This window comes from Uloborus diversus, chromosome 3, assembly GCF_026930045.1.
Source record: "Uloborus diversus isolate 005 chromosome 3, Udiv.v.3.1, whole genome shotgun sequence".
NCBI classification, from domain to species: domain Eukaryota; kingdom Metazoa; phylum Arthropoda; class Arachnida; order Araneae; family Uloboridae; genus Uloborus; species Uloborus diversus.
Window position 1 is genome coordinate 112,474,311 of NC_072733.1, and position 286,819 is coordinate 112,761,129.

The 286,819-nt window shown below is 34.2% G+C and overlaps 2 protein-coding genes across 3 annotated transcripts; one reads left to right on the forward strand and one right to left on the reverse strand.

Annotated features, from left to right (window-relative positions):
* Positions 1-37,929: 37,929 nt before the first annotated feature.
* Positions 37,930-224,481, reverse strand: LOC129218066 (uncharacterized). Of its 2 annotated transcripts, XM_054852254.1 has the most exons (12): positions 224,272-224,481; positions 194,451-194,511; positions 163,642-163,758; positions 163,487-163,556; positions 134,143-134,270; positions 91,293-91,372; positions 89,632-89,734; positions 80,399-80,512; positions 74,742-74,844; positions 69,888-70,056; positions 53,757-53,865; positions 37,930-38,323 (listed from the first exon to the last, which is right to left on the reverse strand). In XM_054852254.1, exons 1-12 carry the CDS (start codon positions 224,376-224,378, stop codon positions 38,279-38,281), a joined length of 1,206 nt encoding a protein of 401 aa, XP_054708229.1. In that variant the 5' UTR covers positions 224,379-224,481; the 3' UTR covers positions 37,930-38,278. The 2 variants fall into 2 exon arrangements, with proteins under 2 accessions (XP_054708229.1, XP_054708230.1); XM_054852255.1 differs by lacking the exons at positions 163,487-163,556; positions 163,642-163,758.
* A 10,890-nt stretch (positions 224,482-235,371) lies between these two features.
* On the forward strand, positions 235,372-239,272 carry LOC129218895 (2,3-bisphosphoglycerate-independent phosphoglycerate mutase-like). Its single transcript, XM_054853216.1, is given in 8 exon segments — positions 235,372-235,392; positions 236,295-236,465; positions 236,468-236,637; positions 236,639-236,683; positions 236,685-236,744; positions 238,744-238,831; positions 238,833-239,069; positions 239,072-239,272. Coding segments are annotated over 8 exon segments (993 nt in total).
* The last annotated feature ends 47,547 nt before the right edge of the window (positions 239,273-286,819 follow it).

Genomic DNA, 286,819 nt, shown 5'->3' on the forward strand with positions numbered 1-286,819 from the left:
ATATAATACATTATACTGGAAAAAACATTGTAATTTTCAAAATAATTATTTTAATTTGGTAACTTAGAAATATTTGAACATGAATGAGTAGTTTATACTGTATGGAACCTGTATGGATTGACCCTTATGTGAAATTACGAGAATTCAAAGAATTAGATAAACGACTAAATGATGAAAAAGCAAGTAAAACTAACATTTTTTTTCAATTAAAAAAATCTATATTTCAGACTGTACTTCATAAACATGCTTTTGAGAAAATGAAACACGAAAAAAATGGTTAGTTTTCCTAAATTTACAAAATAAAAAAAAGTAACTAATGAAATTTTACCTTTGTTCAAGTTATTCTAGTAACAAAAATACGCTGATACCAATGATTAAAATTTAGTAGCATCTAAAAGACACTTCAATATGTTAAGTAAAAAAATTGAGTAAATTTAGAGCATTCCCTCATCTTCAAAAAAACATCTGAAATAGAGGAAAAAATGAAATTTTTGGAAATTTTCGATTTTTTAAAGTACAATTTCGTCATCAAGAAATTCATAAACAGTTATTAAATTAGAGCAGATAGTTAGTTATAGATAGTTTTTGAATCTGAATCATTTTTACTGATATTTTTTCATTAAAAGAGCTAGAAGAGTGATTTAAAATCTTAAGTAAATTGGCAAAATTTCAATCTTTAATATCTCAGATTCAAAGAAAGATCCGAATAAATTTTACTTTACTCTTTCTCAATAGAGAATTGTTTATAGAATGCGGAAATATTTATTTTTTAAGTGTACGTTTATAACTTATGGAGTTATTGAGTCACAAACTGGTAGCAATGGAATTTAGGCTTAGCATAAGCATCAACTTCTAATTTCTATAACAAAGCAACAAACTGTTTTTAAACTTCCATACTTTGCATTTCCTCGTAGATATGTATGGTTTACCTAAATAAAAATTTTCATTGAAATCTGTGACATGTCAGCCACAGCTGATTTGCTCATTTCGCATGGAATGACCCTAGTTATCTGAAAAAATACTGGTACTTTAACTAAAAACAGCAGAAATTCTCGGGTTTTCTGCCTCTTATGCCATGCTATTTTGTTGCCTATGGCATGAATCCCTTTAATCGCCCCCCCCCCCCCGCCAGAAAGGAATGAATCCCCTTTAGAAGGCTCATGGCCAGTATTTCATAAAGGGTGGGGTTTTAACGTTTTTTCATCTCTTCTCGGAAAACATAAGTGTCAAATAACTCATTTCTCTTTACTGGTTACAACGAGTCGCAAATGAGTGGAGGGCGTTCAAAATCACCCCAGAATTCCTTGGTTTTAAGTCATTTTACCAATCCTAGAATCTTATTCTTTGTATGTGTAAGAACTGTTACTTCCCCGTTCCCCTTCAAAGGTAAATTCTGGCTGTACATTTGACCTCAATGATCAATTATTTTGCAGTTTCTTTCGAATCAAACTTTAATATTCATTTACTGTGCAGTATATTGTAAAAAGTATTTAAACGTGTTCGAATTCTTTGTAACATGCAGTGAGATGCAAAAGTATGGTAGTGAACATTTTCAAGTTTTGAGCAAAACGTGTTCAAAGGTAGGCTTTCATCGAAACGTTTTTATAAATCATGCTGTACAGGAGCACTTAAGGGCTGTTCTTCCTTGCTAGTATTATCTCTTGTACCAAGACAGAGGAGAGGTTCACCTATCAGTTGTACTAATTATCTCCAAATTTTCAATTTTGTCACTTACACCCCTTTGCTTCCCAGGCCTCACATCAGATTTTTTATTCTGAAATAATGCTTAGTAAACTAAACTTGGAGTTTATTGCAGGTGCAAATTACAGTACCAAACATAATTACTGCATCTAATACTCGCATCTTCAAAGCGGCAACATTTTTCTCTTTTTATGAATTGCCAAATTTATCACAACTTTTCTCTAAGAAACAAAATTAACGTAGCCGATGCTTTGTATTGAAAGACCATAGCGGTTCTTCCACCAATTTTCCAGAATGTGATATCAGTCGGTGAAGAGTTGGCAATCAAAATCAGTCGCAACACTTCCAATAAAATATTTTAAACGCTGTTTGCAAATTTTAACATTGAAGTTAATTTAAGCAGGGCCTGATTACCCAATAGGCTCGGGAAGCTTGAGTTTCCCCTCAGAATTTTTTAGGGGGCCCAAATATGACGAAAACTGCTTAACAATTCTGGTTTCTACTTTTAGCTGCGTTTTTTTAAAGTGATTGCAAACATTAGAACTTGCTAAACAAGAATGTTTGAAAGAATTAAATAATTATAGAAAGTGAGGACACGCATTTGATGTAGCCACAAGCTAGATTTTCAAATGTGGGACTTGATTTGGTTCTGTTACAATGTACTTTTATGTCATTTAATTTCCTTTGTAAAGTGTCAAATATGATTCAACATGTTACTACCTATATATTTGCTGAGAATCAAGTGCAACGCATGTAATAAAAAATTTCTCCAGTCAGTAAGGTGGAATAAATTTAAGTCATAATCAGGGCCGATCCTAGCAGGTGTGCAGAGTGTGCACCGCACAAGGGCGGCCAAAGCAAGGGGCGGCCGCAGGCCGCATCATGTAGTTCTTATAAGCAAGAAAATTCCTCAAGAATTTCTCACCAGATAACTTATAATTAGTCGAATAAATATACTGAAATTTAAATATTCAATTATCAAAGTAAGTGTCGATTTCCCGGCAGTATAGCATAGTTTAAGAAAAATAGAATGTTAGGGAACATTGTGTTGGTTCATTGTCCATTAATATTTTCTCTTTACACACATGCTTCATTTGGTTGGCAAAATTTGTGACAGAACCGGTAATCAGGCATGGATACAGGGGAGGGGAAATTACACCCTCCTGAAGCATGAAAGGGTGCCTTCTAAAAGGAGCACCGAGGGCAGCCACTAATGTTTACCCCCCAAGCTTTTATAGACCTGAACAATGAAGACATATTTTATTTATATAAAAAAAGCTATACTGATTAGATACTCTCGCAAGCATTTCAAACAACAAATTCTGTGTTCAACAATCGTGGATGCTTTTAAAGAAAGTGGAAAATTGCGACAACTTTGAGAGTCAAACATATATGAATGACGAGAACTACAAATTTTTTAATTCCTCCCTTTACGGAAATTTTTTCTAATTATAATCCCGAATGAACTGGCCGGTTTCAGATCAGGTAGGACAGGGCTCTTGCTTAAACGAAGCTTCAAAACGAAGATCCAAAAGGATGCCATATTCTCCTTGACGAGACTAAAGAAGGCTTAAAATTGCGTTTTTAGGACTTTAGTTTCGGAAAATTTCGCTGGTTGAACCACTGATCTTAAGTCTCTGATTCACAATTAAAATTATTTATTAAGTCTTTGATTCAATCCTTCCGCCTTAACTTTATCAAACATAGCCTAAAAATATTCAGTAAGTTACAATTAACTACTGAATATACCTGCCTTGCCTTTAAAATTCGAGTTGAACCGAACCATTGTTTCGGCCACTCGTCTGGTTTGCGCTAATTCTATATTAGCTACCAGTTTGTTTGGCACTTTTGGCTTCCTTAAGAGGTTTTCCATCTCCAGCTCAGTCACTTTCCTATGCCGGGCTGATGAGTGCTAATAAGCACGAAACTGCAGTCCTCGGCTGGAAATGACTGAGCTGGGGGTGTATTTCACGTATAGCCTAAAAATGTTGGCTCCAAAATCCAAAATGTGTTTTTAGAGGACAACCCTTCCTACTGTCCTCAAAAATTGCTTAATGAATTTCTTTTTCGAAATTTTTGCGATGGACTTTTTGCGATTACTACCAAAGACAGTCTCAATTAGCGTCTTTAGAGAGGCCCCTAATCCCTCCCCCTCTCACTTAATTTATTGAAAACAAACCAAAGTTGCGTTTTTCAAACACCAGTTTCAAGAACTTTCGGGGAAGGACACCAGATCTCCCTTTTCTCCAATGCAATATCACTATACCTCAAAATTTCGTTTTTAGACGGTTCCGTGGAGCCACAGAACCCTTCCTGCCTAAACTAGCCTGAAATTGACTTCAGTTTCAAAAAACAGTTCGTGAGGGCACACTGAACCCCCGCCCGCTCTTAGTCCCATCGTTAGCAAACAATGCCTAAAATACGTTTTTGGGACTTCAATTTCTAAAAAATCCCGGAGGAGAACTGCTTGGCTTATGTAACTTTCTAACCGCACTAGGGCATATCTAAGTCTATAGTTGTATTTTTCCGATATTAATATCGAAAAACATCCGTTAAGATCCGCCGAAGCTTCCCAGTTTCGTTAACGTCACCAAAGATAGTATAAAATTGCTCTTTTAGAAACATCCGCTTGGGAGCTTCAAAACCCTTCCTTCTAAAAAATAGCCTATAATGGATTTTAGTTCTGAAAAATATTTCGGTTCGGAATATTTTCACGTTTCCCCTATTGTTTTCAAATATAGCCAAAAATAGGTTTTTGAAACAATAGTGCCGAGAAATTACCGGAGGAAAGCCGCTAGATCCCCTACCGTCACCAAAGACAGCCTAAATTTGTGAACTTCAATTTCGAAAACTTTCGATGTGGGAGACGACTGAATCTCCCTCCCTCTAGCAACGTCAACAAAGGTAACCCAAAATTGCGTAATTAAAACTTAAGTTTCGGAAAATTTTCGGGAAGAGCGCCGATCCTTCCTACGCTACGGTCACATAGATAGCTTCGAACTGATATCAATTTTGGAAGAATTTTAGGAAAGAACTCCAACATTACTATTATCTGAAGTCTCGAAAAAGTTCATAAATTGCGATATTTGACGTCTATTTCGAAAACTTCTCCATGCACCTTGAATATATCTTTTGTCCTTGCAACCGATCACAACCAAATATTAGCTAAAACTATTTTTCATACGCCAATTTCGATAATTTTCTTGGAGCAATCCCCCCCCCCCCGCTTCCCCCTCCTCCATCCTTCCTCTGATGTCACCGAAGACAAACTATAAAATGCGTTTTTAAGACTAGTAAATTTTGGTATCTATTACTTTCTTCAAAGATATACATTGTACTTAAGGAGTTTCTTATTATAAAACTTTTCTTCCTTTTTATAAGTTCATCATTCTTCTGTTTTTTTTTTTCTTTCTTTTTTAAATTAGAACTTGGTACAGAAATTTGAAGAAAGATTTATATAGACGTTTTAAAGATTAGTCAAAATATGCAAATTACTCTTGAGGGGCGGCACATCAGGTCTTTGCACACGGGCGGCCGACACCCTAGGATCGGCCCTGGTCATAATTCTGCTGGGCCACTTAGCATTAGTCAATGTTGTATCAATGTGCATAGAATGTTTAGAAAAATTTTCCTAAACAAAAGTGGGGGGCTCCAAAATGAGGCCGAGCTTTCCCTAATTTCAGAGGCTAATCGAGCCCTGAATTTAAGTCAAGTATAGATTTTCTTCGTTTTTGTTTTCTATTTTTCCCCCATAGAAGGATAATCCTACTAAAACTTTTCTCTTTGGCACAATCTTGCCTTTTGGAGGCATTTAACGATCGATGCTAAAGATATTAAGGTCACACAGGTATTTTGCATGCTAGCTAAATACCTGTATTTTATAGAATGAGCTTTTCTTTATTAGACTAACTAATGAAATAAAGTTAGCATCAGGGTCGTATAAGCTCCCACGCGAGTAACCTTTTCTCGAATTCAGCTAAGCTACCTACGCTAAAAGAAAGTGGGCGTTACATTCGCTTTTCAAGTCGTTGGAAATGAAATGTTTCTTCGGTACCGGAAAACAATATTTTTCGACTATTTCCCAGTCTTTGAAATGAACCAACTCCAGTTTCTAAAATTAAATACATTCTTTATGCAAGAATAAAACTTAGGTAACATTCAAACTTCTTGATAGAAATAAGTGAAGCATTCGAATTCAAATTTTATTCGCAAAAAAATAAATAAATAAATAAATAAATAAATAAAATAAATAAACATAAGTGTGTAAAAATAAAAATACTGCGAGTAGGAGAAAAGAGATAATGTTTAACTTGTCAAAATATTCAAAAATTGATTGTTTTTGTTTAAATAATTCAGTTGTTACATTTAAGCAACTGAGTTCTGTCAGTTAGAAAGTTAAATTTAATGCAATTAATTGCGAAACTCGACTTCAAATTTTATAGGTAAGACATCATTTTAAACATTTTTTTTCGCCGCTTTCAGCAATAATGAAAAAAATCAGTTTATTGTTTTTTTATTTATTTATTTATTCTTATTTTTTAAATACGCATTGCTTTAATGTACAACATTTCGCAAGTAAAGCCTTGCAACTCTGTTAGCTAGAGCGTCATGCTAAAAACGCGAAGATCGTGGGTTCGATCCCACTATGGGTTTTGTCGTTTTTGAATGACTTTTTTCCTCGGAATAATTTTGATAAAAATTTCCAAGAATATACAGTCAACTCTCGATAGCCGTGTGCTTGTAAGAATGCTTAAGCTCAGTTTTCTGCTTTTCATTTTTGTTTTCTCACATTGTGATGCTTTAGGCAACGCATAGAAATCAGAAACACTAACAGGCTTCTTTGGTGTTTCAGAATTAGCATTTGCCAAAACTTCTGCTTCGTCTGGAGGGTTTATATGTTGGTTTTCTACTCCCAAGGTCTGAGGATTAGCTCTATAATTCTGTTTCATCGCCAACAACATCATAGTCTGCTAAAAACAAGATAATAATGAATCTCGATCCCTCATTCTTTAAACCCTTTATCGGCACTTCCAACTGTAGCTGCTTTGAAGTAAGCGGTGCTCAAAAGCTCACCAATATTTTTGTCTGTGATAGTTTGTCCTAGATGAATGGCCATAAAGTTCTTACATGCTTGGCTAGTGGCAACCCAACCATGATATAATGTTTTTTCAATGCAATAGAAGATAACCTGCAAAGTTATGTGAGATTTATGACTGTCAATAATCAACAAAGCATTAGATAATTTGCTTGGTTCAATTCAATCAACTAGTCATTTGGTCAACTAGTTTATAAATAGCTTCTGGTCACCCGCTTTGGAACGACACCTCCATTGATTCAATGTGTCCTTTAGCCCCAGAGGAGATACAAGTGCAAGGTCGGATGGACAAACGCACAGACAAATAAGCGTTTACAAGATTTAATAAAATAGACAACATAGTTAGTTTAATAAATTCCGAAACACGGGCCAAGATGACGAGCTCGTCATCTTGCCCCGCGTTTCGGCCCATCATCTTGCCCCGGACTGCCTGTTTGAACGAATTCCTCTCCATTGGCATAAATAATTGACATTAATTCATGGTAATAGATAGTATTTAAACTAAGTTACTCATAACTACTAAAGAGACACGATATATCTTATCTGTATCTGTAGCAGAGCTTATTTACACATGCATAAAAGCAGTGGTTGGAAAAACTACATTTATTTTGTAGCGAACTACAACTACAACTACTTCGTTATAAATGTAGTTAACTACAACTACAACTACTTTTTTTTAAATGTAGCAACTACAAACTACTTTTGAAATGTAGCCGCTACTTCACTACTTTTTTAAAAAATAAGTAAATAAAAAGCATACAGACTAGGGTGCCCAACAAAAAATGAAAGTCGATTTTTCTAGAGGCATACCCTCTTATATTTTTCTTCTTATGTTAAAACAATTGTAAAAAAAAAGTTTCATGCAATTTGAACAAAGGCAGCCCGTGCCGAACTGCATCTGAAAGGTTAAGCTAGCACTTGTAGGTACGAGTATGCCAGGACAAATTGAAAAAAAAAATCTTTTTTTAGTAGCTCGAAATTTTTGTTGATAAAACGTTGCCCCTATATCCCACACTCTACATGCACCATAAAATCAATTATTCAAATTAAAAAAATATTTAGATATCCCACACTTGGCATAAAATTTATAATTTTCTTCAAAAAACTAATTTTTTATTTCTATTTATCTACATATTAATTGAAACAAAATATCAATTTCAAAAATTATTAGCAAACACATTTTCAGATCAACATTTGTAAATGAATAATAATATTTTTAAAAAAAATTAAAATGAAAAATTTAACTTAACCTTGAAAAAATGCATATCTTTGAGTACTATGTAGGAGATTTAAATATTGCAGGAGAGCAAAAATTTCTATTTAACGCTAATAACCTACTTTACTGCTCATATTTTTTATTTTGACAATTTCGTTAAATTTACCTTACTTTTTTAAAATATGTATCAAAAAAAGGTAAATAAAATTATAAATTTTAGGCCAAGTGTAGGATACCTAAAAGTTTTTTTTTTAATTTGGATAAATATGTTTCTGGTACATGTGAGGCTATAGAGCCAACGTTTTATCAACGTGAAGTTTCGAATTTCGAAAAAATATATATATTTTATTCGGTTTAGTGCACAGGTCTGGTTTTTACTCTCAGAAGAAAGCCAGTACTGGTTGCCGTTGTTCAAATATATGAAACATTTTTCACAATTGTTTTGACTTTAAAGTGAAAATACCGAGGGTGTGCGACTTGAAAAATCAACTTTTGATTTTTCGGGGGCACCCTAATACACACACACACACCGTACGAAGATTGAACGGGAAAAGGTTTAGATTGATAAATTATAACATCTGAACACAGAATATTACTAAGAATTATATATTATTTCTTTTTTCTTTTTTTCCCCAAAAATGTCCGTTATCGTACTTTTATGTGGATGCTTCACTTGCCAAATCGATTTACTTCATAAAACAGAAAGTCGAGAAAAGTGATGAAGAAGATTGTGTTATCCATAGGAGTGAATGGGCCCTCGTGTTACATTTTCTACCATCGCAGGATCAGAAATGTACTGAGCCAAATGTTTAATATAAATTCACATTCTAAGCATTGATTAAGCACTATTAAAGCAGAAATGAGGATTTTTTCAAAAAGTGGAGTTAATCGATTTGGCAACTGAGTGATCCATATAACACTCTAATGCTTGTATTTATTGTAAGCCGGTCAGGTCAGTTTAGTAACATCTTCTATAACATTTACAGCTTCTTTATTTGGTGAACACAGTAGAAGCATTATTTTTACGAAACTTTAATTTTCCCGTCGTAATCACGAAAATTTAAGCCTCGTGAAGTACTTTTGTTTTTCAACTTTCGGTCCGTTCATATAAAATTCACGAAATTTTCAACTCGCAAAATCACCGATGCCTTAGTTTTCGCGAAAATAAGTGCTTTTACAGTCTTGGAACAATAATCTCTTTAAAATCTAAAATGTTCATCCATGGGACATTCTCGGCAGCCAGAAAAAAAACAAAGGAGTTACAAAATTAGCGGTTATCTCTAATTCATATACTTTCTTTTTAAGTCAAGCTCTATTCAATATAAATATTGGCGAAATATGAAAAATACGATGACAAACAAACTAATGGCGTCAAACAGATATAACGTATGGCGTCAAAACGATATATCTGAAGTTAGCTCGTATTTTTAAGAGCTTTATTTCTCATTGTATCCGCTGATGCACTTGTTTAAAACTTGCACCAGTCAAATTCGTTTGAACCTTGATTCTTTTTTTTTTCTTCGGAAGTTTATTTAAAAGTAGTTTCCTGAAATCACTACAAACTACTAATTTTTTGTACCGAACTACTCGCTACACTACTTTTTTTAAAAAGTAGTGCACTACACTACAAACTACTAAAAAATGTAGCTACTACAGTAGCGTCGCTACATGTAGCGCGCTACTTCCAACCACTGCATAAAAGTTATACCGTGGCAACGGTAAACATACAGAGCTTCAGAACTGACACAAATGTGGCGATTTCAGCGTCTCTACACTATTGCTGAATAAACAGCGGATAAGAGAGCCAGTAGTATGCAGCAGATGCTGTTACCCAGTTGAAAACGGAAAAATTAAGGCATTCGTCATCTTGCCCCGAGCTCCCCTATATACGCACATACATACAGACGTCACGAAAAAACTCGTTGTAATTAACTCGGGAATCGTCAAAATGGATATTTCGGGCGTGTATATGTTCCTAGGTATGTATGCACGTGTGGTCGGGTCAAAAAAAAAAAAAAAACTCAACATTCATTCGGGGGTGAGCAAAATGGAAATTAAGGCCGATTTTTGAGTGAAAATTTGTTCGCGGATACAATACTTCCTTTTTTGTAAAAGGAGGTAAAAAATCGCAATATCAATATCCGCCCCCGGATAATTAGGAGTTTTTGGATCGTCTGCAAAGTATCGTAACATTCATAGTCAAAGATATTTTTCTGTAACGAGTGAATGGTGAAATAGTTATCATAGCTTATTAGCTACTGAAGCTGTCACTTATTTTGCATAATTTTACTATATTACTCTATACATACTGTATTTTACTGTGTTTATATTATAGGGTAGAAGTGGGTACAGTGAAACAGGGAGAACAGAGACAACAGCAATATATTTTCAGTTTGGATATTTTCAGCCTTGTAAAAGTTTTGAAAAGTCAGTTTGGCATTCTGTGAACAATATTGTAGAAAAACGTGTGCTTTAAAGTATCATGTACAAAAAATCTATGTCATCATAGTTTGAACCCATCGAATTAAAATAACTGCATTATTTGTTGCCTTGTTTCTAAAACTTCTAGAAAATCTTTAAAAGCTCGCGTTATTAATCTTGCATTAGCTTATTATTTAACGTTCATCCTAGCACTATAAGGATGTTGTTAAGTTTTTGTCTGAGAATGGCAGCCATCGATTTTATGTTTTGCAATGAGGGAACAGTGAAGCACCACTCATTTGTTGCTCACTGCTCCCATGGCACTTTATATATTAAAAGTGGAGAAATTATGCATTGAATTAAATTTAATTACAACTAGCCTACAGATGCAAACAATAATAAAATAACTTTGAAAACCCGGCATCAACAAAATAAGGATGCTTTAATAGAATTATGCTTTTTATTGCTATATAATATCACATAAATATTTCCATTTCCTACTAATTCTATTTAAATTATTACAATCAGCATGTTGCAACAAAAAAATAAAAGTAATAATAATCTTTTTCCACATTTCAAAATTTCAACAAGCCTAGCAAAAAACAGAATCAGATGAACTATTTTTGGGAATTTTCTGAAACAGACGGGAAATAAGCTGTCGTACTAGGCTACAGTAACAACACTCCTTCCTTATCTAATTACTACATCACAAGATGACAATTTAGGTCAATCTAAAAATTATCAGGGGTGATTGTGTTCCGGTATTTTACCGGATTTCCGGTATTTTCATCTTGAATTCCGGTATCTTCATCTTCGAAAATACCGGAACTCCTATATTTTCAGAAAACCCTATTTTGTAAATTTAGGGCGATGTTTAATGAAACGCACGCCGAAAGTCCAAATTGAAGACGTTTTGTTTGGTATAAAGCACGTTTTGTTTGGTATAAAGCACGGTCATGTTTTGCAAACTCTATGGTAATTATCGAAGAACAGCTGGGGTGGGGGTTAGAATAAAGACTAGATAAGAAGAGGAAAGAGGGTTTACTTGAAAGAATATGTTTTCCCCTTTGCTAAGGGTTGCCGCAAACGATTTTCCTCCGCTGCTGAGGTCAGCTATTCTAATTTGTGGCCGTGTATCTAAAAGAAAAAAATTCATCTCCTAACATTTTTCCTTTTTTTTTTTTTTTTTTCCTTACTGCCAAAGAAACTATTTTTCAGATGATGCATTCACATGTGGGTCTCGATTCACACCTGCTTCAAGTTTCAAACTGAGAACTGGTGAAATCAAATCGGCGACCAGTTTATTTATTTTATTTTATTTTTTTTTTGGGGGGGGGGAGGTAGGAAGAGAAAAGTGATAAGAGCTTTGACTCTGTCTTTGTTCTTTATGGCAGTTGGAGGAAATTATCGTATGCAAATATTTTCTTGATTTTATATTCTGGTCTATGATCTTTGTGTGCGTGCGTTCTGTTATTGAACTAATTATACTTTATCGTTATTAATAGGCTCCTCGTAAATTAGTTTGTTTAATTAAATTTTACTAGTTACCTCTTACTTTTCATTTCGCTACTCTTTTTGTTTGATAAATTTATTCATTTGAACTTGGCATGTTCTCATTTAAAAAATGAGGTATCTGGATAAATCTGAAGATATTGGCTTCATCGATGCAGGAAAGAAGAACAAGTTTAATTGGAAATGGTTAAACAGAGTGGATTCCTACAATGAAAAAATGGAAATATGGTGTAAAAAATTGATAGGGCTGGATTTTGCTTTTGTGTTTCTTGCAACAAGCCCTTTACATATGCTAATGATGGCGTAAAGGCATTATTGCAACATTTTTCTACAAATACTCATAAAAGAAACCGGGAATCATTGAAAAATGCTGGTATATTAGGTGGATTTTATCCAGATGGTGATTATGAGATGAAAGAAGACAACAGAACTGTTGATTTTCTTACTAGAAAATTTCGATGCTTTAGTGTGCTCATTTATTGCTGAACATTCTCTTTCATTTGCTGTAGCTCCAGAAATTGTGGAACTAGCCAAAACATTATCAAAAGACTTGCAAGCATTGAACTCCCTTAAGTTAAGTCGAACCACTGTTTCATACAAACTGAAGCATGGACTTGCCAAAACAATCAAAGTTGAACAGTAGGAAATTTTAAGGAATTCAAAATTTTCTTTGAATTTGGATGAAAGCACTACAAGAGGCTCGGATAGCATATTAGCTGTTTTAGCACAGTACTATTGTGAAAAAGAAAATAAAATAATTGTGAGACATCTATCATCTATTCAACTCTCTTCATCAACTGCATTGTCTATTTATTTGAAAATAGTTTCGCTAATTGAAAAAAAATGAAGTTCCATGGGGTAATTTAATTAGTGTGTTGATGGATTCATGCAATACCATGCGTGGTAAAAAAAGCGGAGTTGAAAAAAGATTGAGGAGCAAAGCTACCAATCTTTTATATATTGATGGCGATACTTGCCATACAGTGAACAGCTGTGCTTTGCAATTTTCCAAGCCCTTTAAAAGGTACTTAGAAAGTTTATGTGATGATATACATATTGATCTCAAAAGTCACGATAAACGACATTTTTTTTTTTTTTTTTTTTTGAAGTATGCAAGTTACTAAAAGTGAAGCCCCTAAAGCCCCTTTCCAGACCAAATCATAGATGGCTCCATATCTTGGCTGTTCTGGAAAGGGTTATCTACTTATGGGATGCCTTAGTAGTTTTCTATTTTTCGTGGATGGCTGAACAAAGCATCTACAAAGAAATTATTGATGACATTTTCAAAAAAAAAAAGAACTGTCTGAAGATGAAGTCTCCGAAGTCAAAAAGATCAGTCGTCTACTAAAAAAGAAACCTTTGACAGCTGAAGGAAAGAAAAGAAAAGAGAGGATCGTAAAGAAACTCTTTGTGCACCAAAAAAAAAAAAAAAACGCTAGCAACATATGACCAAATATTGAAAATCAATGTTAATGATATAGAGTGCCATTTGCCTGATAACTTAATTTTTGTTGGTGGTGATGCTTCTCGAATTCTTCGTGGTCAGGGAAAAACGAATCCCTTATTGAAAGAAGTTATATTTGTTTTCAAACAAAGCTATATTAAGTGTACAGAGTACATGATTAAAAAACTGCCGTTAAAAAACTCTTTATTTGTTAAATTTACAGGCTTGAATCCAGTTTTGCGGGGAGAAACAACAACATTTCTGGCACTGTTGAAACTGGCTGACTATTTGCCAAATGTTGTCAATGGCAATGAACTTGATGAATTAAATCAAGAGATCAGAAATTACCAAGTGGATGCTAATTTATCAACCGAGTCTTCTGAAGACAGGGAAATCCTCAAATTCTGGACCACTGTATTTAATATGGAAGAATTCGGGATAAAAAAATATCCGGTTCTGTCTAAACTAGTTAAGGCAGTATTAACATGTTTTCATGGACCGACTGTTGAGGGCACTTTCAATTTCATGAACGATATAATCACCGAATCCCGTACATCCCTGAACTGTGATAGTTTAGATTCCATCCAAACAATTAAATACTATTTACTTTCTATTGAAAAAACTTCTTGTGCAGCTTTTGGCTCTAAAAATCCTACAAAGGAGTTTCTGAACAAAAAGTTGCGAGACAACTTAGTAAATAGTTGGTCTATCTATCAAGATTCTCTGATCAACAAGAACACCATCCTATCTGCTTCAACTTCCTCTTCTGCTATTACTACATTTAGTATTTTGGAAACCACTAAAAAAAATGTATCTACTTCAGATGCCTCTTCCTCAATTATTGTGCCGGCTTCACAGAGTTCTGAGCTTTCTTGTGTAGCAAGTGCATCAAATAATGCTACCACTTTTGCTGCTACTAATTCTGATTCAATTTTTGTTTTGGAAACCACCAAAAAAAAAGTGTCTACTTTAGATGCAACTTCCTCAAGTATTGTGCCAGTTGCACAGAGTTCTGAGCTTTCTTGTGTAGGAAGTGGATCAAGTAATTCAACTACTTCTGCAACAGGGCAAAAGCGTTCTCCTCCTTCAGATTTCTTCAAAGCTCTTCTTCAAGTGCTTTTTTTAAAAAATAGAAGGATGAAAGTGTAAAAAAAGTAGTGTTAGCAATTTGTTTCCAGTTCTCTTTTTGTATATTGTAAAGTAATCTTTCAAAATTTTGATCTTTCTATCTCAAAACGGATAATTTATTTTCATTTCAAAATTGGATAGCAAGCAAATAAACACATAGTACTTAGTTTAACCAGTGTTATTGTTTAATATTTTCATTATTCATTTAAAATTTTAGTCATTTTATTTCCTTAAGTTGGATTTGCAATTTGGATTTAAATTCATTTAGCTTTTTTGCATAAATGAAAGAAGTGTAATTTTGAAAATTCACGAAATAAAACATTTTGTCACTTATCAAATGCAAAATTTATTATTAGAATTGCAGAATTTGTTAATGTTATAAACTAAGAGCTAAAAATTAGCATAGGAGACTCCTGAACTTAGAAGGCTCACTGAACTCTACTCAGACTGAATTGTGTGATGTCACTTGCACAATGATCATAATATACATGCTACCCCTTTTACCTCAAACTTTATTTAATTCTGAAATCTTTATGCACTTTTAGTAAATGAATGTAATTAATGGTTAGGGATTCAGATACAGTGGAGAAAAATAAAACATTCTTTTAAAAATTTTAAGAAAAGAGAAAAATTAAAAGAATATAATTCCCTTCATGCATATGGACGTATTAAGTCCAATTAAAACTTCGAGTGTTAGCCCCATCGAATAATTATGTTTATAAGTTATATATATACGTAATATAATGTGTACATGTACGTAATGTGAATATATATGCCCATCAAAATACTTCTTCTTCTTGGAAAAAAAGTTCAGGTATTTTTTCATGGAGTCACAATCACCCCTGAAAAATATAGAATCATCTAAATCATTCGATCTCAGTCCCAAACAAATATGTGGTACATATCACTTCTGTGAGTCAAGACAGCATGACATTTACCTTGCCAAAAAACCAATAGCACATACCAAAAATCAAACGACAACAGTCATTTATATTTTTCTAGGTAAATTTAGATTCCATTAAAGTTTACAAATTCAAAAAAAAAAAATATATGTCAATCACTGTAACCATTTACCAGGGGAGCAGTCATACAAAATTGCATTTCGTTTTTATTATTATTTTTTTCTCGTTTGTGTGAATTCGTAGTTTTTTTTCTATATCCACTTTTATAATACCTATCACAGTGACAAATATTTTATCATTTGAGAGATTTATTTTGTGATTTTTAATAATAAAGAATGCAATTTAATTTTTCTTTCTCACTGTACCAACTCTTTCTTCCCTAATGTTACTATTCTTATTTACTGTTCCTCAGTATATGCATTTGTACTTACAGGGTAATAATAGAACCTTTAAACACAAATTATAAATGCTTAAAGTTAAAATAAGTTTAGTTTCTTGTAAGTTTAAGAAAAACAACCGATTATTCTAACGATATTGTTTATAAGTATTTAAATAAACACTTGCTTATACCAACATTTTTTTGATCACAAATTACGCCCTTAAGAGAGTTTTTATAAGAGCCGGGCAGAAATGGGGTGCTCGGATATACATCACTTTTAATTTTGTTAAAATTTTTATGGTGGATTCCTCAAAAGATTTTAAAAGAGACGTATTTTTTCTTTTCCTCCAAAAAATTTTTTTGGGACCTGTAAAAATTCGTAAAGTGGAGCCCGCCGTAGAGTTTTTCCAAATCAGCGTTTTTTTAAAATGCGATTATTTCTGTGTATTAAGCATCAGATTTGAATATATCACAATTGAAATATATCGTAAATTTTGTTGGTGATTTTTCAGTACAGCCTTTCAGGGGTCGCGAAACTTAGTCGAAAAAATCGAAAAAGTGCTATGTTTCAGGCACCCTGGTTCCCTGCATTCAGCCTCAACCATGGTTTTTGCACGTAATTTGTGTAAGAATATATATAAATTATTCAATATCCTCGTTAGTTGCATGGCTCAACCTCTGAGCTGCCAATAAAAGGCAGTTTTTCGTATCGAAAAAGACTGAAAAGTGCCGTTTTCTTAAGCCTTTATCTCAGTGCACTGAGGGTCGGTGTAGAACTGGATGCCTGCATTTCAAACTAGAGTATGTATATTTTCACAAACAAGTGACAGAACTATGGGCAAATTCTTTTAAAGAACACAATACGTAGTTCAAAACAGTAAAATGAACTTCAATTCAGTCAACTTATCCGGGTTTAAGCTTTCCTCAAGGGACTTCCAGGTGCTATTTAAAAAACTAGTATGATCAAAAACGTCTCATAAAAGAGTTATAAACTTGTTACTCGCATGCTTTATAATCTGATAACTAGAAGCAAAGTGAAAGAAAAACATCAAAAAATGATAAAAAATGTGCTTTTTATTGGCCTGTATCTAAGTGCACTGAGGGTTAGTATAGAACTTGATACCTACATTTCAAACTGGGAGTGTATGCCTTTCACAAATAAGTGACATAACTATGGGCAATGGTTCTGCAGGCTCATAAAATGCACTTCAAGATGAGGAAATTGCATAAGAGTTAACGACACATCCAGTTAGTTGTACTCAAGTTAAAATGCTTTTTCTTGCATTTTTTTACTGTCTCACTAGTCAGTTAGCCAACTATACCTTTGTTTTATAATTTCATAGTTTTGCTTTTATCATAAGTAATAAAATATGCCTAGATAATTGTTTGCTATCGTGGTAGTTAAGTGCCGAAAAAATAATTTTTGTCACTATAAAGTACAGCCTAAACGAATGTCAACGAACAGAATGTACAATACAAATGAAAAAAAGCTATTTTAATTCGTCTTCTTCTTCTTCAAGTGGCACTACAGCCCGTTATGGGCCTTGGCCTGATCCACAATTTTGCTCCAGAACGCCCTCTGACCGACCTTCTCCCTCCATCTGCGGATCATCATTGTTTCCAGGTTTGCAAGAACATCAGCCAACCATTTCTTTCTAGGTCGTCCTCTGGTCCTGGTTCCCAAAGGTTTCCATTTCAGGATCTTTTTCAATCTAAAATTATTGTCTGTTCGCTCAGTGTGACCAAGTCATGAAAGACAGTGGGCTTTTATAAAGCGAACTATATTTTTCCTTTAAGGATATTCTCAATTTCATTATTAATTCTTACTCTCCACTGATCACCCACCTTAAAAGTATCAGTGATTCTACGTATGACCTTTCGCTCAACATTCAGTAGTCTATTTGGGTCTTCATTGTTTTTATTCAGGGTCTAGGTTTCACTTTCATATGTCACAATCGGTCGGATGATTGCTTTATACAGTCTGTATTTTAATGATTTCGACATCTATTTTAATTCAAACAATTAAAAATATACCTAAAACACCTTCAAAAAAGTGTTACAAATATAACTCACGTTTTTAGCGCAATAATAACCTTTTTTTTTCTCCTTGCTTCCAATTATCATATTATAAATTATGTTCACACGCGGCATAATCATTCTATTTGCAAGTCTATAACTCTTTTATGGTAAGTTTTTGATCATATTACTTTTTTAAATAGTATCTGGAAGTCCCTGGAGAAAGGTTTAAACCCGGATGTGTTGATTGAATTGAAAACTAAATAGTTTTACTGTTTTGAAATACGTATTGTGTTCTTGGAAAAGAATTTGCCCATAGTTCTGCCTTTTGATTGTAAAAATACACATACTCTAGTTTGAAATGCAGATATTCAGTTCTACACTGACCCTCAGTGCACCGAGATAAAGGCCCTAAAAATTACACTTTTTATCATATTTTGATGACAAAACTGATATTTTTTCGCAGCAGTGAGCATTAACCATGCATTCAATGAGCCTATTCAATAATTTATATATATCACTACACAAATTGCTCGCAAAAACTATGATTGAACCTCAGTGCATAGAAACAGGAAATCTCAAACATAACACATTTTCACTTTCTTCGGCACAACTTAGCCACCCCTCTACCAGGGTCCGCTGAGGGTCAGCCATAAAATTTACGATATATTTTATTTGAGGCATTAAATATCATGTTGTAATCACAAAGATTACTTTTGCTGATGCTCAATGCGCAGAGATAATTGAATATTAAAAAATGTCGATTTTAGAAAAACCCTAAGTCGGGACCAACTTACGGAATTTTTGTGGACTGCGTGTGTGTGACGCAAAGGAGGGTAATATGTTTATGAGTCTATGTATCTTTGTGTGTATGTTAGTTCCTATGTGGCGAAGTAGAAGCTAAACGCCTTGGCCAATTTTGATGATTCTTACGTCAATCGATTTGTCTTAACCTTGAGAGTCTCACTAAACACATGACAGTAATTAAAATTCACCATGTCAACAGTCAGTAGCCATTTTGTCAGTTTGAGATCGTGTCGCACGTTACCTGCGTGCGACAAAGAGTGCGGCAAATGCAGGTAACGTTTTCATTGCCTTAATATTTTGTTTACTAAGTCTACTAATTCAAGTTTAATATCTGACATCTTGCATTAGTTTTCGGCGTGATTCAGGGGACTGAGTTTCGTGACGTGTACTTTCTTAACGGGCTTTTTTAGTTTTACGAGAAAGATTTGAATGACGACGTTTCCAAGCTCGCGTCATCATGAGTTATACATGCTGTTTATATAGCTGTGGTTGACTTAAGTTTTTGCATTTTTGCTAAAGGTAAAGCACATTTAACTTTAAGCCGAGTTAGGTCCCTTAGAGAGACTAATAACACTGTGCGGCAAAAAAAAAAAAAAAACCCTTCAAAATGCTTTTGACATTTCATCGGCTGATTCTTATGTAAAATGACCCCCTGAATCCGAATATGACCTCCCTTTTCCTCCTATACGTACCAATTTTTTGTAAGGCCGCCCCAGTTTTTTTTTTTTTTTTTTTTTTCAATTTTCTTTAGTTTTACAGCAATTTTTTTTTTTTTTTTTTGGAGGTGAAAGGAGCTTTATATTAACTGCTAACATAGTTTTGGTGGGCAAGAGAAATTCAACGTTCAAGATCACGGACACGGATTGCAAAACTTGGGGGAGTATAACCTCCTCCCAAATATTAGAAAAATCACGAAAAACGATCTTTTTATTCTGCTTTTTTAAAAAAGATGTTTGTAAAAAAAATTTCGGTGCAGAATAAAAGTATAAGGCTCGCTTCTATGACTCCTATGTCCAAAAAATTTTCACGAATTTAAAAAAAAAAACTATCATGTGAATATCGCACATTGTATATTAGTTGAATCGCAGGCCTTCATTCAAAAAGATTCTTCTGGCTGGTTCATATGTAAAATGACCCCTTGTTTCCAAATAAGACCACCTATCACCCCATTACGCCCCCTTTTTAGAACCTCCCCCCCCCTCATCTGATTAAGAGCCATTTTTTTTTAATTTGAAGGGGGGGAAAGAGGATTACAATAACCGCAAACATTATTCTGAATGACTAGAGATGTGCAAAGCTCAAAATCTTGTGCATATGTAGCAAAAGGGAAAACATGGGAGGCACCTCCGCCCCCAAACACACTGTGCAGCAAAAAAAAAAAAAAATCTCAAATGCTTCTGAGGCTATTCCGGCTGATTTTTCTGCAAATTGACCCCCTGAATCCGAATATAGTCTCCGTTTTCCTCTTACACGTACCGATTTTTATAGAAAAGCACCCCAGCCCTTTTTTCTAATTTGGGGAGGGGGGGGGGGGTAAGTTTTATTTTTTTCTACATACATGTATTACTCGTATGCAACGTGTGACATTCAAAAAAGTTTGTTTTTTTTTTCCCATCGCGAAAATTGTTTTGGACATGGGAGTCATAGAAGCGAGTCTTATACTCTCATGCTACACCGAAATGTTTCTTAAAAACATTTTTAAAAAAAGCAGAGTAAAAGATCATTTTTCGTTATTTTTCTAATATTTTGGGGGGTATGCCCCCTCCCCCAAGTCCCCCCTTTTGCTATCGGTGTCCATGATATTGAACTTGGAACCTCTCTTGCCCGCCAAAACTATGTTAGCAGTTAATATATAGCTCCTTTCACCTCTAAAAAAAATAATTGCTCTGAAACTAAGGAAAATTGAAAAAAAAAAAAGAACTGGGGGGGGGGGGGGGCTTTAAAAAAATTGTTCGTGTTAGGTGGGAAACGGAGGTCATATTCGGATTCAGGGGGTCATTTTACATATGAATCAGCCGACGAAATGTCAGAACCATTTTGAAGGTTTTTCTTTTTTTTTTTGCCGAACAGTGTAACAGTAGTTTAGACTACAAGTTACTTAATAAACCTTACGATATAAACTCTCAATGAAATGACAAGATTGCGAAATTTACCGTCTTATAATCATAATAACTAAGTCAATGACAATTAACTAAAAGTGTAAGGTAAAAAATAATTATTAAAGATAAACAAAAAACCCGACTGCGTAAAAAAACTGAAAGTAAATAAGCTCAGTAGTTTAGAATGTTATTAAGCACTACTGAATAACTACACCATTGAAATAGTTTTTAGATTTGATACACACACAAGCCAAATCATAAATTCAAAAGCAGAATGGAAGGATCAACAGTCGGGGCCCATTCAAATTTTACGGATTCCTCGATTCGAAAAGAAATGGGCCCCGACAGTTGGTCATTCAGTTCTGCTTTTGAATTTATGATTTATCTTATGTGTGTATCGATTATAAAACTATTTCAATTGTGTAGTTATTCAGTAGTACTTAATAACCTTCTAAACTACCGGGCTTATACTTTTTCAGTTTTTTTGGTTTTTACGCAATCGGGTTTTTTGTTTTAATTTTGTCTTTTTTCTTGCCAGGGTGCGATATGTTCTCTGAATCGGCAAAAACTGAACTCTGTTGTACTTTACTACATCTTCTGCGATCTTTCTTCAGTTAATCTGGCAGTACAAGGGTCAGTTTAGTTACAACTCTAGATGACGAATGACACATCCTGTTGGGCGATTCTGGAAAAAATGTCCCGTTTTTCATTTTTTCCAGCAAACCAAAGCCTTCAAAAAATAATGCTGTTGGGGAATAAAATAAACTTAGCGTTATGCACGGAACATTTTTTCAAGAATCGCCCTGTTACACTATGTGTGTAACCTTCGCACTCTCCCTACCGGAGGTAACACCAGCATTGTGGCTATTCCTTAGAAGTGAAGAAATTAATGTTATGCTCTATAATTTCAGCTTCTTTAAGAGGAAATACTATGTGTCCTACGTATTTCAAGTCCGGTTCTTGTATTAGAGCACAATAATTTTCCACTAGAGTTGTAAAATAAAATTTTTTCTTCTTTATCACTTGTTTTGAAAATCATCTGAGCATTTCGAAATGCGCATTTTTTTTTTCTACTCCACCCTGATAAGATGGCCAGGCCCTGTTTGCAAGTTTAAAAGAGCCCATGCCGACTCCGATAATAGAAAAATTCCCGACTTGCATAATAGAAAAATTCCATAAAATGGATTGACGGAATTCTCTCTTGCAAAAAGATTTATACTATTAATTTCTGTGCCAGCAGTATCTGTGACTAACCCTATCGAGTCTAAAAGTGATATATGCCAAAAAAAATATAGGAATTTTTTGAAAATAATCTATGAATTTTTTGAAAATAATCTAGGAATTTTTGGAAAAAAGGATAGAAATTTTTACGAAAATATAAACTTCCAGAATAAAACAGCACAGGAAGAACAGTACAAAGTTCCAAATACAGAGTCATTAGGACTTTGGTGTGTTCAAATCTTGAATTTTTTTTAAACAGTTTTATTTTATATATTACATTCCCTTTTCAATTTCTACAAGGTAAAAGGAATGTACCATGACATATGGGGCCATAGATTGAGATGAGTTTCAATGTCGCTCAAAAAAAAAAAAAAAAAAATGTCACGTAAAAAATGAAAATGAAAGAAAATATATGCACCAGAAGAAATAGAGCTGCAATCGAAGAACTCGGCAAGAATGTAGTCTGGTAAGAGACTTGCATGATTTATATTTTATTGCCAGTGATACTGATAGCCAAAAAAATGTCTCTTTGAGAAATATTCTCACCAATTCATTTTGAAAGCTAAGTGTAAACTAAGTGTAAATGTTTTTACTCACTTGTATTTCCTTAATAATGAAAAGGCAGTTAATGTCCCTTAAAGGACGCTTGTTTCAAATCGCGTATCGGAGAATCAACGTGTAAACATCGGAACGACTTCGAACGACATGTTTCGTCAGGAAGAAGGATGTGACGTCAGAGCACGAGCGGAGGCGATGTAATCTCCCGATGGTTCCGCGGCAAATCGAATGTTCTGGAAAGATCCAGATGGGCTCTTACGTAGGCATATCCGGAGTGACGTGCATTGAGTGCGCTGTATGATATAAGCAGAGGGAATAAGAAGGAAATCACCTCTTCTGCTCGCGTTTCTCATTTTCGACTGACGATAGTCGTGTTTTTAAGAGGATCGTTTCGCTGTTGAAGCGACGTCCTGCACTGAGGAGATGGCTTTTAGGATTTCGCCATGAGAGTTAGGGACTTAAAATTTTTTGAAACATTTTAGAATAATTCATGTTAGGGTGTCAAATATTTTTTGGAAAGATGTTCTTTTGGAACAATTTGAGTATTGTTGAAATCCCTCATACTTGCTTATACTATTTACTGAAGTTAGATTTTAATTACAGTTGTTAATTATTGGATTTATGAATAAAATGATTTAGCCTTTCAATTTGAGTTCTGACATTTCATTCACTTGATAGCTACAGAAATGTGAAATAGAAAGGCATCTGCTAAACTTGGTGTTTACCTTCCTTACGAGAGTTAGACACAAATTGTTAGGTCAACAGATACAAGAGTTGGTTTGCCCTGCGCATAACGAGATATGCAGCTAGGTGCTAGGCCTGCCTACTGCAGATCTACATTGCTATTTTCTATTCCTGATGGAAGCACCTCTTTCAAGCTCTCTAAGTGCAACTAAATCAGTATTTTTGAAATTGGGCAAACCTAAAAATTTCATTGTACATAGCCCATTTAATCCAAAACCTAACAGGTACCGTTGTAATCACTAACTGCAATATGATCATTTACACACAACCTTTGAACAGAACTCTCCACGTCGCAGAAAATTAGCTCCAAAATTGCATCCTGCCGAGTTCCCTAAGTTACCTTGATCTAAGAAAGTCACCAACATAGCTGCCAACATGCCAGCTTAAAAAATCTTACAATGTAAACAGTGGCTACATTTCTACACTTTTTTGACCATTATAGAGCAAAGTATTAAAATTTAAAGTATTATAATATTTTCAAATCCTTACTTTTACTTGATCTGTGATTTTATCAGCAACAAAAAATTAATTTAAAAATAAGTAAATAGACTTATTCATTTGAACTTAAACTTTGAAAAGTTGCTGACTTCGCAGCTTTCAAAAATTGTCCATCAAAACTTGTTCAAAACAATTTTTCTGCTCTCAAAAGTGCTGGAAGCAAAAGGAAACTTCAACCGTTTTCAATTTATCGTAAAATTTAAACCAAAAACCTAAAAATCATAAGAACCTGCCAAAAGTCCATACAATCGTACAAAACGTTCAAAAATCTTACAATGTATGGCTAAATTGTACAAGTTAGCAGCTATGCACCAATTACTTTCAAAAATTTCTTTTCTTTGCCATTACTGGGCTAAAAATTGTACCAATCAATGTCCGGTTCCATGCTTTCTGGACAAAGATTGATAAAACAATAATACAGTGAGGCTCTGAGAAGTTGATCTCCGATTCAGACAATGTTTACCTCTGTTTTGGAAAATAGAGAGGGGTAATTGGCGATAAGTTGAGTTGAGAAACTTTCTTAGTAGTTTTCGAAAAATATTCCAACTGAAATCCGAGTCAATAACATGTCTATTTCTCACTAAACTCCTCTAAAACAGGTAAACATCGTCAAAGTTGCAGCTTAACTAACCAGAATGCACTATATATAGTCAGACCCATTGGCGTCGTCAGCTGAAATTTATTGGGGGGGACCATTCTGACTATCATTTTCAAGTTGCATTAAGAAAAACTCGTGTATATATATATATATATATATATATATATATATATATATAATGGGTTTACATTTAATACAATATTTTAAACTGGTACATCTTGATTCACATAATTACACAATAAGAAAAAAAAATTAAATACCAACAAATACATTTTTTCTAGACTGCACATGGGATACGAATATCCGTGCTATTTTTTTGTGATCAATTTCGTCCAAGATGTTTTTGTGAATGTAGCATAAAGCAACATGATTCAACCGCTTTTGTGTCATACTCGACCTTAGATACTATTTCAACTTTCTCAGCGCACTGAAGCTTCTTTCAACTTTACACGACGAAGGGCGGCACACCAAGAGTAGCCGCACCAAATTTTCAACATTTTGAAACAGTAGACAATTGAATCAACCGTTCTTAATGAATGAAATCAGCAAAAAACGAAATCCAGCTCTATTGAATCAGCCGCTTTATGGAATCAAAGCTGTTCAGAACAAAATGTGACTCATATAAACCGCGACAACTGTATAATTAAATTTTTATATTACATAGTGATAAACCCTGCAGCTCTAAGTTCTTGGCACAAGTTGGATTCGAAGGAGTTTAATTTGATGTTTTTTAATTAAAAAATTAAAGTATATAATTCACCGTTATGACATTCACGAACCTACGAAAAACACAACTACAAAAATAAAATAAGACACAAATAGTTAAGCTCTCATAATATCATATTTTAATAATGCTACCTTTTAAAGTATTTTCATAATTTTTTCAGGATTTTTGTAACAAATGCACCAGAATTTTGCTTTTTTGTTGAATCCTCCATACACTCAATGCATATGAAACCAAAAAACAACAAAAACCATGCCCATGTTATTTCATTAATTTCTAATTTCTCAAAGTCAGCAGGGAAAGTGCCCCTCCTGATCCTCTTTAAGTGACAGCACACCTCACAGATTGAAAAGTACTGGCCTACACAGAGAACAAACATCATTTGGTGTATAATTGAATTCTGATCAGCGGACGATGAGGAAGAGATAGAGAAATGAACTGCTTTTTTCTGACACGTGACAATAAGTTTTAAAATGGTTATTTCAATAAAATTTGTTCAGTAAAGCAGGATTATTAATGGATAATTTTCTGTTAAGCTTTAATAACTAAAAGGAGCATTATTTATTCCATTAAAATTTATAAAAGTTGAAACATTTCAAAAAAAAAAAAAAGAGAAAGTTGAACGCATTAGCTCCCATAGGACTCATAATGTCAAAATATTGACTGTAAAGCATACCTGATTAGCAGGCATTCAGGGGCTACTCGATAAGAGGTCACTGTGAACTTTCATAAACTTTCCTTTCCTAGAAAATTTTTTCTGACGAATCTTCAAATTTCGAGTAGTTTTTTGCGAAATATTGCATTAAAAAGATATTCTCATTTGATGTAGTGATGTGGGTAATTAGGAATTTCATTCGGAAAATCGAGAAGTAACCCCACCTGAATAGTATAAAATCGGGGAGCCCCTGCATGTATTACACTCAACAGAATGGTACTTACCTATCACGATCTTTTGATTTTTTGAAGATGGTTCCGTGGATGTTGATGATGATTCAGTTGTTAAAAATTGCTAAGGTTCATTTGATGTAGAAGGTTTGCTACATTTTCCCATTTCAAGCCACCTCTCCATATTCGTAATCGAATATGTAACAAAAAAGCATTTTTACCAAAATAGGAGCGCTCTTCAGGTCACCTACTCTCAAGGAGACCAAAAGACCACATGAAATTACCCAGGTAGCACAAACCATCGGATTTACGTTGGAGAAAGGTTGAAAATGCATCGTAATGGTTGGAAATATGTTTTGGTTAGATATTGGTTTTTTCATACGCTCATCCGATCATTTGAAGCATCGGAGGATGGTTTAAAACCAACCTATATCCGACTAAACGCATTCCCAACTTATTTCTAACCATCAAACCTGTTTCACATTTACGCCCATTTATTGTAAGCTGGTTGCTGATTTGCGCGTTCTGCGAAGCGTGCGTAATGCGTCCCATAAGCCCCCCCCCCCCGCCTCTGCAGTCTTGTTGAGACCTAGGACTTGAAAAAGGGGTGAGGGAGGAGTGAGTGCGCCAGGGGCATAGCCATTTTCTTTTTCATTCCAGGGTCACATACACATTCACACGTGTCGTACTTGCTCACGCGAGTGTCGTTCAATCTCACAAGTACTAAAGTCTTCTAAAGTAATTCAATTCATTTTTCCAACTATTTTTCTTTCTTTCAATAAATTTAAAACTAAGATAAAACATTGTTTTTTTTTTTTTTTTTTTTGTATGTGTGTGTTTGATTATTAAATGCATTCTTCTTTTATTTGTTTTCCAAGCACGGCAAATGATTGTGGCTGTGCAGGCCCAGATTTTTCTTGTTTCAAACTGCTAGAATTTTTTTCTACAAATTCATTTTGGCAAGAGGTTTTAGGAAGAGGTTGTTTCTAGGGGAATTTTCTCTTTTTTTTTTGGGGGGGGGGGGGGGTCTCAGATGAATCGAAATTCTTGAAATTTTTGCTCATTCGAACTGATTTTCTTTTTTTGATAGATGCTTTAACTAGTTTTTTTTAGAGAATTTTGTGAATGCTTTGAATTCGTTTTAGAATTTCATGTTGTTCCTTTGTTTAGCTTTGGTAATTTTAAACGCACAATACATGTGCAATTTACCATAGAAATAAAATTGTGTCTTTGCATGAACTTTTCTCGTTGATGGATAAAATACATTAAAATTCTTTCCCTAATACTAAAATGAAAAAAAAAAAAAGTCAATGAACATGAATTTTTGAATGAAATGGGAGAGTATAATAGTTCGACAAAACAATAAAATAAGTAGTTTTCATGATATTCAAGTTTAACCCACGTCATTTTAATTGTTATGAAGATTCTAACTCAATGTGTATGCGTATGTTTTTATTTATTTATTTATTTATTTATTTATTTTTTTAATTCTTATTTCAGGTCAAAGCAAAATTGAACCTTCAAACAAGCTAGGTTATTTTTCATGGCAGAATTTTAAAGTCAAAGATTTTATTCTGTCTTAAGAATAACCTTGCTGGTAATTAATATTTCCTGAAAAAGAAAAAAAGAAACTAATGTATGCTTATGAAGATAATTTTCGAGTAATTATTCAGAAAAATAAAAGGTAAGAATTATATCTTAATTTTTGTTCATGTTTTATTGAAACGTTTGTAAATGATAGGGAAATGATAAATTGTAATTTTTTTTTATATATTTTTTTTTTTAGCATTTTTACTTTTTGAAACAATATATTGATGTAATGAGTGAAAATAGTAAAAACTTTAAATGAAACAGGTTTGAGAGCAATCAGAGGTAGCAATAAAGGTTATGATGTCACAAACAAAGGGCAAAAAGCCACATAAATTATAGGTACTATATATGATGCAACTATATTTTAATTTATTTTAGCATATAAGAATTTCCATGCTTCAGCATATTTTTTTAATTTTTAGTATTTCTATTTCTACGCTTGTAAAATAATAATGATTTGATATATATTTGGTAAAGTATATTGATTTGATGAGGGAAAATAATAAAAAATTCAAATGAAATAGGCTGGAAAGCAATCTGAGGTAGCACACTATTAAGGTTGCGCATATTAAATTTCAATAACATTGGGAAATAGTTACTTAAATGTTGATTTTTCAACAGAATAGCGTCGGAAAATAATCAGTCTAAAACGTTGCAGCTAACGTTGGAAAATTGTTAGATAAGCGTCGAAATTTATATTGGGATAATGTTAAGAAGTGTTGTTTAACTGTTGTAATTTACATTGGAATAACGTTTGGAATTGGTTGGTTCACCGTTGCATTTTACGTTGGAACAGCGCTGGAAAAATGTTGAGATAACGTTGGAAACCAATCGTTGGATAACCGTTTTCCGACGGTGCACTTTAACGTATGTTCTAACGTAAGAGGCCGACATTAGTCTAACGTAATAAGCTAACGTTGGCCGAATGTTCGTGTGCTAGCTGGGTATCTTTATTTTTGTCGGAACGTCCTTTTATTTCTGTCTTTTTTTTCTGGTCATCTTGTGCTTCTTTTTTCTTTGGTCTATCGGAAGTGACATCACAGTATCCATCGTTATGCTGGCTTACGATTTGCTTTTGAAATTGCACGTTAATTTTTAGACTCCTCCTCTTTTTTTTCTGTAACGTAACGCTTTTTTGGTCAAATTTGAGATGCCGCAAACACATTTGAGAAACCACGCTTCGGTAAGGTACTTTGAAGCCACGTCCCAGCTAGCACACGAACATTCGGCCAACGTTAGCTTATTACGTTAGACTAATGTCGGCCTCTTACGTTAGAACATACGTTAAAGTGCACCGTCGGAAAACGGTTATCCAACGATTGGTTTCCAACGTTATCTCAACATTTTTCCAGCGCTGTTCCAACGTAAAATGCAACGGTGAACCAACCAATTCCAAACGTTATTCCAATGTAAATTACAACAGTTAAACAACACTTCTTAACATTATCCCAATATAAATTTCGACGCTTATCTAACAATTTTCCAACGTTAGCTGCAACGTTTTAGACTGATTATTTTCCGACGCTATTCTGTTGAAAAATCAACATTTAAGTAACTATTTCCCAATGTTATTGAAATTTAATATGCGCAACCTTAATAGTGTGCTACCTCAGATTGCTTTCCAGCCTATTTCATTTGAATTTTTTATTATTTTCCCTCATCAAATCAATATACTTTACCAAATATATATCAAATCATTATTATTTTACAAGCGTAGAAATAGAAATACTAAAAATTAAAAAAATATGCTGAAGCATGGAAATTCTTATATGCTAAAATAAATTAAAATATAGTTGCATCATATATAGTACCTATAATTTATGTGGCTTTTTGCCCTTTGTTTGTGACATCATAACCTTTATTGCTACCTCTGATTGCTCTCAAACCTGTTTCATTTAAAGTTTTTACTATTTTCACTCATTACATCAATATATTGTTTCAAAAAGTAAAAATGCTAAAAAAAAAATATATAAAAAAAAATTACAATTTATCATTTCCCTATCATTTACAAACGTTTCAATAAAACATGAACAAAAATTAAGATATAATTCTTACCTTTTATTTTTCTGAATAATTACTCGAAAATTATCTTCATAAGCATACATTAGTTTCTTTTTTTTCTTTTTCAGGAAATATTAATTACCAGCAAGGTTATTCTTAAGACAGAATAAAATCTTTGACTTTAAAATTCTGCCATGAAAAATAACCTAGCTTGTTTGAAGGTTCAATTTTGCTTTGACCTGAAATAAGAATTAAAAAAATAAATAAATAAATAAATAAATAAATAAAAACATACGCATACACATTGAGTTAGAATCTTCATAACAATTAAAATGACGTGGGTTAAACTTGAATATCATGAAAACTACTTATTTTATTGTTTTGTCGAACTATTATACTCTCCCATTTCATTCAAAAATTCATGTTCATTGACTTTTTTTTTTTTTTCATTTTAGTATTAGGGAAAGAATTTTAATGTATTTTATCCATCAACGAGAAAAGTTCATGCAAAGACACAATTTTATTTCTATGGTAAATTGCACATGTATTGTGCGTTTAAAATTACCAAAGCTAAACAAAGGAACAACATGAAATTCTAAAACGAATTCAAAGCATTCACAAAATTCTCTAAAAAAAACTAGTTAAAGCATCTATCAAAAAAAGAAAATCAGTTCGAATGAGCAAAAATTTCAAGAATTTCGATTCATCTGAGACCCCCCCCCCCCAAAAAAAAAGAGAAAATTCCCCTAGAAACAACCTCTTCCTAAAACCTCTTGCCAAAATGAATTTGTAGAAAAAAATTCTAGCAGTTTGAAACAAGAAAAATCTGGGCCTGCACAGCCACAATCATTTGCCGTGCTTGGAAAACAAATAAAAGAAGAATGCATTTAATAATCAAACACACACATACAAAAAAAAAAAAAAAAAAACAATGTTTTATCTTAGTTTTAAATTTATTGAAAGAAAGAAAAATAGTTGGAAAAATGAATTGAATTACTTTAGAAGACTTTAGTACTTGTGAGATTGAACGACACTCGCCGTGAGCAAGTACGACACGTGTGAATGTGTATGTGACCCTGGAATGAAAAAGAAAATGGCTATGCCCCTGGCGCACTCACTCCTCCCTCACCCCTTTTTCAAGTCCTAGGTCTCAACAAGACTGCAGAGGCGGGGGGGGGGGGGCTTATGGGACGCATTACGCACGCTTCGCAGAACGCGCAAATCAGCAACCAGCTTACAATAAATGGGCGTAAATGTGAAACAGGTTTGATGGTTAGAAATAAGTTGGGAATGCGTTTAGTCGGATATAGGTTGGTTTTAAACCATCCTCCGATGCTTCAAATGATCGGATGAGCGTATGAAAAAACCAATATCTAACCAAAACATATTTCCAACCATTACGATGCATTTTCAACCTTTCTCCAACGTAAATCCGATGGTTTGTGCTACCTGGGGTGTTGAATAATGTCAAACAATGACACGTCTCCTTTCCCTTTCTACCCCAAACTTAACCTTTGACCAGCTAAGTGGTCTTCTAAATTTTTGTGCATCCTTTGACCAGGGTGTTGTTACCAGCTGCAAAAAACCGCCAAAGAAGTCTGGTGTCTCATTTTGTTTGGGAAACATCGGGGTCGCTATTAATTGAACCGAATCGACGAAACAAACACTGCAAAACTTGAAACAGAAACCTGGAAGCGCCGAGAAACGAGATAAGAAACTGGGCAGAAGCTCAGATCCCCGTCTGACGTCTGTTGACTTATTAGCACGAGAGTCGTAAAAAAGGGGGGGGGGGGGTGCATATACGCTGGAGACTCGACTATGGATGGTTGACATTGCACTCGGGAGAAGGTATCCCCTTTCTAGCATCCTTCACTAAAGCTAGTGTGCGTAGAGCAGAGCAATAATTTGTCAATGAAGTTCACTTTCCGACTTTCCGTTCACTATACACATCACATATTTTGTTTTTTTTAGTTCATTTTTTTTTCGATGTTCATTTCGTTTTATTTGATATGAATTAAAGATGGTAAATTATATATTACGCAACTGTTTAAAGTCTTCAAAGCAAAAATAATTTCCCCAAAATAATGAATTTCATCTTGACAATTATCGAGGGGGTCCGATTTTCAAATATTGAGAGGGTCCGGTCCTCAAATATTGGGGGGGTCCGGACCCCTTGGACCCCCCCGGCCGCGACGCCCATGGTCAGACCTCCATATACTGAAGTAGCTAATTGCCGGAAAAAAAATTAATATATAGAAATTTTGATGTATAGAAAAGATCTTAGTTTATCGTAAAAATCTCCCAAAACATTAAGATTAAAGCTAATTTTGGTGTATGAAACTCTATTTCTAATTTATACGAGCATCGGATTAAATAAAATTTGATAGTTAAAAAATAAAATGTGAAACACTTACTGAGCACTGCATAGTTTCTAAAAAACCAATTATAATAATGCTGTTTCATGTTTTCGAATGAAATACTTCTGTAAGTTTCAGTACTTTTATTGCGACTTTTTGATTTCTCATAATAGCAAGCATTCTGCAAGCGGAAATACTAAATTTAAAAGAAATGACACTCTCGCTTTTGCCCCCCTTTCATACATCTTCATTCTTCTGCAATTAAACTTGATCCGCAACATTAGGGGGTTTTCGTTTTGACAATGTAATCGAAAAAAGTAATAAGAAGTTATTAAATAAAAGCAAAAAACCCCGACTGCGTAAAAACGAAAATTTTTTTAAAAAAATGTATAAGCTCAGTAGTTTAGAATGTTATTAAGTACTACTGAATAACTACACCGTTGAAATAGTTTTATAACAGTACATAGATAAGACAAATCATTTATTCAAAAGCAGAATAGAAGGATCAGCAGTCAGGGCCCATTCTTTCCTCATTCAAGGAATCCCGTAAAATTTGAATAGGCCTCGACTGTTGATCCTTCTATTCTGCTTTTGAATTTATGATTTGTCATATCTGTGTACAGTTATAAAACTATTTCAACGGTGTAGTTTTTCAGCAGTACTTAATAACATTCTAAACTACTGGGCTTGTACATTTTTCTTTTTAATTTTTTCGCAGTCGGGTTTTTTGTTTTTATTTAATATTTTTTTATTTTACACTTTTTAGTTAATTTTCATTGACTTAGTTATTATGATTATGATACGGTATATTTCGCAATCTTGTCATTTCATCGAGAGAGTTTAGAGTGTTCGTATCGTAAGAATTATTAAGTAACTTGCGGTGGTCTAAACAACTAATAACTAGTCCTTCTATGAACCTAACTCGGCTTAAAGCTACATCTGCTTCACCTTCGGCAAAAATGCGCGAACTTAAGTCAACCACAGCACAGCTATGTAAACAGCCTGTATAACTCATGACGCGAAATCAAAAGCATCGTCAGTTAAATCTTTTTCTTTTGGTGCTTAATTGCACAGGTATACTTTGATGAGGCACCTTGCCTCCCTTACGCATGATAGTTTTTTATTACACATATAAACAACACATGAAAGAATTTACATCACAAAGAATGGAAAGTACAACCGGAGCGTGGGTGGGAGTCGAACTCATCGCCTCAAGGTTGCCAATGTCAAGCAGTCACTCAGACCGCTCGGCCACTGAGCCCCCACCCCCCATCAGTCAAATCTTTCTCGCAAAACTAAAAAAGCCTGTCAAGAAAGTACACGTTGCAAAACTCAGTCCCTTGAATCAAGGCAAAAACAAATGCAACATGTTAGAGATGAAAATTGAATTAGTCGACTTTCTTTTGGTGCTTATTGCACGGGTTTATTTATATCAGGACTACAATCTGAGTGTCTTGCCTTCGTTACGCATCATATATTTGTTATACAGTACAGAATTCATATAAAGAACACATGAAAGAATTTACATCAGAAAGAGGGGAAGTACATCCGGAGCGAGGGTGTCTTGACCCACCGCCTCAAATGGGAGAAGCAATCGCTTAGACCACTCGGCGAATGAGACCCCAATTAGTAGACTTAGTAAACAAAAAATTCAGGCAGTTAAAACTACCTCAATTTGTTGTATGCAGGTAGCGCGCGACAGTGTGTGACACCCAGCGTGCGCCGATCCCGAACTGACAAAATGACAACTGGTTGTTGATATGGTTAATTTTGATTATTGTAATGTGTTTAGTGACACTCCCAAGGTTAAGACAAATCGATTGACGTAAGAATTATCAAAATTGGTCAAGGCGTTTAGCCTCTAGAACACCACACAGGAACTAACATACATACTGATAAGCACTTTACCCTTCTTTGTGTCGCGCACGCGCAGTTGGGTAAAAATGCAGGCAGCGAAAACGCGTGCGATACCAGGGTTCATACACTTTTGGTTAAAAAAAGTTCCCTGACTTTTCCAGGTTTTCCAGGTTGTTTTTTAGAAAATTCCAGGTTACTCGCTTCATTCAAAATTTAAGTTTAAATAGTAATATTTTCAAAATAATTAAAATTGTTTAAAGTAGCAATGCAGAAGAACTGAAACTTCTCCCCTTAAATTAAAAAAAAAAAAAAAAGGATTTTTTTTTCCTTTGTTTTCTCTGTCAAAATTTTAAGTTTTCTTTAAACATTTTGTTCAAAATTGTTTTAATTTGTTTACTATTTGTTGAAAACAGAGTACTTTCAACTTATTTTAGCGTTTCTTTGATGTCAAGCGTAATATTATAGCGTTTTGCTGTAGTCCTGCAGCAACCTTTTAGCATCCGCTTTTGGTTTACAATACTTTTTATTTTCTTATAAGTAGGTTACACAAAACATATTGAGCAAAATGCAAAGCTAAATTTCAGTATAAATATGGTTAACTTGTTGCATCAATCGGCATACCATGTAATGCATAGTAACAAAAATCAACATCCGCCGATCATAGGCCAATGCCAATAATCTTTTTTTTTTTTTTTTTTTTTTTCACATATTAAAGGACGCTTACATTAAAATTTCAAATTTTCTTTTCCAGAAAGTAATAGTTAATTTTCAAAAATTCATACCTTTTTTCACATTTAATGTTATTTTCAATGTTACTCATTGATATAAACATCTAATTCTGTTTCTGGAAGTTTAAGTCTACTTCCATTGTGCAAACGATCAAATATGGCGACAAAGTGAAAATTTTAAAATAAGTAGATTTTTGGATTTGTAGTATAAAAGTAGTAATAAATAATTAATAATCCTTAAAAAGCTACAATAAAAGCAAAATAGTCAGTATTTAGCACATAAGAGTCTAAATCAATTAAAACAAAAAATGTTATGAAGATTAAATTTTGCATTTTTCCAGAAAATGATTACAAATTATCCGGAAAAAAAGGCACAATTTGTGTTGTTTTCGTTTGCATTGCAATTAACATCCAATGCCGTTTTCGGGAACTTAGGCACTTTAAAAAGTCTTGTGTACTTCCATCTTGGGAATGACCAAATATGGCGGCTATGCCCAAAAATAAAAAATAGCTTTTTTAATTTGTCGCATGAAGACAATTAAAAAATAATAAATCTTCATGAAACTACAATTCATTGAAAAGTTTTTATCACATTTGCGTCCGAGGCAGTGAGGATAAGATTAAGTTTTAAGAACAAAATTTTTCATTTCTCAAGAAAATTATTTTAAATAACTATAGAAAAACAATTTGTGGACCATTTTTTGTTATTTTCATCAGTTTTCAATTAAAGAAAACATCCAATTCTGCTTTGTTTTTAGAAACTTAGGCATTTTAGGGTCGTATCTACTTCCATCTTGTGAATGACCAAAGATGGCGACTACGTTTTACACGTAGCTGAAATGATTTTCGATCAAAAAAAAAAAAACGATTTTCCCCGATTGACCCTCCCATCTACAGGTTGTGCTTCCGAAGCAGTAAATTGTCTTCTCTCCTTTTGAGTTTGTGCATAATTGCTGTTCACCTGATTTTTTTTCCCCTTGGGAACTACTGAGAGCCAAAAATGGCGGCTGCTGAAGATTTTTTGGGTCGCCACTTTTTTCATTGCTATAAAATTGTTACAATTTTTTTTAAATACATCGATAAAAATGAAGATTAGATCTCATAAAACTAAATTCCCTGGGGAAAAAATTGGGAAAAGAAAAATTTTGGGGACACATTTGGAAAATTCCCTGACATTTTTGACTATGTCATTTTAAATGATAATTTTAAGTTTTCCCGAAGCGTACGAACCCTGAACCGAATAGAATGTTGTGGCAACCCATCTATAACTTTAGGCAGTAGAAAGAAATGCGTTCCCCTCACTGACTCCATGCAAGAAAATCTTCGCTCTTTTGGCGCATTTTTCGTTGTGAAAAAAACGTTCATTTTTCGATTGCAGTTTTTAAGTGCCAGTCGGTTTAGATAAAAATTTACAATTTTTTTCGTGAAATCACAATAAAAACGAAGACTAGACCTCATGGTACTTAATTCCTTGGGAAAAAAAAATTTTGGAGGACAAAATTTGAAATCTCCCTGACTTTTCCCTGACATTTTTGACAGTGTCATTTTCCCTGACAATTCCCGGTTTTCCCGGAATTCCCGGAGCGTACGAACCCTGGATACGACGCCGAATTAGCAACAAAGCAACTGGTTGTTGCTATGGTGAATTTTGAGTACTGTGTTTAGTCACACTTGTAACGTTAAGACAAAACAATTGACGTAAGAATCATCAAAATTGGCCAAGGCGTTTAATATCTACAACGCCACATATGTAGGCACAAACATACATATATACATACTCATAAACACATTACCCTCCTCTGCGTCGCACAAAACGGGCGAGTTTTTGAAAGTGACTGGCTTTTTACCCGTGTTGTGGGTAAAAAGCCCATCAAGAAAGTACACGGTTGCAAAACTCAGTCCCCTGAATCACGACAGAAACAAATGCGACATGTTAGAGATGAAAACTGAATTAGTAGACTTTCTTTCTTTTGGTGCTTATTGCACGGGTTTATTTTGATGAGGACTACAATCTGAGTGTCTCGCCTTCATTACGCATAATATATTTTTTATTACAGTACAGATTACATATAAAGAATTTACATCAGAAAGAAGGGAAAGTACATCCGGAGCGAGGGTGTCTTGACCCACCGCCTCAAGTGGGAGAAGCAACATAACTTAGACCACTTGGCCATTGAAACTAGTAAACAAAAAAATTCAGGCAGCGAAAACTACCTGCTGTGCAACAACCAACGTGCGCCGATCCCGAACTGACAAAATATGGCAACTGGTTGTTGATATGGGGAATTTTGATTACTGCCATGTGTTTAATGACACTCTGAAGGTTAAGACAAATCGATTGACGTAAGAATTACCAAAATTGACCAAGGCGTTTATCCTGTAGAACGCCACATAGGAACAGACATACATACTGATAAACACATTACCCTCCTTTGCGTCGCGCACGCGCAGTCGGGTAAAATATCAACCTACTTAACTTGAATGTGTTACGAGTCCAGCCACTTCACGAAATTCTTTAAATGACGACACAGTTCTTGAGAAAAGCACAGGAGATTTATTTACAGCTATGTACAGGAAATATAGTTACTACTGCTAAATCAATCATCAGCAATTAGGAAAATATCAATTAACACCGAAAACTCAACGATCACACACGTATTTACTTCAAAATACGCAAAAGCACTGTGTAAAGGCTAATACACACAGAGCCAAATACATGCTGTCAGCACAACAGCTCAGACTAGTCTGCCTTTGAACTCACCGCATGTCTATTTATAAACTTCGAAAGAGAGCTCTCAAATATTCCAGAAAATCCTACACCGTTCTACCACTTTCTCATATTTTCTTCTTATTCCATTCACAAATCATAATCAAAAATGGTGGGGGACCTTATACTTTAGTCAAAAGTTGAGGGTTGTATATACATTACAAGAAGCTATTTACAGGTTTTATTACTAAGATAATTTTAGATGAAAAATAATGGAATCAACGCCAAATTTGGCCAGATTACAACAAATTAATCACAAAAAATTACTATTTACAGAATTTGTAACAAATGATTTTTTTCCGAAACTGGAAAGACTAGGAAAGATAATCAATAGACAATAGGGATAACTGATTTTACTGTATTACTTATTGGAACTAAGATTTGAAATAAACTTGTGAGAACAGTCTACAGTGAGAAAAAAATCTACGAATGCCTCAAAAAAAAAAAAAAAAAAAAAAAAAAAAAAAAAAAAAAAAAAAAAGAAAGATATGTAGAGATTTTTTCGATATATATAGAAAGTTTTTCTATGTAATGGACATGGAAATTTGCAGGAATTTCGATATATATATATAAAATTTTGATATATGGAGGTTCGACTGTATGTATCTTAAAACTTTTATTTACCAATGAAAAAAAAAAGTATGACATCAAGTATGAAAACTTTTATTCACACAAAACAAATGTAACTTGTCTTTGATACATATATTAGCTATCAACAAACAATATTTTGAAATAATAAAAAGATATAACAATTTTAAACAAAAGAAAACATAACTTGTCTCTGTTACATGTTAAAAAGGTCATAGATGAAAAATAGATGAAAAAAAAAAGAAATGAAATTTTCAAGTTTCAAACTGAAACTTGTTTTTCTGCGTGTTAAAGAGACCAATTATAAACAAAGAAAAATGTTCACACAGTTCACAATGTAAAATGAAGTTATATTACATTTCTTTTTTCACCTTTGCCAAAGTAAAAATCATGTTCCATTTTGATTTCAAAAACCAGACTACCAAACGTCATTGGAAGTACATTATGAAAAAAGTGATTCAAATCCCATCTCTTCAAACTCTGCTATCTAAACAAAATATTTTGATTATTAAATTTTATAAACCAACTAATATTAAATAAACATGAATTATTGCTTCAAAGTCAGTAATAAAAAAACACTAGATTTTAAGCAATAATTATGAATAGTTTTAGAAATATAGATTGATTTAAACCAAAGTAGTTAGGGCTAAAAGTTTTTGGATTTAGCAAACCATTTAGATTATAAAGCATGAAGCAGGTAAACTAACAAAAAAAGCTTAAAGAAAATTGAGAAATTTGTTTTCTAGTCAATGATGCACTACCTTTTATTCAACTTCAGTTACTTTTGACAAATATGAACGTTGGGGTTTTGTTGCTGAACAGGTACTCAAAGAATTTTAATCGAATTACTGACAGTTGGAAGTGTACAATCTTTCTTTATGTACTGCATCTCTCAGAACAAATTTCCAATTTGCTCATTTTGGAAAAAGTAAGTTATTTTTAACTATTTCACTCCGCCCCACATTCCCCTACTTATGTTATTTCAGATTCTTTGATTAAATCATAGTTGACAGTCAGAAAATTCATAATTTTTACATAATCACTAGTGGTTCAAAATAATGCAAAACTACATTAAAATAGAGCCAACTCTTGAAAACTTGGTCCCAAGGGACTGGCTAAAACCTTAAAGTAATCGGTAGTTCAAGTTATCGGCAGCTCCTTTCCCTGTCTGCTGGAGAATAATTTCTATTTTCTTTTGCAGTAATGGTACATGATGGATAGACATAGCACTTATAACAGAAAATATCCTACGTTGCTTAGCACAAATAAGCAGATTACAGAATACACGTGTTTCGGGGTTTAAGAACCCTTTTTCAATTCAAAGGTGTGAGCTTCTAGGTGTAAAGACCTTTACATCTACAAGTCACACCCTTGAATTGTAAAAGGGGTTCCTTGAAACCCTGAAACATGTGTATTCTGTAATCTACTTATTATGTACATTAAACAACATTGGATATTTCCTGTTTTCCTAATCACAAAGTTACTTATTGCTTAATAGCACTTATTTTATAGTTTGGATAAAATTAATTATTAGTACTAAGCAAAAATATCTTTAGAGATAATAAATTTTATTTAAATGCTTAGAAAAGGGCAGCAGATTTTTACTGCTTACTTTTTTTTTATAGTATCAGAAAACGTCATTAAGTTTGTATGTCATAGGCCCAGTTTCTTTCCTCTTATTTCAGTTCATATTGCATTTGTTTGTTATTTTGTCCTAAAAGCAGATTATTTGAATAATTCAGAAAATAAAGGCGACTTTTTTTTCAATTTTTGTAAAATTTTAAGTATCTTAAATATTAGCCAGCTAATAAATTGAAAGTCGTCAGCCAAAGCAAAAAAAAACTATATCTGATATTTTCACTCATTTTGGCAATACAATGTGCATTAAGGAGCACTGTTGTATAAATTATTCCCTTTACACAAGCCGATAAGCAAAGTAATAAGTAAAAGGAATGGGGGGGGGGGGGAGATTTTACTACTTTTTTGCTTCATCTGCATTTATGCATAAACGAAAACGAAACTTCCATAAAAACTTCGACTGAAAAGGAGTACATTGGAGATATGGAAACAACTACGTTTAGGGAACATTTATAGGCCACCCAACTTAAGCCAGGGTCAAGATGAACAGATGTTTAGTATTATTAGTGACATTTCTAGCAAGGGGTCAGTCATCATAATGGGAGATTTTAATTTTCCAGGAATTGATTGGAATAATTTTTACCATAGTAATAGCAGAGAAGAGGAATTTTTGAAGGTAATTGGTGACTGTTTCTTAGATCAAATCGTAACTCAGGGTACTCGACAGGACGTGATTTTGGATCTAGTTTTCAGTGATATGGAAGGTTCTGTTCAGGGGTTGTGTGTAGGGGAACACATTGGAGATAATGACCACAACAGTATTAGGTTTGGGATTAAAATTGATATGCACAAAGTAGAGAATTTTAGGTTTGTGCCCAATTTCAGAAATACTGACTTTGTGGCACTTAGGCAGAGTTTGAAAGCAGAGTTTGAAAGCAGTTTTTTCTTCTGGATTGGACAATAGCGATGTGAATCTTCAGTGGGCAGAGTTTAAGGAAAAGCTAGCGAAAACGGTTGGGGATCATGTTTCTTTTAGGAGAAAAGGTGTCAACACTAAAATTTGGCCAATGTGGTTCTCCAGGGAAACTAAAGACGCTCTAAATTACAAGCAAGCCGCTTTCCATAGGTTTAGAGAAACTGGTCACAGTGCAGATAGGCTCTAATATTGTAAGGCAAGGCGTAAATTTAATTATTTGGTACGGATTCAGACAAGAGAGTTGGAGCAAAGACTGGCAGATAACATAAACAAGAATCCCAAGAGGTTTTTTGCATACGCTAATTCGGGGAAAGTTCAAAATAATCATATTGGGCCACTGGTTGATGAGCATGGAATTTTAATTCAGGACGATAGTGATATTGCTAATGTTCTTAATAACTTTTTTTCGAGAGTTTTTAACGATAACTGTACCTCAACAGTTGACACCAACAAGACACAAGCTATATTACAGCTTGAGGACTTTGCATTTTAAAGGGATGACGTTTTACTTCATTTGAAAAAAATTAAAGAGACTAAGGCTCCAGGACCAGATAGTAATTATCAAAAAATTTTGGTTGAATGTGCAGAGGAATTAGCAGATGTAATTTTGAATATTTTCATTGCTTCTTATAACTTGGAGACAGTGCCAGAGGACTGGAAGCTGGCTAATATTTTACCGCTCTTCAAGAAAGGGTCTAAAGGGAGTGCGGGGAAATTATAGACCTGTGAGTCTAATTTCGGTGGTTTGCAAAATTTTTGAAACACTGATAAAAATTAAGATAGTAAATTTTCTAGAGAATAATAATCTATTGACTAGTTTTCAGTACGGCTTCAGGAAAGGTAAATCTTGTGCAACTAATTTATTACATTTCTATGATAAAGTTACCATGGCTTTGGACAATAAGAAACCTGTAGATGTTGTTTACATTGATTTTCAAAAAGCTTTCGATAAGGTACCGCATGTTGCTCTACTTAGCAAATTAGCTGATATAGGAATAGGAGGGAAAACTTTCATTTGGGTAAAAAACTGGCTGACCGGAAGGAAACAAAGGGTAGTTGTAAGGAAAAATTGTTCTAATTGGAGTGAGGTTTTAAGCGGGGTTCCTCAAGGATCAGTGTTAGGGCCTGTTTTGTTCATTGTTTTTATGAACGATATTCATAAAAATATTTCTGGGAACATGAATTGTTTTGCTTCAATGATGTCAAAGTTATGGGGAGAAGAACAAGCAAATCAACTGCAAGAGGATCCAGATCATATTATGGAGTGGGTTGATAAATGGGGTATGGCTGTTAATGTTGGGAAATGTGAAGTGGGCATGGAAATAAGTGTACAAGTTATTATTTGCAAGGTTCAGTCATTAGCCAGGTAGAAAAAGTTACTGATCTGGGCGTCTTAATAAGTCAGGATTTAAAGTTTAGCCAACACACAGTGCAGCATAGCTAGTAACAAAGCCAGTAAGATGCTTGAGTTTATCAATAGATCTATTTCAAACAAATCTAAAGAAGTTCTTCTGCCCTTATATAGAAGTTTGGTAAGACCTCATTTGGAGTATGCTGTTCAGTTTTGGTCTCCTTATCTTAAGAAAGACATTAATGTATTGGAAAGGGTTCAAAGGCGAGCTACAAGGCTAATAAATGGACTTTCTCACTTAGACTATTATTCCAGGCTTAGAAGGCTAAAAACGTACAGTCTTGAGCAAAGAAGAGACTGTGGGGCCATGATTCAGTTGTTTAAATTTATTAAAATGAAAGAAGGGCTGAAGTTTAGCACTGAAAACAGGACAAGGGGTCATTGTTTTAAGCTATTTAAATCTCAGGCTAACATGGATATTAGGAAAAATTAATTTTTTAGCAGGGTAGTGGAACCTTGGAACAGCTTACCAGGAGATTTGGTAAAGCAAGGGAGTAGATAGTTTTAAGAGGGCCATTGATCTTCACTGGGGTTTGTAAATTGACTAGGACCAGTCTAGCTGGGCCCAGAGCCTGTTGCCCATCACTTTTGTATTTGTATTTAACTTTGTATTGAAAAAAGGAAATTATTTTGGTACCAAATGAAAACTTAGAGATAAATTAATAGTTGAGTTATAAAGTTTCGAGTTTTGACTGTATATATATATTACTTTCATAAATTTTTTTTAAAGCTTCGAGTGCACTTTTTTTTGTGAAAATACAGCATTTTTAACTTTAATACTATAATTCATGCAATTCAAATTACTTAATAAGGTGATATCAATCCCACCATTCCGTTGATTCAAAATCTTTGCATCACAGTACATTCCCACTTCAACAGTTAACCATTAGGAGGTTCTTCTTGCAAATATTTCTCTTTTTTTTTCAGAATGTTTTTATTTCCTAATATAATGAGCTGCAGTATAAATATGAGGAGTTTACTTTTGAAACGGATTATATCCAGATTTATACTTTTTTGCCAAAATGAAAAAAACGTTTCACACATAAACACTGTTAGAATTTCGAATTTCTCACAATGTTTTCGTAGAATAACAAGTGACTATTGGCGTAAATCAAGTAATTTTTCCTCAATTTTATTAGACCTAAACTGCCAATTGTATTTTGGGCACATTTCTTTTTGGTGTAAAACAGTGGATATAATCCCTTTTGCAAAAAATAAAAACATGCATTTTCTTTAGAGATCAACTTCATTAGATTGAAACAAAATATTCAACACTTTTTAATATAATTTTTTTTTACTCTACTTATTCCTTTCTACTTTTTTCAAATAACAACTTTGTAGGTATTAATAGATCAGGATTTTTATCACAATTAATCACAATTTAATAGTATTATCAATTATTCAATATTAATTTAGTAATCACAATTTGAGGTCGCGCTTGCCTAACTGATATCAGACTTGCACTAGGCGCATGGTGCCTAATATGGATGGGTGGAAATGCTTAGCCAGTGCTACACTCCACTATTTTATTTGTGAACTACTTTTGAGTTAGAAGACGCAAATTCAAGTTTGGATATATGCCTTTTGCTGTAAAAGACCTGGCGAGAAATATGGGGATGGATATACACCGCTTAGGTGGTAAAACCAATGTTCACGCAATTTTTAACAGTAGATATAAATTACTTCGAGAACAAAGAAATTCATGAATCGATTGTGCTTATATTAGAGATTCTGAAAAGGAAAAAAAATGTTTTTTTCAAAAAGGGGATATAATCTGTTTTGAAAGTAAACTCCACAAAATTTAAATTCGTGTTTTGAAAAGAACCAGCAAAAAATGGCTGACTGAGTGAAAAATTGTCAGGGCATCACACTAAAAAATACTTTTGCTTTTCATTAAAAAAACATCAAGATTAGGCTCTACAGCTTTGACATTGTGTAGAGACTGAAAGAAAAAGTAAGTGAATGGATCACTTGATTTGTCATTTATTTTTGACTAACTTTTCAAGCATTAAAAATTACTTTGTTTTTCAATTTCATGCATACTTCCCAGAGGAGTGCACATTTTGAATGCAGCAAACAAAGCTGCCTATTGTTTGGCTACGGCCTAGAGAAATATCATCCTAATTGCACTGTAGGATGAACCAACCTTCCAACATTGGCCACCTAGTCACATCCGTAGCACTTATTTTACAGTAACTAACACAGCATAAACATGGCTAGCATTAAAAAAAAAATTATCCTTTTGCAAATATAAATATTATAAAAAACTTCAAATCATTTTAGCATTCACCCAGCTAGCACACGAACATTGGCCCAACGTTATCATATTACATTGGACCAGCGTCGGCATCTTACGTCGGAACGTACCTTAAAACGGTACGTCGGAAAACGGTTATCCAACGGTTGGTTATTGGTTAGTTTCAAACGTTATTCTAATGTAAAATACAACTGTAAACTAACCATTTACAACCGTAATTTCGATGTAAAATACAACGTTCAACCAATGTTATTCCAATGTAAAATACAACAGTAAACTAACCATTTAAAAACGTAATTTCGATGTAAAAAGCAACGCTTAACCAACATTTTCTAATGTTGTTCCAATGTAAAACACAACAGTAAACTAACAATTTCCAAACATAATTTCGATGTAAAAAAAACGCTTAAACCTACATTTTCTAACGGTATTCCACTATGAATTTCAACACTAAGCCAACTATCTTCCAATGTTATCTACTTTAACTGCATCATTTACAAACGTTTCAATAAAATATGAACAAAAATTAAGATATTGATAATTTTTACTTTTTATTTTTCTGAATAATTACTCGAAAATTATCTTCATAAGCATACATTAGTTTCTTTTTTTATTTTTCAGGAAATATTACCAGCAAGGTTATTCTTAAGACAGAATAAAATTTTTGACTTAAAAATTCTGCCATGAAAAATAACCTAGCTTGTTTGAAGGTTCAATTTTGTTTTGACCTGAAATAAGAATTTAAAAAAAAAAACATACGCATACACATTCAGTTAGTAAATCTTCATAATTACAATTAAAATGATGTGAGTTAAACTTGAATATCATGAAAAGTACTTATTTTATCGTCTTGCCGAACTATTATACTCTCCCATTTTATTCAAAAGTTCATGTTCATTGATTTTTTTTTTTCATTTTATTATTAGGGAAGGAATTTTGATGTATTTTATCCATCAAAGAGAAAAGTTCATTCAAAGACACAATTTTATTTCTATGGTAAATTGCACGTGTAATTTGCATGATTAGCAAACTATTTTGAAATATTGTGCGTTTAAAATTCCCAAAGCTAAACAAAGGAACAACATGAAATTCTAAAACGAATTTCAAACATTCACAAAATTCTCTAGAAAACTAGTTAAAGCATCTATAAAAAAAAAAAAAAAAAAAAAAAAAAATCAGTTCGAATGCGCAAAAATTTTAAGAATTTCGATTCATCGGAGACCCCCCAAATCGGGAAACCCGTCCCCCAAAAAAGAGAAAATACCCCTAGAAACAGCCTCCCCCTAAAAACCCCTGCCAAAACGAATTTGTAGAAAAAATTCAAGCAGTTTAAAACAAAAAAATCTGGGCCTGCACAGCCACAATGATTTCTCAAGCTTGGAAAACGAATAAAAGTAGAATGCATTTAATAATCACACACACACTCACACACACACACACACAAAAAAAAATCTTTTATCTTAGTTTCAAATTTATTGAAAGAAAGAAAAATAGTTGGAAAAATGAATTGATTTACTTTGGAAGACTCGAGTACTTGCGAGGATTGAACACTCGCCGTGAGCAAGTACGACACGTGTGAATGTGTATGTGACCCTGGAATGAAAAAGAAAATGGCTATGCCCCCGGCGCACTCCTCCCTCACCCCTTTCAAATCCTGGGTCTCAACAAGATTGCAGAGGCGGGGCTTATGAGACGGATTACGCACGCTTCGCAGAACGCGCAAATCAGCAACGAGCTTGCAATAAATGGGCGTAAATGTGAAACAGGTTTGAAGGTTAGAAATAAGTTGGGAATGCGTTTAGTCGGATATAGGTTATTTTAAACCATCTTCCGATGCTTTGAATGATCGGATGAGCGTATGAAAAAAACCAATATCTAACCAAAACATATTTCCAATCATTGCGATGCATTTTCAACCTTTCTCCAACGTAAATCCGATGGTTTGTGCTACCTGGGCAAATTTATTGGTTATTTAAAATATTTATCGATTTCTAATTCAACTTACGTAGCAATTATGGGAAATCCAGTAATAGAAGTGTATGGATAAAGCATCCTGTTAAAAAGTAATAGTAAGCTCTATAATCAAAATGAGCTAGATGACTTCATACTATAAAAACCCATAGAGGAAAGACAAACACAGGAAGCATAATAAACTCACTAGCTACATCATTTTTGAGAAATGGTTCTTGAAAGGCACAAAGTTTATTTTCACGCAAGATTCTGTGCTGTGTCATAAACAAGAAGAATTTCACTTCTGTCTATGACTTGAATTGAGCTTGGGTTAAAATTTGAGTTAAGGGCTGATGTGTACAGAACTACCTTTTAGCAGGTTAGACATTATATTTTGATAACTTATTTTAAGCATTATTCATTGCAGAATTTTAATAGTATTTCTTTAGATTGAATCTAACCAATGAAAATTACTGATAATATATAATTAAGTATAAGAAATAGAAGAGATGAGAAAATAGTTAACTTGCTTTTTTGGAGAAAGGGGATTTTTAAGCTGCATCTAATTTGTGGCTTTTAATGTAACTAAATATTTGGTTCAAAAATAAGAATGGTTTTATTTAGCATGCCAATATAGAACATAGAGTTCAGCAAATAGAACACAAAATGTGAGGGATACAAAAATAAAAGCATTCAATCAGTCGAAGGAAACGAGGTGAAATACAAATACAAAAGTGATGACCAGCAACAGGCTCTGGGCCCAGCTAGACTGGTCCTAGTCAATTTACAAACTCCAGTGAAGATCAATGGCCCTCTTAAAACTATCTACTCCCTTGCTTTACCACCTCTTCTGGTAAACTGTTCCAAGGTTCCACTACCCTGCTAAAAAATTAATTTTTCCTAATATCCATGTTAGCCTGAGATTTAAATAGCTTAAAACAGTGACCCCTTGTCCTGTTTTCAGTGCTAAACTTCAGCCCCGTAACATCTTTCATTTTAATAAATTTAAACAACTGAATCATGTCCCCTCGGTCTCTTCTTCGCTCAAGACTGTACATTTTTAGCCTTTTAAGCCTGGAATCATAGTCTAAATAAAAAAAGTCTATTAGCCTTGTAGCCTGCCTTTAAACTCTTTCCAATACATTAGTATCTTTCTTAAGATAAGGAGACCAAAACTGAACAGCATACTCCAAATGAGGTCTTACCAAACTTCTATATAAGGGCAGATGAACTTCTTTAGATTTGTTTGAAATAGATCTATTGATAAACTCAAGCATCTTACTGGCTTTGTTACTAGCTATGCTGCACTGTGTGTTGGCTAAACTTTAAATCCTGACTTATTAAGACGCCCAGATCAGTAACTTTTTCTGCCTGGCTAATGACTGAACCTTACAAATAATAACTTGTATACTTATTTCCATGCCCACTTCACATTTCCCAACATTAACAGCCATACCCCATTTATCAACCCACTCCATAATATGATCTGGATCCTCTTGCAGTTGATTTGCTTGTTCTTCTCCCCATAACTTTGACATCATTAAAGCAAAACAATTCATGTTCCCAGAAATATTTTTGTGAATATCGTTCATAAAAACAATGAACAAAACAGGCCCTAACACTGATCCTTGAGGAACCCCACTTAAAACCTCACTCCAATTAGGATAATTTCCCCTTACAACTACCCTTTGTTTCCTTCCGGTCAGCCAGTTTTTTACCCAAATGAAAGTTTTCCCTCCTATTCCTATATCAGCTAATTTGCTAAGTAGAGCAACATGCGGTACCTTATCGAAAGCTTTTTGAAAATCAATGTAAACAACATCTACAGGCTTCTTAGTGTCCAAAGCCATGGTAACTTTATCATAGAAATGTAATAAATTAGTTGCACAAGATTTACCTTTCCTGAAGCCGTACTGAAAACTAGTCAATAGATTATTATTCTCTAGAAAATTTACTATCTTAATTTTTATCAGTGTTTCAAAAATTTTGCAAACCACCGAAATTAGACTCACAGGTCTATAATTTCCCCGCACTCCCTTTAGACCCTTTCTTGAAGAGCGGTAAAATATTAGCCAGCTTCCAGTCCTCTGGCACTGTCCCCGAGTTATAAGAAGCAATGAAAATATTTACAATTACATCTGCTAATTCCTCTGCACATTCAATCAAAATTTTTTGATAATTACTATCTGGTCCCGGAGCCTTAGTCTCTAATTTTTTTCAAATGAAGTAAAGCGTCATCCCTGGAAAATACAAAGTCCTCAAGCTGTAGTATAGCTTGTGTCTTGTTGGTGTCAACTGTTGAGGTACAGTTTTTGTTAAAAACACTCGAAAAAAGTTATTAAGAACATTAGCAATATCACTATAGTCCTGAATTAAAATTCCGTGCTCATCAACCAGTGGCCCAATATGACTACTTCGAACTTTCCCCGAATTAGCGTATGCAAAAAACCTCTTGGAATCCATGTTTATGTTATCTGCCAGTCTTTGCTCCAACTCTCTTTGTACCAAATACTTAAATTTACGCCTTACCTTACAATATTGGAGCCTATCTGCACTGTGACCAGTTTCTTTAAACCTATGAAAAGCGGCTTGCTTGTAATTTAGAGCGTCTTTAGTTTCCCTGGAGAACCACATTGACCAAATTTTAGTGTTGACACCCTTTCTCCAAAAGGGAACATGAACCCTAACCGTTTTTGCTAGATTTTCCTTAAACTCTGCTTACTGAAGATTCACATCGCTACTGTCCAATCCAGAAGAAAAAACTGCTTTCAAACTCTGCCTAAGTGCCACAAAATCAGTATTTCTGAAATAGGGCACAAACCTAAGATTATCATCTTTGTACACGTCAAAATTAATCCGGAACCTGATGCTGTTATGATCACTATCTCCAATATGATACCCTACACACAACCCCTGAACAAAACTTCCTACGTCGCAAAAAACTAGATCCAAAATCGCCTCCTCTCTAGTTCCTTGAGTTACAACTTGATGTAAGAAACAGTCACAAATTACTTTTAAAAATTCCTCTTTTTTGCCATTACCTGGATAAAAATTATTCCAATCAATACCCAGAAAATTGAAATCTCCCATTATGATGACGGATCCCTTACTGGACATGTCACAAATAATATGAAACATCTGTTCATCTTGTCCATGGCTTGAATTAGGTGGCCTATAAATGTTTCCAAAGCGCAATTTTTTGCTCTTATTGCCATCAACTCCAGCTAAACCATATCAATATTAGTAGGTTTATCATTTATGACCAATTCATTGCAAATGAAATTGTCTCTAACATAAAATAAAACCCCACCACCTCTTTTGCCTACTCTATCTTGTCTAAACAAATTATACATGCAATACAGCCCTGTAATACAGCAATATGTATTACAGGGGTGATTGTGACTCCATGAAAAAATACCTGAACTTTTTCCAAGAAGAAAAAGTGTTTTGATATGTGGGCATACATATACACATTACGTGTATGCACACATTATTTATATACATAATTATTTCTTGGGGCTAAAACTCGAAGTTTTAATTGGACTTAATATGTCCATGTGTATGGAGAGAATTAAATTCTTTTAATTTTTCTCACTTCTAAAAATTTTTCAAAGAATGTTTTATTTTCCTCCATTGTATCTGAATCTTTAACCATTTATTACATTCATTTTCTAAAATTGCATAAATATTTCAGAATTAAATAAGTTTGGGGCAAAAGGGGCAGAATGTATTATGATCACTGCGCAATAGGGCTAGGCAATATCCGAATTTTAATGCCACGATATATCGCTCTCCAAATATCGATATTTTCGATATATATAAGTCGTTAAATTCAACATTTAATGGGGGGGGGGAATGTAAACCCTATTACATAAGCATCTACAACAGAGAAAAGCTATAGGCCATCTTGGTGAATAAATATTTTAGCAATTTAATTTAATAATATAGTTACAGCAAGGATTTTCATGTGTTTGTGTCGGGGGGAGTGGGGGGGGGGCATGAAGCAGATCATACCACAGAAACTTTTGGAGAAATTAATTTAGAAGAATTTAAGTCTTTTTATTAGTGGGTGGCAATTCTTGAGGGAAAAGGGGGCTTGGTAAAATTGAGGGGTGCCATCGCAGTCGGGAGGGGGGGGGGAATGGGCAACCCTAGTTACATCATCTGCATACTAAGATATGCAACAGAGAAACGATATTAGACATCTTGAAAAGAAAATATTAAGGGGAAAAATATCAAGTAATGCTCCTTTCTCTTCTTATCTAGCCTTTATTCCATCTCTCACCCCAGCTGTTCTTCAATAATTACCATAGAGATTGCAAAACATGACGGTAGCTTACGCTTTATACCAAACGAAACGTCTTCAATTTGGACTTTCGGCGTTTCATTAAACATCAACCTAAATCAGGGTGGCGACAGGAACTGTGAAAAAAAGTTCCCTGACATTTCCCTGATTTCTCTGATTAAGTTCACCAAATTTCCCTGATTTACGTTATCAATGATAATGGTTTTCTTTCAGTTGCTTTACTTGAAATCCATTGTACGTTTGTATAAAATGCAGTATTTTAAACGTTTTAAGTTATGTTTGTTGAACTAAAGATATATTTTAAAAAGATGCTACTTTTTTAAATAAAATGGTTAAAAAAAAAACAAGACAATTTTTTGGGGGGCGGGGGGGGGGAACAACCTAAAAAACAGTATATTAAATTTTTATTATTATAGAAAATTTTTAAAAAAACTTTACGTTCAGAAACGACTTAGCATAAGAATTTTAAGAAACTATTAAAATTACTTTTAAAAACATGTGTATTTATGATAGAACTAAAAAGTAATTGAAATTATTTTGAACTAAGTTTTCAAACAGTATAATAATTGTTGCAAGAATAACAAGTAATAGTGAAAGAATAGAAGTAATGTAGTTATTCTTATATAATTAATTGACATATTTATGCAAAACAGATAAAACCATTTGACAACCATTCGTAGGGAGCTTTTTTCTAATCAAGAACATAGGTTTTAATGAATGAATACAGCATTTTAGCAATAAAAAAATAAAGATATTTACTAAAGTGCACAAGTTAACTCTATTTCAAATGATTTAAGTATGTAATGAGAAAAAATCTTAGATTGCTTTTGTAAGAAACAACTTTGAAATGCAAGGGGAAAAAGGGGGGGGGGAAGCAATTAGTTAATTTAAAAATATATAAAAGAAGAATACAAATTGGTTATAAAATTAAAGAATTACTTAAGTCTGAAGAAAAGAAAACCTTTATAATCTGCGGTGACAACAAATAGTATAACGGCAAAAAACGTTTTTTTTTATTGAAAGTTAAATTTTAGCAATTAAATTAAAAATGCGAAGAAGTAATTACTTTTAAGCTTTTATAGTATTAATTCAAAAACCAAAGATTTCTTCTTGAAATCGTGATTACAGTACGCTAATTACTTCGAGACAATGGAATAAAGGCAAAGGAGCTAAGGCATAATTGAAGGCTCCCTCTTTGCCTGTATGGTTGTTTATTTTACGTAGCATTGAAAGAGTAAAAGGAAATTTCAAGCTAGGTAAAATAAACAACCTAACAGACACAAAAGCAATCTTAGGAAGTTTATCCTGTGGTTAATAAGTAAGATTCAATGCTTTGACGTTGAGGAAAAAAGATGCACAAATATGCGGCAGTGTATAATCGCACCTCATTAATATTACTTTTTTTTTGAACAGATAATTGGCAGAAAATGCGTAGGAAATTAAGAGTACTTAATTTTGTAAAGCAAAAAAAAAAAAAATTTTTCTTCAAAAAATCAATTTTCCCTGATTTTTTGTTATTTTTTCAAAATTCCCTGATATTTCCCTGATTAATAAAGTTCCCTGACTTTTCCCTGATCTCCCTGATCTGTCGCCACCCTGTAAATTTTACAAAAGTGGGTTTTTCTGAAAATATAGGATGGTTCCGGTATTTTCGAAGATGAAGATACCGGAAATCAAGATGTAAATACCGGAACACAATCACCCCTGGTAATAACTCTGCATCAAATTCGGTAGCCCACGTCCCTGTTATTCCAATAATATCCAACTTCTCCTCTATAACTATGCTTTTCAATTCGTCCATCTTGTTACTAATACTGCCAGCATTGGAACAGAAAACATTAAGCATGCCTAAATTGCTTTTATTTAACACCCTGAAATTTCCTAAATCACAATTGTTAAAATTACTACTCTTGTTTGACATTTTATTACCATTTCTAGAAGTACCCAAAAAATTATCATCCTCTCGATACCCGATGCTTGAACCATGCCCTCCATTCAAACTTAATTTTACGGACTTTGGAGTCAAAAATTAATCTATTAACCATTTTGACCCCTGTAGAGCTCAGATGCAGGCCATCCCTAGCAATCCAATCGCGTTTACATTTACTCCACACATCAATAAACCTGATACCATGCTTAACGCAAATTTCCTTTAGTACCAGGTTCATACACCTAGCCCGTTGGTTTAACCAACTCCTATGCACTCCATATCTGGGAAGCAAACCAACCACTTGGACATTTGCCGAACAGTTGGTTGCTTTGTCCAACAGGGAATCCCATTCCTTTGTAAACTCATCGTTGTTACTATGGCCTACGTTGTTAGTTCCCACCCACAAAGTAACTACATCCTCTTTATTAAATACCCCCTTCTTTTCAGCAACCCTATTTACATCTCTCACACGAGCCCCTGACAAACAACATCTAGCCACCTTACGTCTAACTCTGCCTATTGAGTTTCCCACTTCACGCACCATTGAATCTCCCAAAATTATACCCTTTGTTTCCCAGTCTGTCGCCTCAGCAATAACTTTCCCCTTTACCTCTGGAATATTCTCATTATCTAACACACAGCTAATGCCCACTTCCTTTTTACTAACTTCCCCCTTTCTCTCTGCAATGTTTATCCCATCTACAATCCTACAGCCTAATGCTAACTCACCCTCCAAAGTAATCTTCCTAATTCTGATTTCTGAGAGTTCAACACGCTTAGTGCAAATGAAATCCTTCTCAGACTCATCCTTCCCCTTAAACAGGCAGAATATCTGACATAAGTCACAAGAAATCCACTTGTCCCCTTTACCACTTTTAACCTCCTTCATTATGCATATAACCCCCATTCTAGCTTAAAATGGTACAAAAATGCAAAATTGAATGCTAATTATTAGAATTCGACAGCATTAGAAGTAAAAAGGTACACATATTACTAAATCCTAAGACAAGCAGTAAATTGAAATAAACAAGTTACACACTTAACAGAGCACTCAGGCTTAACAAGAAGAAATCAGCACAATTTAGGCTTAGCTACAAAGAATAGAAACACTTTAAGAAAGCAAGTAAATCAAATAAGACTTAAAAGCACAAAAATACTTAATTATATGATAAAATACAATAAAAATACTGGAACTAAAGCAGTAAAATAAACAATTACAGTAAAAAATCACTTATTCTAGGAGCTGCAAAAACTCGACCCAGCAACACTAGCGCCTGCTATCGGCGATGATGGCGAATATTAATGTTCTTGTTTCCCCACCTCAGGATTTTGTAACATATTCAAGACAAGACAACAAAGTAATTACAATTTTGTCTACTAAGTTAGTTTCTTAGTCACATTTTAAACAATGTTTAAACTCAATATGATAAAGCAAAAATTTGAGCCCAGAGCATTTCTAACTGTTTAAATCTGAAGATTAATGCAAAAAATTTTTGAAAAATTCGATTTTACCTTTGCCTTAATCAGAAAAGCTTCCAAAATATCTAGTAGATCCATATTACATTTTAAGAGTAAGAAATACAGCAGTCTAACTTCTCTGTGATATTCACCAAAGGCTTCTCTAAACGAAAAAAAAAACAATATAGCCTGAAATTTCAGCTTAGCACAGAAAAAGCGATTCATAAATCAAAACAATTTTTTTTTTCTTTAGCCACTACTTTTGACATTTTCTTAAGAACTAGTAATTTGTCAGTAATTGACCATTTAGTGGAAGTTTCTAGCACAAAAATAAGTCACCAAATATGATGCTAACTTAGCGAAATCTTTAATTTCTTGCCAAGAACATAGACTCCAACCTGATAGGACATTATCCAGGGGTGCCCAACCAAGTGAGGGGGGGGGGGGGTTCAGCCCAGACCATGCCACTGAAATTTGGGAATTATTTTTCATTTTTTGGGGGCTCTCTTTCTTGGGAGGGCACCATTATCCTTGGAGGGGGGGCACCCCTGTGTTATCTGAATGTGAGCCACCACAGGAAAAAATTTTAGTCACCTTAGGTGCAAAAATATTGCTCAAGTATTGAAACATCAATATAAAATGCTAACTTTAAACATAATATTTAACAACACATTACACAGGGTGGCGACAGAAACGACGAAAAAAAGTTCCCCGACTTTTCCCTCATTTTCCTGATTAAGTTCACTGAATTTACCTGATTTACATTACCATGGATAATGGTTTTCTTCCTTTACCCTACCTGAAAACCACTGCATATTAAATAAAATGCAGTGTTTATAACATTTTAAGCTGTTAATTAAAAAAATATATTTTGAAAATGAACTTTTTTTAAGTAAAAATAATATATTAAATTATCTATGAAGAAATATTATAGGAAATCTAAAACAAATACTTTACTTCCAGTAACCAGTTAACACAAGAATTCTAAAGACATATCTAAACATGATAAACTGGAAAAGTTTATTTGAAAATAATTTTTAACTGAATTTTCAAGCAGCATCATTGTTGCTGCGAGAATAACAATTGTGAAAGTATAGAAGTAATGAGTTACTTAGTACTTTACTTATGTAAATAATTGACATATTTATGTAAAACAAATTGGAACCTTTAAACAACCAGTCATATTGAGTTATTCTCTAATCAAGAACTTAGGTTTTTATGAAGGAATACAGCATTTTAACTATTAAAAAATAGTAAAAATATTTACTTATGTACGCAACTCAATTTGAAATGATCTTATTAGTCAAAAAATCTTTTGTAACAAACAACATTGAAATGTAAAAAAAACAATAATTAATTTCAAAATTTATAGTATGTAACATGGTTTTAAAATAAAAGAATTTTAAAGTCGAAAAAAAACCACTTCATATAATCTAAAGCGACAGCGAATAATAAGATGGCAGAAAAACAAAGTTGATTTTTACTTAACATTCAATTTTAGCAATTAAATAGAAAACGCCAAGTAAAATACCTTTTAAGCTCTCAGCAGTATCAATTAAAAAAAAAAAAATCTTGAAATCATGATTATAGTACGCTGGCTACTTCAAGACAATGAGTAAAGGCGATGGAGCAAAGTCCTTAATGGTGCCTTCCTCTTTGCCTGTAGGGTTGTTTATTTTAAGTAGTATGGAACGCCTGGCAGAAAAATTCAAACTATAGTTTGTTTCAATCAAAGTTGGCACTGAAGGGAAAGCTTAGGAGAACCGAATTGCAGCCGTTGTCAAGGAAACGAGGTTACTCTACATAGGGCGCGTGCCGGTCAGCGGCGCCAACTTGCCGAATTTGGCGAGGAGAAAAAAGTAATATAAAATTTCAAGAACGAAAAAACTATTCTTTAATTTTTCAAAGAAATTAGATTTGTCTCAAACATATTTCATCATATTTTTATCACAAATGCAAGGCTGTAGATGGGTGTTCATTTTGCAATGGCAGAAGACCTACCGGTCACCAAAGTAATTAACAAATAATTCTGAATGATGAAAAAATAGCTGAAAAACTAATTAACAGTAATAATTAAAAGAAGAGAACATGCTCTGACAGAGACTTATACTCTGTCTCTAGTGATTTCTTTCGCTGATAAAAGCATGTGCCCACTTGTCAAAATACTAACCATCCAATATATATATATCATCTATTTCAAAAGAAAAAATAAGACGACGGAAGTTGATAAAGGTGAGGAGAGGGTTAGTACAATAGTTTCGAACATTTGCCATGGTAATAATGGGTGTGAAAGATATCGAAAAGAACCTTGTTCTTTCAGAAGTATAACAAATTAAAAACTACCAGGCATGTTCTTCAAAGCACATCTTCGTTTTTCTACTGTAGATTTTCAGTCTTTGCCGGCAATTATTTATTAGTTTAAGAGGTGGATCTTTTACACTGCCTCTGACATGGAAAGCTTACCTTTGTTGCCCCCCACATCCTTTACTTCTGTTTTGAATAATTTCTTCTTAATTTTTCACATGCGCTCGACTTGCTCTCTGGAGCTGAGAAATGCATCCTAAGTTTGTTTAAATCTTTGGAATAAAATTAGGAACTATTTTTTTTTCTTTTGAATTATTTTTCATAATCCCTCTGATTTAAAAATCCAAATGTGTCAGGCATTTGGAAAAGCTGCCATTGCGTATTTTTCGACATGTATGAATGAAAGAAGTACCTTTGTTCAGAGAAGTAAAAGAAAATGTAACAACGTTAAATCGCACAAGTTTAGAGAACTACAGACACCTGTTTTGATGTTTCAAGGAGCCCCTTTTTCATTGCAGAAAAAAGCTTGCTCTCACTTTTCTGCATTAAAAATGGGTGTTCCTTGAAACTCCAAAACATGTGTCGGCAATTCTCGGCAAATTTGTGTGACTCAACGTTGTTCTATTATCTAAAATAATATACGTCAACCCTGTGAAAGGGTTTTCCTTTTATACACTCTAATAAGAACGGTAAAGAGCAAAGATGAAATCTCCAGTTTAGGAGAGAAAATAAAAAAGATTACCCTTTTTAAAAAAATTCTACCCAAATAAAAACTTAGAAACTTCACTAGAGTTAAATGGAAACAATTAGCTATGACTACATTTCAGAGCTTAGAGAAGATATTAATTTTGAATTTTAAAAAACCATTCGATTTTAAGCTCAACTTATTTATGAAAGAAGTTAAAAATAATAAACGAAAACGCATCGAGGTTTGTGGAAATAAAAGATATAGCTCTCAATTTTGCGTGACTGTGAAAGTAAATGATTAACCCCGAAACTCAATTCGTTAAAAATTATTTTACTTATCTGAGCGTAAGTTATTGTAGCTTATATGTTAACTTTGGGAGTGAGTAAATTCACTTCCTATAAAAATTTAATTTAAGGCAGGGGTTCTAAACCTGGAGGGGGGGGGGGGCTGAAGAACTTCGTATTTCGAGGGAGATCTGTGTGTTTCAAAAATTAAAACGAAAAAGTAAAAACTTCCTCATCCAGAAGTTCATTGGTGTAAATTGGTAATATAAATGGGTAACATACGTAAGAGCATTGTTATTTTTTTTCTCCATAAACTTTTTAAAAAAAAACAAGTTTTGCTGTAACAACGATTTGTAATGTACCCTTTCACATAACAAGTATTTGTTACATTCAAACAAAATTCGGGTTTTCTTGATTTTTTCACAATAAATCTTCTTCAAGTTCGTGCTAATTATGTAAAAAACGAAAGCAATTTAAAACTACCAAGTAATAAATCTCAAATTCAAAGAAAAAAAATCCCACTATATTTGTAATTTCATCAAGTAAATAACTGAAAAAGGATTTCATTTTTTATTTCTTACTCACGGAAACTGTTTTTAAAAATATATTCAATTGGAAATAACGATGGAAAGCATAAATGACAACAAACCAGATGGAAATGCTTTGACCACAATGTGGAGATGCTCATTTAAGAGTCATAATGACAATCAGATGTTTTCCCCCGGGCGATACGAAGTGGGGAGAAGTAAGTTCTGGGGTTTGTCGGTCCACGGGGGGCATGCCAAGGTCAACCTTGAAAGTTCAAGTCTTCGCCAGAAGTCGAGTTACGGCGCTTTGATTTTTGTTTCATAATCAAATACTTGGACCGTGGTAGCCCGATCGGTAGAGTGTCGGATTCGGGGCCGGAGGGTCCCGAGTTTGAACCTCGATGGTCGAGACCCACCGTCGTCATTAAAGGGGACTGGGCGACGTTAAATTTGCTCGTGGTCTCAATGTCCTCCAAGTGAAATGATACCTCTGGGGGTGCTAGCACCAGGTTGCTATTAGCTCCTGGTCTAGGTCTAAATTCTCATTAACTGTTCGATCCGGTGATGGTGCTGCCATCTACCGGTATAAAAAATAATGGAGGCAAGGCACTTAGTATGCAGTCATCGACATAAAATACAGTTGTAGTCAGTTGTGACTCGGAATCTAAATCGAAATCAAATACTTACAAATTAAATATATTTAACACATAACAGCTTTAACTATGTGTCTCAACCACACCCATTCTCTAATTTTTAAACATATTTTGTCAATTTACATCCTTTTAAACCTCCAAATTAACGAGAACTACTTCTCAAGGCGGAGTAGCATATCTCGTACCTTTCCTTTCAGTGCCAACTTAGATTGGAATGAACTATACATAAAATAAACAACTTTTTTACTGACAACAGAAGCTTAGGAAGTTCATCCTGTGGTTAATAACTACTAATAACGTGGTTAATACCTAATATTAAGATTCAATACTTTGATCTTAAGGAAAAAAACTGCACAAACATGTCAGTGTATAATCGCACCTCACTAATTTTACTTTTTTCAACAAATAATTGGCGGAAAATGCATTGGAAAAAAGGGTATTTAATTTTGCAGAGCAAAAAAATAAAATTTCTTCATTTGATCAATTTTTCCCTGAATTTTTAATTTATTTATTTATTTATTTTTTTTGAAATTCCCTGATTTTTCCCTGATCAATAAAGTTCCCTGACTTTTCCCTGATCTCCCCGATATGTCGCCACCCTGTGATACAAAGTGAGTCATAAGTAACTTTCCCTATACGTAGTCACTAGCGGACAATCCACTGAAGTAATTGCGCCAAAGTTTTAAATATGATTCTTTGAAGACATGTGCATGACTTGATGATGATTTCAAACAACGCAGTGATAAAGGTTAAGGTTACAGTGAACAAATCTCAAAAATTTCAAAAAACACCCACTTTCGATTTGCTCACACTGATCAGTGTTTTGAAAAGCCACAAATTTTGTTTTTCATTTTTAGCTGAATTTTTCAACATTATATTACAGTACAGTGTTGTTACTTTCAAGCAAGTGTTGATTGCACCAGCATACGCCAAACGTGGAATGACAGGAAGTGTTTGTCTGAAATCCCCAAACTTAGTAACTTTTGTTCTGCAACGTTCAAAAAATGGCTTTTCTTGAACAATGCTGCAACATTAAATTCTGCCAACATTTCAGTAAAACACCTGAAAAATCTTAAGAGATGCTCAAGTTATAATGTTCAAATAACTAGCTTTCAAAGTCTTTTCATTTGTTTATTTGATTGGTATTAATGGGCAAAAGCCGCTTACATGTGCAATTAGCGACATGCAGATAATGTGTTGGTACAACCAACAGCTAACAACCAACTGCCTAATATAATGCAATGCGCTCTTGCAGAGGCGCATTTCTTCCCATGATGCAACAGTGCAACAGTTCAAGGACGCAACTTGGGATCTTCCCGTGACGCAACATGGCCGCCCGGGATGAAATATAATATATTTCAGAATTTATACAATTCAGTTGAAAAATACACAAGATAACAAAACACATGAATGGTTAAGATATTCAAAAAACTGATAAAACATAATAAAATAAGTATAGTATGAAACACAATATACATGAAGAATTTGTCGAATTAAATTGTATTATCTTGAGTTGGCAACAAACATAATTTGGATATGGGGCGTTGAAATACACCAGTTGCAGTTTTAAGTTTACAAGTACGAATTATTCCATCCTTTCCTGGAATCGCCTCAATAATTCGGGCAAGGACCCACTTGCAAGGTGGAATATTTTCTTCTTTTAATAGCACTAAAGCTCCTATTTTCATATTTTCTTTTTTAAACTGCCATTTACCACGCTGCTGCAAATGATTTAGATAATCCGTGAACCACCGCTTCCAAATACTTTGGACGTATTTCGTAATACGTTGCCAATGTGATAATCTATTATCTGCAATATTTATAACATTAGGTTCAGGAATTGCACAGATAGGACGGCCAATCAAAAAGTGCCCAGGAGTTAGGACCTCAAATTCATTTATGTCTTCTGAAAGGGGAAATAAAGGCCGTGAGTTGAGTATCGCTTCGATTTGAATGACAAGAGTTTCAAAGTCCTCTAATGTAATTTTACTGTTCCCTAATGCCCTATGGAGGTGATGTTTAAAGGATTTGACCCCAGCTTCCCATAAGCCTCCGAAGTTGGGAGAATGCGGGGGAATGAATTTCCAAGTTATGAATTCACTGGCTAAGAAATTTGTTAAGTCCTCGTTAGGAGAATTCAGCATTTTTTTGAATGAATTCAATTCTGAGCATGCACCCTTAAAGTTGGTGGCATTGTCAGAAGTGATAGTTCGTATTTTACCTCTCCTAGCACAGAATCTTTTTAGAGCGGCGATAAATGCTGCAGCGGATAAATCGCTTACAATCTCCATATGCACGGCTTTGGTTGACATGCATACAAAGATTGCTACGTAAACCTTTGAGTAAACTCCTTTTCTTTGATTTTTGTATTTTATATAAAATGCTCCGCAAAAATCTACACCACAATGTAAGAATGTTGAATTAGGTGTAACACGTTCAGAGGGCAGTTGTCCCATTAATTGATCCATTGATTCTGGTCTTTGCTTAAAACATGTAACACAAGTGTGTACTACCTTTCGAGCAATGCTTTTTGCCTTGAGAGGCCAATATTGCATCCGAACTGGTGCACTAAACCTTGAGCACCAATGTGCAAATATTTTTTATGAACATATTCAAAAATTAAGGCAGTAAGTTTGTGATCACTAGGCAAAATCAATTGATGCTTGGAATCAAACGGTAAATTCGAATTTTTTAGTCTACCCCCTACTCTAAGCATTGAGTTGTTATCCAAAAACGGATCTAATGATTTTAACTTAGAATTAGAAGGAACATTTTGCCCTTTTCTTAGAGCATCTATTTCACATGGGAACTTACCTTCCTGAGCTTCTTTAATGAGATATTCGGTAGCAAACTGTAACTCACTGGTGGTGAGATACTTACTTGTACTTTTGATTCCTCTGTGAAGGATATTGTTTCTAAACCTAAAAATATAACTACATATTCTAATTAGCTTACTAAAATTATTTGTTCGACTATACAATGTCTCAAACTCAGAACTGCTATAAAGAGAAAGAGAAATATTAATTTTAGAGTCATTCTCAATGTCCCTATATTTCACTTTAGTCTCTGGCAAATAGTCTGTCTCAGGAACATCAGTTGTCTCTTTGGGGACAGGAAGACTATCAGCTGCCAAAAATTTTGGTCCCTGGAACCACATAGAGTTCTTTAAAAGATGACTAACACTAGCACCTCTGCTCAAGATGTCACACGGGTTGTCCCTCGTGGAACAGTGAAACCAAGAAGTTGAATCTGTTAGTGCTTTGATTTCCATGACACGGTTAGCAACAAATTGCTTCCATCGCTTTGTAGAGCCTTTAATCCAATAAAGCGCTATTTTAGAATCCGTCCAGTAATATGCTGTAGACGTTATCTTCTTATCGAGGATTTCTTTCACTTTAGTAGTTAATCTCGCACTTAGTAAGGCTCCAAGTAGTTCTAATCTTGGCATTGTTACAATCTTTAAAGGTGCTACACGGCTCTTTGAAGTTATGAGATTCACATAAATTCCATCACGTGTTTTCACTCTTAAATAAACTGCAGCTCCGTATGCTTTCTTACTGGCATCGCAGAAGCTATGAATCTCTATTATGTCTTCCGTGCTGGTTGTATCGAGTACTAATCTTGGAATCTTCAGTTCCTCTAAAAGAGGTAATTTAGCATGCCATTGCATCCATTCTTTTTCCATTTTCGGAGGTAGGCTTTTATCCCAAGAGATGTTTTCCTGCCAAAGCTCCTGAATTAAGCACTTTACTCTTACTGAAAAAGGTGATATTAATCCCAAAGGGTCAAAGATCTTTCCTATTGTTTGCAGTATTGTGCGTTTAGTATCCTTACAATCTAAATCAAAAAGACTTCTAATATCTATTTTCAAATAATCTTCATTTGGGTACCAAGGCATACCTAAGACTTTAGTCTGATGAGTATCTAAATTATTGTTTGAATTCAAAGGACAAGTATCGAACCTTTCTGTTTTCCAGTTCTCGGTCAAGCCAGCATCGTTGCTGATCCATTTTCGAAGAGTCATCCCAGCGGCTTTCATAACATTTTTTGCACTACGAGAAATTTCAAGTACTTCTTCAAGATCCCTACCACCGGAAATTAAGTTATCTACATAAAAACAATTATCTAAAAGGGAAATTGTTTGAGGACAGTCATTTTTATATTTTTCTAGATGATGTCTAATAGTTGCTGAGAGCAAAAACGGGCTTGAACTTACTCCAAAATTAACGCGCTTGAATTTAAATATTTTGAAATCCTTGAGAGATTTAAAATCTTCATTAAACCACAAGAAGCGAACAGCATCGCGATCCTTTTCTGCTAGCGAAATCTGCAGAAAGGCTTTTTCGATATCTGAAATAAAAGCTATCTTATGCAATCTAAACTGCACTAAAATATTGAATAGAAGAGGATTTATATTTGTGCCTGGCCACAAACAATCATTTAATGACAGTTCATTACCCTCATGAGAACTTGCATCAAAAACTATTCGAACCTTCGTTGTAAGTTTGTCTTCCTTACAGACTGCATGATGAGGCATATAATAAATAGCCTTGTGTGAATCAGGTTTATCCCCTTCCACTTGTTCTATAATCCCTTGATTTATATAATCTTTGATTATTTCAGAATATTGATTATACAACTCTTCATTTCGATAAAATTTTCTCTGTAGCCCTTCTAAACGTTGTTTAGCAATATTAAAATTGTAATTCAATTCTTTCCAATCCCTTTTCCAGGGTAATTCAACCTCATAACGATCTTTTACGAACCTAACAGTTCTATCAAATATGTTCTGTGCTTGGTCTTCTTCCAATAATTTTGAATCCTCATGTTTGATTCCTATAGATTCTAGCTCCCAAAACTGTTTTAAATTATTATTCAGCTCATCAAAGTCCCTAATTAGATGACACTGAGCATAGCTAACAGACGGTTTTATTTCGTCCAGAACTCCAGTTGGAATCCATCCGAAAACTGAATCTTGCAATGTAAGTTTATCGTTAACTTCAAACGTAGAATGCTTTAAAATTTTATAAAAGAATTCAGCTCCAATTAAGGCATGAATTTTTCCTGGTTTGAAAAATGTAGGATCAGCAAACTCAATGAAAGAAGGAAATTTTATGTTTGAAACGTTTATTTGAGTTGATGGAATAACGTCTGTAATTTTAGGCACGAGTAGAAAATCCATGTTCTCTGTGAATGTTTCATCAGAATTGGAAACAAGAGTATTAATTTTGTTTCTTATGTTATGGATTGATCCATTTAATCCTATTATTGGAACATCAATTGAATTCCTCTTCAATCCTAACAGTTCAGCACATTCACTTATTAGAATATTTACGTTAGACCAGCTGTCCAAGACCGCACGGATACGTATTCTTTGGCCTGAAGAATTTCTAATGAAGATAAAAGATGTGCTTAATAACACGGATCTTTTTTCTGTCATGACATTACTAAGTGTTTGAAATGTTTCAGGCTGCTTTGCGTTTCCGAGATTTATTGCAGAAGATGACGCAACGGATATTGGTTCTGGGTTATCTCCGAAATATTTACGCGAGTTCAAGGTCGGCGCCTCTAAAGGAGTTTCGGTTTGGCTCCTATCTTCTTTTTTCTCTCTGTGGAGAAGTGAATTATGTCGCAGAGCACAATAAAAGCAAGACATTTTAGAATAGCATGATTTCACCGTATGATTTATATTCAAACAGTTAACGCATAGTTTATTTTGTTTAACGAAATCGTATCTTTCCGATACATTCATTTTATGAAACTCGGAACATTTATTCAAACCATGAGAGTTCTTGCACAAAATACAAATCTTTGGTTTAGCTTTTTCATTCGAATGAAGTACGAAGGTTTTTGTTTTATTTGAATAAGAGTTGGACGGTTTGTTGAGTGCCTTGTTAGCAATATTTCTGTTCACACTTTCTAGTGTAGAACTTCTATTTTCCAGAAAGGAGATCAATTCCGCGAACTTCGGGTATTCTTTTTTCGTCGTAGTGTATTCAAACAATTTTCTTGTTTCCCTATCTACTTTTTGCAATATGATATTGATAAGGAAAGCGTCCGACAGATCATTTTGCTCATAATTTAGTACTTTTAATGCTCTTATATTTTTATGTATGCAATCGACAAATTTTCTTAATTCTTTGGCAGATTCATGTTGAATTTTTTCGTAATTAATTATAGCTGCAATGTGTGTATCCACCATTAATCGGTGATTTTCAAACCTTTCTGTTAGTGCTGTGAACAAAGAATGAAAGGAATCATCAGCACTTTCTATTTGCTTAGCTTCGGCATTTAAAGATGCGCGTAAATAGTACAGCTTTTGTGTATCATTTAATTGATCATTGTTTATGATTAAATTGGTAAATTGTACCTTGAATGCTGACCATTCGTCATATTTTCCGGAAAAAACAGGTAAAGGTATCTCGGGAAGCTTAACTTTCATATTATTCAATTTTTTGACATCATTATTTTCAACATTCCTCTCTAACTGAGATACTTCTTTATTAGATATGAGAAAGGTGTTTAGGCTTACCTCTATTTCTTCGAGGCGATCATCAATATCTTCGAATTCCTTGTTCAGAGCAGGCAAGTTCTCAATGTCCTGGACTTCATAATATGCCTCCCTTATTTCCGAAACTTTCAATTGAAGTTCTTGCAATTTTCAAATTTTCACTTCCAATAAGGTACTTGTAAAAGCCTTCGATTCGGAAATGTCTTTCACAAAGTTTTCTAGCTTAGTTGTGGCACTTTTCAAAGTACCTTTCATGCGATTTAGTTTATCCATAGGTTGGCTCTGGAATTATGACGGACCACTATGAAAAATCTTAAGAGATGCTCAAGTTATAATGTTCAAATAACTAGCTTTCAAAGTCTTTTCATTTGTTTATTTGATTGGTATTAATGGGCAAAAGCCGCTTACATGTGCAATTAGCGACATGCAGATAATGTGTTGGTACAACCAACAGCTAACAACCAACTGCCTAATATAATGCAATGCACTCTTGCAGAGGCGCATTTCTTCCCATGATGCAACAGTTCAAGGACGCAACTTGGGATCTTCCCGTGACGCAACACACCAATGAAGACATTTGAAATGCTAAGAAAGGTATACGGTGAATCTACCATGGCTAGATCAAAGGTTTACAAATGGTATTTGCGTTTTCAAGAGAACCAAAATTCCATTGCGGATAACGAATATGTTGGTTGCAGCACATTGATCTAATTTGGTACCGCAGTGACTTAACAAGATTTACACTAATGTGCTTCAATATACACCCTATTTACCGGACTCAGCCCCGTGAGACTTTTACCCAGTTAAAAAATTGCGCATCTTCTTATGTCAGATGAAGTTAAAGCTGCATCGTAGGCCTTACATGAGGTTGTGCAAAATGACTGCCATGAGTGCTTTCAATTGTTATACGAACGTTGGCAGAAGTGCATAGTCGCTCAAGGCGACTATTTTGAAGGTAGATGTGCTTCGGTGATGTGAACTATTCAGGGTAAGATTTTATACAACTTGTCCCCAAATTTTTGGATTGTACCTCGTAGGAGGTGATTCACTAAAACCTGTTACAGAAAGTAAATACTTTTAATCATGCATTATTTAATCATATATAGTAGAACCACTGTACTCCTCATCAACTTTAAACCCTTAGCCTAATTTTGTGACACTCCCACATTTAACATTCACTACTTTTGAGCTTTAGTTGTTTGTTTTTTAGCATGTTTGTAGCCTTCTCATTCCTCCCACAATGCTGAATCAACAGAAAGAAAACCTTCTAGGAGGCCTACTATTTAGATCAGTGACATGGACATGGTAGTCACAAAACCATTCAAGTTTTATTTTTAAATGATTTAACATTCAGCTTCATATGTTTAAGAGTTCACTTGCTGCTTTTTACATAGCACTCTCCATATGTGTTTAGGTAGAAACACTGAAATGACTCCTTAAATAAGGAAAAAGAAAAGGTCAAAGAAATTAAATACTTAGACATTGAGGTTGACTGTAAGAAATATGAATAAGTAGTAGTATATTTTACCAAGAACTTCCTTAGCAACATCTCATTACGTAGAGCATTTGAAGCCTCAAGTCTTGATGTTCATGCTTTCATGTACACACGTGCAATGAAAAGGCATACATCTACTAATTCTTTTTCTTTGGTTGTGAGCTTAAACAGACTTGACAAAGGAACATAACTAGTTTACTTAGACAAGCGTTGCAAGAAAGCATGCTGCGTTTATGTTGCTTCATATGAGCCCAGTTTTCAATAGCTTCAAACATTGCTGCTGCTTGTACCTCTCCTGTTCCAGATGAAAGCTTGACAATTGGAAGTAGCTGATGAATTCTTTTCCTAGTAACTAGAACTGGCAGGCACTTCCTCTTTTCCAAAAGAGGTATATTAGGTTGAAACTTAGCTAATGGGCGGTAATTTACTGAATATACCTTGCCTCGCGTTCAATCTTCGAGTTGAACCGAACCATTGCTTCGGTCACTCGTCTGGTCTGCTAATTCTATATTAGCTACCAGTTTGTTTCGCACTCTTGGCTTCCTTAACACTAGAAAGACAGCGTTTTGCGTATACCTAGAAAGACGAGCAGCGGTCACTTTGACCGCCATACTTAAAAGATTGGAAATTTCCTCCTTTCGGGATTTTTAACCATAGAAAAGATTTGTTTCATCATATCAGAGTTTAATTTAACAATTTAATCGTAACATAGTCTGCAAATAAGTCTCAGATAGCTTTTTTTTAATTTTATGTTCGATCACGTGAAATACACATGCTTTACACAATTGGCATTAAGAAAGAGCAAATTTGTACAAAAAGAGAAAAATTTTTTAGCATGTAATAGCTAACAAGTAATATAATTAACCATGCATGTGTTTGGTTTAAAAAATATCTTAATATCGCAAGATACCGTACATTACTATAATTTACAGTATTTCGAAATACTTATGTTATCACATCGCCTGTATGTTAGCCATTAACATTTTTTTTTTTGGCAATTAGAACAAATGCTCGTAGTTTGATTTCCGCATAATTTAACTTCACACTATTTTAATCTTTTCCTGTGGTAGATACTTATTTATATGCAGCAAAATTGACCAGTGGAGGTGACTTGGAGGAAATTGGAGAAATAGGAGTTCAGTTTTTGAAATTGTCCCCCTTTTTTTTCGGCGTCGGTCATTTTTCCCTTTTTCTTTCACTACTTTTTATATTTTGAGCGTCAATTTTTGTTAGCGAGGTTTTTTCCGATTCTAACTCAGAAGAACAATCCTTTTCTGCAAATCTTGGCTCCGAAAAATATTCGCAATAATCTCATGAAAGCAAACTATTCTCATCGCTAGGAATATATTTCACTTCAGACAAGTCGCACTGTTCATTCGAACCATAATCTGTTTTAGATGTGCAGCAGTTTCAGGAGTTAATAATCCTATAATTTTTGCTTGTCGTCAATGGTTCTTCTCGATATCATGAAGATAATTATGTGAATGAGAACTTCATTATCACCGAAGAAAATAAACATCAATACTTCAAACAAAGCACATGTTTTGTGCACAAAAGAATTCCAGCAAACATTTTTGGAATTTATCTCTGTTTATATTTACTTCTTTTTAGACCCAAAGTAATTTCACGTGTCCAGTCACATGCTTTTCAAATTTACCTTCCTCAACTTTGCCCCTGTGCAGATAACAGAAAACTGAAACTATGCAACCAGCAGGTGTTTCGCATTTTCCTAACAGTTCAAAGAATTAAACCTCACCAGCAGGTACTACTCAAGCTCAAAAGAACATTACTCACCCTGACAACTAACAATAGTCCATAGTACACACAACTGATAAGAGAAAAAAGAAGAAAACGGGTGCATAAAGAAAGGTTCCCTTAAGCGGTCAAAATGACCATAGTCAGTCTTTCTAGGTATAAACATTTATAGCGACTATAATAATAATCCTAAAGGGAAAAAAATTACTGTTGTAAGATCTTAATAAATAGTTAGGAAAAGTCAATGAAGGAAAAAGAATTTGAAAATTAAACGCAGCAAATATGAGCATTTGAAAATCGTTTGCGGTCACAATGACCGCTTCCGTCTTTCTAGTGTTAAGATGTTTTTCATCTCCAGCTCAGTCACTTTCCTATGCCGGGCTGATGAGTGCTAATAAGCACGAAACTGCTGTCTTTGGCTGGAAATGACTGAGCTGGTGGTGTATTTCACGTATTTCTGCTTTAGCCCTGGCTAATGGGTGGTAATTTACTGAATATTATATCTGTATATTTTTTAGCACTTTGCTTGATTCTATGACAGACCCTAGAGTACCACCTTATAAAAAAATTCATCAATAGTCTTGGAACTTTTTGGGGTTCCTGCAAGAACATAAACAGCTTCCAACCAAACTTTTTTCATAACTATAAAATTTTCTTTGTTTGCTTTTGGTCATTTCTTTTTTTCCCTTTCAAGAACCTTTTTCTTTCTTACATCCAGTTTTATTTTCAACTTCCACCATTAATTCAAGCGCACTCTTTTTCCAAAGATTTATTAAAAAGTACTTTCTTTCTTGCTGTACCTATTTACTGGTTAAGACATTGTCATGAGCAACATCAATAAGATCGTCTAGCTTAGAAATAAAAGCTGGTTTGCCGAGTTGATCAGTTTTGGTTTTTCAAAACACTGTTCTTCTTTGAATAACTTTCCAAGTTTTATTAAAACACTCTGCTTGCCTTTCATTTGGACTATTGCTCTTTGCAAGATTTTGTTGTAACAGTAATGATTATAGCTGAAGCTTTAATTTAAAAAAGTATAAACTATGTCCAAGAGACATATGTAATGATAGCAATTTTACAACAACCAATTCTGAAACTGACTGACCAAGAAGTTACAAGTGAAGTGGGTATAGATATTGTGGCTTTTATGATCATTTTAGTGTCAATAATGAATCTAAAGTAGTTCTAAAAAATAAACTAAGTGAAAAAAAGAATGTTCATTATACAGCTAAGACTGTCGCATATTATTATAAAATGGTACAATTAAAATTAACAAAGGCCTTTTAAGTATTTGTAGGCTGTGCAGTGATGTTATCTAGTGCTGTATATGTGAACGTAAAAAAGTTTTAAGGTCTATTTATTAAGTAATGGAAAATTAAGCATATTCCACTTTTCAGAAAAGGTATGCATATGTTAAAACTTCACAGCTGTTGATCTAACTCAAAATAATGTTCAAATGTGCTAATATTTGGCCTGATTTTTTTTCTAACACAAAAGAACAAAATTAGTCGGTGAGAAGATAATATTTTCATAGTGGAAAAATAAGTACCACCCTAGTGTGTATGGAAGAATGTGTTTATGAGGACACTTCTACCCATGAAAATTTCTCCCTGTGCCACTGAAATGATATCTACTTATATAATGGCATAGGAAGGTAAAGAGCAGTATCTGCAAAAATGAGCTTTTGAGATATTTGCAGAAACGTGTTTTGGATATTATACTAATAATAAGGTCACATTGTAATGACTCTTTTCTTACTTCTTTTCCAACGGAAACCAAATAAGCAAGCTTGTGCAATAAAGCTGAAATACAATAGATGACAAAAAAGAAATATGTGCAAGCTGTGCTTTACCTCCCTATTGCAGAAAATAGCATGAAATCACAGAAAATATATAAAACTTAATAAAATACTTAAATAGTTTTAGACCACAAAATAAAGCTATCAATGCCTTGTGATAGCAAAATACATACTCCATACATTCAAGTAGGGCTCGCAAGTCACTTCTTGCTTCCAAAGAGCTGTTAGAAAGGAATACGACTTTTAAAGCTAAAACTTTGATTCGGAGAATATGTGTACTTCCTAACACTCCTTCTTGACATCTCAGAACATGATTTGTACCATCTTTAAGAGTTAGTGGAACTAGAAAAAATAGATAAAATATTTTGAAAATGAACTGACAGGTATTTATTAAGGAAAGACATAAATGTGTTCATTTAAAAAAACTTATTTTTTTAATAATTTTTTTTTACTGTTCCTCAGTAGGCGTTAATTGCAATGCTGACAACCAGAAAGGAAGAATACTGCACCTTGAAAGCAGAATGTTAAAATGTAACCCACTAAAAATTTTATTAAAGTTTTACTTTACCAGATAAAACTTACAATTTTCAGTAAAATCCGGTTTCCTCTGAAATTTAAAAACCAAAACTCTAAAGTAAGAATTTTAAAGACTGACTTTTCAACTGAAATATAAAAAATTGACAAATTTTCTATTTGTTTGAGTCTTTGAAAATTAAAACCTTCAATATTTTGCCTAGTTTGATACTAAATACTGCATTGAAGTGATTTATAACTAATATTCTTCCTCAAGTTCAAATGAAATACTTAGCTGAATTATGTGCAGGCAAAAAGCAGCTATATTAGCCATGAAAAGCATGACTCATTTGAGCAATTTGGGTTCAAAAGTAAGAATTTCATGATGCTTCAATACCACAACTTTACTCTGCATGAAAATAAAATAGATCTCAGCTGAGAATTGTCAAGCTGTCTAAGCACACAGGAAGCTGTCTGCAAATTTTTAAAAAAGAAGCTGTCTGCAGTGAGATCAAAGTATATGTTGATGTTCGTTTCCTCTTCAGAGAATGAAACTTAAGTATTTTTGGACTTTTGATTGCTGTCACTGAACTCCAATTCCAGAAACCCATCACATGCCTTTTTAGATCAATTGCACAGGAATTCTAGAGATTGTTATTTAGATTGTAAAAGATATTCTGAACCTTTTTTTTTTTTTTTTTGCTGGTACTGTAAACTTCCAATTATAAGTGGAATAAGGTGGTACGGTAACCGCGGATAAGCTAATGCATGAATAATACTCAAATTAGCTAAAAATGATACTATTGTATACAAATAGGGCATAAAAAGATCAATTACACTTGCACATATTGGTTCAATCAATAACAATGTATGTAAAACTAGAAAAGGATTGTTTATTATGCAAACGGACTCCACACAGACAAGAGCAAATCGTGCAAGCAGAATAACTGCAACAGATCAATCACATTACCCCAAAACACAAAGGTAAGGAAAAAGGATTTTTTTTTTCAAGACCGGTTCAGTAACTGTTTAAGGTACTAAGTAAAGATATAAAAAATCTAAGTAAGGTAGGTCTAAAAACCAGTAAGTAGTGAAGACAAAGTAGAAAGTGTTGTTGATTTAAAAATAAAGTATCATTTAGTCAGTTTTCAGTAAAATTAAAAAGGTTTAATGTCACTAGAAGGGCGAGGGAAAAATAGAAATAAGAATGTATAATTGTAAATTTTGCACTTGTTACGTTAAAATATGTGCACTTATCCATATTCAGTTAATTATCAATGAAAAAAATTTTTTTTGAAAGTGTTGCCGTGGATAATTGGGAGTATACTGCACTTTTTGAAACACTTTAGGATGCCAATATGAAAGTGCATTTTGCTGGAAATAAAACTTTCAATGTTTTTCTAACTTAGAAGATTGCTAGCAAGAGTAGAGTCGTTAAGGTCAGAGCCGGAAATTTTTCAAGGAGGGGAAGGTTTTTTTTTGAGCAATCACGATTGCTTATTGCTTTCATTTGACCGTCCTTGGCGTTTGGTTCCTTTTTCAGCTTGAACCAGGGACACCAGCACCACCGCCCACTGCAAGCGCGGCTTCGAGCACTGCCTCCTAGAATCAGTTTATCCTGGTCGAAGGCGTCCATGTCCTACACACTGGCGCGCTCATACAAACACACACATAGGTCTACGCACACACACAAGCTTAAAAATGCACGCAAGCATGCCCACACATACACACACAACTATACACACATAACCGCCCAGGAGGAGGAGTAGGCTTAGGGGGACAGGAGCTGTTTCTAGAAACAATAGTCCAATGAGTAGGGCCCTGTCACAACTCGTGATTGCGAAAACATAATTTGAATTCAAAATTTCAGAATTCAAGTTAATTTTTTTAAATTTATCTCTTAGGGGCCCTTCATTAATTACTTAAGAATGATTTTGACAATTTTAGATCGCTCCCCCTCCCCTCATGTAAGGCAACGTAAGTTTTTTCAAACCCCTCCTCCTATTAAGTAAGATTACATTTCGTTTTTCAAAATAACAAAATAACTAATCTTACATCACTGGAATCGTTATTAATTTCATTATTATTGAAGTAAATCCTTTTGTGATAAGAAATATTTACTAAAAAGTTGGAATCTAGACTGAATTTTTTAACATTTTTTTGTTTATGATGCGATACTTATTAAAAATGAAACATGCCATACATAGTGGGATTCTTTTATTATATTTTACACTATTCATTCTTTGTAAAACAAATAAAAAGAGCTCATCCAAAAACATTTTTTACCTTCCAGAAGCAAATGAAAGATGATCACTGCCAAACCGCTTGACCGCTCAATTTCTAATTAAAAATATCCACTTGGAAAATATTACGTAAGAATCGGTTTGACTCCCCCCCCCCCCAAGTAAGGGTATGTAGAGATTTTTCCAACCCCCCTCACCATCAGGTCTCTTATGTTATTAATAAATGGCTCCTTATTACGTATCTAATTTACACTTGCTTGTGGGGCAGAGGGGGAATGGCTGCCACTTCATTTTTATTTAAAACAACTAAAATAAAAAGATTTAGCCTAAACGGTCTCTGAACCTATTCCCTAACTTTTGGTTTAAAGAGGCAGTTGTGCTTTTAGAAATTCAATTCCGTAACAATTCTGGGGAATATTTCAAAACCCCATTCTCCTAACTTCATTGAAGGTTGTCTAAAATGTCACTTTTTGGAACTGCAGTTTTGAAAAATTACCACAGGAAAGTCAGTGAACCCATTTCTTCTCCTAATACAATCCGAGCTGTCTACAATTGTGTCTATAAGGCTTAAAATTTACAAAATGCTCGGGGGAAGGCTTTCAAGCTCCTTCTCTTGACAGCACCAAAGAGCATCTAAAATTGCCTTTATGAAACTTCAACTTTGAAAAGTTTTTGGGAGGGAGATTCAAACCCCATTCCTTTCCTTAGCATCATCAAAGATGGCCTATACTTTTGTTTTAGGACTGATTCTGAAAAATTGTTGCTATAGGGCTCAAATGAGGAGCGATTGCTCCTCCCTTGTATCCGTCCTTGATAGTTGTCGACTAGGAGAACAACTTTTTTTATTTTGCAAGATTATTTTGCAAGTGAAAGATTTCTTCTTTCATCGAAGCCTTCTCGATAGCCTTGTTGTCTGTGGAGGATTCATGTGAGGAAATTAGGCGCTATAGCCCTCCCCCCCCCCACACACACACTTTAGGCCTGAACTTAAAACTAGATAAAACCGAAATTTCAGAGATGTTTAGTACTGCAATACTTTGCAACTTAAAGTTTTTATTACATTTAAATAAATATATATACACTATATATAGCGGTGTATCAAAGGGAGGAGGGGGTTCGGTGATTGAAGCCCCTTCTTCCATTTGGTCAAAACTTACAACAGATTAAATTGTGATCTGCAATGGTATGGAAAAGCACGGAGGAAATAGTTTTGATCTGCAATCAAGGTTTTTAATCTGAAAGCTTCTATTTTCAAATTAAACCAATCATATATATTTTATTTCTTTCTGATGCTGAGAGGCCTAACCTCTCCCCCTATGAGTTCAGAACTTACACTGGATAAAACTGAAATTTTGAAGACTTTAAATACTTCAATACTTTTGAGAATTTATATATACATTATAGTTAAATTACTCTATATAAATTGAAGGCATATTAATGGTGGGTTGGGGAGAGCTAAAGGGACTGTAGGCCCCTTCTAAAATTTGGTCAAAACTTGCAACAAATTACAATGTGATATGCAATGGCATGGAAGGCTCAGAGGAAATAGCATTGTTCTGCTATAGAGGGAAAAATTTCCTTTTCATGGAAAGTTGATCACATCTTAGGATACAACTGGATCTGGCATTCCGGCGCTGGAAAACTTACAAATTCACCTGATACATACAGACAGAGAGAGACAGATAGATACTATACAAAAAAACTTATTGCGCATGAAAATAGAAATAAGACAAAATAGTTTCAATGCCCAATTTCTATGATGTATTCTTTTAATGATAGAAAACATTTAAATTATTAAAAAGCAATTAAGAGTAAACCTAAAATTTTATAATATTACAAAAATACTCCAGTTCAACAAAAAGAAAAAAAAAATCCATCCCCTCCTCAGAAATCAAAAATTTCAGAGATATCTGTTTTAGAAATTGAAAATTTCGGAATTTTCCCAAGTTTCCCTAGAGTCGAAAAAGTTCACCAACTTTTCCAGGTTGATACAGATTTTGCAGGCGGATACGCACCCTGGTTACATAACTCTGAGATGGTGTTTCAGCAAATAAAGGAGAAGCAATTGACCTTTATTTAGTCCATTTCAAGAAATGTATCATACTTGAAGAAATTATATCTTTTGAAGTGTACATTTTAATATGAAATGAAACAATATGTTTAAAATCCCGGAAAAGGCAGTCAAAATTTCCATTTGGTGACATGAATAAGGCATGAAGAATATTCTCATGCCTTATTATTTCTTTTTCTTTTTAACGTAATGATACTTACGACCAACTTTTTCAAAAACAGCAGCAATATTTAGTATGTGTTTAGAAGAATTTTCAACAGAGGAGGCCTTACATTCATCCAATACTTTGGACAGTACTGATGTCTGAAAATCAAAATTTATATTTAAATTGAATAAATTAGACACAAAGGCATTTGCTACTTTATTTTTGTACATAGCAAATAATTTTTTCAAACTAAGAGCTATTTAAAGGCTGAAGTGGATAAATTCCAAACAATCTACTCCATGAATTTAAAGTTGTCAAATGTTCACACAAATATTCTTCTTTCATTGGATTGTGCAAGAGCGGTAATTTGAACATAAAAGGAATTTAAATCAGTTTTTTTATTTCTAATGCACTGCCATATCATAATTTGTCATCTTTTGATGAGAATCTGAACTCTTGTTTCTTTGGATGCATCTCCATTGCCTGGCTTAAAATTCAGTCAGTTTTTGTGGGGATCCACAGTTAGATCATAATTTTCTGGATACACCTAGAAGTGGGATGTTCAACTCTTCTCATTTCTCCAGCACCCCACATTCCAGCACCCATATTCTTTTAACAGTTAATTTTTTTTGCCATATATTCTTTTGTATTCAAGTGCAATCAGACCAATGCATCAAACTTTTTATCTCAATTTAAGAAACAAGAGAAAAAATGAAAACATATTTCCTTTCTTACTACAGAGTTGAAGTTACTTACAATAATTTATGATTTTGCTCCATAGATAAACATGAAAAAATGAAAAATGAAAATTAATTTTACCAAAATATAGAATGTACCAATAACATTTCAAAAGAATTAAGCCCCTAAGCACTAAAATGCCAAATATTTTTAACTCTTATCTTCTGTTTGTGACCAAAGTTGCACATGAAACAGTTCCTTTCTTATTATTCATTATTATCCCAGCGGCATTGAGGCTGGCATTGCATATATGAGTTTTCAAAACGGAACTATTTATTTAAATTTTTAAACGTTAACAGGTGGCACTGAATGGCTATAACTTTTATCACATTTGAGTCACATGGTATTTGACCTTCATGTGCAGGCAGCTGTTTTAATTTTTTTGATGGGATTGATTTATTAATGTAAACAAACAATGAATCAATGCTCTGAGCATAGCCTTTAAAAAGTTGCCTTTAATCTTGTTTGCCTTTGATCCTTGCCTTTGTTTTATTGCTTTGCATTTTATTTATTTATTTATTTTTCCAAGAGTAATGGAAAGAGAAATAAAAATACTTTTTATGTCATTTCTTGTTTCATCTTTTTATTCATTCTTTTTCATTTGAGACTTTAAGAGACTGCAACAAAAATGGTCAGTACAGAGAGTTAGGGTTACATGTTTCTGTGCTATAAAGAAGTTTCAAGACTTGTTGCATGGGATTAATATCAATTTTAATTTGTTGGCCTGAGTTTTAAATTATAATTGCATGATATATAGATCATTATTGCTTCATTTCCTTGTCTTAAAATTCTATATACACTGTGTTTATAACTTTGTTTTTGTGTGTGTATCATTTATTTTCATTTGTGTGGTTAAAATTTAGTGTTTTGCTTATTTCACTTACTTTTAATAATTTCATATTCTTTACATTCTTAATGATAATCAATAGTACATTGTTCCTCCAACTTAAAAACTTGAAGTTGTTATATTGCGATGTGGATTTTATACTTTCTGTTTTTGTAAAGTTAACCTTAACTGCTGAAAATGCTTTGGCCAGGGCAAAGTTTCATATTAGAACATTCGGTTCCATGGCTGCGCTTCATCATCTTAGGGGATAAGTAATTTTTTAAAATCTTTTAACTTGGAAAAAACTAATTTTGACATAAACAAAAAAAAGAACGCAAATAAATGTTTCCTTCCTAATATATATATAATATAGATTCAATTCTCTGCTTAGTCACCTGATGTTTGCAGTCAGTAAATAAAGCAATATTTTTAAATATGCTCTTAATAAAAAGGAAATCATGATGTGGTAAGAGAGTACAAATTGTACTAAAAAGTTACCTTTTGATTCTGATATCGTTTCTCAGACTGATCAAATCAAAATGTGTTCAGGATAATTACAGACCACACCATCAGTTCAAGAACTAAAGACAACTTTGTGTAAAAAATTTAAAAAAAACTGATTTAAGTTTTGTATAAGTTTAATTACTCTTTACATATAGAGATAGTATCTGAACACAGACCGTTGTCTAGTTTTATTTGGTCACTTTCTGGTTAAAAGAATACATATTTACCTTCACTGTTGAGTAGTATAATTACGGTTTTCATTTTAAAATTAGTAGAGACGTACCGAGTCGCACTTTGGCCGAGTAGCCAAGTAACAAGTACTCGACCGGGTACCGAGTTACCGAGCAATGAATTTCAATTATGTTTTAAGAAGAACCACTAACACATACAAAACAAATTTTGAACTCATTGGAATAGAAGTGTAGACCTCAATGTCCATATAATAGTTTTTAAAACAAAAATTCCAGCTGAAATTAAATTATGCATTATTTAAAAGATTTTGTTTGTGTTAATAATTTTACAAATAAGTTATTCTTAAAATTAAAAATTAAGAAATAAATAAAAGGTAGGATTAATCAAGTTGTAATTAAAACAAATTATATCAATCTATATACTTCTAGTCCGCCAAAGATAAATTTTTAAAAGCAAATGAAGCAACGTTAAAAGCACAAATGGTGCAGGAACACTGCAGACACGTGTTTCTGCATTACAAGGAATGTCTTTTTCAGTGCATAAAATGTGAGCTAATGAATAAAAAAATCTGACTTTCGTCGAATTATTTAAATCTATAAGCTCACATTTTGGGCATTGAAAAAAGCATTCCTTGCAGTGCCAAAACACGTGTCTGCAGTGTTCCTGCACATTTGTGCTTTTAATGTTGTTTTATTTTTTAAGAAAAGGTATTTTTATGCTTCTAATAAATAATTTTGTTTGTGGCAAAAATCCATTTAATATAATAATTCATATTTTCCCGATTTACCTTTTTTGCCCTTTTTTTAATAATATTATTATATTTATAACAACAATGTATATTTAATAGTTAATTTCATTAACTTTGGGGCATTAAAATAAAAGATTTACTCCATTGAAGCATAACAAACTTCATTATTCTCAAAATTTTAATTTGACTTGTAAATTTGGATTGTAAAAAATTGCAGTATATTATATGCTTGCACTATTTTATTAATTGTAAAATCTGCTTTGAACAATATTCCATTTTTTACAACTATTCGGCATTGGCCGAGTAACTGATCAAAATTTGGCCGAGTACCGAGTACTGAGTAGTTACCGAGTACTCGGTACATCTCTAACAATTAGCTTATAAAACTTCAACTTCTTCACTAAATAAAATGTTATAGCACAACCTTTATAATTGTAATCTCCCGGGAAGAGAAAAAAAAATTGAGTTATCAAGATTTTGAAAAAAATACAAGTAACTTTCACATTTACACACACGTTATATACATGTACCATATGACCACTTTTCACTACAATTAGCAATTTATCCTTCTTGGAATTTACATCCTTGTTGTGATGTAACAATATCTGGTATTCAATTTGACTACTTACTAGGTGTTAAGCTGGATAGTTAGCCACTTCTGAACCAAACTTCCTAATTTTCAGTTTTCAGCAATTTCTTTCATCATAGATTTTCGTAATAACTTGATGGCATTTTATTATTGTTGAAAATACAAGAAGGGATTTTGAAATGAACAGTAACTTCGACTTTCTTTTTTCCTCTACAAACTTAAAAACTCTTAATTTTGTTTTCAACCAATAGCACATTCAAGAGCTTTTTGCCAGCCATTAGGAGGATTTAATGAAGCAGAATGAAGATGAGAAAAATGTTTTCCAGTTTGCGCTTGAAAACTGACAAAAATCAACCCCTACTCTAAGTGAGCAACGTGTTCCAAAGAAAAGCACAAATAATCTTAACTCTGAGGAAAATCCAGAGATAAAAATGACTATTAGCACCCTCCTCATATTTACACCCCTTTGCTATCTCAACCCTATTCCCTCTTTCAAATGCTACCATTTTAAACTGTTTTCATTATTACATTAGTCGTATGGTTACCTGATAAGTAACAAACGTTTTAAAATACATAAACAAATTAATGATCTTAAATACAAAATATAATGTAAAAAAAAGAAGGCACAGCTTTACAAAACCTTTTAGACATATGTTTTTGCGTTACAGGGAACAATGCAAAATCATGTGAGCTTATGGATAAGAAGAAAGTCAGCTGTCCTATGGTTTTGATGCTAACCATCTAAGACTCACTTAAAAAATTAATCTTACTTTATTTTATCTTCTCCTTTGAAAAATAACTCTAATATTAGGTTTGAATTCAATTATAACTTGATTTTAGTTAGAAATAGTTTACTAGTCTAAAAAACTATTATCAACTATTATTTTTTATTATTTCTTTCAAAATTGATAGCTTTGGGGCAATTTAATTATGCAAACTGACTAGATCCCATAAGTTCTAACCTGAATTTAAAATAACTCCACATAGAGTTTAATTTATAGCGGTTGCTGAAAGTTACTGACTTGTTGCTTATAGCATAATTGACCTTGAAACTTTACCTTTCATTTCAAAATTATCAACTTTGAGACTGTTTAATTAAGCAAGTTGATTAGATCCCATGGGTTTCGCACTTGAATTTAAAATTAGATACCGTAGAGTATAATTACAGCTGTTGTTTAAAATTGCTGCACGACGGCATATACGGTAATTGGCCCATAACTTTGACACTTTTTGTTTCAAAATATCAATTTTGGGATCACGTAATTTAAAAAGTTAATTAGATGTCATGGATTTCTATCCTGGATATAAAACTACACCACAGGAACCATAACTACAACTATGTCTCAAAGTAAGGGACCATCGCATACAGAGTTACGCAGCAAGTTTAACTACGGCCAAGAGTAATCCATTCTATTTTATGTTTTTTTGAGTATTATACTACGGTGAGTAGTTAATTCTATACTTATTTCCAAGGATCATTAATGGTTTTTGCTCACATAAAGACACAAATATAGCAAAAAAATTAAAAACAGCATTTTCAATTGACCTTCGCCTTCAAAGCCATGCCTGAGCCACCAAATTATTTATGCTAGCATGTACCTAGTATCTAGTAGCTACATCTTCAAAAATGGCACAGGTCACCCATTGCTTTTTCAACAAAACAATGGTGCACCACTTGATTATCCTATATGTGGGGCTTCTTTTTTAAGCAGAAAGTTTTTGTTCAACACTATCATTTTAAATTATTTTTAATAAAATATGAAACTGTTACTTTGGGATTAAATGACTTTTTTCACAGAATGACCCAACAGCTTCTCTAATTTGTGGAATATTGATTAATTAAAAATTCTGCCTACTTAAGCTACAGGCTTCTTTAAGCAGTTATCAAACAAAAAAGAGAAATAAATGGTTTCTAAACAAAAAAAAGTTCTTTTTGAGCAAAAATTAGGAATTATAAGATAATGTTCAAAACACTTAAAATATTTCACAGGCCAGAATTTTTCAGTTTTAAGTGAAATTTTTAAAAAACACTTTAAAATGTATGGATTTTATCTGACAAGAAATATAAAAGACTTATGGTATTCACTCAAGAAATAAAATAAAAATCATCCATACACCATAAGGCTTTGAACAATCCTCACATTGACAATGGCTAACAAAAGTTTGAAGAGCACTTTCAGCCAAATGAGAGTCAGGATGCAATATAGCTGGAATGTAAGACACAAAAACCTGGAAAAAAAAAGAGAAAATAGTAAAAAAAATTACAGTTTTAAAGCACAGTATAACCCCGATTTAACGATTGTAAAGGAACTGGAAAAAGTTATCGTTAAATTGAGGAGCAAAGACATTCAATGTAGTCACATTTGAACGAGTGAAATGCATCATTAAATTGAGGAAATTGTTAAATCGGGTATTGTTAAATCAAAGTTACTGTATTTGTTCAGCACTATACTAGGCTAGTTTTCAATACATCAACAGGTGCTGGACCACAAGGAGGGGAGCAAGCAGAGGCCCTTGCTCCCTAGGCGGCAACTTCTGAATATCGGCAAGTTCTATTTCTGTGGGGTTTTTTCATTGAAATAAAGCATTAAAAATTGAGGGAAAATGGGTAAAAGCAGTTGTTTTAATTTTTGTCCCCGTTTGAGAAAAAAATATTGTAGATCTGGCAATAACACCAATGCAAGACTGGTTTTTACCCGTGGTTGAAGGGATAGTGTCAGTAACTTTGATTTTATTAACTTATGCTCTCATCTGTAATATTCCTGCCACCTTTTTTTCTGGGGTTACACAGCTGGTGCTTATATTGCACATTGCACACAGAAATATCTAGTCCGTAGACTTGAGTTCAGCCTTTATATTTAAGCATTATTAACACTTTAAATAAAACTACATTATTTCATAATGGGTTAACTAAAATCAATGTATCATATTGAATATAATATGTATTTTTAAACTCCTTAATGCTTTGTTTGCTTACTTCATTATTCTTAGCCTGTAAATGAATATAAAAAAAATATTACAGTCCCTTTGTAAATATCCTATTTTAATGGTCAGAATGCAATGAAATCTGTCCATTAGGCTAATTTCAGGTGAGCTGCAGAGCCTGAGGGGAACAGATAGACTCCTACTCCAGGAATTTTTAATGTGCATTTAAGGCAGTGAGAAGCAAAGGGATGCATGTGGCAAAATTAAAAATTTGAAGATTACCGGTACAAATGGTAGGTGAACCTCTCCTCTGTCTTGGGGCAAGAGATAGCACTAGTAGCTCTGGTAGGTGCTGCTGTATAGCATGATTTAGAAAAAAAATTCAATGAAAGACTACTTAGGAAGTTATCTTTAAACACGTTATACTCAAAACTTGAAAATGTCCCCAATGTCTTATCAAAACTCACCAAAGCAACAGCCTGCATAATGGCAGTAAGTATGATTCAGTACATTAGGGCATTCTGCATAGCAGAGAAAATCTTGCGAGAATGTAGCTTTGATTTTCACCAATAAGGAACATGGACAGAAAATATGGTGATCTAAAAGTGTTTTCACTGCTTCATGGTAAACGAACAGGATACCCAAAGTAGCCTTGCTTTTTGAGTGAGTGAGATAGTTGGTAGAACAGTAATCATTGGACCAAAGAGGAGTAACTTCATATGAAAGTATTAAAACCAGAAAATCAGTAGTTAATCTGTAGTTAATGTAGGTTCGGTTGAGCACAATTAAGTTCTGCTGCTTCCACCATTTCTGAAAACTATCAAAAGAAGGCAAATGTTTAAAATACTTTGGCAACATGTTCCCAAGACTGACTGAACCAAAAATAAACGAAAGTTATTTGTAGGTCTAGATACTCAGAAACTTTTTTAACACATCTGTTTTATAAAGTTAAAAGAGGCATGGAGAGCTTTCAAAGAAGTCAAAAATTCCTGTGGAACCTAAACTACCAACTTTACATCTATCAAGGGAAAAATGTTAATAAAATTAAGACTGGTTGTTTGATCAGTTTAAAAGTGCCTTTTAAAATCTGCTTTAAACAACTTTCCCCAAATTGAAGTCTGTTAACAAGAACAGAGAGACACATTTCATGAAGGTATTAAGGAGATGAAGCACAGATAACAAGGTAGGTGGAAAATCAAGTTGCTGTTGGCTTACCATTGGAATATACACTGAGAACACTTACGGACTTAAAGATTTATTAATTAGTGTATGGTCAGCAAATCATTCCCAATTGTTTGGTTATATCAATTAGCTTGTAAATAAAACGCTTTCAAATATTTAAGAGATCTTTTTTCCAGAAGATGTTAAAAAAAGGTGTTCAGATGTTCTTGGGCATATGTTTAAGCCTCTTTAGTGAAAAATACCTAAGTTATTGAGAAAAATGGACGTCACATTTGAAATCAGTGCACCAAATAACAGAAAGCTTAAAACAAACACTTTTTAATGACTTAGATTTTGAAAACCTCCATTGTTTTCATTCTTTAAGAAATACTTTTAGATTTTCATTAAAAAATTAAGATTGTATGTAAAAAAAATATTTAAATGATAATCAACCATTAAGAATTTCTCCAATTTTTTTTTTTCCATTTATAACTAAATACTCTATCAAAAAATTTTAGTGTTTACAACACACATATTTTCGCAAGTGAAGTGAAAAAAACCTTTAAATTCTTACTCTGCCTCTCTTAACATTTTTTTTTTTTTTTTTTTGTAAAATGAAGTGCTGAATGTTCTATTTTTCTGAGCTGGGCAAAAAAAAAATTTAAATTTCTACTCTTACCAATCTTTAAGTTTCTGTATGGAGATTGAATGAAACAAACACAGAAATAGGGTGAATTTGCTGTCACCCGGGACAAGGACCAGACTTGCTCATCCTTGATCCGACACTAGTATAAGGTGAATTCCAGAAAATAGAAGACATGACACTTAAATTAATATTTGGTCACTTGCTATGTATGAATCATTCTTTTCAGAAACATATGACCACGTCCAAACATTTTTCCCTAATTAACTAAATGACTTTCAGAAAATCAAGGTCAAAATCAATTTTACTGTTGAGTTGATACAGAGCAGAAATTTATTTTTTTACATATTTACTTATTTTTTTGTTACATACTTTTATTTCAATAAATTTGTTTATCAGAATGTAACAAGTAAGTTAACTTGTATCATTTAAATGTGTAATTAAACTTTCTGTTAAGTAATTTAAAAAGGTTTTTTTTTCAGCCATGAAACAGGTCTATTACTAAGGTGATACAAGTATATTTATCTACACTATGTGACCAAAAGTGTTGGAACACTTTCAAAAATTCACATTCTTCCAGATTTCTCGAGAAATAAAAGACCAACTGCTCTGTAATTTTTTCACATAAAAAGTATACTCTAGCTGTCATTTTCCAATAATAATTAAGTGTGCTATTCTTTTATGGGACCAGCAACAAATTGAGGAAACAAAAAAAGGTTTTTGATCATTTTACATTGTAAATAGTTGGGAATAAGCTATAAATTTCAAAAATAAGTTAAAATTCTATCAAAAATTTATTTTTATATTTTCGTGAAAGTATTTCTAATACCCATGGAGATATAGGCATTTCTTTCAAAAATGCAAAATTTTTTTAAAGGTTTTTGGCTCATATCACAGAGTTTTTCATCAAACGTTACTAAACTTTCAGAATATTTGACTGCGTATTAGAGAAACAAAGTATTAAAATTTGAAGTTAAAATACTGAAAATTTTATGAAATATGAACGTTTAAAGCAATCAATTTTTCCATGCGCATGCGCAAAAGATAGCAATTTAGAATGTGTATAATCCATAACTCAGATGTATCCTACAACTCATTAAAAAATTCCACCTTAATATCTTTAAAATTTAAAAAGTTTATTAGCAATCTAATGAGCCCAATTTCTATAATAATTCTTTTCGAAAGTGTCCCAATACTTTTGGTCATATAGTGCATAAGCTGATCAAGGTTGAAATTTTTGAATCCTAGAGGAAAACAAACTAGTTTCAAGATAGTAGTCAAATTCAAAACATATAAAATAATTCATGCAAATATTATATGTGCTTTTATTAAAAAATCTTTTATTCTGATAATATTCTGTTTAAGATGTTTCATGATTTTTATTTCAAGAGAATAATAAAAACTATGCTTAAAAATTGCCAAGTATAAAAATCATTTTGATATGATACATCTAAATATCCACAAACAAAATTTTAACCATGTTAAAATTAGGAGCAATGGGACACAGAAAATCAAAAACTGTTTTAAAAAAAGAATTAAAAGGTTTAATAAAAGAAAGCATCGATCTTAAGGAAAATTTTGGAAATGTTCAAGGTTACATTATTCAAGGTTACATTCAAGGTATACATTACAGGCTAACAACACGGGTTTTTCGAAGAAAAAAAAGAAAAAGCAAGAAACACATCTGGTTGTGCAAGTAGATTTTTCAGAAGACTTTGCAATTGAAATGCAGATTGAAATCCAGGCTGCTCATTGGCATCAACAACAGGTCACAATTTTTACAGCTTATGTTTTGCATTTAAATGAAAAAGGAACAGGATGAGCAATTAATTATAAGTGACAAAATGGATCACAGAGAGGTGTCAGTTTTTGCTTTTATTAATCTGTGACTGGTTAGTTTCTTTTCCCGATTGGAAATAATATCTTTCTTTTGTGATGATGCTGTTAGCCAATAATTCAAGCAGAAATATGTTATGTTGGAAAAATACAATATCAACACTGCTTGGAGCTTCTTTGCCACAAGTCATGGGAAGAAGGCTCTTGATAGCATTGGTGGAACAATTAAAGTGTAGAGTAATATCTTACAGATCAATTATTCTCTTTCAGAAAGGAGTAAATCTATCCCCTTCTTGATGCACACATAATATGCACTATCTGAAACCTGTAACAAATTATGTTATTGAATGAGTACTTTTTACCAAGAAGTGAAGGGGATTTCACTTAAAAAAAAAACAAACAGACAAACTGTTATGAAAGATGCTAAAGATGAAACTACAGCTGAATTAAGTACACCAAATGATGAGACTGTGCCAAAGGATGCATTAGCAGTTGGACGATTTTCGTTAGTTGAATGAAAAGTAAAGAAATTAACAAAGAACTATGATGGCAAGTACTTCATATACAGGATGAAGGAATAAAAATATCTTGGGTGAGAGAACCTGATAATGTGGGAATGATTTTTAAGATAATGATGAAGATAATGTTTTATTGACTCTGATCAAATTGAGAAATTAAAGAATCCAGAACTTGTAACAGATGGCTTAGGCATTAGACTTTATTATTATAGATTTAAATTTCGGAATGCTTTAGTAAGTGAATAAATGATAGTAAATTTAAATGTATCAAGTTTCATTACTTAGAACTTTTTGACTTCCGTTTCTGTCTTTCCATTACCATTAACAAGTACAAAACTCCTATGCTTAAAATAATTATTTATAAAAAAATAAAAGTCAAATCATAGTGAATAAACACTCCTGTATGTGATCTATTTTTTTCAAAACTTTCCTTTTTATTGTGTCACTGATCTAAGGAGAATATATGTTAGTATGAAAATCATGTCAAAAAATTTTCTTCTATAACAGTTTTTCAAATTTGAATTTAATATTAAGTAACAAACAAAAAAATTCCTAGCTTTGTTTTCTTAGCAACTTGTTATAATATGTATAAATCTATACATTAATTATTGAAAAAAAAAATTTTTTTTTTTGCTCACAGACATAAATAGGGAAGGGTGAGCACAGTGAGACAAAAATTATAAAAATCAAGAATATTGGATACTAAGATTTTTTAAGGTGAATTTGTAATGCAGCTTAGGTATACAAACTTTTGAGAAAAAAAATCATAACTATTTCAAGTTTTTGGGATAATATAAAAAAGGGAAACTTAATATTTTGTCTCAGTGTGCTCCACACATGGGGCACAGCAAGACAGCATACAAAGCACAGAGAGACAACATATAGGGTTGATTGAAAATATAATATGTCTAAAGATTAAAGACAAAATTAAATCATAATGAAACACAAATTCAAGTTTCATTACACATTTAAATAAAATAAAAAAAATCAGACCACAAAAAAGATTGCTTTCGCTCTGTATTATTTCTTTTCATAGGAGCTGCTATTAACAATTAAATAGTTTTGTTTGGAATGGATGCAACATTTGGCACAGATGGTCAAATAATGGTCAATCAAACCGGTTTTACTTTTGCGCAAAAAACTAATGCACAAGTCCCCATCGTTATCAGAAATGGCGGCTCATGGGAGGGGCCAGAGGGGACCCGGGCCCCCCTCACTTTTTTCAGACAATAATTTATAACTTTTAATTTGTTTTCCCCCCTTTTTTTGTTTGTGTGTGTGCTTGAAATAAAAAAAAAAGGTATGTATGTTGTGCGGGAGGGGAAGGAGAGGGGTGTTCAGAAAATATTTTTTTAAATTTACTTTGTTGTATTTTTCCCCTGAAATGTGTATCCTCATTTTTTCAACTTTTCCTTCAAGAAAGATAGGCATGAAGCCGGCTGATCACTAACGCAAGACATTACTCCAAGGGCCTGTCCGTTTTCCTTTTTTCTCCAGAGCAGTGTTAGGAAGTATTCATCGTCCTCGGTAGGTCGCAGACGATATTGTTTTCTACAGCAGTATTGTTTTACTTCCTTCAGAACTTCCTCTTCCAAGAAAAAGAAGAAAAAAAAAGGTTGCATGTTTTTTACCCGTTCCCTTTTTTCTCCAGTTATAAAGGTTATCACAAAAAGTCGTTTCAAGGCTTCAATTTTTGCAATTTTCCATTAAGTGCCCAGTACCATTTTTTTCCCTTAACGTCACCAAAGATAGTCTAAAATTACATTTTTAAAACTACAAGTTTCAAAGTTGAGATCTGATGAGCAAATCAATCAGATTGATGAGATTATTTTCCTATTATGCCTCCCCCCTCCTTCCCTCCCCTTAAAAACTATTTTCTAATTTATTGTTACAAGATTAGTTTTTTTTTAATCAAAAAATGTCTTTCCATTGTTACACAGAAATTATTACTTGTTTTAAATTACTGCTCACGTAGTTTTAAAGAAAATGGGACAAGTTATCAATAATTTGAAGAAAATAAAAACAGTTAGATATTTTTTGTCTTTGTCTGCATAAAAATTCTGAATCTGGCCCATGGGCGCTGGCAGGTTCATATGCAAAAGGGTACACCCACCCGCACGTAAAGCACTAAGAATTTTTTTACTAGTTTTTTAAATTTATTTTTAGTTTTTGTAAATTTAGTTTATCTATTTTTATTTGATTTATTTTAAAGCGAATAATACTAAGATGTATTTTCAGCTGTGTTCATGTTTTTTAATTTTTACACATTTCTCTGATGACAATATTTCTGCACTTTTGTAATTTGGCCTTGCTTAAAATAAAATTAATTTTACTCAATGAACAGAATGAAGGAAAGTATTAAAGGCAGGTTGAGAATCGAACAGGCAGGCTTTAGAGCCGATAGAGAAGTACAATAAATCACATCTTCATACTTCGAAATATAATAGAGCAAAGCATTGAATTCAACTAAACATTATACCTTAACTTTATTGATTTTGTTAAAGCTTTTGACGGCATAAATAGAGAGTGTGGAAAATTTTGAAGATCTACGGACTGCCGCAAAAATAGTTAATATCATTGAAAACTTATACCAAGAAAGCAAGGGCAGTGTTTTACTTAATGGAAATAGTACAAAAAAGTTTGAAACAAAAACTGGAGTAAGACAGGGATGCATGCTGCCAGGACTGTTAGTCAATATAGTAATTGACTGGACAATGAGACACAAACCTTGAAACAATATAAAGCTGGAATAAGATGGACTTTTCATGACCATCTTGAAGATTTAGACTATGCAGATGACTTCGTACTATTGTCATCAAACCTTAAAACTATGAAGTCAAAAGCAAGTAAGCTGGAAGAAAATGCAAGAAAAGTAGGATTGAAAATAAATGAAGCCAAGACGAAGATGATGAATATCAAAAGTAACAAAAATGAAAAAATTTGCATAAATGGAAAGGAAATAGATGAAGTTGACAATTTTATTTACCTTGGTGCATATGTTTCATCTGAAGGAGGTACAAATATTGATATATAAATAATTAAAAAAGCTCGATGTACCTTCAAATCTCTGCATAAAATATGGAGATCTAACAACATACACACAAAACTCAAAATGCAAATTTTCAATTCAACAGTTAGAGCAGTCCTACTTTATGGCAGCAATACATGGAAGCTAACTAGACAGCAAGAAAAAGAGCTTGATGCCTTTCAAATTAAAAGCCTGAGAAAAATATGAAACATATATTGGGCAAATAAAATATTGAATACAGACCTATACAAACGTAAAAATTGCAAGCTGATACCCACACTGGTAAAAAAGCACAGATGGTCATGGATAGGACATGTTCTCAGAATGCAAGCAACAAACCCAACAAGAATGACGGCAAGAGGAAGTGCGGGCGTTCAAAACTAACTTGGCGTCAGATGGCCATACAAGAAAGAAATGCCATTGGTTGGCCAAGCTGGTGGAGTGCCAGGGAGGCAGCATTAAACCGGTCAGGATGGTATGCCACATCTAGCAGCCTCATGCGCCACTAGGCGTTAAGAGAATCAAGTCAAATCAAGTATTCACAAGTGTCAGTGACAAGGAAAATAAAATTGAGTCTAAACAAATTAATAATTAACAAAAAATTATATAACCAACACTGAATCACAGAATGCAAAAATAACACTAGAACCACTGCTCTTGATTCGTGTTTTCCTGATTGCAGTCACCAAGTTACTGCTTCATAATATTGTGGTGACATTTCTAATTGATTGGTTGTGAAAGTGTGCAGGACACTGTTTTGCATTGCTTACTGTTTTTGAACTTAAAAAAAAAATTTCAAAGTACTTCACGTGCAGCAAGATGTTATTCACAGATGATGTGAAATGTTATTCGACGAAATAAAAGTAAACTCAAGAACCTGAAAACTTCCTATTGACATCTTGTTTTCTTTTCTAATGTGTTGAATGGCAGTGATTGGATGAAATGTCATCTCCTCCCCTTTTTTGTTACTGATTTGTGATCATTTCAGTGAAAATGGTTTCTTGTCAGATTTGGAGATTTTAAAACACTTGGCAATGAATTTTAACTGTATTTAACAATTAATATTATTCAGATGACAAATATGATTATTTTTCCCGAACATCTGCAACTCTCAGTGTTGTGTTCGCAGTCCGAGCAAAAAATTTCTCTTTATTGTGTTTATTTAATAGCAATATTGGTGATTTTTTGTAATGTAAAAACTTAAAGCATTTTTTAAAAAAATTACCATACTACTTACCTTTTCACGTCTACGAATAGTTTTAATTGCTCGAACAACAATACTTCCTTTCACTATTTCAAATTCAGCATTTGGAATACAAGAATGCTCCAGTTCTGAGGCACTAAAATCAAAATGTTCAATATAACATGAAAAAGCACATTGAAAACTACAAAACATCAGTTCTTAAATACTTAATCAGTTATACCTTTTAAGTACTAATTGTAGCAGCATTCTGCCATAGAAAAGAAAGTGGAAAGGTAATGTGTAGTATCTACAAAAGTTTCTTTTTTTTTTTTTTTTTTGACATCTATTGTACTTTAGTTTTACTGTACAAGTATGCTTATTTGGATTCCTCTGAAAATAAAGCACGAAAAAATGCCAAATTCCAACAGTTCACTATTCTTAGTGGGGGAATCCAAAGCTTGTCTCTCCCACTATCATAAAAACTCATTTCTGCAGATACTGTGCTTTACCTTTCCCTGGCAAAGTTACATTAAAAATTTTCTAGTTTCCTTCTCTCAGCCCCCCCCCCCTCCCCATTTAGTAAAATTTAGTTCTAGATACTTTTGTAATGCTTTATTATGTTGTCTATCACATGTACAACATTTCTCCTGAATTTTTGGAAACTACATTACATGAAACTTCCAGAAACACCAGCTTTTACCCAATAGATGAATTTGAGATCACTGAGGTTTAAATCTTGAAAACTAGGAAATCCTAAGAATTTTAACAAACGGTAAAACATAAATGGTTTGAGATTGAAAAAAAATATATTTCATATGCTTTCTTAAATACATAGAGTCAAACATGTCAACAAAAGCAGCTGGAGCACCAAAAAGTGGGGGGGGGGGGGGGTACCTTAAAGCTTTTTTTCGCCCATAAAGTTGGGCTAAATTGTTGGATTTTTACACTACTGATTAAATGACATCTAAAATATGTAGAATATATTTATACAGAATTTAATGCATGGTTATCGTAGACTCCCCCTTCTAATTTAAAGTTCTATTCTTAAAGAAATAACATGAAGAAAAGTCTTTATTTAGAAATTTTAGTTTTTATTTCGAGAAATGAATCATTTCACTGAGAGGAAAAAATCCAATTTGTAATCGATCATTAATTTTTAAAGAGAAAAGTGAAGTTTTCAGAAAAGTGAGGAGGCAAGGTTCCTTTACTTTTGGAAGTGAGAGGCACTTGCCCACTTTTCAAGCCACCTATACATATTAAGTTTCATTAAACTCGAGAGCCTGCTTGTCAAACCATTTTTTCATTAATCTTCCATGGTATGAACGGCCAACTACAATTATATAAACATACAAAAAATCTATAAGTTAAAAAAAAAATGAACAAAATAATTTTTCCAAATGATGGAAATATTTTCAGGATGCAAAAGACTTGAAATCTCTAACAGAGTGTACAATTCTTGACAAGCATGCATTTCTGTATTTGCATGTTTCCCAAATATAAGTTTATGGTGGAAAATGCGATGAATAAAGATCAAAGGTGGAATAAGGAAACTAACTGAAAATATACCAAAAACCAGAATCTCTCCAGATTTATAAGATAGCTTTGAGGCTTAGAGGGCTGAGAAAGTGAAGCAAGGAGGAAACTTTTACAAACACAGAAAGCTGGAGCTCTGTCAAAATCTTACTCTAAACTAATAAAGCTTTTTAAAATCATACCATAAAAATACAGCATCTATGTTACTCCGGCCTGCACTGCGGCTAACAGTACTGTTGAAGATAAGTTGATTATACTGTACCTGAAAAAAAAGTTATAATGTACCTACCTAAATACAATAATATTCACAAAAAAAAAATCAGTTTTGCATGAAAAGATGAATCAGACATAAGTTTCATGCAAATGCAATTTGAAATCTTATTTTTTTATCTTAAATATTAATGTTGCAAATGTAGTCATTTTAAAGCACATGACTTGGAAGAGATTGTCAAGAACAGGTTTGGTCAATGGTAGTGCGTTTAAAAATTCATTAAAACAGCGTATGAAGTATTTGAAGGGAGCTCATTTTGTTAGATGCATGGGCGTCGCGGCCGGGAGGGTCCAAGAGGTTCGGACCCCGCCCCCACCCCCAATATTTGAGGACCGGACCCCCCTCAATATTTGATAATCGGACCCCCTCGATAATCGTCAAGATGAAACTCATTATTTTGGGGAAATTATTTTTGCTTTGAAGAATTTAAACAGTTGCATAATACATAATTTACCGTGTTTAATTCATATCAAATAAAACGAAATGAACATCGAAAAAAATGAACTAAAAAAAAACAAATTAGGTGATGTGTATAGTGAACGGAAAGTGAACACCTTCTCCCTAGTGCTAATAAGTCAACAGAAGTCAGACGGGGATCTAAATTTCTGCCCCTTTCTTTCTTATCTCGTTTCTCGGCGGTTTCAGGTTTCTGTTGAGTTTTGCAGTGTTTGTTTCTCTGATTCGATTCAATTTATAGCGACCCTGATGTTACCCAAACAAAATGAGACACCAAACTTCTTTGGCGGGTTTTTTGCAGCTGGCAACAACATCCTGGCCAAAGGATTCACAAAATTTTAGAAGACCACTTAGCTGGTCAAAGGTTAAGTTTGGGGTAGAAAGGGAAAGGAGAGACGTGTCATGTGTTTGACATTATTCAACACGTGGCTTCAAAGTATCTTACCGAAGCGCGGTTTCTCAAATGTGTTTGCGGCATTTCAAATTTGACCAAAAAAGCGTTACATTACAGAAAACAAAGAGGAGGAGTCTAAAAATTAACGTGCAATTTCAAAAGCAAATCGTAAGCCAGCATAAGGATGGATACTGTGATGTCACTTCCAATACACCAACGAAAAAAGCACAAGATGACCAGAAAAAAAAAAGACAGAAATAAAAGGAGCTTCCCTATTGGGAAACGTTCCGACAAAAATAAAGATAATTTCATGTGGTCTTTTGGTCTCCTTGAGAGTAGGTGACCTGAAGAGCGCTCCTATTTTGGTAAAAACACTTTTTTTTACATATTCGATTATGGCTATGGAGAGATGGCTTGAAACAGAAAAATGTAGCAAACCTTCTACATCAAATGAACCTGAGCAATTTTTAACTACTGAATCATCATCAACATCCACAGAACCATCTTCAAAAAGTCAAAAGATCGTGATAGGTAAGTACCATTCTGTTTAGTGTAATACATGCAGGGACTCCCCGATTTTATACTATTCACATGGGGTTACTTCTCGATTTTCCGAATAAAATTCCTAATTACCCACATCACTACATCTAATGAGAATATCTTTTTAATGCAATATTTCACAAAAAACTACTCCAAATTTGTAGACTCGTCAGACAAAATGTTTTGGGAAAGGAAAGTTTATGAAATAACACAGTGACCTATCGAGTAGCCCCTGAATGCCTGCTAATCAGGTATGCTTTACAGTCAATATTTTGACATTATGAGACCTATCGTAGCTAATGCGTTTAACTTTAGCTCTCTCTTTTTTTTTTAAATGTTTCATCTGTTATAAATTTTAATGAAATATATAATACTCCTTTTAGTTATTAAAGCTTAACAGAAAATTATCCATTAATAATCCTGCTTTATTGAACAAATTTTATTGAAATAGCCATTTTTAAACTTGTCTTGTGTCAGAAAAAAGCAGTTAATTTCTCTATATCTTTCCCATCGTTCGCTGATCAGAATTCAATTATACACCAAATGCTGTTTGTTCTAATTGTAGGCCAGTACTTTTCAATCTGTGGGGTGTGCCTCTCAAACAGGCCTGTCACTTAAAGAGGATCAGGAGGGGCACTTTCCCTGCTGACTTCGAGAAATCAGAAATTAATGTATTTACATGGGCATGATTTTGCTGTTTTTTGGTTTCATATGCATATAGTGTATTGAGGATTCAACAAAAAAGCAAAATTTTGGTGCATTTGTTACAAAAAACCTGAAAAAATTAAGAAAATACTTTAAAAGGTTGCATTATTAAAATATGATATCATGAGAGCTTAATTATTTGTGTCTTTTATTTTTGTAGTTTTGTTTTTCGTAGGTTCGTGAATGTCATAACGGTGAATTATGTACTTTAATTTTTTTGATTAAAAAACATCAAATTAAACTCTTTCGAATCCAACTTGTACTAAGAACTTAGCGCTGCAGGGTTTATCACTATGTAATATAAAAATTTAATTATACAGTTGTCGCGGCTTATATGAGTCACATTTTGTTCTAAACAGCTTCGATTCCATAAGGCGGCTGATTCAATAAAGCTGGATTTCGTTTTTGATGATTTCATTCATTAAGAACGGTTAATTCAATTGTCCACTATTTCAAAATGTTGAAAATTTGGTGCGACTACTCTTGGTGTGCCGCCCTTCGTCGTGTAAAGCTGAAAGAAGCTTCAGTGCGCTGAGAAAGCTGAAATTGTATCTTTGGTTGACTATGACACAAAAGCGGTTGAATCATGTTGCTTTATGTTACGTTCACAAAAACATGTTGGACGAAATTGATCACAAAAAAATAGCACGGAAATTCGTATCCCATGTGCAGGCTAGAAAAAATTTAATTTTTGGTATTTATTGTTTTTTAACTTATTGTGTAATATGTAAATCAAGATGTACCCGTTTAAAAGTATTGTATTAAGTGTAAACCCATTTCTATTTGATGATGTCAAGTATTTGTCTCACATATATATATATATATATACACACACAAATTTTTCTTAATGCAACTTGAAAATGACAAAATTAGAATGGTCCCCCCAATAAATTTCAGCTGACGACGCCAATGGTTAGATGTGCTTGTTATCAAGCTCTCTCTCTAGAAATCAATTAATAGAATTACTCTCTCCAAAATATTTCAAGAATTCTTAACTGAGATCTAGAGACTGTGTTGGCTATACCATGCTTTTGCTCCAGACCAGGGGTTGACAACTTGTGGCCTTTAAATTAATATAACAGTATTGAAAAAAGAATAGGGGAATGTGGGGGAAAATAAAATGGTAAAATATTTTCTGATTTTAGAGCCATCTTTCTAGCAATATTTTAACTATGTAGCAACACATGTCTATTCTAGTCAAGAAAAAATTACCTTTGAAAATCAATGAATATAATAATGCAAGCAATTTTTAAAAATTGATACTCATGGGTCAATCCATACAGGTTCAACGGATGGGTGCGCTCGACCCATTCTTAATTTTTTGAAACTGATATCCCTAAAAGCTGCATATGAAAGATGTTTAAAACCATTTATTTTTTCTCTAAACTGGACCTTCGATTTTTTAGAGGTCATCAAAAGTGATTTTCGTAGTCAAAAATAAGACGTTTATGCCTTTGCATTTTGGCCAAAATCTATTTGAATTACATTTATGGCAGTTAATTTTACATTTTGATGTTAAAGTGCATAAGATGATAGTCTTACATGCTGAGTTACGTCATTGTAACTTAATTAAAATAATGGCAACAGGTTAAAGTTCAAGGTCAAATGTAAAAATCTCATTTCAAAGGAAGAGAACTCATGTAGAGGACGAAAACACAAAATGAAATACGGCAAAAACTAATCACTGGAACCATGCTAATAAGAATATGTACAGTCGAGTCCCGACTTACGCGAGGGATGCGGTCCAAGACTCCTCGCACAAGTCGAAATCTCGCTTTGTGGAAAAATATATGCATACAAATTTTTTAAAGCATACCAAATACTTTTAGGCACTTATAAACACCCCTCAAACTGCTCTAAAGCATTCCTTAACTATACACTACAGTTTCTTGCATGAAGAACTGAACTTTTACTGTATTTAAAAATAAAAAACTGTTATTCAACATGAAATACTTTAAGATGAACAAAATGAATGACCATTGGGAATAAAAGACGTAAAATTAAAATGAAAAACTATAATATTACAGTAGATACAGTAACAATATTTAAGAGTTAAAAAATGAAGATAGTGATGATTTATGCTATGATCAGATCATTATTCTTATCTAATTATACGTTTTTAAATACGTTTGCTTCGCCTTTATAATGTTTCAATTTGTGGCAACATCTCCTCTTTCTGATCTCTTTATTAATCCACAATACAAGAGCAGATTCCATTTTCATAATATTTACTTTGCAAGACTGCTCTGCAAAGCTTCAATATTGAAACTAAGTTCTGAACTTTTACGGATATCTTTTAGTTTTGACTTTTATTGTGTGTATGGAAGATTCACTCATACTTATTGTCTCGCTACCGTCAAAGTTTTAATAGTTGTTCAAACATAGAGAATTTTAGCATTTTTTATTTTTTTTAATCAGAAACTTTCTTTTTCCTCCCATCTTCACAAACTTTAGATGAAGGTGACACTAAGGTGCCATTATATTTCAACAACTTTCATATTTAAAATGAAAAAATAAATAAATGAAAGATGCTGAGTGATTATTTGATGCACTAGACTAGTTTGGTGTGGGAACTTTGGCTGTCAGTGATGCTGAAAGGGATGCAATAACATTCACGAAATCAGTATTTAGTCGCCAATAACGAAACTGATACTTCCTTCCAAAAAAATTCGTGTTGTGGGCAAAATATTCACGTTAGCTCTAAAATTCGTTACTCGTGAAAAATTCGCGTTATAGCCATTTCGCGTAAGTCAAATCGCGTTGTAGCGGGAGTCGACTGTAACTGTTTCTGTGTGTTTTTTACCCTTTATAGATTACAGCTCCTCAAAAATTGGAAAAATGACATTTTTAGAGCCCTGTAAACCAAAAGGGGATAGAATTAAAAATAAAATTTCTTGGCCAACTAATATTCCATTCAAGTACAATGCATGTTATACATATTGTTTTGTGTATTTGGTTTGTAGAAAAGATGCAGGTTTTGAAATTTTGCAATTTTGCTAGTTAATTCACACACTAAAACAGAAATAAAAAGTGTGTAAACTTCATATATTGCACCTTCTTAAATATACATATATAGTGCTCTATTATAATATATTGTACTGAAAAAATATATTGTATGTTTAAAAATAATCATTTTAATTTGATAACTTAGAAATATTTGGACATGAACGAGTAGTTCATACTTGATTGGCAGCTTAAGTAGTTAATTTACAGACTATACTGATAATCTACACACACAAATTTTCAGTACATATAAACATATTCTCTGTACATTAATTTATGTAACTTGCCTAAACACATGTAAAAACATTTACATAGTTGAAAGGGGAAAAAAGTTCGTTTTTCATTTCTTGCTTCAGTGTAGTTTTAAGAAAAGGAACTTATACAGTAGTACTATAGTTCTAGTGGTGACACATTATGTGGCATACTGAAATACTTTACTCAAATGCACAACAAAAATAAAAAGAACTTTGTTAATTTATGCAATCACGAAACAGATGAAATACTTGAGAGCTGAAAAGCATTTCTATTCAATATCAAATGGTAATGGAAAATGTAACGGAATCAAAGAAACCGTAAAAAGAATTGATACTGTTAAGACTAGCTTGCAAAGAACTATTAGAAGTCACATTTTAATTCCTACAGAAATGTATACCTTCTGCATTTTTGCTACTAAACATTACATGTATCCTTGTGAACACTCAAAATATATTAAACTAGCTGAAAAAATGCTGCAAGAAAGGTTTGACTCTGCAAATAAAATTCCCAATACAACATCTAACCACTGTTTTACGCCACTCTTTTTAAATATTATCACAGTAAAATTATTGTCCCCTAGCAAAGGGTATGAAGAATAGTCTGTTACTAAAAAGACTATCAAAAGAAAATACTCATTATTGTCGTGTTGATCACTAAATTTAGAACCCCTGTCATTGTCTTGGGCCAGTTCCAAAGTATCAAATTATGAAGGTGCCTTGGTAAAGCATTCCAAAACACCATATACATGAGTCACCATTACAACTATAGGACTACGAGCGAGGAGAGTTCATTTTTTCAAAACTACACTCAAACAAGCAATAAAAAATGCACTTTTTAAAATTTAAATTTTGTATACAAAATGTTTTTGCATATGTTTAAAGCAATTTAGATAGGTTAATGTACAGAGCGTATGTATGTATTGAAAATTTGTGTGTGTGTAGATTATCAGTCTAGTTTATAAATTAACTACTTAAGCTGTCAACCAAGTATGAGCTACTCATTCCTGTCCAAATATTTCTAAGTTATGTAGTTAAAATAATGATTTTTATACTTTCAATATGTTTTTTTCAGCATAATGTATTATATAGGGCACAATATATGTAATTTAAGAAGGTGCAATGAAGTTTTCACTTTTTATTTCTGTTTTAATGTGTGAATTAACTAGCAAAATTGCTGAATTTCAAAGACCTGTATCTTTTTTACAAAACACAAAACAATATATATGACATGTATAGTACTTGAATGGAAAACTAAATAGGCCAAGAAATTTTATTTTTAATTCCATTCCCTTTTGGTTTACAGGGGTCTAAAAATGTCATTTTTGACTTTTGAGGGGCTGTAATCTATAAAGAGCACAAAGACACAGCAACAGTCACATATTCTTATTAGCACGGTTCCAGTGATTAGTTTTTGCCATATTTCATTTGGTGTTTCCGTCCCCTACGCGAGTTATCACCCATGTGAAATGAGTAAAATTTTTACATTTGACCTTGAACTTTAACCTCTTGCCATTATCTTATTTATTAAGTTACAGCCATGTTAAAGCATAAAATCAACTGCCATAAATGTAAATCAAATAGATTTTGGCCAAAATGCAAAGGTCTAAATGTTCCATTTTTGACTACAAAAATCACTTTTGATGACCTCTAAAAACTCAAAGGTCCAGTTTAGAAAAAAAATAAAAGTGGTTTTACACATCTTTCATAAGCAGCTTTTAGGGATATTAGTTTTTAAAAAATTAAAAATGGTTGAGCGCACCCATTTGTTGAACCTGTATGGATTGACCATCATTCTTTAATAATTTGTTGCAAGTCAAAAATTTTTTGTTATCATTTAATGATCAAGTTCTTGTAACTTACATTTTAAATATTAATCAATTCTTACTACTATTAAGTACAGTATTTATTTGTTTAATATTAAGCTTATTTGTATTTTCAATGCTTTGTATGGTTGGTCAATCAATGGTTTGCATGCGGGGCGAAGTGGATAAGGCAAAGTGAAATATTTCATTTTTTTACTTATTCAATCTTTTATCAAATCACTTATATATTCCTTTACTAATTATATTATTTACATTCCTTCATTTAATAATTCCCTTATTTCTTCCCTCATTCACTTATTTTCTAATTCCCTGACTATTTTATCAACTTATGTTTGCTTATTTATTAACTTATTTGTGTATTGTTTTGTTTCCTATACTCATTGTTTATTACTCATTTGTTTGATAAAACATACCTAATTGAATAGAAAATAGTTCATTAGAGAAATATTTTACTCTTCACTTCGCCCCGTGCAAAAAAAGAACTGCAAAAATTCTACATTTTTCGGAGGTACAAATTTACTGCCAAAAATAGAAAACAATGTTTCAATGCAAGTTTTATCATAAAATATATAATATGTTCTTTCTTTATACACCTTAATTTTCAGAAAAAAATTCCAACTTGTTCATTTTAAAACAGTAAATTATCTTAAATATTTCCTTTTGCCCCACATTCCCATACAATCACGCCATTAATAAACAAATTTTAATCATTATCTGCATATATCAAAATGTGCCGCACACAGATCGCAAGCATGTAGTTTAACCAAAGGTGCCCACCAAGGTGGGGGGTTCATGGCACAGACTACGCCATTGAAATTTTAAGGGGATTGTTGTGTTTTGAGGGGTATTTCTTGCTTTTTTTGGGAAGGGGGGAGTCTCGCAATGTTTGAGGGGAGGGTGCCCTAGCTCTTAGGGGGGTGGGCACCCTTGGTCAGTGGCGGGGTTCCTTGAATGGTCAGAAAGGAATGGGCCCCGACTGTTGATCCTTCTATTCTGCTTTTACATTTATGATTTGTCTTATGTGTGTACCAATTATAAAACTATTTCAATGGAGTAGTTACTCAGTAATACTTAATAAAATTTTATTCTGGGCTTATATTTTTTCTTTTTAGTTTTTATGCAGTCAGATTTTTTTTTTTTAATAATTATTTTTTATGCCCATTTTAGCCCAGGTGACACTATTGAGTGAATGAATACACACATATTAAATTGACTATATTAAATCTAATCATTGTCCTGCATGTATAAAACTACAATTTTATCAAGAAAAGTAGCAAATACTTGATATAGAGAGATGCTAAAATCTTACAACTTCCTGTACTTATCAAAGTTAAGAGTTTTCAAGCAATGACTTTGTATACAATGTGTTATGCTGGAAAACTTTAATTTTTCCAAGTAAAATTAAACCCCTTAGGAAATCCTCACCCCTCTTCCAAATTTTTCCCAGGAAACCAAATTAAACAGGAAAAATTAAGAATAGAGAACGATGCACATCCTTCATTTAGTTTTAGTGTAATTTTTTGGTCTTTTGACCCTAGGATGAAGCTTCTACTGCTGAGAACTGATTTCATCTACTTAATTTATTTTGTTATATAACCTTGTGTGGTTGCTATTTTGTTTGTGTTTATATAATATATACATACATTTAGACATATATATGCCTATCTCTACATCTATTTATTTCTATACTCAAATTTAAAAAACCTTTTCTACATCTATCCATCTACATAAATGTCTTTATATTTACCTATCCATAAAAGTGAAAATCTTAACCTGTTATAACCTAGTAGCACTGCTAGATACATTTCATATCTCACAATGTATATTTGTTTCTAACTGAACTGAATTATTGGAAAAAATTTCATTGTTTCAGGCTTATAAGAACTAGATGGCAGTTAAATTGTATTTTCGTTATTTGCAACTATTTTTTTGCAAACAACAATTAGTTCTTGCTAAAAAGGATAAAAGTGCTAAAAAATCACAAAATACTTTACTAACTTTTTTTGTAAATTTTGTTTTTTAATTCTGGCTCCAAGATAGACACTGCATGAGCTACATCTGTAACCAAGTTTCACGTTTCTAGGGTTTGGTTTACTATTTTCCCTGAGAAGTGTTTCACACACACCTTTTTTTCAAATGTTTCTATGCTTTTCATTTTTAATCTTTTCTCAGATTAACATTGAGATTTGTACATATTTTCTAAAAAGAAATCCGTGAGATGGCATATTTCAATAAAGTATTAATATTTCAGTGTCTGCAAGATTAACTTTTTTTAACCGATACATTTAAAACAATAGCGCAGTCCTTATCAAATAATTTTTGTCTCTTTCTGTTTCCAAAACTACACTTCCCTACTAGCAAAATTTCTTGCATCAACCTTGACAGATCTTGATATTATACTGACGGCGTCAATATTGACGTGTTTCATACTGCATAAAGCTTGCATAAAGATTAAAAAGCAATATTACAATAACAACACGTATGCAACATTGCATACATCTTAAAATATCAATATTGATATTACCTTACAATAACAACATTGCATACATGTTGACGCCGTCAAGATGATATTGATTTCATGCTGTCGCCGTCAAGGTAATTAGTACACAATAGAACAGGTGGACCTTCGTTGATACTTGCGCATGCGCACAGTTCTTTCTACCCAGCGTCCCTTGCATTGCTGGCACATCTTCTTGCTTCGACCTTTGATTCAGTCGGTTCAGAGGAGTTGCACGTGGCGTTGCATTCTTTTAGGCTTCGTTAAGTTGGTTGCTTAGTTATTAGTGGGGAATAATATTGTTTTAGGAAAAACTTATGAATGACTCATAACTGCATTTGTTTATTAATATAGTACTAAACAAGTCATATCGCAAACGATGTGCAATCAATGTTAGAAATGGCCGAAAATAACTTTTTTCGTCCCTAGACTTTGAAACAAAGGACATGAAGCCCAGAATTTCGTATTATCACTTCAATCTCACGTAAGATTAATTTTATTCAATGGTTATTTATGTTATTCTTTAAGATAAATTCACATGTTTTGTCCATGGGATATTTTCAATGCTGACATCCATTTGAAAATGTACTTTATTGTATTTATTTATTTATTTATTTATTATTTTGCTATCTTTACTCTTAAATATGCTATAAAAACTTCCGCAATTATTCCTAACTAGGCATTTTATGTCTTTATAATACAATTAGAAGCATGAATTTAAAAAATAAGTCGAGTATTACGCAAAACGAAGAAACTTTCATTTTTTAAATTAAATTACGAGTACTATTAATACCTTTATATGAATTTCCGATCAGATGTCAGCTTTAAGAAAATATTCTCAGGCTAGAAAACTATCTTGAAGAATAACAGAAATAATTAAAGAATGAAATGTCTCCAGTTTAAAGTGAAAATAACACAAATAAATAAATGGATAAAAAACACCTTGAAAACGTGCTGATTTCATACTGTCATGTCAATGTATCCTGACATTTTCCTGTCATATCAATACGTATGCAATATTACAAAAGCAAGATCATCTTGCCTAGACCTTGATTTCATGCTGTCATGACAACATCTTGATATTATCCTGTCATATCAATACGTATGCAAGATTACAAAAGCAAGATCATCTTGCATACATCTTGATTTCATGCTGTCATGACAACATCTTGATATTATCCTGTTATATCAATACGTATGCAATATTACAGAAGCAGCCTACCTTGATATTTTCCTGATATTATGCTGCATACACCTTGTCAGACAATATTGTGGCAGCCTGCTGACAGCATAAAGGGAGTAACATAACATTGAGGCAGCATTAATGCAAGATGATTTTTCTTGCATGTCAACCTTTATGCAATGCTGAGGCAAGATATTTTGCTTACTGGGTTCATGCTGGCATAAGACCTCTTTTTCTATCCATGGACATGGAACAACGAAATCTGAAAAACACAGCTAATTTTGCACAGACGATTCCCATTTTCATGCAATAGGAGCAACCTATTAACTTTCACTGGAAGCTGTTTCAGTTTTTTAATGTCACTCAAAAAGAAACAAGAATAAAACCGCAATCTACTTGCATACAAATAAACAAAATTAAAATATGAAGTGGAAGTTGCAGTGATATTATATCAGGCTGCTCTCGTATACGTTAACGTTCGCATAGTGCTACCAGTAGACCGGTGACCAACCAGAGCGTTCTAACGGCCGGATTCAAGTGAAACAAGTTTCCAATCATGCCGTTGCTATCAAGGAGGATGGAAGGGAGACGCCCAAAGCCGTGAAGCGAGTGCGAGCACTTGTCGCCACGGACAGAGGTGGGAAAGGGTAGGGGGAAGGGAAAAAGTGCTGTAAACTAAGCGATGAAATTCAATTTAGAGTACTAGGGGAAAGGTTTAGAAAGAGAGAGAAATGTGTTTCGTTTCCGTAATATTTGTTGTTTTAATGTGAAATATGCTTTATCATATATAACAATGTAATAAGCTATAAATTTAACGTTTTTTTTTCCTTTAATTTGTATTTTTTTTTTTTTTTTTTTTTTTTAAATTTGGGATGTAGTTAATTCATTTCCGACCGTTACAACACGCTTTCAGAAGCTTAAATGCACTTAATTTACGAAAAAGTATGTCTAAAATAGTGCTCATTAAAAATTAGATTGTCTGTATATAGTGTATGAACATAAAAGCGTGGAATTTTTTTTTTTTTTTTTCATAAGTTTTGAACATTGCTTGAAAGAACTACAGAATGCAAAAATCACAGAAAATATCTTTATTATGCACAGTAAAAGTTTGCATTTTGAAAGTAAAATAAATGCATGACAAAACAAAATGCATGTGTGAAAGTTATGAACTTTAAATTTTAAAACAGTAGTCAAAACAAAACCACTTCTCTCTAATAACACACCAGATTAAAACATTTCTGAACCTTAACATTTATGCAATACTTGGAGGAACTATTTTGATTTTTCTAGTTACTGCATGATACATTAAATCATTACCTTTTCTGTCTTTTCTCCAATACCCTTTACCTATTAAAATAACTTATTTTTTCTGTACTTAAGGTGTACAATAGGGAAGTTGCAACCTATTAAATGTTCATATTTTGGCTATTGCATATTGTTAATTGACCCTCAAAACTAAAAAATTCACCATCGCCGAATTTTAAAACACCGTGGTTGATTTTTAATGAATTTTTAAAAATCCACGCGCAAAAGTGCGCTCTTCTGAAACGTCACGAGCCTACGTCACAGGACGCGAATGGGCAGCCTTCCGCCGAAGATCCCTTGTTTTCGCTAGGGACATTTTGAGCGCGCTGATATTTTTATTTTTTAGAAATTCAATAATCCTTTTGAACACACTATGGAGGCCGGATTCGTTAAAGCACAATCTAAATAATCTTCCTCAAATAATATCAATGGTGATATTCGAATATTTCCGAGAGGATGAGAGGTTTAATGTTCCAGAAACGCGAGGAGTTTAATGCGAGGAGATAAGCCTTTTACGTTTCATCTTCGAAGTCGAATGCACGTTCTTCTTCGGTTTCTCCCATGACATGGGAACCGGTTCGCTAGCGTTTCTCTCCTATCGGACGTCACTTCCTATGCCATCTGACGTCACAGGCGCTTGAACTTTAAAAATTAATTTTAAAAAAACTACTTATCGTATCGCAAAAATTTTTTCACCTATGATGTTCATACATGTTACTCTATCATATAAAAATAAAATTGAAAAATCGAAAACTTCCCTATTGTTCCTAGCGTCTTTAATGTTGAATGTGATTTGAATAATGCATTTGCATACAAATTGCTCGTCTTTTCATACCTAATATTATTTATAAAAAAAAATGCTGATGAAAGGAATTATATATATATATATTTTTCATATTGTTTAAGACATCATGTATTTTCATAAATGTAACATAAGTAATACCAAAAATTCTTGCAGTGTTTAAAAAACCAAAAAGAAAAAAAACTTTTTTTTTTAATTTTTTCAAATAAAAAATAATAATAAAATAAATAAATAAATAAAATTAAAATAAATAAATCACAAATCCTGGCAATTGTACCCCAGGAAAATTATCAATAAACTCAATTTGTCTCAAATTTCAATTTATGTTTGTTTCAAACCTTTTAACACCAAAATGCTCAGGTTAAAAAAGAATTAATTTATAGAGATCAAACACTGAGCTAATAGTATAAAATTTAAGTTTGTTTTGATCATCCTGTATCTTAATTTCATGCTATTTTTAAAAAATATCTCACTTATCAAATAAATTATGAATAATAAATTTTACGAATTAAATAAAAAATCTCTTTTCACTCTCTCTCAGGCACTCTCGCCTGCTAGCACACTTGAGCAATTACAGTACATTTTTCTGTTAGCACAATTTAATTTTAAGAATTAATTATTTAATAGATCACGTTAATTACTTAACAGCAATAACATAAATTATTTCAAAAGTCACATATTTATGATATTACCTATGAAAAGATATCCCTGGAATTTTTCTTTCTGGGTTGTTCGTACAGCCGTACGCTGCACAAGCAGGCATTTTTGATTAATAGATAGTAAAGATTCACCATAACACTTAAGCAACACACTACTGTCGAAGCCGCATTTGTTTAGAACTCTTTTGCTCGCGTCAGTTAAAATGAGGTTACGGTTTTGGCTACATGTTTCCCCGCTTTGGCCGTCTCCCCTTCCTTCCATCCTCCTAACGTTGCTATGCGCGTTGCTAAGGGAGAATCAACATAGGATCTTCGTACGAATAGGTTTAGAGCGATGTTTAATTGATGGTTTTTTGCCAATTAAATGCTTTAGATATTTTTTTAGTGGTTTCAAGTTACTCATAAGCCACCCAGAGACATCAATTGTATCACATGTAAAAACTCGAGTATCGATAGTTTTTACATGTGAATCGGGCATTGGCGTCGTCAGCTGAAATTTATTGGGGGGACCATTCTGACTGTCATTTTCAAGTTGCATCTAGAAAAATTCGTATATATATATATATATATATATATATATATATATAATACAAAAACTTGACATCAAATAGAAGCGGGTTTACATTTAATACAATACTTTTAAACGGGTACCTCTTGATTTACATAATTACACAATAAGAAAAAAAATTAAATACCAACAAATACATTTTTTTTCTAGACTGCACATGGGATACGAATATCCGTGCTATTTTTTTGTGATCAATTTCGTCCAAGATGTTTTTGTGAACGTAACATAAAGCAACATGATTCAACCGCTTTTGTGTCATAGTCGACCTTAAATTTCAGCTTTCTCAGCGCACTGAAGCTTCTTTCAGCTTTACACGACGAGGGGAGGCACACAAAGAGTAGCCGCACTAAATTTTCAACATTTTGAAACAGTGGACAATTGAATTAACCGTTCTTAATGAATGAAATCAAAAACGAAATCCAGCTTTATTGAATCAGCCGCTTTATAGAATTAAAGCTGTTTATAACAAAATGCGACTGATATAAGCCGCGACAACTGTATAATGAAATTTTTATGTTACATAGTGATAAACCCTGCAGTTCTAAGTTCTTGGCACAAGTTGGATTCGAAGGAGTTTAATTTGATGTTTTTTAATCAAAAAATTAAAGTACATAATTCACCGTTATGACATTCACGAACCTACGAAAAACACAACTACAGAAATAAAATAAGACACAAATAATTAAGCTCTCGTAATATTATATTTTAATAATGCAACCTTTTAAAGTATTTTAATTTTTTCACGTTTTTTGTAACAAATGCACCAAAATTTTGCTTTTTTGTTGAATCCTCCATACACTTAATGCATATGAAACCAAAAAGCAGCAAAAACTATGCCAATGTAAATACATTATTTTCTGATTTCTCAAAGTCAGCAGGGAAAGTGCCCCTCCTGATCCTCTTTAAGTGACAGGCCTGCCTTGAGACTTGAGAGGTACTCCCCACAGATTAAAAAGTACTGGCCTACACAGAGAACAAACAGCATTTGGTGTATAATTGAATTCTGATCAGCGGACGATGGGAAAGAGATAGAGAAATGAACTGCTTTTTTCTGGCAGGTGACTATAAGTTTTAAAATGGTTATTGCAATGAAATTTGTTCAGTAAAGCAGGATTATTAATGGATAATTTTCTGTTAAGCTTTAATAACTAAAACGGGTATTATTTATTCCATTAAAATTTATAAAAGATGAAACATTTCAAAAAAAAAAAAAAAAAAGAGAAAGTTGAGCGCATTAGCTCCGATAGGACTCATAATGTCAAAATATTGACTGTAAAGCATACCTGATTAGCAGGCATTCAGGGGCTACTCGATAGGAGGTCACTGTGAACTTTCATAAACTTTCCTTTCCCAAAACATTTTGTCTGACGAGTCTTCCAATTTCGAGTTTTTTTTTTTTTTTTTTTTTTTTTTGTTTGTTAAATACTGCATTAAAAAGATATTCTCATTAGATGTAGTGATGTGGGTAATTAGGAATTTCATTCGGAAAATCGAGAAGTAACCCCATCTGAATAGTATAAAATCGGGGAGCTCCTGCATGTATTACACTAAACAGAATGGTACTTACCTATCACGGACTTTCGACTTTTTGAAGATGGTTCCATGGATGTTGATGATTCAGTAGTTAAAAATTGCTCAGGTTCATTAGGTAGTTGATGTAGAAGGTTTGCTACATTTTCCCGTTTCAAGTCACCTCTCCATAGCCGTGATCGAATATGTAAAAAAAGTATTTTTACAAAAATAGGAGCGCTCTTCAGGTCACCTACTCTGAAGGAGACCAAAAGACCACATGAAATTATCTTTATTTTTGTCGGAACGTTTCTCAGTAGGGAAGCTCTTTTTATTTCTGTCTTTTTTTTTTTTTTGTGATCATCTTGCGCTTCTTTTTTCGATGGTCTATCGGAAGTGACATCACAGTATCCATCGTTATGCTAGATTTCGATTTGCTTTTGAAATTGCACGTTAATTTTTAGACTCCTCTTTTTTTTCTGTAACGTAGCGCTTTTTTGGTCAAATTTGATGCCGCAAACACATTTGAGAAACCGCGCTTCGGTAAGGTACTTTGAAGCCACGTGTTGAATAATGTCAAACACATGACACGGCCTTTCCCTTTCTACCCCAAACTTAACCTTTGACCAGCTTAGTGGTCTTCTAAATTTTTGTGCATCCTTTGGCCAGGGTGTTGTTGCCAGCTGCAAAAAACCGCCAAAGAGGTCTGCGTCTCATTTTGTTTGGGTAACATCGGGGTTGCTATAAATTGAATCGAATCGGAAAAACAAACACTGCACAACTCGAAACAGAAACCTGGAAGCGCCGAGAAACTCAGATCCCCGTCTGACTTCTGTGTTGACTTATTAGCACGACAGTCGTAAAAAAAGGGGAGGGGGGAGTTGTCCATCTAGTTTCAGTATCTCAAAGTTGTCCCGTTGTTTCCCCCTAAATAGAAACAAATACGATGGAATGACAAGCTGGGGAGGCCGGCGAAACGACTATGGATGGTTGACATTGCACTCGGGAGAAGGTGTCCCCTTTCTAGCATCGTCCACTGAAGCTAGTGTGCGCAGAGAGCAGAGCAATGGTTTGTCATTGGAGTTAGTTCACTTTCCAACTTTCCGTTCGCTATACACATCACCTATTTTTTTTTTTTAGTTCATTCTTTTTTCGATGTTCATTTCGTTTTATTTGATATGAATTAAACATAGTAAATTATATGTATTATGCAACTGTTAAAAGTCTTCAAAGCAAAAATAATTTCCCTAAAATAATGAATTTCATTTTGACAATTATCGAGAGGATCCGATTTTCAAATATTGAGGGGGTCCGGTCCTCAAATATTGGGGGGGGGGGTCCGGACCCCTTGGACCCCCCCCCCCCCGGCCGCGACGCCCATGGAATCGGGTTAAAATTCGGCAAAACAGACTTTTGTGGAATACAATTTTTTTTTCTAGAGTTATGCTCTCTTCCTATTGTTATTTCTTTTTCTTTGGGGGAGGGGGACAGGTCCGCCATTTGAGAGGGTCAGGAGAGGCATTGTCCCTCTCATGCTTTTGGAAAATAACTTTCTATAAATTTGGTGTACTTTTTGCTGTTTTTCGACGCAACATACATTGACTGTCTTTTTTGCACGTGCCCTTCTAGAAAATTTGAAATATCATGCCTTGGGGGGAGGGGGAGATTTTTCTTTTAAAGTTTAGGGCGAAATTCAATTTTTTTAATTATTTATATTTTTTTTTTTTTTTCTTTTTGAGGAAGAGGAGTAGTTTTAATTGAATTGTACTATTGTATGCATTCTTTTCTTTAGAAGACGAGAGGACATGTCAGTCTAGTCAGATACCTGGAGGGGGGAGAATTTTTTTCGATTTTTTCGAGTAATAATGCATATTTTAATAAAACTACATTTCTTCGGGCTCTTTGGGGGAAAGGGAGAACTGCGTGTTATCTTCGAATTGTCACGAGTATTTTAATTTTTTTTTCCACCGAGACGGGGGATTTTTACTTTACTCTACATGTTATACATATTTTTTATATCAATATACATAAATATATATTGAAAATTTCAGTTTTTCTACTATTTTCAATGCATAGTTCAATTAAATTCTTTTTTTCTTCGGGGGGAGAGGATATTTCTTCTTGCTGTGCGTACTTTGAAGTAATTGCTCTTTTGTGGGGCGAGGATATACATATTAGTTTTTTTCTAGTTTCAATGGGAACTTTATCAATTTCTTCAAGCTAGTTTTTATTCCTATTCGGAATAGAGCTCAACTGGAGTTTAGCTTAACTTATGTATGGGTTCTCGCAGAAGAAAAAGTTTTAAATTAAAATATCCCAATCAAACACGCATTAGGATAAAGACAATGTAACCTTACATTCCCCTCCCACCCGAAAAAAAAAAATTTCAATGCAAACAAGCATCACAACCGAGAAAAGTAAAAATTCTCCTTCCCCAAACAAAAAATAATGTATACAATTAGAAAAAAAAAAAATACCGCCCGAAGAAAATAATTATAATCAAATTCTTACTAAGCTTTAAACAATCTCCCTCGTCCCGTCATTTCAAATTTTTCTACGAAGAGGGGGGGGGGAGTTGCAAATCATATACAGTCAATGCATATTGCATCGAAAGACAAAAAATTACGCCCAAATTTATAGAAATAACAGCAATTTTCCGAAAGCGGGGGAGGGGGGCAATGTGTTTCCAGCTCCTCTCAAAAGGCTGAATTGTTCCCCTCCCCCCAAAGAAAAAGAAATAACAATAAGAGTGTATAACTCTAGAAAACATACTTGTATTTCACATAAGTGTATGTTTTGCCGAATTTTAACCCGATTCACTTGTAAAAACTATCGATACTCGTCAAATCACGGCTACAGGAGGCTTATATGTAACTTGAAACCACTATAAATATTATTTAAAGCATTTAATTGGCAAGAAACCATCAATTAAACATCGCTCTAACCCTATTCGTACGAAGATCCTATGTTGTTTCTTGCTTAGCGACACGGATAGCAACGGCATGATTGGAAACTTCCCCGAGTTTCTGGCAACATGGCGGCGCGAGAGCAAAAATTGACATTGGCGATGCAGTTTTGCGAGGCCCTTTTAATCATAAAATACTCAGACAAATAATTGAATTCATGGAATTAATTTTTCTACTAACTATAGAAACTTACAGTTCCCAATTCACTTAATTGCTAAGACAAAAACATTTCGTGACATCTAGTGCAGTCAAAAAGAAGTTTTTTTGGTGGTGGGGGGAGGGTACGGCACATTGAAAGGGAAAAAATGACCTGATAGAAAGAGGGGTTCGGTGGTTCTCCCCCGGAAAAATTTTGAAATTTGTGGTTTAAAAACTTACCGTTTTAAGCTTTCTTTGCTGATGTTTGGAGAAAAAGGTACAGAGGTCTAGGTGGAAATTTCTAGAAATTGAAGCCTTAAAACGCAATTATAGGCCATATTAATTGACTTTAAGAATCGATCTGGGACAGTCTCTGACCTTTAAAAAAAAAGTGTCAAAATCCCCTGTAAATTCTCGAAATTAAAGTTTCAAAAACAGAATTTTACACAACGAAGGGAGCTCTTTCCTCGAAAATATTTGAAAATTATGGTCCTGAAAACTTAAGCAATATTTTATATTCAGGAGCCATTCCACTTAAACTTTTTGTTAATGTAGTTTGAAAAAAGCAATTGCTTATGAAATAAAAGAAAGGCGGTATGAGGACCGTAGCTCGAATACTTTCTGAAATTCAAGCCTTCAAAATGCGATTATAAGGCCATATTTTGTAATATTAGGCTCGGTAATTTTTTAAATTCAAGATACAAAAACGCAATTTTAAGCGATTTTCAATGTTGTCGAGTATTTGGGAACTTTAAGCTGGAAATATCGCGAAATTAAAGAAATGGAAATGAAATTTCAGATGCTCCATAATGCTTTCGGCGATTGTGTGTGTTGAGGGGGGGGGGGAGTTCGGAGGAGCAGCATTTTGAATATTTTCTTATTTTTAGACGAACGTAGGAAACAAGAAAAAAACAAAAGAAATAGGGCGGGGTGGGGGAATAGAGTTAGCTGATCAATAAGCTAGCTATTGAATATTTTTAAATCAGGCCTCGACAGAATTGGGCCCCGCATTTGCTAAGGCTGGCTCTGTACAGTCTCCCCTGCACGCGCTATTTTGATTACTTTTGTGTCTGTTGTTTTTAATAAGAGCTTCAATTAAAAACATGGAAATTTCTTAAAACTTCTGAGAATTTACTTCTGAGAATTTTGCGAGGCCCTATCTGCGCGAGGCGCAGAGGCCACTTGCGATTGCCAATCGCAAGTGTGGGGGGGGGGGGAAGTCGGGATAGGAGATACTGGTCGATGATAATCTCTGACAAGAATCAGAGTTTCCAATATTTTTCTCACAGCAACAACTGAATTATGCTTAGGGAATTTTGAATTTAAATTTCCTACTGGAATGTCTGTTTTGAACATGTTAGTTTCCCTTAGTTGAATACATTTCCACAAAATGCTATATGTTTACTTATAAGGCAAAATGATAATTTTTGTTATAGTTACTATGATCAATTTTAAATGCAAAAGTTAAAACTAACTCCGAGGGTAAAAACATGATCACATTGATAAGATACATCCAGTTTTGAAATGGTGATACACATTGTGCAGAAATAAGTAATCTTTACTTCAACTAAACACATTTTTACTGTATTTAACTTATTTTAGTTCATCTAGATCATAAAAGGTCTCTTTGATTTCGTTTAAATAGGTTTATGTGTTCTTTGTTATTAAAGCAAGTCAGTTGTTTTTTCATCGGTAAACTGTAAACTATAAAAACTAATTACACCTACATACACTTCAATGCGAATAATGAAAGAACATGGTATGACCGGAGCCGGATCTATAAATTTTGAGGACCCCTGCAAAAAATCAGCAGGACCGCAAACTGCCTACTAAAGTTTTATGTCAATAAGGGCCGTGGGCCCTTTTAATGACATTTTGGGTTAGGAGATAAGAGAGTTGAAAGCTAAGAAATTCTAGAATTTGCAATCTATCTTTTTTTTCTCTAGACTACAGCTCTGTCAGGGCTGCGGAGTAGAAGTGGGAATTAGTTTGCTTTTGGGGTAAAGGCAGGGCAGTCGAGAGTCAAAGAGAACCCCTTGTTAGTTTGGTCGCCAGACCCCACTCCCTTCATAAAACTTGCCAAATTTATGCGACTCCCACTCCGAGCCGTGACCCCTCAAGCAACAGACGCCCTAGTTTCTGACTAGGCTGACATGGTCTCTCATTGGCCATGCGTAAACGAGACATTTTAAAATTCTAATGCATTGTTGTAATACAATCTTCATATCACTGCCGCACATAAAGGCACACATTAGCCTTAACACCAGCCATGTACTTCATGTAGTATTACAGAGCGACATGCTGTATAACCCGTCACAGGTCGAACCGCACCATGCTGCGGACACTCACTGGTGAGATGAATTTACCAGTTTGTTACCTTTATCTCAGCTCCAGTGAGTTGAAATCTGCCTCCAGCTCGGTTGTTCACACTATTCCAGAATGATGAGTTCTAATAAGAATAAAACTGCAGTCTCTGGATGTGATAAAAGGACGGTTGGTATAACCGTCAACAGGTAATAACCTGCAATTGTGGTACAATTGCAGGTTATTCTCTCGTATATCCAGTACCGGATCCAGGGCGAAGCAAGCATGTTGTAGTATAACTAGATGCAAAACTTGGCTGCAGCCACTGGCCGTGTGAATTTTAAAGTTTTAAACGGACAAAAACATTGTCAATGAGGATTCAATGCTGTTTGCATCCTATCAAAGATTACGGCAGAAGTTGTTTGTACACGTCCTGTTCGAACACTTGTCTATTTACTAAAAGGTCATGATTACCCATGGAACCGTTTCTTGTAGTGTATCTGGTTAATACAGTCTAACTTGCTTGTATAGCCCTGTTTTAACGAGAACTTGGATTTAGAGAGAGAATCAAAAAACTTCGATTGGTACAATGTTAAGTCTATGAGAACATAACTCGCCTTTTCGAGCAAACCCCGCTTTAAGCGAGCAATATTTTTGTCATTCATAAAATTTCTGTCGATTTCCACTGCAGAAAAGATTATTCTATTTTTGGCAAAATTCCATTAACATTTTGAATTCAACCAAAAGAAAGGTAAGACATAAATCCTGAGAAAAAGTGAAGACATGACCCTTTTTTTAAAAAATTGGTGTGGTAAAGGAGGATTTAGAAATTATATTTGTTGAAGGAAATGTTAAATCATTTCCGATATACACTGATGAGATCACCCATTATGACCATCCAGTCAATAACCAGTTGTGCCACCTTTGGCCTGCAAAACAGCTGCGACTCGCCTTGGCATGGATACTACAAGCTCTTGGTAGACGTCTGGAGATAGATTGTACCCAATGTTAATGCAGCGGTCAGGCAAAGTTGAGATTTCTTGACATGGGGGACGTTTCAGCTCTGAGCTGCCTTTCCGTGAAATCCCGAATGTAATCGATAGGATTTAAATTCGGTGAATTTTGTGACCAGGGCATTAATTGGAATACTTCATCATGTTGCTGGGTTCACTCCAACCTAATTATAGCCCTCTGACATATGGCATTGTCCTTCTGGAAGGTGCCATTTCCAGTAATGAAGGACCGACGCCATGTTACGGAAGCACCTGATCTGCCACGATGTTCAGACAGTCCACAGCCTTCATGGCAGTGGCGGCTCGTGCCTTAATTTAGCGGGTGGGCTCCGCTGTATAAAGTTTTCTCAATAATATTTATTACAGATACAATGGAGAGGACTGCAGTTAGTAATGCTGAACAATATAAGATAGTCCTTATTGCAGTTGCTTCATTTCGAATTTCTCTTCTACTTCAAAGTTGAAATTGTTTTAGAAAAATATCCACTTGGGCATTTTTTGAAAATTCAAGGTAAACAACCTAAATTTAAAGACAAGACATCCACCCCATTCGAAATCAAGAAAAAGCGCACCTCGTGTGAATGACCTAAACAGGGCCGATCCTAGCAGGTGTTCAGAGTGTGCGCCGCACAAGGGCGGCCAAAGCAAGGGGCGACCGCAGGCCGCATCATATAGTTCGTATAATCAAGCAAAATTCCTCAAGAATTTCTCACAGGATAACTAATAATAAGTAGAATAAATATGCTGATTTTTAAATGTTCAATTGTCAAAGTATGTGTCGATTTCCCGACAGCATAGCATAGTTTAAGAAAAATAGAATGTTAGGGAACATTGTGTTGGTTCATTGTCCATTAATGTCTACTCATAAAAACATGCTTCATTTGGTTGCAAAGTTTGTGACAGAACCGGTAATCAGGCATGGATACAGGGGAGGGGAAAGGCCCCCTTCTGAAGCATGAAATGGTGCCGTCTAAAAGGAGCACCGAGGGCGGCCACTAATGTTTACCCCCCTAGCTTTTATAGATCTAAACAATGAAGAACATATTTTATTTAAATTATTTAAAAAAAAAAGCTATACTGATTAGATACTCTCGCAAGCATTTCAAACAACAAACTATGTAACAAACTCTGTGTTTAACAATCAAGGATGCGTGGAGAGAAAGTGGAAAATTGCGACTTCCTTGAGAGTAACATATATGAATGACGAACTAAAATGTTGTACTTCTCCCCCTTTAGGACAATTTTTCTGATTAAAATCTTGAATGAACTGCCCGGTTTCAGATCAGGTAGGAGGACAGGGCCCTTGCCCCGGGAAGCAAATTTAAATGTAGCTCCAAAACGAAGATCCAAAAGAATGCAATGACCTCCTTGACGAAACTAAAGAAGGCTTAAAATTGCGTTCCTAGGACTTTACTTTCAGAAAATTTTGCTGGTTGAACCAGCGATCTTAAAAATCCAATTAAATCTCTGATTCACCTCTTCCATCTTAACTTAATCAAACATAGCCAAAAAATGTTGGCTCCAAAATCCAAAACGTGTTTTCAGACGACAGCCTTTCCTATCATCAAAAGTCATATAAAATTGCTTTGGCATTTTTCGAAATTTTTGCGGTGGAGGACCCCGAAATCCATTCGCAAACATTTGCAAAAACATCGCAAACATGACCAAAGACAGTCTCAATTAGCGTCTTTAGAGAAGCCCCTAATTCCATCCCTCTCACGTAACGTATTGAAAAACAAACTAAAATTGCGTTTTTCAAGCATCAGTTTCAAGAACTTTTGGGGAAAGACCCCGGATCCCCCTTTTCTCCAACGCAATCACTATACCTGAAAATTTCGTTTTAGACGGTTCCGTGCAGCTACAGCTTCTTACCTAAACTAGTTTGAAATTGACTTCAGTTTCAAAAACACAGTTCGTGAGGGCACACTGAACCCCTGCCCGCTCTTCGTCCCATCGTTATCAAACAATGCTTAAAATACGATTTTGGGACTTATTTTTCTAGAGAATTCAGGAGAACTGCCAGGCTTATGTAACTTTTTACGATGCTAGGGCATATCCCTCAATCGTGGAGGTCAGGTGGACAAAAGTCTATAGTTATATTTTTCAGACATTAATGCTGAAAAATATCCGAAAGATCCGTAGAAGCTTCCCAGTTTTGTTAACGACACCAATGATAATATAAAATTGCGATTTTAGAAATATCCGCTTAATTCCTTCCAAAACCCATCCTTCCAAAAATTGCCTATAATGGATTTCAGTTCCGAAAAATATTTTGGTTCGGGATATTTTCACGTTTCCCCTATTGTTTTCGAATCTAGCCAAAAACTTGTTTTTGAAAAAATAGTGCCAAGAAATTATCGGAGGATAGCCGCCAGATCCCCTACCGTCACTAAAGACGGCCTAAATTTGCGTTTTAAACTTATATTTCAAAATCTTTCGATGGGAGACGATTGAATCTCCCTCCCTCTTGCAACGTCAACAAAGGTAACCCGAAATTGCGGGTTTAAAATTTCAGTTTCGGAAATTTTTCGGGAAGAACGCCGATCCTTCCTAAACTACGGTCTTAAAAAATAGCTTCAAATTGATTTCAATTTTGAAAGAATTTCAGGAAAGAACTGTAACATTACTTTCACCTAAAGTCTCGAAAAAATTCCTAAAATTGCGATATTTGACGTCAATTTTGAAAATTTCTCCATGCACCTTGAATATATTTGACTCTTTTGTCCTTGCAATCAAACACAACTAAAGATTAACTTAAAATATTTTTCATACGCCAATTTCGACAATTTTCTTGGAGCAATCCTCTTCCCCTGAACCCCTGACACCTCCCCCCACGCTTCCCCTTCCTCCGTCTCTTCTCTGATGTCACAGAAGAAAGATCACAAAATGCGTTTTTAAGACTAGTAAATTTTGGTATCTTACTTTCTTCAAAGATATAAATTGTACCTTAGAAGTTTCTAATTATAAAAAATTTCTTTTTTATAAGATCATTCTTCTGTTCCCCCCTCCACTTTTTAAATTCGAACTTGGCATAGAAATTTAAAGAAAGATTTATATAGACGTTAAAGATTAGTCAAAATATGCAAATTACACTTGAGGGGCGGCACATAAGGTCTTTGCACACGGGCGGCCGACACTCTAGGATCGGCCCTGGACCTAAAGCCAATAACATTTTTAATAATTAAGTAGAGCGTTGAAACTCTCTTCATAAAGTTTGAAACAATCTGAAGTTTTAAAATAAACAATAAAAAAATCGAATAGTTTGGTCATTTTTGAGGTTATGTGGCCCTACGCCTTTAAGGACTAAAAGCGATGTAACGAATCAAATTGAAATAATTTAGGTTTGTTCCGCCTTAGAATACTGCAGAATAGAAAACACAAATCGATAAGACCTATTATACGATTGATACTTTTACTTTAGCCAAATATCATGACAAAAAAGAAAATTGAATAGATCTCGCCCAATTGAAGTTTTTTTTTTGTAAAAGTTTCCGACCAATTTAGAAATTCTAACACTCAAAACCAACTATTCGAAAACAAACTCTTCATTCAGAAATTTCGATCATATTAGTTCCAAACAGAAAAATAAATAAAAATATGCATGCGATGCGGTAGAATTGTGGGAAACCGATAAAATGGTAAACGCCAGTTCCAGATATTAACAGCCCCTTAAGACTACAGACAAATAAATACAAAAGAAGGACGGTGGAAAACGATAAGAGCACTTTCAGTGGGCTAGCCGTTTTTTGCCCTTTTTAGCCTTTTTCGAGGTATTGTTTCGTACAAGTGACGTGTGTCAAATCCTTCCCCACCTGCTATTGCTCTTCTACTGCTATTGAGTAAAGCTATTTTTCGGAGGGCTAGGGAGCTGGAGCCCATGAGTAGGGGGAAAAAGGCCGGTTTCGCTGCAGCAGGCGGATCGCCGGATCAGATCCGCCTGTGACCTCCGGGTTGCGCCTCCTAACTCCGCCTCCCCACCGCCTCTGACCTTGGGTTGAGCCGCCTCCCCGGGGCCGCCGCGTTTTCGCGCTTTGTCATGAAAGATTAAGAGGGTTTAGTTTCGGTTTCGGAATAAGTTTTTGGACTTTTTCGTTTTTACTTTTAGGGAATGGCAACACTTTGTAGAAGATTAGGATGTTTTTTATTTTTTGGATGGCAACACCAAAGTTTAGTTTTCGAGTGGCAACACTTGTTGCTATGTTTTTATTTTTCGATTTTTACTTTTAAGAACGTTCGTGGCGCCATCTATTGAGAGGTTGATTTTTTTTCTGGACTTAGAATATTTCCATGAATTTAATTATTTTTATTTTACAGAGTGTTGGAGTTGGGAATCGAACATCCAAACTCTGAGTTAGCAAAAACGTATGCTAACCACTATGCTATATTTCCCATTACTCTTTCAGTCATAATGTGAATCTGTACCATGACAACGAATACAGTCGACTCCCGCTACAACGCGATCCGACTTACGCGAAAGGGCTATAACGCGAGTTTTTCAGGGGTAAAGAATTTCAGAGCTAACGCGAATTCCTCGTCGACAACACGATTTTTTTTTTGGAAGGAAGTATCGGGTACAGTTTCGTTATTGGCTACTAAATATTGATTTCGTTAATGTTGTTACATTCCTTTAGCACCACTGACAGCAGCGAAAGTTCTCATACCAAACTACTCTATGTATCGCGTTGTTAGTGCATTAAATAACCACTCAGCATCTTTTTCTTTTCATTCTAATTATTAAAGTTAATGAAATAGAACGACGCCTTCGTGCGCTGTTTCATCCAAAGTTTGAAGATAGGAAGAAAAAGAAAGTTCCCACCAAAAAAAAAAAAAAAAAAAAGTTAAGATTCTCGATATGATTGAACTACAAAACGTCCACGGTAGCACGAAAATAAGTATGAGTGAATCTTTCATAAGTACAATTAAAAGTCAAAACAACTGAACTTAGAACTTTGACTTCAGAACTTAGTTTCAGTATTGAATTACATAGTAGTGTCTAAGCAAAGTAAATATGTATTATGAAAATGGAAGCTGCTCTTGTACTGTGTATTAAAGAGGTCAGGAAGAGAGGCTGTTGTCATTAAATGGAAACGTTATAAAAGGCAAGGCGAAGCAACCGTATTTAAAAATGTATTGAAAAAGAAAGGTGCATAAATCATCACTACCTTTATTTTTCAACTTATGAAATTATTACTGTATCAATTGTAACGTGTTATAGTGCAGCATTTTATTATTACTACATACTGTGAGAGCCATGTTGTTGTTTTTTATGTCTTTCCCTCCCATTTATCATTCATTTTGTGCAACTTTAAGCATTTTATGTTGAATGATTTAAAAAAAAAAAAACATTAAAGGTTCAGTTCTTTATGTAAGAAATTTATGTATAGTTGAGGAATACTTTAAAGCAGTTTAAGGGGTGTTTAACAGTGTCTAAAAGAATTGGGTGTGTTTCTAAAAAAATGTATACGTAACATTTCTCTACAACGCGAAATTTCAACTTAAGCGAGGAGTCTTGGAACGCATCCCTCGCGTAAGTCGGGACTCGACTGTATTACAATTAAATTAATTTTAAAACCATCAATTAATTTACTCTTTAGTAATGGCGCATCATTAACTAAATTTCAGCTTATAATTGAAACTATCATCATTATTATTCTTATTTTCCATAAGAACACAGTTTTTCACTTAAGATTTATCTAAATACAACCCATTCGAGATTTTTGATTTATTTCAATGCTTTGTGGACTTGAAATATATTTTAAACTTTGATTTTCTTTTTCATACATTTCAAACTGTATCATTTTATTTTTATTTTATTTTTACAACATTGATTCTTTGCATGAATTTCAAAACTTGCAATCAATTTACTCTTAGCATTAATTAACACTTATCATTAACAAATTTTCACGGAATTTTTTAAAATCATCTTAAATATTATTATTATTTTTTTTACTTTTATACAACAAAATATTTTTTCCAACTTGTTATATTTTTGAAGAAATAATTTTCTTAACTAATTTATTTCTTTGTCAAATCTACAAAATAATTTTTCTAACTTGTAAAAATTTCGAAGAAATAATTTTTTTAACTATTTTTTTTCTTACTCGTAATTTTTTTTTCTATTACGAATTAAAAAGAAATCAATTTCTTTTTTTTCTTTTTTACTTTCATACAACAAAATATTTTTTCTTACTTGTTAAATTTTCGAAGAAATAATTAATTTAAATATTCTTTCATACATTTTGAACTTTAAAACGTTTTTTCCTGTCATTTAGCATTTTGATTATTTTTTTTTCACTATTTTAGCGTTTTTCAATTATTTTCAGTCTTTAACTATTTTCTTACTTTTTAGTCTTTAACTAATTTCAAGCATTTCAGACTTAGATTATTTTTTCGTGATTTCAATTTTTTTTAGTATATTTTAGAGTTTGATCATTTCCTCGCTTGTTTTTACTTAATCGTTTTTTTCCCCCCAATATTTTTAAACTTAGATTTTTTTCACAATTAGTGACAGGAATCGAACCCTCAAATTTTTCGAAACATTATCAGGTCTACAATTTTCATCCAACTAATTTAATTTAAAAACTTGCAATCAATTTACTCTTAGTAGTAATTAACACTTATCATTAATAAATTTTCACGAATTTAAAAAAATCAACTTATTTAATTTTTTTCCAGTAAGCAAATTTCGCACTCAAGTTACATTTGATCACAACATATGCTTTTCAAGAGTTTCATTTAATTTATCACATTTTATTTAATCAACTCTAATAATTATTTTTTGATTAGTATTTAACTTTGTCATTTTATCGCATAGTATTTTACTTTATTATTTTTTTTTTCATACAAGCACTCTTGTTAGAATAAAGCAAAATTTTCAACTTTCATGAATCAGAATCCCTTTGACTATTTCATTTTCCCAATAATATTTTATTTTACTTTAACAACTAATTTCTTTAACAAAATCGATATCATTTATTTTAGTCTTTATCCTTTTCGAACGATACATTCAAATGGTCAGATATACGTTAAATTAAGAAACTTAATCTAAAATTTGACAAATTAAGTTATAGCTAAATACTGAGTAAAATTAAGTACAAAAGACTAACCTTTTTGGGGTGAAATCCCTCAAGTACCAGCTATCGCGAAAGTATTTAAAAACAATGAATGAAATTGTAATAAGTGGATTGTTAATTATTACTCAATCTCACAAATTACAACTACACGGATGTTTTATTTGAAATCGCTGCATACGGCTGGCTGCCCATCGTCGATTTGCAGAAGGCATGCCGTGATATCGGCAAATCAACGCGGCTGTTGAAAAAAAAGCTACCCTGATCCTACAGAACTTCGGATCGTCCACACACACCGATGCGAATTGAGGAAATGACTTTATCAATATTGCTATCTACCCCTTTCCGATAACAGATAACAAACCCCACGTGCGAGTATTATTCACCCCTAGCCTACATCTTTCAAGTGACGTCACTGTTTCTGAACAATTAAAATTAGTTCACGTTTCTCAAACGTCACAGCAAATCTCAGTCATAGATCGTCAATAGCCTGATGCCAGGTTTTCCAAACAAAATTTTAGATTTTAATTCACAGTTTCGAATTAATTTCTTTTTCATTTCAAACTTATAAAAAAATTTACAACTTGTAACAGTATTTCTTTCAAAAACAGATTTTTGATTCAAAACAGTATTTTTTCAAACTTCTAATATTTTTCTACTTAGGAAATGAAATCAAATATTTTTTTTTTCTTCAATCATATAAAATGTTTTTAAGAAATAATTTCTCAAACTTGTAATATTTTTCCACTAATTAAAAAAAAAATCAATTTTTTTTTTTGTTTTCAATCATATAAAAATAAATTTTTAATCTTACAAAAATAAATTTTTCCGCAAAAATATTTTTTTCAAAAAATAATAATAATAATAATATTTTTGTAACATTATTTTTTTTTTCTTTTCAATCTTTTTTTTTTTTTTTTTTGCAAAACAATTTTTTTTTTCAAAAATTTTCAAACTTACAATATAAAATTTTTTCAACTGAATCTTCAAACGAAATGATTTAATTCAATTTTAAACTCAATAACACTTTACTCTTAGTATTAATAACCAATAGCACTTAACCATTTACTCTTTGCACTCTAAGTATTAATTAACACACACGCATTACAAATAATAATAATAATGTTTAAGATACTTACAAATCATCTACTCAAGCTTTCAAATATCCATCTAGCATGTTATTGTTCATTCGTGTGAGGGAACTTGTAATAAAACTTTACTTATCAACCGAAATTATAAGCGAAAATATCACATTTTTAGCACTTAATATAATCATACAATTAACAAATTGGTTTTCACTTTGAATTTATGAAAAATAAAAACTATTTCACACTTAGTAACATATCTATCGATATTATTTCATGACGAATCACAAATAGGTGAGGGTCTTTTATTGATCATGTAACCAACTAAGTTAAGAAAGAGCGTTCTTATCTCGTATGAGAATTTGAAGGTCTATATTAAAATTTTTCTCCAATATAAGTATATAGACACGTACGAGTTTGTGTATGTGAATATAACTGTGTATTGTTTTCAAACCATTGACATGTTTAAGCATTATGCTTCTAATTTTGACTTTCCACTTAGCATAAGTCGAAGTCCTTCGCGTGTATTAATCTATTGAAATATCACAAAAATTATATTTTCATTCAGTCTTAATTACAAAACCATACAACGAGACGAAGACAACACCGATAATATAAAGATTACTTACAAGAACGTGCATATAAAAAATATATGTAAGAGTGATTTCAAAGAATAATTTATCAACCATATTCAACAACTCTATAAACACACAAGTCTCTTTTAAAATGATAAACACAATTTATTCACACACACAGTAAAAGACAATTAAATAAACTTACATCTTTAAGTAAAACTCTTCAAAACTTTCAAGCATATTTTTAACATCGATTGCATCAAATAAATCAGGCACAAAACATTTTAAACATTGACTATCAACATTCAAAGTAACGAAGTCACGAGCCAAGTTTTCCCAATTAACATTATAAAGAGCCTGTTCGAAAAAAGTGTCGAACTTTCGACCCCTTGTTAATGATTCACATTCATGCACTCTCATGTAAAAAAATAAATCCATTTTTAGAATCCACACATTCTTTTTTAGAAAGGTAGTTTATGTTGCGTATGAGCTCATCAAATAGACACTTACGTAGAGAATCGGCCAATTTACCAACTTCTTGTGATGTATATGTGCTGATTTTATCACATCGACAATCACAGGGATATTTTTTCTCAATTTCCGAAAGGATGTACTCTTTTAGAGTATATGTCATAAGTTTGTCTTTGACACTACGTGAAATACAAGGAGACGCGTAACACAGTTTGTCAATCTGGCTTTCCAAAAGTAGAACTCTATCAGGCATCAACTGGAACACTTCTCGTTTCAGTTTGAACAATCTTTGCACACTAACACAGATGTTACCATTCGCACTCTCGTTGAATACATATAAGTCCTTTTTTATAACAAAAGCGAAATCACGGTCTTCGATTAATTTTTGATTTATATTTTTACGTAGGCTTGAAATAAGTGATCTCCACACATCTGGTTCTAAGGAAATACCATCCTTAGTTGGTCGAAGAATACCATCTTTCCCACACGTATATCTTCTAATATGCACGCGTGTAGGTTTCCGAAAAATATATATGGTAGCAGGTTTTCACATCACACCGAATGTCGATGATGTTTTCGCATCTCGCGCATGACATGGTTAATCACGTGTAATTGATCATGTCACACGACATTCGGTGTGATGTGAAAACCTGCTACCATCTTAAAATTACTCGTAGTAGGTCAGGATGAAGTTGGAAGTCAAAGTGTTGGCATTTTCTAAAAATCTGAATACTGTGGAAAACAACTCAACTCTGCTCAACAGTTCGTGTGATATTCTATGACGTCAGTAGCAAGAGACTTAGGTACACTTCTTATTGGTTAAAGTGAATATTCATTGGTTTATAGTGGATGTTTGGAGAATCATTTTCAGAGTGATTCCGAGCTTTGAAAGACGTCGTGAAATTTTGTTCTATGTACCTAGGATTTTTCTTCACCCGCTAGTGTTAAAACCTAGTTTGATTTATTTTTTAAGTTCACAGGAAGTTATTTTAGTATTGCGACTCCTAATCCTGTGAGAGTTAAAAATGAGTAACGTTGGTGAAAATCATTCTGAAACTTTGAAACCTGAAGATGAACAGATGAATGTAACGAGCACGAAAACGAAAATTAAGCCTACTGCACAGTGACGATATGATTGTATGCACAGTGACGATTGAGGGTGATTGTATTTTCACTTTAGGTGAATATTTTTCGAAAACGTACACGCGTGCATATTAGAAGATATACGTGTGGGAAAGATGGTATTCTTCGACCAACTAAGGAGGGTATTTCCTTAGAACCAGATGTGTGGAGATCACTTATTTCAAGCCTACGTAAAAATATAAATCAAAAATTAATCGAAGACCGTGATTTCGCTTTTGTTATAAAAAAGGACTTATGTGTATTCAACGAGAGTGCGAATGGTAACATCTGTGTTAGTGTGCAAAGATTGTTCAAACTGAAACGAGAAGTGTTCCAGTTGATGCCTGATAGAGTTCTACTTTTGGAAAGCCAGATTGACAAATTGTGTTACGCGTCCCCTTGTATTTCACGTAGTGTCAAAGACAAACTTATGACATATACTCTAAAAGAGTACATCCTTTCGGAAATTGAGAAAAAATATCCCTGTGATTGTCGATGTGATAAAATCAGCACATATACATCACAAGAAGTTAGTAAATTGGCCGATTCTCTACGTAAGTGTCTATTTGATGAGCTCATACGCAACATAAACTACCTTTCTAAAAAAGAATGTGTGGATTCTAAAAAATGGATTTATTTTTTACATGAGAGTGCATGAATGTGAATCATTAACAAGGGGTCGAAAGTTCGACACTTTTTTCGAACAGGCTCTTTATAATGTTAATTGGGAAAACTTGGCTCGTGACTTCGTTACTTTGAATGTTGATAGTCAATGTTTAAAATGTCTTGTGCCTGATTTATTTGATGCAATCGATGTTAAAAATATGCTTGAAAGTTTTGAAGAGTTTTACTTAAAGATGTAAATTTATTTAATTGTCTTTTACTGTGTGTGTGAAAAAATTGTGTTTATCATTTTAAAAGAGACTTGTGTTTTTATTGAGTTGTTGAATATGGTTGATAAATTATTCTTTGAAATCACTCTTACATATATTTTTTATATGCACTTTCTTGTAAGTAATCTTTATACTATCGGTGTTGTCTTCATCTTGTTGTATGGTTTTGTAATTAAGACTGAATGAAAATATAATTTTTGTGATATTTCAATAGATTAATACACGCGAAGGACTTCGACTTATGCTAAGTGGAAAGTCAAAATTAGAAGCATAATGCTTAAACATGTCAATGGTTTGAAAACAATACACAGTTATATTCACATACACAAACTCGTACGTGTCTATATACTTATATTGGAGAAAAAATTTAATATAGACCTTCAAATTCTCATACGAGATAAGAACGCTCTTTCTTAACTTAGTTGGTTACATGACCAATAAAAGAATCTCACCTATTTGTGATTCGTCATGAAATAATATCGATAGATATGTTACTAAGTGTGAAATAGTTTTTATTTTTCATAAATTCAAAGTTAAAACCAATTTGTTAATTGTATGATTATATTAAGTGCTAAAAATGTGATATTTTCGCTTATAATTTCGGTTGATGAGTAAAGTTTAATTACAAGTTCCCTCACACGAATGAACAATAACATGCTAGATGGATATTTGGAAGCTTGAGTAGATGATTTGTAAGTATCTTAAACATTATTATTATTATTATTTGTAATGCGTGTGTGTTAATTAATACTTAGAGTGCAAAGAGTAAATAGTTAAGTGCTATTGGTTATTAATACTAAGAGTAAAGTGATATTGAGTTTAAAATTGAATTAAATCATTTCGTTTGAAGATTCAGTTGAAAAAATTTTATATTGTAAGTTTGAAAATTTTTGAAAAAAAAAATTGTTTTGCAAAAAAAAAAAAAAAAAGATTGAAAAGAAAAAAAAAATAATGTTACAAAATTATTATTATTATTATTATTATTATTATTATTTTTGAAAAAAATATTTTTGCGGAAAAATTTATTTTTGTAAGATTAAAAATTTATTTTTATATGATTGAGAACAAAAAAAAATTGATTTTTTTTAAATTAGTGGAAAAATATTACAAGTTTGAGAAATTATTTCTTAAAAACATTTTATATGATTGAAGAAAAAAAAATATTTGATTTCATTTCCTAAGTAGAAAAATATTAGAAGTTTGAAAAAATACTGTTTTGAATCAAAAATCTGTTTTTGAAAGAAATATTCTTACAAGTTGGAAATTTTTTTTATAAGTTTGAAATGAAAAAGAAATTAATTCGAAACTGTGAATTAAAATCTAAAATTTTGTTTGGAAAACCTGGCATCAGGCTATTGACGATCTATGACTGAGATTTGCTGTGACGTTTGAGAAACGTGAACTAATTTTAACTGTTCAGAAACAGTGACGTCACTTGAAAGATGTAGGCTAGGGGTGAATAATACTCGCACGTGGGGTTTGTTATCTGTTATCGGTAAAGGGGTAGATAGCAATATTGATAAAGTCATTTCCTCAATTCGCATCGGTGTGTGTGGACGATCCGAAGTTCTGTAGGATCAGGGTAGCTTTTTTTTCAACAGCCGCGTTGATTTGCCGATATCACGGCATGCCTTCTGCAAATCGACGATGGGCAGCCAGCCGTATGCAGCGATTTCAAATAAAACATCCGTGTAGTTGTAATTTGTGAGATTGAGTAATAATTAACAATCCACTTATTACAATTTCATTCATTGTTTTTAAATAACTTCGCGATAGCTGGTACTTGATGGATTTCACCCCAAAAAGGTTAGTCTTTTGTACTTAATTTTACTCAGTATTTAGTTATAACTTAATTTGTCAAATTTTAGATTAAGTTTCTTAATTTAACGTATATCTGACCATTTGAATGTATCGTTCGAAAAGGATAAAGACTAAAATAAATGATATCGATTTTGTTAAAGAAATTAGTTGTTAAAGTAAAATAAAATATTATTGGGAAAATGAAATAGTCAAAGTGATTCTAATTCATGAAAGTTGAAAATTTTGTTTTATTCTAACAAGAGTGCTTGTATGAAAAAAAAAATAATAAAGTAAAATACTATGCGATAAAATGACAAAGTTAAATACTAATCAAAAAATTATTAGAGTTGATTAAATAAAATGTGATAAATTAAATAAAACTCTTGAAAAGCATATGTTGTGATGAAATGTAACTTGAGTGCGAAATTTGCTTACTGGAAAAAAATTAAATAAGTTGATTTTTTAAAATTCGTGAAAATTTGTTAATGATAAGTGTTTATTAATGCTAAGAGTAAATTGATTGTAAGTTTTTAAATTAAATTAGTTGGATGAAAATTGTAGACCTGATAATGTTTCGAAAAATTTGAGGGTTCGATTCCTGTCACTAATTGTGAAAAATTTCTAAGTTTAAAAATATCGAAAAAAAAACGATAAAGTAAAAACAAGCGAGAAAATGATTAGGTTAAATACTAAGCGATAAAATGTCTAAGTTAAATACTAATCAAAAAATAATTAAATAAAATGTGATAAATTCAATAAAACTCTTGAAAGCATATGTAGTGATAAAATGTAACTTGAGCGCGAAATTTGCTTACATGAAAAAATTATTTAAGATGATTTTTGAAAACCATGAAAATTTCTTAATGATAAGTGTTTATTAATGCTAAGAGTAAATTGATTGTAAGTTTTGAAATTAATTTCAGTAGAAGTTATTTTTCGGTGAGTCTATTTTTAAAATTTATAGGATTGTAGACATGAAGTTTTGATACTCGACTTATAATTTTAACATTTCTTGGGTTCTTCATTGATGTTTAACATTTTTATGTGATGTGTTTTATTTTACCGTAGGTAAAAATAATTAAATAAAACTGAAATTTATAAATTGTAATGAAAATTCTGTTAATGAATGTTCTGTTGGTTGTAAAGTAATATTTTGGAAAAGCTGTAAACTCTCGTCTTCGAAAATAACACATATTGGACGTGATGTGTTTTGAATATAATAGCGGGAACATTTTTCATCACTTTGGTAAATGAATGATAAATAGTAAAACGCGGTAAGTAAAATAGTAAAGTATGGTAAAGTAAAATAAAGTAAAAACCAACGAGAAAATGATCAAACTCTAAAATATACTAAAAAAAATCGAAATCACGAAAAAATAATCTAAGTCTGAAATGCTTGAAATTAGTTAAAGACTAAAAAGTAAGAAAATAGTTAAAGACTGAAAATAATTGAAAAACGCTAAAATAGTAAAAAAAAAAAAAATCAAAGTGCTAAATGACAGGAAAAAACGTTAAAGTTCAAAATGTATGAAAAAATATTTAAGTTATTTCTTCGAAAATTTAACAAGTAAGAAAAAATATTTTGCTGTATGAAAGTAAAAAAAAAAATTAGTTAAGAAAATTATTTCTTCGAAATTTTTACAAGTTAGAAAAATTATTTTGTAAATTTGACAAAGAAAAAAAAATAGTTAAGAAAATTATTTCTTCAAACATTTAACAAGTTAGAAAAAATATTTTGTTGTATAAAAGTAAAAAAAAAATATTTAAGATGATTTTAAAAAATTCCGTGAAAATTTGTTAATGATAAGTGTTAATTAATGCTAAGAGTAAATTGATTGCAAGTTTTGAAATTCATGCAAAGAATCAATGTTGTAAAAAAAAAAAAAATAAAATGATACAGTTTGAAATGCATGAAAAAGAAAATCAAAGTTTAAAATATATTTCAAGTCCACAAAGCATTGAAATAAATCAAAAATCTCGAATGGGTTGCATTTAAATAAATCTTAACTTAAGTGAAAAACTGTGTTCGTATGGAAAATAAGAATAACAATGATGATAGTTTCAATTATAAGCTGAAATTTAGTTAATGATGCGCCATGACTAAAATTAATTTAATTGTAATATTCGTTATCATGGTACAGATTCACATTAAGACTGAAAGAGTAATGGGAAAATTAGCATAGTGGTTAGCATACGTTTTTGCTAACTCAGAGTTTGGATGTTCGATTCCCCAACTCCAACACTCTGTAAAATAAAAATAATTAAATTCATGGAAATATTCTAAGTCCAGAAAAAAAAAATCAACCTCTCAATAGATGGCGCCACGAACGTTCATAAAAGTAAAAATCGAAAAATAAAAACATAGCAACAAGTGTTGCCACTCGAAAACTAAAAACTTTGGTGTTGTCATCCAAAAAGTAAAAAACCTCCTAATCTTCTACAAAGTGTTGCCATTCCCTAAAAGTAAAAACGACAAAGTCCAAAAACTTATTCCGAAACTAATCCCTCTTAATCTTTCATGACAAAGCGCGAAAACGCGGCTGCCCCGGGGAGGCGGCTCAACCCAAGGTCAGAGGCGGTGGGGAGGCGGAGTTAGGAGGCGCATCCCGGAGGTCACAGGTGGATCTGATCCGGGGATCCGCCTGCTGCAGCGAAACCGGCCTTTTTCACCTACTCTCATGCAAAAGGAATCGGGGTGGCGCGGACTTGCCGTTTTTGTTTTTTGGTTGAATCGTCGTGATTGATTAGGAGCGGAGGTGTGGCAAGTCAGTCGAGGGGCAAAGCAGTCGAAGCCCCAAGTATCATTCTCAGACTTGCAAACGCTAACAGATGGAAAACGTTTCACATTTTAGAAGCGATATGCAGAGTGTTAGAGATTTAAAATGTGTTTCATGTCCCCAATTCGATGCTATTTTTTTTTTAATTTTTTTAGCGAAATACTAAACGTTATTTTGACATGATCTATTTAGTTGTGTACAATTTTTCTGGGTGGGCCTGGCCCACCCAGCCCATGGTGACGAGCCGCCCCTGCTTCATGGTATGTTCTACCACAACTAAGGGTCTCAGAGCCTGCCAGGAAAAATCCCCCCAGACCATAATAACGCCACCATCACCCTGTTTAAGATCAACGGTACAAGACGGGAGTAACTGTTCGCCTGTAAGACGGCGAACCCTGACAACCACCCATGTGATGAACGAGAAATCGTGATTCGTCGGACTGAACAACTCTCTTCCAGTCATCCAAGGACCAGTCTCGGTGTTCTTGGTCCCACTGTAGGCGTAGATGGTGATGACGATTGGTCAGTAGAGGCACACGAGTAGGACGTCTGCTGCGCAGTCCAACAGTGTCGCGCTGAACTGTGTGTTGGAAACACTTTCAATCGCAACTGCATTGCACTGAGCTGTCAGTTGATCTGCCTCCGATTTTGCTTTACCAAGCGGACTAGTTTCCGACGTCCCTTATCTTTGCTTTGAGGACGCGTGGCCGTCCAACACCTTTACGCCTACTGTTGGTTGCACCGTCCTTTTTCCACTTCGTATAAGTACTAACAACGACAGATCATGAACAACCTACCAGTCTTGCAGTTTCTGAGATACTCGTTTCGAATCTGCGGGCCATCACAATCTGCCCTCTATCAAGTTCGCCGAGATCGTTACCGTTTCCCATAATTCGCAAAAGAAAGTGCTCAAATGAAGCCTTATCTTCTCTAGTCTCAGTTATATACCAACCCCACTTCATGTAGTCTCCACGTCATCCAGACGAATTCTTTGAAAAATTTTGGGGTGGTCATAATGTTTTGGCTCTTGAGTGTATATTTCTGACGATATTGTAACTCCAAGTCAAGCTAATGCAGATGAAAAGAAAGTGACTACAATAGCAACAAATGTGAAGAATTTGAAGTTCAACAGCCTTGGACATACTGTCAGCCCGGCTTAATCGAATATCATCGGTTAAAAAAAATATTATTCGATTTAGCGGGGAAATTTAATTTACCTTTTTAAATTTACAACGTGTCTTAAAACATAGTAATAAAAAAAACTTTTTAAAGGAAATAATTGAAGAGCAAACATTCAAACAGTGTTTTCTCCAAAAATGAAAAAAAACGAGTAAGTGATTTTTCTTTGAACTCAACATTAAATGGTACAAAAATATGCTATTGTTTTCAACCAAAACATATTTTTTCCCATTATAAGCCTATTTATAAAATTCAGGTTTCATTCAAAAAGTGTTTCCTCCAGAGCCAGTTTCCAGTCAAACAGTGATTCCTCCATTCAACCAATCAGAGCTGTTCTTACTGATCACGTGACCCAGCTATTTCCCAATGTGTCTAGTGTTTCAGAGGTTATGTTATTGTTTGCTTGGTGCTATGTTGGTTTGTTTGTTTATTTTAGAGCGGTGTGCTTTTACCTAAATTTTTATTATTAATTTAGGGATGGAAGAAATAATAGATGCACATTGTGAAAAGTGTTGTCTTACAATCTCTTCCTCTTAACCATGGAATATCAGTTGAAAAGAAAAGAGACGTAGACAAACTTTTAAACTTAATGTATGGCGAAGAGTGGCAAAATCAACCTGATTTTAAAAGGTACAAAGACATTATTTATAATTTACCTGCACGCAATGATGAAACGGAGGAAGTAGTGTGCGATTGTTTGGATGATCATTATGCAGGACAATTTTTTTTTCACATATAAATTTCTAGCTTTATTTTATAACAATCAGTTTTATTATGTCATTAATTAGTTTTATTCCATTAAAAAAATGTAATCGTAGCAATTTAAGTTACTATCTTTTTCATTCAAAAAGTGTTTTATCCACATTGAAAACACGTTTCCTCCTTTGAGTTCGGTCAAAACATGATTTCTCCAAATTTCAAATGCATTTTTCTAATTCATTTTAAGTACGCCTACAAGTCTTACTAGTACTCAGTAATACAACTAAAAAAATGATAATTGGGGTCTAATACAAGTTTTTTTTTAATATATTAGTTTTTTGTGTTTCCTAAAAAACTGTATCCGAAGGAGAAAACATGGTTTGAATGTTTGCTCCTCAATTATAATTCGTGTTATTGCTAAAGTTTTAGAAATAAGTTAAATAAGCAACAAAATAGTTTAATAATTAGCATATAAACAAGTATATTACAAGTACGTATGAAAATTATAAAAAGTAACTTACAACTTCAGTTATGATCTCTTTATTTTGGTACATTTTTTCAGAACAACATTGTTTTTTGAAAAATTCCATAATAGGCGATTATTCGCTCAAGGTCTTTTGGGAACACTTTCTGACACCCTTCTCCTCCTCCTCGTCTAGCGTATCTTACGTTAAATATTTGTCAATTTATCATCGTCTAAATTGTGTGTAGTATTTGTGTTATTTATTTAATATGGTTACGGATTGAGGTATTATTTTTTTTTATGTCAAAGACAGTCGACGATAAGTATTACTTTATAGTTTAACTCAATAAGTGTTCTTAATTTTTTTCTAATGAATTCAAAATGTTTCTCATCAAAACTATCGGTGAAAGCCGATTAATATTATTCGATTGCCCGCCTCTAATATTTATGTGAAAACAGAGCCTAGACAGAGGATGTTGAAGGTTAAAATAAAAAGTTGAGGACATCTGAAGAAAATTGCATAGGACCCAGAAAATTACATAGGGCCCCATTAATCCTATCGACGGCTTTACAGAAGCTAATAAAAAGAATTTAATCATTTTTATTCTCGATCCAAAATTAATCAGAATTGCCTAATTAAAACCAGGATGCAGACAAAAAGTTTTTATTTTTTTGCCTAGTGTTATCAGTCGCATAACACTTGGCAAATGGGAGAAATTGCAATATTCGTCGGTTCCGAAAATTTTCATAATTATTTTTCAATAAGATCCAATGCCAGAGCCTAATTACTGCAATGGTACGCGGATCAGAAGCCCTTCCTCTTAGATGTCAGGGGGCCCCGAAATCCCCTTAGTTTATCATAAAAATAAAGGATGATTTCACTCAAAATCTGGAGTACAATGACATCGATATTTTTGCAAATGCCAAAATAAGGAAAAAAAATCTTATTTGGGAATAAAAATTCCCCTTAAAAATTTGGTCTCTTTTGCAAATCCCAAAACCATTCCAAGTTTAGTCTGTATTTAAATTAAAAGTTATATCATAAATAATTTTGATATTTACAGTTTACTGCAACGGGCAAGGTTTAACCACATATTATACAATTACAATATGCTATATCTCTTCAACTTTTTAAATGTATATACTGTATTGTGATATGAGGTACCACTAAATTAATCATGGCTGTGTTAATACGCATGTATCGGAAAATTTTGTTGCTTTATTAAATAGAATAAGCAGTAAAAGAGGGGGGTGGGGGGACACAAAATGAATTTCGTGCCAGTGTCTTCAAATATCTTAATCGGGCCCTAGAGTGACCCTGAAATAGAAATGTGCCCATGTCCAATATCAGAATGATCGGGATCTGCCCATTGCAATCTCATTCTAAAATTTTTACCACATCTACACTTCATTCAACTAGCAAACGATAAAATTGTTTTAGGTGATTTATAAATATACTTTTGAAAATATTCAAGGTCGAATGTTTTTCATGACCTCGGAATATTAATTTCGCATAACCTTGCTAAGTGTATCATTATAAAAAACCTACTTCAAATTTCAATTCACTTGAATCAGTACCAAAACTTCAATCTTGGCAATTTAATGAGTACTTTGACATAAGAAACCAACGGTCAGAATAATTAATTTTTTTCCCTATCAATATATGGATAGACTCAAACCTGTAAAATTTATGGAAATCGATGATGGTAAGGTTGAGAGGCTCGTTGGTTTGACGTAAAATGACCCTTATTTTCAATGATTGGCCGTTACTCTTGAACGAAAAACAAATCATTCGAAATTTCAGAAATACTTTTGGTTTACTTCTTGAAATTGATATGAATAATTTTTTTTAATATTCCGATAAAAACCATTAATATTAATCGTGATTAATGGCGCACACAATGGGAAGGTCCAGGGGGTCCGGACCCATTCCATCGCTCTAGAGTGATTTTTTTTGATTGACTATACCAACGTGCATGTAAAACGTAAAAGAATTTCAAGCAGAGGTAACAACACTTTTAGATTTAATAAATGAAAAAATAAAATTTTACCTTTCTTCCCCCGCAAAATCAAACTGTGTGTGAACATATATTGTTCTATAATGATGATTTTGCTTCGCAGATTTTATTTTTAATTATGAGAAAGGGTACATTCATACTTGTGCTTTCTGGTATTTTAATTATGTATTTGTTATTAATAAATTCATTTATTTTTTAATGCTAAGCGATTATATTTAATAATCTTTTTAAATCTTTTTTATTACCGGCAGTCGATGATTTCGGAATAAAAAAATTCTTTCGTATCAAAAGAATATGTTTGGATGCTTGTTAGAGTATGATATGAAAATGGTGGGCCTTCCCTTCGATCCTGGATCCCCCCCCCTCTTTTTATTTTGAAAAATTCCTGTGTGCGCCACTACTTCTGATTGAAATTACATGCACTATGATTTACATTAGGGTAAAAAAAATTGGAAATTTTACTTAGAGCTAAACATTAAGTGAACAATACTTTCTCAATTATTTGCCAGACGACTTCTTGCTCCGGCATATTTATGGCACCAATATATTCCCGTAAACGAGCATACATTTCTTTCAAGTAGAGCAATTTGCGAGGATCCTTTCTTATTTCTTCTGAACCTGAAAAAAAAAAAAAAAATCAAGCACGATATTATATTGTACACTAACAGTACCCGCATGGCAATGCCCTTGCTAAGAAGTTAAAGGAAATCCGTTGGACAAAAAAAAAAAACCTCCATGCCCCCGCCCCCTTTCTGATGTGAAATAAATTTTTCTTCAATTAAAATGCGTACACACCTTTTCAAAAGACTTATCAAAACCTTTTCGGAATTCAAAACTATTCAGCAAAACACAAAAATATTAACGGTAGCTTTAAAACTCAAAATAATCCTTCAACTACACAGTTCATCGCTTAACGCGCCAAGCAACCACGCTACCGTAACTCTGCCCTTTAGTGAGTGAAGCGGTTTTTCCCCCTGCAATTTAAAGTGTTTCGCCACATAAACAATGCTATAATAAAAAACGTTACAAAGAACAATCACAATTGAATAATCCGACAAATCAAATTATTTACTTAGATAAGTAACTGTCTTCAACTATAAGAACAAAAACAAGCGTTTAAGAAATAAGGAAAGCAAAACCAGATAGAAAATCCTAAAAATCAAATTATGTATCTGAAAATCGAAAAAAAAAGCATTCAAAAAACTGTTTGCTGATCACAACAGCGTAGCATGGGCATGATTCCTCTCAAGTATCGACACTGTCGGCCAACGTCCTCTCGAACAGTCAACTTACTCCGCCATCTATTAGGTATTCATAGAACTAAACAATTAAACATTTAATTTGCAATTACAAACAATTCGGTAAATCTGATTTAAAAAATAGCCTATAGCCTTCCTCAATAAATGGACAATTCAATACAAAAAGAATTGTTCAATTCGAACTAGTAGTTCCTGAGATTAGCGCGTTCAAACAAACAATCTCTTCAGCTTTATAATATTTGTATAGATTTAAATTTTCCCGCATTTATACAGTTTCTATTGTTGCTGCACTTCTATTAGACATAGCGTGATGTTATATAGCCTATAGCCTTCTTCAATGAATGGACTATTCAACACAATATTTTTTTCAATTCGAACCAGTAGTTTCTGAGATTAGTGCGTTCAAACAAACTCTTCAGCTTTATATCATTAGTTAATAATTAATAAGAAAAATAAGACAATATAGAGATTATATATATATATATATATATATATTACAAATCATTTTTAGCATCATTTAGGATTTTCTCTGAAAAGTTCCCTCGAGCTTTGCCTCATGGCTAACGCGATCCTACGCCTATTGGATAGTGAAGCCCGCATTTCAGGCCTAGCCACCGTAGCTACGCACATTTTGCATTCCAAGCATTTTATATTATAAATTTTCCCGTTTTCATAACATTTTTTTATTGCTGTTCCACTCCTATTAGTCATAGCGTGATGTTATGTAGCCTTATATGCATTTTAAATATGCATTTTCTACGTCACCATGGCCTTCCTCAATGAATGGACAATTCAACACAAAAAGAATTTTTCAATTCGAACTCGTTCCTGAGATTAGCGCGTTCAAACAAAAACTCTACTGCTTTATATTATTAGTATTGAGACACCGCGGGTGATCCAAAAGTCAGTACCAACTTTAAAAGTGAATAATTCGAAAACTAGTTAAGATAAAAAGACGCGGTTTGCATCAAACGGATGGAAAAGAAGTCTGGTTTTGTCAGGCAACGAACCAGAAATATTTCTGTAGGTGAGCAACAGATGGCGCTACTGGATTTCTGATCTAGGACCATGCATAACAACCATAGCAACAAACGATAAAAAAAGGAGCAACGGCAGCAAGTCATGGTAGTCGAAGCTAATATGCATCGAAATGCTGTCCATAGTTGAGAAAGCCCGTTAAGTTAAACTGTATTATAAGAGTTATGGAGAAATAAAAAGCATAACGCCGTCTGTTGGTCGAAAAAAGAACTAGTTTTGTTTCGTTGCCACACAAAACCCAGCTTCCTTTCGACTCGTTCAGTGCAAACCACATCTTTATTCATTCGTTTTCGAAGTTTTCATTTTTAAAACTGGTCCTGACTTTTTGATCACCCTGTATTTTACTTTCATAGGTGCGGTAAAGTGAAGCGTCTTTCAATAAGAGTGGGTAGATATAGAAATGGAATAAAACAAGCTATGCGAGAGGCATTAACGAATTTCTTATTTCTTTTTTATTTAAAAGAACTATGCATGCTATTTTGTACGGCATATAACCTCGCAAAATGTCTACCGAGAATTTTCACGGTGGCACTAATCCGTGTGGTCCAATTTTCATTGCTACTACTGCATAGATGCGGCAGAATTTGAGCGATGACTTCGGTTATTTAAAGACATCGGTCGTTGCAGCTTATTTGTACAGGCGTCCCTCGTATAACACGGTTAATTCATTCCGTGTAATATCGAAGCCGTTTTGTACGAGACTTTTTTTAAAAATAACTTTAACTTATTTTTCATGCTAATTAATCATGTGAATAGTAAAAATCATGTCATTACGTATCGTGTTGTATCGAAACCGTGTTATACGAGACTTAGAAATAAGGTAAGTCAAGTGATATGTACCGTATTATATCGAAACCAAGTTTCATAAAAACAAAGTAAAAATTTATTAGAGTTATCAAACATTAACAGAATGTATTAAACAAAAATGAAATTCCATCTTTTTTAAAGATAACATTCGTGTTATATCAAACCCATAAAGTAAATGTACTTTAGTGAATTCGTTAGCAGATGTTTCTCATTTCGATTTTAGTATGAATAAAAAACTTTAGAGGACAGCCCGAAATGCATGCAAAATTTCAACTTTTAGAAACACGGATTGCTATCGCCTATCTGCACTACTTGGATTTAAAAACTAATTTCCTCGAAACGAATCTCACTTTTAATTCGTTTAAATATTATTTTGAAGTATTAACATTCGGTGGCTCTAAATGATATGTAAAGCTTTTGACGGTTCATATGCTGACATCCCTCAGCATTAGCTCGACATCGTGATTTTTTTTCTTTCACGTATTCTCCATCACCCAGCACTGAATTTGAAGAGAACCTTTAATTATTCTATCATTGCTTAAGCAGATAATCAGTGTGTTTTTACGCATATAAGAATAAAACATCACGAAACAAACTGGTAGCGAAGACAAACTATTGGCTTTAAAAACTAGTATAAATACATAGTACATGACATGCATAATTTATATAACCTATGTAGCAGCATTCAGTAAGAATGCTCCTTTCATATAGTGAAAGAATTTTGCAAATAGTTGCAATGGTTCCGAAAATTATCTCGAACTTGTAAACATACAAAAATCCGCTCTCTCTCTTTATAATATTAGTATAGATCAATTAATTAGCGGAAAGATTACAAAATGATATTTTCGTAGTGTGATGAATCACACTTTCGTGAGTTTATGTGAACCACGTTTTTATTTTCTTAACGCCCTCTAGTGAAAACTAATTTTAAGTATAATTCCGAATGTGTTTCTACTATGAACAATTTATTCCAACGGTCAATTGTAGCCCTTCTTTATGATACTTTTTAAAGATTTGTCTCAACTGTACTGAATTTTGAGAAAAACGTTTTCATGTCAGTGTAACTAACATTAATTTGTTGTCACCAGTATTAGCGTGATGTTCTGTCTCGATTTTTTTTTTCATAGCGAGATAATATTTATTATACCATGAACATTTGTAAAGAGGGAAGGTATAATAAGTTCGAACATATTTTTAGACATTTACATAATTGTGAGGAATTTCGAAGCGAAAAAAAACAAGGAAGAAACTATCAATATCAAATTCAATCGTAAATTTCAAACCAAAGGGTTAATAAAAAGCAAACACAAACGTATTCTGACCAAAAGGAATCGTTGAAGATGTTAATACTGGAAAAGAATAGTCGCTCGAATATATATGTATGCATGTACGTATATATATAATAGCAATTGTACAGCTATAAATAATAAAAAAAACTACCCACAATACAAAAGAAACATCCACACTCAGAAAAATGATTTCTTCAAAACCAACAAGTTCAAGACCGAATTATTTGAAGATGAAAGACTTCCAGGCAACTACAGGAGATGTATCGCACATTATTAACAGTACTATCGACCTGCGTGAATTCAGAATGAATACTTTCAACTGCAGGATTTCTTTTTTCCCCTAAAATGAGTTCCAGGCTTTGTGACAAATCGATGCATTATGTATATTGCTATTTTTATTTTTTATTATTATATTTGTTCTTTCATTTTATATTTGTTCACAATAAGTAAATATTGCAATTTTTGCACAAAATAATAAAATACGGCAACAAAACATTATGCTTTTGAATGTTTTTTGAGAAATTTCTAATACCGGTATTCCGTTAAAAAAGTACCGAATACCGGTATTGCATTTTTGGTCCGGTATTTCAATCCCTACTTTTTAGGCCATCTGAATTTGAAAAAGAGCTGAGCATGTTGGAAGCTGTGGAGGCACTGTCAAGGAAGCAGATGGTTGTGAGAGAACACTCGAAGAATTGATAGGCTATGAAGGTAATGTATAAATTTTGATGTCTGGAGTTTTTCTTAAGTAGAAAATGTACTCAAAAAAGTGTCGGATAAGATGACAAACGAGCAGTTCCCTCGTCTCGTCATCTTACCCCATTGTGTCGTTTTCGTTTCGAGTGTTTTTCAGTTCCGTAGCCTATCATTGAGATCCTACACCACACACGCTTTTCGCATTACAACTGTATTTTACAAACAGTTAATGGAATAAAAGAAATAACTTACTGTCTTTGAGCAATTCCTTAAGTTGTCAAGTCAAAAATTACTATCACAAGCAAGAAAAATCCATCTTGCTGGTTACGACTCGCAAAAAAATTCTTCAGACCATCACTTGTAGTGAACTTCGTCACACATCACCTCAATTATGTACAATAAGAACTTTTTGACAGAAGTCATGTGTTGAAATAGAACCCCTTGTAAAACAAGATCAGGACTGGTAACCTAAAATGACCCATTACATACCAAAAAAAGGCCGAGGGAAAATCCTTATTTGGCTATTTAGCGCTCTCAACACTTGCCAATGCGTGCGCCAATCTCGAATTACTTCTACAATTTGGATGGTTTTTACATTCTGCTTAAAAAGAAATTCTGATCATTAATTTTTTGTTGTCATTTCAATAATGATGATGGAATGCATTAGTGTGAATGGTACACTAATTTCACGAACAATTTGTAAGAATAAAGCTAAAATTTTATTTTAATTGATTGGGAAAGATGAAAAGGATGTCGCCAAGAGAAAGTACGCAAATAGAAAATATTTCACTCACAACTAAATTTTTTCCAATATTGCTTTCTTTTTTGCATAATAATTTGATTACTTTGTGTTGTAAATATTGACGCATGGTTTATATAATCCCCATGTATATTTTCATTTTTATGCAGAACATGTTTCATATTCAATTATAAATTTTTTTTAGAATACTTGATTGTGATAGCCATTGCGTTACTAAGTTCCTGTACGTGACGCTTATACAATAGCCGATGGGAAAATTTAAAGCAGATTGTTTCTTTTTAAATACGAGTCGATGATAATTAAAATTCCAATTTTTCATTTATGTTTACTTCGTTTTAAAATTGATAATTAAGATTTTTTCAATCTAATAAGACGCATTTAAAATCATGTGGATATGATACAATCTATTGAAAATTTTGGCTACTGTAATCTTGTTATTTTTTAAGTTTTTTCTTATACGTTTGCTCAATTTAAATAAATACTAACCAAAAAATAGAATATTCTCAGAACATGTTATGCTAAAGATAATTTTAACATGTTGTTTGGACTGAAGTTATGTTAATCATAAGAATAAATTTAAATGATCATATACTAGGAAAAAAAAAGTTAACGAATGTAACCGATAATATTTAAGAAATAAAAATTGTATGTTCTTTAGAAAAGTAGGAAAAAACTTGATAGTTGTTAATATCTACGCCTCTTATTTTTCTTTCTTGAGATCTATTTACATCATTTGTTGATACCATAATTGTTCGCCGAAAAGTGTTTCTTTCTGGGAGAGGGGGCGGGGAGCGGTAACTTAGAAAATAAATTTTGATTTCTCATTTGATATGTGTTAATCTTTTGGTTAACTAATTTCCTCAAAATAACAGCATGATCATTTTAAGAGCCATAAATTCAAGTGTTTCTCATCGGGAAATTTCCTCTTTGTCGGCCTCTTTCGGTCAGGTGGCGAAACCAGTGATTACGCTTTCATTCAAAAGGTGGTGGTTGAAGACTTTGTTAGAGCCAAATTTGGCGAAATAATTTTTTTTTTCTATAAAACACGAAAAAAAAAAAAGAAAAAAGAAGAAACTAATACTTTGCTCGTAATCGGAAAAAAAATAAATTCTGTAAGGCTTCCGAGAAATCAGAAAGAGTTTGCAGGTACAGTTGGCAAAAAAAGTATTAGAACAAGGTGAAATTTGTAGTTTAAAGTAATAAAATTGAATAAATCTAAACATTAATTAATATCAGTTAGTATTTATTTAAATAATGCAATACGTAAGCATAAAAAGAGATCGAAATAAATACAGTATTTTTAAAATCAAAACACGATTCACACCGCAAAAAAGTATTAGAACAAAAAAACGAAATTAGCAAATTATAACGTGACGTCATTTGACTTTCAAGGTTTCTCTCACACATGTCAAGGGAACGTAAAAACAGCTCGTTTCCTTTGCTGACATATAGTTCAAAATCGGTTGTGAAATTTTCTTGGCATGGCACCGAAAATAAAAAGTTCCAACTGCCAAAAAGAGAACAGATAGTTTCTGTATAAAAGTAGGAAAACATTCCGTGAAATAAGCATGTTGAATGTGTCTTTGTGTGCAATTCATCACATTCTTAAAAAGAAAAAAAAGAGACCGATATGTTGTTAACAAAGACACAGATCAGGGAGACCAACCAAGTTGACTGTAAGAGAAAGGCGTCAAGTGGTCAAAGATGCTTTAAAAAATCCAACAGGAAGTGCAAAGATGTTAGCCGATAATATTGAATCAATATCAGGAAAGATTGTAACAGCTCAGACAGTAAGAAATGTTTTGCATAGTGCTGGTATAAAAGGAAGAGGCCATATATTTTAGAAATCAACAGAATTAAACGAATAGAGTTTTAAAAAATATGAAAGTAAAACAATGGACTTCTGGAAAAGTTATTTTTTCCGACGAAAGTAAGCTTGAAATTTTCAAACCAAAGCACATACTCACTGTTTGGAGAAAAAAGGTGCTGCTTTAGAACCGCAAAACTTACTGAAAACGGTAAAGCATGGATGAGGTAATTGTCATGGTCTGTGGGGATGTATGGCGCACAATGGTGTTCGAAATATCCATTTCCCCTATTGATGAGATAATGATAGCTCTGTCATACATTAATGTGTTACGGCATAATTTGAAAAGAAGTGCCAGAAAATTAGGACTAGAGGGGTGGTCTTTGTGATATTTAGGGGGTGTCCTTACTTTAAGGGGGTGGACACCTCTGTTCTATATGTGAATGCTTTTAGTTGAAATTATATGTAGTAGCTAATTAGGGGTGATTCAAGTATTATGTAAGCATTTTTTGGTCATTTTGTTCCTCCCCCCGTCCCTACCTTGTGAAAAAAAAAATAAGCATACGCTATAACCCCTTCCCCTTTTGCTTACATACAATTTTATGACATTTTGTACGTCACAGGATGCTCTCCCCCGCGTTTTTTGTTGCTGCACTGTAACTGCTTCGTTATGTAATGCTTACCTCAGAATTTTTGTGACCATTCACCTCTTGTCACAGAAAATAGCCGTATTAAGCAGCCAATGGTCTCCCCTTTCTGCTTACAGAATACTTGACCGGTCCCGATTGAGGTTCATCCTAACGCCGTGTTTCTCAACCTTTCAGTGCTTGTGTGACACGAATTTTAAATATAATTTTCATTCCGAAACCAACCTTAGAACAAGTAAGGAATTTACTGTGTGCTCCCCTCCCCAGAATTCTACTTAAAATCGGTTCTATTTGAAATCCCTCTACCACCCAAACCCAATAACGGCTTATGGATGATCGTTAATTTCTATTTCTCAAGAAAAAAATTTCTACAAAACAACATCTTCCAGAGAAAATCTCCGAGTCAAAATCAATCATGACTAAAAAATTAGCTTTAAAGTAGTTAATAAGAATCCAAATACAGCAACTTAATTGTCGGCAACACAAGTTTTGACAGTGACTTACTACACTAATAATAGACTTGTTTCTATTTTGAAATTAATTAAATACCCATGTCTGATTTTTTCCAATGAAATATACTTTGTTGGAAGTTGAAAAATTGAGATTAGAGAAGCTACATTTTTTTTCCTGCTTTTAGGTGTATAGAATTGACAATTTAAACACGAGGTAGCGAAGAGGAGAAATTTAGCATGTTTTGTGCCGAGTCCGGTGCGACTAGTCAGTAATCACAGGCCCACCGTTGTGTGGGTGCGATAAGCCATTTCGAAAATTATGCGAGTACTTTTATTAATTACGAGCTATACCTGCATGACGATGCCCGTGCAATGAATTAGAGGAAGTTACTTGATTAAATGATAATCCTTCCCCCTCCACTATGCAAAATAATCATTTTCGTTTGCTAAAATGCGTGCACTCTATGAAAACTTTAAAAAAAAATTCTCTTCAATTTAAAATATTTCGATAAATGAAAAAGACATTAAATTACACAAACAGTTGCTTTAAAACATAACATAATGAAAAAGAACTCTAGTTTTTTCTCCAAACTCGCCAAGTAACCACGCTACAGTAACTCAGCCGATTAGCGAGCGAAGCGAACTCCGATCGATTAGCGATACGCCCTTTCTTGCCCCCCCCCCCCCAAAGCGTTTAAATGATATACCAGCTCTCTCGCCTTCTAGCAAAAAAAGAAGGTAATTAAAAAACACATTGTATCTGGAGTAAAAGGAAAATCTCGAACATCCATCTCCCGTAGAAAAAAAAAATTTAGCTCAAATGCGCAACGCAAACAATACAAATGATTATTCCGCATCCTCTAGAACAAAATTTTTGAATTAAAATCCGCATTGCAAATATAGCAAGACGAAACGAAAATCATTTAAAATACACGCAATCAATTTAACTTAAAATAAATGCAGTGAAACGTACGTAAAAACGTTTGTAAAAGAAAGAAAATAAATACTATGACAATAAGAACAACCTTTCCTAAATGTGAAAAAAAAAAAAAATAAGGAAAATATGCTAAACTTTCCAGATTGCTTTCACTTCCGAAGTATTGATTCGCAAAAATTTGGAGATATTCTTATGAACAAACAACAACATCACAAAGTTTACAAAGGAAAAAACGATACTAAGAGTAAATTAATATAAATATGACATTTTTGTACAAAATACTAATGTTGTAGGGGAATTTCGACAAATAGCTTATTAAAGCAATTTCTTTGAATAATACTAACCACAAAACTATTTTTTCTTTATATTTTTTCTAATGAGCCCTTATTATTGAGGCTTTGCAAAATAATTTTAAAAAATAAAGCGATATTTCTTAGGTACAATGTGATCTATTGTCTTTAAAATTAGGTTTATGGAGCAAAAAAAGTCTGAGGATAGTCCTTAATTCAATTTACCTTTGTATTCGCACCCTTTACACAACGCATTTATTTAAGATATAATTCGCTCATTTTAAGGGCGCAAATGTCACCTTGTTACGCTATCACATTGTTACATCATGTACTACTGTCACTGAATAATATCTATTTTGGCTTTAGTATACAGACAGAAGAACACGAAATCATATCTTTATATATTATAAGCTCATTTTTAACACAGAGGTATCTTTTATATTCAAACTCGTTTCTAAAACAAGTACACTTAAAAATAAATTTGAAAAAAAAAAAAAAAAAAAAAACAGAACACAAAAGCACTCATTTTAAAATGCTGCATTTTTTGACATTTCTTCGTACTTCTAGTACAGTAATATTAGGCCAAAAAAATGGCCAAACCCAAACATCCAAAAAAGGTGAAACCTGTTGCAAATTACTTCTTACCCTTCCAGCAAGAAGGGGTAAAAAGTCCCTGCACTTTGCGCGTCGGGTTTGGGGGGGAAGGGGGGGACGAAATAATCCTCTATTTAAATAAAAATAATTTATATTACTTTTTAAAAAAATCTCAAACCTAGCAGAAACCACTCTACAATAGTAAAATAATAAACTCTCACAGAAAAAAAATTCTAATTAACAGAGGTGCACTGGCGGGGGGATGGGGGGTTCATGGAGCAGCTTTGCGTCATTGGAATTTTTAAGGCAGTTTTTTCAAGGTTTATTTCTTTCTTTTTTGAGGGCTTTCATTCTGGATGGGTACTTCGTCACACTTAAGGGGTGCGCCATCGCTTTTTTTTTGGGGGGGGGACCCTGAATTTACATTCTAAAATCAACTATTGCAGTGAAGTTCACGAAAAAAGTTCCCTAATTTAAACTTTTCCGAAGTACAAAATGCCACACAATGATATGGTAATGTCAGAATGATAATTCTAAAAGATCTAAGGGAGCTAGCTCAGTAACCAAATTATTTGTGACTGGAGTTATTAAACTGTTTAAAGCGCTTGAAAACAAAATTCCTGTGCAGTATAAAAAAAAGTCCAAATTGACCAAAGTTTCCCTACTTCTTCTTGGTTAACTTACTTCAACTTTTCTACAATCTTTTGCCATCACCGTAAAGGGGGACAAACCGAAATTGCCAATAGTGAGACGGGCAATGCTGCACCCTCTAAGTCGGTGGGGGTTCTCCTTTTTGAACAAGCTACCTCTCTTTTACGCAGCTGGTTATGTGAATTATGTTAAATATGCGGACATATACTTGCAACACTATCTGAAACTTTTGAGTACATTATGCGATAAAAAAAATTTGATCACATCAAACATCAGCTATCCAACGATCTAACGCAGTGACAAATTCAGGTGGTCTAGAACCTGTAGTGATTCAGCGATAGAACAAGTCTTGGTAAGAGCAATGAGCAATACAACAATAGAATGCTAAATATTTACACCTTTTTGTCTCCCAGTTTGGAAATCACAATCCATTTCTAAAGCTCCCAGAAGTTTCTTCCCTCTCAAGTTGGTAGTGGTATTGCTCGTTGATAAAGAGAGCTGCGATGAGACCTTTAAAGTTCGGGTAGTAACATCAAAGGATATTGAAGTCAAACAATTTTGTGGCATTTCTTTGTAAAGGAGGTAAGCAGTTATGTCTTTAGCTTCAGTTAGGAGAGTAGTTCCTATCTGTAAAGATGTGTGAGCCCAAACCATCTTTTACACCGAATGGTATGGACAGTAAAGATGGAATAAGAAATTGCTAAAAACTTCTGGTTACGAGTTATGCGATGATCCTCCATCAGTATTCGATGAATCTGGTTTCAGAAGGAAAGAAATCCTGTATCATTAAAGTACTATTATCTGAAGCAAAAGGTTCATCCACCATTACAGAACGAACAGCTGGTGTCATATATGAGTCAGTGAGAAGCAAAGGGATGTAAGTGGACATTTTCAAGTTTTGAATAAAACGCGTTTAAAGATAAGATCCTAGGTAGGCTTTCATTGATTTTCTTTTCTAAATCATGCTGTATAGAAGAAACTACCAAGTCTACTAGTACCATCTCTTGCCCCAAGATAGAGGAGAGGTTCACCAACCATTTGTAATGGTTACCTCCAAATTTTTAATTTTGCCTCTTACATCCCTTTGCTTCTCACTGCCTCATATGTGAGACGGAAGATACCTGCTTGATCATATTTTTGGTAATGATCTGTAAGCTTCAAGGAAATATGCCAGCAATGCAGTGTATAGGTCACTTGTAAGTATGGGAAAGCTAGTATCATTTTTGATGGGTGCAAAGAAAGCACCACAGAAATATAAGTCCTATTACAACAGCCAAGCTTTCTGCTCTAGAAGACTTTCTGCGTCTCAAATCTTGTGCTTGCTCTGAGGGATTCACTGGATATAGTGAACGTTTGAAAAGTCTGAAAGTGGACTGAAGTGCTCAAATATATGCACAAACTGTGTTTATAGCTGCAACAATAACGATTTTGCTGAGGATCTAGATTCCAAAAAACATCTTGATAACGAAGACTTTTTGTTACAAGCTTAGGAGAAATCATTTGAAAGCAAAAAACAGTTCAGCGTAATTTTTCTGGCCATTTAATCGAATGTGCACAATCAGAGGGGGTTGGGGGGGGGAGGATAATATTTTAGTATATAATTTCGTTTTGGGAGGTGAGCTACTGTTCTTATGGGGTGGAAAGTCCTGATTTAATACATTTTAGATTTGCATAAAAATACTTCTCTTGAAATAAAAGGGGGGGGGGTGAAGATTTATTTTATTTGGCAGGGGGGGGGGGTGCTGTAGCTTTGAGAGGAGGTGCACCATCGCTCTTGGAGGATGGACACACTTGATTTCTAATTTTAACTTAGCATAAAATAATGTTTCCATATGAAATATATGGAGGATAGATTTTAAAGCAAAGCATTAGAAAAAATCAGGTTTCTTTCCCTAGTTTCATGCAAAACATTTCCACCATTCACGTGACTTGACCTCTTTGTCTCCTGTTTTGCTATATATAGTCCAGTCAATAGATACATTTTACCTTGCAAAAAATGGGGTCAAAGATTTTATTTTTTTAATTTGTACATATTGGTGCCGACGTGGAAAAACCAAGTTATCCAACACGAAAGACCCCGGGAGAACTTTTGGGGGCCGAAAAACCACAAAAATTTATGATTTTTTTTGTTTTTTGCAAAATATCTCCGAAATGGTTCAACTTAGAAAAAAGTTTTAAATGTAAAGTTTAAAGAACATAAAATTTCCTACAACTTTTGCACTTACAACTTTTTTGTATCACAAATAACAAGCTTGCTATAGCTCTTTGAAAATAGGCAGTTTTCCTCCACTCCGAAAAAAAAAAAGCTTTCATACCGAAAGCAAGGTGTCATAACTATTAGAACTTGAATAGAAAATTTAGTTTCAGAGAGTTTGACAGTTAGAGTAGTTTGAGTTTTTTGCTCCCCCCCCCCCCCCCCCCGCTGGACACAGAGTAGCAATTCTGGCTGACAGATTAGTTCCCACTAGACTCCAAAAACAAACGATGTATTATGAAACTGAAATACATATATACACATTCATTTAAAGCACATACGACGATGCAATAATAATAATAATAATAAACCCTTCCCTACTGCTCACGAACTAACTTTTCTGATCTGACAGAGGTGTCTTCATCCGACTCCAATAATAGATGATATATTGCTATTTGTAACTGGATTACACAATATATACATTCATTTGAGCGATATAATTCGTACATTCTAGTCTAATTATTGCAAACAGAGATGCAGTTTTTAAATATTAATGTGAAGGAATTAATATTAGGCAGCTAATAAGCAAACAATCAACACAGTCATGCATCCTATGCTCAGATACAATAATAATATACCCTCCCCCACCGCTCACGAACTAATATTTCTAGTCTGACAGAGGTAGTCTTCAGGCAGACTCCAATAACATATGATTTATACTGCAGTTTGTAATTGAATTACATAATCTTCTCATTCATTTAAAGCACATAATTCGTACCATCTATTACAAGCGAAAATGCAATATTCGAATATAAATGTGAATGAATAAATATTAGGGTGATAATAAGCAAACAATAGACATAATAATGCGTAAATAAAGGTACAATAGTAATACGTAATGAACACTTTGAAAAAATTCTGCAGAAACTGACTTTTTGAGGCATGAAAAACCCAAAAGAATTACCTTTCAAAATGAAAATCAAACTGTAGAAGCTTAATACAGATTAATTACAGACAGAATAATACAGATCTGAATTACAGAGAGATTCATTCGACCTTAAAGCAAATAGAGAAAGGACAACAGAATACGCTGTGTATCTTCCTTGAAGCCGTTTTGAAGGTCCAGGTTCTCCCGATTCAGAATCTGTTGGGGGTAGAAAGAAACTGTGGTCCTTTAATTGTTCATCTCCTTGTTGCAGTAATTCCAAAAGCTCCTGGAACAAATCTTCTTCAGCAGTCTCATCCAAAGATGAAATTTCTGCAACATTTTCACAATTTGTGCCACTGTAGTGTTTACACGTGCTGGAGCATTTTAAACCTGCCTTGTGACAAGAACAGGCTCCAGTACAATTTTTCTTGCAGGTACAAGGCACAATCTTCAAAAGATTCTGAGTAACTGAATCTCTTTTCGTGTCAACATGCATTAGACCTTGCTTTCTGCGTCCCCAACCCCATTTCTCTGGCTCAATTATGTTGCCCAACCAACTTTGAATTTGGTGGTAGAACCGATATGAGTGATAACGTCCAGCATCCTCCCCCTCTCCCCGCACGTTGGAGGTAGCCCTGCAAGATTTATCTTAGCTCTGTATACTAGTTTCATAAAAAGATTAAATTGCAAAGTATTCAAAGACAGGTTCAAATACTTTACGTCACCTGTGCATAATATTTGCAAAATGTTTTCTTCAGCTGCAGCTAAGGCATCATGATGAGAGATTGGGTCCATAAATACTTCAATAGCTTCCTTAATTTCAGGAGTTTTTTTGACTATTTTGTACAACTTAATTTTGCCTTGACCAAAGATTGCCGAAATCGTATCACACCCACTAAACGCATGGATGAAAAGAATATTGCTGGGGTCAAACTTAAAAGATATAGTGGGGAAAAAAAACAAATCACAAGCATTCCCTCTTCCAGGTTTTAAAAAGAACAAGTTGCTGAAAGGCTGTCCTAAAACTGTCATTAGCACCAACAGATCTATATCCTCTCGCCCACTATAACAACCTTTTCAATTTCTTTTGCCTTTGAAAGAGCAGTAAGTAAGTCGGCATCATCTTGAGTCTGACTTCAATGCCACTTTTCGAAATATGTCTCAAGAAGTTGAATAAGACAATTCTTGTTGTTATAATTTGCCAGTAATCTTTCTTGAGGAATTTAGTTAACATGTTAGGTTCAACCATTACTTCAAGGGAAGAGATTGATTGCTCATTGATATAGCATTTGTGACAGGCAGTGTGAATTGTCACTTCTTTTAAGAACTTCAAAAAACGCTGATGTTCTTCATTTTGCCGTTTTGCGCTGCATCTTTGAAGATTTTCTATTCCCTTCTCCTTCACAATCTTTATTTCGCATTCATGCAAACTGATTTCGCAAATAATAATGATAATAATTTAAAAAAAAACACCTTGGTCAGGCGTAATCATTTCTAGGGGAAAAAAATTATAATACAGAACACACAAATTGATAAAACATACTCTCGCTCAAACCCTGAAGTGACCAACATGAGTAGCTATTGAGTCGATTCATCTCATTTGGAGAAAAAAAGGGGGGGGGGATGGAATGGGGGTGTTTTGTTTAAGTTAAAGGGAACGGAGGCATTTACCCTCAACTGTGAAAGACAAATGATTTCCAAGGTCAGACTGCCGGCGTTTCTCCTTTTTTTTCCTCCGTTATCCGATGCGCTTTCACGCACTTCGCTGGGGGGTTCAGAAAAAGTGTGACTTTCAAGAAGCTGTAACTCGCTTACTTTTCATGCTAAAAAAATGTTGTAATGACAAAAGTTGAAGGAAATTTAATCCCCTTTAACATTTGCATTGGAAGTTTTTTTTTGTAATTTTAACCATTTTTGAGATATTTTGAAAATACTACAAAAAGTCAAATTTTTGGGGTTTTCCGGCCCCCAAAACTTCTCCCGAGGTCTTTCGTGTTGGATAACTTGGTTTTTTCATATTGGCACTAGTATACACAAATTTAAAAAATAAAATCTTTGACCCCATTTTTTGTAAGTCAAGCCCGTTTTTTTCTACCTATTGACTGGACTAATAGCCATTTCGTGAATTGGCTGGCCAAAGCTCGAAATGAAGAAAATTTCGGGCTGTGGCATGTAAGTTTTCAGCAATATTGGCCAGTTCGCGAATTGACTTTGGCCGTAACATATAAACTAAAGCAAAGCATTGTTTAGACTAATACAGTGTGTGAACTTCCGCTTTCAGTGATGCTAAAGGGATGAAAGTCCATTCCCGAAACCGATATTTAGTGTCAACAAAGCCCATCCTAACGCTCTGCCGCTCCTTTCTAAAAACTTTCATGTTGCAAGCGAACTATTTGTATCCGCAATAAAAAATACATTCATTACTCATGAAAAACTAGCGTTAATTCGAGTCTCGACTTACGCGAGGGATGCGTTCCAAGGTTCTTCGCGTAAGTCGAAATTTCGCGTTGTAGGAAAAGGTATGCATACGGTTTAAAAACATTCCAAATTCTAAAATACCCTTATAACAAGCCCTTAGACTGCTTTAAACCATTCCTAAACTACTGCACTTTTTTACATACAGAACCGAACTTTTATTGTATTTAAAAAGAACAAAATGTGTTTTTTTAACATAAAATACTGTGAAGATTCACAAAATGAATGATAATTAGGAGGGAGAGACATAAAATAAAACCGCACGGAACATACAGTATGAAGTGATAATAAAATGCTGCATTATAATAGTACTGTAGATACAGTAATATTTATGAATTGAAAATGAAGATAATGATTATTTATGCACCATGATCAGATCGTTATTCTTATCTAATTTTAAAATACCGTTGCTTCGCCTTTTCTTGTATAATGTTTTCATTTATGGCAATACCTCTCTTCCTGGTTTCTTTAATAAAAAATAGAAGAGCAGCTTCCATTTTCATAATATTTACTTTGCTTAGACATTACTCTGCGAGTTTAAACATTGAAACTAAGTTCTGAATTTTTACGGATATCTTTTTTCTTTATTTTAAAATGTACGTATGAAAGTTACACTTATACTTACTGTCGTGCTGTGCCTTCGACGCATTTTTTAGCTTTTCAACCACATCGAAAATCGTAGCGTTTCTTTATTTGTCAGAAACTTCCTCTTTTTTCCATCTTCACAAACTTTAGATGAAACAGCGTGACAAGGCGCCATCATATTTTATACACTTTAATAATTAGAATGAAAAAAAAAAGAAATACTGAGTGGTTATTTGATACACTAACAAAGCGCTGTGTAGACTATTTATGTGTGTGTGGTGCGGGAATTTCCACTGTCAGGGATGCAAATCCATTCACGAAGTCAATATTTAGTAGTCAATTAAGAGGTTGATACTTCTTTCCGAAAATTTTCGTGATGCGGGTGAGGAATTCGCATTAGCTCTAAAATTCACTACTGGTGAAAAACTCGCATATAGCCATTTCGCGCAAACACCCAAAACTCGACCTGTAGCGAGGTACAGACAGACATTTATTTATATTGAGCTTTTGAATTGAATTTTTCAGTGAATCCAAGTGTGAATCCAAATGGATTCGTATTCACAGATGTGAATCAGAAATGATTTGGATTCATAGGTCTGAATCTGAATAGATTCGGATTCATAGGTATGAATCCGAATTTCGTATTCACACTTGCAAATATGAATCGATTCGAATTCACACTTGTGAATACGAATGTATTCGTATTGACACAGTAAGGTACTGTGAATCAAATTCGGATTCGGATTTACGAATACAAATCTGCCCATCTCTGCCTGCAAAAGAAGAGGTCGTGTCACATCCTGAGAAGGAGCGGAACCCTCTTTGAGCAACTGCTTTCTGCTGAACGAATTTGTGAGTAAAATCTTGGACTAGTATAAGTCGAAATTGTTTTCCACCTACAAATATAAGCCTTATCTTCTTTCTCCTCTTTTTGTACAGCTCATGAAAGTATATGCCTAAATGACCGCAGGGGCCAACAGTTCTCACGCATATGCTTCTGTATCCTCTTTCTGCAGCATCCAAAACATGTACGAAGATCCTACAATCAGCTTGCTCGTGATTTGATGGAGCTAGAGCTATTGTATTCAATGAAAATTACCGTCAAAGTATTAAGAACAGAACAAGATGGTATACGCAGTGCAATTAAGAAAAACAATTCTGTCTTCTTATCTGCATTCCGGGGGATACAGATCCAGTTCTCAGGAAGCAAACTATGTGCTCCAAAACGATACCTTTCTTCTATTCCTCTTATATGCCTTGCATCTGTATCCTGAATAGACTTCAGATACTCCAACCAAAAAATTTCGGTCCTAGGTCGTGTTATGTGAACGAGGAAAGAACCATTATAGACAATAGCATCACAATGTATCTAGGCACTTATTCTAAAAAAAAAATGGCATTCATTCATTTTCATCTTCAGCAACACTTCTCAACCCTTTTCCCCTCTTTTCTCGAGTTGTCTTTATCAGCAGGAATACAATTACTTAATTCATTGAGCAGGAATGTTAATGACTAGACTCATTTCCCGTTCAAAGAGTTCCATTTATTGAAACCGATGGAGGGCGAGGTTGATTTTCATAGGAGAAAATCATCCAGGTTTAAATGCATGATATTGCAATTAATGAAAAGCTTTGAAAATGAATCTGCATCGATTTTTAATCTTTTCATTAAACAAACTTACTGGTTTTTCTGTAAAAATGAAAATACTAAAATGTTTTCTTTTTTACCCGTGAATATAAAAAGTGACTTGAGTCACACTTCTTTTCTTTATGAATTTGTTGTAACTTTTTTTCCTCCAACTTGAGCATTGTTCATGAGTTGCTCCATATTCTTCATATACTGCTATACTCGTCTCTAATGAGAATAATTCTTTCGATGTTTCTAAAAATGGATTTCCATGTTCAACTATTTCTCTTCAAGGCCTGACTCTTCAAGACCTTTCTTGAAAACTGGCCTTGGAAACTTAACATTTCTTCATTGCGCATATACAGCGTTTCTTTAAATATTTCGAGGTAACTTTTTCGAAATGTGTAACTAAATTTCCAAGTTCAAGACCAACCAACATCCATCTTCTTAACGCAGTTGGATCTGTGATAGACCAATTATACCCCCATCTCCTTTCACCGCGGCATTTTGTTTTGCCTGTAAGCATGGTCCAATACAATTACAGGGTGGCGACAGGAACTGGAAAAAAAGTTCCGATTTTTCCCTGATTAAGTTCACCAAATTTCCCTGATTTACGTTACCAATGATTATGGTTTCCTTTCTTTGCCCTACCTAAAATGCATTGCATAATATTTTCAAGCAGTATATGTAAGAATAACAAACAAGCGATAGTTACGGTATGGAAATAATGTAGTTTTACTTACGTAAATACTGTCGTGAGAAGGTTAACGGCAGTATCTACAGAAATTAGTTTTCGTGATATTTGAAGAAATGTGGGGTGGATTCAGTACAAACAATAGGAAACTGTTGGAATTAAGACATTTTTTTCGCGCATCTTTTTCAGCGGAAACCAAAAATAAGCGAGTATCTTTACAAATAATAAAGCTGAAAGTCTGTCTGTAAGGATCTCTGTCAGTCAGGATCTCTGTGACGTGCATAGCGCCTACAGTGTTCGGCCGATTTTCATGAAATTAGGCACAGAATTAGTTTATAGCATGGGGTGTGCACCTTGAAGAGATTTTTCGAAAATTCGATTTTGTTCTTTTTATATTCCAATTTTAATAAAAATTTCCCGAGGAAATTATCACAACGTGGACGAATACATTACAGGATTATCATACCGCAACATAGGAACCGCAACATAGGCAAGCAATTGAATAAAGCCAATTGGCGAGAAATTCATCATCCATTATTTGTTAATGTACAGGCGAACCAAATGACCTTTTCATTTTCTACTACGGAAAAAGCCGTGCGGGTACCACTAGTGTACAATAAAGGTAATGAACCATAGATCACAAAAATGCAAGAAAAAATGAAAAATGTGCAATTTCTGCAGTTTACCTACACACGGCAGAATAGACATATTTTTTTAAAAAAAATTGAAATCTTTCAACAACCAGTCATATTGAGCTATTCTCTACTCAAGAACTTAAGTTTTTAATGAATGAATACAGCATTTTAACTACTAAAAAATAATAAAAGTATTTACTTATGTACACAACTAATTTCAACTGATTTCATCAGTTGTTGAAAAAAAATCTTAGCTTGCTTTAGTGACAAACATTGAAATGCAAAAACAATTATTAATCTCAAAATGTATATGTGTATGATTTTAAAATAAAAGAGTTTCAAAGTCTGAAAAAAAAAAAAAAAAAAAAAAAAAAAAAAAAAAAAAACCTTTGTGTAATCTGAAGTGACAGCGAATACCATGGCAAAAACACAAATTTGATTTTAAGTAATTAAAAACGCCAAGTGATAACTTCAGATTTTTTCAGCATTAATTAAAAAACAAAGATTGTTTCTTGAAATCGTGATAACAGTATGCTAATTACTTCAAGACAATGAGTAAAAGAAAGGGGGCAAAGCCATTAATGACGGCTTCCTCTTTGACTGTAGGGTTGTTTATTTTAAGTAGCATGGATTGCGTGAAAGAAAATTCAAGCTAGGTAAAATATAAACTTTACAGACACAGAAGCTATCTTAGGAAGCTCATTCTAAGATAGAATACTTTGACCTTGAGGAAAAAAGATGCACTAATATGCGCCATTGTATAATCGCACCTCATTAATTTTACTTTTTTAAAACAAATATTTGGCGCAAAATTCGTAGGGAATCAAAGTATACTTCATTTTGCAAGGAAATTTTTTTTTTGTCATTTGATCAATTTTCCCTGAATTTGTTATTTTTTCAAAATTCCCTGATTTTTCCCCGAGTGATAAAGTTCCCTGACTTTTCCCTGATCTGTCGCCACCCTGAATTACAGAAAACACGTTCATTGCCATTTTTACAACAAACATTCCTTCTTCGAAGGCTTTGTGTACGTCTGGAAGGTTTGTGGATTAAAGAAGATCTTTTATGAAAACTGGCAACCATCGAGCATAGTTACTAAAAAGTTTATGTATATCGTTAATTATAGCGATAAAATGCGGGGAAAAAAACCAACTCCTTCAAAGTTTCAGTAAAGATATTAAAGTTGGTTGAAAGCTGCGATCTAATAAGCATCACGGCCGGATAATTGGACATTTCGGGAAATTAGAGTTCGGATAACTGGAACCCCTACTTGGATACAACCCGTATTAAATGTATCTTTAAATTCAGAAACCAGTAATTACGTTATGAGGGGGGGGGGAGGGGAATTCACGTCAGAGAAATTACAATTTAAAAATATCGTTTTTTTAAAGCACTTTTTGTGAAGTTATTACTGAAATTAGACGTAAAATGGAGTTTTAAAACTGTTAAAAATATAATTAACATCTATTGAGTGACAAAACCAATGATTTAAAAAATAATAAAATTGTAAAAAAAAATCGCCATCTTTGGTTTTGGACCAAAAATGGCAGCCAGGGGGGTTTTGTGGGGAGATTTTGGAATGTCTCCCCTACCCAGGGCCTGATTTAAAGGCGGGGCATTCGCAGACCCCGAAGTGGTTTTTTGGTGGAAAAAAGTAGGAAATAAGGAATCAAAAATTTAAAAAGTAGGAAAAGTAGGAAAAAAATCACTTAAAAAAGTAGGAAAAAATAGGAAGATATAGGACTACACACACGTCAAGAGGAAACAAATTTAGCGTAAATTTTATTTCTAATGTAAAACAAACTAACCGAATTTTTGATTTAAAACTGTCCCAAAAATAAACTGCACTTTTGAAGTATTAAAGGGATTTAATGAAAGACCGAGTCGCAAAAATAAAACGAAAGAAACAAGCTGACAATCATCAGTATGAAAAAAAGGTGGGGGGGGGGGAAACGAAGATATTAATTACAGAAATATGAAAATAAAATCTAAACAAAGAAACACTTTTCAACAATACAGTAATAAAAAATTTAAATGAGAAAGAATAAAATGCAATATAGCGATAGCAAAATATTAATAATAATGATAATAAATCTCATATTTTGGTGCAATAAAACCATTTTTGTGAAAGATTTGTTTTGTCAAAAACAAAAACATTCCATCGAAAGCATCCATTTATCATTTGAAAATACACTTTCAGTTTCTGTTGTCATAAACTACGATACAAAAAGCAAAGCAAATAAATTAGTTTTAGTTAAAAAATAATAGTTTAAAAAACTAAAAAAACACGCTTTCGTATCAAAATGAACTAAAAAGTGGAAAATAATCTTTGGATGATAGTAGTTGACCAATCACTTAATTTTAATGTAAAACAAAACAGCGTGGGGTGCTGTCTATTTACATTTTTGCTTGGACAACAAATGGAAGAAATTCAAGACAACTGATGAGAAGCCCCCCACGCTTTTTTGTATTACATTAAAATTAAGTGATTGGTCAACTACTATCATCCAAAGATTATTTTTCACTTTTTAGTTCATTTTACTACGAAAGCGTGTTTTTTTAGTTTTTTAAACTATTATTTTATTTTTCTGTTTTTTAGTCTTATGTTGGAGAATTATCAGATGACGAAATCATTTATAAAACGAGTGCGAGGTAATGTCTTAAAGTTAAGACAAGAACACCCCGATGGGAAGCTACTGTGAGTCATCAATGTATGTTGGCGGAAATCATATTTATATTACTTTGAAAATTTGAGATGCATTTGAATAAAAGTTTTGTTCAACAATGGTCTGATCAGCAATGAATTTCCAACTGAAGGCTCACCTAAATTTTGGCATGAAATTAGTTAAAAACAATTATATTTCATGTTCTAATTACCTTGGAACATTGAAACAAATTTTGTCTGATGCAGAAAAAGTAAAGGTTTTTGTAGATATTTTTAAATAATTTTTGCGAGCATTTTTAAATGTATTTTTAAAAAATTTTCCTTTTTCACATTGTTGGATTTATGATAAATATTTATTAAAATTGGAGGAAACTAACAATTACAAGAGTTAATTAATTTGATTATAGAATATTGCATTGTCATCGGGTCTGAGGTCGCGTGCCAAATATCAAAAGAATACGATCGCAGGAAGTGGGCGAAATTTGAGCTGCAAGATTCCGTTACAAGATACATACATACAGGTGAAGCTAATAAAAGCGTATTGATAATCGGCAGCTGACATTCATTCTTGTATAAGCAGGGGCAGATGTATGAATTTGAAAGAAAAAAAAATGGAAAAAGACTGAAAATGCAGAACTAAAATAAATTTGTTCTTAAATATGGGACATAAAATCTTTACTAATTATAAAGCTGAAAGTCTCTCTGTATATCTGGATCTCTGTCCTGGATATCTGGATGTCTGTCTGGATATCTGTAACTCTGTTTGGATCTCTGTGACGCACATAGCGCCGAGACCGTTTGGCCGATTTTTATGAAATTAGGCACAAAATTAGTTTGTAGCATGGGGGTGTGCAGCTCGAAGCGGTTTTTCGAAAATTCGATTTTGTTCCTCTATTCCAATTTTATGATAATTTTGCTCGGGAAAATGTTCTTAAGATGGACGAGTAAATTGTCAAGTTATCATAATGCGGAACCGTAACATGGGCAAGCCAATTGGTGAGAAATTCACCATACATTATTTGTAAATATACAGGAGAACCAAAAGACCCTTTCGTTTTCTACTACGGGCAAAGCCGTGCGGGTACCACTAGCGTACAATAAAATAATTAAACTGAATAAATAACGAAATAAGTAAACTAAAGGCTATTATGTTATGCATTTTAAGCATCCAACATAAATTTTTGTTTCAGGCACATCATTTATGGGGATCAGTGGGGTCAATTTTTCCCCTCCCTGGCTTTGGAAAATTAATGCTTAACTATACAAGTTTGTGAGGTTTTTGTTGTTTTCAGATAAAATTTGCATTCAGTATACATCCTTCGCTTGCCACCCCGGGGGAAAAATTAAAATGACGGGCCAGTTTTAATTTTTATCAAGCAATAAAAACGAATATTGTTTTATTAGTTTGATGATTTTTTACCTCTTTGTTCCAAAATTTTTGTCACGGAAAAAAAGGAAAAAATCCATGCACGGTAAGCATAACAATTTCATTAAAGACAAAGATTAGTTACTAATGCTTCTCTGTGCATGAAAGGGAAGTCATGAAGTTTCTCTCAATCCTCACCATACAACAAAAATATTCATTTGAAAATTTTTCACGAAATTGAGAGTGAGGGGGGAGCACCTGGCATCAAATGCCTGCATATATCTCTTTCTCCTCCTCCCTTCGATCAGGCGCCCTGAATACAATAACTTACAGTAGATACGCCGCATCGGTTAATTGCCGCACCCCTTAAAGAGTAAGAGTCTGTCAAAAAAATTTTAAATGTTCAGAAAAATCACATTACCATAAACGCAGCACATAAAAATGATGAGCAACTCCTCGATATTGATGATATATCAAAGTAGAAAATACCCATTTAAAAAAAAATACAGTATATATTTGCTTGTGGCTCCATTCCTCAACTTTTAAAAATGTGAAGAAATAAAAACGGAATCTCGCATTTAAATCGAGTTCCGATTTTTCTCCAAAAATAGGAAACTTTTTGCCCATCTAGGTTTTGCCTTTTTTCTTTTTTTTGCAAATACACTCTTTGCAAGGAAAGAAAATGAAATTTTATAAATTTATAATCATGTTTCCGATTTAGAATGAACAATAATCATATTTATGTATGAAAAAAAGTTTCCGCGATTATTTTTGAAGCGGTTCGTTTTTGCGAATTTCTGGTATCTGTCGCTTTTATTTTGTACTAACATCAATAAAATATGTAGCGTACAGGTTTTTCATTTTTTGGCTTCCTTACTTCCTTTTAAGGTTTTACATTGCCTTTCTGTTTAAATAGAGCTCCATTTCACTTGCAATCATATGTACAAAAAATTGGCGAATACACTGTTAAAAATTTTCCGGAAAATTTACGGTAATTGTTACTGGCATCCATGTTGCCAGTAACTATTACCGTTAAAATCAAATGTTACTGTAAAATTTTACGGTTTCCTCGGTAGGCCACAGCAACCAGTTGGCGCTGGGATCGCTTATTTCTCCGGTATAAATTACCGTAAAAATCAGCGATGCAATTTTACAGTATCAATTACCAGAAAATCTTCCTGAATTTTTAACAGTGTAGGAAATTCGGCATTTCCCGCATTTTTTGAACAATCGGCCGTTAACTTTTAATTAAAGCTTCTAATTGACGGATAAATAATATATAATTGCATCAGAATGTGCCAGTATCTATTTCTTTATTGTTTCGTAAAAACAGTAGGACTGAAGTCTGATCGATAAAAAGAAAAGTCTATCATAAACGCCGCAACGGCAAAAATGTCACTAACGAAAATTTAACTTTTAAACACGCAAACGCCGCGGCGTTCCTTCCAGAAATTACTGTAATCAAGTCAATGAAAAGCTCACGATCCGCTTGTTTCTCTTGCTTTTCAAAATTGAAACATGCAGAAAATTATCGGTGCGGCATCGTAAAAATAAGAATCAATGCACAATTAGAATTGCTATACTAAAGAAAGAAAAAGTAGGAAGAAAAAGGAAAAAGTAGGAAAATAAGGAGAGAGCTCTAAAAAGTAGGAAAAATAGGAACTCTTCGGGGTCTGCATTCGGGGCCCGGGGCACCAAATTTCTGTCTTTTTTTTTTTTTTTTGAGCAAAAAGACAGAAAAAAAAACTCCAAAACAGTTTTATGATGGACAATGTGAAGAAGTCATATTAGACTAAGCAAAGTTTCAAGGTTTCCTGTTTTTATGCAATCTGTAATAATTTGTTTACAAAACTAAAATTCAGGATGTCAGCCTATGATGGCATATTAAAGAAATTTTCTTACTTGTTTGAATGCGACATGCAAAATATTCGAGGAGGTGCAAAAGATCTTCAAAAATCTTACTCCTGTGACTTAGAGGAATTTTTCCTGATGAATTTATTCATATTTGTTCAATCATCGGAAAAGAAAGTTCAGTCACCGAAAAATTAAAAAAAAAAATCCATAAACTTGGTAAATGGATGATACTTTTGCCCATGTAGATACATTCCTGAAATTGTTTTTGACTTTGCCAATATCCAATTGTAGTGGAGAACGATCATTTCCGCTATTGAAGAGAAGTAAGTGTCCTTTGCGTACTCTCATTTCTGATAGTAAATTTCCTTCATTAGCTCTATTATCAATAGAAGGAAGTTTGACCGCAAAACTTGGTTATAAGGACACTATTGATGAATTTACTACAAGAAAACAAAGGAACGCAGAAAGCACATTATGATTTACCTTAACCATCCTAGTTTCTCCATCTGCGACTGTAAAAAAATTTCTTACATGAAAATCAGGAATTAAATTTAGATTTATACTAAATGATTTCTTTGCAAAACATCTTAATTATTAACTTTTTTCGTATGAAATCGATATATTAAGTTTTCTTTTTATCAAAATAATATCCAAAAATTAACTTCATGTTTTTTTTTTGTGTGGAGGGGCACCATATTTTTCAGTGCCCCGGGGCACCCAGATGTGTAAATCGGTCCCTGCCCCTACCTAAAATATTTGTATATACTACAATGTCTACAAACATGCCAAGTTTCATCACAAAATGCAGTTTCTTTCCCCGTAGCCCCCTGACTATTATGGTGGATTTCTCAAAAGATTTTATACGACACGTATTTTTTCTTTTCCACCAAAAAAATTTTTGGGGACGTGTAAATTTCGTAAAATGGAGCCCGACGTAGAAGTATTTCCAAATCAGCGTTTTTTAAAATGCGATTATTTCTGTGTATTAAGCATCAGCCAAAAAAATTCTTGTGTTTATAATATGACATTTAGTACCTAAATTGAAATATATCGTAAATTTTGTGGCTGATTTTCAGTACAGCCTTTCAAGGTGTCATGCTGGGGGGGGGGGATTTACCACCAGCAGGGCGGACGCGATTCGTATAGTGGTTAGTACAAGAATCTCCTGGTTACAGGAGTTTAGAGTATGAGTTTGGCTGCATCAAAAAACGATTGACGTTAGGTCAGAAAAACACTTCTTTATTCTCTCTAGGAGACATTAGATTTATCACAATTACTTGTATTAGGTGTACACCTTAAATGAGTATAATTAAAAATATAGCATCATTTGAAACTATTCCGATTAAACAAAAACATGGTAAAAAAATATACATGTGCAAAGGAATTAAACATGGTAAAAAAATATACATGTGCAAAAGGAATTTACCTCACCCAAACAATCCAGTTCAAAAACTTGGACGACGACGCCGGATGCGGACAGGAGCATAGTAGCGACCTTAGGTCGCGCGCTGGCCGTAGAATCGACCTCTACGAGCCCTCGCTTAAAAGAACACGCGCACTGGATACACTGATTCTTCGCCTTATCGGCCACTACACATCATCGGGGCGAGGGAGCCGGACATTTTTCCAACAGGGATAGGATGTTTTCCTACCCTTGCTCCGGGGATCCGGAAGATGTTCAGGCGGTAGGAAGATGTTGCGCCATTTTCCCACGTACTCAACTGTGCTGGGGCTGCTCCGGGCTCTGAGAAGGTTGAGGATAAAGCTCCGAAGACTTATTAGATGAATCCAGATGAGGGCTGCAGGCGGTGCTTGAAGATTACCAGCGGCTTGAGCATCAATTTGCCGGGGCTATGTTTTCGAGTCGAGAGTTCCCAGTCTCTGGTCGCCATCTGTTACCATCAGGCCAGAAGCAAGTTATTCATGCTTGTGTCGTATTATTAGGCAAAGGCGATGCGCTCCTAGTTTGATGAGGATGGTTAGTGTTCGATTATTTTCATTTTCATGCCGTACTACAAAAAAATCCTTTCTTCCTTCGCCTCTTCCAAGCCTCTCTCTTGTTCAGCACCGCTCCCGCCATCGTTCCTCGCGCAAGAGGCCGGAAGGAAAAAATTCTCTCCCCAGATAGGCTGGGAGAAAAACGGGTTTTCTTTTAGATGCACGCTGTATGGTGCTGACATCTAGGTTTGGTGCATGGCGTTAATTGATTTTCGGTATGAGGTATTATTTGAAATTGTGACAAGTTTTGTTGTCACATAAGGGTCACCAAACTTTGTCGAAAAATTGAAAAGTGCCATGTTTGAGGCTCTCTTGTTCCCTGGATTCAGGCTCAACCATGGTTTTTGTACGTAATTTGTGTAAGTATATACATACATATATATATATATATATATAAATTATTCAATACCCTCAGTTACATGGCTCAACCACTGAGTTGCTAAAAAATGGCAGTTTTTGTACCGAAAAATGCTGAAAAGTGCAGTTTAAAATCTGAAAAGTGCGAATGTCAACCAACAATAATGTACAGCACAAACGAAAAAAAGCTATATAAATTAAAATAATTAAAAATATGCCTAAAACACCTTCAAAAAAGTGGTACAAATAACTTACGTTTTTACCGCAATAATAATCTTTTTTTTTTTCACTTTGCTTCCAGCTATCAGATTATAAATTATGCTTACACGCTGCATAATCAGTCTATTTGCAAGTCTATAACTCTTTTATGGAAAGTTTTTGATCATACTACTTTTTTAAATAGTACCCCCGGATAGTTTCAACCCGGATATGTTGATTGAATTGCAAACTAAATAGTCCATTTTTACTGTTTTTGAAAAGAATCTGCCCATAGTTCTATCACTTGATTGTGAAAATACACCTAGTTTGAAATGTAGGCAGTAATTTCTATACTGACCCTCAGTGCACTGAGATACAGACCCCTAAAAAGCACTTATCATATTTTGTTGACAAAACTGCTATTTTTTCGCAGCAGTGAGCATTTTAACCATGCATTTAATGAGCCTATTCAATAATTTATATATATCACTATACAAATTGCTAGCAAAAACTATGGTTGAACCTCAGTGCATGGAACCAGGAGGTCTCAAACATGACACATTTTCACTTTCTTCGGCACATTTCAGCCACCCCTACCAGGGTCCAGTAAGGGTCAGCCATAAAATTTACAATATATTTCACTTGAGGCTCTAAATATCTCGTTGTAATCATAAAGATTACTTTTGCTGATGCTCAATGCGCAGAAATAATTGAATATTAAAAAATGTCGATTTTAGAAAAACCCTAAGTCAGGACGAACTTTCGGAATTTTTGTGGGTCACAAAAAATTTTTTGGAAGAAAATAAAAAATATCTGTCTTCTAAAATCATTCGAAGAAATCACTGTAAAATTTTTAGCAAAATAAAAAATGGCATGTATCTGACCTGTCTGGCTCTTATAAAAACTGGCTCTTAATGTTGAATAACGAAGTTTCTTTTTTTGGTCTGAATTTTATGCTCTGAATTCACAAAAATTCAAGCAAGTTTGAAACAGCTTGTAAGTTAATTTAGGAATTAGAAATATTATACTTACGCAGTGTGAGACTAGCAAAAGTAACTTCCTTTCCACACACTTTTTGAGAAATATAATTCCAGTTTTTACCCTAAAACAGAATGTTATTTGAGCAACACAATCCACTAAACTCGAAAATTGTAATATAAGTTTTTTAATTTAAAAATTAACAAAACCTTGATTTTCAATATCAACAGTCCGAACAAGCGTATTGCTGGCCGCAATATCTTAGGGACATTCTCCAAATTCTTTAGGCGAGCACACTCAAGTTTATGGTCATCCTGTGCTTCGTTCTGAAATTAAAAAAGTCAAGGAGTTTACTTACAAATCGGATTATATACGGTTTCATATTTTTTTTTTTTTTTTTTGGCAAAACGAAAAAAATTTTACGCACAAACACTTAAATGTTAGGATTTCGAATTTTTCACAATGTTTTGGTAGAATAACAAGTGACAACTGACATAAGTCTAGGAATTTTTCCTCAATTTTACCAAGCCTAAATTACCAGTTTTATTTCGGATATATTTCCTTTTAGTGTAAAACAGTGGATATCATACCTTTTGAAAAAAAACATGCATTTTTTAGTTTACTTTTAAAACGGATTATATACAGTTTTATATTTTTTTAGCAAAACGAAAAAAAAAAAAAGTTTTACGCACTAACACCAACTGTTAGAATTTCCAATTTTTCAAAATGCTTTGGTAGAATAACAAGTGACTATTGGAAAAAGTCTAGGAATTTTTCCACTATTTTATCCAGACCGAAATTATCAATTTTATTTTGGATATATTCCTTTTTGGTGTAAAACAGTGGATTATCATCCCTTTTGCAAAAAACACGTATTTTCTTCAGAAATAAACTTTAAAATTGAAACAAAATATTCAATATATATATATTTTTACTCGACTTTATTCCTTCTTACTCACTTTATTCTTTTCATTGAACATTTCAACAAAAAAAAGGACCTTCGATCCAAATAAGTACGAACAATGAAACCATCCAAGCCGATTCAAATAACAACGTTGTAGGTATTAATCGATCCCAATTTTTATCACAATTAATCACAATTTAATAGTAATATCAATTATTGAATATTAATTTAGTAATCACAATTTGAGGTCGCGCTTGCCTAACTTATAACAGACTTGCACAAGGCGCAAGGTGCTGCAATCTCTCAATATGGACGAGTATCATGCTTGATTGGAAATGCTCTGCCGTGCCTCGCTCCGTTATTTTATTTGTGAACTACTTTTGAATTAGAAGTGGCAAATTCAAATTTGGATATGTGCCCTTTTGATATGAAAGTGAATGAGTGGATACCGGCAACAGTAACGTACCTAGGGGGTCTAGCGCCCCTAGCGAACTTAAGAAATCTCCCCTCTCCCACACACATCGTCGTCCCGATGGGAAGTCACCAGAGGTCACTGTGACCTCCCAAAAAATTTTTTGGAGGGAACATTTGCCTAATTGATTCAACATATTAGGAGACAATATTGTAACAATTGTTGTATTTTGTACAATTTTTTAATTGTGCTTAATGATGCCTAATTTTCTTTCGCAGTAGATGTTATGCATGTGTATATACTCGAATTTTATCATTCGGTAAAATTGGGATTTCATTTGGCATATTCAGAATTCTCCCCTTCCCAAAAATTTTAGTTCTCCCCCCACCATTTCACATCAATTCAATAAAACCAATAATATTTGCAATTCATTAATAAATATAAATAATGAGCGTTCTTGAACCAAATGGGAATAAAAAAAGTCAGTTCCGTTTATAACAATATATTTATTATTATTTTTCTTAAACAGCTACAACTTCAGGGATCAAAGTGACCAACTGACAAAATATAGGACATTTTTTGAAAAAAATATAGGACACATTTTGAAAAAATATAGGATTTAAAGGACACCAAAAAAAAAGGATTAAATTTTGCTTACACATCATAAAGTTACCGTTTAGTGCCATTGATGAAAAATATGTCTTTCCAAAAATTGTTAGACATACCTTATCGACTCTTTACCGTTAGAATATAAAAATTTAAATTTCTTACACGCAAAAAATAAATAAATAAAAACAATGATAATATTATGGGAAAACCAATTTATTTCACTTAAAAATCAAAATGGTTTAGCAAAAAATTACTTAAAACTGCTTAATTCTTTCTGAGCAGCTTTAAAAAATTTTATTACCAAAGACTATTATGGTTTGCCCCGTCTATGTGCCAATCATGCATTTATGTCTAATTTTTAATTTCGTATTCCCCTCATCCATCATTGCCAGAGCTGAATTTATGTTTTCCTCAAAATCCTCTCAGTTTATCTCAAGATTTTTTTCTTACATCATTCAATTTAGAATTTACCTTCTTATTTCTTCCGGTTTTTTTTTTTTTTAAATCTTTCTGTTCCTTACATTTCAAGTGTGCTGCTTTGCATAACTGGATCTTTTTTTTTTTTTAAATGTACATGAACATTTTCCACAGGGTGTTTTACCGAGTTTTTTATCACTCTGAGAGCTACAATTGTGTCTGAACTTATATTTGGTTTGTCATTAGTCACAATTCTTTTGTTAAGCCTCTCTCCTCAGAAGTTTGTACATGAATAAAGTCAGGACAGCTTTTACTTATTGACGGGGTTATCTGCTACATTCTTGGGAATATCTTCGTCATTGATGCACATTACGGTGTATCCAAAAAATATATATATATATATATTTTCAAGTTGCATTCTCTTATGTTTCGCCCTTCATGTCAAAACAATTGTAAAAAAATTCATATAATTTTAACTATGCCAACCCGTGCCGTGCCGTCTGAAATTGTAGACCAGCTAAATTGTAGACCAGTGATGTACCTACTAGGCTGAATCGAGAAAAGTTTTTTTTTGGAAATTCCAAATTTCATGTTGATAAAACGTTGCCCCTATAGCTCATATGTACCACAAAAACATTCATCTAAATTAAAAAATATTAAGGTATATAGCAGGAGGTCTTTTTTCAAAAAAAAAAAAAAAACGAGCTGATGTGTGCATCACATGACTTCCTTTTACTCCAATTTAATGTCATTTTCTCATTATTGGAAGTTTTAATATGATTCAATAGTTTACTCTCTAAATATCACCAACAGTGGCCAAATTAAAACCAGATTTATAAAAAAAAAAATTTGAAAAATCGTCAAATTTATCACCAAGTTGGCGACAAAACTTGGCGACCAAAAAACCGGCGATATATCGGCGAGTGTCCGCCAAATTATAACACCAATTGAGTTTACATCGAAATTACCAATGATTCCCCCCCCCTAAAAAGGGGGCAAAAGACCCCCTTTGATGCATACGAATGCAACCAAAAAGGAAGGTGCACAACTTAACGCCACTAGGAGTCTATGTACCAAATTTCAACTTTCTAGGACATTCCGTTCTTGAGTTATGCGACATACATACACACATACATACAGACGTCACGAGAAAACTCGTAATTAACGCGGGGATCGTCAAAATGGATATTTCGGGTGTCTGTACGTTCCTAGGCACATATCCACGTGTGGTCAGGTTGAAAAAAAACTCAACATTCATTTGGGGGTGAGCAAAATGGAAATTAAGGCCGATTTTTGGGTGAAAATGTTTTCGCGAATACAATACTTCCTTTTTTTGTAAAAGGAAGTAAAAAAAATTTTTTTTCTCTATACTTTTAAAAAAAATTATACATAATCTTATATTAAAAATCAATTTCAAAAATTATTGCCGAACACATATTTAAATCAACATTTTCAAATGAATAATTAAAAAATAATGCAGTTAAAATGAGAGAAACATAAAAAAAAAAAAATTCCCAGTTTTGAGTTTACGTGGGAGACTTAAAATATTGCATGAGAGCAAAATCTCCTACTTAATGTTAATTACCTACTTTGTTATATTTTATCATCGATTATATTTTTCAGCTTTATAATTTCTAAAAATTTACCTTATGTTTTTAAAAATATATATATAGAAAAATATTGGTTTGTTGAAGAAAATTATGAATTTTAGACCAAGTGCAGGATACTTTAATATTTTTTTAACTTGAATAAATGTTTTTGTGGTACATTTGGAGCTATCGGGCCAACGTTTTATCAACATGAAATTTCAAATCTTTTATTGGATCTAACTGAAGTAAATTTTTAGCAGTTTTCCCTTTAAGAGCTTCTTTTTTGACGAAGCGATGCATAACTTTCAATGAAAGGTGACATAAGTTGTTATGCATAAGGTGCAGAATTCTTCTGGGGTACCAAAAATATAGGATTTTTTTTGGAAATATAGGATTTATAGGAAATATAGGATGGTTTTTGACCTTTTTTGAAAAATATAGGATTTATAGGAAATATAGGACCACTTTGATCCCTGCAACTTAACAGAATTTGTTTCCAACCATTAGGAAAATGTACAACAAACATAATTTACACTTACTAAAAGAAAAAAAGAAACTTTAATTTTTGTTTAAATAAAAATCAAAGCATTTAAAAAATTATATTACGAGGGCAAATCAAAGTCTTTGCGCCTATTTTTTTAAGTCAAAATATGGGTGGGAATACAAAACGAACATGTACATTCCCAGCAGTGACAGTTCCTTTAACCATATCAGCCGTATCTGCTTTTTGCTCGGAAAAGCGGAGCTGCTATCAGTCATTTAAAGATGACGGTCGTTCTTCAGATGTCCACAGCTTATGAGCTGCAAAATGTTTTTCGTTTTCCATGGAGCAAGAGACTAACGCAAATAGAAATTCGCAGGGAAACGCTCCCCACACACGGGGAAAAGTGTCTCTCTTGAGGAGACACAAGCGGCGTTTGTCTCTTTTGCTCCATAAAAAACGAATATCACTTCGCTGCTCATAAGCTGTGGACGTCTGAAGACGAACCGTCATCTTAAATGACCGATAGCAGCTCCGCTCTTCCGAGCAAAAAGCAGATACGGTTAAAAGAACTGTCACTGCTGGGAATGTACATATTCGTTTTTTATTCCCAGCCATATTTTGGCTTTAAAAAAATAGGCGCAAAGACTATTTGATTTGCACTCGTGCAATTAGGAAAGCAAATAAAATGCAAAAAACATTGCTAATAGTCAGGGAGCTACGGGGGAAGAAACTGCATTTTGTGATAAAATTATAAAACTTGGCATGTTTGTAGACATGATATATACGAATATTTTAAGGGGCGACATTCCAAAATCCCCCCCCCAGAACCCCCTGGCGGCCATTTTTGGTCCAAAACCAAAAATGGTGATTTAAAAAAAATATATATATATATTTTAAATTATTAGTTTTGTCACTCCATAGATGTTAATTATATTTTTTTCCGTTTCAAGCTCCATTAAACGTCTATAATTTAAGAAATAACTTCAAAAAAAGAAGTTTTTTAAAAGAAAATAGATATTTTTAAATTTAATTCTTTGCCGTGAATTTTCACTCCTCATTACAATATTACTGGTTTATGAATTTGAAAAAACACTTAATTAGGGTTATATCAAAGTTGGTTCCAGTTATCCGTACTCTAATTGCCCGAACTGTCCAATTATCCAGCCATGATGCACCTCGTTTTTTATGACTAAACACGCATAACCGAAACTATTTCGAAAGGGTATAAGAGAGTAAGGACGTGAAGGAAAATTGGTGAAATTAATGTCAAGACTACATAGTTCCAATAGAAAAAAAAATTTAAAATGTGATTTTCAAATTTCTTCTTCTTATTACTATTATTACTATTGTTGCTGTAGTTAATCCTCCGTTAACCGATTGATCATTAGTAATCTCTTACTGATTTTATGAAAAACAAAACATACTTAAAGTGTATAATAAAATGCCTCTACTCACAAAAAGATTCCCATCGATACAATGAAGACACTTTAGACAAAGAAGTTTTTATAACTTAAAAATCCGAAAAAGAAAGAACCATTTCAATGTTTAAATTTTGGAGCATCATATTAAAGCTGGGTATTTTAATGTTCATGTTTATTGAATCGCAGCTTTCAATCAACTCTAATATCTTTACTGAAACTTTGAAAGAGTTGATTCTGTGTTTTTTTCCCATTTTGTCACTATACTAAACGATATACATATACTTTTTAGAAACTATGCTCGATGGTTATTAGTTTTCATAAAAGATCTTTCTCCCACAAACCTTCCAGACGTACACAAAACCTTCGAAGACGGAATGTTTGTTGTAAAAAAGACAATGAACGTGTTTTCTGTGATTGGATTGGACCATACTTACAAGCAAAACAATGCGGTAGTGAAAATAGACGGGGGGTTAATTGGTCTATCACAGATCCAACTGCGTTAAGAAGATTGATGTTGGTTGATCTTGAAGCTATCGATTTAGTTACACAATTTGAAAAAGTTACGTTGACTGATTTAAAGAAACGCTGTATATGCGCAATGGTTAAGTTTCCAAAGCCTGCTTTCAAGAAAGGTCTTGAAGAGTCAGGCCTTGAAGAGCAATAGCTGAACATGGAAATCCATTTTTAGAAACTTCGAAAGAATTGTTCTCGTTAGAAACGAATACAGCAGTAGACGAAGAATATTTGGAGCAACTCATGAAGATTGGGCAGGTTGGGGAAAAAAAAACAGTTACAACAAATTCATAGAGAAAAGAACTGTGACTCGAAAGTCACTTCATATTCACGGGTAGAAAAGAAATCTTTAGTCTCATTTTTACAAAAAAAAAAACAGTAAGTCTGTTTAATGAAAAGATTGAAATTCGATGCAGATTCCTTTTCAAAGCTTTTAATTATTTGCAATATCATAAATTTAAATCTGGATGAATTTCTCCTTTATGAAAATCAACCTCACTTTCCATCGATTTCAATGAACGGAGCTCTTTGAACGGGAAATCAGTCTAGTCATTAACATTCCTGCTCAATTAATTAAATATTAGTATTCCTACTGATGAAGACTACTCGAGAGAAGACGAAAACGAGTTCAGAAGGGTTGCTGAAGATGAAAATGATGAATACTAATTTTAGAATAAGTGCAGAGATAAATCGTGATGTCTAGATGGTTCTTTCATCGTTCACATAAAACGACCTAGGACCGAAAATTTTTAGGTGGAGCGTCTGAAGTCTATTCAGGATAGAGATGCAAGACATATAGGAGGAATAGCAGAAAGATATCATTTTGGGAGAAAAGGGTGTGCTTCCTGAGAACTTGATCAGTTTTTTCCGGAATGCAGATAAGAAGACAATTTTTTTTCATGATTGCACTGCCTATACCATCTTGTTTTCCTCTTAATGGTTCGACGGTGATTTTCATTCAATACGACACCTCTAGCTCCATCAAATCACGAGGAAGCTAATTGCAGGATCTTCGCACATGTTTTGGATGTTGCAGAAAGAGGTTCCAGAAGCATCTGCGTAAGAAGCGTTGGCCCCCGCTGTCATTTTAGGCGTATCATGTTTTCATGAGCTGTACAAAAAGGAGATAAAGAAGATGGGGCTTAAATTTGTAGCTGAAAACCACTTTCGACTTATACTAGTCCAAGATTTTGCTCACAAATTTGGTCAGCAAAATGCAGTTGCTCAAAGATTGTTCCATCTATTCTCAGGGTGTGACACGACCTCGTCTTTTTCAGGTCGCGGAAAAGATGGAAAGACGATCTTGATTGGTGCATCTTTATACCTATCCCAACCTCAAAAAAAAAAAAAAAAAATTAATTTGAATTTTGACCTCTTGAATTCAAATTATGTTTTTCGCAATCACGAGTGTGTAGGTAGGCGTGTGTGTTTAAGTGTGTGTGGAGGTATGTGTGTTTGTGTGTAGGGGGTATGTGTATGTGTGTTTGTGTGCTGCATAAGTGTGTGGGTAGCTGTGTGTATGAATGTGGGGGGGGGGTATGTGTATGTGTGTGTAGGCATATGTGTTTCTGTCTGTGTGTATGTTTTTGTGTGTGTATGTGTGGGTGTCTATATGTATGCGTGTGTGTATGTGTTTGTGTATCTGTGTAGGTGTATGTGTGTGTAGGAGTATGTGTGTGTAAGTGTTTGTGTGTGTGCGAGTGTGTGTGTAGGACATGGATGCAACCTGGAGACTGCTTTCGCTATAGGAGCAGCATCGCGAGGAGCCCATCGACGGTGATGGTGCGGAGGGTGGCGGTGGGAAAAATCAAAAGACGCCAAAAACAGTCAATTAAATTAGTAGCCAATGTAATTTACATGTAATTTACAACGAGTTTTCTCGTGACGTCTGTATGTACGTATGTATGTCGCATAATTAAAGAACGGTATGTCCTAGAAAGTTGATATTTGGTACGTAGCCTCTTAGTGGGGTCTAGTTGTGCACCTCCCCTTTTGATTGCATTCGGGTGTTTCTAGAGGAGTCTTTTGCATCTTTTTTTTGGGGGGGGGGGAATCATTGTTAAATTTGATGCAAACTCAAGTGGTGTTATAATTTGGTGGACACTTGGCGAAATATCACCAGTTTTTTGGTCGCCAAGTTTTCTCGCTAACTTGGCGACAAATTTGGCAATTTTGTTTTTTTCTAAATCTGGTTTCAATTTGGCCATTGTTGGTGCTATTTAGAGAGTTAACAATTGAATCACATTAAAATTGCCAATAATGGGGAAAGAACATTAATTTGGTGTAAAAGGAAGTCATGTGATGCACACATCAGCTCGTTTTTCATTGCCTTATAGGATCATTAAAACACGTTCTCTTTCATTCTTTGAAGTTTTAAAACATTTCCTTGTAGTAATTGCAACGCAGATGAATAATTGCTGAAAAATGATATCGACTTGAATTAGACCTATAAGGGAAAATATAATGAGAGAAAATGGGGAGATAAAGAGTAACCGAGATTTTTCCAGAATGCTAACCAGGAAACATCACGAGTTCAGTAATCATGAAAAAAGTTAAAAATGGTCGCATTTGAAAGAGTATCTTTAGAAAAAAATTTGACCCAAATATTATGTGCCCTCGTCCTTTTGTTTTTGAGATATAGGGGGTCAAAGTCTGTCGAAATCTTACGAAAATTCGCCAAATTTAAAGACTTGGCAAGAAATGGAAAATACCACGTGATTTCATCGCTTGCGTCTAGCAAGACTCACTCCCATTTCTGGTCATCTGCAAAGCGCGTAAACGATGTTTCGAATTAACCCTTTACTTGTGTGCGTAAAATTAAAAAGTAACTATGAAGCCTGTGAAATGGAAACTAGAGAGCTTTATCCAGGAGCAGCTACAACTTTATAATGAAATTGAACGTAGGATTTAACTTTGTAATCGTGATAATAATGCATTTCAGAATTTAAGTGCATTTCAAGTGTGTTTTACTTAACTAATTTAAGTTTGTACTCTTGTTTTGAAATGTGTTGTAAGTAATTAATAATTTTGTACGAGAATTAATATGAATAAGTAAAAAAAACATGCTTATTAAAGCTTATATATTGAAAATAAAATGGATAGTTTTTGATGTTGAAAGAAAATGATCATGGATTGCAGTATCCCAGCTCTTATTTATTTTTTCAAAAGTTATTATCATTCATGAAGTTTTATTGTCTGACCACTGCTAGCGAAAATGTTTAATTTTTAATTTAAAATCGAAAAAAATAATAATTTAAAAAAAAAAGAAAACAACGGATGGTAAATGTCAAAACTTTGCACAGCAAAACTAAGGATGTCGGAAATTACTTAACAGATTCTTATCAAAAATTTTATAGTCGACGTTCATTACAACAACCCCTGTAGCTCGAAAAAGTCTGTCACTGCAACTGAAAGTCGCTATTACGTAAATGCACATCATATTGCATGTTATTTAGTCATTTTTAAAAATACTGAAGTCACTTTTACCAATGTTTCACGTTAAAAGGGAATTCAAATACGAGCAAAATAAAAATTAATACAGTTTTTTTTTTTTTATTTGACTTGTTAGAGGGCTTACACATAACTTGAAAACGATAGACATAACGAAAAACACACTGGAAATAACCGACAGAAATCGTTTTTTTTTTTTAACTTGAGAACACGGTTTGAAATCTTTAAAAATGTCGTTTTCTTCGTATTTAGATACTGTTGAAGACTTCAGATTTACGACTTTTCAAAAAAAAAAAAAAAAGACTTTAAAGTGTGTTTACCATTTCTCTACGGTTATCATATTTTTTCAAAACAGTTTCATCATCGAATAAACTCTTTCAGTGGAAATATTTCACCCGCAGAAGCATAAAAGTTTTGAACATCAGTTTTTTAACAGACAGTCTTAAGAATAACAAAAAAGTTTAAATTTTGAACGGTATATTTGTTGAATGTTATCGCTTTCTCCATTGGTTTAAAAGAAAGAACTGTGCTTATATCTTATTGGAAGAGACATTTGCAGCTTTCCACGGAGTTCGCAAAATCTCTTCTTTAATCCGCCATCGGACTTTGGAGAAAGCTTATTGCTATTTGAGAAACATCATTGGATACTGAAAATCTGCCCTTTATTCTATTTAAAGAGCCGCAGTCTGTTTATCATGGCTTCACTACATTTCTCTATGTCTTGTTGCATGTGTGTCCCCATGTTTCGTATTAAACGTATTTGTTTATGTTCAGCTGTCTGAATCTCTGCTTTACACAACCTTTCAACAGTAGAGCGTGGTTAGTTCTAAGTTTCACCCAGCTACTAAATCACTGCAGTAGCGGAGTAACATGGGGGACGAGATAAAATATTTCGTTGAGCCTTTTGACGGAAGGAATTTCTCTCTGTGGTGCAGGAGAATGGAAGCGGTTTTCGCAGCAAAGAATTTAGAGGTGTATTTGGAACGTGAAGCGGATTCTTCAAAAGCTAATGAACTTTTAGCGAGTAAGAAGGCCTATGCCTTGATGTTATCATTTCTTAGTGATAAAGTTTTAGTTTCGCTTTCGGAAGAAAAGACTTGTGCTGAAGTAATTGCAAAATTGAAATCGATCTATGTTCGAGAAGGAGCGGTCAGTCAGATATTGGTTAGAAAGAGACTTTCAACTTTGAAAATGAAAAAGGACTCATCCATGCAGGAGCATATTGATGAAGTGAACAGGCTCGTTACCCAACTAAAATCGTGTGGCGTGAAAGTGAATGACATGGACAGTATTGTCTATCTTTTGATGTCTCTTCCAGCAGAGTATGACGCATCGAAATCTGCAATAGAAAATCAGCCTTCGGATAACTTGACTTTAGAATTTGTTTGCGGTCGTCTTCTGGATGCTGAAGCGCTGATGAGAGATCGTCGAGTCTCGGAGCCCAAATCTTGGAAAACAGAGTCATCAAATGGTGCAGCCTTTTCTACAAATCATCGGGTAGAGTGTAACAAGTGTCGCAAAACAGGGCACATTGCGAAATTTTGTAGAAGTAACATAATTTGCTACCAGTGCGGAAGGAAAGGACATTTTAAGAGGAATTGCACAGTCCAGACGGGAAAGAATACTTCAAAGGATGGAGCAGTTGCAGTGACTTTCGTTGTTGGCGAAGTAGAACATCGGTCATTTATAGTAGATAGCGGATCTACAGCTCATATGTGTGCACATCGGGAATGGTTTGAGGAGTTAAAACCATCCTCAGGAACTGTGTCATGCGCTGCAACAGCCAGTAAACTGGAAGTAAAAGGAATAGGAACTATTCGCGGTGCATTAGGTGACGGTGTGCAGGAGATTCTACTGAAAGATGTGTTATATGTTCCAGAACTAAATGGAAACCTCATTTCAGTGAAACAGATACAAAAAGCTGGATACACTGTGAGCTTCAAAAATGACGAAGCAGTTATTGAAAAGGGAAGTACAAACTTCGTTTTGTGCAAGCTGAATTCAAAAGGTCAATATGCAAGTGATTTTATTCCCTTCATTTCAAGCTCCTTTGTTGCAGAAAAAGATGGAGATGAACTGTGCCATCGTAGGTTAGGACACTCCGGAAACCATGTTCTGAGCAAACTAGGATTACCAATAAGCGAAAAATTTTGTGAAAACTGAGTGTTAGCGAAGCAGTCCGCGAACCCTATAGGAATAGGAAACCGAAGAAGAGAAAAAGCTCCCATGATGACAATTCATTCTGACCTATGCGGTCCGGTCAACCCACCAACTCAAGCGGGTGAAAGGTATGTGTTAACATTAGTTGATGATTATTCTCGTTTTTGTGAAGTTCGTCTTCTTAAAAAGAAAAGTGATGTTCCCGTGGAAATCAAAAAGTTTCTCAAATTGAATTAAAGTGTTCGAAAAATTCGTTCTGACAATGCCCAGGAATATGTTTCAGGTGAACTTAAAGTGATAGCCAATAAACTTGGAGTTACGATAGATCCCTGCCCCCCTTATACTGACGAATTGAACGGAATTTCAGAGCGGATGAACAGATCACTTTTTGATAAAGCCCGTGCACTTTTATATGATGCAAATTTACCTAAGAACTGTTGGGGATATGCTATTCAAGTTGCAGCATATATTCATAACAGAATCCCTAGTTCAAGCATAAATGATCTGTCACCCTTTGAACTAAAATATTCCCAGAAACCGGATTTAAATCAAATAAAATTATTTGGTTGTGATGCTTATGCCAAAATTCCTGATACTCGCAGACAAAAATTAGATCCGAAATCTAAACGAATGATCTTCATTGGATATTCTAGCATGGGATATAGATTAATGGATCCTGATACGCACAGAGTTATTGTGTCACGTAATGTTCGCTTCAATGAAAATAAAGTATATGTGCAAGATAGAAGTAATTCACCAGACGAGCTCCCGAAAAGAGAAGAAAAAGACGAGGAAAAACACGACAGAAATGTAAATAAAGAGTTAGGAGAAAACGAAAGCTGCACCCCGATGATCAAAAAGAAAAAGTAAAAAACCAGAACGATATGAAGCAATGTACACGTCAGAAGAGACGTTGACCTTTTATGACATCTCAAAACTACCGGAAGAACAACAAGCCCAGTGGTAAGTCGCGATGGGGGAAGAATTGCGCTCCATCCAGATAAACAAAACTTGGGAACTGGTAGATCTCCCTGATAACGCGACCCCCATAAAGTGTAAGTGGGTGTTTAGGAAGAAAAGTGACGGAATTCTCAAAGCCAGACTTTGCGCAAGGGGAGACCAGCAGTAGGAATACGTAGAAACTTATTCGCCAGTCATTGGGATGCCTTGTTTACGATTAGTTCTTGTTTCGATTCTTCAAGAGGATTTAAAGGCTTATGTGATGGATGTGAAAACAGCTTTTCTAAATGGTGAGTTGCAAGAAATTGTTTTTATGGAACAACCGCAAGGATTCAATGATTCATCTGGCAGAGTATGCAAATTAAATAAAAGTTTATACGGATTAAAACAAGCTCCTAGACAATGGTTCTTCAGATTTTCGCAATTTATGTTAAAAATTAATTTTAAGCAGTTAAACTCGGAACCGTGTATTTTCATCAGAATTGTGAATGGAAGAAAAATAATTTGTTTATATGTTGATGATATTCTTATCGCTGGATCAGATGTTTCAGAAATAATGATTGTGATTAAACTTCTTCAAAATGAATTTCAGATGTCCAAACTCGAACCAACTTCTGAGTTTTTAGGAATTCGTATGGAATTTACTTCTACTAAATTAGTGCTAGATCAAAAAGAGTATCTTCTTAAACTATTGAAGAGATTTAACATGAGTGAGTGCAAGCCGAGTGCAACACCTTTAGAAGCAAAGTCAACTCCAGCTGACTTTGAGGAAGGAACTATCTTCAAAGGACCTTACCGTGAACTAGTTGGATCTTTACTGTATCTTGCGATGACAACACGACCTGATATACTGTTCGCTGTGAACTGTCTCAGTCAATTGCAGGAGAATCCAACAGAATCGGCTTGGAACGGACTTAAAATAATTTTACGCTATTTAAAAGGTACATCGGATTATAAAATTGTGTATAGTAAGTGTTGTGACTCTGTTGATTTATCTATGTAATTTGATTCAGATTGGGCATCAGATCCGCGTGATCGCAAATCAGTTTCAGGTTACGTTATTTTTTATAAATAGTATCCAATTTTATGGAGCGTGAAGAAACAAAGTTCAATAGCTTTTTCTTCTACTGAAGCTGAGGTACTTGCAGTTGGTAAGTCTTTATTAGATCTAGTGTATTATAAAAATATTGCATGTGAATTTCTTACTGTAAATAATGTTGTCATATATGAAGATAATCAGTCTGCAATCAAATGTATAACTAATGAAAATAGTTCTGGTAGATTGAAACATATTGATGTTAAGTTAAAGTTTATTAGAAATATTTTAAATGTTGAAAATATATATATTGAATATGTTTCTACTGATAAACAAATTGCTAATATGTTTACTAAGGCTCTTCCTAAATTTAAATTGCATGAACTTATGTCATTGTGTTGCTTAGTAATAAGCGATTAAGGGCGGGTGTTGAATGTAATCGCTTTCTCCATTGGTTTAAAAGAAAGAACTATGCTTATATCTTATTGGAAGAGACATTTGCAGCTTTCCACGGAGTTCGCAAAATCTCTTCTTTAATCCACCATCGGACTTTGGAGAAAGCTTATTGCTATTTGAGAAACATCATTGGATACTGAAAATCTGCCCTTTATTCTATTTAAAGAGCCGCAGTCTGTTTATCATGGCTTCACTACATTTCTCTATGTCTTGTTGTATGTGTGTCCCCATGTTTCGTATTAAACGTATTTGTTTATGTTCAGCTGTCTGAATCTCTGCTTTACACAACCTTTCAACAATATTCAAATGTATTCAGTTAATACGTTCTATTGGATGCTAAAATATCATTACATCTGTGGAATTTTAAACGAGATTTTGTGCTTGAATCCTATGACAGATCGGTCGCAGTAATAGGAGGTCGTTCTTGTTGACTGCAGTTAGGAGCGCACTGATGGGAGACCACTGTGACCTCCCAAAAATTTTCCTTATTCGACAAAGTTTGTCTGACAGTTCGGCAAATTAGAGGACATTATTACAATTTTTTAACTCCCGAAAGTCACTTTTCATACATTATTATTTGCGCATACTCGTATTTTATCGCTCGGCAAAATTTGAATTTTCTTTCGGTAAATTGAGAATTTTTGCTTTCCCAAAAGTTTAAGCTCGGGGAACCTCTCACTGCAGTATATTTTAATTTGCTTTATTACTACAGTAAAGTGTCAAAAATCAGAACTAATTGGTACCATTGGTAGTTTGAATTTTTGGAAATAACCAAAAAAAAAAATACCGTTTAAAAAATGGAATGTCAATCGATCAAATAAAGTAGCAAATATGTGTGTACATAACGTACAATACAGCACATAACCCGACACTATGTGTTAACAAACCTATTAGTTGCTTATCGCTAGCGCCTCGACGATACTTTGGTTCTGCAAAACACACTTCTCGATACATTATTTATTGAGAGACTGATAGTTTCCAACATTTCATCCGGAAAAAACTTTCCTTTGTGACTCGAAAAATTTGCACTGATGCCAAACTTTATTTTTTGTTTATTAAAATTTTCCAATGGATTTCCTTGCCATTTTGCGAGGCAACTATACTACTCCACCTCTATTACATCTGCACTTAATTTCATTTCTTTAATCATTGTGTGTAATTTATTTCACGAAATGTATGCATAGCTTAGCAACTGTCAAAAAGTTTAAATAAACTTCCTGGGAAAACGTTCTGATTTTTGACGCAACTCTGTATTTATGATCTTATGTATACTCTTATAAATATTTAAATTATTTCAACGAGTATATTTAACACACAATTTAGGATTAATTAATACGACGGTTGCATCAGGAAGCATTAGTTTTGAGGTGCAGGAAGATCTTATTATTGAGGAATTTTGAGAGAATGATGTGTTAAGCGATGAAAGTGGTGATTTAGAAGACTGTGAAGAAGAAGCATCTCAAAAATCATCAGCATCTAGCTATCATCCAAGTTCTGACAGAAATAAACTGCGTGTTATTACGACAGAAGACAAGAAACGGGCAGTAGAGTACTGGAAGTCTGGAAAATCTAAAAGATTGAGTTTAGCTACAGCAAAAAAGTCCCTTCAGATTCGTGACATCCCTTTCCCAGTTGTACGATTGGGAGAAACAAATACAAAGCACTCTTTCTAGTATATCGAGGCGTTTAAAGTACAAAAATATTTCTCATCACGTTTATCAGAAAGTTCCCTGAAGCTCATGAGAAACGATATCCCATCCATGACGAAGATATACGTATTTGAGCATTGGAACATTAGTTTCTATGCAACAAGTTACGGGTTTCAAAGCATGTCGCTCTTGGGTACATAAATTTAAAACTCGGTACAACATTGTGTCACGAAACATCACGGGTTTTGCCGGGAGAATCACTGCACAGAATGCAGCTGAACAACAACAAACCATCTCCAATTTTACCGCTGAAATATGTCCCAAGTACAACAAGTAGTTCATCCAACTGGTACAACTCAGACCAAAGTGGATTCCACAAGGAGATGCACAGTAGCAGAAGTCTAGATACACGAGGAGTGAAGAAAGTAGAAGCTGCTGCTCAATCAAAGCACAGTATGACTCATAGCTATACTATTCAGAAAGTTATTAGTGCCCCGATGGGCGATTGCTGTCACCCAATGCTAATCATTCTTCAAGAAGCCAAAGGTGAATTGGGACCGCGTGTAAGACACACAATGTTCAAGCCTAATAATTTGAGTATCCAAGATACGAAGTCTGGTGAGTGGAAAATTCTTAATTTAGTTGCTCAAAAGCTTTAATAAATGTTTCTTTGGGGCCTCGGTGGCTCTCAAGAAGGAGTTTAGCTTCGCATACCGGAGGTCATGGGCTCAATTCCCATCTGTGTCCTGAATGTTTTTTCCTTCTCATTGTGTTGTAAATCATTCGTGTGTTTGTTCGGAGGCAAATGCGCTTTGTTCGCGGTCCTCCATGTATGTGAAGCAGATTAGCTTCTGGTATTGACAAGAGCAAAAAGTTGACTTTAACTAAATTTTTTTCATTAGGGAAAGTCCACGAAAGTGCTGCTAACGAGATGGCTTCAAGACGTTTATTTCCCTTATGTTGGTGATGAGTCGCACCCTGTGGTAGATTCTCTAACCCAGTATTGTGACGACTCCATCGTGAGTGAAGCGATCCCTGACGCTGCGACTTTTGAATTAAAAAAAAATTCCACCAGGTGCTACTGCAAAAGTTCAACCTATTAGATATTGGAATCTTCAGATCCTGGAAGCAGTTGGCGCAGAGAATATCCGACAAAGCAATAATGGAGGGAGGAACAGATATTTTTCAACTTGACAACATCCTGAAACTGCAGTCGCTAATTCATTTCCAGTTTAGTGAGTGCACCACAATACTCAGTCATGATAAAATATGCGTGGTACAAGTCTGGGGGCTACTACAAACTCGGCCAACTTCCATTTGAAACACCTCTGCAATTTTGTTTTTCGCAAGAAGTTGACCGTTGCGTTTCCTGTACGAAATTTAAGTTCATAAAATGTTCCTGGTGCCACGATTTTCTACATTTTAATCATTTTTTTTGTTCAGTATCATATTTGTCAGGAGCATGTTTTTTTTTTTTCCTTTCCATAAACTTCTTTCGTTTTTATTTTGTATGTGTCGGATCTGTATTTAATATTAATTTGCTTAATAAAATTTCTGAATTTGAATGTTTTTTTAATAGTTTATATCATCTAAAGTAAACAAATTAGCTTTGCACAGAACCTAAAAGAAAAAATAATTAATACTTATGAGAACCTTGTTTAGAAATAAAATATATTTCACCAATAATAATAACCACGAAAACTAGTGAAGTAAAATCTACTTACATCTACTACTACTACCTAAAATGCTAAAAGACATTTTTATCTTGACCTTCTCCATAACATTTTACAGAGGGGAGGTTCAAATTAAATTATTCGAGAAAATTACTTTCAGTTATTCGAAAAGCAACGAAAGACACACCCACATTCACATTTCTGTAGTTGGAAACAAATGTTTGAAGGAACTCCCCTTGGGGTCTAGGGGATTCGCCAAAAGAAAATATAATTTGAAGTCAATATACATTATATTTCCATTGTTTTTTACAATAAAATAAAACAAATATTTCGGGCGGTGGCGTTTTCCCCTATACAGTTGCACGTTAATATCTCGGAACACAAGCCCTTAAAAATTTCAATGCCGCCGTCTGTGCCACGACACTCCGCGCCATGATAGTCACCCCGAGTAAAAGAATTAATGCGATATTTCTCACGCGCTTTGGTGGTGACCAAATATGGAAATGAAATGTCTTGTCAGATGCAGATGTTGAATTCGCGCCGTACCTTCCATTTCTGAACAGAACTCCCTAAATTTGGCGACTTTACTAAAAATTTCGGCAATTTTTAAGACCTCATATTTCGATAACGTGGTCACGAGGGCACGCAGTTTCAGTGCCATAAACATGTTTTCCAATGCTCTTTCGAATGCCACCAATTTGGAATTTTTTTGAATTTCCTTGATCGTGATGTTTCCTGGTAAGCATGTTAATCCGTTTCTCATAAGACTGCATCTTTATTTTCAGAAAAAAAAAAAAACTAACTTCTTTGTTGTTTCATTATTTGTTATCGATTGCTCAAAAAGACATTTTGAACTTAGAAAGAAAAAAAAAACAATTACATTCCGAATGAATTCTGTTATTTTTTTTAAAGTTACGTATCAGTGCTCTTTTGATCAAAACTGTTTCGAACTAGAACCTAGCTCAATTATTTAATAACTATATCGCTGAATCATTGATGAGCACTGAACATTAGTGTCTTGTGCGTTAACCATTTTATCCGTTATCCAGGGCCGGATTAAGCCAGCGCGGGGCCCGTAGCAAATGTTTCCAAGGGTCCCTCGTTTTCGAATGATATAGTAAACAACACTTCTTCATGAAGACGGGAGGTGTACTTATAACGTGCATGAATACATAAATGTGGATGTACACTGGTGGACAAAATTAAGAGATGGAAGGCATTTTCACACACACTTCTCGGAAAATATTACATAAAACAGGGACGGTTGGTTGCTATATACTGACAATATGGCGCTGGTGTCACTGAGATTATTTTACATTACTGAGGCAGCAGGAGGTGTAAAAAAGTCTGTAGACAGCTGCTCAGCTAATTCCACTGTACAACACAGTAGCGATTTGTATTGTCTTTCTTAAGTAATTTTGCTGTTTTTTGTTGATTTTTACGTGAAATGAGTGAAAATTATCGTTTAGAGTTAGGCAGGACTGTCCAAAGCTCAGGTTGCTGGGGAACTCCAAGCGTTGATTGGAATTTTTGGAGTCGGTTCTAAAAGCAGTGGGGGTAGTGTCCATAAGACCCGGACAAGGTCGTCCGAGAGCAACAACGCCCAATAAAGACCAGTATTTGTTACTTACAGCCAAGCGCCAGAGGACGTCTACAGCGACACAGCTGTCTAGGGACCTCACTGTTGCTGCAGGAACATTGGTTTCAAGGAAGACAGTTGCTAGGAGGCTTGGTAAAAGAGGGTTGCAAGCCATGAAGCCCGCCATTTGCATCCCGTTCACTCACTCCCACAAAAGAGTGTACATTGGTGCAGACATCACCAGCGCTGGACACAGCTCCAATACGGTAATGTTCTTTACAAAGATGAGTCCAGATTCAGTCTACAACCTGGTTCTCGGCGAATATTCATATGGAGGGAACCTGGCACACGATATTAGCCCAGTAATATCAGCTAAAGGAACCATTATGCTGGTGGAGGAGTGATGTTTGTGCAGGCATCACGCAAGATACCCGCACACCACTCCATGTGTTTGTTACTATTTCCATGAATACCCAGAGGTACAGGCCGGGGATCCTAGAACCCTATGAGACTTTTCAGGGATGCTGTTACTCCTGAATTCGTTTTTATGGACGCACAACGCCCGACCACATAGGGCTGTCCTGGTTAAGGAGTATCTGGAAAGCGAAGATATTCATCGAATGGATTGGCCAGCCAAATATCCTGACCTTAATCCCATTGACATGCCTGGGATGCTCTTGGGAGGGCTATTCGATACGCCAGCCCCATCTAGAACCATTCCGGAGTTAAAAACTGCTCTGGTGGATGAGTGGGAGGGTCTTTCCCAAGCACTCCTTAACTCTCTTATTAACAGCATACATACTCATTGTGCATGCTGTCTATCTGTCAGGTGTCCACACAACATACTAGAGGCGGTCATACACCATACAAGCCTCACTTTCATTGCCATCTTTGATCATGAAGCTCCGTCCATATTGGACTGTTGGCAATAACTCTTGCCAATGACTGGCAATTTTATTTTTGCTTTGCACACATTATTGTCATACTATAAGCTACATCCATACCAAATTTCATTAATTTTTATCCAGTATTTCTCGAGATATTTTGGAAAATGCCTTCCATCTCTTCATTTTGTCCACCAGTGTAGTTTTAGAGCTTTACGATGGTTATGGCCTTTCCGTTACTACACGTTCCCTTTTTAATTCCAAAAACGCAATTTTTAGGTGATATAAAAGGGTGTCCGGGGGAAATTTTCGATATTTCAGTTCTAAAAACTCAATTCTAACGACCCTTGATCATACTAGGAAGAGAAGATTCTGAAGTCATTATTTGGAGAAACTGAAGTCAAAGAACGCGATTGCATCCTATCTTAGGTAAGATCAAAGGAAAAAATTTGGGTTCACAGCGACTCTCCAGCAGTTTTTTAAAATTGAAGTCTTAAATAAAACTGTAGATTATCCTTAATGATGTTGTAGAGAGAGGAAAGAAGGGTGTTCAAGGAGGTCCCATTGGAAATTTTTTGAATTTATTATCTGTTATTAATCTAAAAACACAATTTTAAGCAAAAATTCTCGAAATTATATACTCTGAAATGGTATTTTTTTGCGTTCCTTGGTGATTTTGGGGCTTAATTCGCGAAAACCATCCCCTGGAAATTTCTCGAAAGTGAAGTTGTGAAAACGTGATAGATAGTAGGCCATCGCGGGTTACGTTTCATTATGGGATGGGGTTCAGGCACTCTCCGAGGCAACCCGGAAAATTTTCGAAGTTAAAGTCTTAAAAGTACATTTTATACCATTGTTAACAATGTTGGAGGGGGAGAGGCACACTCCCATTGAAATTTTTCGAAATTATAGTCCAAAATACGCATTTGTATGCCACTTTATTGGACGACGTTATAGGACGGCATCGGGCTCGGGATTACACCCATGGAAATTTTTCGAAATTGAAGTTCCAGAAAGCAGTTTTAGCGGGTTTTCGATTATGTTAAACAATTTTCTCCCTGAATTTTTCTGAATTTCAAATTTGAATAAAAAAGTTTTCGGCTACCTTTGGCGATGCAAAAGAAAGGGGTTAAGTTCGGGGCATGGGTGGCAGCTTTTTAGTTCCCTTCCACTCAGAGGAAAAAATTAAAAACGATATTTACAGTCTTTTCTACACATAATTATTTTAGTTCAAAAAATAATATTCACTTATCAATTTATTTATTTCGCTCAGCATAAGTGTGAAGTCTCAGAATCTTTTTCTTTTCTATCATGATCTCTTAATTTTCCTCATTGTTGTTTACAGTGCCGGATCTACGGGCTCGTGTCACGGGCGGAAATTTTTGAGGGTGATAAATTGACATGAAGTTAAGTAACCAAAAAAAGTTTAGGATGACTAATAATTACCTTTTCAGAACTCCAATTTCAAAAGCTTTAAGAAGAGAGCCACTTTTAAACAATTTCTGGATGGTAATCCTTTCCCCTCTCTTGTCTAACATCACCAAAGAGAGCCTTAAAATGTGGTTTTAGGATTTGTGCTTTAAGAATTTCAGCATCCTCCTTCTCCTGCTATTAACAAAAATTGCTTAACTTTGAGTTTTTAGAGCTAAATTCCTAAAAGTTCCGGAGAAAGTCCTTAAACCATCTCGATTTAAAAAAAATTCGAAAGGAGAATTACACACCTACTTCCCTAGCTACTCAATATTCGGGGGAAAGGCTCCAAAGCATCATTCTTCACCTAAAATTAGAACTAAAGCCTGCGTCTTGAAGATTTCAGTTTCTAACATTTTGCGAAGCAAACACGTATCCCCCCCCCCCCCCCCAATAACGTCTACAGTGATAATATAAAACCACGGTTTGAAACTTGAAGTCATAATTGTTTCTGGGGGAGTTCAGACCTTCATCCGTTTCACTAATCTTCCCACATAGCTTGAAATTTTGTTTTCAGCTATACCATGGGTTGATCATTCAAACCCTTTCCTCCCAAAGATAGCCCGAAATTGACTTCAGTTTTGAGCACAATTTCAGGAAAGAACCCCTTCCCCTTTCCTCCATTGTTATGAAACAACCAAAACTTTCTTTCTTTTAGGCTTGAATAGCTGAAAGTTTTAGGACTAACTCCCTTACATTTCCTAAGATACCTTAAAATTTATTTCATTTTGAAAAAAAAAAGAAAAATCCAGAGAAAACCCAATTCTCCTTTCTCCAAACTTTGCCTAACATTGTACTTTTTAGGTCAGTTTTAAAACTTTTCTGACCCAACGGAGCTTTTTCTCCTTCCACCAAGAAAGATCAACGAAAATTGCGTTTTTAAGACTCCAATTGGGAGAAATTTCTGGAAAGCAATCTATCGAAAAAATAAGATTTTTAATTTACCTGAGCATTTAGAAAAGCTAAATTTAAATAAACAGAGAAAGATAAGAGAGAAATTTAAACGGGTTAAAGTACGGAAAGTATTTTTTTTTTCGGGAAATTTTTCTCATGGAGCGGGGCCCCTAGCATTTGCTACTTCTGCTCTATGGCTAATCCGACCCTGCAGTTATCTTTATTTATAGCAGCATCTTGATCCTGTTTTTTATCTACGAATCAACGATTTGAATAACTTCCTCTTCTATCACGTTCACTTTTTTGTGTTCTTACCACTCCTCACTGTTCAATGGTATTTCATTAGTAAATTGTAACTGGCTTACTTTGCAAAGAGTCTAAAGTTTCCGCTTTTGAAAACTGCCCATTGGAAAAAAAAAAAAGTATGTTTAAAAGCATTTTGATGACTTTTTTGTTCATTTGTTTTTAATTCAGCATGTTTACTTTATTTAAAATCATTCAGCCTTTTTCGATCGTCGTTCATTTTTATTTACCTCCGAGACTTAATATTGACAGAAAACAATTTTTAAATATTAATAATGTAAAAAGGAAAATAAACGTCAATCATTTGAGAAACCGGTGCTGAATAAACTTAAGCATAGCACTAAAAATTCTTAGTCAAACTCCAATCTTGTTGTGACTTCTGGATAAACGCAACGACATTTTCTATAATTGACACCCTCTTATCGTCTTCACTTGCTATTTTACGCTGACCATGATTGAAAATCATTTGATTTTCATAAGATGTGTGAAAGTAATCATTATTAAATGACAAGAAAAATTGTATCTGTCAAAAATGAAAGAATGCTAATCTTTTACTTTCAAGAAGAAAAAAAAAAAAAAATGTGTGGTTAAAACAAAATTTGCCTTCCTTGAAAATTTTGCCGCCCTAGGCAGCTGCCTGCTCTGCCTATTGGGAAATTGGGCCCAGCCAAAATCATCCATATTACAATAGCAAACTTCGTAGTGGTTTAGGAAAAAAGTCAGCACAACATTACAAAAATATTAGGATAAAAGTCAAGACAATGTTTCTAATGTGGGTAGTGTACATGCATATCAATGCATGTATAATATTGTACTTGATATTATCTCAATATATTAAATTAAGTTACAATAAAACATATATTGTGTCAATTGAAGTGTAATGCTTTCCAATGCATCAACACATGTTGTATTCAAGTTTACTGGTACGATTATTTATTTTTGAAATGAAACAATAGCAACAGAAAGCCCAATGCAGTTTGATGAAGAACTAAAACTGACTCATTTAATTATTCTGTAAGGAATTCAGAAATGACAAAATTTAACCTTAATTTTAGATGGAAGTTTTTCAAGTGTTCCTTTTAGAATTGACGTGTACAAAGGTGCCCGTCCTAAAACATTTAGTTTTGTAAAATATATTACTACAGCATGAACTTAAACAGACATTAAAATCTATTTAATATACGAAATGATAGAGACTTGAGGGCAATATTTAATATTAAAAATAAATGAAAAACCAAATGCTTGTTCTTTTAAAGTTTAGTATTTTCTTTAAAATTTTCAAAACTAAATTTTTTAAAAAAAATTTTGATATAAGGCAGTTTATAATAAAATATAATATAGCTTCTGAATTATAATAATTGAAACATTAATTGGATGTAAAATTGTTGAAATCGCTAACAGGACATTTAATTTTCGGCGAAGAATATGCTCAACGTCGGAATTCCCCCCCCCCCCCTCCGAAAAAAAATGAGTTTACGTACATGCATTATAGACGATTGAAATTCAATTTAAGTATTAGAAATTTAGCTAAGAATTCCTGGAAATTGTTCTTAATTAACGAATAAAACGAGCTGATGTGTGCATCACATGACTTCCTTTTACTCCAATTTAATGTCATATTCCCATTATTGGAAATTTTAATGTGATTCAATAGTTTACTCTCTAAATATCACCAACAGTGGCCAAATCAAAACCAGATTTAAAAAAAAAAATCCCCCCAAATTTGTCGCCAAGTTGGTGACAAAACTTGGCGACCAAAATACTGGTGATATATCGCCAAGTGTCCTCCAAATTAAAACACCACTTGAGTTGACATCGAAATTAACAATGATTTACCCCCAAAAAGGGGCAAAAGCCCCCTTTGAAGCATCCGAATGCAACCAAAAAGGAAGGTGTCCAAGCACAACTAGACCCCACTTGGAGTCTACGTACCAAATTTAAACTTTCTAGGACATTCCGTACTTGAGTTATGCGAGACACATACGTACATAGAGACGTCACGAGAAAACTTGCTGCAATTAACTCGGGGATCGTCAAAATGGATATTTCGGGTTATTTCGGGTGTCTGTACGTTTCTAGGCACATATCCACGTGTGGTCGAGTTGAAAAAAAAAACTCAACATTCATTTGGGGGTGAGCAAAATGGAAATTAAGGCCGATTTTTGGGTGAAAATTTTTTCGCGAATACAATACTTCCTTTTTGTAAAAGGAAGTAAAAAATTGCAAACTGAGACTGATTGGAACTTAAGTTAAAAAGTAATTACTAGTGAAGAACGTGTTTAGTTTATTAAAAAGTAGTTTTTATTGTATTAATAGGCAGCTTCTATATCATTTTAACCGTAGATGGTTTAACAAAAATAAAACGGATATGAAATGCCGCCAACTTACAACAATTGCTTGGTTTGGATTTCTGCTATTAAAAACCAAAGCTCATGTATTAGGATTTTACGTCGGCAATGTGGAGAGAAAACCGGGGAAGGGGGGGGGGGAGATAGTGCTAGCTAGTTAAGCGTAGCATGTTATTTTACAAAGTAAACAGCGATTGCAAGCAGAAAGCTTGATATTTGTTTTCCGAACCACATGAATGAACTTCGGCAGAGTAGAAAATTGGTGCTTGCATAAAACAAATTCTAAGAGAATTAATTCCTTTTGGGAAAGGAGTTTCTCATGCAGAACTGGCACTAGTATTTTCTAGTTAAGTGTAAAATAAAACAATTTTATGCACTTAAAAAAATCTGGAATAACAGGGAAAAACACTAAAAATCAAGATAAAATTTATTTTAGAGTATCAGGACAACTCAACTATGAACTCTGCAATCGACTGCTTTAAAGTAAGCCAAACTTACTCCTATTACTTTTTTTTAACCAGCACTATCCGAAAGGACACTTTTCCTATCAATTTTTTTTTTTTTTTTTATGATCGTGTTTTTTCAAGACAAGGGTAAAAAACGAGCATCTAACTTGGCTTCGTCACTGGTGGTACTGTTCGGACTTAGTTTTTTACGCTTTTTTTATTTTAAATGTCATGTCTTCTAAATATCGCCATACAATTTTTGTTAAATTTCGTCTTATATGTTTAAACACTTAGAACTAGTGGTGTGACTAGTCATGACATTTTTTTGAATCTCGTCTTACTCTGTTTTAACTTTTTCTCTATTTAAAAGGTATTTTGGCGGCACATATATTTTACTCTACTTAGCCGCAATTTTCATGATGATATTTTGACAAAAAAAGAAAAGATAGAAATTTAAAAAGGCTGGCAGCCCCTATGAAGTTATGTTTATTTACCTATTCATTTTTTATTTGATGACTTGTCATAGGTTTGTACTAGGACTGGACGATATCAGAATTTTAATACCGCGATATATCGCTCTCCAAATATCGATATTTTCGATATATCGATGTATTCTAGGGGGAGGGGTGCAAAGGATCGAAAAACAAAAAACATTTCCAAATATAATATTATTTCTCTAATTGAAAACTTTCCTGGAGGGGGGGGGGCGTGCTCAATGGTATAGCTCAATGCATGACGAAAGTGCTTCGCAACGAAAAAGTTTTAAATATTCAATTCAATATTTTGTTTAAATCTTTCAATTTGAGCAGTCGCAATAATTTGAATGTACTTTGAACTATATTTCGTTTTGATGTCTTAAATAGTTTGTTTTTAGTCATATAATAGTTTTTGCTTCAAGACTTTTTACTTTTTAGTTGAGTAAGATTAAGTAAAATGCTACTAATAAATCTTTAAAGAATGCAGCTATAAATGCACTGCAATTTGATATGTAACTTAAATATTTTTGGGGGGAAAATTATAATAAAAAAATTTATTTTTTTGAAAAAATCTGAATATTATCAAAATTAATGCAGTAAACTTTTTTGGCGTTTTTAAATAAATTAAAACATTTTTTTACCTCAATGAAATTTTTCATAATTTTTAAAATCCACGAATTATGTATATTATTCATTTATGTTACATTAGTAAATAAAAAAAAAATGCTTAAAAATTGTACCTAATTTTTATCTTCAACCGACGGTCTTAGAGAATCTTGGTAAATTATTCAATAAATGTCATCAATCGACAAGCTCAGCTTTTTCAATCATGGTAGGGGAGACCGGGGCTAGATGACGAATGCCTTAATTTTTCCGTTTTAAACTAGGCAACTGCATCAACTACATGTTACTGGCTCTCCAATCCGCTGTTCGTTCAGCAAAAGTATAAAGACGCTGAAATCGCCATATTTGTGTTAGTTCTGAAGCTCTGTTTACCGTTGCCACGGTATAACTTTTATGCATGTGTAAATAAGCTCTACTGCATATACATGTAGGAAATATCGTGTCTCTTGAGTATTTATGAGTAACTTGGTTTAAATACTATCTATTACCATGAAAAAATGACACTTAATCGCCTTTTTTTATGGCAATGGAGAATAATCCGTTCAAACAGGCAGTCTGGGGCAAGATGACGGGCAGCAACGCGGGGCAAGATGACGAGCTTGCAAATTGTCCGTGTATCGGAATTTATTAAACTATGTTGTCCACTTTATTAAATTCCTGTAAACGCTGTGTGTTTGTCCACGCGACCTTGCGCTTCTCCTCTGGGGCTGAAGGACGCATTGAATCAAGAGAGGCATCGTTCGAAAGCGGGTGACCAGGGGCTATTTATAAACCAAATGACTAGTTGAATGCATTAAACCAAGCAAAGAATCTCCTGCTCTGCTGATTATTGACAATCATAAATCTCACATAGCTTTGCAGGTTATCTTATATTGCAGTGAAAAAACATTATCATGGTTGGGTTGCCATTTCACACATCGCATCGTCTCTAGCTCCTGATGCGTCATTTTTCTTCCCATTAAAAACCTACTATAGCCAACCAAGCATGTGACAACTTTATGGTTATTCATCAAGGACAAGCTATCACAGAAAAAATTTATATTAGAGAGCTTTTGAGCACCGCTTACTTCAAAGCAGTTACAGTTGGAAATGCCAATAAAGGGTTTAAAGAATGAGGTATCGAGTCTCATAACTTTATTGTTTTTAGCGGACTATGACGTCGTTGGCTCTGAAACTGAGAATAAAAGTGCTAATCCTCAGACCTTGAGAGTAGAAAACCCACATATAAATCCTCCAGACGAAGCAGAAGGTAAGACAAATGCTGATTCCGATACACCAAAGAAGCATGTTAGTGTTTTTGATTTCAATGCATTGCCTAAAGCAACACAATGCGAGAAAACAAAAACTAAAGCTCAAACATTCTTACAAGAACACCCATCAAAGACATGTCAGAACATGGAACAAAGCGAAAGAAAAAAAGATTAAAAAAAAAAAAAAAAACAGGAGAATGGATCCAGAGCTGTAAAAGCCAAGATTGGTGGCATGAGGAATGTTCCAATCATGAAAATGGTGTTTTTATTTGTGTCTATTGTTATCTCCATAACTTAACATTTGAACATTACGCTACAATGTATTACGCTTAATTTGATACTTAGTAAGATGTAAAAACACAGTTATCATTTGTAAAACTAGGTAACATACAGGGCTTGTCCGGAAAGTAATAGGACTGAGTCGATTAAAAAAAATTTATTGAGCCAATTGTTACAATTCTTTAAAAACTTTCAAAATAGGCTCCTTTTGCGTCGATGCAGCGCTGCCAGCGCGATTTCCAAGCATTAAAGGCGTCACGGTAGGCATTCTCCGGAATAGCCTTGAGAGCCGCGGTGCATGCTGCATGGATCCCCTCTGTTGTCTCAAAATGCTTGCCTTTCATCGGCCTTTTCAGGCGAGGAAACAAAAAAAGTCGAGGGGGGCACATCTGGGCTGAGGGTGGCTGCGGAAGCGTTGGGTTGCCGGCATTGGTCAGGTAGCTGTTCACTAGAAAGGCGGTGCACCGTCACAATGTCATAAACCACCGATTTTGATAAAATTTAACATTCGGGCCATTAAACGAATACTTACCTGTAGTCGGCGGTTTGAGTTCAAAACTTTGCGCACACGAGTCACATTGTTGGTGTTCGTCGAAGTCGAAGGTCTTCCAGCACTGTCTTCATCGGCGACCTCTTCCCGGCCCGCCAAAAAGGCCTGGTGCCACCGAAACACACCACTTCTTGCTAAAGCAACATCTGGGTAAGCCTGCTTGATCATATCAAACGTCTCTGTCGCAGATTTACCGAGTTTCACACAGAATTTAATCGCGTACCTCTGCTCTAAGAATGCTGCATTTTCGGCTTGCACCACTCACAGAAACATGTCGCGCGAAAATGCCTGTCCTGACTTTCCAGGGGCTCGAAGACAACCGACTAGCCACTCGTTCGTTAGCTAGGGAACGCCCTCTACCGAATCCAGTCTGCGCATGCATGCTCCGAAGTACAGTCGCGGCCAAACCCTGTATTCAAAACATAAAATACGTTCAACCTTTTTCAACGTTGTCATCTTGCCCTTTGATCAAAGTCATCTTGCCCCAGTACTGGGGCAACTTTCATAACCTTAACGATTTGTTAAGGTTATGAAAAAATAAAAATATCCTTCGTTATTTTTATCTGAAAAATTAAATGATAATATATTTAACACTACAAAGGACTACTCTAACAGCTCATGTAAAATTAATTTTACTATCCTTAAAAATAAATTAATAAACCACGAAAATTGTTAAAGCATAGTCATCTTGCCCCGATCTCCCCTACTTGTTACTCTTCCGAAAATGCGTAGAACTTTCACAAAGAATCCATGATCGAGCATGGTAGAATTCAATTCCATCTTCGTTAATGCGTACAACTTTCATAAAAAAACACTATGTCAGCGCATTAACAGTAATGTCACGGTTGCCGGCGATAACGCTTTAAAATTGAATTACCGGTTCAAGTTGTGCCTTGTGTTATGAATGGAATAAAAATTCTCTTATTATCGAAGATAAAGCTACTATTTTATTCAGCTATGAGTTGCGCGGCGTTTAGTGAAATACGACAGCTCGGATGGAAATGATTGAGCTAGCGGTGTATTTTATTTAATCTCATTTTTTTTCGTTTTTCATTTCTTTAATACAAACATTTCTGTATATTTCGCAAACCTTTTATTCAGCGTAATGTCAATGGTTTACGTTTAATTAGAATTATGAACCGTGATGATACCTCCATTGGTTAATTTTTAATTGTTGCATTAAGATGCTTTTTTAACTAACACGCATTCACTTTTCAGGGCCCACGAGAGGCCATATCAGCCTTGTCAGAAACTAGGGGCGTGGTCCTTAGAAACGCCCTGCTCTTGAAAACTTTTTAAGGGGATGGGATCTGGAGACCAGTCTGACAATGGGTCCACCTTGACCTTCGGTGGCCCTGTTAATTTTCCCTTGTACTATAATTAAAAATAAAATAACTGATTGCAGTTAAATGCAGTTAAGAATGCAGTTAATTTCTTCAAATTTCAAGCACTCATCCATCATACAGAACTATAAAAAGTTATGTATTTTTGAGTCAGTATTTCAATTTCTCCGTAATTATATCCCGTATTTTCCGTTTCAACCGATATATCGGACGGATAGAAATCTAAATATCGTTACCGTGGGAATAGTTATATATCGATACATGAAGATATATCGCCCAGCCCTAGTTTGTACTATACACTGACATTTTTTTCGCTAAAAAATGTTCAAAACGTTCGTTTCAGCGTCCCTCAGTTAGGTAAATAATAATGCAGAACCTTAAGATGTTCCTAAATAATATTCAAAGATTGCATTTGTTCTCAAAATTTCGCAGAATAACCCTTTTTGACACCTTTATTCTATTTGTTCACTTATTATTTTTATTCAATGTTCCTAAGATCGCGAAGGTTTCCTTTCTGCTTTTTTTTTTCCCATTACTAAAATGAAATTCGTGACCCCATTTCTGAAAAACTGGGAGAGGGATATCAAAATGCTTCGTCTTGCCCCCCCCCCCCCCCTTAAATGTTTGGTCACGCTACGCCTATGATTTGGAGAATTCTATATTCTCAGGATTTGAATCTTGAAAGATAAAACTTATATTTGTCCGTCAAGGCATGAGTACATATCTGAAATTTAACTGAAATCTGAGATTGTCTGTAGGAGAACACTAGGTCGCTTGACACGGAATGATTTATGTCCGGAGTGTACTTAAAATGATATTATAAAGTATTATTTACTTACTTTGCACTCCGTGCTGCAATACTTCACATAAGAACAATTCCTGCAAGGTGTTAATGAAGACCTAAAAAGAAAAATTCCGAATATTAAAATTTTGTTTCGTTTTATTTTCCAAATCAAGTGTCACTAATATTAACAAACGTTTCTTGAAAAAGGTAAAAAGGTTTACCTCAGCGACAAATAATGAAATCTACGTTACGCTCACAAACAACAAAAATTGCAAATGTTTTGGGGTTACATGGAGTCCTTATGGATTTAACGTCCATTTTTACTTCCTCTTACAAAAAAGGAAGTATTGCATTCGCGAAAAAAATTTCACTCAAAAATCAGCCTTAATTTCCCCCTGAATGAATGTTGAGTTTTTTTTTCTCAACCCGACCACATGTGGATAAGTGCCTGAGAACGTATAGACCCCCGAATATCCAGTTTGACAATCCCCGAGTTAATTAAAACGAGTTTTCTTGTGACGTCCGTATGTATGTCGTATAACTCAAGAACGGTATGTCCTTGCAAGTTGAAATTTGTTACGTAGACTCCTAGCGGGGTCTAGTTGTGCACCTCGCCTTTTGGTTACAATTGGGTGTTTCTAAAGGGGGCTTTTGCTCCTTTTTGGGGGGAAATCATTGTTAATTTCGATGCAAACTCAAGAAGTTATTGTTTGGCAGACACTTGGCAATATATCGCCAGTCTTTTGGTCGCCAAGTTTTGTTGCCAACTTGGCGACAAATTTGGCGATTTTTTTAAAAAACAATATTTTTTTAAATCTGGTTTCAATTTGGCCACTGTCGGTGCTAATTAGAGAGTTAACTATTGAATCACATTAAAATTGCCAATAATGGGGAAATAACATTAAATTGGTGTAAAAGGCAGTCATGTGATGCACACATCAGCTCGTTTGTTCTCTTATCATGGTGCAAAAACAATTTTAAATATCTAATTTTGCTTCATCTAAATGCTTTTTTATTCATTTATTTATTTAATTTCTTTTGGAAGTTTTAAAAACTTTAGAAACTTATTAACTATGGTTTCCAATCACGAAATCCGAATTTCAAATCCTTCGGGATCCCCTGCATGATATTTAGCGGGATTAATCCCGTGGGATTGAGAGCAAAATCACGAGGGATTTCCAATCCCGCAAAGCTATTCCATTCAAACACTGGAAAACGTTTGAATAGAAAAAAAAAAGTTTCCATTCAAACGTTGGAAAACGTTTGAATGGAAACTTTTGCCGCTCATAACACGACTATTTTCACAAGCATCATCTGAAGTTTGAATCATCTTTCTCGTATGTCTGCAAGAAGAGAAAGAAAAACTGTCTCAACTGTGGATGTACCGTAAGAACACAATAAAAATCGAGTATATTTTTCTGAGAAGGAATTGGCATTCTCATTCGGGGTTTCAGTTTTTATGTGTTCAGCAATTGAGAAAATGCATGTAATTTCAAAACATTTTGTAAAACCATCACGGTAATTTAATATCTAGAAAATTAAACTTTTGGAAAAAAGGGAAAGCGTATTACTGATTGCAAAACCCGCTGGAGTAGCAAAAAAAAAAAAAAAAAAAAGAAATGTTGGAACACTTCTGTCAGTTTAATTCATGCACTCAAAACCTTTAACTTAAAAAAGTGCACAATGTTTTTCTCCAAAGAAGAAAGCAATTGAAAACCTGATATCATTTATATACCAACTCCGAAAATGTTGCAGGAGGGCGGTTATAACTGTGCAGGGGGGGGGGGCAAGTGGTTTTCCATTCAATTTTTGTGATACAATTACGGGAGTTAGTTTTTCTGAAAGGTATTGGCACGAGGAAAACGAATTTGGATGTCGCCACCCACGAAAATGTTGAAGGGTGGGGGGACTGGCAAGGCCGATTGTGGTAATAACTGCACTTTTGAGCAAGTGGGTTTCCGTTCAATTTTTGTGATACAATCAAGGGAGTCAGTTTTTATGAAAGGTATTGACATGAGAAAAACGATTTTGGATGTTGCCAACACCAAAAATGGTGCAGGGGGCCAGTTATAACTGCGCTGGGGGCAAGTGGTTTTCCGATCAACTTTTGGGATACAATTACGTAAGTTAGTTTTTCTGAAAGATATTGGCATGAGGGAAACGAATTTGGATGTTGCAAACCCCAAAAAGGGTGCAGAGGAGGGGGGAAGTGGTTATTACTGCGCTGGGGGGAAAGTGGTTTTCCGTTCAATTTTTGTGGTACAATTCAGGGAGTTAGTTTTTCTGGAAGGTATTGATACGAGGAAAACTAATTTGGATGTTGCCAGCCAATAAATAGTGCAGGGGGCAAGCCACCCTGCAAGTATATCGGTCAAATATCGATAACTCGAAGTTTGTAACTAATATTTTTTATCTCGAAGTTTTCATCGGGTTCCAAACTCTTGACACTATTGTGGAAACTTCCCATAACTTGAACAACCAATAACTCGAACGTTCCCTTGGGACTTCAAGTTATGAAGAGTTGATTTCATACATAACATATGTCTGTATACAACTTCAAATATATAGCTCTATATATCTGCAAACGTAAAATACAGTCGAGCCCGCTTATTAGAATATCGGTTAATAGAATACCCCGCTTATTGTAATACATTTTCAATGTACCAAACCAATGTAATGTGTTACTTTGATCCCGGTTAATGGAATATCCCGCTTATTAGAATATTTTTTCGTGGCGAAATGGCTATTCCATTAAGCGGGTTCTACTGTAGTTTGTTTTCAACATTCGTTAGTTTACAACATGTTTTCAACAAGTTCGCTTAAATTCATTAATAACATAACGGATAAACATCCGAATTAAATTGTATTTCGGAATTAAGAGCTAGCTTCCTTTTCAATGTAAAAGATGCGAATATATGAAGGAAAATGATCTTTCCATTGATAAGCGGTTCCTTGTACTCAAAACCATATTTAGGCAATAATGTGAGAGAGCGCCCCTTCTCTCCCCCGATTTTGGAAAAATAATGCAATTGCACATTTTTGAATTTTTTCAATATATTTCTTAGTACCCGCTGAAAAATTCGGAAATGACGGCCTACCTTTGCTCCTTTGAAAAAAATTGAAATGACTGGCCTGTTTGAAGTAACCAGTGGCGTAATGAAGGAGAGGAGAAAGCTAGTAGCTTGTCCACTATTTTACGATTTGAAAATTCCAACTCTTTTGATGTAGGGAAACACTTATTTTTTTAGATATCTAAAATTATTTGTCGGTTTCCAGATTTGAAATTACCCATCGTTGTGGCACAGGGAGAAGCGGCAGCAACTCATGCAGTGGTGAACATAATTATAAGACACCTAATTTGACAGATGGTGAAAGAAAAGATTCAGAGCATAAAAATGTTTCAAACACGTCAAAAACATCAATTAATTCTGTTATCATTAATAATTATTTTATAATTATGATATTTTCCTACAATTTAATGAAAAAACTTAAAAACATAATGGACAAAATTATAAGACACCAACCTTTTTTTTTTTTTCAAATACAGTGGTTAACTCAGTTAGCAGACACTAATGGTCTAAAAGAAAATCCTTTAACATGGTTATTCAATATTTAGTGGAGTCGCCATTGTTTTCTTTATAACATGAAGGATGCAATTCAGCATTGAATCTATCAATTCTAACAAAATATCGCAAGACAGTTCTTCTCAAGCACATTTTATAGCATTCTGTTGGTCTTCGACACATAAACTGACTCCCATTTTAGTAAACCACACAAGCTAATAAGATCCCCCACGGGCAGGGCCGTCGCTGGGTCAAAAAAGTGGGTGGGGGGTACGCATTTGGCGGCCCCTTAATTGTTTCAAACGCATGTTCCAATATGCAGAGAAAAAAACAGAAGATTTAGCTTCTGATTTAGCAGGCAGTCATATTACTAGACCTTCGTACTAGCGATATAAATTTAATCGTAAGGATAATATTCAATCAGAAATAAGGGATGTTGAAGGGCTTCCTCTTGACATTTTTTCGAAATCGAAGATATAAAAACGCAGATTTAGACTATATTTTAAGTTGGAGATAAAGGGGGAGGAGGTCCGATAACCTCCCCCGAAAATTGGGGGAGGGATTTAAGTTCCCAAAAAACAATCGTACGTTAACAGCAAACATGACAGCAAAAAGCTCCAAACTTGAAATTTATTACTGGATTTTACCCATCTGTTCGTTTTCAAAAATGTAACATCAGCATGCTCATAGTTCAGGGAAAAGAGTTAGTTATTAATAGACGTATTTACAGATGCTTGAAAACAAGTGATTTTGTTAGCAATTTGATTTGCTGCGTGAACTTGCTACTCTGTGAAGTTATAATCGTGTTGGTAATATTTATGGTTTCAATAACTTTCTGCTGTTATGGATCGATGGTTGAAAACTGGTAGTTTGGTTGAGCCAGACAAAATAGACAAGCAATCAATCGATCAACCCTCAACATCAGTAGTAGTTTTCGAATCAACACAGGATATTGAAATAGGTAGCTGTAATGAACTGTCGTCTCCCCCGACTAAACAGAAAAGTGAACTGGGTGAGAAAAAGGAAAAAGCGAAAATATGACAGTGACTATTTACAAATCGGCTTTTATTTTACTGGAGAAGAGTCGGAACCTAGACCGCTTTGTCTTCTCTGCAACGAAGGTCTTGCGAACAGGAGTTTGAAACCGTCACTTCTGCGAAGACACCTCGAAACAAAGCATCCGACACACAAGGACAAACCTGTCGAATATTTTAAAAGAAAATTGGAATATAATAAAACGTGTAGCGTCTCTAGGTTCATGTAAGAATCCAACGAAGATAGTAAAATGGCTCTTGAAGCTTCATATCGAGTCAGTTATAGAATTGCAAGATCTGGACAGCCATACAATTGCAGAATATTTAATTGGACCGTGTGCTAAAGATATTGCTAAGTGTATGCTGGGAGAAAAGTCTGCAAAAAAAACAAAAAAAACCTAATTTCGCTATCAAACACAGTATCACGCAGAATTACTGATTTGGCAAATAATGTGGAGAAAGAGCTTGTGAAAAGAATAAAAGTGAATAATTTTGCGATTTAGCTTTAATGAGTCGCCTTGATGTAGCAAACGCTGCAACATTACTTGTCTATGTTAGGTATATTTTTAACGATACAATTAAAGAAGATGTACTATTTGCAAAACCTTTGAAAACGAATACAGCTGGAGATAGAAGCAATTTTTGAACTGGTCAACTTTTACTTTGAAGAAAATGGAGTAGATTGATCTTTGTGTGTAGGTGTGTGCACGGATGGTGCAAAATCAATGACAGGAAAATTTGTTGGCTTTGTGGTGCGAGATCAACGAGAAAATTGAATGGACTCATTGCTACATTCATATACAAGCGTTAGCATGTAAGCGTATTCCTGCAGAATTATCCGCTACTTTGAATGATGCAGTAAAAATTGTGAATTTCATAAAATCGCGTGCCACTAACTGCCGTCTATTTCACGTGCTTTGTGAGGAATTGAGAAGCTTTCATGTTTCTTTACTTCTTCACACAGAAGTTAGATGGCTTTCCCGTGGCAAAATTTTGGCACACTTATTTGAATTGAAGTCAGAAGTTCAAGCATTTTTTGTTGATCATCCATTTCACTTGTCCACTTGCATATTCGATCCTCTTTGACATTGCAAAGACTTAGCATATTTAGCTGATATATTTTCAAAATTAAATGAATTAAATTTGTCCTTGCAAGGCGCATGTGTTGACATTTTCGGTGTACAGTCGACTCCCGCTACAACGCGATCCGACTTACGCGAAATAGCTATAAAGCAAATTTTTTTAAGAGAAACTAATTTTAGAGCTAACGCGAATTTTTTGCCCACAACATGAATTTTTTAGAAGGAAGTATCAGTTTCGTTATTGGCTACTAAATATTGATTTCGTAAATGTTATTACGTCCCTTTGACAGCCAAAGTTCCCACGCCAATCTAGTCTAGCGCATCAAATAACCATAATGGCACCTTAGTGTCACCTTCATCTAAAGTTTGAAAATTTGAAAAAAAAAAAGTTTGATAAAAAAAATTTAAAAAGGCTAAGATTCTCGATATGAATACTCAATTACAAAACGTCGAAGGTAGCGCGACAATAAGTATGAGTGAATCTTCCATATGTACAATTAAAAGTCAAAACAAAAAGATGTCCGTAAAAGTTTAAAACTTAGTTTCAATATTGAAGCTTGCAGAACAGTCTAGCAAAGTAAAAAATATGAAAATGGAAGGAGATGTAGCCACAAATTGAAACGTTTTGAATAAAAGGTGAAGCGTATTTAAAAATGTATTAAATAAGAGTAACGATCTGATCTTGTATTGGAGCATAAATCATCACTACTATCCTCATTTTTTAACTCGTAAATATTGCTACTGTATCTACTGTACAGTACTATTTTGTGCATCATTTTAATTTTACTGCATGCAGTCTGTACCGTGATGTTTTATTTTATATCTTTTATTCCCACTGGTCATTCAATTTTGTGCATCTTAAGTATTTCATGTTGAATAACAGTTCTTTATTTTTTAAATACAGTAAAAGTTCAGTTCTTTATGGAAGAAACTGTAATGGTTGAAGAATGCTTTAGAGCAGTTTGAGGGGTGTTTATAAGTGCCTAAAAGTATTTGGTATGCTTTAAAAAAATTGTATGCATATATTTTTCCACAACGCGAAATTTCAACTTACGCGAGGAGTCTAGGAACGCATCCCTCGCATAAGTCGGAACTCGACTGTATATGATAAAATTGAAGCAATAGTAAAAAAATTGAACTTCTAGATCCAATGCCTGGAAATGGGTGAGTTTTCTTGTTTTACTTCTTTCAGTAGCTTTTTATCAGAAAACTCAATGAAACTTTATGAAAGCGTTAAAAGGAATGAATGTGAACATCTGAAACATCTTGAATTAACCTTTGACGAGCATTTTCCTAATAGGCGTAACATCCCCCTCTCAAACAACTGGATACGCAATCCTTTTGAGGGAGATTCATGCTTAGAGAGCACCCTGACATTACAGGAAAAGGAAAAACTCATCGAGTTATCTTGTGATTATTCATTAAAAACTAGCTTTAGAGAGAGTTCGTTAATTGACTTCTGGCTCAGTGTTGGAAATGAGTATACCGTTTTGTCTAAAAAAGCAATTCGAATTTTATTACCATTTTGTACAACATATCTGTGTGAGAAAGGATTTTCATCCTATACTTATTTCAAAGATAAATACAGAAGCAGAATAAATGCAGAGCCTGATTTAAGACTCAAACTGTCAGATATTGAACCAAACTTTCAATTTCTTTGTTTCGTCAAACAGCCGCTAATATTAGATTGAGGATTTTTTCCCCCAATTTAACGTATGCTTTAAAAACCAGTTGGATTTTAAAACTACTTGTTTATAATTTAGCTTGTATCTGTAGTTTAACTTTTTATTAATGTTTGTACTTGTGGATATTTTACAATTATATTTTTGTTTATTGCCATCAAGTGCTGCAAAAAAATGGAAATCAAACATGTTTTTTTTTTTATTGTTTCTTATATGTTACTAATTTCAACCTCAGGGGGTTCGCGAATTTCTTTCGCCTGTTCAAGGGGTTCGCAAAGAGAAAAGGTTGGGAACCGCTGATCTATAGTGATGTTAAGAAAGGAAGAGACTCGGGGCATCCCCAGATAAACTTTCAAACTCAAAGAACGCAATTCTGAATTATTTTTGATTGTGACAGATAAAGAGGGGTCCGTGGGCTCCCCGACGGGAAAAATTTGAAAATTGTAGTTCGAAAAATGCAGTTTTAGACTATCTATAGCGGTATTAAGGAGATTAGAAATGAAGGCGCCATCCCCTACGAAATTTTTTGAAATTGAAGCCTTAAAAACGTGGTTGTAGGCTTTTTGTTAAAATTGAGTACACCGCCAGTTTCTTGAAATTAAAGCTAAAACGTAATTTAAGCCAACCTTCACTGAAGGGGGGGGGGGGTTGAAGGGGTTCGCGCACAGAAATGTTTCGTAATTGAAGGACTAAAAATGAAATTTAAGACGTTTTTCGACGTTGTTGGCGAGAGAGAGGGGAGCATTTTCTCGAAAAATTTCCGATCTGTAGAAAACGCATTCTTAGACGAATTTTGGTAATGTTAATGGGTGGCGAGGTTGGGGGTCTTCCAGTGGCAAATTTTCAAAATTGAAATTCAATTAACACTATCGTAAGCAAATTTCAATACTATTACAGGGGTACGGGGTTTGGGAGATCTCCCCCGAAAATTTTTCTAAAGCTTTAACAATGAAATTTGAGGATTTTCGGCAATATTAGGAGGAGTGCAGGTTCGGAAGACCTCAGTAGTACAGTAAAAATATCGGTCGGACCCAAACATCCGAAAAAAAAGCTAAACCTGGTGTAAATTGTTATTACCCTCCCTATAAGAACTGGTAAAAAGTCTCACCCCATTGTGCATTGGGTTTCAGAATGAGATAGCATCTAAAAATTGCTGTTTTTGGGTATTTTTCCAGAATTTTTAGAGTAAATTTAAAGTGAGAATATTATGTCATACTAAATTTAAAAGCATGAAATTAAAGGTGTTTGACCCCCAAGAAGGATGACATAACCCACCAATGCTACAGAGCCACCCTATCTCCGTAAAACGAAGCAGTACCCCCAAACCCCCCTGCATACATTTCATATGGAAACATTTTATGCTAAGTTAGAAATCAAGTGTGGCCATCCTCCAAGAGCGATGGTGCACCTCCTCTTAAGGCTACAGCACCTCCCCCCCCCCCTCCGCCAAATAAAATACTCACCTCCCCCCCCCCCTTTATTTCAAGTAGAAGTATAATTTCATGCAAATCTAAAATGCATTAAATCAGGACTGTCCACCCCGTAAGAACAGTAGCTCACCTCCCAAAATGAAATTATATACTAAAATATTATCCTTCCCCCCCACCCCCTCTGATAGTGCACATTTGATTAAATGGCCAGAAAAATTACGCCTAACTGTTTTTTGTTTTTAAATGATTTCTCCTAAGCTTGTAACAAAAAGTCTTCGTTATCAAGATGTTTTTTGGAATCTAGATCCTCAGCAAAATCGTTATTGTTGCAGCTATGTCGAACACAGTTTGCGCATATAAATGAGCACTTCAGTCCACTTTCAGACTTTTCAAACATTCACTATATCCAATGAATCCCTCCGAGCAAGCACAAGATTTGAGAATCAGAAAATCTTCTAGAGCAGAAGGGTTGGCTGCTGTAATAGGACGCAGATTATATTTCTGTGGTGCTTTCTTTGCACCCATTAAAAATGACACTAGCTTTCCCATACTTACAAGTGACCTATACACTGCATTGCTGGCATATTTCCTTGAAGGTTACAGATCATTAACAAAAATATGATCAAGCAGGTATCTTCCATCTATTACATATGAGGCAGTGAAAAACAAAGGGATATAAGTGGCAAAATTAAAAATTTGGAGATAACCAGTACAAATGGGTGAACCTCTCCTTTATCTTGGGGCAAGAGATGGTACTAGTAGACCTGGTAGTTGCTTCTATACAGCACGATTTAGAAAAGAAAATCAATGAAAGCCTACCTAGGACCTTATCTTTAAACGCGTTTTACTCAAAACTTGAAAATGTCCACTTAGATCCCTTTGCTTCTCACTGCCTCATATATGACATCAGCTGTTCGTTCTGTGATGGTGGATGAATTTTTTTGCTTCAGATAATAGCACAGCACTTTAATGATACAGGATTTCTTTCCTTCTGAAACCAGATTCATTGAATACTGATGGAGGATCAGCGCATAACTCGTGCCAGAAGTTTTCAGCAATTTGTTATTCCATCTTTACTGTTCATACCATTCGGTGTAAAAGATGGTTTGGGGCTTACACATCTTTACAGATGCTAACTACTTTCGTAACAGAAGCTAAAGACATAACTGTTTACCTCCTTTATAAAGAAATGCCACAAAATTGTTTGCCTTCAATATCCTTTGATGTTACTACCCGAACGTTAAAGGTCTCATCTCAACTCACCTTATCAGCGAGCAATACCACTAAAAACTTGAGACGGAAGAAACTTCTGGGGGCTTTAGAAACGGATTGTGATTCCCAAACTGAGAGACAAAAAGGTATAAATATTTAGCCTTCTATTGTTGCTCTCATCAAGACTTGTTCTATCGTTGAATCACTACAGGTTCTAGACCACCTGAATTTGTCACTGCGTTAGATCGTTGGATAGCTGATGTTTGATGTGATCAATTTTTTTTTATCGCATAATGTACTCAAAAGTTTCAGATAGTGTTGCAAGTATATGTCCGCATATTTAGCATAATTCACATAACCAGCTGCGTAAAAGAGAGGTAGCTTGGTGTTTGCAAATGAGAATCCCCACCGACTTAGAGGGTGCAGAATTGCATCATTGCCCGTCTCACCTATTGGCAATTTCAATTTGTCCCCCTTTACGGTGATGGCAAAAAATTGTAGGAAAGTTGAAGTAAGTTAACCAAGAAGAAGTCGGAAAACTTTGGTCAATTTGGACTTTTTTTTTTATACTGCACAGGAATTTTGTTTTCCAGCGTTTTAAACAGTTTAATAACTCCAGTCACAAATAATTTGGTTACTGAGCTCCCTTAGATCTTTTAGAATTATCATTCTGACATTACCATATCATTGTGTGGCATTTTGTACTTCGTAAAAGTTTAAATCAGGGGAATTTTTTCTTGAACTTCACTGCAATAGTTGATTTTAGAATGTTAATTCAGGGTCCCCCCCCCCCCAAAAAAAGCGACGGCGCTCCCCTTAAGTGTGAAAATACCCATCCAGAGTAAAAGCGCCTCAAAAAAGAAAGAAATACCCCTTGAAAAAAACTGCTTTAAAAATTCCAATGACGCAAAGCTCCATGACCCAACCCCCATCCCCCCTTCGCCTGTGCACCCCTGTTAATTAGAATTTTTTTCTGTGAGAGTTTACTATTTTACTATTAGAGTGGTTTCTGCAAGGTTTGAGAATTTTTTTTTTTTTAAGTAATAGAAATTACTTTTATTTAAATAGAGGATTCTTTCGTGCAGGGACTTTTTACCCCTTCTTGCTGGAAGGGTAAGAAGTAATTTGCAACAGGTTTCACCCTTTTTTTTTTTTGGATGTTTGGGTTTGGCCATTTTTTGGCCTAATTTTACTGTAATACAGGGAGTTTTTTTAATTGAAGTCCAAAAGATGAAATTTATTCGACCGTGAATGATGATGAATGACTAATTGAGAGGGCGTTTCTCGAGGATTACGGTGGGAACACTCATGGTTCCCGAAATTGCAGTCCTAAATACTCATGAGTAGACCATTCTTAATGACGTTAGGGCATCTGATGGGGTGTGAGAACGTTTTCCCAGAATTTTTTTCAAAACCTAAGTTTTAAAAACTCAATTCCAGACCAGCTTTGGGGACGTAAAAAGAAGGAATTGGAGTTTTCCACTCTACCTTCAGTTTGGCTACGTCCCTATCTTCATTTTAAGCTTTAATTATTGATAAACATATTTTGGTACTTTCTTCCGTCTGATGTGTACTTTCTTCCAATTTTCCTTTGCCAAACACTATTATTTGTTTGGATTTTCCATAGTAAAATTCTCAATTTCCAGCCCGATATTTTTGTTTTCTTGAAATACAAGCGTCTGCGGCCCCAGAAAAAGAACTGTTAACATTTTGAACGGATGTGGTAATTTTCTGCAGAGGCGTAGCGTCGGCACGTGCCCCCCCCCCCCCCATCCCCCAACTTGTTGGATACTTAACCTTTGTCTCCAGAACTATAAAGAAATTAGAAAAAATAGATACTCTTGATTTTTGTGCTAATTTGTAGGGTCTTAAAAGTGCATTTAGACGATCTTTGCTAATGTTAGGGTCGAAAAGCGGTCTGGGGGCATTTCCCCGGCAATTTTTCTAGATTGAAACTCGAAAAACATAATTATTATGTTTTTCCTCTAGTTATACATAAAGGAGTATGGGCTTTTGGGGGTTCTCCCCCGAAATTTTTTCAAAATTGTAGTTTAAAAACAGTTTTGGACGATCTTAAAAGATGTTTAGGGGAGAAAAGATCCGGGGGCTCACTCAAAGATTTTTTTAAATAAACATTCTAAAATATGCAATTGTGAACCATGTCTGATATCGTTCATGAGGACCGACGATTTTTCGAAATTAGAAATCCTGAAACAATTTTATTCGTCTTTCAATACTAGGGGTAGTTTTTGGAAGCTTTACCCCAGTAATTAATCGAAATCCAAGCCCTTAAACGAATAGGGCTAATTTAAATGATGACTTTTTTAAGGCTATTTTAAATGATGTTGGCGCTAGGAGGGAGGGGCGGACGCTCCCCCATAAAATTTTCGAAGTTAGTTGTTAAAACGCAGTTTTAGACCATCTTTGGTAAAGTTAATGTGAGGAGAGGTTCGAGGCCTGTCTTCGCCAATTTTCCAAACCACGTGAAGCATATGCACTCAAAGGAAGAATTTTCTGATTTCAATGCGACCACGAGATGCTATAGACTAAACCAATGCGTAGTAAAGCAGCAAAATAAATAGAAATTTACGCTGTTAAAATCAATGTTTTGTTTCCTGATTTTAACAACAGAACTGCTGCTTAGAATTCTGCTAGGTGTATAATTTTGCATATCAATGGAAACTTGGATAAGAATTCTGCTAAAGAAAAAAACACCATTAAAACGATATTTTTGAACCCAGAATTGAACCCAAGCCCTTCCCTTTTTTGCACGCTGCTTTATCCGACCGAGCCAGTGTATCTTCGCTCTCAGCTGTGAAGTAATGTGCAATAAAAAGGCAATATTTCGGTTGTGGATTCATTTTTCGTCATTAGCAGACACGATAAGCTTTAAAATGAAAAGTAAATCACGGAATTGGATAAAGGAATAAATAAGTTCTCTTGTAGCGATAGAAAACAGGCTAGAGGAATCATACATAAGATGTTCAATGATATTATCAGGGTATATTCGAGGACTCTTCCCAGATATATTATCAGAATCTAAAAGCCATTAATGAAAAATTTTAGACAGTTCTTGGTAATATTTGAGGTAGGAGAGGTTCGGAGACCTTCGGAATTTGCTTAAAGTCCTAAAAATGGAATTTTAGCCGATGTTTAAGGATGGGGCAAGGCTGTTTTTCGAGAGTTTGGGCATTGGCGCATTACGCAGTTCTAGACCATCTTTTATGGCGATAGGAGAAGACATGGGGTACGAGGACTTTTACAAAGTCAAAGTTTCAAAATTGCTCTTCTAGGCTAGGTTTGATAGCATGAGTTGAAGGGATAGAGTTCGGAACCTTTTTATCTTCTCATTTTTTTTGGCACTGTCTCTTTTTTATTTGATTAAATTATTGATAAAAATGTTCTGAAAAACTCCCCATCAGTTTTTCTTTTTCAAAATTATTTGACTGCTTTGGTTTTTCCAAAATGAAATTTTCATTTTCCAGACATATATTTTTATTTATTTGAAATACAAGCGTTTGCGGCCCACGGCAAAAAAACTTAAGATTTAGAACTCATATGGTTCTTTTCAGCGATAACTTTTCACTTTCTTTTGTTTTCAATGTCATGTCTTTTGAATATCGCTGGAAAATTCTTGTTTTTTTTCTCTTTCTTTTCGCTTTTTAACCCCAAAGGAAGGGGGTTATAAGTTTGACCTGTGTGGTGTCTGTGGGACTCTAGCGCCTAAACGGATGGACCGATTTTGAAAAAAAAAATTGTTCGAAAGGAGAGTTGATCGAGAGTGTTCTTAGCTAGGTTGCATCTTCGGATGACATTAATTAACAAATATATTAAACCTCTATAAGGTTTTTCGCGATTTTTGCAGCGAAAACATATTTAAAAATGAAATGTAATACCAAAATAAGATTTTTTTTTTCCGCGTCTGACAAAATGTGCTTGGAACTTCCTTGTTACATAGAGTTCGAATTATAACGTTTTTCTAAAGCAATTTTTAATTAACGGTTAAACCTTTATTCACGCGATTGATAACCGAATTCATTGTTGGACGACAAGGAAATTAAATGCAATGATTTAAAATTTTTATCTGCTGCCAGTTTATATTTGTTAGCAAATTAAATACTTGAATTTGATTTTTAATAGCATAAGACTTTTAAAGGATATTCAATTTTCCCTCTTGATTCTACATTTGCGACTTAGTCAGGGATTTTTAAATTTTTAATTTTATCTTGATTATACTGAAACATTTTAGAACTACTGGTGTGACTAGTCATGACATTTTTAAAATCTTGCTTACTGTCTGCTTTATAATTTTGGCCAGGGTATTTTTATTTTTTTATTAAACTATTAAAATATCATTTCTGTGAAACAATTACGTATGATAATAGAATAAATTTATGTTTTTGACGTATTTGATAAAACTTTAAGCTCTGAATCTTTTCTTTCACTATTTGTAAATTAGGTAAGTGTCTTAAATATGTCCACCACTGTATTCCAGTAAAACACTTACTAAGCTCACACGAGGTAGCTGACACAAAATTAATTTTACACACTGCTGATGCAATTTTACGAGGTGCCTCTACTATTCATATTTACTCGCCAGATAGCCAGATACAGATGTTCTTGTATTGACTCTTTGGCGATACCCCATAATATGCTCCAGAACATCGTGCATTGTCAGGGAGCAGTAAAAGGAAAAGAAATGGCTCTCAAAAAAATCTGCAATGCTTTACCTGGCTTTCATGCACTCACTTTTCGTAACTTAAAAATTGAGGTAGCATGTTCCAGGTCACTTAAAATTGAAAGGTGGAACGAATACGACCACCAAGTTGAGTATCGATGTCCTATATAATTTACAGCACATTCATAATTGAATAAATTTCCATCAGGCGTGCTTTAAGATATTAAAAATTGTCGTGCGCACAAAAATTATGAAGAAATTGCTGGTTAAGTGAAGCAAATTATCATTCAATTGAATCCCCCCTGATCGGACAAAGGGGGGCCAAAAACAATGTCTATAAGTAAAAATATTCGAGTTTCAATTTCAGAGGGTTCCCCCTGCCCCCCCCCCCCCAAATGACGGGCCTGGGTAAAATGCACAATTTCAATACTAACTCATTTTCGTCGTGCCAAAACTTATCAGAAAAACTAACTCCATGAATTGTACTCCAAAAAATTGAACGGAAAAACACTTGCCCCCCAGCACAGTTATAACCTCCCCCTGCCCCCTGAACAATTTTTCGGTTGGCAACATCCAACTTAGTTTTTATGAAAGGTATTGACGCGAGGAAAACGAACTCCCTAAATTGTATCACAAAAATGGGACGAAAAACCACTCCCCCCCCCCCCCCAGCGCAGTTATAACAGCTCCCTGCACCAGAGATGGGCAGATTCGTATTCGTAAATCCGAATCCGAATTTGATTCACAGCACCTTAACGTGTCAATCCGAATACGAATACATTCGTATTCACAAGTGTGAATTCGAATAGATTCATGTTTGCTAATGTGAATCCGAATACGAAATTCGGATTCATACCTATGAATCCGAATCTATTCGGATTCAGACCTATGAATCCAAATCATTTCTGATTCACATCTATGAATACGAATCCATTTGGATTCACACTTGGATTCACTGAAAAATTCAATTTAAAAAGGTCAATATAAATAAATAAATGTTTCTTTGTACCTCGCTACAGTTCGAGTTTTGGGTGTTAGCGAGTTTTAGGATGTATATTTATTGGCGTCAAACTAAGTAATTGACCCGAAAATGAACTTCCTACTATTTGGAGCCCAAAGTCGAATACTACTGGACCCAGGTTTTAGAAGTCCATAAAAAGCTAAAAATCATGATTTTATGGTCATGAACACTAAAAATTTTCGCTAATTTTTCGTACAGTCAAGTGCCCATACTTGGGACAGTTTTGAACTTTTACCTCTAGTAGCATATTAAATATACATTTTCCATTCGAACGAAGTATTCTATTTTCAGGATATACCTTACTACGTCTCTTCAAGAGAAGGTATAAGTGTGTAGATGTGTCCCTTTAAAAATAAAACAAAAAAAATGTTCATTCTCCCAAGTTAGGGACTTCCCTAGGGGGTTCATGATAGCGAATTCTTCCCTAGCAGATATAAGACTAGCTTTGAATTCTTCCACAATATCAGTGGAGTGGTTATCGCTGTAAAAGGCGTATTAAATTCGAAGCATTCAAAATGTTCACCTGAACTTCTTTAGTTTTTGAGGGAACATTCGCATCACATTTTAAACATAAAGCTGGAATAGATTTATGAGAGGCTCTCTCTAGGGAAATAGCATCGGCATTATCACTCACCGACTTGAAAAAAAAACACCACTTAGTGCTGATTTAAGCGAAAATCGCAATTTCTGAAAAGGTTCTCATTCCGAATTCAGAGAATTGTCCTCGGAATAATAAGTAATCTTACTAAAAGAAACAAAAGAAATTCATATTGTTATTAAATAAATGTAATTGAAACCGAAGAAAAATATTAAAAAATCATAGTAGCAATTAACATTAAAAAAGAAAAACTTGCAAAGTATATATATATATATATGAAACGAGATTACCTTTCAATGAAATTAAAAATAATAAATTAAATTGGATACGTACCTATTAAGAGTTAAGCTTAGAATGGTTCAAAAAAACTTTTTTAAACTAGAGTCCAGGACACACCCTATTTGTTTTTCAGACTTACTAATAGTATTGTGCTGTAAAAGTTTTAGTTTCTTACTCAAATTTTAAGAGGGTGCTCAATTTAACATTAATCGTAGCATGGGAAATGTCACAAATTTGGAAACATTTAACTTCCCCAGCTGTGTTTTTGTAAATAATATTTTTTTTTTTTTTTGCAATGTATATGCATATTACTTTTGTATATTATAATATGTAGCATTGTTATTTCAGTTCAATGTAATTTTTAACGCCCCTCCCAATACTTACGGTGTTTGGGGGAGGGAGTTGAGCACTCTCTTTCAGTTGAAATAAGAAGTCAAAATTCTTCCGGTATATTACTATCCACAAGTCTAAAAATATTGAGGGGTGTCCTGTTATCTATTAGAAACTTTTTTTTACATGTATTTTTGAACCACCCTAGTTAAGCTATTTACTTATTCACTAAAAAATAAACATACTATCCTCCTCAACTTACAGTAAGTCAAAACAGTAGGGGGGGGGGGATATGCAAGCGTTTTATAAGATAAGAATTCTAAAAAACAGTCTTCTTTTCAGTCCTTGATGAGTTTTATTAAAATATTTAAAATACAAGAAGCATATGGTTTCCTTTTTTTCTTCGTGCATTTTATTTCAGGTGTTATTTTTCCAAAAAAGAAAAAAAAAAGGAAAATAAATTCAGTGTTCTACGCTATTTTTATTCTTTCTTAGTTTATGTACTTCCATATTTCCTTTTTTTTCCTTAGATAAAAGAAAGGTGTTATTTATTTTGATTGTTAAAAAATTTCCGGGAAATACACCCATATGGATATGGAACTTCATATTGTAGGAAGATTTTATCAAGCTCAGATGTGTAAATATTTTTTACTGATTTCTGAATTATTCAAACTTGGAGTTTATGAATTTTTAACCATATATAGGAAAAGAATTATCTGATTTAACATCTAACTTGAGCATTTTAACTTGTTAGTATCAAATACTATATTTAAATAAATTTAAATTTCAAAAATTCTATTTAAATCAGAAAAATCCGATTTAAATAAAAAAAATCCGAGTTTTTATATATATTTAAAATTAATAATTTTATATATATTTATTAATATATATTTAAAAATCCTGATTTTTATCAACCCTGTTATGAAGTAAGACCCAACAAATTAAACACTATTTTATAATCTGTTTAATAAAATATGTAGAGTTTTTTGCTGTTCTTGAGTACTGATTAAAAATTTCCCAATTTATCTGTTGAAGATCACTGTTTTCTGCCAGTGCATTATGTTTTTATACATCATTCATTAAAACTTTTTATACAGTTTAACCTCAAATTTGACAAAAATTCCCAGAAGATTCCATCGTTATTTCCATTTGAAATTGCATTTGAGGGAAAATATCAGCAGCAGTAAAAAACATTTATCGCCGCTTGAATTTCATTATGTTTCATAACGAAACTACCGTTATTGCCACTCTAATCTCTCTCAAACCGGTCTCCGTGCTTGGTCATGGCGGCCAATGGAAGCAGTATACGAGTCGTTCCTCTACCCTATTATAGTACTCTTTGGTACAAGCAAGAACGTTTTCGCAGTAGTCAACGGTTGCGATAGTTGAAAATAAATGCGAAATACAAAATACAACCTAGCTTTCTTTTACGCATTTTCTGTTTCTTCGTGAAAAATTTGGTTATTAGAACTGTTAGTAAATAATTATCTTTGTGATCGATGCTTCCTTCCGAAGATAGAGTGTTGAACTGTATGTTTGTATTATTGAATAAAAAACCGTTTTCTTCCATCATAATATATTTGTTCCTTTTTTTAAACGAAACGTTTCAGAGAGAATCTGCATTTTCAACGGTACAAGTATCTGTAACATCAACAAATTTTTACAATCAAATTTGGTCCTTTGTAACATCAATCACTGTATATTCATTAACACCGAAAACTCGACCTGTAGCGAGGTACAGACAGACATTTATTTATTTATATTGGGCTTTTGAATTGAATTTTTCAGTGAATCCAAGTGTGAATCCAAATGGATTCGTAATCACAGATGTAAATCAGAAATGATTTGGATTCATAGGTCTGAATCTGAATAGATTCAGATTCGGATTCATAGGTATGAATCCGAATTTCGTATTCGGATTCACACTTGTGAATACGAATGTATTCGTATTCGGATTGACACGTTAAGGAACTGTGAATCAAATTCGGATTCGGATTTACGAATACGAATCTGCCCATCTCTGCCCTACAACTGTCTCCCTGCACCATTTTCGGAGTTGGCAACATCTAAATTCGTTTTCTTCGTGCCAATACCTTTTAGAAAAACTAACTCTCGCAATTATATCACAAAAATTGCACGGGAGCTAAAATTTGACCGTTTGCTCCACCACTATAGTTGCAATCCTTCTTCAAATTTGCCGAATCATTAATAATATTTGCAGAATCATTAGTACAGAGCTGCCAACTGCTACAAAAATATCGTAGTTCCTACGAACTACAGAGTTTCCTAAACTGTGTTCCGCGGACCCCCGGGGGTCCGCTGTGCTATCCAGCTAAAACGTTAAATATAATTGAGATTAAAGGACGAGTAACGCAAGGGTGCCCCCCACAAGAGCATGGACGCACCCCCCTTCTTAAAAATCGCGAGAACTCCTCTGAAATCAATAGGCCCCCCAAAAGTGAAAAATACCCCTTAAAACACCTCCTCCCCTAAAAATTTCAATGGCGCAGTATGCGCCATGACACCCTTAGGTGGGCACCCGAGTAACGATATTCTTGCTCAAGTACTGCAGCACGCAGCCTCCCTCCCCCCCTCGGAACTCTCGGAAGTAAACACACTACACATTAATTTTGTGTACATGACGAAGTTCATATTGTTTCAAAACTGAAAGTGCAGCGTTTGTCCGAACCCTAGTTAATAATTAAAATTATAATACGCCATAAAAACTCCTATGAAAAATTAACACACTTAAACCAGGCTAACAGTGTTTTGTTCACTAACTTCAATAGTTTATTTTTACCAGTGTTGGGCATTAATCAACTAAATCCTCTATCGACTAAAGTAATCTGACTCCCATTTAGTTCAGACTAATATTTTAAAAATTTAATTCAATTGCAGACGAAGATTAACGTTAGTTTAAACTAACTCGTTAGTTGACTAAAAAAAACTAATTTAGTTCAGATTGATTTAGTCCAGATTAAAGTAATCAGATTGAATTTAGTCAAACTAACTTAATCAGATTGATTTAGTCAACTAAAGTAATCAGATTAAATTTCGTCAGATTAAAATTTATACTAAATCTAATCAGATGAAATAAATCTACACTGTTAAAACTACAGATTGCGTTTGGATTCTTTAAGGGGCTCCTTTCTCTTCTCCCTCCCTCAATGAATATTAAGAAGCTCCTAATGTATTACGGGGGGACATTGGGGGTTGGGGGGCTGCCCCCCTTACCGATTTAAGACCTTAAAAATTAATAATTTTTAAAAACACCCCCTTTGGACTGACGCAGTTTGCGACATGACCCACACTAACCCCCCCCCCCCCATTTGGTACACAATACTGCTTTTGGTCTTCCTTATCTTTATCTTCTTTATCTTTACTAATAATAAAGCTGAAAGTCTATGTCGGGAGGATGTCTGTAGGATGTCTGGATCTCTGTGACGCGCATAGCGCCTAGACCGTTCGGCCGATTTTCATGAAATTTGGCGCAAAGTTAATTTGTTGCATAGTGGTGTGCACCTCGAAGCGATTTTTCGAAAATTCGATTTTGTTCTTTTTCTATTCCAATTTTAAGCCCATTTTTCACAGAAATTTAATAAAATGGGAAAGAATTTGTTCTAAAAATCATCTTTCTTTATCTTTCTTTTCTTTACTTCTTTATCTTTCTCCTTTTCCTTTCTTTTTTAAACAAACAAACCTGAAAGTCTCTCTGTATGGATGTCTGAATCTGTGACGCGCATAGCGCCTAGACCGTTTAGCCGATTTTCATGAAATTTGACACACAATTAGTTTGAAGCATGGGGGTGTGCACCTCGAAGCGATTTTTTCGAAAATTCGATTTTATTAATTTTCTATTAAAAATTTAAGCCCTTTTTCACATAATCTTTACTAATAATAAAGCTGAAAGTCTCTTTGTCTGGAGGATGTCTGGATGTCTGAATCTCTGTGACGCGCATAGCGCTTAGACTGTTCGGCCGATTTTCATGAAATTTGGCAAAGTTAGTTTGTATCGTGGGGGTGTGCACCTCGAAGCGATTTTTCGAAAATTCGATGTGGTTCTTTTTCTATTCCGATTTTAGGAACAAAATTATCATAAGATGGACGAGATTACCATAACGTGGAACCATAACATGGGCATAAGCCAATTGGCGATAAAATTCACCATACATTATTTGTAAATATACAGGCGGACCAAAAGACCTTTTAATTTTCTATTACGGGCAAAAGCCGTGCGGGTACCACTAGTACTGGAATAAAGGCTTGATTTTTTTTCATATCCAGATAGCCGATGCCTATTCCCTATTGCGAGTGACTTATATGAGGGGATGCCCCCCTCTCAAAAAGAAATTCACTCCACTCAAATTATGGGGGAAGGTTAAAAACGCGAAAATTTTCCAAAAACAAATCTTAAAATTTTGAAGTCTGCGCCACCCGCCCCACTACCCCCCCCCCCCCCTGTAGGCCACACCGCTTCTGATCTTATTCGAATAAAATGCTTGATTTTTTTTATCCCGATGGCCGATGCTTGTTCTGTTTCAAAGTAACTTATTTAAGGGGATACCCCCCTTAGATTGAACCCCCCTCAAATTACGGGGGAAATGGGCGCTAAAAATGTTAAGTTTGAACCAACCTCTCCACTGACCACGCCCCCCCCCCCCCCATAGACCACACTGCTTCTGATCTTATTGTAATAAAGTGCTTGAATTTTTTTTATCCAGACGGCTGATGCATGTTCTCCTTCAGAGTAACTTGCGTAAGGGGATACACCCTTTTAAATAGAAACCCCCTCAAATTACGGGGGGTTCCCCCCACCCCCCCAAAAAATTCATTAAAACACGAAAATTTTAAAAAACAAACCTTAAAAATTCGAAGTTTACGCACCCCGCCCCACTACCCCCCCCCCCCTCCCGGAGGTCACACTGCTTCTGATCTTATTAGAATAAAATGTTTGAATTTTTTTTTATCCAGATGGCCAATGCCTGTTCTGTTTCAGAGTAACTTAAGTAAGGAGATACATCCCTTAAATAGAAACTGCCCTCAAGTTATGGGGGGTGGGGGATTCTCCTCCCCCCCCCAAAAACATTGTAAACGCTAAAATTTTTCAAAAACAAGCCCTAAAAATTTTACGCCACCCGCTATACTGACCACGCCCCCCCCCCCCCCCGTAGACCACACTGCTTCTGGTTTTATTGGAATAAAATGCTTAAATTTTTTAACTCCAGATGACTGATGCATGGTCTGTTTCTGAGTAACTTACGTAAGGGGATACCCCTCCTTAAATAAGAAAGTCCCTCATATTCTGGGGGGGCTCCCCCACCTTCAAAAACCTATTAAAAACACTAAAATTTTTCAAAAACAAACCTTTCAAATTTGAAGTCGGCGCCACGGACCCCGTTAGTCTGGATCACCGGATAATCCGGCTCGATCGATTTGACCGATTTCCCTTTACATTTAAAGAGCGATCGTCAAAATTCCATAATAATTATTTAACCCTCTCACGGGCAAGACCGTGTTATGTCGTTGATTGAGTTCCCTTTTCTTCGCAATGCAACTTTTGAATCAATTTGTTTTACTCGATAGGGAAAAAATTGAACTGTCACAGGAGAAGATTACAGACTTTGTAATAACAAAGTAGACATAATTACTGTTTATTTGTAATTCTATGTGTTTCCTTTTAAGGTGATTTTCAGTGAGTATGTTTTATTTTGTTTTGTTTTTTTCATTCTCCGGATATTCGATATCCCGGAATGGGTCGGATTCCAATTAATTCGAATTATCGAGGTTCTACTGTAATGCCCCCCCCCCCCAAAAAAAAAAAATTTAAAAAGATTACATTTTCTCATGGTTTCGATACTTTTTTTGTATTTTTCAAGCAAACGTTCAAAATTTTCCCCGCGGTGGGGGGGGGGGGAGCGGGTCCTGACCTTCATGACCCCTCTTTGTATCTGCAATTGACATACACTTGGACATAAAAATATACATCTGTATACCAATATACTCGGGATAACAAGTTACACTTATATACTCGTATATAAACGTATTTACTTGTGTTTGCACGTACTTTGATGTACATACACGTGGCAAATACAAAATTAGTGTGTAAACGTATATACTCCGATTAACACGTTTACGCACATACTCGTATATACACGTACTTACTCGTATATACACGCATTAACTCGTGTATGCATCATAAATATGTATTTTAACTTACAAATACAAATGTACGTCTGTACACGAGTATACTCGGGTTAAACAAGTATCTACACGCATATTGTCGTCTGTACACGTACATACTCGAAAATACAAGTATTTTTTCTTATATGCACGCATGAATATATATATACACGTTTAAAAGCTAATTTACCTCTGTACACGAGTACACTTGGGGTAACACGTATCTATACGCATATTCTCGTGTGTACAAGTACACACTCGTATATACACGTATTTACTCGTGCAAAAATGCATAAATATGCAGATACGCGTAGAAATACAAATGTACCATTGTACACGAGTATACTCAGATTAAACAAGTATCTATACGTCTTTTCTCGTGCGGAATCGCACTTACTCGTTTGTACACGTATTTTCTCGTATATGCATGCATAAATATGTATATAAACGTTTAAATACAAATTTACCTTTGTACGCGAGTTTAGTCGGGTTAACACGTATCCATACACAAATTCTAGTATGTACACGAACATACTCGCATATACAAGTATTTACTCGTGTTTGCACACATAAATAAGTATACAGGATGTATCAGTACAGCGTTTACATACTTTCAGGGCAGATACAGTGCACCTAGACGCGATAGTGACGACACAAAGCGAAGACAGGGCACGATTAAGAGGAGAAAACATGTTTATTATTTTTAATACAGCAAAAATACTGGTAAGATTTGTCTGGTGCATACAACAGATGTTGCTACGTAAACTGAAGCATCAGATGACGGTGCATGCGCACACGTGGTTTTTGTTCCACCAGGAAGTCCGGGACCCGCCCGGTATTTTTGCTAAATTTCGATATTACAGGCGGGGTCGTAATTTCGAACAGCTTCTTTGATGATGATCGTTGGCCCCTTAATTTTCTTTTTCCTTAGTTTTTTGCTGTACTGAAGATTCTGAACTTGTTCTCTTTTCTTATTCGTGTTTGGTCTTTTTGGTGATTGGTGTTGTCACTACCACGCCTGGAAAGTGTTTACGACCATGCATTGCTATGTGTTTCCCTCGTCTAGGTGTACTCTATCTGCCCTGAAAGTCTGTAAACGCTGTACTGATAAACATTGTGTACACTTAGAAGTTTGAATATAAATCCGTGCACTAATAGACTCGGGAAATACGTATTTATACGTAAAATTTCGTGTTTACACTTACGAACTCGTATATACACGTATTTACTTCTGTTTGCACGTAAAGATACAAAATTCCTGTAGACACGAATATACTCAGGTTAACACGTACAGCTCCGTATATACACGTACACACTCGTATATACACGTACTTACTCGTATATACACGTACTTACTCGTATATACACGTACTTACTCGTGTATGCACGCATAAATATGTATTTTAACCAAAAATACAAATGTACCTCTCTACTCGAGTATACTCGGGTTAAACACGTATCTATACGTATATTCTTGTGTGTGCACGTACATACTCGTATATACTTGTATTTTCTCGTGTATGCACGCATAAAAATCTATATGCAATCTTAAATACAAATGTACCTCTACATACGAGTATACTCGGTGTAACATTTATCTATACGCATATTCTCGTGTAAATACAACGACCTCTACACACGAGTATACTCGGTGTAACATTTATCTATACGCATATACTCGTGTGAATACGTACATACTCGTATTCTCTTATATGCACGCATAAATATGTATATACAAAGCAAATTTCTCTGTTCACGAGTATATTCGGGGTAACAAGTATCTATACACATATTCTCTCGTGTGTTCACGTACATACTCGTTTATACATGCATTTATTTATGTATAAACGCACAAATATGCATATACACATAGAAATACAAATGTACCATTTTACACGAGTATACTCGGGCTATAAAAAACCTAGACATCTATTCTTGCTTGTACACGAACTTACTCGAATATACACGTATTTTCTCGTATATGCATGCATAAATATGTATATATACGTTTAAATACAAATTTACCTCTGTTCACGAGTATACTCGGATTAACACGTATCCATACGTATACTCCATTGTGTACACGTATATACTCGTGTATACATGTATTTGCTAGTGTATGCACAAATAAATTTGTACATACACTTAGAAATTAAACATATCTCCGTGCACGAATATACTCGGGATAACACGTATTTATACGTATAAACTCGTGTTTACAAATATGTATCGTATATACACATATTTACTTGTGTTAGCACGTACTTGTAGGTATATACACGTAGAAATACAAAATTCCTGTATACACGAATATCGTCGAGTCAACACGTATATACACGTATATGCACAAAAATACTCGTATATACACGTACTTACTCGTATATACACGTATAACTCGTGTATGCACGCATAAATATGTATTTTAACGTACAAGTACAAATTTACCTCTGTACACGAGTATACTCGGGTTAAACACTTATCTATACGCATATTCTCGTGCGTACATGAACTTACTCGTATATACTTGTCTTTTCTCGTATATGCACGCATAAAAGTGCATTTACTAGATTAAATACGAATTCACCTTTGTGCACGAGTATACTCGGGTTAACACGTATCTATAAGCCTATTATCATGTGTGCACGTACTTACTCGTATAGACACGTATTTTCTCGTATATGCCAGCATAAATATGTATATACACTTTTAATTAGAAATTTACCTCTGTACACGAGTATACTCGGGGTAACACGTATGTATAAGTATATTCTCGTATGTACATGAACATACTTGTATATACACGTACCTTCTCGTATATGCACGCTTAAATATGTATATAAACGTAGAAATACAAATGTACCTCTTTACACGAGTATACTCGGAGTAACACGTATCTATACGCATATTCTCATGTGTACACGTATATACACGTATCTTAGCTTGTGTGTACGCATAAATATGTATATACACAATTAAAAGCAAATTTACCTCTGTACACGAGTATACTCGGGGTAACACGTATCTATACGCATAATCGTGTGTACTCGTACATACTCGTATATACACGTATTTACTCGCTTATAAACGCATATACACGTAGAAATACAAATGTGCCATCTTACACGAGTATACTCGGGTTAAACACGTATCTATAAGCCTATTGTCGTGTGTGCACGTACTTACTCGTATATACACGCATTTTCTCGTATATGCCTGCATAAATATGTATATACACGTTTAAATAGAAATGTACCTCTTTACACGAGTATATTCGGGGTAACACATGTCTATAAGCATATTCTCGTGTGTGCACGAACATACTTGTATATACACGTACTTTCTCGTATACGCACGCTGGAATATGACGTAGAAATACAAATGTACCATTTTACACGAGTATACTCGGGGTAACACGTATCTAGACGCATATTCTTATGTGTCTACACGTACATACTCTTATATACACGTACATACTCGTATATACACGTATTTACTGGTGTATGCACACATAAATATGTATATTTACTTAAAATTTCAAATATACCTCCGTACACGAACATACGCGGGATAACACGTTTATATACGTATATACCCGCACGTAGTCGTATGTACACGCATTAACTCGTGTATGCTTGCATAAATATATATATGCACTTAGAAATACAAATGTGCCTCTGTTCATGTGATATTTATATTTTACGAATGTAATCTGAATTAAAAAAGTATTTAAATCAATTTGATTACTTTTAATCTGATTACTTTTAGTCTGACTAAATTCAATCTGATTAATTTAATCTGAACTAAATCAATCTGAACTAAATTAGTTTTTTTAATCAACTAACGAGTTAGTTTATACTAACGTTAATCTTCGTCTGCAATTGAATTAAATTTTTAAAATATTAGTCTGAACTAAATGGGAGTCAGATTACTTTAGTCAACTAATCAATGAATTACAAATTTAGTTGATTTTTTTAGTTGATGCCCAACACTGATTTTTACTAGTAAACTCGTAGTAGAAATTTGGTGATAGCATTTTTATTCCAAATTAAACTTCAAATAGAATTTTACTTCCATAACTCAAAATAATAAAGTAAGAAATGAAAACCTGACAAGAGCTCTGAAAAATGCACAGAAAAATGAATAAATTTGAAGGAAAAAAGCGTAAAAATATATTACAAAAAAAAAAAAAAATTGACTTTTTTTTGCGCACTCCGAGGGGAGGGGGGTGGTCCTCGAAGTTCGTAAATTTTTCGAAGGGGGTCCGCGGAGTTCTGAAGTTTGGAAACCTCTGAACTACAGCATTAAACTACGACGCTACGAAAAGGAGTCCAAAAATTACTTCTTTTCTTGGATAAAATAATAAAATAAATGTTTTTAACATAAACTGCTAGTTGTCCCAATGGAAATCCAGAAAGCAACACTTCTATCGATTATATGTCTCTCCGTTCCCCTTTTAACAAGTAAAATGTAGTCGTATTTTTTGCTGAAATTCATTTGCTACTCCTTCAAAAAAAGAAAAAAAAACACCTAACATTTTCAGCTCTTCTTATCAGAACGTTTTTAAAACTTTAGTGTCCCCCTCAATGTGCAGGTTTTCTTTTCTAAAAAACAAATGTAAGGAAACAATGTCATACATTTAAAAAAGAAAGGAAAAAGAAATTTGTCAGTTTCAGGGATTTACTTCTTTCACCTTGTCTAGACGCTACGCTAGTGCAAATGAACAATCTCCAACTTGATGACATTTGGAAAACACTTGTTTAATTAAAAATTGTTGCAAAACTAAGAAATAACGTAACACAAGAAACAATGTATAAAAAATCTCGATTAACTCCCCCCCCCCACTTCCCTTAAATTTATCAGTTTGGTCTTGAAAGTAAGGAGGAAGGTTACTTTCGGGATTTTACGAACGTAACTCATTCATTGTATCTATTAAATTTGTTATTTAAATGTATTGTCCCCGCCCCTCCCCTCCGCGCAAAACTCTGCTACAAATTTAGATTTTCAAAAGTTGGCAGCTCTGGTAATATTTGCCGAATAAGGAACTCTTTACTAACCTCCCATCGGAGTACCCCCTTTAACAAAGAGGGTTCTGGAAGGACGGAGGCATGTAGGCAGGCGCAGAGCTCCTGAAATGGGGAATAGCACAGTTAGGATTTACCTTCAAGAGTTTATTTTTTATCAATGCCGTCCTTAAATCTAAACTACCGTAATAGGTTTTGGCACTATATTAAAAGCAATGGTCCGAGGGGTTAACCCTGCGCCACTGAACTGATGCATATACTATTAAAAATGCATAGCTTTGAAACAATACAAATTAAAAGCCTGTGCATTGGGGTCATAAGAAGTACTGTGATACCGATACTCCCATTAGTTCATAACAACGAATGTTAGTACGAAACTGGGCAAACATTTTCTGTTTTTAGTTTCATTGATTTCATGTCTCATATGCTTTTAAAAACATTTTTTACGCATATTTTTGAAAATTTTTCGTTGGCAAGCATGTAAGGTAGCGTAAGGTAGCCACTGTACCTCCTGGTACAGTGGTTCCCCATTTCTGGAGTTCTGCGCCTACCTATGTAAATAGGCAATAGTAGCATTTTAAATTTTACAGCTGAAAAATAAAAAAACATGAAAGCTACCATTCAACGATTAATACAAACTAATTACATAATAAGATACTGCTTTTTAAAAAAATAATTGAAGGTGAATAGTAAGAGCAAATAATATGTATAAATTGCATTTAAAACTCAAAATGCATTCAAACACAATTTTTTTTTTTTTTTTTTAAATTTGAAAGGTACATTTAACACTTAAACACATCCTTCAAAAGAATAAATAGCCAAAAAAGCAATTTAACTTTTAAATTAACGACTTATGGGGACTGGGCTAAAATTATTGTAACGCCCAACATTTGCTCGTTTCAGTTTGCAGGAAAAAATTTCAAACTTCTTTCCAATCACTTTCCATTATTTTAATAACTAACGAAAAGTAGAATCGAAAATTCTTTCTAAGTTGAAGGATGTCTCAATCACTGATAACTTTCATCACATTTGCATTTTCAATAGCTAATTATCGTGTTTTCGTTTCCTTTTAATACCAGATTTGCCAAGCATAAAACGTGGAACATTCAATGCTCGAAAAAAGTAGACCCTTTTAAGCAAGCAGGGATGCCCATCTCCCCCCCCCCTTCCTACTTTTTCTCAACCCTCTTTCCCTTTTTAATTTTTTAGCTCTCATTTTCAATTTATTTTTTTATTTTGTATTATATGTATTCATATTTTTTAAATCATTATTTTATTAGAAAAGTTCTGTGCGACGCCAATAACATACAGATACACACAGTCACACAAACTAACTAAATAAATAAATGAAATAAAATATAAATAGAATAAAATAAACAATTTAATTAAAAATAAATCAATAAATAAACTTTTAAAAAATTAAAAATACCCCATAAAAATTCAGATGGCGCAACTTGAGCCATATAATCCCCTTCCCCCTGTGGGCATCCCTTTAAGCAAGACATTGATGTCACTCTCCCCCCCCCCCCCCAACATAAAGCTTTAAGAGGTCAAGTCGCTTAAAAATTCGAATTTTAGCTCCCGTAGCTTCGAAACAATTATCTGCAGCAGTAACTTTTCTAAACAAACTTTCCTTCATAGTTCAGGGTTAATTTAGTGAAGTAATGGCGACGGTGTTTGGGGCTTACTTTCAAACGCTATATATATGGATCATTCTTTTAAAACGCATCACATAAAAATAACCAAACAGTAATAGAAAAACTCACTCCTTTAAAGAGGTTGAACACAAGTCCGTATTTTCCCGCAGAGTAAAAAGATAAGGCTTTCCGGTATAAATCAACTCGCCAGGATCGTACCCACATACAAACGCCATGTTTTCGAAGACAGACTATCTAGCCACACAACTTCTTGAATCCAAATTGAAATACAAACTGAAATCAAAACTTGCGGCAGTGCAGTTTAACTGAGCGGTTACATTAAATCACATTAGACACCCATGCGTAAGAAAATGACGAGAGTTTGTTGACAAAGTTTCTTCTCTCCGAGGGTAGTAACACACGAGCGGACGCCTGCTGCCTGTCTTCCCGCATGGGGCCCGCAGAGTTTCAATTCTCCGCGCGTGCGGGAACACACGCAGCACGGAGAAGAGAAAGCACTGTAGAGGTAGAGGCTACGAAATTTCGAAAGCTGGACACATGAGCGGGCATTTGCTGCGGGCGATAAACAAATGCATTTTTTTTTCTGCTTCATTTTAACTTCCTCGTTTCTCAATTATTCGCATTCTATTTTGTTTAGTAGCTACATATTTCTCTTTCTATTAGATGAACGGCACTAGATTGGTATAAACATTTCGCTTTTAATTAATATTTAATAATTAATAATGGTTTAGTAAAAAAAAAGTCTTTTTTTTAAATTGAAATTGGATACTTTTCCACATTTTTAAAAGACTTTAGTAACTTTAGTTAAGAATCAAGGCGAACCTGTTTATCTAAAACTTTTCTTTCTCAAAAACTACTCTACGTCGAAATTTTAAAAGTTTCCTGCATTTATTTATACCACAAATTCAACGTGTCTTTCCTCACGTTTATCTCGAATAAATTTTTCCGGACACCTTATTTTTAATTCCGGCTTCATTAACATCAGTGTTGGAATTTCGCAAAAGTTAAGCAAGCTAAACATTGCATTATTCGTTTCTTAAAATACAGTACGTGAAAAAATAAATTTCATCTTAAAATGCTTGAAAACCTTGAAAATTTGGCAGAATGTAGTTTTTTTTGGAATTTCAAAGCTTCGAACGAATCTGGAGGGAGGGGGAAGCACCAAATCCAACTTCTTCCGACATCAACATGTTAAAATCATGGTTCTGACGTTTCTGTAACATGCTGCTAGAAATAAATTTTTGTGACTCACATATCCCATATCTTGCTATTTATTTAATAACGAATTCAGTATTTTGGAAGCTGTTCTGTTTCTGCTTGCTTTACCTGACTTCTACTGGATAATGTCCACTTGCTTATCACGAGAAAAAAAAATGTAACGCTACCTGTATTTTTTTCGTTTTCAGTACTATACTTGTAGCTGAAAGAAAATTGTTGCAATGAGAAATTCAGTAGTGTATTTAACTTTTTGAATTTGAAAAGGGTTTTTTCTTACAAAGTCAGAACAACTCTTTGAAACTATACAATCAAGCATTAAAATGTCAGAGATTGGAATGGCAAATTAAGTGCTTTAAATAATTTTAGCCGTGATAGAACCCTGGATAATAATAAAATAAGTCTGAAAATCTTTGAAAAGTACTTTTATTTTATTTTTATCTATTATGTAAGCTAGGAGTTTTCTGAATGGTGAGAATGCTTATATTTTCGTTTAATAACCAGCTTCAACTATCCCAGTCAGCCTTTGTTTCAAATTTTAGTTTTCCGATTGCAGTACTTCTATTGACCTCATTGACCTCATATGGTAATAGTGGGGGGGGGGGGCTTGCCCTCGCATTAATATGCAAAAAGGGGGCAGAGCCGAAAAGCTTAAGAACCCCTGCTATAGAATCCTTCAACGGCTTAAAACCCTGCGTGTTTTTCCGCACCGAACTGCGTGTTTCTCCACACAGCGTGTTTCTCCGCAATGCGTGTTTTTCCGCATCGAACTGCGTATCTCTCCAAACTGCGTGTTTTTCCGCACCGAGCTGCGTGTTTCTCCGCCTTGAACTGCGTGTTTCCCCGCACCGAGCTGCGTGTTTTTCCGCACTGAACTGCGTATTTCTTCGCACTGTGTGTTTTTCCGCACTGCGCGTTTTTCCGCACCGAGCTACGTGTTTCTCAGCACCGAGCCGCGTGTTTCACCGCACTGCGTGTTTTTCTGCACCGAACTGCATGTTTCTCCGCACTGCGTGTTTTTCCACACCGAATTGCGTGTTTTTCTGCACTGCGTGTTTTTCCGCACCTCACTGCGTGTTTTTCCGCACGTCACTGCGTGTTTTTCCGCACCGAACTGCGTGTTTTTCCGTACCGAATTGCGTGTTTTTCCGCATCGAACTGCGTGTTTCCCCGCACCGAAATGCGTGTTTTTCCACACCAAACAGCGTATTTCTCCACACTGCGAGTTTTTCCGCAGCTAACTGTTTGTTTCTCCGCACCGAGCTGCGTTTTTCTCCGCACTGCGTGTTTTTCCGCACCGAACTGCGTGTTTTCCCGCACTGGATGTGTCCCCGCACATGCGTCACTTCACTGAAAAATTTCCTTCCGGGATTAACTGTTGTTGCATGGTTTTCCGCTTATGTGTTACTGGGCATAGTGGTTACAGGTCTTTTTATTAACTGGACGGCTGAAAGATAGGCAGTGAAATTTAGCTTTTATTTTTATTTGCAACAAAAAAATTTTAAAAGGAAAAAATATTTTTAAACAAAAATATATGATTTTTTTAAAATAAAATCGGATCAAAAAATGTCAAACATTTAAGCAACTTAAGTTACGAACTAACCCACACGACAATGCACGTGTTAAGAATTCAAAAGAAATCTTTTCAAAATATGAAAACCTCTCTGCTCTCTCCGCTTGAAGTAATAAAATCGTTTTCTCTCTTAAAACGCATACACATTCTTTAACTTGAGATCCAAGAAATATTCCGTATGATAAATACAATTCCTAAGATAATATAACAACAGTTGTTCCTCAAAGTCTCCTTTCCCCCGAAGAGAAAATAATTAAATTTTAAAAGCATATGACATTTAGTACAAAAATGAAAATCTCGCTTCTTCCCTCAATAGAAAAAGGAATTTTTTTAAGTAACGCAATTAATCTGAAACAAACAAAAATACCCCTACAAGGTCATGCTCTTTTGTTTTCGTCGATAGAGGGCTTAATGTCTTCCAATTTGTTATTTGTTAATTAACTGTAAATGCATAGTGTCTATCATGTGCACACTGTATAACATCCCATTCCAGCTGAAAACGATCTTTCGATCAACATACGCAAATGTTAGTGTTAGTTGCGGTTACTATGTGTAAAAACGAATGCATGCAAACATATTTAGTATGAAAACAAAGTAGGGGAATGTGGGGCAAAGTAAAATCGTTAATCTAGCTTAATTTTGAACAAGTTGGAAATTTGCTCTGAAAATTAAGGTACATACAGAACACTGTTAAAACTACAGGTTGCATTCGGCACCTTTCAGGGGTGAAACGCTTGTTCACCAGCGGCACACAATACGGAGCCGAAATGGCACCTCTAACTTGGGTGAAAAACAGGCACCTTTTAAAAAATAGGCAGCCGGGTTGAAAAGAATGAACCTTCGGAGAGAGAAATGGCACCCTTACTGTAGATCCTCCTCCCCTCTCCCCCGTATTGTTTGCGTTCTTGCGTTTTTGAATACAGTTGTGTAATTATTTTTTTTTTAACAGTTTTGTTTTGATTCATGATATTCTACGTTTTGGACTTTTTCACATTGCATGAATTCAGTACTGGAAATGATTAAAACTTGTAATTACAGCATTTGATCATATTTCAGAGTTTTCAACATAGTTAAGAAGTGCTCATTGCTTTAATTCATCTGATCGTGCTCTAACTCAGTGTTTCTCAACCTCTTTTGACTCACGGGTCGGTAAAAGCAAATGAAAAACATTGCGAACCTGTGAAATTTTTATCCTTTTCTTAAAAATAAATAAAATACATATTAATAATTATAATAACACTCGGGCCGTTAAAAACTTCTGAAAAAATTCTGCGTGAGGGTTTTTTTTTTTTTTTTTACAAAGTAATATTAAAAATGAATAAAACAATAAATATCTACCCACTTTACTTGGTATCAAAGAGTTGTCACAAATATATTAAAAGTTAACGACGAGTAATTATTTCAATAATTATAGTTAAGTTAATGATCATTTGTGAGAAATAACTGCACCGAAAGTAAAGCGTAGAGGTACTTATGGATTGCTTACATGAAGAGCCAAAAATATTCTGGGATATTACAGTTACGGAAAAACAAAATCGTTTCTCGAACGTTCAAAAATTTCAATCAAGAGTAACAATAAAATAAAATGCACATATGAAATTTTTCGACAGTTTAAAAACCTAAAGAAATTCCTAACGCTATCGAAATATTAACCGCTAACAGGAAATGATTCAAACACTTGAATGAAAAAGCAAAAAAAAAAAAAAGCTAGACGGAGAGAGATTTCTTTTTTATCTTTTGTGCTTGCTGTTTTGTAGTAATCTACGAAGCACAAGAATCATTTTTATTTCGGTTCTCACATGTTGATTATTGATAATCTTATTGCGGTTATTATTTTGGTGATTAAATTATGCTTATCGAGTAATCAAGAAAATAATGATAGATATATTTAGTAGCGTTTGTAATGATGGAAATTTCACGACAGTAACGGTAAACTGAAACTAAACAACTAAGGGTACTGCGGTACTGTAACGGACTAACGGTAACTGAAAAGCAGTGAACGTACTTTTAACTATGTTTGAAAACCCTAAAAGCTACAAAGTGATCAAAAGCTGTACTTACTTGTTATTTTAAAGAATTATCCTAGAAAAGTTGAGATTTAATCCAATAGTGTACTTCATTCAATGTGAAAGACATAGATGGCCACGCATAGATGCAACCTATCATTCGTCCGCCATATTGAAGTGGTTGAATGTATGCCAGCAGCGCATGCGCCAGCGAGTCATTTAGCGGTAGCTTACTGTTTTGGCACCCCTGTCTGGCGATTGTCTGCTGTTTTTCGCACTACTGCTCTATTTCCTGGCCAACATGGCACCCTTGGGCACCCTGCTTTCACCTTAGGGTGAATATATTCACTCGTCTGGAACCCCTGGTTATAACAGTGAAGGAAAAATCTATTTTATACTAAAACTTGCATTGAAACATTATTTTTTTATCACTGAATGGAATTGGAGATGGAAATTTTCACTTTTTTTTTCACGAGGCAAAGTGCAAAGTAAAATATTTTTCTCAATAAATATTTTCTATTCGATTTTTTAAAGAATTTCTTGATCAAATAAATGAGTATACAAAGGAATGAATGGAAAGGAATTAAAACAATAAACGAATAAATGAATAAATAATTATGGAGAAAAATAAATCAGTTAATAAAATAGTGAATGAATAAGAAAATTTGCGAATGAATAAATAGAAGAGAATTATTAAATGAAGGAACGTAAATAAATTAATAAATGAATACGCCAAAGGTTTGATAAAACATTAAATAAGTAAATGAAATGAGGCATTTCGCTTTGTCCCGCACGAATAACTGTACAAAACATTTAAAATACTAATAAGCTTAATACAGTAGAACCTCTAAATAAGGGACAGTAGGAGGACCATACAACTTGTCCCTTAAAAAGAGGTGTCCTTTCTTTGGAGGTAGGTGAATTGATGCATGCTGTGTGCTTAAGTCAGTATAAGTTCATAATAGATTGAAACTAATAGCATTTAAGAAGATAAATATAAGAAATGCTTCCTATATACTGAAACAAAATTCAGAATTATTCAAACTGAGAAAAAAAATTAAACTTTTATTAAATATTTTGTAGGATCAAAGTTTTGTAAGTTATTTTCATTGATTTCAATTTTGAACTAATGATTTACATGAATTTGTTTGATGCCATGTAATTAAAATGCAAAAAAACAATGTGATCACATTTGAAGTTTTCTATAGAAAACTTGTCATAGGCGGCACACTATCAGTCGGGGCTGAACCCATATAAAGAAATTGATGAGAGGGGAAAGTATGAATGTAGTTCTTAGCAACATTTTTAAAATACATATTTGTTTATTTGCATGTTAATGTCAGTACAAACTTTTACCAGTCAAATTTTGGACAAAAAGTAATCTTGAATTTCAATAAAATCGATATTTCTACTGCATTTATCCTTTTTCTTTTTGTAATTTTACTTTGTTACTGTCTCTTAAATAGAGTGTACCTTAGTAAGAGGCAAATGGAGGTTCCTATTCAAAGGGAATGGGACCAGAAAAAGTGTCCCTTAAAGGATGTACTACTGTATTTAAATATTTTTAATGCTAATGAAAGGCACTTTGTTATTTAATAATTACAAAAATAAGTTTTGACTTACAACAAAATATTCGGGTCTGGTGGGGTAAAGTGGTCATAAAATCGTAGGTTTTGAACTTAGAGGTGGATAATAAATACAATAAATTCTTTAAACACTTCAACTTTTTTTGTTGCATTTTTACATTGCATTATAAAAGAACACGGTACATTGAATTTCAGGGCAAAAATATTGATTTAAGTAGTTTTATAACACTTTCATTTCCCTATGTATTTATGACCACTTTACCCCATGGAGTGGGGGAAAGTGGTCATAGTTTAAAATAGATGCAAAACCGTTACAAATAACCCTAATATTTGTATATTTTGGTTATTTTTATAGTTACAAGTATATGCACGAGTGCGGGTATACACGAGTATATACGTGTCGTGTAAACATGAGTAAACACGTTCATATATGAGTAGATACATGTATATATCAGATACATGAATGCACGAGTCTACTCAAGTATATACGTGTATACATGAGTATACAATCCTGTATACATGATTACCTATAGGAGTGTTTACTTGTCTACACGAGTATATACGTGTCACGTGTATATACGAGTATATACGCGTATAAACCAACATCATATGCGTGTATGCACTTGTATCTCGAGTATATACGTGCCTACCTGAGTATAAACGTGTATAGTAGACGTATATACGTATACATAAGTGTACATACATACATATACTGGTATACACGAGTTAGTTCGTGGATACATCCAGTGCGTGTTTGTACTTTGTTGTTGTTGACTCACGTATATATGTATAGAAGCACGAGTATATACGTATGTTTAGGTGTAAGCACGATTATATTCCTGTATAGACGTATCTACGTACATTTACGTGTATATACCAGTACACGTATGTATACACGAGTATATCCGCTAATATACATGTATGCTTACAGAGGGAATCCAAGCTCTTGGACAAAAATCTAAGGAGTGTGAGAGGGGAGGATAAGAAGCAAAGAATCATAAGGAACTTATAGTCGCTGACGCACTACATGCACACAAAGCCAGATACTGATGAATGAAAAACAGGTCACAAATTTGTTACACAAAGATGATTTTGCTCAACATTTTAGTTTTTAAGAAATATTTAGAGCAGTTGTTAAAAATTACTGTCTGTAGTAGCTCTAATATACGCGTCGCAACAAAGGCGCAGCGACTGATAAAAGTTTTTCAAAAGTCTCGTTATTGCGACAGAGAGTGCTTGCGACGCATGTATTACAGCTGCAGTCCGCAGATTTCATCAGTCGCTTTAAAACTTTCTTAAGACCTAATATGTTGTGTAAAATTGTCTTTGTGTAATAAATTTGTGACCGGTTTTGCATCCATCAGTTTCTGGCTTTGCGTGCATGTAGCGCGTCAGCGTTGTGTTTGTAACCATATGTTTCTTATGGTTCTTGCTTCTTATCCTCCCCTCTAACAGAGTTTAAACTCACCCAAAAAACATGTATATCATATGCTTGTATGTAAGTGTCTACTCGAATATGTACGCGTATATTCGTGCCTAGCAGAGTATATAAGTGTTTTAAAAAAACGAGCATAAGTGAGTATATACGTGTGTAGTCGAATATACAGGGTGATTATAATTAAAGTTCCACTTTCAAAACGCTATAAAAATAAAACCACTGGTTAGAATGACCTCAAATTTCAATGGAATATTATCGGAGAAGGGGGAAAACGTATGACAAAAGAAAAATAAATAGTTGGAATTTTTAGCAATAGATGGCGCTGCAAGTGTCAGAATATGTAAATCAAAACACCTATCATGCGCCCGACTCATTGAAGTTGTTATAAAAACGCCAAATACACGTTTTTTTTTTTTTTCTCATTTTGCATCTAAGAAGTTCACTATGACAGGCTCAATGAAAGACCTGATCGTCCCGATCACTGATCTTAACCCGTGTGACTTCTGCACATGGGGCTATCTGAAAGCTGTTGTGTTCGGTGCTCCGATTGCAAACTTTGCTGAGCAGAAGGCATGCATTGCGCAGCACATTCTAAACGTGACCCCGGAAACACTTCAATCAGTCGTAGAACATGACTGATTGAAGGAGTCGTTTCTCGATTTCAACTTGTTGCAGAAAACGGGGTACATTACATTAACATCTTTTGCGCCAGTCTCACAAAAAGTTAAGACCGATTTGATTTTTACTGATGCTTTTTATGCGATTTTCGGCCTCAGTACAATTAAAAACTAATTCTTCCCATCCGATGTGATATGATCTTTCCTTGCTGGATGGGCTTACTTAACTAACAGTATCACACCAATACCCTCGTGCACGCTGAGTAGTACGGTGTTTCAACGTATAGTTTACACCTTAGGTAATATTTTTTGATTTATTTGTCATTTGTAGTCGACCACTATTAAATATGATGGTTACAGCTCCATCTATTGCTAAAAATTCCAACTATTTATTTTTCTTCTGCCATCAAGTTCCCCCCTTCTTCGACAATAAAGTGGAACTTTAATTATAATCACCCTGTATATCTGTATAGATAAAAAAAAATACTTGCAGATACCCATATACGTATTTATCGGTGCATTTATGTGAATACGTATATATATACGTGCTTTCACGAGTATATGCGTATGCATACGCATATACTCGTATATTTAACCCTGTTTACTGTAAAAGCAATACATATTAAGCGAAATAAATATTTAATTTATATCTGCCCTATACTTAAATATTAAGTGACTTTAGAAGAACAATATTCGTTTAAGCCTAATATTATGACCACTTTACCCCATCTTACTTGAATTGAACTAAAAAATTATCCCAAATAGATTCAGCTAACTGCTAATGAGTGAGAGTTCTTGATACATGTAGGAAGCTTCCTGCGCAGTCAATCTGTTTATAATTCAAACAAACAAAATTTCCCAAGGAAGTTAAAATAGGTGTTTAGATTTACAAAAGTTTCGGGCTCACACAAAATATTTTTTTTACCAAATGAAATTTTGCCAGTTGTAAAATTTTGTATTCAAAATATAGTTTCTAACTGCCTTACCCTAAAATAAAATTTTCAGATTCTTTCGAACATTTTTTTCCAAGCTATAGCCCTTTATTTGAAGCATGACTACTTTACCCCACCAGACTCTAAAATATGAGTATCAATTTTTGAAAATTGATTCTATCATCATATTTTTTGATTAAGGTAATTTTTTCTTGGCGAATAGACTACATGTGTTACTACATGGTAAAAACATTACTCGATAGGTGGCACTAAAAGTAGAGTAAATATTTCACCATTTCACTTTGCCCCTTATTCCCCAACTTAAAAGTTACTTAGTTTATTTTGTAGTTTATGAAAAACTACATCAAAATGCTGTTGTTGTTTTTTTTTTCTTTTTCTTTTTTGCTCTAATAGATGTGACTAATTAGACTTTTTTTTTAAAGATTTCCCCAAGAAACATGGAGCAGCGATTGCGAAAACCTTTTGCGCGTTCCATATCAAGCAGAAGAACGAAAATAATAAGAAACAATCTTGTTTATACTGTGTGTTTTCCCGCATCGTTGTGTTATACCACTGAAAACTCCCGCGCGGGCAGATCTGCGTGCTTTCCCGCTCGTGTGTTACTGTCCCAACTTTCATAAAATTGGGCTGAAATTAGCTGGAATTTGGTGTGGAAAACAAGTGTTTATTCCCGTGAATAAGGTGGGTCTTTTTTGGGAAGTGGGGGGGGGGGGGGGCGGGGAGTTTGAACACATCCGGAATTTTTTTTAATTATTTCCAGCGAAGAGAAAGTTTCGATTTAAAATTTTTTTTTAAAAGATTTACACTTTAGTCTTTTTAACTATTAAAACTAAATGCAAATTACGTTACGCTTTATTGCACATTTATTATGCAATAAAGCGTAAAGAGACCCAAACTACTCACTAAAATGCACAAAATAGATTTTTTTTTAAAGTTAGTTTATTACTAAATGCTTCACTGATTAGTGGTTGTTAAATGTTTAGATTTATAAGAATAATTGAGCTTTGCCAATATTGATTACTGATTCATAATATTATAAGGTGAAAATCTTCACGAAGCAATGAATGTTGGAAGAGCATTAGTCAATAAATATATTTTTGGAACTTAGATACATGAACATAAACTCCTGTTCGTGAAAATTGCAACACTATGAAGGAAGCAACTATGAAGGATGCATCATAGTTGAATGAAATTTAGTACACAGTTGAGTGGTAATAGTACAAAAAATGCTTACATTTTCAAACCAAACAAACAATAAAAAAAATATATAAAAAAAATAAAAATTAGTATTTTGTGTGGCCACCACGCGCCGCAATAAGAGCTGCTACACGACTCGGCATGGAGTGAAACAAAGTTTCATTATCTGCCTGCGGAAGAGTATTCCATATTGCTTGTATGTGCAATCAAAGTTCGTCTGTCGAAGCAACAGGACGAGGATCACGAGCGAGACACCGCCCAACGAAATCCCACACATGGTCAATCGGTGACATATTCGGGGAATATGCAGGCTAAGGAAGAAGCTGTACCTGCTGCGAATCAAGGTAGGATTTGACAGTCCTGGCGACATGTGGACGGGCATTATCCTGCTGGAATACAGCCCCTGGCAACCCTTGCAGGAAAGGAATAGCTTGGGGCTGTAAAACTTCGTTTATGTATCGGGTAATGTTCAAATTGTCCACAATTCGTAGCAATTGTGATCGTCCATGATATGCTATGGCACCTCAGACCACAACTCCAGGTGTTCGTCCACTGTGGCGTTCGATAATGCACTCCGGAATGTGTCGTTCACCAGCATAGCGCCTGACACGAATTTGGCCATCATGGTACCACAAATTGAAGCAGTATTCGTCAGAAAAGACGACCTGTTGGCAATCAGCATGCCAGTTCCTACGCACATTGGCCCATTGTAGCCGCAGGCGGCGATTGTTTTGCGTGAGAGGAATCCTGTATAAAGGAATCCTTGCGCGCAGCCCACGCTGCAGCAGACGTCTCCGAATTGATGAAGCACACAATGAAACATATGTAGCTGTTGACCACCGTGCTGCCAATTGTCTAGAAGAAGCTGTGCGGTTCGTCAGCGCCATACGCATCAGGTGTCTGTCATCGCGAGCTGACGTCACATTTCGGGGTCCATTCCCGGATTTCCGAGCTGTCCGACCCTCGTCCGTCCACTTTTCTAAACACGCATGATTGTGCTGCTGTTGGCTGCACACGAGCGGCTACTGCACAATAAGACAATCAAGCTTCACGAAGGCCGACGATTTTGCCCCGTTCAAACTCCGAAATTTGCTCAAATTTCGCTTTCTTTCGTCGAAGAGGCATAGTAAAGATTCAGTTAACGTTTACTCTAGCATATAACCACCGATAATCATACACGCTTTGCTACAGTCGTCTTTTTATATTCGGTTCGATCCGCCGTTCAGAGGGCGCTGCTCAGCATGCGCTATCGGTCTGCAATTATAATCATTTGCATATCATGCCCTACTTTACATTTCCTGCAATTTTCAGCTCACTCGCGTAAGTCCTTCGTGGGGTTGCAATTTTCACAAACAGGAGTGTATTATTTATTCTTTTGGGAACCACACACATTCCGCCTCAGCGGCTAAGAACAACACCTTCCTCGTTACAGAGGAAAAAACCAACACCCAGGAGGATCAAAGTTGAGTCGCGAGAGACCGCAAGGGATGTGGCAGCACCCTCTCAGTGAACGCGTACAAACATCTTCCCCCGCGATGAACTACAGTTCACAAAATTAATAAAATCGCCGAGTCAGTATGTTACTTTGAATGCTTCTGGACTTTTCATTGGACTACCAGACGGTTTAATGGGCAATAGTGAGGCAGGTCACATGAATATTGGTTGTTTACGAGTAATGTATCAAGATGTCGTTCGTATAAACATGGATGTGGAAAGCAAAAAAAAATTGCTGAAAATCCCAACTTTTTACAATGCACCAGCAATGTTAAATTCACCAATGGTAAACTTCACTTGTTGGGCTTGATTAGCAATGGAGGTGTTCATGCTCATATTCAACACCGATTTGCTCTTCTGGAAGCTGCTAAGGATCAGAAAGTTTCCAAAACTTATTCATTTCTTCGGTGATAGCAGAGATACCGCTCCTACAAGTGCAGTTTTATGTGCAGCAAGTCCTTGATAAAGTAAAAGAACTTGAATATGGTAGTTTAAGCACCATATAACAGGGCGTTATTATGCCATTTTTTTTTAATTACACCCGCCAACGTCCTCTCGCACATAAGGCGCCTTGCAGTCCAATACAACAGTGATGCAGTAGTGTAGTGGGAAAGCTCTTTGAACACGACATCCTTGAGCACGTCGAGAAGAACGGGGCAATCAAAAAGATTCTCCTCCGGCATTTGCATAGTCCCTTCACATATTGGGCACAGTGGAGAATTGGCCAGTTCGATTTTAAAAAGATGGGCTTGTCAGTAATCGTGACCAGTAATGACACAAAAAGATGTAACCCCTTCAACTCTAGGGAGGAGAGAAAGTTGCAGTCCTGTTTGGTCTTCAAGAAGACACACCCAAGATTTTCCGCTGGCAATGTCACCGGAGAGAGGAAATTCTTTTGAGCCCGATATTGCTCCCAAGATGTCGCTTGGAATTTTGAAGAGGGATCAGGAGACAAGGTGGATTTAATGTTGAAGCCTCTTTAGCTAATAAGTCAGCTTGCTCGTTGCCATGGATGCCGCAGTGGCTTGGTATCCAATGGAGCACAACGTCTTTACCGGAATGAAGAAGTGAATTTATAATGAGTTTACATTTAAACTCAGTCTCTGTCGGGAAAAGGTTATAGTCTGTAATTGACTGTGGTGCAGCTTGAGATTCAACAAAAATGACAATTTTTTGGCAAGTGATCTCAGTGACATCCCTAAAAGACAGATAAATTGCAAAGATTTCACCGTCAAAATTATTTGATCAGCACTAAGAGGTTCCTTTAGGCTGAAAAATTTGGAAAAAGCGCCAGCACCAGCCCTACCTGAGGAGGCTGTGGCAAATCTATCGGTATATACGTGAAACCAATATTGAAATGGATACCTTTCATGAATAGCCCTTAACTCAGCCTGTGAAGAAGAATGTTTACGTAGAGGCTGCACCAAGTCCAAATTAGCAGTAGCGTAATTTAAAGTACCAGGGAAAATAGACAGTCTAAAACTGGGCTGTCTGATGCTCGAGACATCGAGGTCTGTAGCAAGTCGGTGAAACTGAAATAAGAAAGGATGTTGTGTTTTGAGTCTGATCTGAGGAGGGATGTAGCTGTTCTAAAAACCCTCTTTTCTGAGCAATCTCTCACCTAGGGATAAAGCACTGTAGGTCCGTCTATCTGACAAACAATAAGTCGCAGTTTGCAAGTCCATAGCAGCAATAGGGGTTGATTTTGCAGCACCAGTAATGAGTCTTAATGCCTTGTTTTGTGTAACGTCTAGTTTATCTAGAGCACTATCAGAAGCGGTGATAAGGAGTTCCAGCACCGTAACCAAAAACTGGTTTAATGTATGAATTAAAGGTGGAGATAAGAACGCTCTGGGAAGCTCCCCATTTTTACCCCAGCAATTCTTTTCAGCAAGTTAAATCTACTCGTCACCCTTTCGACCACTAGATGAATGTATTTAGTCCAGTGTAGCTTAAAGTCTAATGCCATACCCAAGTAAGTAGCACAATCAGTCCTGTTCAAATATGTATCACTATAGATCAAACTGATGTAGTGCTTCTTTGTGCTCAAAGTGAAAAGTTCAAAAGTTGTCTTCAGAATTTATCTTGAACTCGTTTTCTAGGGTCCATGCCTAAAGGGCTTTATTATTTTTTTTCCAAAGCAAGGATATCAGAGATAGTTGACCATATGACGAGGTCATCAACATATAGCAGTGAATTAATCTCAGGAACAACTTTGTCAAGGAAGCTTTATAAGTCATCTATCATGATATTAAATAGAGCTGGACTTAAAACTCAGCCTTGAGGAAGGTCTTCCTGGTTTGTCCGTAACCAGAACGAGAATTTCGAAATTTGATATTTAGGAACCACTGTGATAGGAAGTCACGAATCCATTTAAAGAGATAGTCCAAAACTTTAGAGTTAGAAAGTTTTTTAAGGAGCAATCTTCTCCACACGCGGTCAAAAGCCGATGTAAAATCCACAAAGGCAGCAATTGTGCTTTGCTTCAGGTGAAATCCATCATTGATGTGTTATAATGCCATGGATCGTGATAATAGATATGAAAGAATAAAGCTTTCATATGATGGGCTTGTACAAGGTCTTGGAGAAAAAAACTAACCCATTTGAAGTTGAATTGATAGAAAAACGATAATCTGACAGTAAAGATCCTCAAACAGATGAATTGTTGAAGCCTATTATTGTATATGAAAATGATATGATCCAGGACAATGATACTCTCATATTCATCAACTATCGCGCTGACAGAGTCCGGCAGATATCTTCCGCTTTCGGCATAAAACGAGAGTTCGAGACAAGCAAAGTAGCTCGGAATCTGAAGATATATACATAATGACCCAGTATAAAAAGGAATTTCCATTCAGTATGCTGTACCCGCCTACTGTTCCCGTTAATGTGCTTTCCGAGTGGGCATCCCGAAAAGTTCACCCTCAGTTGCATTGTGCCGAGACCAAAGACATTTTAGGACAATGTGAACCAACGCAGTACCCGAATCTAGAGACCATAGGTGCAAGAATAATGACTAAATATTAAAACATCACTACTAAATACCAATTATAAATGTCATATTTAATAATATAATCAAGGGAGACGATAAGTAACTTTCCTTATGTACCTACGCAGCCATAGCGACCTAACTACTGAAGCAATTGAACTAAAATTTTAGATACGGTTACTTGAAGGTATACGCTCGAAATTGTGATGATTTTAAACAGCATACAGTGATCAAGGTTAAGGTTACAGTGAATGAATATCAAATTTAAAAAAAAACACACTTTTTTGACGCAAAGTGATCAGCGTATTGAAAAACTACAAATGGCAGTGGAACGATCGGCGTGTGACGAAATTTGCTCGTTGGCAAATTCGAGCGTCAATTAAAGAAACTCTTTTCACTCTGTATTTTCACTGCTTTTTTCTCAGGCAATGATTTGCAAGTGGTGTTTAGTGATTGGTTTTACTTCTACTGCTGTCTAACCAAGTAAGTTATGAAAAGTACTTCGAAAATCCTCTTCTCTTACATTGCCACTAGGACTAAAAATTATCATATTCGCAAATGCTTTAAACCTACAATTTTTGTCATACTCGGACACTCCACTCGTTCCAACCTCATTCGAGGTTTTTCAATATGCAGATCAATTTGCGCAAAAAAGTGGGGGCTGCAATTCGAAATTTTATTGCTATAACCATGAGTATTGTGCTGTTTAAAATCCTCACAGTATCATGCACATATATTCAAATATCATACCTAAAATTTTGGTTTTATTGGTTCAGCGTATTAACGCTGGGATTTCATATGTAGGTAAAGTTCATTTTTTGCACCAGTATTTTATACATATAATATTGATCAGTAGTAATGCACATGTCAGTTTTAGCGCCAAGCTTCTTTCTCATAATTTCACTCTCTCGAATCTACACTATTCCAATTCCGTGCTGATCCTCTCCATAGGCCTGGCCCCAGTTACTGGTAATAATTTTTTTATGGATAAAATTTTATATTTTTTTTTATCTTAAGCAGAAGAAAAAACACCTTAAAACCATATACAGGGTTACATGAAATAAACAGCTAGCTCAGTCATTTCCAGCCGAGGACTGCAGTTTCGTGCTTATTAGCACTCATCAGCCCGGCGTAGGAAAGTGACTGAGCTGGAGATGGAAAACCCTGGAAATGACTGAGCTGGTTGTTTATTTCATGTATTTCTGTTTCCCCCCATGCTATTGGGCGGTATTTTACTGAACATATACAGGGTGTTCCGTTTTAACCTGCAAGACCTTTATTTTCGCAACCGTTAGTCCTAGATGTATACTTCCAATTGCAAAAATGTTCAAAATCAGATGCAGAGTTAAGATATTGAAAGTTTGAAGCAAAAATAAAAATGAGTGAAAAAATACGAAATTTAACATTTTATACGGGTCCTAGGTCCCCTAACTAATATTTAGAGAAATAATCGCCATTGAAAGATATTACTAATCCAAAAAAATGACATTTGTGCGACCAAAACTCAAGGAGATATTCCAGTTTAAAGTTTTAAGGGACCATACAAAAGATGAGTTTGGATCTCATCGCTCGTTCAGAAGAATGACAGGTCGTCAAAATAAGAAAAACAAGGTATTTATATTTTGCATTGCTATTCAAAAACAAATGCAAATGTTATGCTGTGATATGCATAAACACAAATACGCGTGCACAAAAACCTCGAATAATTTGAAAAATCACTCCTATATGCACACAGGTAATTTTAAAAACACTTGTTTACCACTATATTTTCCCCCAAAAGGTGTTACTGACGGCGAGTGAAAAGTGGTGTAAGTCAAAAAACGCTGCGTTTCATATCTCGGTGAACATTGGTCATACTAACTTCAAACTGTTTGTGTTGGAATTATTTTTTAATGGAGATTATTTCCCTAAATATAAGTTAAGGGACATTGGGCCCGTATAAAAAGTTTAATTTTGTATTTTTTGACTCACTTTTATTTTCACTTCAAACTTTCAATACCTTATCCCTGCGTCTGATTTTGAACATTTTTGCAATTGGAAGTATACATCTAGGACTAACAGTAGCGAAACTAAAGGTCTTGTAGGTTAAGGGGTTACAGTACCTCAAAAATGATGAAACGATCAAAAAAATTTTCATTGCTTATTTCAAAACTAAAAACTATTCTGAACAAAGGGGGAAAGTTTCATTGCTTTAGTTCAAATGTTTAAAATGTTATGAGTGGTTTCAGGCCATGCTCGCTACGTGTTCTTATGCAAAAGCAAAACTTTAAATTGCTTTTTCTCGATGATGGTTTTTTTTTTTTGTGTTTTCATGTTATTAGAATCCTTAAGGATTTTTTTCTATTAAAGATACAGCTTTAAAGTAATACTTTTTGCAATTGGGATAACATATTTGACAAAACTGTGCATTGGATAAGCATTTTATAAGTTAATCAAGTTTTTAGAGCACGTTAAACCTTTAAAAACCAAATTTTTTTATTAAAAAACTTAGATTTTTTACATAATTAATCACAGAAAATTTTCTAATAAACTCATAAGCAAATGAATGCATAGATTTTTAGAGATGATTATAGTGATCGTTTAGCAAACAACATTTTTTTTAAATTAGTGCAAAAATAAAAAAACCTTAGGGATTTTAAAAAATTAAGATTTTCCTCAATTTTTTGAATTTTTAAAAAAAGGAGGCAATATTTTTTCATTTTGAAAATAAATTATTGATAACGAAACAAGTATGCATGTTATGGTTTCAAAGAAATATAAAATTTACTTAAATTTAAAAAAAAAATGTTTGAAAGGTACTGTGACCCCTTAAAACGAAACACCTTGTATAGGTTCATTACTTTACCGTTCTGGTCAATGACTGGGCATTGATTGCATTTTAGACAACCAGTAATTGACTACCCCTTAATACCAGCATAAATAGTTGGTTATTAAAAGCAATTATTTTTTATTAACTTGAAACACACATGGCGGCTCAACATCTCAGTAAATGAATCTGTACAATTAAGTTAAATTTTGAGAAATACGATTAAAAATTTTCATCTTATGACAATTCTAACTAGTAAGAAAAGTGACTTTTTCCAGACATAAATGTAACTGTACCCAGAGCCGGACTGGGCAATCGGGCGGTCGGGCGATCGCCCGAAGGGCCTTTAAGTCGCGGGGCCGGTTGCGATTTGGGGTTAAACTTTTTTTTTCTTCCGCAGCACTCTCTTAATAGTTTGAAGAACCGTCAAATTTGGTGCTGACTGGGCCTACGTTTAATAGGGGCTTGGGTGGCAATCAAGCCACTGGATGTAGGTTTAATATCAGAAGTTGCCACAAGGCATTTTTTTGGGCGAACTCAAGGCTGCCGAGAGCACTAGGGTTTCCAATCCTGCGCCGAATCCAGTCCCGCGGGATTTCGAGATTGATTTTATTTTTCTAAAAATTTAATACTAACATCAAATCGAAAAAGTTGTGCCTTTTATGAAGAACTGCTTTTGTTACTAGAATTAGTAGCTTTCACGAATTCCGTACACCAATTGCAGAGCACTACAAAGTCAGATCATAACTAGCAATTATCATTTCGCAAGCAGAAACATGCCCTAAAAAAGTCCAACGCGTCTTAACAAAGCGTTGCTCTTATGGAATGAAAAAGGATTTTTACTCAAAAAATAATGCTCTTGATGAAAACACGTGCTGTGGCTCCAGTGCAGTTGGTTTTACTGAGATTAAATTACTGCGGACATTTAACAAAAGATCCCCGGTAATTTCATCAACTTCTGAAGTAGATTTTTCTTTTTGAAGCATGGTTTTTGTTCAAGAACTGCAAACTTAGGACCAAAGCGATGTCTATTGGGTACGTGTTTAGCTGTATCCAATTTAACTTGCATTGAGAATGGCCCAAGTGACTTAATTAACGTTTGTCATTGTGCCAGTGTATTTGATTCATTCCAGCAAGGAAAGACCAAAGGTAAGTACTGCTTTCTTTCACCAAGTCGTAGTCTCAGAAAATGTTTTGCATAACTTCACTAATTTTACCTTTCATTTTAAAGACACGTTCAAAAATTTGAGCAGTTTAATTTACTGCACTGTCATGCGAGTCCTCCTGTGTTTCATTCAAGTTCTTGTCGCTTCTTTTAAAGTCATGCCGAATACATAAATAACATCAGGTTTTTCATTGCTTTCTTCTTTGGAGAAAAATATTAAGCACTTTTTTAAGTTAAAGGTTTTGAGTGTATTCCTGAAGCTTACAGAAGTGATCTAACATTGCATTCAGGCTACTCCAGCGGGTTTTTCAATCAGTAATACACTTTCCCTATTTTTTCTAAAGTGTAATTTCCAAGATTTTAAACTTTAGTGATGATTTTCAAAACTGTTTTAAATTATGTGCATTTTCTCTATTGCTGACTGTCCATATAAAAACTGTGACCTCGAATGAGTGTACAATTTCATTTTCAGAAAAATGTACTCCATTTTTGTTTGTCTTCTTAAATGGTGAATCCACATTTCATCTCATGAGACAGTTTTTCTTCCTCTTCTTGCAGACGTACGAGGAAGGTGATTCAAACACATGATGCTTGTGAAAATGTCGTTTTATGACAAAAGTTGGAAAATATCTGAATGGAAAAAATTTGCGGGATTAGAAATCCCGTGGGATTAATTCAGCTAAATATCATGCGGGATCCCGTTGTATTCATGATTGGAAACCCTAGGTTGGTTTTCCCTCTGTCTGTTGGTTTTCCAGTTCCTTATCCACATTAAAACTTATACGACTGCAATTGCGAGGCCGGCTCCTTGTTTTCGACTAGGCTGACATGGCTTCCCGTCGGCCCTGAGTGTACTTCAGGGCCGTCTTCAAAGGGGTATAGAGGGTGCAATCCCCCGCTTTTTTCCCCAAGAATTTCATTAATTTATATTTTAACGATGCACAAAAAAAGACCTATGCAGTATTACAAAATTAAAATAGAATAAAAGTAACTAAAAGTATTTATTCTGCAAAATTTTAAATGATAGTGAATTCTTAAAATAAAATCATCCAAAATTCTGTATTATTAAGATTATATTATTAAAGGTCACCAAATGTAAAAAACCACCAAAAAAAAAAAAGTACATAGTGTAAACACGTGGCAAGCTTTAGTTGAAAAAAATGAATAGATAAATAAAATTAATAGCTTCACAGGGGCCACCGACATATTTGCATCTTTAATTGCTTGCTTAAAATATCGTCACGATCACAGCTAAATGGAAAAGAACACAGGAGCCGCCGAAATATGTTTTAAATAGAAAAAAACGTTAAAATACAGTGTTAGAGTTTTAAATTATTGCAATGAATGTGCACACCAGTTGCTTTAAGTTTTTGAATGCAAAAAAAAAAAAAAATAATAATAATTAAATGATTCAGGGGGTATGATATTTAGCATTAACAAAAAAAAAAGTGGAAAAAAGACTTAAAGTATCACTGCAAAGTACACCATCAGTTCAAAATGGTAAAAGTTATTTTTATTGGACGAATTTGTATTCTAAATAAATGAAAATACTAAGCTGTATAAACCAACCAAATCAGTCCAATGGTTTTGGCGAAAAAAAAGGGTGGGTTTTCTGAAACAGTTTTAACCATAATTAGAATAAATAAGTGAGGATAGCCAACAAGTGGTTCCTTGAACCTTTATTACTTCATTTTATGTCACCAAAGGTAGCCTCTAGAAGTGTGTTTTTGAAACTTTGATTTGGAAGCAATCCGGGGGAGAGTTTCCAAACTCCACAATTGCAACCAACAAATATGAAGATTTTCAATTTCTAGAAACAAGAATAGAAACTCCCTCTTTCCATCATTATTTGAAATTTTGACTTCGAAAGAATTCCCAAATCCACTATTGAAACCTACAATTGCGTATTTAGAACTTCAATTTCGAAACCCCTACAAGAGAGCACACTCTCGTAACCTTTAGAAACGCTCCCTCCGTCCTCCCTATCATAGAAGACCGTCTAAACTTTCGTTTAAGGTCACCACTTCAAAAGAGTTTCTGGAGAAGAGCTCTTGAACCTTTTCTTTCTCATAACATCATTGGATATCTACAACTGCATTCTTGGAACTTCAGGTTCGAAAAATTGTCGGGCCCCCAAACCTCCCCTCTCACGAACACACCAAAGATAGTCTAAAACTGCAATTTCGGCAAATTTCCGGGAAGAAACTCTCAGAAAACTCCTCCATTCAATTTCGAGGTCCTTTAATAAATCAGTTTCGAAACATTTCTGGAGAAAGCCTCCAAATCTCTTCTCCCCCAACGCCACCAAAGATCGTCTGAAAATGCGTTTTTAGAACTACAATTTCGAAAATATTTTCTGATATGGATTCCCGACCACTCCCCCCTATCAAAATGGAAGATAATATGCACGGGTGTTTTTAAAGTATCAACTTCGAAATATTACCGTGCGAGAGCCCTCACACGCTCCCCCCTCAACACTACAAAAGATTGACCAAAAGCAGCGTTTATGAAATTACAATCTCGGAAACTGTCCGGTGGAGAAGCGCCCAAACTTCATCTAGGAAAATATTACACTTACAATTAGGTTTATATTGCTAACACTTCAATCTTGTAATGACACCCTCTTAAACTAGAACCTGAAATCTTTCTAACTCTCTTTCTCTCTCTCTCTTTGTTAAAATGCGTTAAAAATTGAGAGGCCGCCAAACTTATTCACTCCTTAAATTTTTGATCTTGCGATAACCCTGCATTCGTTTTATTGCTCTTTTCTCCCCTTCGATTTAAAAAAAAAACCCTTAAACTTGCAAGATTTTGTACAAGGAGGGGGGGGGAGTAGATTTACCAGTGAGCTAAGGGCCGATTTTGTATAATCGCCCGGGCTGTTTTAACGGTCCAGTCCGGCCCTGACTGTACCGTCCTAACCTCCAATTAAAACCCGAGTTATAACTAAAAATTATATTTCATGAAACGCTAGAAATTAGTTCCATCAATCAAATTACAAATGTCTACTTGCTTATTCTTGGTTTGTACATATTAGTGCTCAAGTGATCAACTACTAGCTGGTGGTCAACCACTGGCAAATCACCCTATTCAAATAAATTTCTTTGTATATTTCATCTAGAGGAGGGAATAAAACTTTCTCGGATTTTTCTTAGTTATTTTTTTCTTAGTTGTGTAAACCGTTATCTTACATTTAAGTATTAAATGACTATGTTAACTATCTTCCTTTTTTACTTCGAATACGTGCCATTTGCTAGCAGGACCGACGCCAAGGGGGGGGGGGGGCAATTTTTCAGAAGTGGGGCAGCCAATTTCATTTTAGCGATGCAACAAACGAAGAAAAAGGCAAACTTTCATTGTTTAAAAAAATTAAAATAGTAATTATAAATGAAGAATTGAAATAATAGTGACAAAAAATATCTTTTCAGTAAAATTTGAATAGAAAATGTAATCTTAAAATACAATTTAAGAACATCTAATATCGAAGTAAGGGCCGCGGAAATATAAGCTTCAAACATTTTAACGCAAAAATGGTGGTGGCAAGGGGGGGGGGGGTCATAACTGTACCGGGGGGGGGGAGTGGTTTTCCGTTCCATTTTCGTGACGCAAAAACGGGAGTTAGTTTTTTTGAAAGGTATTTGCACGAGGAAATCGAATTAGGATGTGTCCAACCCTAAAAATGGCGCAGGATGCAGAGGGGGGGGGGGGTTATAACTGCAAACATAAAATAGGTATATATGCAACATTTCTCGCTTTACAACAAGTTTTCAAAGCTTAAAAGGCTTAAACCAACTAATAACAAAATTATAATGCACAAACATCCGAATTAAATTGCAGACACGTGTTTCGGAGATATTAAGAGCTCCTTTTTCACAATGTAAAAGATGTGAGTTTATGAATAAAAATGCATTCTCGGCTAAGGTTGATTATTTCCATTGATTTCATTTTCTTTTAACCAAATCCATCACTTAGGAAATAAGATGGGGGGGGGGAGGGATCGGGGGCCCCCTATTTTCAAGAGATAATGCATTTGAAAAAATTAAGGGGCTATAAATTTCCTACGCCTTTTTATTTATTTTTTTTTTTTTTTTTTGACAGCTCGACGGCCAGCACAAATACGTCTAGGGCAAATTATATGAAAAGCGTTCATAATTTTTATTTGTTTTCTATACATTATCCCACTTAAAATTTAGTTATAACACAAAAGTACTAGTAATTGTTTCTGAAAATTGTATGAATTTCATGTTTACACAGAATACTACAATCCCCTGTTTTTGCGTTTTTAGGGGGGGGGGGAAGGGTGACACCACAAATTACTGCCCCCCCCCCCGGATGTGACCCATGCTAGGCACGCCACTGACGAAGGTTTTTTTTTTCTGCGTTCTTTTGTTGTAAAATACCCTCCCCCTTTTCCCCCTAAATTCTTTAAAATACCCACTGTTATTTCAAAAGAGGGTGTAGAGTTCTTTTCATAAGATTTCAATTGAATTCAATTTGTAAGAAAATTTATTTTTCTTCATTGAAATTTGATATTGATTAACGAATTACAAAACAGTACCGAGGCTGGTAATTCTGGGGAATTGATTCCAAAATTTGATTTTCTATTTCGCTGACATCAAAATTAGCAATATTGTACAAATACTGTATTTGATTATACTGTAAGCATTTGTAAGTTGGCTACTGTATAATATGATGCATTTGAAAGAAAAGAGCATACATCTTGTAACCAAGATTGCTGGTTTAACTTTTTAATCTTGAAAATAAAGATGGAATTATGTTATCATATGTACAAGTTGTTTGTTTTAAAAAAAGAAATCTAGAAAAGTACTTTTTTGAAGAACAATTGAAAAACAATATTTAGAAGAAATGGGGTCTTGAAAATAGGAATAATGAAGAAATAAAATTTTTTATTTAGCATATACTTATTAAATTATAACTTTTAAAGATAAGAGAGAAAAAACTCTGAAATATGTCTTCGAAACTGAGATTGTTGTTATAATTACAACTGACAGGGGGAAGGGGGGTATCCCCAGCAGCCCATGGTTTTTACATAACCAATCATAATATGGAAGATTATACTCTGTTATGTTCTGCTCTCATCCCCAAAAGCTCAATTAGCCCAACAAGCCTTTTACATTTTACATGGGGTGCCCCCCCCCTAAGAGCAAGGGCTCCCTAAATATCGCGAAGACTCCCCTCTCCCAAAGCAAGAGCCCCCAAAATGAAAAAACACCCCTAAAAATTTCAATGGTGCATTCAGCGAAATGACTTAACCCTCCTCCTCCTTGGTGCGCACACCCCCTGCATTTTAGTCTTTTATATATTCAATTTGAATGGCAAATTTTTTCATGAAGACTTTCGGGTGCATCTAAACCTTTCGCACTCTGCACTTCATTAAACACGACAAAAATAATAACAACATATATTCAATCCACGATTACGGACAATTTATATTTCTTCGTCTGCATTTATGATAGTAAAGATTTTTTTTTTAAATATCATGATTATTTTTTAAGGTTATTATTATTACTATTGATTAAAGTTACTAATATCGATGGTGCTATATTGTAAATCAACATATTTTACGTTTAATTTTCAACTTATTTATGTATTGGCTCCCCCCCCCCCCTCTTCTATAATTGTTTTAGACACTGTAATGTAGAAATATGCATAAAACATGACTTACCTTTTGCCATTTGAGAATGCTTTGAGCACCGCAGCCCTCGGGGTTTAACAGATGGGCGAGTTCGGCCCATTTTTTCTTTTTATCCTCTTTCGTGAATTCCTATGAGAATTTATTCTTATGGACGCTTGGATTTTCTTAAAGAAAATCTAAGATGATTTAAATGTGATCCTTCGTCACACAAAATGTGTACTTTGAAGCAGCCATTTGCAGGCCTTTCAGTGATTCTTCAAAGTTCGCGCCTTATCGTACACGGATGAAGCGAAACAAAAACTACGTGCGCTGAAAGAACATTGGTTCGAAGAAGTCACGTGCCTCAGCGCGCCTCTCATGCTACCCGTAACCGGCGAAAAATCCTCTCCCCCCTTCGCGTCTCTTCTCTTAAACTCGCCCGCTCGCCGACACCTGGGAGATGGGACTTTGGAATAGCAGATTGCGAGATATTTACGTCAGAGCCGATCACGTGACGAGAAATGTCGAAGTCGAAAGCAAAAAAGCTTGGAATGACCTCCCCGGCTCAAATTAAAGTAATGTGCATAGAGTAATATTAGCATAATGGGAGGGAGGACCGGCAACAAAACTAACATGGTGCACGCCCTGTCTCTTGGCGGCCCTGGTTATACAAAACCATGCTTCATGGTTCTTCATCAGTTGAAAAAAATAAATAAATAAATAGGATGGCTTCATAGGGACCGCAGAAACATTCCCATATGTAATTTTTTTTGATGAAAAATATTGTCCTGAAAATCATTGCTAAGTGGAGAAAAATGCATGGGTCGGCGAAATATATTTGGAAAAAAAAAAAAAAAAAACAATAACAACAACAGCTTAATGCAAAGAGAGATTCAAAGTATTGTGATGAATACTCACACCAGAAGTTCAAAATTTTTGAACGTAAAAACCGTAAGTAAACTAAAGATTGATCAAGAGATGAAGGAGGCACACTTAAAATAAAATGAAGTGGAATAAATAAGACCTATGGTATCACAGAAAATTATCACATCCGTTCAAAATGTTCAAAGTTCTTTTTCTGGGACCACAGACGCTTGTATATCAAGAAAACAAAATATTAGGCTAGAAATTGAAAATTTTACTATGGAAAATCCTAGCACATAATTGTGTTTGGCAAAGGAAAATTGAAAGACAGTATTACCTAGAGATGTAAAATTTCCGGAAATTTTGAAGTGGTGGAAAAAAAACGTTTTTTTACCGGGTTTTTTTCGGGAAAAATTGGGAAAAATTGGAAAAATTGATTTTTTTTAAGAATAAAAATAAGGTTTCTTAATAACTATGTATTTCTTGGCATATATAAAAGATTAAGCATTAAAAAATACAGTGGCGTAGCAACAGCAACATTAAGAGTGAGCGAATGAATTTTGCGAGGCCTCCCCCCCCCCCAATTTGAAATAAATTCTAGATGAAGTTGTTCTTGTATTCTGTGCAGGGCCTGCTCTAGCAGTTTCGCCCCGGACTAAAATGCAAAATGCCGACTCCTCCCCACGTTTAAACTTTTCAAAAATATATTGTCCATTAAATAAGAGTCAATATTTGTTAAACAAAAAAAAGTTATAGAATAAAACCACATATTTATTAAGGCTGTAATTTAAAGTATACAAAAAGGGTAGGAGGAAAACATCAAAACAGATACCACAACAACATTCTTAGAAATGGCTTCAATGAATAAGTCATCATTTAAAAAATAAATAAATAAGACAGGATGAACTTTTTATTTTTAGGTCACATACACTTCATTGGCGCAATCAGGAAATATTTAAAGGTGACGCACTCAAAATTTCCCGTAGCTGATAGAGGGGGTCCGGGGGTTCTCCCCTGGAGAAATTTTTGAAATTGTAGTCTTAAGAACGCTATATCAGACGGTCTCTGGTGACATTACGGGGATTACAGTTTTGGATGGTCATCTAAGGACATTTTTAGAAACTTAGCTCTTAAAACGTGATTATAGGCGATATTTGTTGACGTCGTCAGAGTAAGGAATGGGACTAAAGGCCATGTCACACGTAACGAAATTCGCTCAACCTACCCGTTCAACTTCAAACTTTCATTCAACTTTCTCTTGGAAAAGTTGAACAGGGTTGCCAGGCTCTCAAACGAAGGGTTGATCCTAAACGTGGCTTCTGTCTACCATTTTAGGCGAGTTAGCACAATGTACTCTGAGCAATGTTTTTTGGATTTAATGGGTTTATTTTTTTTCTCAATTTATTCCAAAGCTGTAAATAAATTACAGTTTTGAAAGTTGCAATCTTTCAAAATTATAAAAAAGGGATTTATAAACATCTTGATTTTACTAGCTCAATGCAGCGATAACAGCTCTTTTACCTAATAACTATGAGTAAAAGCAGGCCTGGATCTATAAATTTTGATCCCCCCTCCCCCGATAAGAATTGAATAAAAACATGGAAGCTTTTCTTCACTTTTTTTTAAATTCAATATTATTATTTATTTATGTTTTACCTCGCTATTTTAATTTTCATACAAAGGTTTTTTCTTTTTTTGACGTATTTTGCTTTTGAGGGAGTTTGAAATTCTTCACTCCTGATTTTTCTTTTTCCTCATTTTACGTATAAGTTCATTACAAAATCAATGGATTATAAAAAAAAAATTACATTAAAAAATGTAAAGATGTGAAAAAAATGTAAAGATACAGAAAGATGAATATGTTTTATTCATCTTTCTGGATCCAATAGTAAGGTTTTTTTTTTTTTTTTTTTTTTGCAAATGTAGGTAACTCTTATGTGATTATTACGTTTTTTACACTTTGATTAGTCTTGCTGCTTTTCATAATGTATTTAAAGGTGTTTTTGAATAATTTTATTTGAAACGGACATTTTCGTGGCTCATGTTAAGGTAATTCTATGTATTATTTCACATTTGCTGATTTTCCAAAATAAATTTTTTTTAATTATCCTGATACTTTACAGAAATGTCCCAAATGTGTTTGCAACGTTGAAGGTTTAAGTGTATTCGTTTATTTAAAAAGTATTCCAATTTCTTGCGTCCTTGCCACCCCCCCCCCCCCCCCCCACCTGCGGGCATGCAGATCTGTACCTGAGTAAGAGTCGATATTTAAATAACTTGTCTATTAATGTAAAAGTTGTGATTTTTAAACCATTAAACTTGTCTACCACTTTAAAATATGTGACAAAAATTTAATAACAGCAATTATAGATCAAGTAAATGGACATTTCTAAGTTATTACTTTTAAACACCTATCTGCCCAAAAACCTGACTAAAGAAATTGTGTTTACTATAAAATTACTACAACAAATGATTCTCAGTTTAAAATGTACTTTGATTTCATACACTAAAGAAAACTTTTTGACCGTTTTAGATAAAAAAAAATATATGTTTAGTAAAAAATAACAAACTGAATGTTGATTCAACAAGCTGCGTATCTGTAGAATGAGAGAGATGAATAAAAGAGCTACTATTAGTATAGGATAAAAAGTTTTGGAAATAGCAGTATATTGAATATTAACAATAATAATGACTATTTATTCCTTAAAATTTTTAAAGCTGAAAGTGCAAGGCAATGCATACATTTTTCTAGTTTAATTTGCTAACTTTAATAAAATTTGCATCTTTATTCAACATTTACATTTATTTCCACTCTAAATCTTTTCTCCTCAATGCATACAGTGTGAAAATACTAATTTCAAACCCTTTTGCACACCTTATCCATTTCTAAGTTTGGAATGGATCAATTAAAAACTGGAGAATATCCTCTCTATTGATGCTGAACAGGGGTATATTGTTTTGTCTAAAACTTTCCCATCATACTTTTTCTGAGACATCCTGAATTTAGAGATAACCGCTACAAAAGCTATTAAAGTTGGTATTTAAGTTTTTAACACTTATGTCTTTGGTTGTATCAAGCAACTATTAGTTCCTCTATAAACAGAGAATATTTATATTAGAGAAAAAATTAAGAACACAAAAAAAAGTAAATAGCACCATTCAAAATACTTAGATATTAATATACTTAACTATTGAGTGCTGATCAACTTAGTTTCACTTTTACTCAAAAGAAAAGAGACATTTCATAAATCCGTTCCCAGAAAGATTTTTTGATTGATAAAATTAATTGTATCTAATTGTTACAAATAAATTAAGTTATTAAAAAGTTTAAAACAAAACTACGTTGAAAACAAGATGTAACAGTTTTAATATCTATAACTACTTTTACAGTGTAACAAATGTCATGTCAAACACAGGGTTTTTTTTTTGTCAAAAACTCAACTTTGTCTAAGTATTATTATTTTGCTATTGAATGTAGACCAAGTGTAGTTGTTAAAACAGAAATATTTTTAGCAATGCACAAAAAGTGAAACGACAAAATTTTCTACTTTTATATATACATGCTACTGTTTTTATATGAAACCTCTGTACATGACCCATTCTATTTTATCTTTCCAACACATGCACATGAAATTTATTACTTAAAAAAAATCAAAACCTAAATTTTTAAATAGTGAAGAGTATAAAGTACTTATTGCATAGTTTATAAGTTACATAGAACGTAAGAATACTAACTTTTCTACTGATTTAGGCAGGTTGGTACTACTTTTCATAGTTTGAAACATTGGACTTAAAATGGTTCCATTGATTAAAGTGAGTCATGCAGGTACATTCAATTAAGTAAGAAATTGTGAGTTGTTTTATTTGTGTTCTCTGAGAAGAACAATGCTTCATAGATGTTTTTACAGAGCATACTGAAAAAACATTATCTTTTATAATTTATACCAAGAAAGGAAAAAAAAATAGTTCATTTTTCTTAGTATTTAATTCTTTAGAGAAACTGACACATAAAATTTATACATTAACTTTATTTACAATAAGTTACATACACATACACTCATATGTATTAATATATAATTTCAATTACATTTCAAAGTTCAACAATAATTAACTTCGGCCTGGTACAAAGTTTTTGACTGCAACCTCTATAACTGCATCTGTACACAATAACATGAAATTCTTTCTCCCATAATCTAAAATTATGAAAACAAATTAGACAAGTATATATAACATGAATATTATACAGGGAGGAGGACAAGCAAAGTACCCCTAGCTTTTATGAAATTAATGTATTACCGAAAAGTATAGGCATGGTATGTGTGCTGTTTTTAAACAATCAACCAATTGCTTCACTTGAACGTAGTTGATGGATATTTTGATTTTCCGAACCAGGATCATGTGAGTTTACGCCACCGCTCAGGAGGAGGAACATTCTCGCAGAGGTTGATTGTGTAAAATAGAGAGGGTCGGATATAAATAAAGTTGATTTCGGGAACAAGAACCAGTAGTAGGAGCAAGAAACCCAACGAGTAGGGTCCTAACAGCTCGTCCACAGCTCGTCTTTGCGAAAAGCATAATTTGAATTCAATATGTCAAAATGCAATTTTTCATTTTATTTATTCATTTTGATGAAATATGCATACAGTATGCGTTTACCTCTTCTAGGGGCAGGGGAGGCAAATGTATGTACTAAATTAATATTAAAAGTAATATTCTAAAGATGATCTGCAATAACAGCACACTGTCTGCGATATAAAGAAATAACTTCAAGTTAAAAAAAAAAGCTACATTTTAAAGAAAAGCATTAATGCAGATGTATTACATTAGTTGAAAAGCTTTTTTAAAGGTTTTGTTTCAAGCATAAGTAGCTATTCAACCAATTTCAACTAAAAGTCTCTTCTCTGATTACTGTTCTTAGGAACATCAAGTAAAATCAAGTAAACATTTCAAGTCAGAAGAAAATTTATCAGCAGTAAGTTACCTCCCCTAACCCAGAGCTAAGTCAGAACCACATGTAATCTACCAGACAGCCCGGTTATCATATCCAGAGACTGCAGTTTCTTTCTTATGAGAACTCATCAGTCCGGAAGAGCGAATAACCGAGCTGGAGGCAGATGTCATCTCAACGATAACATCTGCCTCCAGTCTCTGGATGTGATAACCGGGTGTTTGGTATTTTACATGCAGAAGCAAACTTAAGCAAAAGATGATGAATTGTAGCACAAAAATTGTGTTATTATTAATAACAATTGATCTATGATGTGTATATACTTAAATGTTTCGGACACAGGAGCTAAACATTTATTTCATTTATTCATTTGTTTATTTTTTGTGCATATTTCTATTGCATGAATTTGGTTTATTAAAGAAGAGGAACTTTTGTTGCTGTTAAATGTTTGGAAAGTGAAGCTTATCTATGAATTAATTTTTAACTTTGTGTATGTGCAATGCAATATATCAACTTTGATGCACTGTAACTCTGACTGTAACACTGTAACTCAGTTGAATCTCAGTCACCAAATTGTAATCACAGGTTCATATCATAAAAAGGTGCTACTTGTATTAATTTCATTTTTTTCCACTCGGTCCCTCTTGAAATATTTCGCTTTAAACTTTGCGAAAATGCAATATTTGACCAACTTTAATGCCCTATAACTCTAGTACCAGTTCAGTCTTAGTCATCAAATTGTAATCATATTTTCATGTCAAAGGTGTTACCTGTATCAGTTTCATAATTTTTCACTCTGTCCCTTTTGAGATATTTGACTTTAAACTTTGCCAAAATTCGATTTTTTCCATTTTTTGAAAAAGTTTGCAAAAAAAAAAAGGAAGAAGTTCTCAAGTTTAAAATTTCTACAACAAGTAGTCCTATATTATATCTAAACGATGAAAAAAATTAGAGCTGAGACTCTCCTCCTTTTACTAATTTTGTAGCACTAAAACTCGTATTTAATGATAATTGTCAGTTTGTAATTGTTAATTTTTTTCTTCACCTTTCTCACCATTTAAATAATATTTTGCAAGCAAATGGTATCTACGGCATCCTTCTGGTGATGTAGGATTTTGTTTTGTCCTGACAGCTGTAAAATTAACCGAGTTAGATGCATTTACGTAAAACTTGTTTTTGGTCCAAAAAACGGCAACTAAACGAACTTAAAATGGCGGGTTAAAAAAAAAGTACGAGCCTAAAAAATTTTCTTTCAACACTTTTGAATTCACCTAGTAGTGAGAATTAACTAATAAAAAAATTAGGAAAATCAAAAATGCCGAGCAACATGGCCTGGGTGATTTCTACTGGATTGACCATTACCGTTGCTCTTGCTTCAGATTATTTACAAACATTCATTGATTTGGCAAGATTACACACTACGAGATTGGCGAATTTGGCAAGGAAATTCTTACGACGACTTTAAACTAGAGATCGACCTTTTAACACAATAATAAGGTGGAGGTTTATGATACATTACGTTTTATATTTGTTTTTAACAAAAATATAGTAATAATAACTCACCTGAAGTTATTCTAGCAGTTTATTCCATTCCTTGCACGCGTTGTTGATGTTGTTCCAGGCGGCCATGTTGTATTTTGACGTAACAGGTCAGAGGATTGCTTCCTCCTGATTGGCTGAAAGTTGAGGTTGATCCAACTTTTTTGCCGAGAAGATAAAAAGTTGAATGGAATACGTTCAACCTCGGAAAGCATAGCACACGGGGATTTTCCGGTCAGAATTCGCTCTCGCGGTTAGGCCATGTCACACGTAGCGAAATTTGTTCAACCTGACGATCAACTTCGGTTCTACTCAACCGCAAGAGCAACGGTAATGGGTCAATCCGTAGAAATCACCCAGGCCGTGTTACTCGACATTTTTGATTTTCCTAATTTTTTTACTAGTTAATTCTCACTACTAGGTGAGTTCAAAAGTGTTAAAAGAAAATTTTTTAAGTTCATACTTTTTTTTAACCCACCATTTTAAGTTTGCTTAGTTGCCGTTTTTGGACCAAAAACAAGTTTTACGTAAATGCATCTAACTCGGTCAATTTTACAGTTATCAGGACAAAACAAAATCCATCACCAGAAGGATGCCCCAGATACGATTTGCTTGCAAAATATTATTTAAATGGTGAGAAAGATGAAGAAAAAAAAAACAATTACAAACTGAAAATTAGCATAAAATACGAGTTTTAGTGCAACAAAATTAGTAAAAGGAGGACATTCTCAGCTATATTTTTTTTCTTGTGTAGATATAATATAGGACTACTTGTTGTAGGAATTTTAAACTTAAGAACTTTGTCCTTTTTTTTTTTTTTTGCAAACTTTTTCAAAAATGGAAAAAATCGAATTTTGACTAAGTTTAAAGTAAAATATCTCAAAAGGGACTAGTGAAAAATTATGAAATTGATACAGGTAACACCTTTTTTATGACATGAAAATATGATTACAATTTGATGACTGAGACTCAAGTGGTACTAGAGTTATAGAGCATTAAAGTTGGCCAAATATTGCATTTTCGCAAAGTTTAAAGCAAATTATTTGAAGTGGGGCCGAGTGAAAAACAATGAAATTGATACAGGTAGCAGGTAGCACCTTTTTATTATATGAACCTATGATTACAATTTGGTGACTGAGATTCAACTGGTGTCAGAGTTATAGTGCATCAAAATTGGCCAAATATTGCATTACACATACACAAAGTTAAATATTAATTCATAGATAAGCTTCACTTTCCAAACATTTAATAGAAACAAAAGTTCATCTTCTTTAGTAAATTAAATTCATGCAATAGAATTATGCACAAAAAATAAACAAATGAATAAATGAAATAAATGTTTAGCTCCTTTGTCCTAAACATTTAAGTATATACACATCATAAATCAATTGTTATTAATAACAACACATTTTTTTTTTGCTACAATTTATCATCTTTTACTTAAATTTTCTTCTGCATATAAAATACCAGACACCCGGTTATCACATTCAGAGGCTGGAGGCAGATGTTATCGCTGAGATGACATCTGCCTCCAGCTCGGTTATTCGCTCTTCCGGACTGATGAGTTCCAATAAAAACGAAACTGTAGTCTCTGGATATGATAATCGGGCTGTCTGGTATAACATGTTTATTGTTTAAAAACAGCACACACACCATGCCTATACTTTACGGAAATACATTGATTTTACATTTCATAAAAGCTAGGGGATACTTTGCCTGTCTTCCTCCCTGTATAATATTCATGTTATATATACTTGTCTAATTTGTTTTCATAATTTTAGATTATGTGAGAAAGAATTTCAAGTTATTGTTTACAGATGCAGTTATAGAGGTTGCAGTCAAAAACTGTTTGTTCCAGGGCGAAGTTAATTATTGTTGAACTTTGAAATGTAATTGAAATTAGGTATTAATACATATGAGTGTGTGTGTGTATGTACTTATGTGTGTATGGAACTTATTGTAAATAAAGTTTATGTATAAATTTTGTGTGTCAGTTTCTCTAAAGAATACTAGAAAAAATGAACGGTACAGATGTGATATACCCCCCATTTGGCGACATCCGATTTTTTGCACAAAATTGAAATATTTTTCTCGCCAATGAAGCAATAATTTTTTAAGCATGGCATCCCTGGTGAAACTAACCTGTGTTTGGCAACGCGAAGGCAATCTTGTTCAAACTTGTTTACTTGGGTTGTTTTCTCGGTTTCACGCAGGAGAGATACGTGTTGTTTCGTGCAATATACCTTACAGGAAAGCTTATTTTGTGTTAGTTTAAATTCAGTAGTTGTGTTTTGAAGTAAAAACATTAGAAGTTGCCAGTTTCTTCAAACTTGAACGTTAATTAAAAGTTAACTCCAATGTGGTGTGTATCTGTAACGTCCATTGTCATATGATGTTTTGTTTTGGATTGAGTGATGATTTATACCATAAAAAGGTAAGTTCTTTATTTTAGAATTCACATAAAAACTCTCACTTCCGAAATTCGTTTTTTACAAATCCTTGAGTGGTTCTTGTAGTTTTTAACTTTATTTTTACTGTATGTAAATTAATTTTACAAAAATAGTACGGTTATTTTGTTCTAAAAGTTAATTCTTATCGATGCCACGATTTATTTAGACATATTCTATTAACGTGCCTCCTTTAGGTACAGAATTTCTGAAAATAAGTTGACTCCAGCATTTTATAAAAATATAAAGGTGTTATTTTATGTAAAATATAATAGGTATTTTGAGAGCATGTCTGTATAGCAAATAAATGTATGGTATTTTTGTATTGTTTATGTTGAGGATGTTTTGTTGAGACATTTCTACTTTTCATACATCGAAATTTGAGTAACTAAGCGCTTTTTTGGCTGAAATAGTTATGGATTTTGGGGATGTTTTCCTCTTTAAACATCGCGTTTTAAATCGATTTGCTCTTTTTTAGCAAAGTATGAGAAAAGTTTTTGTTCGATGAAATGCATATGTTGTAAAATAGCTTTTTTTTCTATTGGTGCATATTTCATTGGTGAGCTGTTATAGTAATTTGTCAATTTAAGCATTTTAAATACTGTCTAGTAATTGTTCTTTGTGTACAAAACCTTTCTAGTTTCTGGTATTTTTGAAGCGTATATTCGTGATGTTTTTTGTTGTGGTTTTATGTTGTTTTTATATATATTGTGTTCTGAAGTGCTTTGATCATGTTTTTTTATCTGTTTTTTTCCTGTTGGCGCTAAAAAAGCATATCTAAAAACGATGTATGACGTATGTCGTCATACATCGTTTTCTTGGCGACGCTTTCTTGGCGCCAGCAGGAAAAAGTCGCCAAGGGTGGGGTATATCACATCAGTTCCAAAAATTTAAGTTTTGATTTTTTTTTAAAGTAATAAATTTCATGTGCATGTGTTGGAAAGATAAAATAGAATGGGTCATGCACAGAGGTTTCATATAAAAACAGTAGCATGTATATATAAAAGTAGAACATTTTGTTATTCCACTTTTTGTGTATTGCTAAAAAGATTTCTATTTTCACAACTACACTTGGTGTACATTCAATAGCAAAATAATAATGCTTAGACGAGGTTGGGTTTTTGACAAAAAAAAACCTGTTTTTGACATGACCTGTTAAAAACTCCAATACTGACATTGATAGTTTTTATAAACACATATGGTTTCCTGATGCTGAAAAATTATTTCACATTATTTCATTAAAATTAATAGTTCAATTAATAAGTTTGATTAAAATTAATTGATAAATTTTCTTGTAAATTTGTTACACTGTAAAAGTAGTTATGGATAACTGTTACAGCTTGTTTTCAAAGTAGTTTTGTTTTGAACTTTTTAATAACTTAAATTATTTGTAACAATTAGATACAATTAATTTTATCAATCAAAAAGGCTTTCTGGGAAAGGATTTATGCAATGTCTCTTTTCTTTTGAGTAAAAATGAAACTAAGTTGATCAGAACTCAATAGTTAAGTATAATAGTATCAAAATATTTTGAATGGTGATATTTACTTTTTTTTATGTTATTAATTTTTTCTCTAATATAAATATTCTCTGTTTATAGAGGAACTAATAGTCTTGATACAACCAAAGACATAAGTGTCAAAAACTTAAATACCAACTCTAATAGCTTTTGTAGCGGTTATCTCTCAATTTAGGGTGTCTTAGCAAAAGTATGATGGGAAAGTTTTAGACAAAACAATATACCCATGTTCAGCATCAATAGAGAGGATATTCTCCAGTTTTGAATTGATCCATTCCAAACTTAGAAACAGACATGGTGTGCAAAAGGATTTGAAATTAGTATTTTATCACTGCATGGTTTGAGGAGAAAAGATTTAGAGTGGGAATAAATGTAAATGTTGACTAAAGATGCAAATTTTATTAAAGTTTGAAAATTAAACTAGACAAATGTATGCATTGCCTTTCACTTTCAGCTTTAAAAAATTTAAGAAATAAATAGTCATTATTATTGTTACTATTCAATATACTGCTATTTCCAATACTTGTTATCCTATACTAATAGTAGCTCTTTTATTCATCTCTCTCATTCTACAGACAAGCAGCTTGTTGAATCAACATTCTGTTTGGGATTTTTTACTAAACATATATTTTTTTTAATCCAAAATAGTCGCAAAGTTTCCTCTAGTGTATGAAATCAAAATACTTTAAACTGAGAATCATTTGTTGTAGCAATTTCATAGTAAATACAAATTTTTTAGTCAGGTTTTGGGCAGATAAATGTTTAAAAGTAATAACTCAGAAATGTCCATTTAACTTGAGTTATAATTGCTGTTATTAAATTTTGTCACACATTTTAAAGTGGTAGACAAGTTTACTGGTTTAAAAATCACAGCTTTTACATAATTAGACAAGTTATTTATAAATATCGACTCTTACTCAGGTCCAGATCTACATGCCCGCAGTTGGGGGGTCAGGGCAACGACCCAAGAAATTGGAAAACTTTTTAGATAAACGAATACACTTAAACCTTCAACGTTGCAAACACATTTGGGAATTTCTGTAAAGTATCAGGATAATTAAAAGATTTTATTTGGGAAAATCAGCAAATGTGAAATAAATACATAGAATTACCTTAACATGAGCCACGAAAATGTCCGTTTCAAATAAAATTATTAAAAAAAAACCTTTAAATATATTATGAAAAGCAGCAGGACTAATCAAAGTGTAAAAAACGTAATAGTTACATAAGAGTTACCAACATTTGCAAAAAAAAAAAAAAAAAAAAACTTGCTTTTGACCCAGAAAGATGGATAAAACAAAATTTTTTATTGTAAAAAGTCTCTTATGGTTCATTGATTTTGTAATGAACTTATACGTAAAATGAGAGGAAAAAAAATCAGGAGTTAAGAATTTCAAACTCCCTCAAAAACAAAATAAGTCAAAAAAAAAGAAACTTTGTCTGATAATTAAAATAGCCGTTTAAAACATAAACAAATAATAATATTGAATTTAAAAAAATAGTGAAGAAAAGCTTCCATGGTTTTATTCAATTCTTATCGGGGAAGGGGGGATCAAAACTTTACAGATCCAGGCCTGCTTTTACTCATTGTTATTAGGTAAAAAGGCTGTTATCGCTGTATTGAGTTAGTAAAATCAACATGTTTATAAATCACTTTTTCATAATTTCGAAAGATTGCAACTTTCAAAACTGAAATTTATTTACAGTTTTGAAATAAATTGAGAAAAAAAACTCCATTAAATCCAAAAAACATCGCTCAGAGTACATTGTGCTAAGTCGCCTAAAGTGGTAGATAGAAGCCACGTTTAGGATCAACCCTTCATTTGAGAGCCTGGAAACCCTGTTCAACTTCTCCAAGAGAAAGTTGAATGAAAGCTTGAAGTTGAACGGGTAGGTTGAGCGAATTTCGTTACTTGTGACATGGCCTTTAGGTGCTGTCTCTGATTGACTCAGTTACCGACAGACACTTTGATGATATTACTGGAAGCAAATCTCTAGGGTTTCTCCTGAAAAAGCATTTCGAAATAAAAATTTAAGCAATATTTAGTGATACTATGAGGAGGGATTTAAAACTCTCCACCTTAATTTTTTTCAGAAGTATAGTTTTTTCTTTTTCAGATTTGCTCCCTTCTTCAGAAGTTTTCGGAAATTGAAGTCTGAAAAATGCGACTGTAGACCATATTTGGTAACATTAGGGGCTCGACATTTTTTTTTTAAATTGTAGATCCAAAAGAGAAGTCTTAATTCACTTTTTAATAGAATTAGGATAGAGCAGGAAATACACATAATAAATGTCTCGTTTTTAAATATGTCTTGCAGCTAATGATAATTCGAATTGTCTAATTTCTCTGCATTTCTTTAAATTTTAAGTCATTTAATGTTTACAAAAGTAAGAACAAAAAATATCTTTACAATTTTCCTTTTTCTGTCAATAGAAAGATTTAAAAAAAGCGATACTAATAAAAAGTTATTCAAGTTTACGTCCCAAAATATTTCGGGGGGGGGGGCGCTGGATACGTCCCTGGTTACAGTTGATAATATCTAAAACCTATGTATTGTTTTAGATTCTAGTTGAACTTCGGGCTCGTTCAAAATATTGGTGGAAAAATAGTCCACCCTGGCCCCGGGCGGCCCTTAATCCAGATTGCATCGGCTATTAGTAAATCAAGAGCTGGGTGCAGGCCCAGACTGGCCCCTTTTGGGTTGATCGGCAAGGTAACGGAAAGGGGCTCCCCTGTGGGTAGGTGCGGGGACCCTCCCCCACGAAAATGTTCAAAAAATTTCTCAAAATCAGCATTTTGCTTTTGGGGGGGGGGCTTAGGTGTAAAACTAAAGTTGCATTAAATACATGTGTTTTAGGCTTTGCTTCTTTATCAGAACAAAATTTCATACTATTTTAACGCTATCTTTTTATGGTGCATTTTCTACCATATTGCTCTGAACTAAATGTTTATTTCTTTTCTTTTTCTGATTGACCTTGTAGACGGAAGGGGAAGGGGTAAGGATTGGGACGCATGGACCCCCTTTAAGTGGGGTGTTGAACATCTCAAATTTTAGAGAGTCTGGGGGGTTTCTCCCCCGAGAAAAGAATTTGAGAAATAGATAGAACATTCTGTATTTTTAGGGCTTGGGGGGGGGAGGACAGATCCTTAGCCCCCTCCATGAGTGCGCCACTACTGAAAGGGGCTAAGGTTTTTTTTTATCATGCACTTTCCCCTTTCAAAAAACGAACCCGAAACTTGTTTTTAAATCGCGCCATTAAAAACTTCAATGGCATAGTTTGCGCCATAAAAGTCTACGATACGTTAAATTTCAGAATTATAATCTGAAAAGTACCTGAAAAAATTAATAAGTACTATTCCTTAATTATTATGGCATTAATGTAAGAATTATTGTAAGCGTTAAATAAACGCAGCATACCTTTCATCAGTTCCGTGGAAAGCAAAACGTCATGAATCTTGCACTTGTTGGAGAGAGAAAAAAAATCATATCTGAAGATTCTACGCTGCACGCACACCAGAGACGTAATATGTAGTTCCTTAGACCGTCATTCATGCGATGTGTCGCAGAAGCCGACACTACTCATTGCCTTAAAATTTCAAAATATAAAAGAAAAGAAAAGAATCTTTGTTCGGAATTACAGGTATAATGCCCCAGGTACTGCGCAAACAGAGATAGTAAAATATATTGCCCCGTACGGCCCGTAAGAATACGGTGCCTTGTAATTGAAACAGTATGGCTGTTTGTGTGGTCAATTGGCTTTAATGACACTATCAATAAAAACTCTTGTACTGAGTGTCCATAAGAACGAGGAGCGTTGAGGCCAGACTTCATTTCAACAAAGGAAAGCGAGTTAATAAATACTATCCCACATGTGGTAACTGGGGGTAACTGGACAGTTTTGAAATCGTGTGCGGTTGAACAATTTTTGGGCTCTCTCATACGCATAATCTTTCCCATGTGTGGCTGAATAGTCGGAAGCCGAAAAGCACATTCCCTTCTTACCTTCTTTGTCCAGTGAATATCCCCAGGGTTGTCGGCAAATTGAAAACATGTTTGGCAGCACTAATAAAAAGAAGGAAAGAGATAAGGAAAAAAAGGAGTCGCCGAAATTTTATTTTTTCCGATTTTGAATTGATCGAACTCCAGAAAATGTTTTTGGCTGAAACAAAGATTCAAAAAAATTTCTTCCTATTTTGGTAACCCGGGCCCTGGCAATAATAAAAGAGCTTCCAAAATACTGATACCGGGAATAAATAAAATAAGTAGTAAGATATGAAACATGTGAGTCACAAAAATTTATCTCAAACAATATGTTACAGAAATGTGAGAATCATGATTGTTTCTTTTTTGATACAAAATGTAGCAAGGAACTGAATTCGGAACGTTCTGCTCCCTCCCTGAATTTGTTAGAAACTTTTAAATTGAAGGTTTATACCCACATTTTCCCAAATTTTCAAAGTTTTAAAGCACTTGAAAATGAATTTTTTTTTTCAAGTAGTTTTTTTTTTTGAAGAATGGCGCTATTTTTCGGGAACTATGGGCCCCAACAAAGTGGACGTCGTAACTACAGCTTGTTTAGCTTCAAGAACTCTAACACTGGTCATACTCGACTATAAATTAAAAAAATAAAGAAATAAAATGTTTTTATTACATTTTTTTCCTTAAATGGAAGGATAAATACTGCTCAATAGTCCACAAAAAATCATCATTGCTTGAAAATATAATTTTGTCTGCGTAAAAATCTCTTTGGAGAGAATATTACATTATTAAAATTGGAATAAATTAGTAAAACTTATGATATGAAAAATGTTCAGTTGAACAATTATTCAATTATGAAACAATTTATGCGCTTGTTCTCTTAAATCGTACCAAATTAGTAACTATGTATTTTTAATAAATAATTTATTTTTTTCAAATTCATATGTTTATGTATAACATTAGTAGTTTTGTACACAAAATGTCCACCTCAGACTTTTTTAGTCGTCTACACGCATTGCATATTAGTATCTAATGTCTAATACATAATTTCAGATAAACAAAATTATATATATATTTTTTTTTCATTTAATGTGGATTATTAGAATATACTGCGTAATCCCTTCCCCTTCTAACTCTTTCTCTCTCTCAAAAAAAAAGCAGAAAAGTCCTATAACTATTATTGAAAAAGTTCACTGAAGCAGCAAGTTCACGAGTCACGAGCCAAATTTTCAGAGAAATAGAAACCCTGGGGAAGGGGCCCCTGAAATTAATGTTTGCCCCTAGCCCCACCTTACTTTAACTGGGCCCAGTGTGCTAGTCGTATCAAACTAGTAAGAGAATGATTTAAAGCATTCTGGCAAGGGCCTGTATAAGATAAAGAGAGGTCTTAAGCAAAGACAATTTTTGGAGCCCCCATGCAGTCAAACCTCGCACTTTTAGTCATTAGCTGAAACAATTTTAGCCCTTTTGGGGCCCCTAAAAGGCAGGGGCCGTAGGCCACAGCCTAGTTGGCTTATTCAGTAATCATGTCCTGATCTTGACAAAAAGTATAAGGAAGCAGATAGAAATATAGGCACAAAAGAAGTCAAAGAACTATAAAATCATTTTTCGCTACAATTTTTTTTTTTTTTTCGCTTCGTTTGGGGGTTCGAAGACCCTCGGCGATCGCCGACTAGTCGGCATGGCCCGTCCGGATATGGTCTTCGAAAACAATTAAATGAAACAAAGTTATGTTTTATACGGATGCAAATGAGGGATCAGCCAAACGTGTTTGAGCAGACAGTCCTAGATCTTCCGACCTCTAGTTTAGCTTTTTTCTTCTCTTCCCACCAAAAATCTTTCTTTTCACATGACAATTTGATCGGCGACCCAGGAAGCCAGGTGGAGTCAATTTGACCCATCAGTTACCAGTTAGCTCTTATTTTCCACTCTTTAGAACGTTGAAAATTGCATTTTTAGAGAAGGCAGAAAAATATTTATTGCCGACCGGTTTTAGGTGTTAAGATAGTTTCCGGAGGGGGGGGGGTCTTTCTCGTGGTTGCTTCTCGACCACAGGTGCAAGGTATAGAGGCAAAGATCGGCAATAGGGAAGTTTTCGATTTTTCAATTTTATTTTTATACGATAGAGTAACATGTATGAACATCATAGGTGAAAAAATTTTTGCGATACGATAAGTAGTTTTTTTTTTAATTAATTTTTAAAGTTCAAGCGCCTGTGACGTCAGATGGCATAGGAAGTGACGTTATGCGCCTTCCGGTAGGGCAGAAGCCGAAGGTCACGCATTCGACTTCGAAGACGAAACGTAAAAGGCTATCTCCTCGCATTTAACTCCTCGCGTTTCTGGAACATTAAACCTCTCATCCTCTCGGAAATATTCGAATATCCTCATTGATGTTACATGAAGAAGATTAGTTAGATTGTGCTTTAACGAATCCGGTCTCCATAGTGTGTTCAAAAGGATTATTGAATTTCTAAAAAATAAAAATATCAGCGCGCTCAAAATATTCCTAGCGAAAACAAGGGATCTTCGGCGGAAGGCTGCCCATTCGCGCCCTGTGACGTAGGCTAGTGACGTTTCAGAAGCGCGCACTTTTGCGCGTGGATTTTTAAAAATTCATTAAAAATCAACCACGGTGTTTTAAAATTCGGCGATGGTGAATTTTTTAGTTTTGAGGGTCAATTAACAATATCCAATAGCCAAAATATGAACATTTAATAGGTTGCAACTTCCCTATTGAGGAAGCCGAGCGCGCCTTAAGTTCAGATAAAAGGAAGAAACAGATTATAGAAAAGTTCGAAGCGAGGCCCCTCGGTTTTTCTTTCTTCTTTTCTTTTTCGATGAGAAAAATGTGTTTTATCTGTCTTTTTTAACTGATTCGGGACTGAAAAAATAAAAAATTTTCTCAGAACAAACTTCAATCTGAGAAAAATTCGGAACGAACTGTGGAGATGCGAGGCCCTAGGAGGCGCGAGGCCCTGGGCTGTCGCCCTCTTCGCCCACGCCTTGCTACGCCTCTGAAAAAATATATGCAATCCACACCACATCTTCTTTTTCTGCTTGACAGAAATACACATGAAAGTAAGTTTAATTTAAAAAAAAACTTTTTGTTTTATAACTGAGAGTTTTCTTGGTCAAACACCAGAAATAAGTCCAGTCGTCATTCAACCATTAATATTGGGTAATGTGTGTCTAATCATAAAAATTAAATTTTATATTTTAGATTGCCTTTGATACTTGAAATATTAACTGAAATTTTCGACTTTCAAACATGAATGATATTGTTTGAAAAAAAAAATAAGTATGATTTCCCTTATCCTTACAATGTAACTAAGTCTGAAAATGAAAGCTATTGAGTTTTGATTTTTTTTAAAATCCAGTCTGAGTCTAAATCAAAACTAAATTGGCTTTTCTTTTTCTTTCCAACAAACACCAAACCAAAACTGTGTAATGGTCCTAAGGCAGAATTCACCATATCAACAACCAGTTGCCATATTTTGTCAGTTCGGGATCGGCGCACGTTGGGTGTTGCACACTGTGTCACACGTTACCTGCGTGCAACAAATGCAGTTAGTTTTCGCTGCCTGAATTTTTTTGTTTACTAAGTCTACTAATTGGGGTCTCAAGGACCGAGTGGTCTAAGCGATTGCTTCTCCCACTTGAGGCGGTGAGTCAAGACACCCTCGCTCCGGATGTACTTTTCCCTCTTTCTGATGTAAATTCTTTCATGTGTTCTTTATATGCATTCTGTACTGTAATAAAAAATATATCATGCGTAACGAAGGCAAGACACTCAGATTGTAGTCCTCATCAAAACAAACCCGTGCAATAAGCACCAAAAGAAGATCTACTAATTCGATTTCCATCTCTAACATGTTGCAATTGTTTTTGCTTTGATTCAAGGGACTGAGTTTCGCGACGTGTACTTTCTCAATAGGCTTTTTTAGTTTTGCGAGAAAGATTTGACTGACGGGGGATGGGGGAGGACGTTTCCGATTTCGCGTCATCATGAGTCATACAGGCTGTTTATATAGCTGTGCTGTGGTTGACTTAAGTTCGCGCATTTTTGCTGAAGATCAAGCACATGTAGCTTTAAGCCGAGTTAGGTCCCTAGAGGGACTAATTATCAGTAGTTTAGACCACTGCAAGTTACTTAATAAACCTCACGATACAAGCAAACTCTCTCAATGAAATGACAAGGTTGCGAAAAGTACCGTCTTATAATCATAATAACTAAGTCAATGAAAATTAACTAAAAAGTGTCAAATAAAAAATTATTAATTAAAAACAAAAAACCCGACTGCGTAGAAACCAAAAAAATTAAAAAGAAAAATGTATAAGCCCAGTAGTTTAGAATGTTATTAAGCACTACTGAATAACTACACCGTTGAAATAGTTTTCTAACCGTACACAGATAAGACAAATCATAAATTCAAAAGCAGAATAGAAGGATCAACAGTCGGGGCCCATTCAAATTTTACGGGTTTCTTTGAATCAGAAAGGAATGGGCCTCGACTGTTGATCCTTCTATTCTGCTTTTGAATTTATAATTTGTCTTATCTGTGTACGGTTATATAAAACTATTTCAACGGTGTAGTTATTCAGTAGTGCTTAATAACATTCTAAACTACTGGGCTTATACATTTTTCTTTTTAGTTTTTTTTTTTTTTTACGCAGTCGGGTTTTTTGTTTTTATTTGTTTTGTTAATTTATTTATTTTTAATAAAGTTACATGAGAAATTGCTTGCCCAGTTTTTTTTTTTTTTTTTTTTTGCCGCACCCTGTACATTTGGTTCGCGCGATCAGCAGAAACATAGTTCTGTGCTTAAAGTATGCTTGTTTGCTTTATGAAGAAGGAAAATAAATTCTTCGCTAAGGATATTGCTTTTTTTTTCTTTTTTTTTGCGAAAAGTATTAAATGTTTTTCGATCTATATGCAAATTATATTATCATACAACAACTTGCATTATCAAAGTTAAACAGAATTTTAATATACAAGGGGGGGGGATTAAATTGCATCAGAATGTAAGTATGAGAAATTTCTAATCTCTTTTTGCTGAAAATTTTAATTAAAACTTCCTAAAAAGTTGAAAAAAATCTTTTTTTTCAATTTTTCCGAAGTGAAAATAAACCCCTTCGGAAAAAAACGGTTTTTTTTTCCGAAATTTTCCGGGTTTTTTCCGACTCTTTTCATCTCTAGCATTACCACAATATGTTTATCAATAATTAAAATTTAAAATGAAGATAGGGACGTAGCCAAACTGTGAGGAAAGAGTGGAGACCTCTAAACTCTTCTTTTTACGTCCCAAAAGCTGACCTGGAAGCCAGTTTTTAAAACTTAGATTTTGAAAAAATTGCGGGAAAACTTTCTCAAATCCCATCCCTCATTTCCTTAACGTCATTATAGTCCAAGAGCCCAGGGCTGCCAGACCTTACTTATTTTCTAAGTAACAAAATCTGTAGGACAGAATAGAGTTAGCATGTACTTTGAACATACGCGTGTTTATTAAATTGGACCGAGGGCCAATTTGCAGGTATTGGGTACTAAATGTACGCAAAAATAGCGATAACCTTACTTATTTTCTAAGTCTCAATTTCTATAATATGATACTCGGGGAACTATTTCAAAACATTTTGTAAGCTGCCAGACCAATCCTATGGGCCAAACATCCCGCCAGACACAGTTAAAACGTTGCTGTGAGTATGAGCGCGACGTTATTATTCTTGCGCTTAAGCCCTGGTTTCCTAGAAGCGAAATCACCGAGCTTTGGCGTCGCTACTCGGCGTGACGCTGAAATCAAAGTCAAGTGATTCCGGCGTAGCACTCACGACGTCGATTTAGCTCGGGCGCGCATGCGCAGAAGAATCAAGTTTTCCTCTCGGCGATAAGCGACGCCGAAGGTCGGCGATTCGCTCCTAGGAAACCAATGCTTAAAGCACTGAAAAATATCGTCCTGCTTTCAAAAAGTAATATTGTTATTAAAGCAGAAAACCTAGTAAAGAGAACATGAAATAGGATTTCAGTGAAACCCCGATTTTGCGTTCCCCGAATCTACATTTTCCTCACATTTTAAGTTTTTTCATCAGGTCCCAGTTACGCCTGCTAACTTAGACCGAGGGCCAATTTTCAGGTACTGTATACTAATGTACGCAAAAACAGTGATAACTTTACTTATTTTCTGAGTGCTCATTTTTCCGTATCTTTACAGAATATTGTTAATAGTTCATAGCCAAACTGCCAAACACGTCCCCTGGGCACTAATGGCTGCCAGTCGCACAACCTTACTTACTTTTCCAAGTCTATATTTTTATATTATGATACTCAGGAAACTAATTCGATGCATTTTGTAAGCAGATAGACCAATCGAATGGGCCAAACATCCATCCAGACACAGTTGAAACGTCGATGGGAGTACGAGCGCGACGTTATTATTCTTGCGCTTAAGAACTGAAAAATATAGTCTGCTTTCAAAAAGCAATACTGTTAAAGCAGAAAACCTAGTAAAAAGAATATGAAATTGGATTTCAGTGAAACCTCGATTTTAGGCCCCCACATTTCACGTTTTTTCATCAGGTCCCCCAGTTATGCCTGCTAACTTAGACCTAGGGTCAATTTTCAGGTACTAGATACTGAATGTACGCAAAAACTGATAACTTTACTTATTTTCTGAGTGCTGATTTTTACTTCCTTTTACAAAAAAGGAAGTATTGTATTCGCAAAAAAAATTTCACTCAAAAATCGGCCTTAATTTGAAATTTTCTCACCCCCGAATGAATGTTGAGTTTCTTTTTTCGATCCGACCACACGTGGATATACTAGAAACCTACAGACACCCGAAATATCCATTTCGACGACCCCCGAGTTAATTACAACGAATTTTCTCGTGACGTCCGTATGTAGGTATGTATGTGCGTATGTATCTCGCATAACTCAAAAACAGTATCAGGGGTGATTGTGACTCCATAAAAAAATACCTGAACTTTTTTTTCCAAGAAGAAAAAGTGTTTTGATGGGCATATATACATATATATATACACATTACGTGTATGTATACATTATATTATGTATATAAATAATTTATATACATAATTATTTGTTGGGACTAAAACTCAAATTTTTAATTGGACTTAATACGTCCATGTGCATGGTGGGAATTAAATTCTTTTAATTTTTCTCATTTCTTAAAATTTTTCAAAGAATGTTTTATTTTCTCCTTTGTATCTGAATCCTTAATTACATTCATTTACTAATACATTAAAGCCTAATACACCAGCATTTTAATGATTCCCGGTTTCTTTTATGAGTATTTGTAGAAGAATGTTGCAATAATGCCTTGACAAGGGCTTGTTGCAAGAAACACAAAAACAAAATCCAGCCCTATCAATTTTTTACGCTATATTTCCATCTTTTCATTGTAGGAATCCCCTCTGTTTAACCATTCCCAATTAAACTTGTTCTTCTTTCCTGCATCGATGGAGCCGATATCTTCAGATCTATCCAGATACCTCATTTTTTAAATGAGAACATGCAAAGTTCAAATGAATAAATTTATCAAACAAAAACAGTAGCAAAATAAAAAGTAAGAGTTAACTACATATTAATAACGATAAAGTATAATTAGAATTAGTTCAATAACAACAGAACGCAAGCAGATAAAGATCATAAACCAGAACATAAAATCAAGGAAATATTTGCATACGATAAATTCCTCCAACTGCAATAAAGAACAAAGACAGGAGTCCCACTTTTCTCTTCCTACCTTCCCCAAAAGAAAAGAAAACTAGCCACCGATTTCACCCCTTCCCAGTTTGACCTTGAAGCACGTGTGAAAAATACCATTTCTTTTGCAGAAAAAAAAAGCAAAAGAAGGAAAAATGTTCTTATCTAGCCTTTATTCCATCCGTAGCTTCCGCTTTATACCAAACAAAACGTCTTCAATTTGGACTTTTGACGTTTCATTAAACATCGCCCGAAATTTTACAAAAGTGAGTTTTTCTGAAAATATAGAAGTTCCGGTATTTTCGAAGATGAAGATACCGGAAATCCGGTAAAATACCGGAACACAATCACCTCTGCAGTATGTCCTAGAAAGTTGAAATTTGGTACGTAGACTCCTAATGGGGCCTAGTTGTGCACCTTCCCTTTTGGTTGCATTCGGATGTTCTTAAGGGGGTCTTTTGCCCCTTTTGGGGAGGGAATCATTGTTAATTTCGATGTAAACTCAAGGGGTGTTACAATTTGTCGGACACTTGGCGATATATCGCCAGTCTTTTGGTCGCCAAGTTTTGTCGCCAACTTGGTGACAAATTTTGCGATTTTTTTTTTTAAATTTTAAATTTGGTTTCAATTTGGCCACTGTTGGTGATATTTAGAAATAAATAATAGAATCACATTAGAATTGTCAATAATGGGGAAATGACATTAAATTGGAAGTAAAAGGAAGTCATGTGATGCACACATCAGCTCGTTTCGCATGTTTTACAGAATATTGTTCTACTATATATTGTTCTACAGAATATTGTTCACTAATGGCTGCTAGTCGCACAACCTTACTGATTTTTTAAGTCTCAATTTTTGTGTTATGATACTCAGGAAACTATTTCAATGCATTTTATAAGAAGTCAAACCAATCGTATGAGCAAACAAATATCCCGCAAGACACAGTTAAAACGTACCTGTGAGTACTCACAGCGAAGTTTCAATCAGCACTCAGAAAATAAGTAAAGTTATCACTGTTTTCGTACATTCAGTACCCACTACCTGAAAATTGGCCCTTGGTCTAAGTTAGCAGGCATAATTGGGGCCTGATGAAAAAATGTGAAATGTGGGGAAAACGTAGATTAGGGGGACGTAAAATCGGGGTTTCACTGAAATCCTATTTCATGTTCTTTTTACTAGGTTTTCTGCTTTAACAATATTGCTATTTGAAAGCAGACGATATTTTTCAGCCCTTACGCGCAAGAATAATAACGTCGCGCTAGTACTCACTAGTGATGTGCCGGATCGTTAAAAATGTAGATCCGCGGATACAGATCATTAGTGTCAAGATCCGCGGATACGGATCTTAATGTTTTTTTTTTTACCCAATTGAACTATCCAAGTGTAAAATTTGTTACGGAAGGTATTCTCGTCAGAATAATGGCAGTTTCTTCAAAAAATGTCAACTGCGGCAAAAATATAATCAAGACTATGATTTACTCTTTAAAGAAATCTCCGTTAAAATTGAGGAAGAGTTGGAAGGAATGGGCCAGCACTGTATTAATGATTAGATGGAATGTGAAAAATCATTTCTAGCTTACTCAGTAGATGTAGGATACAGCAGCAAGAGTGTAAAGCTGCTACTGGACAGGCTAGAAATAATTTTTCGCATTTTATTTCAGCATAAATGCAGCGCTGACCCATTCCACCGAATTTGCTCCGACCGACGAAATACAGAGCCGGGAACACCTTTACAAACAGTAAATAAAGAATTTAGTCTCACTTTTTTTGGAGGATGCCGAGAAAAACAAAAATGAAGAATAACAGAAGCCCCAAATCAATGACGAAAACTAATATTAAATTAAAAATTAAAAAAACAAAACATGTCCTAGAGAGCCGACCTCATATTAAAATGAATTTCGCGGGTCAGATTACACATTTGGTAACTAATATGAATTGACAGCAGGTAAAAATTTTAAATACCATTGAGCTTTTTCTCCTTCTCTTTCGACTATGAAATCGCTAACAATCACGCGTATAAAGGCTTAGAATTGCATTTAAAATTTACATAACAAGATTATAGCTCCTATTGTATATAAGTTGGAAGTTTCAAATAAATATCAAACGCAGAAAACTTCGTTCTTTCAATTAGGGTCAACATTTTTAACGTACGGGTAAATTTCTACTAGCATAATTATGAAAAACGTCAAGTCGGTTTTTAATTAATATCTCCGGTAGTTAAAGTTCTACAAAAACGAGGCCAAAAGAACACTTTCGATCAAGTCACCTTTTGAACGAAAAATAAACTATCAAAATCGGTTCATCTGTTTAGGAGCTACGATGAAACAAAAATACACACTGATACACACTTTTAAAACTTATTTCCCCTTCCTTTTTGCAACAGGGGGGGGGATACAAATTGGCTTCTAAAATGATACCTGATAATTTAAATAGTGAATAAAACCTAATTTAAACGGAATTTAAGAGTCTTTTATTCAAATATTTAAAAAATTTTAGAATAGAAATGATCCGTTTAAGATCCGTCAAAAAAGTAACGGATACGGATACAGATCTTCATTTTCCCTAGGATATCCACGGATACGGCTATCCGGAACATCACTAAGCGACGTTTTAACTGTGTCTGGCGGGATGTTTGGCCCATACGATTGGTCTAGCAGCTTCCAAAATGTTTTGGAATAGCTCCCTGAGTATCATTATATAAAATTTGAGACTTAAGAGTTTATTTGAGAAAATAAGTAAGGTTATAACTGTTTTTGCGTACATTAAGTACGCAGTACCTGCAAATTGGCCTTCGGTCCAAGTTAATAGACACGCGTATGTTCAAAGCACATGCTAACTTTATTCTGTCCTACACATTTTGTTACTTAGAAAATAAGTAAGGTCTAGCATCCTTATTCTATTCGAGATGTCCTACACATGAGTATTTAGGACTGCAATTTCTAAAAATCATGAGTGTGCTCCCTCTACGTAACCCCCAAAAATCGGCCCCTCAAATAATCATTCACGGTCGAATAAATTCAGTCTATGGTCCCTGAGGTCCTCCTCCTAATATTACCGAATATTTCATTGTTAAGAGCCAATTTTTATAAGAGACAGGCAGGTCAGATACATGCCATTTTTGATTTCGCTAAAAGTTTTACAGTGGTTTCTTTAAATGATTTTAGAAGACGCATATTTTTTTCTTTTCTTCCAAAAAAATTTTTTGTGACCCACAAAAATTTCGAAAGTTGGTTAGGGTTTTTCTGAAATCGACATTTTTTAATATTCAATTATAATGTGCATTGAGCATCAGCAAAAATAATCTTTGTGATTACAACATGATATTTAGTGCCGCAAATGAAATATATCGTAAATTTTATGGCTGACCTTCATGAACCCTGGCAGGGGTGGCTAATAAACTGTGCCAAAGAAAGTGAAAATGTGTTACGTTTGAGGCATCCTGGTTACATGCACTGAGGTTCAAACATATTTTTTGCTTGCAATTTGTGTAGTGATATATATAAATTATATAGGCTCATTAAATGCATGATTAATGCTCACTGCTGCGAAAGAATAGCAATTTTGTCATCAATATATGATAAAAAGTATCCTTTTTAGGGGCCTGTATCTCAGTGCACTGAGGCTCGTCACAGAACTTACTGCCTGCATTTCAAACCAGAGGATGTGTATTTTCAAAATCAAGTGGCAGAACTATGGGCAAATTCTTTTCAAGAACACAATACAGTATGCATTTCAAAACAGTAAAATGGACTATTTAGTTTTCAATTCAATCAACATATACGGTTTAAACTTTCCTCCAGGGACTTCCAAATACTGTTCAAAAAACCAGTACAATCAAAAACATACCATAAAAGAGTTTACTTGCAAAAAGACTGATTACGCTTACTCCCATACTTGATAATATGATAACTGGAAGCAAAGTGAAAAAAAAAAAAAAGTTATTATTGCGGTAAAAACGTAAGTTATTTGTAACACTTTTTTGAAGGTGTTTTAGGTATATTTTTAATTCTTTTAGTTTATATAGCTTTCTTTCGTTTGTGCAGTATATTATAGTTCGTTGACATTCGTTTAGGCTGTACATTATATTGACAAAAATTTGTTTCTCTACACTAAACTACCATGATACCAAACAATAATTAAGTCATATTTTATTACTTATGATAAAAGCAATACTATGACATTATAAAACAAGGGTATAGTTGCCTAACTGACTAGTGGGACAATAAAAAAATATAAGACAAAGCATTAAGCTTGAGTACAACTAACTGGATGCGTCTTTAACTCTTATGCAATTTCCTCATCTTGAAGAGCATTTTATGAGCTTGCAGAACCATTGCCCATAGTTGTGTCACTTGTTTGTGAAAAGACATATACTGTAGTTTGAAATGCAGGCAGCAAGTTCCATACTAACCCTCAGTGCACTGAGATACAGGCCTCTAAAAAGTAAATTTTTTATCATATTTTGATGTTTTTCTTTCAATTTGCTTCCAGTTATAAAGAATGAGAGTAAGCATAATCAGTCTATTTGCACGTTTATAACTCTTTTATAGAAAGTTTTTGATCATAAGTTTTTAAAAATAGTATCTGGAAGTCCCTGGAGGAAAGTTTAAACCCGGATATGTTGACTGAATTGAAAACTGAATGTTCATTTTACTATTTTGAAATACTTAATGTGTTCTTGAAAAGTATTTGCCCATAGTTCTGTCACTTGCTTGTGAAAATACACATACTCGAGTTTGAAACGCAGGCATCCAGTTCTACACTGACCCACAGTGCACTGAGATAAAAGCTTATGAAAACTGCACTTTTCAGCATTTTTCGATACAAAAACTGCCAATTTTTTGGCAGCGCAGAGGGTGAGCCATGCAACTAATGAGGTTATTGCGCAATTTATATATATTTCTTACACAAATTACGTACAAAAACCATCGTTGAGCATAAATGCAGGGAACCAGAGGGCCTCAAACATGGCACTTTTTCATTTATTTCGACTAAGTTTGGCATCCCCTGAAAGGCTGTACTAAAGGTCTGCCACAAAATTTACGATCTTTTTCAATTTTGGTTCTAAATAGAATATTGTCAACAAGAATTTTTTTGGCTGATGCTTAATACACAGAAATAATCGCATTTTAAAAAACGCTGATTTGGAAAAACCTCTATGTCGGGCTCCACTTCACGAATTTTTACAGGTCCCAAAAATTTTTCTGGAGGAAAAGAAAAAATACGTGTCTTCTAAAATCTTTAAAGGAATCCACGATAAAAATTTGAGCAAAATCGAAAATGGTGTATATCCGAACACCCTATTTCTGCCCTTTCTTATAAAAACTGGCTCTTAAGGCTTCAATTCTGAAAAATCTTCGCGAGAGATCTCCCAAACTCCATACCCCTCTAACAGTATTGAAAAGAGCCCACGATTGCGTTAATTGAATTTCAATTTTGAAAATTTGCCAGGAGAGTACTCCAAATCTCTCCACCCATTAATCTTACTAATAATCTTCTAAAACTACGTTTTCTACAGATGAAACTTTTTCGTGAGAATGCCCCTCTCGCGCCATCATCGAAAAACGTGTTAAATTTCGCTTTTAGTGCTTCAATTATGAAACATTTCTGTGCGCAAGCCCCTTCAAAACTCCCTCCCCCCTATAATCGAAGGTTGGTTTATAAATTCAGTTTTCGAAGCTTTAATTTCAAGAAACTGGCGGTACACTCGATGTTAACAAAAAAGCCTACAATTGCGTTTTTAAGGTCTCAATTTCAAAAAATTTCTGAGGAGTAGCCCCTGCATCTCTCTATTACTAGTACAAAGTCTAGTAATATGACTATCCCTGCTAAACCAGAAACTAAATCTCTCTCTCTGCATATTGGAACATGTGTTTGAAACAATTGAGGGGCCGCCAAATGCGTACCCCCCCCCCCCCCCAGTTTCTTGACCTAGAGACGGCCTTGTTTGCTAGAAGCTAAAAAATATGGGATTGTTATAAGGGTCAATCAATAAATAATAAGGCAGAGGCTATAAAATAGACTTTATTTGACATTCTTCAAAAATACTGACCGAAATTGTTTAAACACTTATCCCACTGGGAAATTAGTTGCATTATTAAGTCCTTTGTTCTGCTGCTGGAACCAATTATGCACGTACTCCTTTACTTCATCGTCCAAATTAAATCGTTGTCCCCGAAAAAGCGCCCACTTCAGTTTTCCAAAGATATGGGATCACATGGGAATAGATCTGGACTAGTAAAGGAGTGCGTGTGTAATTGGTTCCTGCAGCAGCCAAAAGACTTACGAGCACAGAATTATGCGACCAACTTCACAGAGATATAAGTGTTTAAACAATTTTGGTCAGTATTTTTGAAGTATATCGAATAAAATCTGTTTTATAGCCTCTGCCTCGTTATTTATTGATTGACACTAATATTTCAACTTTAAATTCACACGATAGATCACTTAATGTAACATTTTCTTTTTAGCATATTAAAAATTGTATAGTACAGTCGAGCCACGCTATTAGTGAACCTGGGATATAGCGATCCCCCAGTTGAAGCGAACCTTTTGAATGGTCCTAACTGAAGTCCTATGCCATTACTACAATTTCAAACGCTTGTAACGATCCCCAAATGCTAGGAAATCAGCTATGGCGATCGAAATTTCTCTAAAATTTCAAGCTTTTTATATCAACTGGTAAGACATACTATCATTCGAAAACGAACCTGACTTAAAAAGTAAATTTACTTCAAACAAATATTATTGGACAGAAATTTTGACTTTGAACATGTGCAAATGAATCGTTTATTTCGGAAACCACATAAGTCTGCTTTTTTTCAACTTTCGGAAAACTAAAAAAAACTGTTTTGCAGCTAAAGTACCTATTAGTCTCCTTCAAATGTTTTTTTACCAAATCAAAAACATACTATTGGGATAATCTATTTATTAAAAAACAAATTATCCTTCAATTTTTTGAGTTATAAATTTTGAAAAAATTGCACTTACATGGTTTCTGCAATAAATGAGTGAATCCAAAGTGATTTTTAAAAAATTATTATTGAAATTAAGTCAAACCATTAATTTTTACCTGTTTTGGTATCAAAGGTAAGTAACAGACACATTTAAGTAAAGAAAAGAGTGCGTTTAATATGCCTAAATCGAAAAATACAAGTAGACTACAAGCTACAGTATGTCTATATGCAAAGGTAAGGCCCCTATAATAAGGAGCCGACGCATCCGCCATCTCGGATCAAAAGTCGTCTGCTGTTGATCCATTACCGTGGAGCATGCTTGTAAAACAATGTTGTTATTGGTTGTATTCAAGACATAAAAATGGGTGGTTGTGCCGCAGTTAATTGTACAAACAGTACAGAGAAAGGATTCCGCTCGGTTAGATTCCTGAATCAGGCAGAAAGAAGAAAAAAAGTGGATTATTAATTGCCGACGTGGGGGAGGGGGGGGGGGGCTGACTGGAAACCTGGACCTGGAACTCGATTGTGCGAAGTGGGTAATCTTTATATTATAAACTCTTAAGTATTTTTATTTTCAGTATGGTTGAAAGACGTATTTTGAACATTAGTGTGAGACAGTTTCAGTTCATTTCTGATTAATTTCTAATTTAATTCTAAAAATCTAAGTTGCAAAGAATACAAGATTGCCAGAAATTGGACTAGTTTATTTTCTTTCAAATTCTAATACTGTTAAAGGAATTGGAGAGTTTATGCACTCAGATATCATAAGTAATAGAAGTAATTATTGAATTATTTGATTTCTAATCATAATCGAATAGTTTAAAAAAGTTTTTGACCACAATACTAATCTAGCGAAGCGGTAATAGCTCGCCAACTGAAATTGCTTCAATTTTACGATCTGTGTGTTTTGTTTTTTGCTCATTCTTGACAATGTTCGTTCCCTATACTTGATAAATGTTGTTTCTGCTCCTTTTTGTTTCGAAAGAAGAACTTCTTTATCATTTTTCTATAATGGAAATGTTGACATAAAAATTCATTCTCTGTAATGAGCGGTTCTTAATTTATGGCGACAACTTTGGCGTCATTTTTGAAGGGCTGCAGAAAGTTGTTAACGTAGCTTTAAAAGCTTAAAAATCAGATGATCTTTTCAACAACAAAAATAGGATACTCCTTTTAGGTGTACTACGTCCCCCATGGCTTTTTCAAATTTAAAAGTAAACAAGCTAGTTGAAATCTGAGAAGCTAGTTGAATACAAAGTTAGTTATTATTTTGTTTGCTGTAACTTCTCGTACAGTATCCAACCTGGGGAGTGGGGGAATTTAATGTAAAAGTCCTGTGTTAACTGTGTTGTGCAATATTTTTTGTACAATATATGAAGCCTTTTACTTAAGTCTTGAATTTAAGTATACAATATTATTATTTCAGCTTTTTTATTTTTTTTTACAAAGGTTATAAATATTGACTACTAACAATTATTCATAAATTGCTACAAACTCTCTTTGTGTGTGTGTGTGTGAAGATATTATTTTTGCATTCAAAGCACTAAATAGCTCCAAACTATTAATATTTTTGAAGTCATTTATCTTTAAAATGCAAAGTGCATATCAGGGCTTGAAATTATAGTGATTCGCTGGTCCGGGACTATCCCATTTTTTGTTAAAGATTTTAGGTCTCATAATTTTTTTAACTAGAGGATCAGGCCCATAAATTATATTTTTGGGGGGAAGGGGGGGGGGACAATTTATCAGGAATTTTTTAATGTAAATACCTATTTGAAATAAAATTTAAAACTTATTTTCATCCATGATTTTTTGACAAACATTTCAAACCAAATTTAGGCAAACATTAAATAAATTAATACTTTTAAAATATTAAAAAGATATTTAATTAAAAAGATATGAAGTAAAGGAGGTTAAATGACACAAATATTACTTTTTTTTTTGCATGTACACAGTTATTTTTATTTCCTGCGTATTTGTATTTTCATGTTGCGTATCTGCGTGCTTGTATTCACATATTTAGTTCATTCCAAATTCAAATCTCATTATGTATTTGCGATAAGAAAAAAAATGCATTGCGCGAGTACGAAGCTGAGCTGAAAAGGGCGATAACGCGCCAAGGTCCACGTCAGAACACCTTTTGATCCAAAATGGCGGATAAGTCGGCCTGAGTACTTATAGGGGTTCTATGCAAAGGATATGGTCTTACTCACTTATTCAGCTTCTGGCAACCCCTTGTCAGTTGTTCGCCATTGGATAATAGTGTCATTGGACATTGAACGGTTCATATCCAAGAAATATTCCATCAATTTTTTTTTTTTTTTTTTTTGTTGACTGGGACCTGAAACCAAAAATCTCACTGTGCAGAACCCCATAAATTTTTAAAAATTTTCACGTCATTCAGCAGGGCTTTGCTAGGAACTTTTCCTTTGTACGAGACAGACTGCAGTCCTTTGAGCCTAGCATTCAGAATAATGTTCAGTTTGTATTTTTCTTCATGGCACAACTCCACGCCTACGCTTGGGATTAGGTTAATCATCTGTACTATCCAACATGGTGTAATAACTATATACACCCAAACCTGTCTTTATGCGGAGGATAGGGACCCCATACAAAAAAAATTGTTCGAAACTTCACAAATAGCTATAAAAAGTTGTTTCCGCAACACAGTTATAAAATAGTGGATACGAACCGTATAAAAAAATGCCTGACATAGAAAATAACCCAAAATGTAATGTTTAAATGAAATCAAAGTAAACCAAGTGACGATAATTTTGCAGATTTCCGAAAAATTTCCCGAATAAGGAAATTTTTAGGAGGCCACAGTGATTTCCCGTCGGGATGCCCCTGTCGTCACTTGAAGATACTACCTTGCTCTCATTTTATAAATAACTTCTGCTCGTTTTATAAATAATTTTTATATACTGCCACAAAAAAAAGGAAAAAAAAATGCACAAAAAAAAAAGGCCGCACAAAAACAGGTTTGGTTGTAATGTAATAATAAACAAAAAAATAACACCTAATTTTCACCAAAAGCTCACGAAAACTAATCACTCAGTGTTAGGTAACCTTTGAATCAAACGCAGCCCAACCGTAACAAGTTAAATTTACCGCAGAAAGAACCTAAGCACTTGGGTTCTTTCTGAAATGAACGGATTATTTTCAAGGCTGCCAAATAGCGTTGCTGATATGGAACATTAGTTATTTCTTCAACTAAAAGATGCATTTGCCTTTAAATTGTACAGTACCACCAAAAAAACATTTTTTGATATCACCAAAAAAACATTTTTTGATATTTTGTCCCTTAGGTGGTTTCTGAAATAAACGATTCACATAAGCTTTCTGATTTTATAAGCGTTAGTATTTTCTGATCAATCCAAAAACCATTCACAAGAACAACTTCACTGCGAACCTATATTCTGATATTGATGAAGAAACAGATCATCCTGAACCTGCAATTTTAGCTCCAATGGCAGCTGTCAATGTTTTGAACTTTTCTTTTTTTTTGTAACTGAAACTATAGATCAACATGTTGCAGATTTGCTTCCAATAGCTGACTAAAAAATTGGCGAAATACATTTCAGATCAAAATGCTTGCAACCAAAAACAACATCCTTCTTCTACGCTATAGATATTTTTTTCTAAAAAGGTAAATTTTTTATAGTTAGCTTATTATTGAACGCAATATAATTAATACATTTCACTTTGTTGTCCTAAGTACTTTTCTTCACACACACCCCAACACTTAGCTGTAAGCCTAAGGGCCCCCCACACGGCTGGGTGCGATGGTCGATAGTTGTCTGGTTGCTAGACCGTCTTGGTGTTTATTGCGCCAGGGAAGGTCCCCATGCTGGGCGTCAGCCCAGCTGGGAGTTTACCCCTTAATATTTGAACCTTGCTCACCATGAGATACGAGATATCTCCCGTACCTCTTTTTGTCCTAAGTACTAATAGAAACATTGGGTAATTAGGATGTTCATTATGGAAGTAATTGAGTGAATTCGTACTTTTTTGAAAAAATCGAATGTAGCGAATCCTTGACAATAGCTATCTCTCAAGTCGGTCAGTTGAGGGTTCATCATAACAAGGTTTGACTGTAGTAATAATATTTTTCCTAATTAACTTAAATTTTACACATAAAATGGATTTTAACATGACAATTTAAGCCATGGTTAAAAGTTTTTAATTGTCAAAATGGCATATCTCAAAAACCTGCAAACCCTGATATGGGTGAATAAATTTTTTGCACATGGGATGAAATTAATGACAGAATTGTATATAGAAAAGCAAAATATAAATATTCGAATCTGAAGTTTCATTTCAACTAGTATATTTTGACTGTGCTGAAAGTAATAAAGTTTGAAGGATTTCAATGTTAATGGTGCAATGTATCTTTTTGGAACTGAGCAGGTTTTTTTTTTTTTTTTTTTGGATTATGCATTAGGGTGGAGTGAAAGTATAGGCAAAATTTTTTTTTTTTCCAAATTTAACTTCTAATAGCGCGGAAAAGTTGTGGTTTGGTTCCACAAAGAAAGGGCTAAAATATTTTTGCTCTACCTTTCTATCTTGAGGGTCCGCTTTGACCTTGAAGTTTACAAAATTTACATTTTTTCCCTAAAATTTCACTTTTAATGCAAGTCATTTTTATTTTAGATGCTCAATTTTTGGTGGAGGGAAAGAATTGTGACTGGGTATCATAAAGAACAGGGAAAAATTATTTTAATTTTACTTTTTAGTTCTGTGGATCGCTTTGACCTTGCATTTCAAAAACTTGCTTTTGTTTAGTAGTGAATTAATCGCAACTTCGTTTTTTCTGCACTTAATTTAATAAGTTAAAAAATTGTCATTTGATACTATAAACTTAGAATTCATATATTTATATCCTAGATTTCATTTTAAATATCTGCTTTTACTTTTTTTTTTCTTGAAAAATCTTACTTTTTTAACTACGGTTTTTATAAGTCACTTCTCTTTTCCGTAAATCAACTGTAAATGTCATGAAAGAGTTCCAATATCACTATATGAGGGAAAACTTTTATCTTGCCTATTTACTTCAAGGGAGGCCCTTGAAAGCCTTTACTTTTAGTCTATGCGTATAGGGGTACTTCGCCTCCCTCTCATTCTTAACTTGAGGAATGAATTCGTCCAAAGCCATGTGGCACCTGTTTCGCATGTCATCTGAGAAAGAATAAGCAATCACATTGCTTAGCCGAGATTATGCCTTGCCTACATAGTCGAACATTTGTTTTTCTCGAATGAGTGTATGTGAGCAGTTGAGTATCAATTTGTTAGTCGAGTTGTAAGGAAAATGGCTACTAGTAGCAAAATTAAAACGAGAACTAAATTAAAGTGTCCTGTGTTTGGAATACCCAAAGAGTTGAGTAAGCTAGTTTTGCCCACGTATGAAGACATGATGAAATACTATTTGCATGTTAGGAACTATTTAAAGACAGATGAAATAACGAAAGAACCCACGGTAGCTGTAGTCTCAGAGGCAGTAGCTTTACAAATCGAAGAACTGTGGAGGAAATCTTCAATACCTATAGTTACTCACACTCGTGTTCTTCAACTCATTTGTTCATACAATACCAAGTACAAAGAATTATTAAAATCTATACGAAAACAGAAAAATGAACGTCATCTGGTCAAAATAAAAGCATTCGCTGAGGATGCAAAACAAAAATTGTTTGATATCTCGTGTAAATATAAATTTTCCTCTTGTAGTTGTGAAAAGTCCCGCAAAGTTCCTGTGGAAGAACAGGCGTTTCTTCATGACCAGAGAACTGTTAGAAAAATGATCATGAGCACTGACTTAATTGCAACAAAAAGACTTCGACGGAAGGCAGAGAGAAAATCAAAAGACAATGCTCGTCTTTCTAAAGTTGCAAAACAAACTGAAAGTGAAACACCTATGATTTTAAAATCAACTTCAAGTTCATCAGAAATGGACATAAATGACGAAATTTTCCAAGCTTCTACTTCAAATTTTAGAGCAAAATTGAAGGAGACACCATGTTCCACGAAGCTACCATCCAACTCGAAACAAATGCGAGTTCCTTAACCATCATTGGCAAGGGAATGTGACCGATACAGTGTTTCAGATAGAGCTGCGGCATCAATAGCAAGTGCTGTGCTTCAAGATGTGGGTTTGATTACAGAACAAGATTCTTCATGCGTGATTAATCACAGCAAAATCATTCAAGAGAAACAGAAGAAAAGGAGAAAGGTACTGGTACAAGAGACGGAAACTTCGAGAAGTCTTAGTGCTTTGTATTTCGATAGCAGAAAGGATAAAACGTTACAACTTGCAAGTTTAGATGGCAAAAAATACCGTAAAACAGTAGTTGAAGAGCATGTTACTTTGCTTCAAGAACCTGGATCTAAGTACCTTAGCCATGTGACTCCAGCCAGTGGCACAGTGAGAAACATCACCAGAAGTATAACTGACTATATAACAAGCAATAACATTTTAGTTGATAATTGTGTAGCTGTTGGATGTGATGGGACCAACGTAAATACTGGAAGAAAGGGAGGTGTAATACGGCTTCTCAAAGTTCATTTCAAGAAACCGTTGCAATGGTTAGTATGCCAACTTCATTCTAACGAACTTCCCTTACGACATCTTTTGAATGGTAAAACAGAAGGTCCACGCGCATTCTGTGGAATCATTGGTAAAGCATTGGATGGATGTGAACAGTTGACAGTTGTAACGTTTCAGGTTAATCTTCCAAATATAAACAGAAATGAGTTGAGCACTGATCAACAGTACTTATTTGATGCTTGTAAAGCTGTAGCTAGCGGTCAGTGCTCTGAAAATTTGTCTAAACGAGAACCTGGAACATTAGTACACTCACGGTGGTTAACGACGGCAAATAGAATTTTACGGCTGTACATGACAACTGACAGTCCGCCGCAGAACTTATACACATTAGCAGAATATGTTATGAAAGAGTATGCACCAATGTGGTTTACGATTAAGATTAACCACTCTTGCAAAGATGGTTCTAAAAACCTCTATGAAACAATCAAAAAATCCCGTTATCTCTCTTCTGAATTAAAAGCTGTAATCGATCCTGTGATTCAGCGCAATGGTTACTTTGGGAATCCGGAAAACATATTGATAGCGATGATCACAGATGATCGACACTGTGTAGATCAACTGACAACTTGGTTTGCGTCGAATTATCAATGCAAGATCTATGACACCGATTGGATTGCGAAAATTTACAATTCCAGAGTTTAATTTTGATGCTGAAGACTACCATAAACTCATCGATTGGCAAAATTGGGAACACACAGAGCCGCCACTTACAAGTGGAATTCTAGATAAGGATTTGAAAGAAATGGTGCTTGATGGCGCACCTTCTGAATTGTTTGATTTCCATAGCCTCCCATGTCACACTGAAGCAGTGGAACGATGCCTTAAATTAGTCACAGAAGCATCGTCTACGGTTTGTGGCGTAAGCAAGAGAGAAGGATTAATTAGAGTAAGATTAGAATCCAGAAAACTTATGCCGCAATATAACACTAAGTCTGAATATTGTCAGTCATAAAACTGATCTCCAAGCCAACTTTTCCGCCAAACTATGCGTCATTGTTTGTAGTGTGCAGATTATAGTTTGAATTTGAAGGAACAACAATTTGAGAATTTATTTAGTAACTTCTTTAGTTTTGCTGTGTAATTTCTGTGACTGTAAAAAATTGGATTGATAATTTCATACTTTTATGTTTAAATTTTGTAATCTATCATATGTAAAAATCACATTTTGGTGCAAAGTCACATTTGTCAAGCAGAGAATCTTTTACGTCATAAATGCTTTTACTTGTTAGTTTTTTTATAATTTTTAGTTTTATATAAATAATAATTGATGCATATTAAAGCTAATCTTTTTAAAGGAATAACTTTTAATACATTTTTCTCAGGGTGCTAAGTATTGTAATGTTACTTAATTTTAACTCGACATTGGGTGATTTTAAGGTATATGATATTAAGTATATTTTATTAT

What these genes read in the sequence shown, in the direction of transcription:
- LOC129218066 (XM_054852254.1), bottom strand. Translation starts at nt 224,378, where the DNA reads ATGGCGTTTGTATGTGGGTACGATCCTGGCGAGTTGATTTATACCGGA. An exon ending in TGTTGATATTGAAAATCAAG is followed by an intron (nt 163,557 to 163,641) that starts GTTTTGTTAATT and finishes ATTCTGTTTTAG; the next exon opens with GGTAAAAACTGGAATTATAT. An exon ending in ATTGTTCAAAGCCTTATGGT is followed by an intron (nt 74,845 to 80,398) that starts GTATGGATGATT and finishes TTTGATTTTCAG; the next exon opens with ACATCAGTACTGTCCAAAGT.